Genomic DNA, 288,358 nt, shown 5'->3' with positions numbered 1-288,358 from the left:
AGTAAAAGATGATATTTTGATGGTAATGGATAGGAACCCCACCTTCCTGCTCATGCTACTCAACATTTCTGTAGCTTCCAAGCACAGACAACCATAATTTGTCACTGACTTGCATACGCGACATTGGCTGAATAGGTAGTCTGAGCTACAACTGTGTCAATCAATTTTTCAGGCAAAACTCTCATGGCATAGAATCATAGAATTATAGAATCCTTTAGGTTGGAAAAGACCTTTAAGATCCTCAAGTCCAACCGTTAACCTAGTACTGCCAAGTCCACCACTAAACCATGTCCCTAAGCACCACCAATAGACAGCTATTCCCTTTTCCTTCTCTGTACCTCTTGCACTCATTCCTCTTCACCATCTACCTGGAGACCTCTAGAGAAGTTGCAGGACATGCCAACTTCATTGCTGAAGCTGTTCTGCTGGTATCGACCTGCATAATCTCCTCGCACAGCTGCAGCCAGAGATATCATTATATATATAGAATGAAGAGCCAATTCGGTCTCGGTACATCCTGCGGGGAAATGTTTCCCAGGACTGAGTTGGCCAGTATCTGTCTGGCTATCTTCTCCTTTTCTGCCTAACCTTTCCTTTAGTGTTGCACACATCCTAAAGGACAATTTCAACATTTAGTGCAGGTGAAGAAATAGCATTATTTTAGGTGAAAATAGATTATTTGGCCATTGTTAGAAGTCCACCATAGGAGGGGGTGACCTCAGCAGTGATCTCTGTAATCACCACCTTGAAACCCTACTGCACCTGCAATCTGGAAGAAACAGCAAGTTCTAGTTTGTGCCAAAATCTAGCGATTATCACAAACATTTCTGTCCCTGCTGCAGTTTTAAGATGGTGATTAAAGTCTTGAAAGTCATTCAATCCCATCTACATCAAACACTGAATAAAGTTGTCTTTTTCTCAGTCTAAACCAGTCTAGAATAAGAATGTCAGAGGCAGAAACAAGCTTTACTTAGAATATCTCAGGCAAAATCAAATGATTTCATATTCTCGTGTTCCAAGTTGTTTTTCTTTCTTGTCTTAACTGGATTGATGAGAAAATGGTGGGACAAAAAGTGTGTCCACCTGGGTTGTTCTAAGAAAGGCTCAGCAGCAAACATTATGAAGTCTGCCATGAAATATTCCTCAGCCTAATTTGCATTGCAATGTGGTGGTTCTCTGGATGAAATCTTGAAATCAATGCAAAATTTTTTTTATTTAAAGATTATCGAAATCACTGTACTCAACTGATAAGAAGATATGTCCTGTAGACTTCAATGAACTACATGAACACAATACAAAGCTAAGAGGATTTTAAGGAATTTGTTCTAACATTCTCTGCATTTTAAGTAAGTGTTTATGCCTGTTCTGAGTCCTATAACTTTTTGTAATTTGTTTGGCAAAAGCATGTCTTCTAGAAAGGTATCTAGGAAATGTGGAGGTCACTAGTGTACTCAGTAGACTTTTGTAGTAGGTAATCACCTTCTCCGTTAGAAATATGTACCTCAGAAGTACTTCTATTCTAGGTATTTTCTCCTTGTAAAGCCCTTTGTACACCATAGTCGAGTTAACTCTCAATATCCTTTTTGACCGCAAACCAGCTTGAATCACATATTTTTAAGACCTGTTTCCTTAGCGAGTTCAAATAATTTCTGCAGCTATTTTCTACGCTCTCTTATTTGCCCATGTCCTATTTAGAATATGGATACCAGAACTAATACAATATTCCAGTGCTGCTCTTGGCAGTATCAGATAAAATGGTAAAATCTGTGTTTATACATACCTATAATGCATTATATAACTACACAGGTAATTGATTAAAAAAATCCTTCATTGTGTTCAATTATTAGTTTTGTGATCAATTAATCAGAATTATGATTATTTTATTGCTATTGTTTTCAGTTATTGTAGACTTCTAGATGGTAAACATTGAGGAATAGTGCTACCGCTAATTATTTAAAAAACTTTAAATAAAAATTAAAATATCACAGGAAAAATATCACCTTCAAAACCCTATTTTAAAAATAACACTGCAATGTATGACTTTTTTTTTTTAAAGTAAATTATAAATTTGCTGGTTTTCATTGCAGGTTTTTTTTTTCCCCATATCTTGTACTTACAATGCAAACAATTTGGAAGCCAGGTGTTAGCTATTTAGCAGTCCAAGAGGTCATTACAGAAATATGTGCAAAACCACGTGCGAGCAGCGTACTTGGAGATTTCCTCTTAACTTTCCTCAAGAAGCACTCAAAAACAAAGAGCCCAGCTTCAATATTTAAGTCAAGAAAATGAAACATTCATGGGCTGTAGCCAGATATCGCTGCTGTAGCCAAACAACCCACACCTGCCTGCCTAAGGTTGGGGATGCACAACTGAATTTATATTCTGGCTGTAAAAACCTGCATTTAGGGACACAAATTCTAACCAATCAGACTAAATAAATCAGCAGGCCCAGGTTTTATCATCACAGATAACCCTCATTAATCCAGCAAGCTTTTCCTGAAGACAAAGGACAAAATGAATTGCTTCATTGGCGTTGCCTGAGCGGCATGCTAATGCGGGGAGGTGGAAGGCATGAATTATTCATGCCCTTGCAGCCTGAGCAGGCAGATCCTGGCTTTTCCTGTTACCATTGCAACAAGTGGCGGCTGGCCCGGCCGCGCTCGGGCCGTCGCGCGTCTCCGGAGAGCACCGACATGCCTTCTGGAGAGGGAAAAGCTCCGCGCCTCCGCTGCGCCCGACACAGTCGGGTGGATTTTCAGGTTAAGCCTTATGCAAAATGGACCCGGGAAACGCAGTCTTTTGTAACTCAAATGTACTTGACCATAAACTGCTCTTCTTGGAAGAAAACAGGGTGCTTCGGTAAGTTTGTGCAACTTTTGACGTTTTCTGAATCTGCTGTAAGCTCTGCTCAGTTTACGGTAACTGTAACATGCAGTGTTTTACCAGTCTTTCTAAAAACAGTGTGCGTTCTTTTTGCTTTTCAAATGACTTAAAGAAGCCTAAAAAGGCATGCAATATCTTTATCTTTAACTCTAGAAAATATGTATCTACAGAACTGACGCTAAAGTTACAAGCGAGCCTTCTTAAATTAACTTGTATTATTTAAATTTTCATATCCCTGTAGCACCCTACTAAACCAAAATATATTTATGAATATATTTATGGTCTGATTTCTTGCAACCAAAACTGAGACGAATGTAATTCAGTGTTAAACTGGAGAATCTGAAGGAATGTGTGTTACTTTTCGTAAGAAATGTTGGTTCCCTGTTGTAAGTGTAACTTGTGTTGTTGCTCTTTATTCAGCTAAATACATTTCTGATTGGGTTGGGAACAGGAACCGAGACCTGCATAACGTTCTTACCATACATTAACTACTCTGTTGTATCATAAAATAGTTGAAAAGCATTTGTAACTTACACAATTTTTCTAAGGATAGGAAGGAGATCTATTTTCTAAGTAGAGCATATGGCAGTGATGAACTAAGGCTAGTCTTACCACTTCTTTAAGGTGATGCTTTAAGGTGAAAAGCATCAAAATTTTTTCTTTATTATTCATTATCAGTACACCTACCTATAACATTTGGTTCAATTGTTTGTCTGATTTTTGTTATTTTCCAGTAGTAATACTATCGGCATTGCCTGAGAACTCTCAGGTAGCTCACTACTTGGCACAGTTGAAAAATAGATATAAATAGTCAGCTCCCAAGAGCAGAGGCCATGGATAGGAGCATGAATATGAAAGGAATCATGAGTAAGTTTTGATTGTGGATAACAAGCTCTCCCTCTTTTTATTTGTTTGTTTTTAATTACATAGTCCAGATTCTGCTGCTTCTGCTTTGTTTTCTTTGTTTTGATCATAAAAGCATTTTATTTGACATCCAAAAGACAGCCAAATTTTGAAGGGATGAAAGCAAAGCATAACGATATCTAGTGCTAACAGTAATTAAATGCCCTGTGTTTTAAGAAAAAAACAAGAAGTGAAAATAGGGATATGTAAATAACAGGAGATATGCAAACAATGGATGTAACCCTGCACTGCTTAATCACGGGAGTAATCCTTATTCTTGTAAGAAAGTAATCCTGTTGGTTTCAACAGACTCACATCAGTAGGTGCTATAGCATAAGGCCCATATTTTTCAAGGAGATAACAGTGTCTGTTTTACCTGTTTTTTCTGCAATGTAATTTTAGCAACACAGTTTTTAGTGATGTGTTTGAATGCATTAGTGATAATATTAAATTAGAATTTACCAAATGTCTGTTTTTCTACTAAAAGTATAAAAGAGAAAAATGGAAAAATGTATTAGATGTGTCAGTAAGAAGGTACAAACCCCACATGTTTTATTAGAGATGTGCTTGCAGTGGAATAGCACTACCCACCCTGTTGACTGTGTTTGTAGATTACTTTTTGGTACATGAGGTGTATAAACTTTGCTTCTTTTAGGACAGGATGCAACTTTAGCAAAAAATCACTGTGAGACCTGATGTCTCATAAAGTACATTTGGGTCTCCATGAAAGTGATGTTGATAAATATTGTTCATCTTTCTGATTGAAATACATGGGGTTTGTGCTAACGTCCTTTGAATATTTTTATTGCTGTTGTGGTCTCTGATCTTGCCAAAATAACACCTGCAGTTCTGACTTGGGAATAATGCATTTGTATAAATGTTGTGGTTGTGTTGCCCTCCTCATCAGCCCAGCTTGGCACTTCTGAGCTTTCCACTCCAAGACCATACGCTGCTGCCCTGTAATCCAGGATGGGTCTTGGGAGCACCTGTGTGCCCTTCCCCAGGCAGTGCATCTGTTAATGAGGGAAAACTAATTACTTAAAAGCTTTTGCTACAATGGGGTTGAGAAGTATAAATAGTCATGAACTGTTCCTGGTGCTCTGCAAGCCATTAACCTGTGCTCGTGCTGGATGCCAGCAGTGGTAGTGTGGATGTGAACGTCACCCTATAACCATTGCAGACATTGCTGTGTCAAGGTGCTTCTTCTGTGGAAATATTCGCTTGCGTGCACCCTGAAGGAGCCAAAATAGAAATGAAGTGAAAATGCAGTGGATGACGGTTCCAGATGGTACACAAAACTTACAGTTAAGTGAGGTTGGTATTAAGTACCTGTTGGCTTTTTGTTGGTTGCATTGAGATATCAAGAATGAACTGATTATTCTTTACTCAGCTTCAATACATGGCAAAGATTTTGGTGTTTTGTATTTGCAAATGAGGTCTGCTATATTGTTAGTATCTATTTGCACAGAGATATTATATGAAACAGTTTAAAGCTGAGGCTACATGGCTGTTCTGGGCAAATTTATTGAAAAGTCTTTAAAATTTTGCCAGAAAAAGTGCCTTAGAATGGTTCGGCTCATTTTGTGTCAAAAATTACGTGTGTGGCCATTTGGAACAGCCTGGGTTTTTTTCTTTGTGCATACAAACTATGTACAGTGAGAGGTGTTTTCTGTAATCACTGACGTGTCATTCTCGTGTCTCTCTTCATTAGAGGATGCCCCTGTCCCGTTCCTTCCCACCCAAGTCAGAGGGCAGGGGGATGCATAGTCTCCACTATTTGCCCAGGTTAGAAGCTCTGTGAGAGCAAAGCGATGGGTGTGCATGCTGCCAGCCATGGGAAGAGCAGGTTCTTCGTGGTTTGGCAGCATTCCCTCCTTTGTGTGAGATGTATTTTGCTGCTTTTTGGGGTCAGTGACACAAAGGCAGCGCACTGTGGCCTTTGCATTGTGGCATTGCTAGGGTTAATGGACTTTGCTGTATCAACGTGGAAGCGTGCTGAAGTTTCCTACTTGGGGCTTCCATTGCAAAGCTTGTATAAATGGTAGTTAAGTTGGAATAAGATATTTGAAACAATACCGACCTCCAGTTCTAAGCCCAAGTAGTACACAAAATAAAAGGCAAGTTTTAAAGTACGGGTAGAGGAAATTTTCTAGCTGTTGTTTTGCAGCTCTTTGGGAGCCTGTGTCAGACAAAGCAGAAAGACTGGAAAAGCCAGCTTGCAGCCCGCACAGCGTGCAGGTTGAGCAAGGTCTGGGAGCGTGGCCCTGGGAAAGCCGAGCGCTGGCTGAACGTCAGCCACTTACTTTATTGGTCCTCCAGGTCAGAGCCACGTAGGAAACCTCAGCTAACATAGCACGATGTGGTCACTGGCTACGGAGCAAAGCCTGGAGCAGGAGATGTGTCCTGTGGTTCAGCATGTCCTCGTGGTGGGATTTGCCACGTTTGTTGTGTGTAGGGCCTTGGGGACAGCAGTGCCACATGTGTGACCGGGAACCAGTCCCCAGCGGAAGGGAACCACAAGACATTGTGAATGACTCACTTTGGTCTTTAGCCTTAACAAAAGACTAAACCAACACAGCTACCTCAATTACATGCTTTTATTACTAGCTGCCTAGTGGCTTCTAAGTGGAAAAGCTGAGCTGGTATGACTACACATGTTAAATAGGGCAACAGCATAGGTAAAACTGCAATGCATATGAACTTCTTATAACAAAGGTTTTCACTTCTTCTCCATCTGTTCCTTTGCTGCAAATCCCGTTCTGTGTCTGAGAGCAGCCAGGCCCGGAGCAGCAGCAGTCCTTACCCTCTTTGCAGTCCAGCCCAACCCCAAGCTGGTATCTCCCCAGGGCATGTTTCAAGACTGTTTCTTCTTTCATACAACATTGCTCTTGTTTCATGTGACATTTCTGTCTCTGTGTCTCTCCAGAGAGGGAGAGGTGAGCAGAGGACAGTCACGCTCAAACCTATGTGTGTGGTCCCAGGCCCAAACCTGTCTCAGATGACAATCAGTGATGTGCAGCATGCATTAATCACGGTTGTGTGATGGTGTAACACGTCAGTCACACTTCCCATGGCGTGTAAAATTCATGCACGAAAGATTCATCCTCAAGTTTTGAATTGCGTAGTTCTTTGGGAAAGTGCATTTCTTCCTCCTGGTGGGATAATCAGCTCAGGAATTAGCCGAGCTCCTGAGCAGTTTTTGTTTTGTCTGCACCCAGTAGTGACACCTAGTGATGTCCAAGGAAGATTTGATTTCTTGAGCAGAAGAGCGGGTAGGGGGCAAGAGGAGAGAACCCCAGACTCTCTTACGGTTGAACTGCAGATGGTGAAATCATTCAGAGCTACAGAAAGGGACGTTCTGAACCTGAATGTCAGCCTTAATATATTTAAATGACAACTACTGAACTGTCACCTAGTGGTTGACAGTAATTACTAACAGGTAGAAAGCAACTGTTTTTATAACCCACATTTGAAGAAATCTAAGCTGTAAAGTATATTGAGGGTCCATGCCACAGCCTTGTCATGTAGCCATGGCTGACAAACGAAGCATCTCCTCCAGATCTGAATTAGCTATAGGAGATGAGTAAAAAACACTGAAAACTTTTTATTTCACAGCCTTCAGGAACTGACTTGTCTCTAGTACGCGTTGCTGTATTGTGCTGTGAGTGCAATTAGCTCGAAGAGTGTGTTCATTTTCATTCGTTAGTTGGCAGTGGTGTCTTTCAAAATGATCTCTAGCATTATGAGCAGTGAATGATGGTATGCTTTCAAAGGTTAAACCGTTTGATTTTTTTAGTATAATTTGCTTATGTTCAGAGAAGCTACATTAGGAATATTATTAGACACTGGAGTCTCCCTCTAACTGTTAGGGTAATGAACAACTGTTGGAAACTCTTTGATATTTACATGGTTTGAGGCATCAGTGGCCCTAGAGAGAAACGTTATCTTTCAACCAAGTCTTTAATTGTTTCCTGAGTTGATAAAAGAGTTAATCTATTACTGGTAAGATATTAACTTCAGTTGTGGGTGAATCTTACAAAACCTTTTCAGTTGCTGTCAAAATCAAGTGATCTGCATGAATTACTCTGAATAATACTGCGATGTTTTTCTTAGCAACCACTTTGTCATTTTTGTTGTTTTCACATTTCTTGGCTACGCATTTCCGAGAGCTTTGTTCTCGCCATGGAATTACCGTTGCGACCCCCTCCGGTGGCACTGTCTGACACCTGACAGTCCACCAGGAGCAACTGGGAAAATCCAGCGTAAACTACTGTCGGGCACACGGCGATGACCACTATCTATTTTGAACATGCATGATCTTTCCTCCACTCCCTGCAAAGTATACACAGCCTCTTGCTAAGTGTTGTATGCTGACTTGTTGACAGTGTGTTACCATTAATAATTAGGGTCCTGCCTAGGGATGTATCACAAACAACTAAAAATACGTCTTCGCTTCCTTTATATAAACCTTTCCTGATGATTAAAGATCATCAACGCAGGCTTTGTAAGGAACAGAGGACGTAATGGTGCAGAACAAACATACAATAAACGGTGACAAAATTACCTATTGCCAGTTATTGGAAGATGAAGAATTGAGTCAAGAGAATATAGATACAATTTCCCTTGTATTTGTAGTATAGCCCAGGATAAACATATGGGAAAAAAAAGAAGTGTTTTTGACATCAGAAGACTGAGCAGCAGGTAACGCTAGCCGCAGCCCTCCTGGGTGGTGTGGAGCACCTCTGGGATTGTGTTTCAAATCTATCTATCTGTTGGAATTTCATTGATTGCGTTTATTTTTATACTTCTATTGATCGAGACCTCTAGTGTCTCTTAGTGCTGCTTTCATGTAAAATAAAGTTGGGAGGTCGAGTACACAACAACAGGGCAGGTTGGGGAGATATCTTGCATGGCTTGGCTCGGAAGTCCCCGTGGGGAAGCGAGGGCAGGGCAGAGCCCATGGCCGCACGTGGACAGCTACTCTCTGCAACTCTTCTGCCTACTGTCCCTTCTGAAACCGCCAGCTGCTGCTTCTCGGATGCTGAGAAGGAGCCCGCTCTGCCCCCCGTGTCACCAGCAGTGCTGGTACAGCTCTCCTCACATCCAGCATTTCAGCCACGTAGATGAAACAAATACATTCACAGCTGTCAGAGGATTGCATATGTGTAAATCAATCCTACCCATAGCTCTTGTGCGTAGAGAGGGCTATTTTGGAAATGCATTTAAAATGAATTTTTAAAATTTTTTTTTTCAATATTATCAGGTTTTAACAGGTAAAGTTCCCCTGCAAAGTCTCACAGAAGGAGGGTACTCTTTTCCTGTGCAGTCAGCTTTTGTTAACAGATCGCTTTTAGGCTAAATTATACTGAAAACAAGGTTTAATCAACAGCTACGTGGCTGGCTCTCACTTTGCTAAAATTTCGTTCAACCACCTTTTTGCTCATGTGACTGAGTGAATGAAAATGAGACACCCATTAAATTGAAGGCGGGTGCTCACCTTCGGTAATAATATTGTGCACTATTGCAAAACCAGAAAAGCAGTCTGCAGTGAGGTTCCGCGCTAACCTGCAGATAACAGCACAAAATTTCTCAGCACAATTTTAAAAAAGGAACTGAAGCAATGTGATTTCATTCTCACTTTCTACCTCTAGAATTGGATGTGGATAATACAATGTGCATTGTCAAACTGAGTATGATATACCATAGAGTGCATTGTGGATATATCTCTCATACAATCCTTTCCATATAGAATAAAATAGTTGGATGGAGATACAGAACTTAACGGGAGAAAAGAAAAAGCTGCGTACCAGAATGGACACAGCAAATTGTTAACTGCTGCTCCAGTAGATTTAGGAGGGTTGCTATGGCTTCTTTTATAAAAATCTTCCAGGCACAGAAATGACTCTTGCAAACAATGCTGGATGTAGGTGTAAAGAAACGTATCACGCACGCAGCACCCGCCCATGTGTACAGGGCCAAGCACACGGCGTGTGAGCGTTCAGCGCTTGGCGGGTGCTGAGCATCGCCAGTTCAGCCGTGCCCTGTCCTCTCCTTGAAATTAAATTGTCATAATGCAAACGGAGAACTGCCTAGGGGTTACAGCCGTTGCTTGGTGAAAAGGTGAGTGCGTAGCATGGCGTTGCTAAAACACCCCAACTCCTATTTTCCTGTTGTATCCTCCTCTTTTTGTTATATTTCTGAATTTCTCAATGCTGAAAGTTTTAGGGCAAATGCAGCTTGCTTCGGGGTTTTTTTTGTTCTTTCTTTGCTTGCATAGTGTCTTGAACAACAGCTCATGACCTAGTTCTGTCTTTTAATTGCTATTGCAATATGAATTTTAATTCCAACTAGAGTCCAGATGTATTGAGGGTATGCAGCACATGTCAGGGCCAGTGCCATTTATCTTACAGGCCAGTGTTTCCCAGCCCTTTGAATTCAGGGAGCCCTTAAACATTTTGGAAAAAATCTTAAACCATCATCATGTATTTCACTGTTGTCTGGTGGTGGGAAATGGAAATAATAACTGTTAATCTAAATGCTAATATGTATTTTCTCTTACAGCTTAGTTTGTTTTACTGTTCTTTAAGCTTCAGCTAAAAACATTAATGGAGCCTTGTGCTTGCATCCTCCAGTGCCCGAGGGAACCTGGCCGTGGGTATTGACAATTTCTAGGAGCTCATCTCCTAGAAAAGATGCTTACAGATACTTAATTTTTTGCTTCTTTTCATGACCATTTTTGGTGACTTACAGACATTGGTGGTAGAAGATGAGTGGGTCATCATGAACTGTAGGTATTCTGCATCTAGTGGAGATCATAACTTGATGAACAAGGTATTAGATTTAGCATGCTCCAAGAGAGTACGCTTTTTGGAACAACGTAAGCTTTGTTCACAAAAAATATCTTTATTTACTTCTCTGCACTTTAGAAGAAACACTGGCTACATTTCCTGCATTTTGAGCATCCCACAGACTTCCTCTATTGGTTGACATTTAGCTGTTTTGCTTAGCTAAGATTTTGCTCTTTTGCTCCACTGAAATGAGTAGTGAAGGCAAGTTATCAATATGCCTTCTACTGACTGCTCCAGAAAGGGCTTAATTTTAATCATTCTGTGATTAAAACTTGTGAAAGACACTGGAATCCTTTGGGAGGGGAAAAAAAAAAGGCATATATAAAAACATAAACTGTTTTAGGTTAGTTTAGATCTTGAAATGCTGGGATACACTAGTATTCAATCAGCATAGAAGTTTAATTGTTCATATTAAGGAAACTGCAAAATGGAGAAAAAATAGCAGTTTCTGATGTACACATAAGCATGCCTTACTCAAAACATACCCATACAAGGCATGTGTGAGCAGAGGAATTTTTCTTTGTATTATACCAGTTGATGTAGAACGCAGAAGAGGAGAATCAGCGATACTCTGGAGAGCCAGAGGAGGAGCAGAAAGCTGAGGACACAGCCTGGCCCAAGCACTGGAAGTGTGGCTGGGAGGAGAAACCCAGGGAAGGACCGCACATGGGCGCGTTTGGGTTGAGTGCTGGTAAAAAGGCTGGTAAAAGCTGGACCTAGGAGCAGAGCAGCTGCCTAGGCTGTGGTCTACGGGCTCCTCCATAGGCAGTCAAGGCTTTGCATCATCTTTGGGAAGGTGCATGGAGGAGGATCCTTGTCTTCATCGTTACAGTATCCTCTTTCCCAAAAACTACTTGCCAGACCCTGGTGCTTGCTAGCCACTCTGCCAAGCAAAGATTTAAAAGCACAGCTGCTTTGAATTGTTATCACAGTGATGCATTACAGATACGATGTATAATGCAACTTGTTCTGACAGTAGACATAACATTGCTGCCTTATATTATTACTGATATTTGATGTACAATACAACTATATTTAATTAGCTAACTAAAATGCATTCCTTGCCAAGGATATGGTGAGCAGGAGGGAAAATCACCTTCTTGGAGAAATGCCTCATAGCAGGATGACTAAAAAAAGCAGATAATACAGTCTGAGAAACAGAAATTTAGTACATTAGTCCCCAAGACCCCCCAAAAGCTGTGGAGCCTTGTAGCTGAGATTTCAGAATACAAACCAGCAATTTAGCTGTAAAATAAAGCTCTTTAAAAGGAAACTGTCATGATATCACCTACAAACATTTCAGAACAGCAAATTAATCTAAAGGTTACGAGAAAGATAGCAGAAAGAAGCTTCTGTGCTCAAAGGATAAGTACTTTTATGTTTGGGAAAAAGACCTTCTGTTCCTCACCCAAAGGGCTGAAGCCCTGCCTTAAGTGCAAAATTCAGCCGTGGCCCAGGGAGTCACCCCTAATACAACCATGGTTGTATCATCTCCTTGATACCCGCATTCACAGTGGCAACATGAGATCATTAAATAAGGTTTGATCTTCTTTTTGCATCCTCCGTGGAGGCAGGAGACCAAGTTTGTTGGCCAGCAATCTCCGTTGGTCTCTCGACTCATCTTTCCGTGGTTGATGGCAATTTCTACGCTGCCATGCTGCCCAAAGCCAAAACCTCCCTCGGCAGCGCACAGAGCCTTCCACCGGCAGCTGAGCTGTTAGCAATCGCTTTCATGTGCTTCTCTCCTGTGGGAAATGTGGGCTGGCTTGGTTATTGTACGTGGGAGGAGGATGTGAGAGTGTGAGCCAAACACCACTGCAGGTCCCTTTTCTCTTGCAGGTGGAAAGATAAAAGGGCTTGTCAATGGGTCTCTGAGCCCTCTTCCATAAAACCAGGGGGTCTCTTCTTGCTCGGGGCTCATCGGGGGGCTGTGAGAAGGGCTCCCTCTTGCATAGCCTCTGCTGCTTTCACCCCGCGAAGCTGGCAAAGGGTGCAAGGGCTGCAACGGGGCAGGAGCCCAGCTCGGGGCAAGTCTGTGACTCCAAAATTGTGTCGTTACCTGCAAACCTCTCCCTGAACAAATGGGACCGCCCAGGGAATGCTTGCGGGAAGCGTCCAAGGAAAGAGGGCTGAATGTGGGGTTGATAGGCTTGTGCAGAGGTAAAGAGCTGTTTTGGTGGCTCCTTCCAGGAGCTCGTCCAGCGCAGGGAGCAAAAAGCTCAGAAAGAGCCAGGGGGAAGAAACCTGAGGAATAGCTCAGCGAGCTGGAAGGAAACTGGTGCTACTGTCTGCGTTTTACAGGCTGGGAAATGAAGTCCTGTTCCGGGCTGTGAGGAAGAGGAAAAGAGCGAGTAAGGGGCGTTTTCTCATGTGCTGGGACTGCCTTTCCAACCCTTCCAGCCGATAGATGATCACGGCAGGTTACCGTGTAATGACTTAGTCTTAATCATCTATGTTCATTTACTGTCTGGATCTTCAGTGAGCTGCTCTGCCTCTTACTCACATCTGAATTCCCCTTTATTACTTTTAATGTTGTTTCTCTTCTCCTTTGTGCTCCTCAGGTAGCAAACTGCATTTAACTTGTTTTCAGAAACCAGCAATAATATTTCCTGAGATGATTCATTTCTTTAATTTGTTGTTGTTCTGGTGTCTGACACTTCCCGCTCGTGCAGAGTTCTCCCTGGACTCGAGAGTCTCTCTGCAGTACATGTACCTTGAACACAGTTTATTTAATCAGAATCCCAGAATTTGGTAATACTTCAGGCCAATTTCTACAGTAAATCTGAACGCGTTCAGCAAAAACATGTGCAGCCAGTGATCAGGCATAATTGCCAATAATTTCACACCCAGAGAATCCTTGCTTGACTCTAAGATTCCTGGAACCCCATCTTTCCCATCACTGTTTCAAGCAGGAATCTCGCAGTTGCTAGGGGATGGAATATTTTACGCACTTATCTATGAAATATTTTTAGCATGAAGTGGAGAATTACCCATACAGTTTCCTGGTTAACATTTGCTGTATTAAAATGGAAGGACCAAAATGCAGTGAGAAGCAAATCTTTAGAGGTCCGGAGGCCAGGTTTGATACAGGTACTACCCAGGCATTCAAAATATTACTTGAACCTTACTTGAATACCGTGTCTGCTGAATTTCACTGGAGCTCTGACAGTTACAGGCTGTCATAGGAGACTTCCACTTCTACTCCTGACTCAATTACCAAGTCTCATGCTTCTCATAATATTACCATTGCTGTAAATAAAGTCAAATTCATTCTCCTTTTTCTTTACTATTCTAAGGAAAAAGGAAATGGCTGACTTCTACCACCTAGCATCAAATTGAGCCCAAGCCTCAGAGGAACTCTTGGTTGAATTTGAACTTGAACTTCTTCAGCAAAGGTCGTCTTCTTCTTGAACTTCTTCAGCAAAGTTATTGATGCACTGAAGTTTAAAAAACAAAGCCTCCCATATTTATTACCCATTCCCAAATTCTCGCTATAAGAGCACCTAGTACATAAAGGCTAAAAATAACAGATATACCTAAACAACTTAGGTCCCCTTAAAATTTTACAGACGAGAATCAATAGTAGACACAGTACTTTAGCATACCACTAGATTATGTTTAGTGCTACTATATTCTCCATAATGCATTCTGTTCCTTATGCAGCCTAGTACTTGTTTTCCTTTTTGCCTATTCTTGCATGCTGAAAAGATGTTTACATTAAGCTGTTCGTGAGTCTTGGTCTTTTTCCTAAGTGATTCATTGATTGCTGCTCAATAATGCTGCTCAAATTATTTCTTGCACTTCATGTTTGTAGCGATCTGAGTCTGTCTATATACAACTTCTGAATGGTGTCCAATTCTGGGACTCGTTAAATGTGCATGTGTCAGGCAGGCTCCACTTCCAGTATAAGGGCTTTCCTTCTCTTGCTTCTCTCCTTTTCCAACTGGGGTTGCACAGGCTGATTGCAAGAAAGGGTATCAGCAGAGGCTCGTCCCAGGAAGTGCTCTCCTGTTGAAATGAAATTCCTCTAAACTTGGGATTCCCAAACAGTGAAGTGCACACCATAGTGCTACTAGAATATTGGATGGGTTGCTTCCAAATGCCTTTATAGAAGTCCTTAACCTAGCTGCGTGAGATAAATGCCTCCATACAGGCAGTACCTCAAAAAAAACCCCATATCTTGTAGAGGTCCTTGCCATACCCCTATGACTCTACCCCTCTTCCAGGTCAGGTGGGCTCCCCCTCTGAGACACTTACCCCAATCAGCTGCAAGGCAGTCGGGCTGATGTGTGAAGAGGTGGGATCAGGTTTGACTTCTGGATGTCAAGGGTGGTATCAAGGTTTGAGGTACGTGAGAAATGGTAGGAAAGTTGGGAGATGGGAAATATTTTGGGGTCCTAGGTAGGCGTGCGAGGATTTGATATGGTTTGACAGAGGAAGAAGCGATTGATGCGTGTCTTGCACTTGCGCACACATGCCTCTCCGGTACAGAACATATATCTTTAACCAGTTTAACCAAGGGTGATAACACAATGTTAAGAAACAGATGGTAGTAGGATGGAAACCCCATGGAAGAAGTGTGGTTTAGCAAACAAGGGTATATTCTATGTTACAGAGCTTAGTGCCACCTAGGTTGGTTTTACAGCAGCAGAAAGGCATGTCTAGGCTGCAGTCCTTGATTCTTATTTTTTAATGTATTTTATTAAAGTACTTTTTGTAGTGCGAAATGCATGAGCGCTCCCTGGAGCAAAGATTTCCTTTTAGCAGTCAATTGCCTCCCCTATTCCTTTATGTGCTTTATTTTACCCCGTGAACCCTCTATTGTTTTACCTGGCCCACCCTCCAGCCTGGCTATGGGTTTGTTCTGGGAACTGGGAAAATACACTTCAGAATCTCAGGTCTAGAGTCCATCTCCTGTTTCTGTAGGCCCTTTAATGAGCCATTTACTTATAACTAGAGAAACTAGCTGAGACACCTGACATGAAGGAGTGGGTTTGGGCTGCGGATCCCAGCATCTGGGAAGAAGGTGGGAGCTGGGATATGCTCTCCCCATTAGCCTATCAGCTGGTTTGAGCACTGTCCCCTCCGCCTCCTCTCTTTGAATCCTCAAACCTCTTGATTTTCTTGTCTCTAAAGTGTGAGACTTCTTCCATGGGGAAAAAGGGGGCCAGGACACCTCAGAGGAGGTGCTGAAGCTGGAAAGTGGCTTCTATCATAGTCCCTCTCCTCAGCCATGCACAAGGCACAGGCTCAGATCAGCCTGAGCAGCCCTACCCAGTAAGTAGGGCTGCAAATTGGGAGAAAGTCTTCAGCACAACGCCGTGGGTGCAAAACTGAGGCATGGTGGTAAGAGGGGACTGGACGTGCAAGAGGACAACTGCTACATGAAAATGAAGCTTCTCCAAAAACCTTACCTCCGCATAGACATCCAACCTCTGTCATGCCCCACCACGGACTGCACATCCATGTGCCAAAATACACCAAGATCCACAAAACGTCAACAGAAAGAAAATGCCGTATTTGTGTAGAGATTCCACCCAGATTCTGCCGCTTCCTGGTAGGTGCTGCTGGGGAGAGGTGAAGTCCCTGTCTTTGGGCAAATAGTGCCATCACCGATGCTTTGTGTTAAGAGGGCTCATTAACTCCACAGTGCTGTTTCTGAAGATGAAAAGTCTGTCTTTTCACAGTGCAGGAGTTTTAACTGTGCCCTGGCTAAAGATTACCTCAACCTGCTATAAATTGAGATGTTTCACTAATTGGTTTCTTGGTTCATTAGCCAAATTGTGTGTATGAGGGAAATGGAAAAAGCTCAGAACGAATTTCTCTTGCAATCCTTAATTTAAATGGCGAATAATAATTTTTCGTTGAACAAAACATGTTATGTAACTTGCAGTCATGGAGTTAATTTTTTACTTTGGGATCATTTGCCACCCTTAAAGCTGTGTGGGAAAATGATCCTCAGTTGTGCCTCATTCTGGCATGGTGTGACCTCAGGTAGGAAAGTATAATAATTATAGTATAATGTAATAATCTCAAATTTTATACAGAAACACTTTGTCATGGGCAGTTCCTCCTCATAACTTTAAGTAGTAAGATAACAGAGATAAAGAGCAAAAATCTTTAAAAGTCAGCTTTACTGCAATGGATGCTGTGGATCTATGTCCATTACAGCCATATAAGTAACAAAAGTACGGTGTCCCTAGTTTACTCTTTCCAATGCAGTGCACTCAGCTAAAAATCAAAGATCAACTCTGAGCAGCTAAAGGGAACAAATTCTACTAATTCATCAAAGTGAACGCTGTAGAATTTAATCTCTTTTATGAATTTTCTACCATTGATTGTTATGGCATGATTGGGGCACGGGAGGTCATTTGTGAGCACTGAATTGCTAGTTGTGTGACAGTAAAAAAAGAAGGCTAAAAGAAAGGTTAAATTAAAGAAGCTGCTAGAAGCTATTTTTGTAAGATGAATGTATATTATCTAAATTAATGACAGTAAACCTCCAATTAGCTGAATGTTGATGCAGAATTACAGCTTTATAAGGTAAATACATGTTTTCTCAAGCTAAAGGGTTGGGTAAGGAGCTGTTTAACCTGCAACTGTAATAGGGTTACAGGTAGACAAACATTTTCTGTGTATTGGGGCACGGTGACCTTACTGCTATTGCTAACAAATCTTTACAATAAATCTGTCATTGCTTCCTAACAGCAATACAGACTATGAAACTTATGCCCTTGTTCTCTAGGGTATCCTCCCATAATACCGGATGGGCAAAAGCCTTGAATGTGCTGCTTGGTTTTTCAATAAAGAGCTTAGCTTTTATTTTAGAAGAGAGATTTCTTCTTCAGCCCAGTGTATGTTGCTTTGGCACAAATAAGTTTGAAGTGGAACTTCTAACCTTGTTTCTGTTTTGTTAATTTATTGAATTCCTCTGTAAATATACATCAAAGAGAACAGCAGTTATGAACTGCTTTTGTTGTGGTTTTTGCGATTTATACATACTAAAATAATTGAATAACAGAGTTATTTGAATAATTTACTCCTTGGAAAAGGTAGAATTTTCTTGCAGACTGTCTTTATGTGAAAGGTGGGTTAATCTCCTAGATGTGTCATCTCGCAGTAAAACACTGCAGTTGCTCATATTCATGAATACTTGCAGTATACCATTTGGCTGTGTATAGGAGTTCACTGTTATTATAGTTTTGAATATCACCAAAAAAATCTGGTCTGTAAAAAAAAAAAAAAAAAAAAAAAAAAAAAAAAAAAACCAAAAAAACAAAAAAAAAACCCCAAAAACCCCCCCAAAAAAACCAAAACCAAAACCAAAACCAAAACAACCAAAAAACCACAACATTTACCCAGTAGTTTCATTTACCCAGTAGTTTCATGTCTCCCCATACCTCTTCCAGTGCCTCTTTGGAAAAGCTGTTTGTGATTTTTGTAGCTCTCTACCATGTTGCTTCTTTTTTGGCTTTTGCTGCAAGTCCCTACTTATTTAGTGTCAGTATTTTGCAGTAATGGTCCCCTTTCTGGACCATTCTGGGAAAATATTGGTTCTTAGTATACTTCTGCTGTTTTAGGATGGAAATTGAGTTTAAGGAGATTTTGAGGAACTGCTGTGTGTATTTTGTTTATTTACCTAGTTTACTGTATATTTTCCTTGGTTCTTGGCTCTGCTCCTTTGTCCGCCTGGTCTTCTGTCATTTCCATATAATTTATACTGTTGGGTTTTTTTCGTAGTGTCCACTGCTTTATCTTAACACCATCATATTTCTGAGATGCCCGTGACATCAATATTCCCTTTTTAAAAATAAGCAGGCATTCTGGATTCCTCAGCGCTTCTGCACTACGTATTCTTATTCGAACTCACATAGTTAGTATTGCTTCGGTTGCTATTTTTATGCTCCATGTATAAATGCAGTCTTCCTTCTCTTGGCTGTTCTTTGCAATTTTTTTTTGTTTAACCTGAGACTCTCCCTTTCCACTGGGTCTACAGATACAGAGGCTTTTATAACCAACTTTTCTTCAGCTTTTAGTTGGGGGGGAAAAAAAAAAAGGAAAAGAAAAACAACCAAGAAAACTCTCTCAGCTTTAAAAGCATTAACTGTGCTGTTCTATTCCGGTGTAGATGGAGCCACGCTTTCTTTGCAGGCCTCCTCCTTAGTCCCCAGGGTTTTCTCAGTAAAGCTCTCCTCTTTCCTTCTCTCCATTGCATTTTCCTGCACAGGAACCGCTCTGTTGGGGTGGGACTATTTTTTTCTGTGAGGGTTTTACTTTTTTTTTTCCTGTCCATTTCCATCTTTCCCAGTTTGTCTAACCGATTATCTGAGGAGAGATCTCTCTCCTTCTCAAAGCTGAGTGGTATTTCCAACACACGTAATCAAAGACAAATAGTTATATATGTTGCTTGACCCAGATCGCTGGCTGGACACCAGCCCACCTTTTCCTTAATTCATTTTTTCCTAGCTTTCATCCCCACTGCTGTTTATTTTACATTTCTAGCAATCTCTAAGAGACATTTAGCGAAGGCTTTGGATATAAGATGAATTCCAAAATCCATAGCTTTTCCTCATATTGTGTTTTCGAACTGAAATCCTCCTGAAAGGTCACTTGGAGGCTTGAAATACTTGAGCATTTAGCTTGTTGTTCATTTTTCTCATGGTGATTGACTAGCCATCAAGCTCATCATGCTCCTCTACTAAAAACAGAATAAGTGGTTACGTTTTCTTTTCTTGCAAAGAAAGAGCCCACTGAACGTCTTCAAAATAGCTGCTGGTGGAACTGCATTGTGCACAGATGGATATCCACAGAAACGACACGTGGATCGGACCAAATAGTGTAGACCCTACTGCGCAGAGGGGAAACCATTTCATATATGTGCGCTGTAGTTAAAGGGAAACACTAATCCATTTCAAAATGTTTATAATGGCTGGTTTATTTTCACAGATCAGCATGGCAGCATTTGAGTTACAATAGTTCTATACATCCCCAGTGAGATGCCACGGTGACTTCTTTATTGTCAGTAGCTGGTTTGTACAGGGCTCTTTTTGTTAAGTGAATGGTCTTGGTCATCATGCTAATAGTATGTTTTTAGTTGTTATACAGTCGACTGTGGATGTGTTGTATGGGATAATGTATTTATAGCTGGAGGCTTGGTTTGATATCGTTTCACCAAGTCTGGCTGAAATAAGGATTATTGAGTTCACAGTTCTACAGGCAATCCCAAACAGTGCATAATTTCACAGACATTTTATGGTAGATTAAAACACAGAATTGACAAGTCCTATGAGGAGCGGCTGAGGGAACTGGGGGTGTTTAGCCTGGAGAAGAGGAGGCTGAGGGGAGACCTTATTGCTCTCTACAACTACCTGGAAGGAGGTTGTAGTGAGGTGGGGGTCGGTCTGTTCTCCCAAGTAATAAGCAATAGGACGAGATGAAACGGCCAGGGGAGGTTTAGATTGGATATTAGGAAAAATTTCTTCACTGAAAGGGTTATCAAGCTTTGGAACAGGCTGCTCGGGGAAGTGGTGGAGTCACCATCCCTGGAGGTATTTAAAAGGTGTGGAGATGTGGCGCTTAGGGACATGGTTTAGTGGTGGACTTGGCAGTGTTAGATTTACAGTGGGACTTGATGATCTTAAATGTCTTTTCCAACCTAAATGATTCTGTGATTCTATGACTCAGAAATGGCTGAAGATGGTTCTTTTATAAGATAAATAAATTAAAAATATAGCCCCACCGCCATCATATGTGCAAGGATCAAATTGCTTCTAAGCCTTTTTTACAAATGTAGGAAAAAAAATACTGAAGTTTTTGGCTAGGTGGTAACTTCTTTCAGCATTGGCCTGCCTACATATGAATTTGATGCCATTTTAGTTAGTCTTTCTTAGAGGCATGATGAAGCATGTAAACTTACATGTGTCATCTCGGTTCTGTTTTCTCTTTGAGATCAGTATATCTCTGTTGCTCCACTCCTAGTTCATGGCCTTAAAATACTTTTCCATTTAGCTTCCAGGCTTTAATGATCCAGCATTGACAAAATGCAGAGTATTGAGTTATGGTAGAAAAATGTTAATATCATACAGTGGTGGTTTTTTTTTTTTTTTCCTTGGGAGAAGATAGATCATGTAAATGAGGCAATCGCTGCTGAGAAGCTAACTTAAAATTTTTCATTTCTCCAGTACAAAGTGCCAACCCTTTTTAAGCAAATGGAAGATGGTAAGTGCTTTATGGAACTCAGTAGCAAAAATATAGCTTTGTGTATCCCTCTTTGAAATGCTGCAAGTCTGGTTTTTTGTAATGAGGGAAAGAGTAAATTGTATATTATTTCTACAAGAGAATTAGCTTTTATTTATTTAAGGCAATCAGTGTTTATTATAACTTATGCATTTGGAGAATCAGATTTTAAAAAAAACATACTCTCTTGGATTTACGATGGGGGTTGTGTGTTTGTTTTTCACCACAATTAAATAAAACCTTATCCTTAAAAAAACCCTATTAAATATTCTTCAATTCTTATTAAATGTTCTTCAATTCTGTATAATCCTGTATCATCTTCTATTTGGCAGCCGCACAGCAGCTGTTTGCTCACTGTCTTTTGACTAATTCTCTTGCTGTTCCAGAGTGTAATATACCTAGTTTGTTTAGAGAAAGGGAATGTGTTTCATATTTAAAAAACCCTTTTACTGCAGTTACTGCATCTTTGCAGATTTAATTAGGTCTCAGTCCCTTCCAAATCATGTAAGTCAAAGGTCCCGTCTTACTTGTCCCTGAGGCATCATTACAAAAAGTCCCCAGATGGAGTCTAGTTTCTAACTGATGACTTTACCGTATAGGGGCTAATTACTTCTAATCTTACACATTGATGAGACTGTATTTTATGTCTCTGAGCCACTGAAACTGTAACTGCCAAATTATCCTCGACTGTAATATGTGGGTTATTTCTCCATTAAATGGACTGGCTTCACAAATGACAATCCCTTCCTGCTAGGCTCTTGCATTTTAAATTATAATTATTTCTGGCACACGGCTCCATCCGATGAGCCCTTGTTAATCCACGTTATGATCTCGGATAAGCTGCTAGTGCCTGGCTGATTTAAGCCAGGAAAGGGTGAGCAGAGCAAAGCAGGGGAGCGGGGAGCCCGAGTCCCGGGGAGGCTCGGGCGCTGCTCTCGGGGCTGCAGCTTGCTGGCTGTGTTTCGCTTAGCCCTGCCTTGAACCGCCGGGTTTTTCTTTTTATGAGCAATAGCCTCCATCAGATCTTTCAAAGAAATGACTCAACACTTTCACCTTCTGAGAGGGAAAAATTGTATTTGGAGGTCTATAATGCATGAAGGTGTTGGAAGCGTAATCTAGTATAAGCTGCCTTCAGTCAGCCCTCTTAAGCACCGGGGAAGAGAAATGAATATCTAAAAAGCAGCAAATGACTACAATTGCACTCTGATTTCATGGCTATATGTGCTAGAGGTCAGTAACATAAAGCTGTTTATTGCTTCATACAAAGCAGCGGCTGTTATCATAACTTGCTGTAGGCAAAGGTATTGGAAGCTCCTCATTCAAGGAAATATTGTATTTTATTACAGCATTACTTCATACCGTATAGGCTTTCTTCCCTGCTTCTTTCTCTATTAGTTTTGACTCGGCCCAATGGAGCTAACCTTGGGGTTGGCTCCCCAAAGGAGGAGTTTATTCCAGGAATCTGAGCGTGAAGTTATAATAATTTGCGTTTAGTATAGTCCAGATCTTAATCCAGCTCTGCCAATAAATAACCGCTAACTGGAAGTTTTGGTAGAAAAGCAGGGGGTTTGGAAGAATAAATTTTGGAGATGGTGGAACTTTCCCTTGGCTAGTTTCAGGAAAGTCAATAGCACCTTATTGATTCAGCTATTACTTTTTAAAAGCAACAGGGAACTAAGTTGGCAGTGCTGTCTGGAGGAAAAAAAAAACACCAAAAAACAAAACAACAACAAAAAAACCAAACCCCCAACCTTGAAAATCCTGGGGAAATCCTAGTGTTATCACTACGGCTACCACAGCCAGAAACACTAACTTATACCCAAGGTACAGAAATATTTGTGTTCAGTTTCAGTACTTTATTTAAATTTTTTTAAAAAAAGGCAACAACCCACCACCTAATTGTGGATTAATAAACTTTCCTTAAATGTTGAATGAAGTATATAAATCTGCATTTATATACCTATCAGCGTTAACATTCTGGCCAAGGTGTTAGTCCCATTACTCTAATGCAGTAATACATTTAGAGTAATAAGATGGTCCTACATCAATATGACATAGACTAAACTGAAAAATTATTCCAAAATAATGCTTTCAGTCTAGGGTATGAGAAGCATTTTATTTAGAATAACATGAATGACTTGCTGAAATTTTTGTTTCTTTTTTTTACATCATAGATGACTTCTATCCCACTAAGCATCCAAACAGTATACTTATTTATGAGTGTATTTTAATTTTTTCTTTTTAAAAAGGCAATATCCTGAAAGCCTGTTTTTTGATCTGTTTAAGGAGGCCAAAGCCTTTAACCCAAATGAGCATAAGATTAAGCCTGCTGTTGTGCCTGCCATTGTCTGTGCCTGCCACTGCCCTCCCTGTGTGTAACATCAGGATGTGCTATAGGTTTGTGATTATCAGAATATATTAAGCCATGTACAAAAGAGTAGCCCGGTATTTACTTTTTCTTTCTTACCGTTATTTGATCTTAGTCTTTTGAGTGATTAAAGCAGCACATGAATCTTGTGCTAATCCTCTAAAGTTGGCTTCAGCTGGTAGGATTTTAATTTACTGTAAATACTTCTGTTGTAAAAATTGGCCTTTTAGTCACAACTCTCTTGAATAATGCAGTACTCTCTAGGATCAATACCGGTGTATACACATCTGTTTATCATTCTCCCTAACCAAATTGCATGTATGTATCATGGGACACAAAACAGAGGATCTCTAAGCTCCAACAGGAGAATAGATGTCCGCGGTTTAAAATAAAGCATTACTGCCCCGTGGTGGGGCAGCTGCCGGAGTGCTCTCAGCACGCGTTTGTACGTGCCCCAGCAAAGACCAAGCTCTGCTCCATTTTGCCTTTGGACATAAAAGTCACCAAGGTACCTTTTTTGAGTGGATGTAAAAAATGTCCGTTACAAACCAAAAAAGCAAAGAGCAGAATAGCTGAAACCCCATCCCATCCTAAAAAACTTTGGAAGTTACCAAAGTAACGTCAAGTAATCCAATAAAGACATCTACCTGAGCCTATCGGCCCAAGAAAATTAGGATGAAAAGAAGATATAGTTGTGCTGTGAGAAAGGGGGAGGGAGAGTACAAGCTACTCGGAGGAGAAGTGAAATTATTATTCCTGGAAGGAAGGACAGCATAGTTGGTGGAAACAAATTACTTCACCAGCCTCTCACAGCCACCTGCAGTGGTTTTGTGGCTGGGAATTTAGCCAGGACACCATCCTAAACCAGGGAAGGGTGGGCCCAGCAGCAGCGACAGACAGGAGTGTACCCACAGTAACGCCTTAGTTACCTGAGGCTACCCCAGCAGCACGGCGTGGGGGAAGAAGGGTGGGAGCTCTATTTTCCCGAGGATTCAGAAACCAGGTAGAACTAGATGTTGCGTTTTGCGGATACACAGACTAACCAAGTCAGTTAATGCGGCTGGCAGCGAGTAATCCACTGGCACAGCGTATGTGCAAGTCCATTGTGAGGAGGTCGGGTTAATAATTGCAGCCTATTCCGTAAGATGCCGACTGTTTCCAAGGAATTTTTCTTTGGCGCTTTTGCTTGGGTTAGAAAGGGTGAGGGGGGAGAGTCGTGTTGTGTCATGAGAGAGTTCAGCTGGGAGCTAGCCCAAAATGGAGGGTGGAAGAGTTTGCACGAGGACCATAGCAATGTAGATAGGCTGTAGAGTTTTATGTCTAAACTAAATTTCCAGCTGAAACTTTCCTAAAAGAAAATTCCACCCAAACTTGTCCTTTACCAAAGCATCCAGGCTCGCCCTGGCTCTCTGCACAAGGACGAATCTCCCCCACTCCCAATGCAAAGTTCATTGCTCATGGCTGGTCACGTCCCACCTGAGCATCGGTGTCGCCAGTATGGGGTTGTGAGCTCTTAGCATCCTCCTTGTTAAGCTTGAAAATGCTCAGTAGTGTCCTATAGGTCATTCTGCAGCTTCTAGCTGGAGGATTTAATGGTAGTTAATGTTAGAGAGAATACAGATAATGACCGAAGAGGTTTTTGAAAGCACATTCAGTGAAGTCTGTCTGCTGTAGCTGGTGGACCTGAAGAGACCTTTGGGATCAATTCTCGTCCCGGAGCACACAGTGGAAAGACTGAAATTGAGAGGGGCCAGAATTTGGCTTTAGGAAGAGTGCAGCTAAATTATTTAATGGCTTATGTGTTGGCTCTGGATCAGAGATTGTCGCTGAACAGAACAACTGTAGGACAAACAAAGTGGTGGTGGTAATCGTCCATAACAACTTAATTTTGCCTTTGATAGGTAGTTACTTTAGCATTTCCTTATACCAACCTAAGCTGTTCAGTTATTACTTCACACGGCATTATTCCAGGTATTCTCTGTAGTAAAATTTAGGTATCCAATGCTGTGTCTATCAGAGTAGGCAAATTTAGGAAGGTGACTACTCTGGTAATGATTTGCTATGCGACTTCAAACAGGACAGACGTTGTACATGATTATGTCTAAGGTACAGCGATACTGAGGTCAAGCAGTTACAGCATCATTAGATTGGCCTCCAGCACTTAACTTTTCTTTAAGCCTCTCACTTTCCATAATCTTAGCATGAGGTTTCCATATTTTCTTAGAGAATGAAAACAAAAAGATGAAATTGAAAATACAGGCTAACAAGAAAGAGATCGTTTCATGAGCAGCGGAGCTGATGAAACCTATGTGTTGGTACCCTGTCCTGGTTTCGGCTGGGATAGGGTTAAATTTCTTCCTAGTGCTGTGTTTTGGATTTAGTATGGGGAGAATGTTGATACCACACTGATGTTTTCAGTTGTTGCTAAGTGCCCTCCTAGTCCAAGGACAGTTCCCGTGCCTACTGACTGAGCTAGGTGCACAAGATGGGAGGGAACATAATCAGGACAGCCAGCCCAGCTGGCCAATGGGGTATTCCATACCATGTGACGTCATGCTCAGTATATGAACGGTAGGCGTGATCCAGGAAGTACCGATCGCTACTTGGTTATCGGTCAGCGCGGGTGGTGAGCAATTGCATTGTGCATCACTCATTTTGTATATTTTATCGTTATCATTATTATTTTCCCTTTTCTGTTCTATTAAACTGTCTTTATCTCAACCCACGAGTTTTTCTCACTCTTACCCTTTTGATTCTCTCCCCATCCCAATGCGGGGTGGGGGGAGTGAGCGAGCAGCTACGTGGTATTTGGCTGCCTGCCAGGTTAAACCACGACATACCCCGAGACCCAAGTCTCACCCTGGTGCTGCTCCCTCCTCCCCGCATCTCCTCACCCACCCGCTCTTCCATCTGCCTCCCGTGCCTCCTCGCTGCTCCCAGGACAAGGAGCAGCACCCACCACGAGCGATGTGGCACTGTGGACGTCCTGCCCGGCTCGTAAGCGTGTCCACGGATCAAACAGGGGGGACCCAGTGAATTTCTCTCTGTGGCAGCCTCTCATTTCTACAAAGCCAGTGATTTTTTTGCAGTAAGCTTGTCGGAGATCAGCTATCGACCCTTCTGTCATGTTGGTTGAAACAACCCACAAGCTCAAAAGCCGCAGGTTGGACAGACAGAAGGATAGGGCATAAATCAAATTCCGTCTGGAAATCAGGCTAAAAATTTGATCCAAGTAGAAAGCACAGTGCAAAAGGGTTGTGGGGTTTTTTGTTGTTTTTTCTTTAATTGTTTCACTTGCAGTAAATAATAATTAGGAAAAAAACAGGACTTCTAAAACACGGGGACAACTTTCCTGCAAGTTGTGTCATGCTATCCAGCATATTTATGCCTGAAAGAACGTGACCCTTTGTGTTTAGCCCTAAATCAGTCTTAGGGACCTCATCATTAAAATGTACAGATATGTGAATTACTTTATTCATAGAAGTAGCTCCTAGGGGACAACTATTGTGAAAATAGCTATTCACATTTTGAAATATTTCCCAGATTGGTCTTGCATCAAAATGTGTTGGAGGGCACGTTACGAATGCAACGCTGAAGAGCAAGGAAGTCTTGCAGCACGTAAAGGAAAATGCGTTTTCTTATCCATCTGTTGCAGCTCTGATGTTGCTGAATGCAATAATTTGGGATCTGAGCTTTTAGTTTTGCACAAGAAATGGAATATACAAACAATCATGAGTTTTGAGTTGTTGCTAGGCAGCAGGTTATTGCTTCTTGGAAAAGCGGCCACGGCTGCCTGGTCCAGCCGGGCTGCTCGGCCGGTGGGGCCGGGTGGGTGCTGACAGCCCCCAGCCCTGCTCCTTCTCATTCAGGTGACACCTGCAGCCAAAAGAGAGTTCAAGAACTCTAAATTTCATTCCTTGCCAACTAGTATTTAAAAGATGCCAAAAATTAAGGTTCTGAGGGCTTTAACATTTAATCATCAATTCCAAGCTTTTCCGCACCCTCCATTTCTGAATTGAAAGCCTGAGTGATTAAAAAAACCAAAAAGGCAATTACCAATTATCTTTTGTTGAACCTGGTGATAAAAACAAAATCCGCCATGCCCTGTTTTATGTTCCTATTACTACATTTTTGTTTTAATCTCTAGCACGATCTGTGTTTCTAAACCTGTTGCAATAGAATTCAAAAGGGCTAATTCCAAGATCAAACAAATCACGGCCGCATGGTAAAAGCACGCTATGAATAGAGATTTGTTTTTCACTTTCCCTTCAAAAGGCAAATGTAGGTATTATTTCACCAACCGAAAAATTTTACATGGTAGAATAATTACTATGTTCAGCTGCATGAAGAGTCGTTAGATTTAGAGTCGAGGCAAGTCAATGGCAACTGAAACTAGTGGGAGCTGTGTAGTATTCTTAAATTATGCAAAATAGAACTATTTACTTCATGATCAAACTAGTGACTTAGAAACTTAACTTTTTAGGCTTCATATTTATTTAAATCTTAGCTGTTGTGTTTTTATCCTGTGAATTGATTTTTTTCCTCTTGGTTCTAGCCTACTACATCCCCTTTTATCAAGCAGTTTCTGATGTCTGTAATCACAGCAGTTAATGTGAAAGACTTTCCAGAAACAAATAATATCCCAAGTATTACACAAAAATGAATGCTTCTATTATACAAAAGTAACATGAAAAGTCTATATTAAATCTGGCATGACTGGTGCTCCACTGAGTTTAGTTCCATTGTACAAATCGTTCAGTGTCAAATTTGGCTCATGTGAACATCCTGTTTCTTTGTTTTGGAAACAAAATTGGTCTAATATAGATATGTGTTGGAAAGCTGCTTTGATGTCTTGACAAAAGCATCTGTACCCACAGCACACATCATTTTCTGGAGCCACCACTGTATTAAGAGTATTACAAGGGAAAAAAAAAAATCAATAAAGCAAATACTATTGTTAAGCAAAAGCATGGTGAAAAATCCCTGCAGCAGGATATATATTGAGTCATAAAATGCATGCATAACAGACAGTGCACAGGTTTTCTCTTGTCCTCGCTACAGTTTCTTGTCTTAAAGTTGTGCTCTTACAAAAGCAGATAAATGTAAGAAATACTGAATTGCTGAGGCCAAACAATTACCTCTAGCTCCTATTATGCATAAGCAGTTCTAGGCAAATGTGCCTGTGTTGTAATTGTTACCAGTTCTGAGTAAGACTGGTGGAATTTTTATTTACAATACCCATTTGTACCATCAAATTCTGTGCATGTTATGACCTTTACATGAATACATGTAATAGCACTAAAATAACTCTTCATAAATATACTTTTTGGCTGCAGAACTGCTTTTCCTTTGTTTGCTTCTGCATAGTATTTGTCATATTTACAGTCACTTAATTTTCTGGCTATCTCAAACATTCTTGTACTTTCAGAAACGGACGTGGTCACTAAAATGTGGATGTCTTAATAACATGCTGTGAAGGGGACTCTGAGAGCGGTAGAGGATCCCTTCCAATAGCTCTTTCTGTATGAAATGTTTCTGTTAGTTACATCTTTATTTTGAGAGTAGGTTAGGTGCTCAGTGGTCAATAAGCCAAATAATTTTACAATAGGCACTAATGAATCTTAGTGCAAGGATCTGAACCAGGAATAGTATTCAGAATGCCTTTAAAATTAGAGATAAGTGGAACCTGAAAAATTTAAATGTTGATGGTGCTTGGATTCACCTCCTTTCTTTGTCTCTATCTCCTGCCTACCTTCTTTTCTGTACAAACTTCTGGCACATCTAGTGTTCATATTTAAATGTTTTATTCATTTGTCTAACCCAGAAGTCAGTGTTATGTATTTCTTACATGAAACAGTAGGCCTCCAGTGATCACCTTGCTCTTGGTTTTTCTCCTCTCCTGTGCCATGCCGGTGACAGACTTCCAGAGCCTGTCAGCCCTTCATCTCCATTTGGTTGCCATCAATCTGCCTTTTCCCACGTGGTCCCAAACATCACCTCCAGGACAAAACCCCTCCAGGTGATTCCTCTGCAGATGCTGCTTCCAGAGCTGCTGAGGCCCCACAGCAGGACTTGTTTAAAAAATCCCCAATAACATTTTAGTGTCAGCAGCTTTCCAAAAAAATAAGATGGCCACCAACCCGGAACTTTGATGAGAAACCAAAGGTGTCATCTCCCTTGTGCTGCCCCTTACCTTGGCGTGAGGATAGAGCACCTCATACAGGAATCAGAATTTGCCAGGATTACTTACAGGGGAGTCCTCTTCTCCAAGGAGACTTTGGGTTTTTTGCTGCTCATGCACAATCCCTCACTGCTTTGCAAAATCCTCAAAGGAAAATGTGTCCAAATTATACAAAAGTATCTACCTCCCAGAATCATGGTGAAATATCTGGACAATATTGCATTGCTTTTAGCAGTGCAAAGAGATGGGTGGAAGCCAGTCCCACTGAAGTGGGAGGAACCATGGAGCTTCAAGACCTTCGTTGCTTGGCTCATCAGCGTTGGGGAGCTTGATGGCTTGCTGCTTGTCTCCAGTTCTTCCTCTTGCTGCCACCGGAATAGGAACCTGTGACATTTATGGCATCTCTTCCATTTCTACAATGAAACTACTGAAGGAAAATTATGAAAGAGAATAATTTGGCTATTAAACACTATTATCCCTCGTGATCCACCCCAATTCTCCGTGCCTTATGGATATCCTCCCTCTAATACCCTGGTTTTGAGCTCCCCATTCCCCTCCTACTACATTTTATAAAGATCTCAGAAGAGCTCCAGCCGGGAGCTCCAGTGACAGACCATGTTATTTAGACTGAAGAAATCAAACCTATGTCAGTTAAATCTTCCTGTGTACTCCCATTTGAGTCCTTGTTCTGAGTTATGTCCACAGAGCTGGGCTTCGGCAGGTTTGGTGGGTTAGTCACTGCTTCTAGGGACTGAGATTTGTTAGTGTAAGCTTATGCTGCCTAGAGAAACCTAGGAATCTGTTCCTCCCCACACCACTGAAAATTTAAAAAATAAAGGAAAAAAAAATAAATAAAACTTGGAGGAGGAGGAGACAGGGAAAAAGGAGAAAGTGAAGAATCTACTTAGTTTTGTTTCTGTGTGTGTGATGGATGTGCTGGGGGTCATTCCCCGCTTTATTTTATTAAGTGAAGATAAAGAATAATAGCAATGCATAATGAAAACACAATATTTTTTCTCTTATGCATGGGTTTCAAGATACAATTCCTGTGCTCTTTCTAGCCCCCTGATGAGCACCTTGCTTCTAATGGCACGGATAATGAGAGATTTACGACTTCTGGCTTTTTGATAGCAGACCAGAACTCATTTGTCCATTTCGTGGCAGATCCTGTAATCATCTCTGCAGGCAGCCAGCTACAGCTTCAAGGTGTGCAAGCAGGGAAAGATAATTCAGTTAACAAATCTCATGATGCTTCTTGTAATAGAAGAAAATCCATCCTGACATCTTAAAAAAATATTTTTCTATTTTGTTTACATAATGAATCCTGTTCAGACTGAAATGATTTCAGGCTGTTTTGCTTACTCTGGTTTGAAAATCTTCCCAACGAAGCTGCCTTAAAATACTGTTATCTTTGTGCAACTCTGTTCAAGTACTTTCTTTTGTGGCAAGGCACTTGTTTGTATTGGTTTGGCTTTTTTCACGGCAAGAAAGATTTCAAGAAAAGAGTTGGCAGCTGCTTTCTCCCCCTTTAAATCTGTATCGCTGTTTGACCCCCGTTGTAAGTAGGTGCGTGCTGCTTCTTGTAAGAGGTTCAGCAAAGATGCTGCAACAGGGCTGACGTACTCTCCTTCTGTCAGCCTCTCTTGATAGGCAAGTACAGTGTGGTTTCTAGCTGTGTTCGAGCTATCACGATGACATCGTGTGCTCCTTAAAGATCTTGGTGAAAACTGCTGTCTCTTCTTACCTGGAGGTAGCTGAATGTCAAATCCTGCAGAGATGAAAATCAGGTGTATTTTTATGAGAATGTAAGAGCGTAAAATGCACATGTGGCTATGGGGTTGCCTTCCTGCCCTGCCTGTGCCCCGTCTTCACTGGGATGCTGCCTTTGGACCATCGTCAACACAACACCTCACCTCTTCCTTGAACTTAACATCACTTCTGAAGGCTCAGAATAACGTCCTTGAAGGATGGCAAGACTGTGCCTGTGCCAAGGCTTTCTGGAGATGCATCACTCTCTCCACTAACAAGTAAACATGATGTTCGCCAGTAGATTCCCTATAAATCAATTTAATATCAGTAGGGACTTCGGTATAAGGTGGGATTTTCAGCATTCATCTGTCTCTCCGTTTAGTACCGGGCATGTGAACTTCAGTTTCATTTTTCAGTTTTATTTTAGATGACAATACTCTCTGCAATTTTATGATATTCTTTCTTTATGACACATGAAGAAGACCAGAAGATGTGGATTTGGTTCTGGTGTTCATTCTGAGTTGGCTTTCATCTTAGATGTATCTGTAATGGCCGGATGGTTTTTCTGGATGACTCACTTCAGATCTGAAGAAGTGAATTATGATCTCTCCCAGCCCTTACTGAGAGGGAGAGTGGTGAATCTTTAATGATGACACTCTTTTCCTCAAGGCTTCCTCAAGGTATTTGAATTAAATAAGTCACAAGAAAATTTAAACAAATCTAATTTTTTAAACAGAATAAAGTATAAATTAATTCCTCCAAGTTGATTTTAATGGTACGGTTTATCTGCTGATAACTTACAGTAGGAATAATGCATAGAAGGAGAAAAAGGCTTAAAAAAAAAGTTTTACGTGATACCAAAGACGTTGTGTTAGCTGAGTGATTGCTCTGGTGCCTGACCCTGCAGCCAAGCCATCCGTGTCCTTTAGCTCCCAGGTCCCAGATGGGGAGTTTGAGATTTTTGGGTAATCAATAGTGCTGACCTGAGGGCTGTGGGGACCCTGGCTGCCATGGACCTGGGAGGGAGCCCGACTCCCCTCAGAGGTCTCTTAGATGGTGGGCTAAGGATCAACAAAAGAGATAATTTTTTGGTGGAGTGGAGAAGTTTTCCCCTTTTCATATGGTGTATGTGTTCTGCGATGCTGTTTTATTGTGTTTTGAGGGAAGTGCTGGAGGTTCCTGGAGCCTCCAGAGGACTTCATTTTTGAGGTGATGCTGGTGGCTCAGAGAGGGTGGCAGACCTGGTCAGCAGGGCTTGGAGCAGAGCAGAGGAGATCAGAAGTGCTGACACGCATTTGACATTTGTCAGCATATGAATAGTAAATGAACGAAATAGGCAACTTTCATGACAAAAACTGGAGATGAGGCCAGGGCCAGTGGTCTAAAGTCATTCCAGCTCTGCCCTGTGTCACTCTGGGTGTCATCAAACAACCCCCCCCCCCCCCAGCATGGCAGCCTGTATGTGTCTAGCAAAGACCTGAAACACTGGCAAAATAGCATTATCCATGGACTGTTTTCATGTGTGTCTCAAGTTTTGTACAAAACCTCAGCTGGCCACAAACTGGGCTGTCCTGTGGATGCCAAATACTTGCAGTACACTATTTTTCACCAGCACCCTCACCTTTGCAATCTATCTGTGTTTTAGCAAGTTGATTTACAAGTACATCTTTTCTGAATCATTATCTGAGCCGTCTGCCAGTTGGCCCGAGGCAGACATCCAGGCACTCGAGACTGGGAGAATCGGTTCCAGCTGCACTCCATAATTAGGAAAACCCTGGTCTGTAGCCGGATGTCCAGATGCCTTGCCAAGGAGCATATCATTTGGTTCAACAAACAGTATTTGTGGGGGAAAAAAATAGAAAGAGTGAAGATGTAATAGGACAAAGTTCATATGCCAGCAACTGCTCCTCTATTCCTCATCGCATCTCCTGTTTGTAAGCTGGAGAGGTGGGTCACGGAGGGAAGGGAAAGTCTGGGGAGGTTAAACAAATCCTCAGGATTTCAACTCAGAAATAAGTTTCTCATACTCCCCACAGAGATGGAAAGCACTTGAAATGCCATTTCTTTCATGCTTTCGCACCAGGGGAAAACTGAACTTTGCATGTTGTTGTTTAACAAAAGTTACAGTGCAATGTGTTTTGTCAGCAATGAGAATTTGTATGAAAACTCTGTATGTGACACATCTCAGCTAAACCCTTGTGCTCCCTGAAGCGTCTTCATTTCAAACACAGATTCGAGCTCTTTTTAAAGGTTTGGGGTTTTTTTTGCTTGTTCTGTTGTCATGAATTAACAAATGTGAAGCTTCCAAGAATAGATTTAATAATATCATGAAAAATACCACAGCTTTTGCCACCAATGCCATTTAATCTATCTCAGCAACTAGTTTAAATGACTTGCCAAAAGTTTGAGTGTTTTCCAAAAATAGGGCTCCCATAGTAAAATGAGAATGTCATTGCACAGGATATGGTACAAAATGCAACGCAAAACTCCACTCTGGATGATGTAGCAAAGAAAATAAAAATTTCCTCCTCTTCTTCTTCCCACCTCACTTCTTCCTCTCTCTCCTGCTCCAGAAAGACCTACTTTTTGAACAAGCAAGAATTAACTTATCTATTCCAAGGGGTCTACGTGGAATTGGAAGGTCCTACCTACAGGTTATTGCTAATTACAGGAGGTTACTTTGATAAGAATAACTTACATATTATATGTACTCTACTGCGTGGACTTTGACAACTTGTTCTTGTTTGACCCTGTAGTACTCAGTCTTTCTCTTGTGCTGAAAATGCATTTGAATGAAATTCATGAACGGCCATCTGGCAAAACATGCCTGTCTGGGTCTGATTTATCTCCAGCCAGCCTTCTGGATTTCCTTGTGCACTGGTTGACATTCAAAAGTTGATGTTCTCCTGTTGTAGCTTTGCAGCTTGATCCGAGACAACTGTGGTTTTCTTACTGTAAAGTGTTTGAGGAAAACATTCGTAACTTAGGTGAAGCTGCTGCTTTAATTACACACGGTCTTTTTATCAAACTTTTGGATTTTTTGAGGTTTTGCCTTAATTCAATCCAACAATTTCTTCTTTATCCTAATCTGCAAGTTATTCCCTACTTAGTTGTTTTGAAAAGTAAATAAGACAGCATATGTAGCAGCTCTTCATCGTGAAGGTATTCACATGTAACTCACCAGAGTACTGATACACGGAAAATAACCTTTCCATAAGGCTCACCCAGCAGTTACCCCTATCCCACTGCTTGTGGGTGCAGGTGGATTTTGTCCTTCACTGGAAGTGCAGCACCTCCTTCTCACTGCGTACCACAGGAGGGTGAGGAGCAGGCTCCAAGGGCATCTCGCCCGTGTTTTCTGCTAGCAGTTACCGTGATCCAGTGCCAGATCAGGTTCATTGCATTTTCACTGATTGCAACTGTGCATTATTTCTTTGCCAAAAAATGTGCAGTGGGCCCTCTGCTCTGGCTATTTTCTGGATTCTCTTTTTTTCCCATACTGTGGCTAATGAGTCCAGCTGTTTTCTCTGTTGCTCAGGACCTTCTTTTGCTCAATGACAAAAGCAAACCTCTTTTTTTCATGCCAGCTATGAATATACACAGTGGCATTGGCATCTTGGAGCTGTGCAAGTAAAGTATTAAAGTATACCTTAGTATACTTTCTTAAAGCAGAAGGTTCATCAAACAACCTGTTAGTGTTTTGTGATTGCTGTTCCGTGGTGGGACTCAAGGAGGTCTCTCGATGGGGGATAGACCTGATACCTTCCCTCTTTTTCCTTTCTACTCCTTACCTGCACCCAAGGAGATGAAGCCATGAAGCCTGCTATGGTGGGTATGCTTTAATGAACACTTCTTAAAGTGGAGCTGATTTATATTCCTTTGTTAATATAATGTTACATGTAAACTGAAATTCTACTGCGTAAAAAATTATCAACTTCTGTGGCAAGCTGTCTGTGTGAAAGAAGGAAAAAAAAAAGTCTTAGCAGTGGTGTGACTTGTTGCTATAAAGCAACAGCCAGTAATGTCAAGAGATTTCAGTCCAAATAGAGAATTTTTGAAAATTAATTTTAGATGCTTATTACAAAATAGAAAGTAACGTAATTTCTGGCAAAACTGTTGACAGCAGACGTAATGCATCATTGCAATAGCCCAGGCTCCGTGTTATATGGCAATTAGCTCCGTGTAAAAAGCTGCAGACAGGCTAGTGCTCACAGAAAACAAGAGATGAGGAAATCAGAGACTGATGTACTGATGTAATAGTTATCACTGAACTAGCAAAGTTATGATGTAATATAATTTGTGAATATGATTTAAAATTACTGTTCTTTAAATGTGAAGGTGATTTAGTTCAAATGAAATCAAACTGATAGCATCCAGCCCATTAATGTGCTCATTTGTGCTCCCAGTTCTGCAGACTACACAAAAGTGACGTTTGTTGAAATCCGCATTTCCCATCTTCCCCGATTCCTCCGCACTCATGCCTGAAGCCCCGGAAATCAAAAGCAGAGATATTCAAGCTTTGGATCAGCCCTGAACACATTCTGAGACTGTCGACAAAGACATCTTTGCAACAGGATCCCAGGGGTGTTTCAAGTGCCTCTCCTGGGAAGCGGGAGAAATAGGATCCCTCGGATCACCAGATCCCAGGGCAATCAGATCATTTACAGTAGCTCTTTCTCTCCTGCTTGCACTCCATTTAAAACCACATTTTCTAACTCATCTCCTCCAGGACACTGAAAATAATGTTACTTTCTCTGTGTTTTTTCCCCAGGAGTGACACAAAAGCGATGGGGCACTGACGGCCGGAGAACATGCACAGGCCTTCAGCGGGAGAGTGCTGCGGAGGGAAAATCAAGCTCTACCAAGGTAAAATAAATAAATTATGTTTAGATAGCAGTCAGCAGAATGCATTCAGGTTTAAAAAACAATTGCTGATTGCTGAGCTGTGTATTTGGACTTGGTTTTCTTTAGCTAGGCTTAGCTTAGGCAGCAGAAAAGCCAAACAAAATGACGGCTAAATGTTGTGATTCAATGTGCTCTTGGTGAGGAGGAAAAAAATTGCATGTTTTGTGGGGGGAAAAAGGTTGTTAAAAACACCTCAGGAGACTAAATCAAGTGGTATCCCAAATACCATTACACTCTGTCTCAGACGTTCTCAAGATAAAGCCTGAAGTTTTCAGTTCACCACAATTACTTTGCGTAAGTGCGTATTTTTTTTTCCACAAGATGCAGTGAAGCTTGAAAGCTGCCAACGAGCATAGGATCAGCTGGTCAGACCTTAAAGATCTATTTCTTTGCCAAAGGTTGGGAGGAGGGAATAATACATATACTCAAGCAGAAAAAGGAAAAGCAAATTATTTAAAATATTACTGCATGAGTTTGAAGGTAATCAGGAGCATTTTTGACATGCCTTTGGCCTCTTGCAGGATGTCTCCATCCGTGCAGCCCTTAAAAAAAGAAATAAACATTAAATTAACTACTGGAGCATGAGAAATGCATCCAAATAAAGTATTTCAAGCAACATTCTTCTTTGGTGCCCTGTAGAAATCTCAGGGAAGTCGAGAGTTTTGGAAGGCATGCAAAGGTCTTAAACCTGTAGGTAGAAGTAAATGCAGTGCAGAAAATATGAGGCAAATGTTGTTACAAACCATGAAAGAAACAAAGAAGGAAGAAAATGCTTTCCCTGGGGCTCTGAAATTATTGAATTGTCAAAACCACAGGCAGCTGGTTTAAAGAGTTGATAAAATTTACCTGGCATTTCACCTTGTTAATAAACTCTTGATCTAACTCTCCCTATTTGGGGTCCCAAATCAGCCTTCCCGAGAGTTACAAGCCCGTTTTCTGTGTTGTTTCCATGCATGGGGGACAGGAGCGCAGGAACGGTTTTCCCCAGGGGCTTCGGCGCAGGGTCCCGTCTCTGGCACCCAGAGAAGGATGACCGTGGCACCTGGGAGGTCACAACTCTGTCACTCACGCAGTCTTCCTTGAGGAAGAAGAATATTATGTCTTGTGAAATATTTGTCAAGTACTGGCATTGATTATCAGATGATAGGCGCCCAGGTACGACTGAGATGAATTCATAACAAGCAGGAGCAGTACAGCTAGCAAATGGCACCTAAACCCCAAATGAACTTGACTGAGCTTTCATTATGGAGCTTATCCTCAGAATTTGCATGCCAATTCAGTGGGGTTGTTTCTATTAGGATTGGGAGATCTAGGAACACAAGGCAGGAGCAATCTAATCAGCCAATTTACAGCAGCAATGAGATTAGGCCAGCTGCTTTATTGCATGTGACTTATGTGACCAGCCGTGTGGATAATAATAGCAGGAGATTTTAAACTCGGGGTTACTCTTTGTCGGATAGCTTTAATGTAAAAGCACCTCCTTTATCACATTGAGTGGAGTAATGTACGGTCTATCAAGATAGATGTTTACTGTCATGGCTGGGAAAATGAATCTGGGCCACTGTCAGTCAATCTTGGACATGTGTGGTTTTACATGATTGATAGGTGCCACCAAGTCATAATAAGCAAGAGGGAACTAATGAATTAAAATAGTACCTGGATCCCTTATAGGAAATTACATCCCTTTTGTGGGAAAGATCAGGGAGAAGTTTTTCCATACTTGTAACTGGTGAGGTTGTAGACCAGTCATGACCCTGATGCCCACATGTCCTCTGCAGCGTGTGTTGGCACACGTGGACCTTCAGGCTAATGATCCATAATATATTTAAATGCATTTTAAATTCCAGCAGACCATCATGAAAGAGCAGGTTAGAGTCTGAAACTGGCAATTGCCTTTGACATGTCAATTTTTAAAGAAACATAGCAGCCCCAAATCCCAACTGCGACAACGGACTAAATACTGAAAATAATAGTAGAGAATATACATTTTTAATTTTAATATTTTTTTGCACCAGAGTGATAAGGTTTTCATTGAGGTCTCCCTCAATTCAGAGCTGATTTCAAGAGCGTGTGTTTTTAAATGACAAAAAAGTTAGGATTAATAGAAAGTTAACAAGAAATCTAAAACAAAACTGTCTAGTGTGATAGGTGGTAGATGAGAAACAGTTACGTATATTATGATAGCATATGTTCATAATTTGAATCTTTTCATTTGCAGGAATCTCTATCATCACAAAATACAAAATTGATTTCACCGATAGTTATTTCGCAGATGATTGATGAGAATAAATCAAAAGAAAATTGGCCCGCTTTGATGCAGTCCATCATCCCCCAGCCCAACGTTTATCACATGAAGCAATCTTTGGCTAACCATGGTTCAGTCAACATTAAAAGAGCATTTACGGTACTTCCCAGCAGATTAGAAATTCAGGCATCTTTAGATGACACCACGTCTCTATCGGACTCTCCCATCACAGAGGGAAAACAGTGTCAAAACCAGCAGAAAGGGTTTGCCTCCATAACTATTACAGCCAGGCGTGTTGCTGCAGGTTCCAGCGACCCAGCACGTGGAGCTGGGGCTGTGCAAGAGCCCAACGCCATGTCCCCCACCTCGACCAAAGTCCCTGCAGCCCTCCGTCGCTGGCCTCTGCCGGGCCACGCAAACCAAAATGTCTCTCCATTAAAGATTTCTGAATCTTGCTCACAATTAAGTGAAGAGCCACGAAAGCGGATTTTTGACCCTGGAAACAAAGAGAACAGCGTGGGTCTTCAAAGCAGTGATGGGAGAGAGAGGGTACCACCTTCATTCATCTCATGTGTCCACCTTCAGGTTTCTCAGCAGTGTCCAAATACCATCTATTATTTAGACAAGTCGCTCAATGTGTGCATTGACCAACCTCGAATTAAATGCCAAAAAATTCATAGAGCAGCGTTGTCCTTCAATATAAATTGCAGTTCGTCTAGATTAACAGCAGATGGAGTAGATGGCATAGCTAATGGAGAGCCAATAGAGGAGATATTTAAGACAAAGCTCCTAGGAGAAAACAAGACTCCACTCAGATCAAACTGGAGTGCAGACTTAACAGAAAATAATGTAATTAATAGAGAGACAACAAATGAAGGCTATTTGGGTAGTAAATACCCTTTGCAAAGTGTCTTTGTCTCTGAACTTCCAGCATTTGTGGATATACCCAGAGGACCTAATAATGTAGTAACAACAAAGAAAGATGATGATAAGCAATCTGGCAGCTATCACACCACATTTTCTCTCCAGCTTCCTAATTCAAGTGATGAGGCAGGTAAGTTATTTCCATAAACCTCAGTCTGGTGGAGCAGAGGTTCAGGCTGGAACAGACCCACCACAGTGATTTTATGTGAGCAGATAATAGTAATCTTTGCTTCTGCAAAGGCACGGTGAGTCAGAGCACAACCCAGAGGTTTTCAGTTCCAGGACTATCATGAATATATTTGCCATGCTAGTAATGCATGCTGCTCATCAGGTGATAGAGAAATCTCTGCCTGTGTTTTCTGCATTAAACCTCTATTTTTAACCATTTATAACTGTCATTTTTTTTTTTTTTTCCCAGCAACATGCAAGCGCTTAGCCCCTGAAAATAATTAGGTCTTCCTTTGTATAAGGGCTGAATTTCAAGATGTGAGATTAAGAAGGAGACGGCTGCACTAAGCTTGGTTTTGTGCTCCTTGTGATTAAAAATGATCGTTTTCAGCTTTTATTTAGAAGGCTATAGTAATAAGCCCAGGCCTTTATAACTAATGGCTCCAGGTAAATGGTTTGCAAATCTTTAACACATTTGTTTCAAACATCTCCAAGCATCTTGCAAACATAAAATTTTCTTCGCAACATTGCTCTCGGGGAAGGGAAAGGTACCGAGGGGATTGCTTCCTGCCCAGAGTGGCATAGCCTCTGCTGCGCTGGGCTGCAGCAGCTATTTTACAGTGCGCTTGAATAACCACAGCTGAGTTTATTGACTCTCCAGGAAGGGAGTGTGGATGGGAAGAATGTCAATAAGTGAGTCTGGTTTTTACCAAAAACACTAGGGTTAAAACTTACCCCCCATGTATCCTGCGACCTTGGGCTACATTTAATTGCAATTACCTTGTTCTTATACAGCCTTTTTGATCTAAGGGTCAGTATATGAACATAAGCTACTTCCTAAGATTCATTTGGACCTTCATCTTTCCAGTGTGCAAATGGAAAAAAAGAGAAAGATGAGAAGTTGCGTCCATGGGCTGGGCAAGGTACAAAACCTGGGCTGCACCATCCCTTTGCACCGTGCTGTGACTGCTGCACCCACTCGAAATCAGTGGGACTGCTCTTGCAGTTATCAAGGTGCAAAGAGTGAGAAGGCACTGCTTTATTCAGAGGCCTCCTGCTTTAACCTTAAAGAAAATTATCAACAGAGCCAGGATTTTCCACAGAGAAGCCGGCAGTGTCAGTAATTCCAGAGTTGGTCCCTTAAATGAAAACTGCGTGGGTCTGCAGGGTGAAGCACCCCTCAGGCTGGCTGCTGAAGAAAGCCTGAGATAAAACATTTTCTTTACGTTTATAAGTGTAATCCAGGTTGACTGTTGTTGAAGGGGAGATGGCACCATGGGGAGCAGGAAAGGGAAGATGCCAACCAGTGCTAAAGCAAGGAAAAAATGTAAAGGGGCGAGCGTTGGTGAGGACCTTCCGCTGACCGACACCAGCAAATTAAGCGTTTCAGCTTTGGACTTCATTTCATGCCATCCTAATTTCAAATAACAATGTCCTCCTCAAGTTTCCATAGGAAGTACTATGCATTCAAGGCTTTGTTCAATGCCATTTAAGGTTTCTCTGTGATATACCACAGAAACAAGGATTAGAATAATATTGAGACTTCCTTGGGCTTGGTAATACAGTGGTGGTCATGAAAGAATCACTTTTACTAGAAGTAATTAGAAAGTGAAATAGGACACTGCTCATGGTTCCACAGGTTTACTAAAAAGAGGAAATAAGTGAGGTAGCCAGCTGAGAAATACTGGGTTTTGAAAAATTATTTCCACCATTTGTGTACACAAGAATACAGGTGTAAATAAACATGGGAAGTGTTACCATTTTAACTGCTTCCACCTTTTGTGTAAGCAATAATGTAGAATGTAAAGATATATATTTCTCTTGATCAGACCCTTTGTAATATATAAGAAGGTGTTTATCAGCTTACTACAACTTTCCTGTGTGAAATTTGTACAACCAGCCAGAACAATGCTTCAAAACAACAGCCTTTCCCACCAGGATCCCCAAAGTAATGAGCTCTTGCATAGCCGTCAGCCATTAAATGTGACAAATCATAAGAAACCTAGTTAAATGCATGAGACATACGCACTGCTCATTAAAATGAATGGCAATTGGTATGATTTTAACCTGGGAGAAAATGAAAAAGTGAGTTCCCTTTAGTTCTGAAAATGTTGAAGCGAGGGAGAGAAGTGATCTCTTAGGTCCAATACTCCGTTCTGGTGCAAATCTGGTACAGTCCTACAGCCTGTTATATGTTTTTTTCCCTGGACTAGTTTTAAATATCTAAAGAAAGCTATAATGGGACACGGTTGCCTTCCTGCTTTTTGCTGTGGCACTTCTGTGTGTACAGCTCAAGATTATAAGACCTGTATTGCAAGATGCTGCTGTACGAGCCCAGCAAAATAACTACCCCATCAGCAAAGTCCTTTATACCATTACAGATTCCCAGTTCTTTCAGATATTTTTTCCTCCAATGTTTACTAGCTCAAATCCATTCACGTTAAGCTTTGGTCTGCTATATGTTTATGCGATGAAAAGTTTGTGAAATGAAATGTTTAAAAAGAAGGAAGAACTCTCAAAAAATGGGCAGCGAACAATTTTTGACACTGTGTTAATACTTTAACATAGTTATCTTATGGATGAAGGAACTGTGGAGAGCACTTTGTCCGTCACATTTCTGGTGACCCAGAAAGTTCGAGTTTGTATTAGTTTGCAGCTGTAGGCAATACCTTCCTGCCAGCAGAAATACAAGTGGTAATAACATTGCCATGGCAAAAAAAAAAAAGAATTACTTTCAAGGCTAGACTTTTCTGTACGAAACCTGTAGTAAATGTACTTTCCAGGATGTATAGGCTGCCTTATTAGGATCTGAAGTGGAATGAGCACCCAAATACGTCTCTGCTTTACAGGTACTGGGGCCAGCTTTGCTGTTACCTATAGGGCCGGCTGAGTCATGGCCTCTTTGGAGTGTCTTTTTTCTAATTTTTCATGTGGCTTCACCAAAGTAACGATGACTCTGCTTATACTATTACTCATACTATTTCATGTTCAAATCCAAGTATTCAAGACTTGGCTTTACCTGGACCTGGATAACCTAATCTAAGGCCCTGCTTTCAGCAGGAGGTTGGTCCAGATAATCTCCAGAGGTATATATTTCACAAAGTGCCACATATGAAAGGGATATTTTAGGCATATTAATGAAATGTAAATCTTGGGTATGCTCATGGATGGTAATTATACTTAGAAATCCAAATCTCTCAGACTCAGTTAGCGTTCAAAGCCATATTTCACGCTATAGCATCCCACGGATGGAATATGATCTTGTGATTTCACCGCTATGGACTGTATCTTCTACTGACTCCATTGCTTTGAGTACTTTACTTCCATCATCTGGCAAGAAATTGGACTTGAGTGCTGGAAAATCCATGTTACACGTGAGGTCAGACTTGAACCGCGGGAGGACATAGAGTCGTAGGACATAATTGTGTTTATTTTTAATGAGTGGCCAGCATTTAAATCCCTTGGGCAGCTTAAGGAACGTGCACCCGATAACGTGAAACGGCCCACCGAGAGCCACAGGACCCACCTCAGAGATACGACCAAGGGCAAGCCCAGGCCAAGCTCCATGAGGTCCTTGTCACAGGTGATCGATGTGCATCACCCTGCCTTCGGTCATGGCTTTTAACAAGCTGTCAGAACTTGCTAACACTGCTTTTAAGTGAATGCTGCAATTTCCTTTACTGTCTGTAGCTGATGTCTCATAAATACAAGGTAAGTTAAAAACGAAAAGATTAGTCTTGTTTCTGCTGAAGACAGGAGCATTTTTAATCTTAATTTCTCACCTACCTTTCATGAAGAATATATTCCACATGAATATCTAGTTTTCCATCCATCTTTTACAATATATTACCTACTGGGATCTATGCTGAATTATTGAAAAGGGGCAGAGAGAAGAAAATGGGACAACTTTAAATTAATTTTGACCTCTCGATTAAACAGTATCATCACTTTACTATGAAAGATTATAAATGCCAACATTTAAATTTATGTTTAAGCTTAGATAATCGTAAATGTCTTGATGCCTGAGCACCTTCACAAATGTCAGCTACGTTATAAATTGAAATAATTTCTGCGAACACCTCAACTTTTATAACACCTACACTTTTGTTTTTCTTATGCTGTCATGCCCAAAACTGCTGTGCAGAGTTATTAAGGAAGAACAGGTGAGGTGGAGAGAAATGTAAGTCCAGTTTGGATGGTAGGTGCTGTGCTGGCTCCCACAGCCCTACGTTGAGATACGGAAGATGTGGAGGGTGCGCAAGGAGGGTGGGGGGAGACGACAAAAGGGCATCTCATGAATCGCACTCGTATGTAAACTATCCACAAGTAGGGAAATCGGGATTATGAGGTATGCGTGAGTCAGCAATGGAAGGTGAATGTGACGCGATGGTGATGGTTGTGCCTGTGGGCGTGAAGGCGGGCGGCAGTAGGTGCTGGCGCTGGGGGCCAGCCCGGGCACAGGGGGTGTCCGGGGGGGTGCGCTGCCAGCATCCCTTCTCCTGCAGAATTCAGGAATGAAGCACTCAAGAAGGGGAAGAACACATTTAAGTCAGTGAACAAGACAGATCAGAGAGCTGGTAGTGTAGTTGCTTATACTTTTTCCCAAAGAGAATGGCAGGTGACTTGAAAGCATAATTTACTTAATTAAAGCAACCCGAGACAGTGGATGAGGAAAACTGAGATGGGATCTGGGCTTTTGTGGTGTTGAATGGCCCCAGGTGATTGTAGGCTTCTGTTTCCTTCTTAAGCAAGAATTTTATTAACAAGTGCTGAAGCCAGCGGCATGTTTACTAAGGGGGAAATAACTAGACTTTAATTAGTTTCAAGAGCTATTTTAATTTTTTTGTGCATATATATATATGCGTGTGTATATATATATACACACCTTATATTGGAGTAAAATCAGAACAGCTGGTGCTGTGGGATTTCGATATGCTGCTACCTGCAAAGCAAAAGAATGTTTTCGTTTTAAATACACATTGAAAAGCCCCTGGTATCTGAGACATTTGTATATCAAGAAAATATTTGTAGGTCACCTTTAAACTAAGATATACTCATGGTAATCAGGATGGGCTAATGTAGGCAATCTTAAGACTGAAGACTATTAATAGTATTTACTTTCAATTACGAAACAGTATTACTAAATAGTATTTGAAATGTTGTGATGCATTAATGTGGCCTATCTGGTGTTCTCACCTCATCTTCTGTTTATGGGAAAGTCACCACACAACAACCCAGGGTACAAGATTAGTGTGTGTGGGGGGAAATATATATATATATTCAGGAAATATGTATATATATATATATACATGAACAAGATATAATTAGACGAAAGCTGTTCCTTACAATATGGAATTTATTGTATAGAAACTTGAGTAGCTACAGCTGATGCTAATTAACTCTCCAGCCTGAGAATGTGTACAGCAGTAGTGATGGTGAAGACAGGAGAAATGTGAAATATGGCAGAGAAGATTTTACTTTAGCTTGCACCTGCTAAGCATGAGGTGCCAAATCTTCAGCTGATGTCAACCAATAGAAATATCCACCTTCAGAGGAGCGACACTGATTTACATCAGCCGAGAATCTGGCCGGGGACGTTACTGACTTGGCATTATGGACATAGCAGCTGGTGCCGACTTGTTAAGAACAAAGAACCACATGCCAAAAAGCCCATTAAAAGGAGCTCCTTTGATGTTTCACTTCATCTGGTATAAATTTAAAATGGAGGAGGTTGTCAATTTTCCTTAGTCTAGACGTTTTGTGTCATTGGGTCTGTGTCACACTGCAATGTGATCTTCATGTAGTGTATGAGATGCTGAGAAATTGAAGACTCAGTCCTTACAGATGTTGAAAACTCGGTGAGGAACTGGCAGTCCTCAGTTACGAATGACTCTGGAAGATGCTGCCAGCCTTCAAGACAGACCCCAACCTGTGTGATGGGCAAGAGGAGTTGCCTCTCCTTATCTTGGAGCTTTTTTTAGAAGGAAGGGAACGCCTCCTCTTCTCTGAAGGGCCCTCTTACATTATGGAGTACCAAGTTCTTGAGCTTTGCTCCTTGTTTCAAATGCCACTTTCCCCATCATCTGGTGTGACAAAGGAAGGGGTGACGACGCTCATCGGGTGTAAGAGGAGAAGCAAGGGATCAGTGTGGAGGGGTATTCTTTCTTACTCCACTTATTTAGAAAAACTACAGGACTCAGAAGAGCAATGTGGTCGTCTGCCCTGTCGTATGGATGCATAGCTACTGTTGGAGGTCGCAGCCGGCAGATGTGAGCAAGAGGGAGAGATGATGCTCAAGGCTGTGTAAGCTAAAGCTGCCCGTAGGCTAGTTTTCAAGGTCGGCACTGCTGATTCGGTGGCACTGTGATGTCACAGTGACCCTGGCTGTGATTAAAGCACTCATTTTCCTATGGAGCTAACAGTTCTTTAACAATTTCTCTGCGGTTTTAGGCAACAAGTAGCCATGGATAATTGGGAGGATGGTTGGGTTTTTTTGGTTGTTTTGGGGTTTTTTTTGTAGAGGTTTTTGTTTGTTTGTTTGTTTTCACTTGTTTAAGGGCATGACCACAAAATAGTTTGACTGGAGTTGAAGGAGCTCCCCACCTTCAGGAAGCATACCTTTCACAGATTAAAGGCTCAGTTTTATACTATGGGGCATAGCAACGAACCTGTTGGACAGAAAGGCCGTTGTTTCCCTAGAATACAGTAGGATGTGTCCCTGTTAATGGTGTTATGGACAGCATTTCTGTGAGTGAAACTGATAAATTAGAATTATTTTCCCAAAGATGATCATACTGTCTGCTGAAGATCCAAATTAAAGTTTCGCTTTCCTTGTTTTGGCATGTGAGAGTTAAGGGTCTGATTTTTCCAGTGTTTTCCATCTTGTTCAGGGTGGACATTTCTATCTTGAGCTGTCAGAGTTGGTAAAAATGTGAGACAACTTCAGGTCAAAGACTCTGGAGGGGGCAAATTGCTCGTTAGCACTCAGGGCAAGAAATGGAGGATTGAATACTAGAATCGTTAAAATAATGATTAAGAGAAAGAGATGGGCTATGCGGATTCAGTGACTGCATTATGCCACTGGAGTAAAGGGCCTCATTTTCTCCTTATTCACACTTGGTTTAAACTGGGAGCAACTATTCCGCAGTCTGTGAAATGAGTACTTGGCTCAGCCTGGCTGCGGTAAATTATCAGAAAGAGCTGAACAACTAGGTGTCTTTGACATGATGAGAATACCAAGTGGTCGATACATTTCTTACCCTGCAAATCACCATTTAAATGTTCTGAATCATCCTGATTTTTTTTTTTAAAGTCACACTGCATCAGATTACACCTTGAGTCACTACAATAGTGCCTGATAGCTTCCAGCATGACATCCTTGAAATGCAAACATGGATGTCTAACTCTGAGGTTTTGTTACGTGGATGTTTCAGAGAATGTCTCAAAAGTAGAACAGCAAATTTCAAAGCATTTTCAATAACCATTTCCATGGTTCTTAGCAATACGAACAGAGATCCTTGCAGTCTAAGGACCAGTTGCCTGGGAGTGTTGGGTTTGTTAAAGACATGACTTTGGTATAGAATGGCCAAAAAGGCATGACGAGAAAAACAATGATGATTCGAGGCAGGAGTCTAAAATCTAAGACTGATTATCTTCAATGAGAAAATAATTACCAGGTGCTTGACCAACCTCCAAATTACGAAAGGCTTAATGAAAAGGGAATATTTTTCCTTTTATCCTGTCCCAGCATATAGGAAGCAAAGGGGAAAAATGTTAGCAAAATATACAAATGCTATTCTTGACCAGCTGGGTATTGGGAAGCAGTCGAATCAAATCATGTGGGTGGACTATTTCCTGACCACTAAAATATTCTGCAGCAATAATACACTCTCATGATTCAGAGTGTAAGATGATCTCCTGCAGGTGCCAGGCAGGAACGTTTCCTTTTTGCTGGTGCAGTCATTGCAAATTACACCCTTGTTCCACCAAGCCTCTCCGTGCAGTCGGAGTCGGTACGTCACATCCTGTCCTGAGCAGCACGTTGCTACCCATTAGCTCCCTGGAATAAGTGCCCTTCCCTTATTAACGCCAAGAGAGACGATTGATCAATTATTTGCAGTGTTTTGAGAAAATAAATTGGCAGTCACCACAGAGAGAGTTATTGTCAGGGGCCATTGATTAGCTGCATTATGGGATTGTTTGCTCTAAAGCCAAGTGTTGGACTACACTCTAATTTTGCCAAAAGCCTTCTGTAAACAAGCTGTTTCTTGACATCAAGAGGCTCTTCCTACTTTGAACTGATTATAGGTTTGAAGCCTAATAGCTCTTAGGTGGACTTGATAAGCTTTCTCTTTTAAATTATTACATCTTTCTACAGTCAAATATTAGCTTTTGCAAAAAAAAAGCATCTTCCTTCTGAGAAATGTATCCACAGCTGTCAATGTCATTTTAAAAAAACCCACAAAAGATCTAGCTAGGAAAAAAAAAAAAAAAATTTCTGTTAGAGATAATTTTTTAATCTAGACTTTTAGCTTGAGGTGTTATTGATATAGCTGAGATAATTAAGCCTTATCCTCACCAGGCAGGGCTGTTTGAAGAAGCATTAGTATAGACACAATTACATGTGCATCGGGAGTAACAGTCTGGCTGATTCTCTCGGTTCAAGCTTGCAAAGTTGCCTCAACTTGACAATTCTGGTCTTGACAATTCTGGGAATGGAGCTGAGGACATGGCCCAGCCCTTGTTCTTGGGATCCAGCCCCAGGTTTTTACAGAAAGGTAAATCCAAGACCTCGTTAAACATTACATTTTGATTAGGGAGCATAGGCAGAGCTACATTACTGTCAGGATTTTTTGCAATTTGGATCGTTTCCGTGGATGCTAATGCTGAACAGCATCTGACACCGCCTCTTGCAAATGAGTCATTTAACAAACATCAAAAGGCAGTTAGGGACATAGTATCACTGCTGGTCAGCAGACATTTTAGTAAAAACATCTGAATTTTGTAGCACTCCTTGCTGACTGCAGCTTGTTTAAAGTGATGTCTTTTCCTCGGCAGTGATCTGAACAATAAATTATCCATCCTATCTTCCATTCCTTGACAAACACTGAAATAACTAATAATATTGTCATTGCTCTCAATGTTTCCATTTTTCTGTGTTGCCAGGCTGTTGAGATGATGCGGTCTGTTTACTTATATCTAAAATCGTATGGCTTAGCAGGGGTAATATTCGATTCATGATAGGAATTGAGTCATCAGTCTTTGTCATCAGGAGGCTGGAGTCTTGGTTTGGAGTACGGATCACTGCTTGCCTGCTTGAGGCACGTGTGGGCTCTGTACAACCTACGCCTACGTATGTCTGGGTCTAAATCTTGAAGAAGGTAGGAGTTTCTTACATTTAAGGAATGTTAATTGCTGCTCCTCTCTGCTTGGGGTATTGGCAGCATCAGCTCCCATCACGGAGGTCTGGGAGAGCTCAGCATCCCAGGGCATGGGGCTTTTATTAAATGAAAAAAAAAAAAACCAACCAGCAGGTGGTCTGTAATGTAAAGCCTACCTACAGTGATGTCTGATCTCATTAATGACACACAGTGAATCAACGCTGTGTGTCTCCTTCCCTGGCCGCCTCTTGTCAGGCTTGCTTGGTGGTCGTGGAGGATTTGTAGCGCTGCGTCTGTTAAAATGAGCTTTGGCCAATTTCAAGGAAGCACTTTGTCAGGAATCGTCAAAAATCCACACTGAAACACTAGGAAGAGTGTTATACGAAAGTATGAAAAGCTGCATTATCCTGCTGTAAAATGAAAAGAAAAAAAAAAGTAGGAACAATGGAAAAGGGTATGTTTGCCTGAATTGTCCATGTTTCAAGGAAAGGCAAGTTTAACCTGCTGTAATGCAGGGTCACTTCCTGTTAGCAAAACCCCCTGAAGGGAGAGGGAGAAAAATGTAAAAAGATACTTTACAGTAAAACAATATGCTCATTTTACTCAGAGATCAAGGATTCTTTTAAAAAAAAGAGCTTTTGAAAACCTACCCTGGGTTTTACAGAATAGCTTTAACTCCTCCAATATCATATGGTTTTCACTAAGTCATTATTTAAAAATTGAACTGTTGTCTTTTTCTTTCTTGCATAGGGCAAAAATGACTTTTCTCCGAATGTAATTATGATTTTGTTCCTTTTTCTCCCATAAGCAGCTGAACTTTTACAACTAGGTTCTATATTTGCTGAATTTTATTAACGGTGTCTTTCTGCTTTCTGTTTCTTCGAGTTTTGTTCTCCTGTATCTCCCAAAGCATTACACTTGCATGTCTTTGCTCATTAGTTTTAAAGTCTTTCTTCAACTGGGATAATAGAAAAAACATATATTGCTAGTCATCCAGTTGCAATTCTAGCTATTCTCAGAGGGGCATATATATTTCAAGTTTGGTGCGTGGGGATTTAGATATACAATTCCAGATAGTCTTAATGAGAGTAACAGTCCTAATTCCCCACACAGTATATTAAAAATGGATCCAGAATGTACAGAGTGAAACTCTGTGATCTTACCTTTAAGTACCTTTGCCTTTTCCTTTTTTTCTTAATATCATTTGCATTCGTTACTGAAAGTAACTGACAGCTGCTTTGAGGATGAGGGAGTTGATCTTTGGAGACGATGTCTGTTTTGCTTTGCTGTGTTTTCCTGGGGATTGACTGCACCTGGGTGTACCTTTTGAATTGAAAGGTTAATTCAAGAGGGGTTAGAGGAAAGAATTTACCAGATTGGCTCTGTTATTATTCTGATTGCCTTCGATGTTAGACAAGAACAAGGCATGCCTTTTCTTTTTGCCTTAATTAACTACAAAAAAAAATCCCCACCATACTGTGAATCTAATAAGGATTAAGATTTAGTTATAATATTAGTATAAGATCTAAGGAAGACACTTTTCATGCAGAAGGATGCAGTGGTTTTATACCTGAATTTCCTAAGGAATCTTGCTTTTTAAAATTCTTTCTTAGACATCCTTTCGTTGTCATAAAATGCCAGCAAGCAGCCATCATCTTTTTTTTTAACTTCAGACCCCATTCCTAGTTTTGCTCATGCCTTTCTTTTCTTTCTCTCCAATCCACATCTTTGTGGGAATCCCCAGACCTTATGGGCAGAATGCCACTGGTGGCATTTCCTTTAGCAGGGAAGGGGTGCAGTGCAGAAGGGAAGGCTGGCTCCCTTTGCACTCTATGTAAGAAAATTCCTGGGGCGTAATTCTCAGTTTTGAAGGTTACTGTACTTAACTTGGAAGCCAATATCCACAAATAGCTAGTTTGGTAGTTAGGAGTAAATGGAGTGTGAATACTCCAGGCAACTCTTCTTTCTTTTGTTCAGATCCATATTCTAAGATGTTAGAGAGGAGAGATGTGACTTAGCTCTGGCCTCTGCTGTTTTATTTTGCTACCTCGCAGCCCGTTTTCACCACCCTGACGGTTCGTGCTGCAGTTTCAGATACCAATGCCCAGGCGTGGCAAATAGCCTCTCCTGGGGACACAACAGTGGTCTGAGCGGGCTGACAATCTCAGTGAAGAGCTGTTTGGCTTCACGACACACACATTTGTTGCACAGACCGTTTCTTGATATGAAGGCAAATTATCTCCTACTGGGATGCTGCCTTGGATGAGCAGAAACTCTTTTCTCCTTTCCACTTTCTCTTCTTCTCCTCTCTGCTTTCCACTGGCCAGTAAACTACTTTAATTTCAAAGATGATTTAAAGAGATAATCTGTTTTCCATTCAAGTTCTTTCTGTGGCTTAGCTGCCCTCCTTTTTTTTTCTTTTCCCCTCTATCCTAGTATTTTGGCTGCCTTTGTGAAAAGACTTCCTTCTCTGCCGCTCTGCAGCTACTTAACGCTACCTGCTGCTTTCTTCATCTTCTCCTACCGTGCTGCCTGTTTCTACCTCCTCCCACAAACACTCTTTGATGCCCATGACCCCATTAATCTGTCCCAATGTTTTTTCCCCTCTATATGTCATAAAACATTTGTAGAAACACATTGTGTAACTGCAGGTATGGGATGGGTCAGGGAATGGAGGAACAGATCACTGTATATGCATGAGCTCCGAGTGTGTGCACAGAATTGAGTCTACCCAGTTTGTTGAGAGTATTTGCATCAAAACTCTTTTCATCCGAGAAGAGAGCTAAGTTTTGACAAAAGGTAAGGCAAATATTTGCAATGTGTGAAAAGCAAGGAGGAAAATAACTTATACCAGAGAGAAGAGGGAGAGCTTGGATGCTAGCCTAAAATTTGGGAGTTCTGTGTGCACTTCCTTGCTTTGACCAGATTTTCTGTATGGCTGTGAAATTGCTTAGGACAGGGTTTATATCTCAATGAATTCAATTAGAAAAAAGTTAATTTTTCTATCTATGCTGATCTTCAGGGATCCCTCACTAGAGGATCCCCTGAGAAGTTGACTCCTTCTCCCTGTATGGGCAGTTGAGTTTACAGAAAGGAACGTGTTAAAAGCTTTCTGATCTGCATGGTGAGGGGGAAACACTAGATGCTATACCTTAATGTCTCTGATTTCCCCAGAAATACAGGTGACCAAAAAGAAACATGAGCCATTCAGATCACTAAAATGTGTAGGAGACCGTTATGTTGTGGCAAAGAATATTTCTCATCTATTGCGAGTGGATCAAGGATTGGGAAAGTGAATGGAAAACTTCCCGCAGCGCACTGCACATTAATTTTACTTAATGACTATGCGATAAGGAAGTATCTAACATGATGTGGCATTTCATCCTTCCTTGTGGATTGGATCAAAGAAGAAAAACATTTCTAATCTTCCCGCTGTCCTCAACCAAGATGTTGGAAAAAAGTGTTTGGAGAGGGGCAGCTGCTGAGAATGAGTCAGCAGAGAAAAGAATTATGTGTCTGCTTTTTAAAAAAGTGTTTGTCATGAAGCACCAGTAGTTTATTAAATGTGTTATGTCCACAACAGAGAACGAGACAGTCCCTGCCTGGTTTGTTTGGTTTTATGGTCAGGTCTGAAACCAGTTGGGTTTTTTTAACCTTGTATATCCCAAATCTCTCAGTTGCTTTCTTTCACCAATTTTTTAATAGCTATTGGTCATTTCCATCTACATAAATCTTTGGGTCTCAAGTCAGCCTGTGATAGGACTGCCAAGAGACAATTTATGCACATTATTGAAAAAGAAGGCAGAGTCATGCTGTGTGCGTGGCCGTGTGGGTGCCTGCCTACCAGCGACCATTACCGAGTGGTTTATAGGGACAGAAAATAGTTCCCATCCGCATCTTCTTTCTTCCCCCCTTGTTGATCCTGATGCCCTTTCCACGTTGTCCTTAATTCTTTGGATTTCATATCCTGATTTTTTTTTTCTATTTTATTTATTCTGTCTCCAAAACTCTGCCTAAAATGCACCTTGGAAAATGGACACTTGGAAAAGCAGACCGGCTTGTACCCCCACACTCTCAATTCTCTAGGGTTTTGCTGGCAGTAGTGGTGGTCAGCTTGAATCATCTTTCAAGGTTTGTCTAGCACGGAGCTTATCCAACTAGCTCTATTGCTTTTGACATAGCAGGGTCCTGCAGCTGTAGCTGCTGTGCCACAGCCTTATCATCAAAACTATTTCAGGGGAAAGCGTATCTTGTACAAATCAGACCTTTTGTTGCTGGTTCCTGCTGCAGCTTTGCACACAGGTAGAACAGGGCACTAAAAATGTTGGAGACGGGTGATGCTTCTGAGGCAGCCACTCCACTACAGAGAGGTTAAAACCCTGATCCCGAAACCACTTGGACCTCAGTTTTCATCACAGCCACCGTTGGATCCATAACTATAATTTTGATCAGGTTTAACCAATCATCTAAAATGTTCCTCTCAAGTGAATAAGAGACGAGAGAAAGACACATAGCATACCTTTTTGTCAGAGGTATCTTGACTCCTTCCACGCTGCCCATCAGAGTGTACCTATATTATTTAGAAAGGCAGTTTATTTTTATGAAGAGTGTCCTCTGTGATTATTTCTATCGGTAACATGTTGTTGCAGTACAGCTGCATGGCAGTCAAGATAAAATTTGTATCAGTTCCAACTTTTAAAATATACCACTGAAAGCAGTTTTGCAGGAAATAAAAATTATGAGGACTAGAGGGCTGAGAAGAAAAATGTTCCCATGTTACAGAATTTGGGGTTGTTTTTTCTGTTTTTCACAGGAACACAAATGCTGTCGGGAAGCAAGACAAAGGAATGCACCACGGGCAGGAGCAGCACAACGGCCTCTGGCTCTCTTCCAGACACAGCATCCAGAAAGGCAATCGCTGCTGCTACTGATGGCTCATCGAAAAAGAGAGATCCCTCCGAAGGCACCTCCAAATCCAAAGAGATCCAAGCACAAGGCATCCTGAAACCAAAAAAGTCTGTCTCAAACAGTATGTGCAATATAAAAGCTTCATCAAGAATCCTCTCAGAAGAAAATGTTCACAGGCAAAACCAGCTCCTAAAAAGTAAGGTACAAATCCTACTGTGGTTGTTAGGAATATGGTTTCAATAATAAGATGAGATCAGTCTCAAAGAAAAAAGTGAAATAATGGAAAGTCAGTCCATTTTTGTCCAGCTTTAAGTGCTGAGTATGAGTCATCTGGTGAGAGATCAATCAACTAATCTGACTGTATACATTGCTATGGTTAATAGAAAACAAGATTAAAATGAGAAAGATAGGCTTACTTTGTAAGTAGATTCAAGAAAATCTTGAAAAAACATTAAAATTGCAGAGTCAAGCAGTCCCAGTCCAACCAGGAAACACCAGAAGTGAGATTATTTTTACAACCTTGCTCTGATACCTTTCTTTCACTTCTGCAATCTTTTTTTTTTTTTTTTTTTGACACAACAGCCTGAACTATATGTGGTACACAGATATAGCATGAACTACTTCGTTTGGAGAGATCATCATGAAGAACAAAAAAGAAAAAAAGTTTTAACAATTGAATATCAACACGGTTTCAGCATGTAAAATATAATTTCTTCTAGTTCAGCACCTGTTTGGATGTCTTAATTCCAACACTTATTCAAATAGCTAAAATGGAGGTGACACAAGCAGCTGTATTCACACATAAGGTATTTTTGCAGAAGACAACTGAGATATACTATAGATTATTTGGCTTCAGTATCAGTAGGTTTGCGACAAATTTACTCCAAGAATACCTTAAAAATGCCATAATGGCCACAGAGGCTTTTTTCTTACAGCGTTTTTTCTTACAGATTTTTTGTAGGCAGGTAGGCAAAACTTTTTCATTACTGACTATAAAGCTACTGAATATAACACCCATTTATGATGCGAGATGAGAGAAGCCTATGTTCTGCTTTCAGTGACTGAAGTTAAATCATGCCATTTCACTAACTGGAAGTGACTTAGTTTTACAAAAGTGAAGCATCCACTGAGATCTATCAAAGATAAAGTTATTAGACACCGCTGTAAACCTGGCTTATCAAGGAGTTTAATTTCATGTTCACAGGTTTCAAGTTTTTTTCCAAAATGTTAACAAGAACAGCATTAGGGAGGAAATACAGCTCAGGCTTTTATAAGGCAAATGTACCCAACACAGATCATTTTAATATTTTTTTTAAGTACAATATAATATGTACAATATGTCATAAAGAGGAAAATATTTTAAGTTTATTGTAACCAAAAACTGAAGTAAAACAGTAATGGGCTTTATTCCCAGATATTTAGTTCTAGAAATCAAATTGTTTGGCAAGGAAGAAGTGCTCCAGTGTGACTTTTCAAAATAGTTCATATGGAGCTCTCCCGAAGTTCCTTTGTTATTTTGGATTAATTCTGTCCTCTAAATGAGAATCTTGTCAACTCTGATTTTTGAGCACATAGCCTCTTTTGGTCCTAATTTGTGCAGGGAGTATCAGTCATAGAGCTTTAAAGCATAATTATAAGTGTAGAAAATAATCTTTTTTTCTCCATGAAGGACCTTGTGAATTGACAGCTTTCATGATAACGTGCTATCACGCATATTAACCTTTTGTTTATTATTTTTTTCATGAAGTCTTTCCACTGGTTAATGAATATATAGAAAAGATGGAAAGCAAACACTACAGAAAGTAGTGTTTATGAAAGTCTCAGTATGGTCAAAGAGAAATGATATGTGATTAAGGTCCATAACAACATGTTCTTTCCTACAATACGGGCAATAAATTGAAATGAACTCAAACTGCAAGTCGCAGCGTGATATCCTTTGCTTTCCATAATGCAACTGCGTTACAGAAATGTCTTGCTTTTGGGAAGCGAATACCAGCAAACGGAGCTAAGCATCCGAGCGGTTTAATTATGCTTCGATGTGATGTGTGGCTTAATGTGAAAGATACTCTGGGTGTCACAGGGCAGTGAGTAGCACCTATGATTAGATTTGATCTAGTCTGCTTAATGAGGCCTATTAATAATACCTTGGCATTCTTATTTCAGAAATTGCCCTCTATGTCTAATGAGGTGGAGAACCCAATAAAAAATTAACCATGCACTCTTAATGAACTTTTAAATCTCTCGAAGGCGATTATGAATTCTGTGGTTCAAGTGACAAAATAAAGGAGCGCAAGGAGGAGGACGAGCAGGAGCGAGCCAGCAAGGTAACACTATCCGCAGCTCGCTCGCCAGATGTTACTCGTGAGAAAAACGAGGCGCTCGCCCAGCCAGAAACCGGCTCCCAGCCTGAGAAAACTCCACCAGCCCCACAGACGCTGCAGGTAAAATATCAATTTCTTGCTATTGTTGTTGTTGATACGGGGATTGATTTTTTTCATTCTTATTTTTTAATTTTTTCTTTTTTTTTTCTTTTTTTCTTTTTTCTTTTTTTTTTCTTTTTTTTTCCCTTTTTTTTCTTTTTTTTTTTCATGGATGGTGTTTGCTTCCTGGGAAGTGGCTGAGGGCAGAAGTTCACATTTCCTTGGTTTTTCTCCTTTCCAGTGAACTTTTGGTAGCTTGCATAAGCTGCCAAGACTTGCTTGGCTGTCTGGATGTAAAAGCTCCCTATTCTGAGCCCCACCTGCCATTCCTGTAGAGGAACACAGTAAAAGTTTGGGGATTTACAAATTTCCCAAAGGCACTTTTGAAATTGTACCTCGAAACTGCCGATTTCCCAAATGTGCACGACATCCAGTACCACGAGCGGCAGCCGTAGGTAGGGACGTGTCCGCAGGTTGATACCAAGCCCCAGCAGCAGACGTCCTTTCCTGCCTCCTCCTCCGGCGCGTGTTGCAGACCAGTCTCCGCTCCTGTCTTCTGTCCTAAGACATTCCTAAATGCTGAAGCAGCCTTTGACTGGAAAGTGTTTTCTTTCTGGATCATCCACGAATAGATCTGCATGACAATCTAAATAAACAGGAAAGTTTGTGAACTGTCAGTGACAAGCTGCTTCGGCGATGGGGTGAGATAAGGAAATCGGATAAACATCAAGAAGTTGAATTTGGATAACTTATAAAAATATGTAATTCAAAACCTTTTGGATATGTTTTCTGAAAGTTGGTTTTTTTCCAGAAATTTTCCTTTGTCTGATCTGGAAATTTCACACCAAGGCAGCTTTCTAACAGTAAAAGGAAGAAAAGACAGATAGGAAGGCAGTTTGCTAACTTTCGTACAGACAAGCAATCATTTTCATTGATAATCTCTTAGTGAACCCAATTAGATGCATATCGCCTTTTTTTCTTCCTTTTAATTCTTTTAAAACGAAGCGGTTTCTCTGTTTCGTTTAGGAAGCACTAGAAATCCATAAGCCTCGGTTCATCTCTCGTTCACAAGAAAGGCTGAAGAGACTTGAACACATGGTCCAGCAGAGGAAAGCCCAGCAGAGCGATGCTCCCGCGAGCAACCGAGGAGCCCTCGTTCGCAAGCTTTCCCCAACACCCACTTCAAGCAAAAAAAAGCAATACACCATTCCTCACCCGCTCAGTGGTAAGCTGAATTGTGACCAGCAACAGGTCTGTGGCTGTCTTTGAAATCTTGCCACGGGTATAGTATTTTGTATATTAACTTTGTGAAAAAACATGAGACCCGCTGCTCCTGTTTCACCCCACCAACGCTCCAGCATCTGTCCCTAATGCTCAAAGCAGAAGGTCTCTGAAGCACAGAGAGGGGTTAGCGGGGATGAGGTGTTTTCTGTGGTCTGTGGCAGCGGAAGGAGACTTCCTTGGGGACTTTTTGTCATTGTCACGTGCAGTCGTGTTCTTCAGCGCGATGCAAGTTGCTGCTAGTTGTAGAGGTGATAGCAATAAATGGCATTTCATACCTCTCTCAGCTCACAGAAAGACCAGTTTGGGGAGAGAATTAGGGGGACAGGTGGGGTTTGGGGCAGTCTTCTCAGCAGCTTCAGGTGTGGACTTGCCGCTTGACTCATGAAGCCCTCAGCAGTGAGCTAGCTGTGAAAGAGCGCTTGTCTGCCCAGCAGCTGTATGCAAGACTGCTAAATCAATGCATCTAAACTCTGCGATTTCCTAATTCAAGTTGATTAGGTTGTTTTATTACCCTAGTGGTAAACAGACTGAATATCCAGCGAGTAAAACGGTTCTCTCTGAGAAGCTCCATCACAGCTCCCTCCTAATAGCACCTCTGTAAACGTTATCTAGGCACAAGATGTTAAACAAATTACTTCTGTTTTTCTTTTCTTTTTTTTTTTTTAATTGCCATCTGGCTGTTACTTAATTCAGTTGACTAAAGAAAAAGATTTATTTGATTGATTGGCATTCCTCTTTACATTTTGGTTTTAAATCTGTGGCTTTTTGAAGCCACATTATTCTACCAAAAAGTAAATTAATTAAAAACATTAAACAACTAGATGGGTCACCTGGAGGAAGCAGGAAAGAAAATCTTTGATGTCCTCAACACATATTTAGTTTTTGCTGCCTGGGGAATGAGATCGGGTGCAGGAAAGCTGGGCACAGTCCCCGTCTCGGGGCTCTTGACATGCTTTGCATCGGAGAGTACCAACGTCCGTCGCTACATCTGTGCCGTTTGTGGTGGTATGACCGAGTCTACCTTATAGATACATAATGGGTTTTTATACAGTAAGAGCTAAATAAGCATAAGTAAACAAAGCACAAAACACGAATTATATTTTAAAGAGTCAATAAAATTCATTCACCACTTCAATTATCCAAGTTAATTTACTTGGGTTCAGATCTCTTAGGGCCACACTGCCCCGCAGTTTTGGATAGCACCAGTACCAGCAAGTCCTCCCAGCAGGCAGTGGCACAGGGCAGGGCTTTGTCATATATCTTGGAAGAAGTGGCAAATATCTCCCCCTTTGTTTGGTCATCTTCGAAAGTCCCCCAAACTACTCTGAAAATACTGTACGAAACAAAAAAAGGAAAGGTTAAACTTATTACTCCTTCAATTATAGCTAAAGATTAATTTTTATGCTTGTTTAGTGAGTAATAAAAGCATAATATTGAAATATATTCATTAATTATTCAAGTAAATTACTATTTCCCTCTTTTAGTGGCTGGTCAGTAAAGATAAATTAGCCTAAAGAGAATCTTTAGTTTCCTTCACTCATCTGCCTTCATGTAGCCACATGTAATTTTCTGTTTGTGAGGTCTTAATATTTTTATAATGACAGAAGTGTCACACGTCTGTTAGTTAAGCATAACAGTAATTAATACTGGAAATCCTAGATTCCCGATAAAGCAGTGTAGGCTGCAGGTCAGAGGGCTGTGCAGGGGGGTACTGAGTCCTGACAATCGGTATTTTAGGACTTCTCCTGGTGGATGCTACTGTGCAGAAGGGTTAGTATCATTAATGAGTCCCGGAGTGGGGAATCTTTGTTGCCTACAGATGCTCCCAAACTTTTCTTTTTCCCAAACCCCTCTTGCAGAAGCGACAAGGGCTTCCCCTCGTGCTCACCAAGGGCACTGGCTGCCTGCATCCTCCTGATGTCTCTGCTGATGACACCAGGGTCACAGCCTTCTCCTGCCCTTCTGCCTGCCCCCAAAGCTGGAAGGAAGAGAAGTTATCATTTGTTGTCATCATTATTCTGCATTCTCTGGAAAAGCCATTTTAGCATGTAAAATGTGCTTTTAAAGCAAGGAAGGACTTTGGGTCATGTTTTAGAAAACAAAAGTAAAATGAATAGAGTCGGTTGTGGTCCAGGAGCAGATGTGACACCAAATTCGGGGACAGGGGCTGGTGGCTGAGGCTCAGTGTTGTGTAATCACAACCGTTGCTTTCCAGGGTATGGTCCAGCTGCCCGGGGTGCACTGGGCAGCAGCAGAGGGCACAGACCTGCCCTATGTCCTCCCTATGGTGCCAGGCTGAGGGGAGACCTCATCACGCTCTACAACTACCTGAAAGGAGGTTGTAGCGAGGTGGGGGTCGGTCTCTTCTCCCAAGTAACAGCGATAGGACGAGAGGAAATGGCCTCAAGTTGCGCCGAGGGAGGTTTAGACTGGACATTAGGAGAAATTTCTTTACTGAAAGAGTGGTCAGGCCTTGGAACAGGCTGCCCAGGGAAGTGGTGGAGTCCCCATCCCTGGAAGTATTTAAAAGACGTGTAGATGTGGTGCTTAGGGACATGGTGTAGTGGGCATGGTGGTGTTGGGTTGACGGTTGGACTCGATGATCTTAGAGGTCTTTTCCAACCTTAATGATTCTATGATTCTAGGTACATTCCTGTAGACATCTGGAAGCCTACGTCTGTTGCAGTCACTTATAAAGGCCAAAACAGATGTTAGACCTCAGCCAGCATTAGAAGTCAGGGGAACTGGGCAGCAAACACTTCTGTACACGCAGGGCAGTTGCTTTGCCATGTCCCCATAGCCATTGGTTTTTTATTTGGTACTAGCACTACTGGTTCTCCTGTTCTCCCTGCTAGTCTTAAAAAATCTCTGCCAAATGCAGCCCGCCCGCAGGTTTCTTGCTCTCCGGAAGCAGGCTGCTCTTTCACAGCAACACACGTTGAAACAACATTTGAAATTAAGAACCCAGGAGGATAAAATGATGACCTGGAAACTTGCTTAAGTATACAGCATTGTATTGATGGCACATCTAGGCGTCAGGGTGTGATCTTGCAGTTGGTTTTTTTCAGTCTGATCGTTTCCTCCTTTCTTGTTTTTCGCCTTTCCTGATGTCTTTGGGATTTGTGGAGGTAGAGGTCTTTATGGCTCTGAGGTTCATAGGGCTCACTGCCAGCACACTCTCATACATTTTCCAACGGTCTTTTTTGTAAGAGCAGGTTTAATTTAATGAGTTTAATTTCCACCGACCCCGACACGGTGACCCCAAGGATGGATTATAAGCGTATTTGTGGCTGAGCAGGAGTCTCTGTGCAACCCCGAGGTGCTCGCAGAGCAGGTCGCTGCAGCATATTTGCCGCGCAAGCACTGGCAATAACATTAGTTATCCGATTAGTTTTCCCAACACCAGAGGACATTCCCAGTTCTCCACGTGCACATCCGTGCCCGCACGGGAAGGTGGCACAGGAGGGGGAGAAGTGGGACTGCCCCCTCTCGGGGGGGGCCAGCCTGCTCTTATGCAGGCGTAAATGGGGGTTAAACTGCAGCCCGAGATGTTTCCCTCTGCACTTGATAAGTTTGCTGCAACTATATCTCTCTGAAATAAGCTTGTTACGTGCGCTTCACTCTGGACTTGGAGCTTTCATTTCAGTAAAATAATTTTCACCCAGAAAATAGCAATGACCTTCAGAGATTTTTCTCTACCTGAGATTATTCTATCAGACTAAAGTGTCTTTATTGATAATATAAAATTATTAGCTAGCACGGTTTTCCAATGTTTTGACAGTGTTGTTACAACTTTAGTTTCTTGTAGGAGAAAGAAATAATTGGCATTCAACATCATTTCCATATAAATACCAACATCTGTGCAGTTTCCGTTTACCTTCTCATCCTCAAAAAACCCAAGTTGTTTACCATTTTTAATTGTAACTCATGAGCAGGATTTTATGAAATGCTGAAAGTAATCTTAGAAAAATAAAAATGTTTATCCTGCAGAAGATTTTATCGTCACAAGAGCACTTTGAAGGCAGAGAACCTGCAACTCTCACGCTAGCCTTTGTGCTGCGTAATGTGCACTGCTAAATTTCGAGAGTGCTAATTAGTCCAAGATAGACTACTCTGCTGTTGACTATGTCGAACAAATTAGAGATCCCACTGTGACGAACTGAATAGAAACAATGTTCAAATAACTGGATTTAAATCTCGAAAACTGTAATGTAATTACTTCAGTGACAGGACTACCAGCTGTTTATAGGCCTTTAAATCTGCATAATGAACAGCCTTGTGATCTTAGTGTACACAAGCACTTTTCGAGGTTTAAAAAAATTTCTCAGGCACATATGTTTTTTTCCTTACCTTCCATTTTCCTCTCCTTTGAGAGGGCAGTGGTTCATTGGAAATGGCAATATAAGTTGAACGTTACCATTCAACCCCTACCGCGGTGCCTGCTGTGTTTCTCTGGATTTGTATCCAAATCCTGTATCTTTAGTAATATTTTGGAAACAACTCTATACCTCCTCAGTCGTGCCTCTAAACCTTTCCAAAAAGCTTTATTGTAACTGCAAAAGCCTGGAGGGCAAGGATTGCTGTTTGTTTGTTTGTGTTGGTTTCTTGAGAAGCTCTGCGTCAGGGAGGTTTTTATTTGGACTGTAGAGAGAGGAGAAGACAGAAATCAGAGAATTTGCAGTAAGTGTGCAGCCAGCAAATCCTGCCGCCACTAACGTGCATCCTCGTGGTCTTCAGATGTCATTGGCGGCTGATGAGATGTTTGCAGCCACCAGCCCGTTTCTGCTTGCGTGTGACTTCAGTTGTGCCCTTTCGCGGGTTCCATTTCCCCATCGAAATTCATAGCTAGCAGTAGGGCCACTGATCCTGCCGGCACCTGGCCACTTGGTTAAGGCTGACAGTTCTATAGAAAGACTAAGCTGTAGCCCAGTAATTGAATTAGGAAGAGGAATGACCTATTTTTATGAGATTATTATTCATCACGTTGATTAGAGCAGTGCCTATGAGTCAGCTACACACGGCAGCGCATTGCAGGTCACTGGCGGTGGGTGACGTGGTCCCTTGGGAGCCCCATGCTTGGACTCGCTGTGACGACAGGGGAGGAGGTGATGGCGTGAATGGCGTGACCAGCACGTCCCCTCCATGCCCTCATCCTTGCGAAGCGGGGAGATAGCCAGCCTCTGTGCAAGGAAGGTGGCAATAAATTGGAAAATCTTCAAATATGAAGAGTTTTCTGTATGAATGACGACAGTGTTGAAACAATGTGCCTTATAATGGGTGAGTCACAAAGTTCAGTCAATTTGCTGGGGGATAATTTCATTGGAGTCTTGAAGTAGCCAAATAGAAAACTGAATTTTTGATGATGGACTTTTTAATCCAGGAGTAAAAGTTCTGATTTCACCATGATTAGAAATTGAAACTAAAGAAGTCAGGATTAAGAAGCTGGTGCAAATTTTACCAAAGATTAAATTAATCTTTTGATGAATTTACCAAGATCTGTCATACCTTCTTGATTAACTACTATTTTTTAAAAGAAATTTTATGCTTTTCAAGACTACAAGCTCTAATCAAACAAGAATGATTCAGGGAGGCCAGGTGAGATGCTAATAAAATTTTTTTCTGGATGAAATCCATGACTGTTCAAGTATCATTTGGACAGAGGGGACTGAAATCTCCTGCATCAAGCCCAAAATTTAGTATGAGAATATTTTCATAAACCTGAAAACTTTACAGCTTTTTTAGAGATACTAGTGATGTTTTCCATTGTTAAGACTGAAACATTAAGGAGGATCAGAAGTCTCAAAACCACAGCGTTGGACAGACCTGAACAGCTGGAAAGCCCATGAACCACCTTCCTGTGGGTCCTCTTGGGTGAAGGACCGCTTCTGAGCTTCAGCATTTCTCTGAGATGAGCGAAAAGTCCAGGCAGTCTTACCATCAAACCTTTAACTAATGGGTTATTGCATTTTTGTAAATAATACCAAAACCTCATCTGTTGAATGAAGCTGAAGTAATTCATTGCATGAAGTCGCTGACATACAATGTGCAAAAGTTTGGGCAGCACTCCTGGGTGTAGGCACTAGTTTATATTCTCTGGATGAATTCCCACTCAAGCACTATGGGCATGCTAAGCTGAATGCCACCTTGACATTTATCTTAGATTCAAGGCTAATTTATTTTTTGATATAAAAAAGCAGTGTTTAAAAAAAACCTTTTATATCTTAGGACTTCTCTGGGTGAATGGGCTTTTGGTGAATTATTTTTTCAGTTCAGTAAAAACCCAGTTTAGTTAAAGAACCACCACTATCAGTGCTTTGCTTTTCAGGGACTGGCAACACATCCTTGAAGGCACACTTTAGCTCCTAACAAACTTTGAGAATTTGCATTCATGTTAGGAGAAAATGTATGCATATTCTGACAGGCAGAGTTTAGCCTTTGATAAATTTTGCCACTCTTTTTCTTTTTTAAGTGTTTCAGTGATTTAGTGGTAAATAGGAAGTCAGGGGACGGTTCCAACACAACCATTTTATCTGTTCTCTGTCTAAACATTTACTAACTTCTCGAGCAGGAATGTTACTTATTCTGTCTGAGGTGCAGTTCAGCATTAATTAAAATATATTACAGTGATGATCCATTTACCTTCAATTACGACTTGCTGAAGTGGCTTCTTTCTCCCACTATGGAGATGTCGGACGACTGTTGCACGCAGTGTTGGTGTAAATACCAGAAGCTCAGTAGTTTCACAAGGTTTGAATAAAACAGTAATGAAGTGTTTCATGCCTATCTGTCTATACTTTTTTTACCTGCGGTACATCACTGGAAATGCTGAATGTCTGCTTTGAAATCCCTTCTTTTCTATCCTTCAGAATAGTTTTCTCCAAAAGTAATACAGGGCTATGAAATTTGATAAGGAACTTTGATAAAATGCAATTTAGAAGACTATCAACCTGGGGAATTGTCCACCTTATGCCCCACTTTGATCTTTGCTTGGTAGGAAAGAATGTTAATTCAGGTCTTCATGATGTGTTTGGCAGGTTATTACAGCTCTGAATGTGTGCTGCTCTTCCACTTTGAATTACGCTTTCTTCTCGGTATTGAATATTAACAAATATTTAAATGCACGTATGATTTTTATTTTCTCATTTATACCAATTTTTATTTATTTTTCAGTTAATTTTTTAATTCTAATCCTAAAATCTGTCAAGGATTAGCCTTATTTCTGCTTGATGCTTGCATGTGATCTTTTTTCTTATACATAGTGACCTGAGAGTGAGCCGAGAGATACTACATGAATGTTTACCCCTAAGCATTAATCTTTTGACTCCAAGCTGCTTCACAAAGGGTATTTTTATAACCAAGGTAGATTTCTTTTTTTCTTGGAGGATTTTCCCCAGAGTCTCTTTTTAACCCTTCCCTTCAAAGCCACGGGCACAGCCACATACATCGTTCCAGGCAAAATTGCAGGCAGCGATGGGTCTGATGCCCTTCAAGACCGTTTCTGTGCCATCAGGAGAGGATTATCCTGGAAGAACAGCCGTACGCTCCAGCACCCGCACAGCTCTCGGCCTCTGCGGTGCTTCCCAACGACTTGAACACAGAGGCCAGCCTGTCTTAGCATCTCATAGAAAAAATACAGATTAGCTTGTCACGCTGTTTACAAGATAGGTCGCAGGCCTGCAGATCCCCGGCTGGGTTCTTCATCCTTTCACGTTCTGGTGGTTAGGCACAGAGGTCTGGAAATGTTAATGTGTCATTAACAGCTTTTATTTAGGAAAAAAGGGGGGGATCCCTAAAACAATTAGTTTTGTTCCAGAAATCCTACATCTGAGAATTCCTGGAATAAATGTTCATAAATTTGGGCGGATGTCACTCACAGTGCACAGGGAATCATATAAAACTCGGGCTCAGTGCTTGCCAATCACGCTGTCTGATCGCATCGCATCTTGCGGGGAGTCCTGGACTTACTGCGTGAGGGCTTGATGCGGGTTGTGCGGGTTTCTGCTGGGCTGTTATTTCCAGTGCCCTCAGATGCTCTGCTGTGCCCAAGGACAGGGGAACACGCAAGGAACTGGTTGTGACATCAGGGATCTCGGACTGAAGACCATGCTACCACACAGACAAAAAAACCCAAAGCCTGAATTTGCTGTGCCTCCCATTTCTGTTTTAGCGCTGCAGAGAACCCATAGTGATGGCTTTATACGATTTCAGACTGATCCTGTGCCATCCCCCGGGCTCGAGGACATGCCTTGCGGGAAGGGCTGCGTCCTGCAGTCCTGAGCCGTCAGAATGAGGTGTGCAACCTCGAGCAGCAAGGGACCATGCTGAGGCTGCTCTGAAGTGTGCTGGGATCCACGCTGGTCCCAGAAGATCAATGACCCTGGACCCTAATCCTTTGCCAGGACCATCTGGGTCACAGGCAATTTTCTCCCTTAAGTTTCAGGGTTATTTGGACAGCGATAGCATCCAAGTGTTTATTCCTTTTAAGCTAATGAACGTAAAAACACTAATAAAAGGCAAATCATATTTTCCTGGCAAATTGAGCATGTTGCTGGCGTGTACTGAAGATATAATAAGCATGATTAAGCGTAGACAACTGCTGAATGGAGAAAAGTTAGTCCTCAGGCAGAGGAGGCTTCATAGCCTCCCCTCCTTTCTCAATTTGTGTTTTGAAAACTGTACCAGTTCAGAATAGGAACTGCTGCAAACCTCCCTTTTATTTTTACATCGAGATACAGCAGTGATCTTAAAGGACACATAGGGTTTTCCTGAGAAACGGTAATCTGAGTATGACTTTACCTCTAGGTGCAGCCCCGTAAGCTGCTTGGGGCTGTTTGGTTGCTGCGACATCTCCCATAAATGTCCCTGAAACTTTTGGTGTCTTAAACAGCGGGGAAGCAAACCTGGTGGGGAAGGGGACTTTTTTTGGGCAGCAGTCGCTGGGTCTGCTCAAGGCCAGCACTGCACTGGGCAGTTCTGGAACAAATTATTCTCTGTATTTACTGCTCTGCCTTGATTATTGTATTTTGTCTCTTCAGTGAGATGGCAGAAAGAGGCCAATGTGGTGCCTGCTGTGATTTATATTATGTCTTCTAAACTTCCTTGGAAAATGGAAGGGCTAAAAAGTTTTATTTATACACACGTTCTGCAAAGATACTGGCAAATACCTCTGATGTTCAGATTACTGTGACCACACAGGGCATCACACCCCTGTCCTCAGTGCCCCAGGGAAACCGCCCGGGTGTGGGCAAGGCTCTGGTCTTCCTTGTGTTTGGAGACCAGAAGGGAAAACCATTTCCTTCATACACCTGAACTGAGAAGCTCAAGCTACAACTTTCCACGTCGCCTGTGTGCATCAGGACGGCAGCTCGTGCACCGCAGGAATGTTCCTTCCCCAAATCTGGAGGTGTCCTGCCGTACGGAGGGGGGACCCTGCCCCTTCTCCCCACTTTTTCTTTCGTCATCTTGGTGTAAATCTAAATAACATAGCTGTGCAGGCAGCAGTCCTCTCCTTCCTCCTCTAACGTGGTTTGACACAGTCTATCTCATCAAGGATCGGTTCTGATGATGTATTTACTGGCTTCCCACGCCTACGAACACCATCTCTTCCCATTCAGAAACCATTGTTGCAAGGAAGATGTTAAAATCACTTATTCCTGAGACTCACTGACTGCTAAGATCGGTAATTATTTTCCTGTGCCCAGGGAAATGCTGATTGGAATTATCACAGGCATCTTTATATTTGATCAGGAAAGAGTAATATCATTTTCCTCCTCCTAATGCTTGACATAATTATTCACAGCTCTGCAAAACAGGTGTAAATTGAATCAGAAATGATCGTACCAGGCCAGGTTCCCAACACACATCAGCTGAGGATGCGGCCAGTATGCGCGGGTGCAGTTGCCTGCACGAACACGTGGGCAAAATAGATCACTTGATGTAGCAGAAATCATCGCTGCTTCTTGATCTGAATAAAGCGCATACACAGCTCGTGTGACAATGACAAAAGTCATATGCATTTAAAATAAATGAACTCTGCAATGAAGGTGGTTGCTATGGGACTTACCCATCCTTCCCTTTCTGTAGGGCAGCTTCAGGAACAAATTCAGCTCCAGATGAAGGTTGCATTGACCTGTGGAGATTTGGATCTGGCCTTAAGCCGTGAAAAATTTGATGAGAAATATCATATCATGACTACGTGGAACGTGACATTTAAAATTTCAGTAAACGCAGATTCCTCCAATATTAACTTTATTTTCTCTCTGCTAGATAACCTCTTCAAGCCAAAGGAAAGATTCATTCCAGAGAAGGAGATGCACATGAGATCTAAAAGGTACAAATCGCTTCGGTTTAGAGTTCACTGCAAATCACTGCCATCTCAGGCCTAAGGCAGCGTATTTCCACGTCATCTTCATACGCTGGAGGGTTGTTCTGTCACGCTGCTTGCCATGCTGTTGTGCAATGCTCGTGTTTTCCTTCCAGTATATCAGTTTGATACATTTGGGTCAGCCCTGCCCTTTCAGCATCCTTTTTCTAGCAGTTTCAGATGGCATGGGCTACCCTGGTGTGAAAACCAAGTCCCTGAGAGGTACCTCATGCAGGACCTTCAAAAATGTAAGCAGTACAGTCACTTTGGGGTTTTTTTCATCCTGATTATGGCATGTAGTGTGAGAATTAGAGCACATTTAGAAATGTGGTGTCTGACCTTTAACTGCATTGCACTTCACGCCATCGTTTACGGCAAGGAAAGCTGCAAATGGCTACCATGCAGAATTCACCCTGTTTCCGAGCGCTCAAGATGTGTCCCATTTCTCTTCTCCAAAATACAATCTCCTGGCTGAGTGCAGGCCCAAACAGGCTGCTTCAAGAGCTCGGTGTTGCAAAATAGTAGGAGGAAAAAACAGAACTAACGGGCATTGTATGCACGCAAAGAACAGGACTGCTGCGAAGGAAGGTCCGATTTTCTTTTCAAACCCCCGGGAATTTTATCATTGATTTCAATGGAAAAAGATCAGACCAGAAGTCACCTTTTTGAGGGCAACTCCCATTATTTTTAAAATGGACAGATTATGTTCTCCTTGGTAAAAAGAGTTCCTAATGACACTGAAAAAATGTTTAACAGTCTACAGTCTTATAATGATGGTTTTCTTATATTTTAGAAAAATACTTGAAAATAATTGCTTGGTATTAATTTTGTGACATAAATAAAAAAAAGCGTGCAGGCCAGTTTCTGGTTTGAATTACGTTGCTATAAATTGAAACCAACTCCACTGAGCTCATTAGAAGCTACTCCGGAATTATGCTGCTGCATCGAGATAACCTGATCCCGTCTCTTTCTTTACTTTTTAGTCCCAAATTAGAAGTGTTTTTCAACAAGTCAGATTTTATATAAAAACATTATTGTTAATAATTTATAATTCCTATGCCATAAATCTAATTCAAGTACTTAGAGATGCCCATTAATGACAAGTATTGCATTGAAGGCAAACATTTCCTATAGGCAAAACAAATTATGTGCGAGTCCCGGGGATGACGTGTGAAGTTAACTTTCTAAACTCATTCCAGGATTTATGACAATTTACCTGAAGTAAAAAAGAAACAAGAAGAAAAACAGAAACGCATCATCATCCAGAGTAACAGACTGCGTGTTGAGATCTTTAAAAAGGTAAGGATTTACTGTCAATGCCAAGTATAATTTGGTATCCCTTCTTTACCAGTGAAAGGCGTCCGTAGAGGCAGCACCTGCCTGGAGAGTCTGCACTAACCATGTGCAAACCCTGAGAGCAAAGGATGTTTTTTAAATCTTGTCCTTGGGGTTAGGCACTTCTTTAAACTTGAATTAACAACTGAACCTTGTGTTGGAATAAGCACCTAAGACTTTTTTTTAAAGAAGGAGTAATTACTTAGTTGCCGTAGAAAGCTGCATTAGCGCAGTTAATCCAGGCGCAGATCTGAGGCATTCCCAGGTAATCCTGCTCCGCGCTGCACACACGTACCAGTTTTTCCTTGTTTAAGTAAGTGCGCTGTTCCTCCATGTAATTACACCCTTTCTGTCCAAGACGGAAAAGCTTTCAGTGCTTTTTTTTTCTTTTGAGCAAGGTAGCCAGTAGATTTGAGGTCTGAGAATGCCGATACCATCTCACCTACAGTATCACTGGAGATTTCTACAGTTATAGCCACCTCATGTATTTTAACAGTATCTTAAGGCTGTTTTGCGTTTTTTTTTCCCTAGCAATTGCTGGACCAGCTCCTTCAAAGAAACACAGAGTGACAAAGGATTCTCTTGCCCATCATCCTAACTGGATCTTGAATGCCTTTGACTGCTAGATAAGCCATAAAATTTACTGTTATCTCAATTACTTGGAGGTATTTTTCTTATCTTTGGCTCTTTCTATAAAGAATATAAAGAAAGGTCATTTATATTTCAATTGAAATTTTAAGGCAACTTACAAGTAATCAAAAACAGTCTAAAAGGGAACACAGCTATTTCAGAGCATCACCTTTTGGTCAGTTTACCCAGAGGAAATAATTTTAAGAATTTTAAATGCAAATACTGAATTACAGTGGTATTTATTTATCTTAATCTTTTAAAAAGTATACGTCTCTGTAGCAATCGAACTAGGTTTATAAGACCTGGAAAACTTATTTCTCTGAAGTATTCTATTAATTGATTTCCTGTGAGTTAAATCCTTGAAGTAAAGAAAAATGAATATCATTATTTGTTATGTTTAGAAACTAGCTGAAATAGCATTACCACATAATCATAGCAGCAGCAGTTTCACATTAATACTTAACATACCAAAAGGGACCAATATTTTAGCTCTCTGAAGAACTCTATTCCTGTTTATATAGTGAATCTACACAGCAAGCTTACCTGTTAAAGAGCAATATTTAAAAATTTGATTATAACACTGTTTTTCGTGTTTTTCACTGTAATATATATTTTACTCCACTTCTGTGACCATTAAGTATTTATAGAAATGGTATATTGAGAAGTGGTGCCAAGAAGTATGTTTGCATCAAAACTGCAGAACTAAAACCATCTGTAATGTTTCCTCCAAAAATATTTAAATCTTTATTTGTACATTTTGGAAGTAAAAACAACCAGCTTACAAACCAATGGAGTTTATTTATGGAATAAAATATGAATATAATATTGATCCAACTGCTATGTTTTTATTTGGTACTGTTAAATATAACACAATTATTGAAACTGCTTGAGAAGTCATGCCTTTGTATGCCACAAATCCTATGGTAAAAAATATTGCCCATAAAAATCACTGCAAGTGTTAACCTCTGTTGCACAAACACTCAGTTGAGTGTGTTTGAATGAGGCTGGAATTTGGCCTTTGGTATCTATGCTTTGTTTTTCTAATCTAGCCTGGATGTAAGGTCAGGTTTTTTGGAAGAGGGATGTTTGTGAGCTGGGCTTTGGCCACTGAGATAGCCTCCAGCTGTGTGACCTGTGCTGGACATGAGGAACCGAGTTATATTTTGTGCTCTGACTGTCTCTGTTAGACTACTTTGCCTCTTTCTGTTTCAGCTTTCCAGTTTGTAAAGTAGGATTAATGATGTTAATTTTTGCTCGCAGGGAAGATAGAGATTTATTGAACAAATATATTGCATTCCAGATAGGTGTTTCTAAAAACTCTTCAATTAGTTCAATACATTTCGAGAGGGCATGTAAGGTAAGGTAATGCTGGCTGTGAGGAAGAAACTGCCAGGGTTCTTCGCCCAAAAAAGTCGTCTTAACCAAGCAAGTACTGCTGTACTGGGAACTGAAGTCAGGGCTGGACCACACGTAGCTCCAAGCAGAACTTGTAAAAGGGACTGCAAGGAGCATCCTCCAAGCTTTGCAGCTCAGCTGTGTGGTAGATCTGCTCTCCTGTGGATTCATTGATCCCTCTTGCTGCTCTCCAGAAAAAACATGTGGCCTGCCTCAAACAGGAGGGCCTTTCTCTCTCTGGTGGACTTCTGGGTCTCCACCACAGAGTGATAAATTATAGCTGTAAACACACCCACACACACCGTCTCCTAGACTGAATCTGAAGGATTATCTTTCGAGCTTTCTTCCAGTTGCTCAGTACAACTACAGATATTCCTATAGAAGTCAGTGCCAAAATCCCCTTTGATTTCAGTAGGAACCTAGCATTTTCCCCCCTTGGTTCCTTAGTCTCTAGTTTCTTGACTTCAGAGAAATGCAGCTTTGGTTCATCAAGTTCGTACCCTTCAGGAGAATTATTTCCTGCACACATCCATAGAGAAATACTATATACATTTAAGCCTGCTTTACTGTATACATTTAAGCCTGCTTGTAGTCTTACCCTAGAGCCACAGCAAGACATTTTGGTATGGAGACAAAGCATTTGGTATTTGATGTCCATGGGGATCTGGATGGATTGCAGAGAAGCACACAGCGAGATACTCACAGCCTGGGCCAGGGATGTCCCCTGCTATAGGACTGACACCTAGTGCCACCAGAAGAGCCCCAAAACTTTTCCCACTACTTCTCTGGCAGAGCAGAAGAGCCAGAGCCTTCCTTGTTGGGAGAGAAAGATTATTTTACATTGAAATCAGACATTTGTCCCCTAGGATGCCCAGGAGCTAAAGGGAGATGGCTTAATCTAACTGCCACAATATATCCCTCCTCCATGCCCATACAATTTTATATGCGTATGTAAATGCATGTAAATATACATGCATATTTGACATGCTTCTCACTGCCTGGCTGGGAATATCAAACAGAAGAGCTGATCCTCCTTGGAAATCACAGCACCCACCCAGGTCCTCGTGAGGAAACGAACCACGTCAGCAACCGGGATGAATGGCACAGGGTTGGTGTGTCATGGCTCAGCCTGGTTCCTGCCCCTCGGCACCCCCATCGGCATGCTGACCGGGGCAGGACACTTCTCAGCTGACCTGGTTCCCTCTCGTTTCTGCTGACCATCCTTGGAGACAGGGTCCCGCACCGGCCTGCTGCAGCCTCACCTCCCCTGGCTCAGGAGTAACTGCACCTTCTCTCAGACTTGAAGCCAGTGCACTATTCACAAAATCTTTTGGCTTTGTAGAAGGGTTATTTCCAAATGTTTTTATTTTCCCTAAATGTAGTTTTCAAAATCTGCAGGACAAATATGTGGCAATTTGAGGTGGAAATTCTCTTGTATAAATAAGCTTGGGAGTATACATAGTGAGCAAAATGCGTAATGCAAATCACTGTCTGGGAATGTTTTATACGATATGAAATTTTGCTTCAGAAAACCAAAAATGATCTCTTTTGCAAACCTAATTTCTCTTTCTGGGCCTCAGAAAAGAAGGTATCTGGTAATGTATCCAGCAAACAATTCTGACATTCATTTCAGCTCTACAATCCAGTCATTGTACTAGAAAATAGACTGTACAGGAAAATGTTACTTCAGAAAAACATGAGCCTCACAGGCTTAGCCCTATACAAGCAGGCATCAACTTAATGAAGTTTAGGAAAAAAATTGGCGTAATTTCACTTTGGACTTGCTGGCGTTTCAAAGTAAAGAGTACATTTGCCATCGGATAGTACTCGACACAGAAAACTCCCCAGCCTAAATTGGAGATCACCCACACTTGTCAAATACTGGAATTTTCCTTCTTGTTGGATGCTGTTTGAGTTCGGCTTCTCCGGCTGTTGGCCCATGCCCTCTGTCTTCAGGAGGAACACATTTTTCCTGCTGGTAAAACTACACAAGGATTAACATCTCTGGTAATAGGCATTGCCATTTGTTCCCCATCTCCCCCATCGAGTCATCTCTTTTCACACTGCCGATTTGTCCGTGCCCGCAGAACAGTATTTAATAATGAATGGTGGTTGGGATGAGATGTTGAGATGGTTTTGGAGCGTTAAGGCACAGAGCCCACGTAGGCTTGCCAACACATTGACTTGGTCTTCTCCTTCCGATCAGAAAGCCTCTTGGTAGGGTTGAGGTTTTGCATTATTCAAAATGGAGCCCACACAGGGAACACAGAGTGTTTTAGGTGTGCAAGACGTGGTGTTTGTTTGCTTGCTGGCATCATTAATTTCATCTGACAGAAATACCTGATTAAGGGTTGAACGTCATTGCAACGTAAAGCACTGAGGGTTACAGTATTCTGGGGATTTGTTTTAGACCCAAATATTCTGCTGTGTATGTGTATGCAAGTCATTAGTTACTTCTCCAAGTTTACTCAGCTGGTTAGATAGATGAGGAGACTGTCTGGGTAAGAGTTTTTAGGAGTTTTGTTGTTGAGTGTTTGGGATTGGTCACGTTAGTGTAATGTTTTCTGTGAGAGAGCTGATTTACAAGGAAAACACCACAGAAAAGCAGAGATAAAGTTTCTGGCAGCTCTCTCCAGAGGAAACCATTCCCCGATACACCCACCGCAGTAACAGCTCCATGGCTAAAAATACCCCAGCTTGCCTCATCCGTAGAAATGTTTGCCCCTTTGACTTCAGGGCAAAAATGCCTGCGTGCTTTGATGGGTGGGTAATTATCTTTCCAGGAGCATTGACTGGCCACTTGTTCACTGACGGAGTAGATCAGTACACAGGGTTGTCCCACAGGGTCGTATTTCATCAAGCACCATGACTTAAGCCTGTGTAGTTTATTACTCGGTATGCTTCTTGCCGAGCCGGGTTACGGCCGGCTGGATGCCTGTGAGATGCTCTCACTGTGCTCCCCGGCTGTCGTGGCCACAGGTCAGCATCAGGCAATGGGGGGTTGAGAAGTCGCACCCCCAGCTGAGACCATTCCCAATCTGCAGTCTTCTGAATAAAAGGTGATTAGAAAGCAGTGGCACAAACTAAAATGCAAGGACACCTGAGCATAAAAACGGATTAGAATAAAAGAGGATACTGAAAATCTTTCAAATATACTGTAGGCAGAGAAGCTCACTGTATGTATGAAAATATTTATTAAGTTTTGATTTAAATATGCATCTATTGATATCACAAAAATCCTTGCCCAAAATCCTTATTCAGAGAGAGGAGCCTGTGTTGCTCGTTGAGCGGTGCTGGTCTGCCTATTGATCATGGTGTTCCAGTGTGCTGGGCTCTGGAAGTGAAACTTGTTTTCCAGCTGAACTACCTGGAGGCGTTTTGGGAGGTTATGATTTTCTCTCTTGCAATGTCTGTTTAGCTATGACAAAACTGTTGAAAGAAGCATGCCATATGAAAACACATTTCTATGTTGAAAGTAAAAAGCATCCTCTTCTTTAAGTCAAGCATCTCACTTTTCTTAGTTCTCCTTGGCTCCATACCAAAGCTGTAGCAGGCAGAATTACTTAATACCCATTTTAGATGACCCACAGAATAAGATAATGAGGTGTATCATCTCCCTACCAGCTGCAGAGTGATTAAAAACAAAAAGAAAAAAAAAAGAAACTGCACAAATGTGCTCATGGTACACACAATTGCATAAAATTAGTAAATAGGGAAAGTGCAATGAACTGCTTGAGGTTTGTGTTGCATAGACAGGATTATGAAAAAGAGCCCCTAATTGCAGAGATTTCTTTTTTTTTTAGAAACTGGTCACAGTGATGTATTTTTAGACTTCATGTTTTAAATGCTTTTATCTTCTATAGTATTTTACAATGTCTAGACTTTAGTTAATATACAATTATTGGAAGATCCTTATGCAAACACGTATTACATGTAGGCAGCTCCATGGTTCTAGAGTTACTGCAGGTCTGCAATTGGCTTGAGAAATTGCCAGTAGAAAATGGCAACGACCCTTTTGAAACCATTTGAGCTTCATCTTCTCGCTTGGGCCATCTGTTAGTACACCATGTAACATGCTCTTGCAGCTCTTGAAGTTGTGCTTGAAGAATGGGGAGGCTTCCATTTTTATTTCACGTTTCTGTGCTTTTTTAGAACATTTTGTTCCCTAAAGTAAGTGAGCACTTTGTATTCTTTTCTGGGGTGATGTGGGGAAAGTTAATAAAGATCGTGACCAAAGGGTGGTCATGGGAACGGTGTCCAGTCTGAACTTGGACTGATCAGATTACCTGATAATGGTGTCTGAAAGAAAGGTCCCTCAGCAATCATTTTAATGAATTGTAATATATAACTGTGGCCAGGGAGTTAAAAAAACCAACAACACATTCAGGACAGAAGTCTGTTTCTGTAATTGGGTTGTCCTCTGAAATTGTGTCGCTGCAGGGAGAAAGGCTAGAGACGGACACGTGCCATGATTTGGGGGAGAAATGATGAGGAAAGGACAATGCTCTTCTCTACAGATAAATAACGGGCTGGATGCACGGCGCAGCCGCCTGAGGACTGCCCCGCCGGGGCGGCTGGACGCGTTGCCCTCAATGACGATAACGTAGTGTATTTTGAATATCCCCCCAACGACAGCGGTGTGGTCTTCAACAGCATTGCAGTGATGTCAGGGAAAGGGAATTACCACTGTATTCTACACTGACGATTTATAGAGAACTAAACCAGTGCTCAAATATTATATCCACATTAGTTCTTCGTGACTAACGTTGTTACAATGAATACCAGAGGAATTAGTAATGAATACCCACTTACTGTAAAGTGTCGCCAAATATATACTTAACTTGTAATGCTACTGGGAGCACATATATAATTTTTGTGTTTATTATTATGTAAAAATATAACTTTGAGGGCTCATTGGTCTAAATTTAATTATGTAATGGCATAAGTTAAACTGCATGAAAGATATATAATTATGGCCTGACTGTTCTATCTAATACTATTAGCTGATGTTACAAACCCAACATTTTACTTCTATTTGTTTTAGTTTTGAGAGGTTTCACTTGCTGTGTTTGTGACCCAAAGCAAATGAAAGTTTTGCAACAGAATCTAACAATCAGAAAATGCTTATAATAAAAGAAGCTCTGTTCCACTCTTCCTTTTCATAAATAATATGAGATTAAGACCTAATTGATTTCATTCTCCCGTGATGTATACCAGAGCACGGTTTAATGATTTCTCTCAAATTTGGCATTAGGAGTATTTATTTTTCTTTAAAACACCCAAAAATATGCTGTCCTCCTAATTTACTGTCCCAGAGTTTATGATGATGGATGTTGCATTGTTTTGTGGTTTGCAGAGGGCTAGACAGGAATGTTAAAAATATATAACTTCATAATTTTTAGTCTGAGTTGAACACTGTCCTCTTGTGAGACATGTAAAAATTTGTGGGTTTTTTCTTTCTTTTGTTTTCAGGGAGACAGTGAAATCTGTAGCAACAGATCAAAGTGCTTATTCTCAATGTCTGAGAAGTAAAAAAAAAACCACCATATTTAAGAGGTTATTTGTTGTATTTAAAGGGATTTTAGCACAAGAAACCTTCCTGCCATGCTCTCAGAAATGTCCTGTCTGATATAAGGATCCTGCTGGAGAATCATCATTTCTCAGAATGAGTACTGAAATTAGTAGGAAAGCTTAAAATGGTGTTTCTTCCACCATGGAAAAATAAGGATCTGTTCAGGTGGTCTGAAAAATAAGGAGCTATTCCGGTCCTCGGGGAGAGGATAGAGGATGTCCAGAACATAGGCCCAAATTACTCTGGTTTGGATGTTTTCAGGACTTTTCTGTGGCAGACTGTTGGGCAGAAAAACCTTGGTACTTCTTCCTACATGGCAGAATTTCCTTCTCACTACGGTAAAGAGGCATTGATCAACAGCAGAGCACCAAATGGGAAGAGAGCGCGACCTTTTTTTTATTTATTTTGCAGAATATTACCTCCTGTCCGGTAGCATTACCCAAGCTGGGCGCCACGGGTCCTCGCTGTGCACCGCGAGGGCGAGCGGGGCTCATCAGTTACTGCAATGGGTTGGAGTAAGAAAATGGCAGCATCTGAACGAAAAGTGGAGTTTTAGGGCTGTTTATTTATTTATTTGTTATTTATGAAGATAAGCATTTGGTCATGTGTTACTAAAACAGAAGAAAGTTTAGCTAGAGTGGTTTTTTTCCTCTTCCTGGAGAAAGGCTGGAAGAGGAAAATGTCAATGGCGAATTCGGCGTGGGGTGAATCCTGGAGCTGGGCCCTACATCCCCCGGGATGCTGAGGCCATCGGGTCAGGGTGCTGGGGGCCGTGGGGGGTGCCCACGGACAGGGAGGGTGCCCCAAGGTGGGCAGGGTGCCCCAAGGGAAGTTGAGCTGCGGGGTGGGGGCACGGGAGGCTCAGCTGCCGGTGGTGGCTGCGCTCGTGGAAAGCCCTGTGTTTGCCTGACCGAGGGTTTATGCTACAGGAAAAGAATGCAGCTAGGGACTGTGTGAGGTTTGGGTTTTTGTGTTTTAACTGCTGAAGAATTTAGGGGGTTGCTGTTGTTGTTGTTAAGGTCCTGTATCCTTGGAGCGGTGGGTTTCTTTGTTTGCTCTTGCTTGAGCTCCTCTTGGCTTTTTCACCCTTGGCCCTGTTACAGCAGCCTGCAACAGTCTCTGTGTAGTTTCCCTATAAAGTAGTATATAGAGCTTAATCAGCATTAAAGCACAGCTTACTCCCCTGCTTTGTGAGAGGAAAGGAGCTGTTTTCCAAAATGATGTTGCAGTGGAGGGCTAGGACGAACCGGGCAGAGCAGGCAGGGGAGAGGAATGTGATGAGCATGTACCACTCGCCACCAGCCCTGCTAGCCTGCTCCCAGGTAGAAATGAAGCTCGCAGGCAGTGTTCTCCAAACACGGCTTAATGGAAGGGGTTTGCTCCCTCAGATTACATTTTATCCCTGAGACAGACTAAAAATACTCCATCTCATTAATTAAATGTATAAATAACTTCAGGATGGCTGTGTCAATTTTACTTCTATTTGAATATAATGTTATAACGCTCTATCATTCAAACAAGGTAGGGGTTGGTTTAGTTTCTTCTCTATCAAAAAAAAAAGGTATCTAGAAGCATTTCAGTTTTGGGTGCTGCGATCCATGATAAAATTAATTCAGTATTATATCCTGTCAATTGGCTGTAGCGGTTCAAGGTTCTCTACAAGCGCAAAGGACCGCGTTACTTCAAATAGCTCACAGATGGGTCTCAGAAAGAAACAGTCTCCACTCGGCAAAACCCCAACTTTATAAGCGTGTCCTTTGCATGTGTGCAACAAAGGAGAAACTGAGTAAATCCTTGGTTCGCAAAGTCAGGAGAAGTCTACCCTGTAATTAAACTGAGCTCTGTTGAAACTCAGGGGGCACCAGCTGAATTTGACGTTATGGTACCTTTAGGACAGGAGGAGAAAAAGGTCATAACCAAAGTAGGGAGCTGCAAGGGGAGTGGAGGGGGAGGTAGGAATATATTTATTGATAACAGAAAGGTAAGATTACTGACCTTGCATTGCATTTCATGGGCTTAATGACTTGGTTCAGACTCACAGTGCTGCTCCACTAAAGATACGGAGAGTGGAAACTTGCCCTCGTAGACTAGGAAATCTATAGAATGCAACTTCTCTCAAGTATGTGCAGTAAACAGTATTTACAGCCAGTATTTTATTTCAGTGCGCAGAGCTGATGGATGCTATTCTTGGGAGCATGCTATTTTATGTCTGAATGTTGTGACAGAGGTCTGTGGCTAAAGGTTTATGCTATATCTATGCCTGTTAATTATAGAGGACTGTAATCTGCCACTGCAGTCACAATTCAGCAGGATCTTGATTTTGCAGAGAGTTAATGAAGTGAGGGAGGACTGGAGACACAAAGTCTCAGCAGCTGGCTAGGGGACACACAGATTTCAAAGGGAAAAGCTTTTTTGTTTTGTTTTGTTTACTCTAAGAAGCAAAAACTTCAGCCTGGAGGCCCCAAAACTGTAGATCCCTGTAGCTAAGCCTAGACACGTCTTCATGCATTTTGGCACATATGGGAATAAAAGGACTTGGATTTCTGGATAATACTCGATGCTGTGATTACAGTGAGGTTTCCTGGATGTCCAAAAGGAGATCACAGCTGACCTGGGAAGATGTGAAAGCAGTGTTACAGAGGTGCTTTCTTCCCACCAGAACCTCTTTTCTTGAAATTCTTCACCTACCTGAGGGGGTTTATCCTCAGTTTAACTCAGGCTGTAATGCGGGGATGCAATTCCTGCTCTAGCAGAGGAGGGTAGCAGACATAGCTTTGCTTCTCCTTCTCCTTCTCCTTCTCCTTCTCCTTCTCCTTCTCCTTCTCCTTCTCCTTCTCCTTCTCCTTCTCCTTCTCCTTCTCCTTCTTCTCCCTCTCCTTCTCCTTCTCCTTCTCCTTCTCCTTTTCCTTTTCCTTTTCATTTTTTTCCTTTTGCTTTTCCTTTTCTTTCCTTTTCCTTTTCCTTTTTTCCTTTTCCTTTTCCTTTTCTTGTACTCCATCTCCTACAGCATATCATAATCCACCTCCCAAGTGCCATGTAGTTTGTTACAGTGCCTTCCATCTAATGTCTGGAGGTTTAAAATTCAATATATGTTCTGTCTGCTCCTTTTTTTTTTTCATGTTGTCTCCATTAGTCACTAATTCCATCTTAAAACTCCTCTTCTTTAACCAAGGGGAAACTAATGGAAGTTGATATTTCCCTCAGTGCATCCTCCTTCTTTCTGGTGTCCGTACTAACCCATATGTTATGCTTGTTTCCCGGTAAGTTATTCCACACTAGTCTCTTCCATATTGCTCTCTTCTGAATTGACCTTTTCAGTGCCATGTGAGCTAAAGCTCCTGCATGAATTAGTAATTTGATAACCAGAGTCCAAGCCAACTGCCTGCGTACAGTCAAATATTAACTGTTAAAAATCACGAGTGCTCTTTACATCAAATGGCTTTCATATGTAAATGCAAGCCGAAAGTTAAGCTACTTCAACTTGACCTATTAAAGTGACACAGGTCAGAGGCAGGTATGAGAGCTGGAGAGAAAAGGATGCGTAGCTGTAGCCCTGCTTCCTGAATGACAAGAGGTAATGATTAATGCAGGGGACATTCCTGAGCACCCTGTAAGCATTACCAATCCTCACAGTGTCCTGCTGAAAGAGGCGTGTTAAAAGTTTCCGAACCACTTCGAGGGGAAGTGGGGCGATGCAGTTGAAAGGCATGAAAGGGGTCCTGATAGCATCTGAGAGGTCCTTGTCACTTCATTCCTTGGTCTTTCCTCTAGCCACAGGTGACCCACAGCCGCAGGGTGAGATATTTCACCCACACATCTCAACGTACAGAGAGGCTACAGCAGAGGGATCTGTGCTCTTCGGTTTGTAGCGAGTGGCTGGCTTGCTTTTCCTGCACAGCAAGAGGCTGAGGCTTAAAGCTGAGTGCAAACAAAGCTACCAGCATATGCCACCCTCTGTCTATAGTAATAGAAAAGAAATAGCAATGTGTTAGGTTTTACTCTCCCAAGGAGATAAAAATAAAGAGCAAAAAGACTATTCAGCTGTTCATATGCTGTCGCTATTGCAGGGTAGCCTTAAACTAGCATAGAGTGGAGTGCATGCTTTGGAAAGAAAAGCTACTCGTGGTTGAAGTGAAGAAAAACTAAATACATAGAGTAACGAAGGTAAGGAGGACAAAAATGAGCGAGGGGGAAAAAAGCATAAAGAAGCAGTAGTAAAAGATACAAAGGTAAAGAAAGCAGTGAGACACCTCCACACAACACACTCCCCCCATTCCTCTTCCCCTGACAGTGCTAAAGAACAAAGCTGGGAAGGATGGATGGAGAGGCATCGCCCCCGGGAATAACCTGGATAATCGGGATTGTGGCCCCCTTTGAAGCAGCCACACAACCTGGATGCAATTTTCATTTCCTGCAGGGAAACTCAGCCTTGTTCTTCTGAAGTGGATAAACCAAGCCTTGTAAAACTAATTGTGGGAGGTGGTTTGACACGAGAAATTAAAAGTCAAGGTCTGGCCTCTCTTATGCACATAGTAGGGAAGCAGGGGCACTTCAGATTAACTTCCCTTTTCCTTGAGGTTTTTTTTTCCCAAAAGAGTTTTGAAACTGCTGTGAAATTGTACAGTTGTTCTCCAGAGCCAGAGGTAACTGTAATTCAGTAGCATTCCTACATGGATGTCGTTAATAAAATATTTGGGGCTCTTTTGTGACAAACCATCAACTTACCAACTTCAAGCCCATAAAATTAGTGTGGTAAAATGCTAGTATTCCTTCTGGTTAAGTTCTGGGGAGGAGGAGGAACTCTGGTAATATCTAGTTCATTCAAGCTAGTGAATGACCAAGATAAAATTGGCTCCACATTCTCCGTTAGCGAATATAGTTACTCAAAATAAAAATACTACCATTTAAGTGAAAAGCCACGTGGGATTACCAAAACACTATCTAGAAGTCCTTAGTTCCCTTGACTGATTTTTTAATGGCAAAAATACCTTCAAAGAATAAAAATGTCTACATGGCTTTTATGATGGCCTTCCACAAATAAATCGTGTTTTAATTTTAACATTTTTAACCAATGTGCTGTGTGGAACACATATGTCCTTAATGAGATAGTTGATAGAGTTCATTAGTTTATATTTTAAACCATGAAATGTTGCTGACTATAGCGGTTAAAATGTAATTGATAATGGGTGAGTAGTGAAAACTTAGCATTTGGATATTTAAAGCTACGTATAGGATGATCGCTGACTGCTCGCAAGGATAGGGGTTTCCTGGGAAGGGGCATGATGAAGAAAATGTGTGCTGCTGAGGTGAGACTTGAGGGGTAAATGTAGAGAGAGTTCAAAATTCAGAGCAACTGGAGGTGAGTCCATGGGTCTAGTTTTGAGTGGAGAGGTAAGGGGAGAAAATGTACTTTTTAACTATGAAGAAAAGCAGCTGATAAGAGGCCTTTCTGCATATGCTTCATGATCCCAGCTCTTTTCCAGGTTTATTTGCACTGAGATGACCTGACATTACCACTGTTTTCCTGGGGATGTGACTGTCCTCGGGGCAGTTCAGAGATGCTCTCAACCGCACGAAGCGGGCATGGTGCAGGGCTCCAGCTTGGGAACCGCAGCATTTTGCACCCACTGAGTTTCTGCTGGCTCATTTATCCTCTGAGCTGGGGAAAGGCATAGTCCGGATCACTGTGAATAGCCATCAGCCTCTGCTCCAGAACAAACCCAAATCCGTGATTCCAAAATCAATTTTTTAAGTGGGACTGCATGGCTGTTGTGCCTTCTGATGTACAGACGCACACGAGGCCAGTTTTGCCAACTGTTTCAGGCACAAGGAACATGGGGCCAATCTGCAGAATTAAGTGTCAACATCCAAACAGTGAGATTTGGGAAGAATCTTAATAAATTAAAAATAAAACTGCACAATAAAATTCTGTGAGGATTTACAGGATTAGGATCTTTCTTTCTACTGCTCTACAGCATTCTGCGCAACATGTGGGCATTACATGTATTTTGGTGGTACGTTAAGGAATAGATAATCTGTATTTGGTTATTCTCCCAGACAGTCAGTAATAATAATTTGAATGAGGAAGATTTTAAAAAATGCATCTGGCAGCTCTGTGGGTGTGTTGGTTTTTTTTTTCTTTTAAAAAAAAACCAATATAAAATAAGTCAGAGGCACCAGAAACAACTCCGAAAGAATTATGAAACCAATAAATAATCCCTGAGCTTTAACGTATGCAGATGACTTTCCAGAGGAAGCAGCCAGGGCTGCGTGTGCAGCAGAAATGGGGAAACCTTGGCAGCGGGGGGGAGCGAGCCGCTGCGGGCGCCGGGGGGACCCCAGAGCCCCCCGGATCCGCGCGGTGCTCGGCGCTGCCTGCGCGGCGGCGGGCGGTAGGACCCCGCGGAGGGGCGGCCGCGGAGCTCATTTGTTCCATGGGAAGGAGCGCGGTGAGCGCAAGCCAGCACGGACAGGCTGCTCATTTATTGCAACGGTCAACAGAATTTTCCTTGCCAAAGAAAAAAAAAAAAAAAAAACAACAAACACCAAACCCAAACCAGCCCCAAACCTCTTTAAAAAGAAAAAAAAAAAAAAAACAACCCAAAACAACTCTTCTTTTTTTTTTTTTTCCCCCTAAGAAAGCAGAGCCCAACTCATCAGCAGCTCATGCAGGAGCAGGAGGGGTTTTGGAGTTAACTGCATGCAGGAAATCTCTCACATCCTGAGTCCCAGCTCGCTCCTCTCTGTAACTGTATATTATGGTGCTGCTCTCCAGCCCCAGCTGATGAAAGTTTGTCTCCCTCAGTCTGGGCTAAGATGTCAAAGCGTCTCCATGCAGAGCAGCAGCGCTTCCCTCCTCCGCACCCCCCAGCCCAGATTTCCATGCTGCTGCTGAGCCTCAGCTGGCTCTTTTTAGCATCACCCAGAGCTCAAGGTAAGTTTAACGATATAGAGCTATATATTTTTTCTGAAATACTTCCTCACCCTACGCTCCATTTTAAGGGCACAAGCAAGGGAGAAATGACTTTAACAAAGTAAGCGCACCCAGCAGCGCTCGGCTGCGCGGGGGTCGCTTCCCCCGGCCGCTCCCGGCGCTGACTTTACGCCCCCCACCGCGTTTCTTCCCCACCACCCCCCCCCGCGCTGCCTGCCGCCCTCCACCGCTCCGCCACGCTCCGCTCCGCGCTGCGGGGGGGGGGGGGGGGGGGGGTCGTCCCGGCCGGAGACACGCGGAGCCGCGTAACTCCCGCCCCGCTGCGCGGCGTGAGGATTTCCAAACCCTTCCCGGAAAAACTCCGCTTGGCAGCCCCCGACACCCCCCAACCCCGCCGGCGTTCCTGTCCCTGGAGGGGGGGGGGGCTGGACCGGGGACCCCCGGGGAGGGGGGTGCCCTGCGGGGTCCCCGCTGCGGCAGGCGCAGTTATCCCCGAAGGGTCCCCTGCAAACAGCCACCCGCGGGCTGGGGCTGAATTCGGGGTTTAAGAGTATTGTCAGAGTTCGGACTCTGTTTCCAGCCGGGAAGAATTGCCTGAAAAAGCCAAATACTGATGGTAAAAGTGTCTTTGCTGGGTAAAAGTTTACTCGTCATTATCTTCATTCAAAGTGAGCACAAGTCAGGGATCGGTGGCTTCAGTTTTAAAGATGTTTTGCAGTACTGGCTCTGTGCTATCTGCGTTACAGATGGAGGAACAGCCTAGAAAAAGTGACTTGTCTCTTTGTACGGCAAGTCTGGGGCTTATTCAGGAATCACTGGAGGGCCCAGGCCCTGTCCTCTTCATTAAGCAGCAGCTGACAATGCATATTTTATGTGAGAGGGGAAGGGAGATTCTCTTGTATAAATATATGTAACAGCCCTGAAGAGTGCGTGTGTCCCTATGTGCTACTACAAACTCTTGTCTTGGGTCTTTTTTTCATTGTAACTTTAAACTTTGTAAATGTTTGCTTGTCTCCAAATTTATGCACAGCAACTTTCACTGGGACTTTGGCTCTGGACTCGCTAAGAGAAAGATAGAGATATACTTTATCGTGTTAGCCAGCACATTGAAACCCTAGGGTAGACAGAGCAAGTTGTTGTGTTTAACTGAGCACCTAGGATTTATGTTAATGAATTAACTGGAGTTGAAGCTTTGCTTTGCCTTTCTGAGGGGTCTTAATTTCTCTGCGTCAACTTTTTTATTTACACCAAATCAACATATTGGGGATAAAGGCTGCAGAAATTCTCAGGTGGATGAGGACAAACAGGTCCCCAGTTCCCCTGTGGCTGTTCCCTTTGATGGGTCGAGGGTGGGTTCGTTTGGGTCGAGGCAGCACGTACCCCTTCTCTGATGTGGGAGCCGTTGTGGCTGGCCAGGCCCCTCCATGTTTTGGAGATGCGCTGGAACTGGGGCTAAACTTGACTACGCAGCAGAAAAGTTTGAGGTAAGATGCTTCAAGCATTCACGTATGACAGAAATGAAGAAATGAACATACCTCAAAGTAGTTGTCCCTACAACAAAATGAGAGGGCAAACTGTAGGTGACTTAGATCTAGCATACAGATGAGAGAGTGGAATGGTAAGTGGGGGTGGGAATCCTGTTACCTGTGTTTTGGGATTCCCTAAGAGCCAAGCTGAAGCTCTAAGGTTATGTTTGCACTGATGAATTAAGCTCTCTGTAAAGGTTGTGTCAGCTGCTCGTCTTTATGGTGCCCATCTTTCGGTGTCTAAGCTTGAGCAACAGCGGTGCCTGCTGACCCTTGCAGCTCAGCTGGATTTTGAGTTTGCCTTGCTACATCTTTCCTGCTCCTCTTCTTTCCGTAACATGTCTGTAACTTGCTCTTTTGCATCTGCAGCCAGTGTGCTCAGCGAGCATCCTCTCCTTTAATTCCTTTTTTTTCCTGTGGAAGTAGAGAACAGCTTTAGCTTTGCCAGAGCATGTGCTGCTTTCTTGGTCGCAGAGGTGCTGAAAGTTACAGCCGCACGCTCCTAGACCCAGCGAAGCTGCCCGGTGACGAAAAGTCCTCTTAGCTGTGCTGGCATGCATCTCGACCGGGCGTTTTGAAGCTTTGCAACTTCTACCTCAGCTGGCTTTACTGCTGCGACTGCTCTGGGCCCGGTGTTAGTGATTTGGGGTGCTGCCAGGACATCCTAATTTTTACATAAACACATGCCTAGTGATTAAGACAGAAGTTTAAGTTACGATATGCCTTGAAGACCGGTTTTGAAATGTGGCAAGAGACATGCATAATGTGGGACTGCCCTAGTAACAACTCTAATATTAAACAGAAATTATCAGGTTATGAGCTAGACAACTTAAAAGTAGCCTTGCCGCTCACTTTTTAGTTTCCTTTCCAATTTTTATGGTTTTACAATTGCCTTTTCTGGTTTTCAGTATTGCTAGCTCTTGGTTGCTGGCTAAAGGACCTCATGGACAAAAAGGAAAACTAAATGAAGTACCAGCCTCAACAAAGCAAAATTAGCTTTGCTATCCTGGTGGAGGATAATACCTAGTAGGATAAGATCTAATCTTATAGATTTAGTCAAATGCCTTAAAATCTACATCTGTATAAGCTTTTCGCAGAGTCAAGGCCTTCCTGTATCTCCAGGGCGGACAATGAAAGTGATGGTGTATAAAGGTAAACTCCAAATTTGTGTGTGTGGAAAACTCTTAAATCTCTTTTGGATATTAGGTGTTGGCTGGAAGAACAGCGGAAAAATGAAAATCCTAAAATTGCAGTCAAAAATTCTTTGCCTTCAATTAAAATAACTTTCTGTCAGATTTTATTTTTGTTACTGATTGCAACTGCATTGGCTGTAATGGAAATAAATTACAGAAGAAGAAATCTTTCCCCATCTCTCGCTTTAAAACTGATCTCTCCAACACACTCTGTGTTTTAGAGCTCACTTTCAAATACTGTCTTCTTTCAAACTGTTCCAGCCTTTGTGGCAGATATTTATGGTCTGTGCATAATCACCTTCTTGTCTGACGATTATCCCTATCGGGTCCCCTGCAGATAGCCTGGCGTGAGCTGTCACTGTCCATGGGGCTCCATAGATCCATGCCAAAATACACCAGCTGAGGATATTATGCCCACTCTTCAAATCATGTTCCTATCGTTAACTCTCCTGCTCGCCTCGGGGGCTGCCGGGTTGTCCGCTGGTGTTTTGCCAAGCTTCTCATCTCTTGCTTTCCTTGAGAGTTTTGGAAAGGTCTCCGTTCAGCCCCAAAGAGCATCCTTGAATTACTGATCGACGGGCTAGGTTTTGGGCTGCTTTTCATCCTGCTCGCAGGGCAGAGCCGGCCCCGGTGGCACCTTTCTAACGACACATGAGTGACTGCAGCGGATCAGGGCTGTGTTTATCTGTTACTTCCACTCGGGCTGTCGGCTGCCGCCAATGCTATTGATCATGAAATTGTTTTAAAAAGGCTGAATTCATGTAAAGGCTTATTTGGTCCTCCACCAGCCTTGTTCAGACCTCGCATATCCTAATCCTGACGGATTTATCACTAGCGGTCCCTATGTTTCCAACATATCTCACGTTGCCAGTGCAAATTGTCCAAGGAGTCCAGCTGGGCTTCATTTTATTAGTATTCATGTGCATCCTTCTGGGCAGTACCGTTTGCGCCCCAGGGCTGCGGTGTTGCATGCGAATGGCGAGCAGCAAGCCGCGTTTGCCAAGCGGGCAGCAGGACACGGCCAGCGCGGGGTGGCCGAGCAGCCCGCACGTGCGTGTCCAGGGTGTTTTAACAGCCCAGCTTCTGCTGGGGCTGCTGCCAAGCCTCCTGTCCGACGCTCTTGACTTTTGGAGGCTGCGTCTTTGAGGGCTGATGGGGTGGGGTTTGTCTTGACTTTTGCTGTGAGAGTTGCTGTAAAGCAAGAAGTGACGTTTCTATGTCTGCAGTTAGGTCTGAAATATTGTTACGTTTACACGGCCAGGCTCTGCTACACCAGCGGGCTCCCCCCAGCTCTGCATCGCACACAGCATCCAGCCCTGCTTAGGATGCCAGGCCCTTCGTGCTATTCATGTTGGAGGGATTTTTTATTTAATCCCTTTTTCTGATGGCTTTTTTTCCTCTACGAGGTCTTGTGTTTTACTCTACATCATCTCAGATTTTGCTCTTCGTGTTGCATGCACATAGTACTTGCATTTCAAGTAGCTTTTCAGATTACTCCTAGGACAAAAGCACATCATCTCCAAAATTTTGTAGTGCTAAAGGCCTAAATCACACCTGCAGAGGCTTCTCTTAGGCCCTGCTGAGTCTCCAGGGCAAATCTATGACAAACTAAATTAAAAATCCATGGTTTGAGTAGGTCTGTTAGAGGGCTGCAGTTGATTCTTGATAGGACAGTACAGTCCAAAAGGACAATCCCTTTTGTTTCTGGCTAACACAGAGCAAAGTGCTTCAATTGCATTAAATTTTTATCTTTTTGAGAAAAGGATCACACTAACTGAGAAAAGGTATTGATTCTTAGGAGACCCCTGCTCCAGGATGTTGACCCTTCTCTTTTTAGCATCAGGTAAGAGTTTGAGACTACATTGATATCTAGCGTAATGTTGGCATCGGTGTTTCAGCAAGTGACTTGATCAACTGCATGATCTAATCAGAAATGCTGACTCCTCTGTTAAATCACTTCATGTTGTATCATTCATTTTTTACACCCCATATAAATGAGTTTGCTGCTTTCCATGACTTGGAGCTAGGATGAGAAATATTTGGTAGATTGGGGGTGGGGGGTTGTCCATTCACAAGGTCAACATGACAAAACCGTTGATTAGATGAACACGTTCTTTCTTGTCCAAAATATATGATCTAATAAGGCAAGAAGTTAAATGTTTCATGGCCTGTTAACCACGCTGGATAATACAGAGCAAGGCATAAAAAGCTGGATGCAGAATTTGGCACAAAAGAATTTTTAACTAGTTGTCATGGTTTAACCCCAGCCAGCAACTCAGCCCCACACAGTCACTGGCTTGGTCCCCCCCGGTGGGATGGGGGAGAGAATTGGAGAGAATTGAGAAAGCTCGTGGGTTGAGATAAAGACAGTTTAATAGGGAAAGCAAAAGCCGCGCACAGGCAAAGCAAAACAAGGAATTCATTCACCACTTCCCATTGGCAGGCCGGTGTTCAGCCATCCCCAGGAAAGCAGGGCTCCATCACGGTGACTTGGGAAGACAAACGCCGTCACTCGAACGTCCCCCCCTTCCTTCTTCTTCCCCCAGCTTTATATACTGAGCATGATGCCATATGGCATGGAATATCCCTTTGGTCAGTTGGGGTCAGCTGTCCCAGCCGTGTCCCCTCCCAACTCCTTGTGGTGGGGTGGGGTGAGGAGCAGAAAAGGCCTTGACTGTGTGTAAGCCCTGCTCAGCAGGAACGAAAACAGCCCTGCGTTATCAATACTGTTTCCAGCACAAATCCAAAACACAGCCCCATACTAGCTACTAGGAAGAAAATTAACTCTATCCCAGCCAAAACCAGCACAGTAGTTTGTTCTGAGATATTTGTTAAGAGGAACATAAGGTCCCTGGAAATAGAGTCTAATAATATATGTCATATGCATTAAGTGAAAAACCTTCTTCTGACCATGGTGAAAGTTCGCTGTTTTCTTGCTTCTATTTAATGTTTTCTAATTCTGAAAACAGCTGATGAAGCAAGAGAAATAAAACTCATGTGCAACCGCTTACCTTTGAAAGATATATTAAAATATAAACTTCACTGAATCCAAGTGTTTATGGGATTTTGTTTTGATATAGTCATGTAAAAAAAAAAAAATTAAAAAAATAAAAAATCTGGACTTTGTCGTAATGCTACATTTAATAAGGTGAGCATATGGGCCTGACCACGCGTGGAGCTGAGCTTCGCCAGTATCTTTATTCAGCAGCGCTGTCTGTATGCCCCGATGGTAGTGTGCTGGAGGTCCTCTGTTACCTCAACGGTTAGAGACATGAGGAGGAGAACTATTCAGTCCAGAGGAGTTAAGTCCATATTGCATTCCTTTTCTGCCATTGAGAGCACCGCGGTGACGGAGCTACAGCTGAGAATAAAATGTGGCCTCTGCGGCTTATAGGGAAGGATACAGCATCTCACTTCCGATCCACCTTTTGAATGGGAGGTCATAAAACTGTATCCAGGTTAAAAACCACTCCTGCATTTTGACACAGATTCTAAAGCCTGAGGTAAGCATTCCAAGTGAAATAGTATTTATTTCTTCATCTATTGCTTCTTAAGTGAGGAAAATGCACCCCACTGAAGAGACACTTTGGGTAAACACTTGTGGTCGAGGGGAGAGTGCAAGGTCATTGCAGAAGAAATCTTCACACTTCAGAAAGAAGGAGCTTGTCTATTTATGTTGTGTTGTGTATGTTCCTTGTTGGTGGGTCTGATCCTCAGTTGGGATAAAATTGTCTCACCTCCATGGATCTGGCTCCTTTGTACAACCTGGTGCTGTCGTTTTGTGCTGTTCATTTAAAATCTGCTTGGCAGGATCGGAGGATGTGTAGGTTAGATGAACAAAGCTGTGTCAGTGACCTGAGGAGATATCCTGGGTGTTCTCCCTGCTAAGGAAACAATAAAAATAAATGTTCATTACTCCTGTAGCTCATCTCCTGAAGAAGTCTGTGGAAGTCAGGAGTTCTGGACTGATCCAGTGCTTATGGTGACGTTTGGTGTAGGTCGCACACAAAAACCTGTTCAAGAACATTAAGTAACTCTAAGATTTCTGTTCGTTCATGTTTCAAAAAAATAGGAAGACAGACTTCAGTGACAGCTTATGTTAGTACAGGTGCAGTTAATTTTTCTTTTTCTGCTGTTGTGTAACGTGAGTAGCAGGTATTCCCCACACAAACAAAAACGCACGATGGATATGAACTCCCCAGCCCAGTAGCTCATTTGCTAGGCTTGGGAAAGAACTACAAATGGTTTCCCATGCACGTTTACCTAAATTAATACTGAAATTTGCTTCAGCTGGGTTTGCTGTGTTTTCAGTGTGATCTTCCAGAGAACATCGGAATGAAGGATTTCTGTGCATGTGACGAGCACAACTCAAACTCCCACTCGAGTTTTTTTCACTGGTGATTGTATGCGGGAAGGAACATCCTCAATACAGCTATGCTAAGGATTCCTTGTATTCAGTGAGGGAGGCTAGTAAATCATTGGAGAAAAGGATTGTACTGTACCTTTTAAAAGACCGAGAGGAAACTGTGTTTTGGGGAGTAACTTTGAACTTCGTTCAGTGGAAAGTAGCCTTTCTTGAGGGTTTGGAGGGGAGGAGCTGGAGAGGAACGCTGGATCTGGATTTTTGTGTAATTCTGTGGACTCATTGCTGAAAAGTGAACATATTCAGTACTTTTTTCTTTGACGTTGGGGCCCTATGGATTAGTTGTGCCTGTGCTTGTAAAGCGCAGGTTATTATTACTCTACTCGAATAAGTGGGGTTTTTTAGGTGCTGCCTCGCTGATGCTGAAGGGTGCGAGGCTGAGTTTATAATCAAACTGAGAATCTCTGGGATTGGGATCCTTTGGGGAAGGAGCAGCAGCTTAGGAAGAAGCAGATGTGCCCCAGTAGTGCCTATGCTGGGGTGATGCTGAGTTAAGTTGGGATATCCTTCACTATGGCATCCTGGAAATACCTGCGGGAAAGGCATTGTGCGACCCTCGATTTTTTTTCAGCTGCTATTAGTCCTGGCCTGCTTGTTTTCACAAGAAAGAATGACTGGGCCAATTTATATGGTGTGCATCAGGACTTGGAAAAGAAGCAAGCTTAAAACAGGATTTGCACCAAGAGGATAGAAATTCTCCTAAGCCGTTATGTCACTTACTTTTCAAAGCTCCTTTGGGTTTGAATCTTGCATTTACGACTTACCCTCTTGTGTGAACTCCAAGCGCTGAGCTCTTCCATGGGGGGAACCTCTCGATACGTACCCATCACCCGTTGTGCCAAAATGCCCTCCGGTTCAACGCTTCGCTGCTTTATTTCTCTCATATTTTGAAATGTGCTCTTCTAGGAAAAAAAGACAAGTCTGTCTTTGGACTGGTCCCGAATAGTAATTCTTCAGTCAAACATAACGACATCACAAATGAGGCTGGACAGCTGTTTCCCAAATATAATATATGTATATATTCTATCCACGTAATAAAGCTTGGTTTTCACTATTTGAAACGTTCTGCAGTCTCCCTGCCCCCTCCTGCAGTCAATGGCAAATGTTGTTCTCAAAACTCCACTTGTCACATTTTGTTCTCGAGAACAGGGAGGATATTAAGATATACTGGCTTCTTTCCTTGAGTGCATTTCAATATGTATTTTGTATAATGAGAGCCCAAATCCTTCTCGCATTACTTATGCTTTAATCACACTGTGCTCTCCCAAGATTGCTTTAATCGCATTTGCATCAGCAGGAGTAACCCTGTATGATGAGCAATATTTCATCTGCAGAGGGGACCGATCTCGGGCGCATGATGAGGAAGGAACTGGCTGTCCTGGATTTGTTACAGCGCAGCTCTCTAGCAAAGAATGGTGTAGCATCCCGATTTGAGAAATAGATATTCAAGAATTGGAATGAACAAAAGCTATTTTTACAGTTTTCTTGAGGACCTGTCAAGTGTGATAGTTCCCTTTTAATTTTCTAGTAAATGGCTTTTTGGCATGTGTTAACTCCCAAGAAGCGCGATGCTGCCTAGTGCAGCAGACATCATTTTGTACTTTAGCCATGACATTACCGTATATGAGAACTGAAAAGTTATATAGATATTACACCAATATATAAACCATGTGTGTTAGAAAGACAAGTTCAGTTTTGAAATATTTGACTTAGCTATGCTTTTCACTTTCAATCTGTGCCAAACATGTGCTTGAATGACTGATGGAGTCATATGGTTCCCTGAATAAAGCACTTTATTGTGCGCAAACTTAGAGCCTTCCAACAGTTGTATTACAGAAGCTTGAAGATTAAGATGATCCAACTGCTTAGGGGGTATGTTCCACAATGAACATTTTATTTTCCTTTTTTTCCCCTCTGTCTCTATTTTTCGCCCTAAAATGTGTCATTAGTTTGTTCAGCTGGTTGGGCAGTGACACTGACCGCAGAGCCTTTGGTGGAGAAGAACAGCGAGTTACCTTCAAATTTAAGCTTTCACTCCCATGTCCATATTAAAATGTTGAACACATGACTTTTTCCATGGAGTTTATGGGATTTTGTGGGGGGAGGGGTGGGAGGGCTGTTTCCTGTCGCAGATTATTTCATCAGCAGAATTAGATTTAGGAAGGGAATAACTCATGCAAGAACAAGTGATGACAGGAGATAGTTCTTAGAATTATAAAACTGAAATATTAAAAAGCATGGTTTTTAATGCTGTTTAGTTAAAGGGGATCAGTGCGTCTCAAACTCCTATTTCTCATCCGAGCAGCCAGTGCCGTGAAGCTGCTTAGTGTGAAAGATCAAGTGGACGTGCTGCAAAGTCATACACGGATCGGTTCAAAGTTGACAGCCCTGTCAAGCTGGAGAGAGGATCTTTTTTCATTAGAAGCAGAAAGAACAGAAAATTAAATTCAGAAATGCGTGGAGTCGTCTTGCTGTTGCCTGTCCTCAGGCTTATCAAAGACCTTCGCTGACTTCTGATGGTTTAAAAATTTTGTACGAGTCGTAATTTTGTAATGTGAAGGAAAAGACAAGATTCAAGCCCAAGAAGATCCATGGAATTAGTAGTTTTTCAAAAGCTTCTTGTGCTTAAATGCCTGAGGGCTTGGGCTTGGGAATGGGGGGAGGAGTGAGAAAACAAGTAAAACGTTGTGTATAGTTAGGTGGCTTGCTTTTTTTTTTTTTTAAATAATTATTTTCCAGGCAGGCCATGAAAGGACTAATTTTATTAGATTTTGTAGAGGGAATCAGAGTATTGCTTAGATATGCAAAGGTTAGTTGGAAAAATAATTTATGATTTTGAACTAATAAAAACTTTACTGCAAGAGATAAGATTTTTATTTTATGCACAGTCAAATCTTGCCCAGACTTTTGTGCTTACATATAGATGAGGACAGAGTCTGGCGTGTTATGGGCTGTCTTTTTTAAAGCTGTGTAAGTGCTGTTAGTGGGATAATGGGAAGTACCTTATCAGTGTGGTGGAGTTTCTGATTTTTGTCCTTTCTTTTGAGAGGGTGTCTGTGTTTTCAGCTGGTGGTTAGTGTAAAATTTAAGACGGATGGACTTCGAGGCAAGCTATTGCTTATTTGACCCTATGCAAGTTACCAGGCTTTCTTTCTTTAACCATTATGCACTGGAAATCTTGTACTGGTTTATTTTGCAGCATTTTCATATTTATAATCAGATATTATTATAATTTGTTAATTTGTTATATTAATAAGTGACAAGTTATTATTTTTCCTGTCTGAAACAGAATGGGTACCATTCTAGAAGGTGGTTTCAGCAAGATCTGGATAATATTTAGCTTGGGTAATGTTTTGGCTTTTGCTGGAAGATGGAGTGGAATAGAGGACTGGAAGCACACATCCCCGCTCCTTGGCCAGATAGTTGGATAGTTGACACTTTTTTTTTTTCTGGCATGATACCATCTGAGTCCTAATGTCAACAATTTCCATTTAAAGCAAGTTGATTTTTAATTTTTTTTTTCCTTGATGCACAAGAGCTGGATGTGATCCTTTTTGCTGAGTTCTATATTGCAATCCTATCTAACTTTATGTATAGCCACTTTATACTCTTGCCATCTATAAATATATCAGCACTGGCAAGATAAATACCAAGAGGTATATAAAGCTAAAGGACAATCACGGGTCCTGTCATCTTTGGTTTTCTAGATTATGCAAAATAATTCTTTTAGTTCCCTTCTTGTAATTCAGTCTTTCCACTTCCCTGATCACCCTGACAGCCTTTCCAATCCACCAGCTCCAGGCTGAAAATTAATCTTTTGTGAATGCAGGTGAGGAGAAATGCCCACTGTGTTCCAGGCGTTCTTGCGTCGGTAACTCTCAGGAGTAACTTCAATATCTGATATTCACTGGAAACACCCCTTTCGATGCCTCGTTCCAGGACTGTCTTTGCTTCATGTGACATCAATGTTATACTGAATAGCATGAGCGGGTCTTTCTTGTGTCATTTGCCTTTGAAGATTACCGCTTAGAGCAGAAAACTTACTAGTCCCTAAGAGTGCGACCCTCTATTCTGTACTGCTTCGTTTCAACCCTTCGCTCCAGCCTGCAAGTTTTTGGATTCTTTTGTAATAGTCCTGTCCTTCACCATGCAGATGTCGTCTCCTAACTTGGAGCATTGGATTTCAGGAGGACACTTGTGCACGTTGAGTAAAGGTTGCTGATAGAAATACTAAGACTGATCCTAATACATTTTCTTACTGAACCTTGGTAGAAACCTTCCTTTACCTAGTTGGCTGGCAGTGTGCGTGGTGGGTAGTCTCTGCTCCTTGCCCAGTTTCACCCCCTTCTTAAATTTCCTAAGTTCACTCCCATCGTGAAGGGCAAATACTTGGTCCTCCTCTCTCAGTGTATGAGCTTGGTAATTTTGGATAAAAAAGTTCTGTTTTGAGTCTGGAGGTGATAAAAGAACCGTTCCAAGTAAGACATGAGAGAGAAGCAACCGATGGGGGGGATAAAGCTCTTTCTCATCTGATGGGCACCCCTCCCGGCAGTGGGTGGCTCTGTTGGGGTTCCTGCCCAGCTCGCTGGGGCTGGTGGCACAGAGCAGTCCCTGGGCTATAGGGGAAGACGGCTGGCAGCAGAGCCTCTGGGGTTCCTCAGTACCCTGACTGCCACAAAACTGATTGCCAACGGTGTGGTGAGTGCTGGCGGCAGCCACGTATATACAGCCCTTCCTCCATAGCCAGAAATGACCCATCCAAACCATGGATCGCACTGACTGTGAACTAAGCTGAGGGAAACGAGGGAAATGGATGAAGTATGCCCTTTCTGTCTTCCACAGCATTGCCAAAGCCCTGCGATACAGAACCAGCTGGTAGCTGGTTTCAGTTTGCGGAAAGATTACTCTGTTCTATTAATCTTTTCTATCCTAAGATGATTCCAGTGCATTGGTGTTTTGTTGCAGAGGAAGAAGCAGATAGGCTGCGACTTACTTCCAATTCTGAACCCATTTGTAATATGAAAGGTAACACAAGGATAATATAATTTAATTTAATTTAGCCTTTTTTTATTCCCCCACTTCTGTTATTTTCATAACTCAGCAGTAACTGCAGTGGGTGACATGAAGGGTGCCTGGGTGCCGTGCGCCGGGGAGAGGGTTGCGGTCTGGGCTGGAGGATGGGCTGGAGATGGGCATCCAGGGGCATCGCTGGGGCTGGGGCTGGGCTGCAGTGGGTGCTGGGGCTGTAAGGGCACCCAAGGGCCCTGACAGGACCACATTAACGTGTGTGGAACAAGAATTGCAGAGGCACATCCACACATCGGTGCACATCCACAATGGGAAGGAAGCACAGCATCATACCTTGGCTTTATTGTAAATCTGTATGTAATAGATGGATGGTTCCTATAAAGCACCCCAGGTCTGACTCCCCTCTCCCGTGCCGTGCCAGGGGAGCAGGGAGCAAAACCAGCACTAGCAGGGTGGCGGGGGTGTGCAGTTGGGGGGATTTTATTTTTTCCCTTCCACTTCAGCCCATTTTATCCAGGCTCGCTCAGTATTGAGAGCGTTCACCTTTTTGTTTATCATAAGGACAAATAAATTGCACTGCCTGACTAAAAGCTTATTAATTTTAAGTAAATGCAAATCTGAAGTGTGTCTGGGCTTCTTCAGGAGGCAGCGGCCATTAAACAAAGATGTCACATCGCATGCTTGGAATTTATTTTGCACAGAGCTCAGAGGAACTGAAATACAAAGCAAAAAGATGAAAACTATTCTTAACTTCTTTGCCAACAAGTCCTTGTATGATACTGTGCAAAGAAGAAAAGTTGTAGAAGTACATGACAGATGAAAAATATTTAAGCCGCACAAAAGTCACTGACAGATAACATCTACTCATCTCACTATTTGTACCAAGTATCTTCTATATTACTGAAAAAAAAAAAATAAAGGACGCTACATCAGCTTGTGGGCTGCTTGTGGATCAAAAGCATTACCTTCAGTGCAGGCTGAAAATAGAAAACAGATAGACACGACTGTGAAGTTTTTCATGTGAAAAAGTGGGAGACGAGCTTGCGTCAGGAAGAACTGGACAGAATTTCACTGAAATGGAAAATAAGTAGGTGAGTAAGTAGGTGCATGTGACACAAAAGATAGGAAACCTGGGTCTAATAAAAGTTTCTGGTAATACAGATGGCCTGATTTTCCTCCTCTCTCATGACACGTTACTGAAATTTAAATTCTCTGATTTCAATTATTACACTATTTATATTGCTGTAATACCAAGAGTCCCCGTAGAGAAGAGGCCTCATTATTAATGTAATGCAAACAACCCTAATGGTTCCAGCTTCAAAGAAATCCTAATGAAAATGGGTAAAGGAGATGAAGAGTGGCAGAGAGGAAATACCAGCACGTCTGCGCGCATGAAGAACTGCAGCACTGGGAGCTCACGGGATGTGATCGAGGTGATGGAAGCCCTTCGTTAGCACAGATCTCGGTCCTGTCCCATCGCGCTCCTCTCTTGACGCTCTCTGGGAGGGCTGTGCTCATGCTTGGAGATGGGTGACCTGAAACCAACAGAAGAAAACTGGGACTGTGTTTTGTTCAGCCATTGTGCAAGAGACTGGGTGAAGTATCCCTCACTGGGATACATTCCTTGGTGTTTCCAACCTTGAGGCAAGGGCCGTGCGTGCCGAAGGCTCTCCGAGGTTGCCAGCAGCCATCCCACCTGCGTAGCTACTCAGAAGCCCACACCACTACTCCGACTCAGGGCTGCTCTGGGGCTGCACATCTGTTTGTCCCATTTTTTCAAAGTTTCCTGCACTTCAATTTCTAGGCCTACTTTTTTTGACCTTGCTCTCTTCTTATGTTTTTTGTGTTTTTTTTTTTCTCCTGACTTCGAGTCTTCCTCTACCCCTATCTCTTCTGTCTGCATCCCGTTGTTCGGTCTAAAGGGCTCAGTAGCCCTTTAGATGCTGTCATCTTTCCCATCTCAGGCGGATACCTGTGGGTCGTTCTTCGTTGGCTGTGATCCCTTGTTTTCTGCAACATGTTCTTTGAAGCTTTGCAATCAGGCTGCAGAATCCTATTTAAAGGATCTACCTTTTTATCTTCCCCCTACTTTTATATTTAAAGACTGATCTAGAGTTTACATATCAGTTATACAGGTTTCTTTATTTTGTAGTCGTTCAGAAATATACATAGTATGTAAATATAATGACCTTAAATCAGAAAAACGTTGTTATGTGATTTACAAAAGAAACTGCAACGTGCACATATCACACGGGTGGGAGTTAAGCAAGTGCATACCATTAAGCGTGTGCCCAAGTGCTCCTCAGAATGAGGCCCCGGGACTGGGCTGCAGTGCTTTCTCCGCCTTCTGCAGGAAGCTGTGATTTTTATCACACCCAATAATTTAAATAAAAACATTCAGATAAGCAGCAAAATATTTGGCAGAAGGAAAGCAACTAGACAGAAATTGATCTTGTGTTTTATAAATGCTGTGGCTTCAGAAGAGTTTGCAAACCCTAAAGCTTGTCTGGTTTGTTTCTCCCAAATAAATTATCTTTTCCAATAAAGATATAACTGCTGCCTATAAACCTGTCTTGATGTCTGTCTCCAGACTATCAACGCTTCTGCACACTATGCATTTTCAATGTGCAGATAAATAAGCATGTGTCTAAGATTAAATTTGCTCATTGTAACCTTACTTTGTTATGCACCACAAGCATCACTTTGTCATGATAGAATAGGAGTGGCAAAATTGAACGACACTTTCTGTAGATATTGTTCCCTTTTCCCGTGATATTTTTATAGCGGTTGCACTTTCTGCACCACGTCATGTAATGAGGGAATAATACATCTGTGCCCAAATGCTGATCCCTCCTGCTCTCCTTTTTCTTCTGTTTCGGGTAATGTTGTGATGTTAATGCTTTGCAGAATTAATAAGAAATAACTTGCACATGTAGGAGTACCAGAAAGATTTTGATGCTTCCTGATAATCTAGCTGCAGCTCCATGGTATAAGCAATGTAGACGATGCGTCCGTAGGAGGAAAAGTACGCTCACAGGGTTTCTTAAAATTTAGATTTCATGAAACTTTCAGAGTGCTAATCCTACAAAATAATAGAAGGGCCTGAGTCATTTAATTCATATAGTTGAGACTGCTCTAGTGAGCCAAGAAAAAAAAAAAATCAGGGCTAGAGCCAAACTTTTCTCATTTCTCTGAGATATGCTTCATAAATTTCTGTTCTGTGCAGGGAGCTTCATGCCTGATAATCAGAATAAAGAGCTGTGAGGTTCTGTCTAGACCCTCCTAGGCAGATGAGATGGTATCTCATATGCCTCCGCAGGGTGAACCCAATCGTGCGCAGGGTTTGGAGCATCCCTTCCAAGGGCTGGCGCTCCCAGAGCCCTGTCACGTGGGCTTGGGCTGCGCTGAGGGTGGGGTGAGAACCCTTTCCCTACAGGAACACCTGTGTAAAAAGCAACTTTCCTCTCCCCAATATACTTTATCTTTTTATCTTAGTCCTTTTTTGGGTGTTTTAGGGAAAGTGTCATATTTTTAAAAGCATGCTGGAAAATACTGGACTTGCCTTCCTCTCACTTCAGCTTAATACTAGTGACTGAATAGATGTTTTTAAGCTAATTCTAACACTGCCTAAATTGGGCTCATTCTGCCCAAAACATAGCTCTCGATCCTCAGAGAGTGTTAGGTGACCAGAGAGGGCAGGTCAGGTTGCTGGGATGGCAGTACCGAGCACTGGGCTGTGGGGGCAGGTCTGACCCTACAGCTCTCCTCTCACTCCCATAAAACGGCTCAGCCCTGAGCCGTGGTTGAGCTGCTAAAACACGGCCCCATCACCTTCCCTCTGACCTCCTAGCTCAAAGGCGATGGGGGGAAGGAGGAAGACCGGTAACGCTGGCCTTTCTCCGTCTCGATGGAGGATGGACACATTTCTAGAGCACCTGTGAAGACTCAGGTCTCATCCTCGGGGGTCCAAGTGCACGAGAGGTAGGTCAAGAGCGTGCCAAACCCCACCAGCGTTTTCACCGTCCCACGGCACCTGGAAGCCATCCCTATCTTCTCTTTAAGGTTTATTCTCAATACCATTTCCAGCTCTTGTACTATGGAACTGTTTTTTAGGACTCTGCTTTGACAGGCACAATACCATTAGTATGTTTAGTGAGAGGAAAAACACTTGATAAACGTTGCATGCAAATAGCTTTTTGACATTGTAGTATGAATTGAAGACATCTGACTGTGTAGGAGTAGAGCTTTATTTCATTTTTCTCTTCCAGACTTCTTTTTTTCCCACTAATGAGAATGTGCATCCTTGATGTTACGGGGTTCTCAGTACTTCATGACCTCCCTGTTCATATAGAAATGCTGAGGCTGCTAAGTAAATATTCAGTCTTTTGTTGTACACGGTTCAGACTTGCTGAAGTGGAGTACAACTGTACATTGCCATGTTTAGCGGAGCAAGATGGTGCATTAAGAAGCGTTTGGGGGATAATAAAATACTGAGGATTAAACCTGGTAAATCTGCTGTGTACAAAAACCTGGAGCTTTCAGGAACCCCAAACCAGGTTGTTACACCTATGCTGTGACCCCAACCTGCAAAGCGTGAGGACTAGCTGATCCCACTGCAGAAATGGGAAGGACATAAGGGAAAATCTGGGATGACTGGCTGCCTTTAGGGAGCCTGTGTCATGCAACCGCAGGGTTTGTTCACCCCGGAGAGTAGGGCTGCAGTTACATGCCCAGGGGCGCCGTTCCTCCTCCTGCCGCCACTGATTTGAATCTGATCCAGTGCGACTGTATCTGGGAAGAGGGATGGGGAGAAGAGGCATCGAGGAGTGGAATGATCAAGGCTAATTTCTTACCTTAATTACGGAAAAATAGTCCTGATAAAATCTTATCTCTTCTAAATCCCTGCAGCTTGCTTACCCTCTTAATGATGACACTGAGAAGACAGCCACCTACTGCATCCCCCCTGCTATCATCTTCAATGGAAAAAAAATCTAGTGTGATTATTAATGTAACACTCTAAATAGTGGTGCCAATACCTCTACAATTTTTTTTATTTAAAAGTCTTGCATCCCAACTCCTTATCTTTGCATCCCTGTATCTCTACTCCTCATACGCAGTCTTTGCCTTCTGCTGCTAAATGCACCATCTAATCAGCACTGGAAATCACCTCCACGCTTCCCTCCCAGAACCCCAGCTCGCTCAGAAATTTGTGCAGGTTTCAACACTGACAGTATGACCCCACGATGTTTTAATGTTTAATTCTTTTCCTGAATTATTTCCTTTTGAAATATGCTGCCAGGTCCCTTAAATAACAAGGTTCATGTTGTCAGATGCTGTTCCCGACTAACATGAAGCGCTTCTCCCTGTCCCTAGGCGAGAATGTGGACAGCAAATTGGAGTCCTCAAGACAGCAGATGCCAAAGGACCAGTCAAAAGATTATGAGATAACAGTTCCCTTCCTTTTGAATGGAGAACAGTGGAGACCAGTAAATGGCATTTATTCAAAGGTTAGTCTTCATTTTGCCTATTATTTTATTGTAAGATGTATAACAATTGGAAGGCTGTAGGGGAAAGTAAATGCACTTTTTTCATCATATCTGTTATAAGCAGTTTTTTTATATTTTTGTAGAGAGTCTGCTGTCTAAAACTGTTACTTACCTAATGTACGAAAATGGGTAAGGTCTTCGGTTGAAATTAATACTTTTTTATTTTAAAGTGTCATTCTTATTTCTGATGGCAGAAATGGAAGCTTAAGGTGAAATAGTTCTTTTTAAAGAGGTTAACATACATTGCTTGAGATTATATCGTACAACAGCAAAACAGCCCCAAAAACTGAGGGAGGGGCAAATACAACAAAGACCTCCGTTTGATTAAATACAGTCTGACAGCAAGAACTTTAAGGAAAGGTGTAAATAATGTGACTTCGCTGACTGCAGCCTGAGGCATTACCTGGAGCCCGACATGGGAGATGGCCCCCAGTGCCGTCCCATGGACTGCGGAGGGCGTGGGGGGCGAGCCTCCCTTCGCACTCCGCTTCCCCTGCGCCTAACAAGGGGATAATCTCTCTCTGGCTCTGACTAAGCAGGGACTGTTTCCCCCCCTTGACAGGCCCTGATAAGCTTTCCTCCTTTTTTTCCCCTTGGACATTAGCTGATAATATGGGTAGCTGTTTTTCAGAGAAAAGGGCTGTTTTCTGTCTCCTTGGTCTCCTGCTTGAAGTATGAAGACAGGTTGTTGTTGTTTATTATCACCAAAGATGTCATGGGAATCTCTTACCCAACCTTTTTAACTCAGGTCCAGTTTTGTTCCAGCTTACTTTTTATATTGTTCTTTTAATTGTCAGAATGCGGAGAAAAATGTTAAATTTTTAAATAGTTGAGGGAAAAAAAAAAAACAAAACACAAAAAAAAAAAGGAAGAAAAAACTCAAGCAAAAAACATCACACCCAAGCAATGCGAACAGCCCAGGCAGCCCATTACAAACAGCTTGCTTTACTGCATTGGGAAAGTGTTTCATGGAGAAATCCTACTTGACGACTGCCACCGTTTGCGGGACACGGTTTTGAATCATGCTGCTGATTGACAGAAGTAGGTGCGAAAAGAGATTTCAAAACAAGGATCTGACTTTCAAAAAATCTTGTCTGGTTTAAAATTTTGCTTCCTTCTTCTTTTTCCCTTGCTAAATGGGAAAGAAAGGCCAGTCCTAGTTTTGAGTATCTGCAGTGATGAAAGGGATATCATTGTGGGTGTATAATAGCTTATCTGAGAGAGATAACACAGATGGCTTGGTCCTAGATGTATGTGCAACTCTATTTTTAGATCATTTAATTAGAAACAGGCGTTCTCCATATAGAGTCCTTCTAGCTACTCACTGCAACTTTCTGAAAGACTTACAAGAGAGTATCTTTATGTGAGTAATGATAATGTGATTTATATCATTAATTTGTTTCCCAGAATTGCTTTCAGTTTAAGATGAACGTTAGAAAAGATTTGTGGTTTGGTAGAAAGATCCACGTGCTGTATCAGCACTTTTTTTCTTTCAATACTTCTTTTCCATGGAAACTGTTATAACACAAAAGTGCAGATCAGGCTGTGGGAAGAACAGCAGCATTAAATTGGTAGAGGAGAAGAGTAATGAATAGCTTGTCACATAAATATTGATCAAAAGCACAAAAGTTAAATACTGTTGTATGTGATGGTTAAATAGGACCTATTGCTCTTCAACTCACTTCAAAGTGTTCCTCCGTTTTATTTTAATTTTATACAAAGTAAAAAATATGAAGTACTGTGTACTTGTAACCAGGGGAATGGTATTGCAATAGAATATATAGTGAAATAAATAAGGTAGTGGTTATAAAAATGCCAAAGTATTAAAGTTATTTGTGTATAGATAATTGCCTCGCAATGATAGCCCCATTCTCTAATCCTCTGATCGTAAATACTCCTGCTTAACAATTAGTCCCCGAGAAACCACACTAGTCATTTAGTGCAGCGTACTCTGTCTTTCCCATCTTGAAGATAAACCTGTCCTTTTATTTACCCCAGGAGTCAGTGCAATATCTGTTGGAATATCTCATTCAGAATCTGTCAGGAATTATTATTAAGCTAATGACTTTCTCATTGAGGGCCATCTATGCAGTACACTGTGCAGAGCAGAAGCAAAAAAGCTGAAACTAGTCACACTGTCTAATCGCACAAACACACAGACCTGTTCACCAGCAGCAATAAAATTACATTTACTGAGAAGAAAAAAATAAAAAAGTTACTTAGCTATAACCTGGTTTTACTTTAATACAGTTAGGGTGTACTTTTTCAAGGACATCTAATGATTTAGGTACTTCCTAAGAATGACAGTTCAAATTAATGGTAGGAAAAATCCAATTTTAAAATCAGACACGTAATCAAATTATATTTAAAGAATTTGGCTTTCCCTAAGTATAAATGTAGTGTTTTGTTTCTGGAGAGAACCTATCATTTACTGGGCAGATCGATTTTCTCCCTGCCCTCCCCACCCCAAGTTGAAGTTATGAGACCAAGACCAGGATCTCACTGCGGTAGTACTATTTCAGAAATGGCACTGCTTCTTTCTTGCTTAAAAAGATGCGTATGCTCATGCAAACACATTATATAGTGAAGCACATTTAAAAAATAAAATATGTGTACTTAAGAGAAGTTACTATGGAAATGCATGTATGTTTTTGCAACTGTACGATGCTGTTCGTCTAGTTAGTGGTTATTAACATTTCTCCTGGCATCTTTTGTTGAATTCAGAGAATTTAGATCACTTTCAGTTGGAATATTTTAATGGTGCCCAGTTAAATTCTTTTATTAACTGGATATAATATCCCGTTGCTAATCCTGAACACGCTGCTAAAATTAGTGGCTACTATTTTGAGTATCCAGTTGTTGCTAGTCAGGACTACTGATGAGTAACTGTATTGTAGGCGTGTGGCAGCGAAATCAGGACCCTGAAGCGTTGTGCAACGTTGCTCTGTGCTTTCAAACAATAGCTGCCCATATTCCGTGCAGATGTGATTTCCGTCTTCGCTGAAATTTTGTGTGCATTATAGAATGTGTTGATAGGTCATTATACATTATAGCTCCAGTTCTCTTTCCACTTCTCTCGTTCATTTGTTCATCACTTTGCATTCTGTGTTGATTTTTTTTTCCCAGTGTTTGGTTTAAACCCGAGAGGGTTGGGTTCTATTTTTCTTAAATTTTTCAAAGGTTTGAACAAAATTGTTTCATTTTTATATTATTCGAGTGCAGGAAAAAGACTCCTTTCCCCACATGTTTCCAGCTGAATATTTTTCTTCAAACTTGGCTTGAGACTTGCAAATCAAGCCAAGTTTGATGAAAGTTGGGTAAGTGATGTTTTAGCACACAGAACACTTTAGGGAAGATTTTTAGAGGACCATCTGTTTGGCTTCAGCTTTTATCCTCACACCCTGTTAGGGACACACGCTGGTTAATGTGTGCCAGATCCCTGCATCACAGGAGCTGAAGGTCAGGTAACATTGGTTGCGTTAGACCGGAGCCTGAAGCATGTGCCTTCTCTTGGAGAGACAAGCGCTAGGCAGGAAGCATCTCACGTGGGCACTAAGGGTTTCTTGGCTCCATTTCTATGCTTAAAAGGTCGTAAACGTGGGAAAACACTGCCTGCCAGAGACCATCCAGGGCAGACATGAAATAGCTGTAATGCTGGGGGGGATCCCAGTGTGGCATTGCGCTGAGCTGACATTCCTTCTCCCAGAGTGACAGTCATTAATGAAGTTGGCTTTGTATCCAGGGTTTAGTCCAGATCTTAAAATGCATTAAGTTTCTGGGAAATTGAAAGCGTTTTGTGCATATGTGATATGATCAATTATGCCAGTAAACATAGAGTCCTCGGGTTGTGGCTGAGGTGTGGGGTTTTTCTCCCGTCTTGGCTGTGCAGGATCTATTAATGCCATTGCTGGCACCTGCAAGGACTCAAATATAATCCTGAGGCTGATCAAGTGCTTTGAAAGATTTAATCCTCTGAGGTTTCTAAAAGCACACGAGCAAGTTAGGTGCAACTCTCCTTACTGGGTGATGCTTTGCATCTTTTGATGCTTATGCACATACTTTTGTAATTCTGATCTCTGTATCCATCTGAGGGCAATATTAAACTGCTCCATACGTAGGTGTACGCTCCAGTCAGGCTACGATTGCCATTTGTAAAGACAAATTTGAATGTAGCTGAACTGGGCAGGTATTGAAGGACCTGTAGCCAGGCAGCATGGAGCTGAGCATGGTTTCTGAAGAGCCACGTGAGAAGCTGGAAAGCCCTGAAATGCTTTAGGTTGCTTTGAGTTTGCAAGTTGCCAGTCCAGGTCGCTTTCAAATGATGCGGAGAATTTGGTTTTTAACATTAAATTTGGGTGATGAATAGAGGACAACTTTGCTGTGTAACTTCTTAAAAATAATTAATGATAAGAAAGTAGATGAACGCAATATACCTGTCATAGGATTAGACCCTTAATCCACTTGAATCACAGTGACTCTCACCTGACTGGTTTAAAATACTGCCACCGAGCTCAATATATATTGGACAAGCAACATCTCCCCCACCTTGCAGAGAGTTAGACCTCTCGTTCGGTGGTGGATGCTGGATGGCTTCCACACTCCAGGAGATTCGGATCTGTTGCTGTTGGGGTTAGAGACAAGCAAAGGAAAAGAAAGATGGCCACGGTGGGCAGAAAGTGAAGACCTGCAGAGGGTTCCCTGATGAAGAACAGCTATGACTCCAACACCGATGATTTTTAAATCCAAATAAATCAGAAGTTCGTTTCCCTTTGGGAGCGGGGACGAATGGATTCAGAGAACATTAAAACTGCTTCACCAGGTTTAAGCTTTCAAGGCCACATTCTGAGCTAGTGTGAATCAGTCTCCTTCTTTTGGCTGGGCTGTTATAAATCAGGTTTGCAAATTGAAATCTTAAAGAAGTGTTTTCAAAAAAGGAGAAAAGAAAGATGAGAAGACAGAGTTCCTTTTCCTGTAGCAACACTCTTTTTTTTTTTCTTGGTGTTATGTTATACTTTGAATATGAACTCTAGCAATGAAATGCAAAGATAAAGATGAAGACCCGCTATAAATATATACTTAGACCATATTTCTTCTGTTTTTTAACTGTATGGTTGTCACAGCTCAAAAGATTCCGCATGTAAAGTGGCAGAAGATTACCATTTTTCCCTGCTTAGCATGCATTGCATCTCATTGAGCTTGCAAAGAAGTAGCTTTTGCATTTCTGCCTGCCTCATTCAGGAGGTATTGTGTTATGGATTGTGTTCATAAACAAACATCAGAATCTTGATTATCTGTATGTCATTTTGGACACTGATTACTTCAATCTCAATGTGAAATTCTCCACTATCTGTAAAAGCATCATGTGCTCTGGCAGTTGTTAGGTATCTTTATGATTCTCCAGATCTATCAAATATATCGGATGTTACACTGATTCTTTTCCCCTTTTGCATTTTTTTCATGCCTTCACTGTAAGGGCCTAACTCAACACCTACTGAAATAGGGATTTTTGCCATTGAAACAAAAAAAATCATTGGAAAGAACAAGAAATAACTTTAAATTTGTTAAAAAGTCACAGGAATGATGCTGGAGATTCAAGAACATATTCGAAGCTGCCAAGCAGGGAGAACCTTACTCATTTGATTCCATCTTTATGCTCTTGCATTACTGCATTTCTCTTGTAAACTGGCAGAACAGGCACAGTCTATCACAGTCCAGTCTATCATCCTGAGCTATCGTGTGCACAACAGCTTCAATATTATTATGAAGTTACCGGTGCACCCATTAGAAAGACCCCAATTTAACAAGATCTCTGTGCCGGTTCACGTTTCCCCTCTTTGCTGCACTTCTTGGTGTTCTCGCGTGACTCTGCGATAGGGTTTGATGGATGGAGTACAACTGAGAGTCCTGATATGTCAGATAATTAATTTAGTGCTCACTGTTTTCAAGAGAAAATCCATTCAAGTTTATTTCATAACTGGCATAGCCTTCGTGCAAGTGATAATTGTTTATATTCCCTTCAACAGAGCCTCCTGCTGTTCCTTTTCGTTTGAAATAATTACCAAAGTTTAGATTTCCAGACAATTGTATTAAGAGGAATCATACAGTGCTGCTTAAACAAGTCTTTGAAGACCGAGAGGACAGCTTTCATAGCTCTTTTACATAGTTGCTTTACATATCTTAAGAGAGAGAGGCATAAACAGAATTTATAGTCCTCTCCATATTTTTATGACTCATGAGTATCGAATATAAGAGGCAGAGCTGTGCGTGCTGCTAAGGCTGTGTCATCAGCTGGGAATGTAGCTTGGCACCGCCAGCCTCAGCGGTGTGAGAAACTGCACTAATCCTCGATAAAATTCTCTGGGAGATCTGCTCCTTGAGCCTTTAATTAGTAACCTGGTAGTCATTACTTTAATAGCCTAGTAAACAATCTGTTATTTCTTTTTGCTTTTTATTACACCTATACCCCTGCCTGGTAGGGCCACTGTGAGGACTAATTAGTTCAAATATGCTTTACTATTTAATAACTCTTCTGCATTTGTTTAATTCAGAAATGGTATAATTTTTGCATGGAAGCTAATAGGAAAGAGAGTGCGTCCTCTCCTCTGGTTCTCGGCTGAATGTCTGTGACCATGCTAGTAGGGCTGGATTGCATCACTGGGTGAGCAAAATCAGCTTAAAGCCATCCCTCTCACCTTGTCTTGTGCAAGGTCCTCATGGAGGAGACAGGTTTGCTGCTTCTCAGCCAGCCCCGAACACGTGTTTAACCAATCGATCGATCTGATCATTTCATTTATGGAATTTTTTAGAAACGTCAGTAGGTGTATCCTGGTTCTAGGGGCTTGCTGGATCTTAAATAGCAGCTACAGGCTTGAGAAATTCCTGGAGTTGGGACCACCAATAAAATCTTTGTGTTGGTGATTGAGTAGGGGAAATTCTTTTCCCTGTCTGCACTGAATCAGTGCCCTAGTTTCAACGAGATATACTAGTATTCATTTCCTGCCTGAAACGCTTGGGCATACTGGGAAGTGTTAAGCAATTGGGATTCATCCCAGAAAACGGTCCATTTCATTTTTAGCTTAAGTGATACAGTGTGTTAAGTTTGTAAAGTTTTGTGCAATAGTTTATGCACAATATAAATAGCAGATATTACTGAGAGAGATTGCTGCTTCAATAAACAGAAAATGTAGAGTTTTATATTAACCATCCACCAGACGCCCCCCCCCGCCCTTCGCATCTTGGAGCCCTCAATGGGGTGAAAGTCCCTTTCATGAGCTTGTGTCATGCTGAGCTGTTGGGAGGAATTTTGTCATACTTGGCCAGTAAAGATCGCCAGTGATATAATAGTCTTGGGCGAGCTCAGCCTCCCCGTACCACCCGGCCTCCCTCTGCCAGCAATTGTACGCGGTGGGACTCTGCAGAAGGGCTTTGCTGCGTTTGCTGCCTGGGACCCACCAGCTATGAGGTAGTGTCTCAGATCTGAGCTTGAGGAATCCATTCGTATGGTCCTCTGTAAGGTGACGGGGCTGAAGCCATGTTCTTTAACATGAGTTTTCAGGCTGGTATTTAAAAAAAAACCCAAACAAACAGATCATACTTTCCATAATAAAATGGAAAAAATATTTTGGTCTTAATGATGCAGTTGATGCTAACAGCCCTTCAATGTGGTCTTAAAATCTAAAACTAAGTTCTTGCAATTATGCGGCATTATGCTGGGTTTGTAAAGTGCTTGTACTGAGGCATTTTCATATTGAATTAATTTAGCTTATACTTGGCTATTTCATGTCTCTTGCAACAGATCTTGCGAGCGTAAGGTATGAATTTCAGTGTTGGATTAAAATAATACTTTGCTTTCCAGCTATGAACATGTGATCCTTTTTTTTACAGGCAAAAGGAGAATCTCCCTTGTTCTTAATTCTTATTGTGCTTGCCTTGAGTCAAACCGAACACAACGCAATTCCTAGAGCAGGCCCTCTCCCACCGTGTGCGCTTGGTATATGGAGCGTTCAGCTCCTGCAAGGAGTTGTTCGAGGGCTTGCAGGTAACAGCAGCAGAACTTGGGGCCTTTCCAAGGACTGAAGTCCTCTGAGCAGGGGAAGACCATGGAAACTGAGAGCTGCTGACCTATGCCGTGATGAAGACCCTTCTCTCAGGAAGCCATAGTAAATTGAATTGTATTCAGTGTATGTTTTAGGGATGAAGAGTAAATTTAGCTGGTTGATCCACTGAGTCTTATTGTTAACAAGCCTGATGCGTTTGTTGTTGAATTACAATTCTATTTCAGCATGATTTACTCAAACCCCAGTTGATTCGCCTCTTCTATAGGAATATTTCTCATTTCTCAGAATTGTAATGAGAAATCATAGAGGTTATGTGCAGTTTAAAGCTGGATAAGAAAAAAATAATTAGGATTGATAATAAGCCTTTTTTAAATGCAGTAGTAATATCTTGACAATAAAAGGATTTCAGTGTTGCTATTTTTCTAGAAATAAAATGACTGCCAAAAAATCTGACAATGGTTTTTGAAAAGCTTGTGTAGATGAGATAAAAATGATCTGTATCATTTTGATATCGTAGCAGAAAGTTTGTGTTCAATTTCTATCTGGAGGAAATTGTGTGTCCCTTTTGTGCGCTGTCTTTCCTCAAGGACACAGTTTTAAAGTATAATTGAGCTTTCAAAGCTTAATTTAACAAAACGATTGCAATTTACGGCATTGTAGACGCGGTGGAGTGATGAAGCTTAGTGACTGGCGACGAAAGGCATTTGGTGATAATTTGTGCGATGCATTTCCATTTGTGTGATGCGTGTGTGTGGTGGGGGTGCTGCCGGAGTCTGCAGGCATTTTACTGGACTTGATCTCATCCCTGTCCTGCAAGGACGTGCTTGTGATATTTCTGGTCAGCGTAACGATGAATCTGCTAGTGATACTGGTTGCACTGAAGTATGTGTTTGCTCACCCTGACACAGCAGTTAGACACACACGGTCGCTTTGATGGGGCCACTGAACCCACGGAGGGGTCTTGTGGACTCTCGTTGCTCCTCAGCAAACCAGAATGCGTTGAGCTCCATCTAGATCTCCAGCTCTGACTTTGTCATTGCCTTTTCATCCTCTGCCCCGAGTCCCAGGACACTAATATGTTGTTTCCTCCGAAGTTTGAATCACTCTCAGGAAATGAAGTGCTCTTAGGTCCTGCCCTCATTCCTTTGCCCTTACTGTGTCTCCTGCCTTAGGATCAACTTTATTTTGCTTCTGCTGAATGAACTTGTTCCCCCTTCCTCTTCTGGCCATCTCCCTCCACCAGCAGCTACTGGGCGGTTTCTTGGCTGAGTTCATCTCCTTGCTTGCTCCTTCTCTCTCCACTGTCTGCATCCTTTGAGGAGCGTCTCAGCAGTCCTGCACAAAAATGGTCTTTTGGGGGTGAACCTGCCAAACCCTTCCCAGCCAGTCATCACTGTCTGGAGCGATTTTGTCCTTCTGAGGTGGCAGCATTTTACATTGTGTGTTTAAAGCGAAGCCTATAGATAATTTTAATATTCAGGAGAACTGTATTTGTTAAACGGGCACAGGAGCAAACGTTTTTTAGTCAAAGCTGCTGCCTAGCTAGGGGAGGGTCACATCTTCATTGAGATGACTAATTTTTGCATGCTGGTGGATGCCTATTTTCTGGCACACTTCATTTGTGTGAGTGTTGGAGATGGCAGGCTCCTTCGGGCAGCAATCTTGGATGAAATCCTACACTGGTGTCTCTGGGATGACATTATTTACTTTAGTTTCACCCATTCCATCATCTTTCCCTAGATGTTTTCACATTAGGTACATCTTGTACTGAAAAAGGAACGCTGCTGAAGGAGGTCTGCTTCAACTCCTGGCAAGTGGCGATGAGACAAACGCTCTTAGATGTGTTAATCTAGACAGCCATAGTATCCCTGCCCCAAAAAGGCCCGTTTCCTTGGCAGATACTGAATCTGCCTTTTTCAAAGAAGAGGGGAGTTTCTGGAAATGAATCTGTTGCGGGAAAAGCCAGTGAGAGGAACTGTGTAATTTTGTCCTGAAAGCAGCTCCTAGCATAGTACTGTTGTAACACTGCACACTCCCTTCTGCCCACGCTGACACGGCCAGGGTGCGTTTTCAGCAGCAGAAGAAAAAGGGGGATCCCTAAATCGAGTATCTCCAACAGAAACTGCCTTTCTCTTGGTTTCAACAGACAGAAACATTGTTTAAACCAGACTTTTTTTGGCATTTACTGGCATTACTAAGAAAGAGTTGGCAAGGAAAGCTGGCAGAAGGAGATGAGTTGGATAAGCTTTAAAGATTTTTTTTTTTCCCTATAAAATGAATATCCAGAAGCTGTGTAAATGTATTTTTTCAGTTTAAAAAGTGTATAGAAAGACAACATATACACATTTTTGACTGAAATAGCATCTAAGCTGGCTGTGCCCTCCAAATTCTTTTCCCTCAATTAAAAAGATGGGGAAAAAAAAAAGAAAAGACAAAACAAAACAACACCTCAGGAAATCCCTAGAATGTTTATTCGGGAACAGACCAGCCTGTTACAGTCATTAGCTTGCAAAGGTATTTCTGTTATAGTCAGAGGGCAAAGTGAATTTTAACCTTTTATTGCAAAGAGATGTCATGTTTGTTAGTGAAGTAGCTATTGAGATACATTGAGGCATGTAAATTACTGTGAATAAGTGGCATATGTAAAAAACAAAACCAAACCCCAAAAGTACACCCTGCAGAGAGAAATTAAAATCAGTTTAAATGCCCATAATTAAACATAAAGTACTATATTTCATAGTTTACTGAGTTTCTATTTATTACTTTAGCATTTCTGGTTGTAAAAAGCTTCAATTGCAACAAAAAGATATTTCAAAACATGGACCTCCTTTTTTTCATTGCAAGTTTAGTGCAGAATTGCTTACTGCCACGGTATGTTGATTATAAAGGAAAAAAGGGAATAGGGCTGGACTGGTTTAAACTGTGATCTGTGGGAGCCCTCCAGACCAAAGTGGTTCTTTCCCAGGATCCCCATAGGAGGGAGAGAGGAAAGGAAACCGCTACTCTTCGGAGACCGAGCATCGAGAGCCTGGGAACACTGCAAGTCGCAGAGGGCAAATTTAAGATATGGATAGCAACAATTGGGGGTTTTTTTTAAGACGGAAACCTAACTCGTTTGCTTTGTACAGTCAAACATCTCCCCTTTTAGTATCTTGCCCTTTTCCATCTATAAAATGGGAATAAAGTTTAATCCAAGCCAGGGGACATCAATTTGATTTTGGTCATGGCCTTTTCAGATTAGAAGTGTTATTTGTATTCGTACTCTTGCTGTACAACTTTTAGGGAGCAAGGATCTGCTGTTCTGGGGGAAAGAGGGATGTCTTGCATGTGTGGATAAATCACGCATGTGTTGTCAGAACAAGGGAACAAATATTTTCAAGATTTTAGTTCTCAAAGAATTAAAGGGGAGGAGTGTTTGCAATGCTGCGTACAAGGATTTTCACTGTTACAATCTTGGAGGCAATTTAAGAGCAGCTTGTAAGTACTATGAAGAACATTAATTGAGATTTTTATAGTGTATGATGAGCCATATAAATCAGTCCAAGTTCAACACGATCACTTTCTTTGAGGGAGATTAACATTGACGTGAAAACACTTTATTTTAAGGAACATTTTGAGAAATAATATTTTAGTGTATTATGTATTTTTCTTTCATGTGTACATTTTTACTGCTTTCAAACATGCAATTTAATCATCAAGCATCAATTTATTTTAAAAATTTAATTTATTAGTTTTAACACGCTTCCATACATCTTTTATTAACATATGCAAAAAGAAATCTCTATGTGTAGAATTGAAATCAAGTCTAATTTCAGCCTTCACAGAATTAGTATTTAGCAGTTTCTCCAAATCTGTGTGTTTGAGATGGAGAGAATGACAGCTGGATTTGAGCCATTTCTTTAAAAGAGATTCCTGAGGCCTCCCCACCGCATTGCTGAGTTTCCCCGTAGGTATATCTGTATCTACATTGATATAGTAGGTATATCGATATCTATATTGCTGTCTATATCTGTATCATCTATATCTATACATACATACAGATACTCTGTTTCCAAACGTGTCTCAGGATTCAGCTCTTAAATCATGGGTTGACAATTTTTTGCAACAATAAGTGAGGGGAAAACGGCTGAATAAGATTACAGCAAGATTGTGTGTTGAAATCAAATCATAAAATCAAGTAGTTGAGAGGGAAGATACATACCATTGAGTGAAATTCCTATCAATGTCTCTGCTTTGCTAGGACATGTTATTAGGAAGGAATTAGATTTAGAAGCAGGGAGCTTATCAGTGTGTCCTTGTAACATACTTGCCAATGTCATGAGCTTCATATATGTAGATAAGGGTTGTTCTAATATTAGGACTAGGCAGTGGGGGAAAAAAAAGCATATTGTAAAAGAAATAAAAAGAGTATTCAGTCATTGGACATGTGGATATTATCTGTGTCATCATTACAGAGCTTAAAAATTGCAACAGGACCAGCTACTACAGACATTTTGGCTGATGTATATGAAATAAGTGTCTTGTCTCCCCATTATTGTGTGTTAGAGCTGACCAATATTTCCTAGAATTCTATTAATTTTGGGCAGGTAACAAAGGGAGATTGAATAATTTTTTTTGCACAGAAATATAAAAAAATTCTTCACAGTCTTCATTACTAAACAAGTTAGACGAAGAGTCCAGTCTCTGCCTGAAGTGTTCAAAGGCAGTGTTGCTTTGTTTCTCCAGCAAAATCTTTATCTTTCTCAGTGAAAGGCGAATCAATATATCACTGGTAAAACACAAAGCTGTGTCTCACCAAGGTGTATTACTTAAGCTGAACGTGAATTCTTACATTAGCCATCACAATCAAGCCAAATGATTTGTAAATACCACGGTATGCTTTGTTGTTTCAGCAGCCACCATGCCATTTTACATTTTTACATTCTATATTTTTATATTATATGTGTATTTTTTCTTGCTATAGCAGTGAGAACTTTTCAGAAGTTCCTCAAGAGCAATAGTGAAATTACTTTCATGATCTGTTCTTTTGGTGTGCTGTCTGGCACCTGACAGTCTACCGTGAGCTAGTGAGAAATTTATTCAGCATAAAATAAAGTCATATGTCAATTTATTGCTGTCTTTGCCTATCCCACAAAATCATTCTTCTGCATCTCTCGGAATGTGCAAATTTGCTTCTTCAATTTTAGGGAGCTGTATCTTGTCTGTTGATGCAATGTCACCATCAGAGACTTGATATACGGAAAGGAAATAACTTGTCCCATGTATTTAGCCTAAGGTAAAGTTTGTATGTGCATGGTATTCTTATCTGTGAATTTTGATTTGCAAACTAAAATTCGATTGAGTTGTTTTGGGGGGGCAGTTGATATACCTTCTTTGTCAAATGTATCATGAAGTTTAGGTTTCTTTAAAAACAGAGTCTCTATGTAAAAGTAAATAACTGTTGTCTGAGGGAATAATGCAGCTGAGGGAATAATCCCTCAGCTAAGGCAGTTCAGAGCCAGTTGCTCAGGAGTCCCTCAGGGAATGAGTACACATGTGGAATCTTTGTTCTTAATTCTTTGTCTAAGTGTAACCAATTTATTCAGTCCTGAAATGTTATTTTCTTGTGCACCTCAATGAGTTGTCCATCTGAGTTCCTCTCCAAAACTCTTCAGTCTCCTGGTGAGCAAGACTTCTCATTCAAGTTTTGTGATACAGCTCTAAAATGCTCCTTCCCTCATCATCTCGGGAGATCAGCACAGTAGGAGGAACCCCTGCGGAGCCCTTCTCTATTTGTATGTTGATGAGCCTGGATGAAGATTTCTGAAAAGACTATATATACTTTTAAATCTGCCAGAAGACTCTGGCTTGCTCCTGTGCTTCAAAGTCCTGCTCGAAACATACTGTGTTCGCTGACACTTTGCGATCCGACATAGCGGTACCCATATCTGGCAAACACTTGCTATTTATAGAGACACTAATGAACCTTTCCAGAAGCCTTCCTCTTTGCATTCTGCTAACTTATATGACTCAGGAGTACAAAAACCAGAAGTCTGGTGCAATATGTCATGTTTTAACAGGCAAAGTTTCGTACACTCATGTTGTTGAATTTCATTTAAATATGCAACATGGTGCAGCATTAAGGCTTTTTTTTTTTTTTTAAGGCCTGTAAAGGCATGGTAATTCAGTAGTTTAGGTGCATACCTCAATGAAAGGTTGGACTTCTTGCTTTCTGAAAGAAAAAAGGAGTGTTGAATGGCTCAAGAGCAACAGTGGGGTGCAAACCTGTTCATTAATAACCTGGTGGTTGGAGTACTCACGAGTGGCGGTGGATCAGGCCACTGAGGCATTGGATCTCACAGGAGACTGCAGCCCTGGAGACTGTACCTGTTTCATCCTAGATCCTCATTGAATAATTACCGGGAAGGAGAACAGCCATTAAAATAAATGAGAGAGATCGGTCACCTGGGGAGAACACAAGGAGTGCAGGGAATGGTTGGAGGTCTGAAACCATGGCCCACGGTGAGGACCAGAGAGCTGGGACTGTCAGTCTAGAGAAGAAGAGGCTGGGTGGAGACATAATAAATCTTCCAGTAAGTAAATGGCTGCAGGAAAGTAAGAGGGAGTAATTAGTTTCTGTGTCACTGTTAGATATGCTCCCTGTCTAGCAGGGCCAAGAAGAATGGCCTTACAAGGCAGCAAGTAAGAGCTCAGTAATGAAGATAATGAGAAAAGGATGTATTTACATGCATATAGTGAGGAAGGGAAGCTTTGAAGTCTCTCAGAGTGCACTTGATTTTCAGAAAAGCCAGAGAAACAGCTGCTAATGAGAGAGGTATAGTTGATCCTGACATGGGGCAGGAACCTCTGAGGTCCCATATATATTTTCTCTGATTTGATGTAAAGTGGAGACCATTCTTTCTCCTTTATAAAAACCTGCTTTGCAAACTTTTGCCACCTCTACATTTTGAAGAGTAAAATTTGGATTTTTTTGAGTTTTTAAATACCCAAAACTTCATAGGGAGCACTTCCGTTTCTTGCCTAGGATGAAGACTTTGTTGCCCCATAGCTTTTCTTTCTCTTCTAATTACTAGTTTTGCACAACTTAGAACCAGACTCTGAATAATACCTAGATAACTAAAAAATTAACTATAATCCTGTCTCAACTGGGCAAAGAGAAAATGCCCTAGGAGAAGTTGGGCTTTTTGTTTGTTCTTTTAAATTTTATTATTAATTCACGGACGGACACTGAAATCACAGAGGCGGATCAGGATGCCATGGAGGTTGGGATATTTATAACCTGAAGAGGTTTGGTTTAGGGAGGAAGTAGTTACAGCTCTGGAAGGACTTGTTAAATTTTGTGTTGTGCTGCAGAGTTCCCATGTAATCATGGACAAATCAATTAGCCTCTCCGTGCTGTAGTTGCTCATCTGTAAAGGGAGATAGTGGCACATCTCTGCCTCATAGGTGCTGGGTTGCAGCAGTGGTAGAGGCTCTTACGAACAGGCAAGATAGTTTTAGAAAACAGTAATAGACAGCCTGAGGAAATCCTTTCTTTGAGGAATTTTGGAGGTTCAAGAAAGAGAGGTATAAGCCATGCTATTGAGACAGGTTATGAAAAAATACAGCGTCCATGTGAACTGTTGACTGTGCCCTGCAGTAGCACTTTTCCTTATTGCCTCTTTCCAAATTATATGCTATAAAATATTGTAAACAAAACGTGCATGGGGAGATTAATCTTTTGAAAGCTGGGTGAAGTCTCTCTTGTATATCTTTCTGGATTTTGTGGAAAACTTGTTACACAGAAATAATCAGGCTTCACCAGAGGCTTTCTGGGAGTATAATCAAGCTTCGATGGCTTTCTGGGAGTATAATGCCATAAACAATGTTGGGTGGCAGCAGCAGACTCGTATCTGTGTCATCTGTTACTCTGAGAAGCATCAAAGCTTCAAAAGATTTTCAGGAAGGGGGATGGGAGGAGAGGATTTAACTGCAGTGCATCATAAATAGACCAAATCCTGAGATGACAATTTCAACTGTTTACAATAAGCACGACGTAATTCAAAACACATTCTGGGACATTCGGGCTGTAAAGTCCTGGCAGATCACATGGGCTGTGTTGCAGAGCTGTCTTATTTTTCATTAGCAGTGAACAGAGACATGGTGATGGCTTTGGGGATGGTTTTTGTGAAGGATCATCTGAATGAAAACATGTTCAGTCCAGAGCTGGTTCTGAGTCTTTTTTTTTCCTTTCAGTATCTTCTTCTGCAGTTCTGTGTCAGTAGCTGTGAAGGAAGTAGATGGGATGCAGAGTGGTTGGGGCAGATAATGCTGTGGTTGGCCTATTGTTAGAAATCTTCAGGTGTTCAGCAGATTTTTTCACTCAGTGCTCCTCAGTAATATATCTCTCTTGTGGTTACCAACTCTTCCCAATGCTAAGCTGGAAAATACGATTTTTCTGTTTTCATTTTATCTTTCCTTTTTTTTTTTGTTGCTACAAAGGATAGTTGGTTTGTAGTTCTAGGTCTAAAAGGAAGGCTCCTCTGTGTCTAAAAGTGAGAATTTTCCCTCAGAAGACAATAAATCTCCAAAGCTGATGGAAATTCAACAGCATGTGGCACACAACTCATCTAGAGCAATACCTAAATACTCCGTGTATCATAGCCCATCCCTGGGGAAACTGTTGTATTTAAATTTCCATTGGGGTTTAATCCTGGGGGGGGGGGGGGGAATATCTAAAACTGAAAAAAGAAACAGAGAATTTGAGACTATCACCAACATTTAAATCAGTGTGTTGTCAGAGCTTTACTGCATTTCCTCAGGCAAAACCGCAAAAAATAGACTTGTCTCAGACAATCTTTATTCTCTCTTACCTGTGCTAATTCACTGGCTTCTGGTATCGGGGAAGGCAGACAAAATAGAGCAGGACTCATACAAATAATGGAGTGACAAGAAGAGGGGGAAACATTGTAAATACGTGCTTGAATGGTACGTTAACATAAAGGTAACTGAAAGCTGTCCAGAAAGGCAGTCAGTCAGTCTTCTCCCATGATGGGATGCTCTGGTAGCCTGGGTTTTGCACAGGCAGATCTTGGAAAGAGGTCTGATTACATAAAGAACAAATTAAAATAGAGTTTGCAGCATATAACTCCACTTGTGCCGCATCTTTTAGCTGCACGAACAAGTGCCGTTTTCTTTCATAATTTCAAAGCTACTGTCAGGTCTATTTTCCCACAGTCCCTATGGGTATTTGACTCCAGCATCCACTGGCTGAACTGAAAAATATTCTTGCTCCTTCTGTTTTGTTGCATTGGTCCATGAGACTGAGGTTGGGTAATTGAAACGTTTTACGAGCCTTCTGCAGAATTTTCATTTTTCTGTTTTCTAACCTTGTGCAGTCAGTTCAGCAAAGAAACAGGAATATTTTTGTTCATTTACACTGTGTGGTAGAGCAGCTGAAGGTGACAGCGGACTTTTCTTTATACTTTTATCACATGTTGCAAATACCTTTGAGATGTTTCTTTCTTTGTTATCTCAAAATACTGTGCTATATTGATTTTTGCTTTTTCTCTAAGGGGCTGAAAATTTCAGCACTAACCCTGAAGCCAACTGAAGTAATTGATTATCTGTTTTTACCTCCTCTTCAGTTATTTACCTCATGCCCTTCAATGGAGAAAGGGTGTGCTATTTCTAGATGATTTAGTGTAAAGCAGATCTTTGCTGAGCTTTAATATCAATTTATATAACCGCGATACAGGGGTTATTTTTTAGACCCAGAAGTTTATGTAATATGTCATGAGAGAGCTTGTTCTAGAAATATCATTTTATAGCTTATTCTTATTGAACCTATGAGTAATAAGAAATGAAACAGATTTTCGATAAGCTCAGTTAGCAATTGAAAATACTTAAGCAAATTATCTACAGGAGGAATTAGATGCATATTGGCCTTCTATAATCTAGTTAGATATCTTTTAAATGTATTTTATAATTAATAGATACATTTTGTTTACAGTTTTTTGTGTATATATCACTGGTAATGGCATTTTCATCTGTGTTTTGTCTTTGCCTTTGTGGCAAGAAATATGCTGGTCATTAATACTTTAAATCTCTGGGTATCATTCAGAATAAAACATATGTTTTTGTTCTAGGGAGTACTTTCTTAGATTAGTTTTCTGAGCTTTCCACACTACTTTGTGTCATGTATTTTCTATGAGAATGTAGATGTATAGATGGGGTATCTCTAAGTAAAGCCTCTTTCTAATTAAGTAGAAAAATGTGAGATGCTGCCCACAGGTTTGCAGTATCATTTGCTTTACTAGGAAATCTTCAGATCCTTCTTTCTCTTAAGGCACATTCCAGGATATAAAAATGATTCATGTGTCTTGGAAGTGCAGCTTTGGAAAGTTTGTCAAGTTATCTTGAGTAGCCCAAGACTGGGGTGAAATCTCCCCTTCCATTAGTTTAAAAAAAATTAATATTTTATCTCTCTTTGTATAACTCATTCGTCATCTTCAAAAGATCATCAGAGACAAATTACAGTTTGAAAGAGTGGAAATTAGATACCGACTCCTCACTTCTGGTTTGCATTCCGGTGTTTGTGATGCAAAAGGGAACTTGAATCCAGAAGCACATCTGTGATTGCAATAACAAATTAGCGAAGAAGATTTAATCTGAGCCACATAATATGAAAAGATGTTTAGAGAGAACGAAGTCTGAGCTCAGAGATCTTGGCACAGACCTGGTGCAGTGGAGCAGTGTGATTGGAGGGGAGCGGGAGGGATCTGAAAGTGAAGAACAGCATGTGAATTAAGCCAAATAATTAAGTGATTTAAGCATTAATCTAGCCAACCCTCCAAGTTCATTCAGAGAAGCAAAACATATATCATTGCTTCTCTGGAGATTGTTGCATTGTCAAGGATTCAGTTTAGCCAGGACATTTAGACCTACCCTTTACTTGCATTAAAAAAATTCTTAAATTTCTCATTGTCTGAAACTGATTGTATCTTTTTGCCTTTCAATAAGTTTCATTTAGTTGCAATTACTCTGGCTTCAAAATCTTGAAATCAAATGAATTAATGAAAATGGAAAATCAGAACTCTTTCCTAATTAAGAACTGAGCTTTTCAAGGAATATGAAAGGATCTAATTTAGAGAAAGATGTTTGGAGAGCATGAAATGTGGCTTGAAGGAGATACATGTGCATTTAATATAACTTACTGAGCCCAGCCAGATTTGTATTGACGGGAGACAAAAAGCATCTGAAATCCTCTTTCAGTGATAGAATAATTTATGGGCTTTCTTGAAGCATTCTGAGTTGACTTTCAGTTCAGTGAAATGGGTGGCCATCTCGGTGGACACAATTACTACTGTATTTTTCATTATTTCTTTCCATGTTAGTTAGCTGAACCATGGAAATATTGGGAGGGGGCTGACTGTGGTTTTCATTTTTGCTCTTCAACGGCTTTGTAACCCTTCTGTATGGATGTGAAGAAACCTCCATCCTGGGCCTGTCACAGTTGCAGGAGGCTCTGAGGATGCAGGTGACACTGAAGGGACGTAAGTGTGGGCAGGTGGCTCAGATAATGTCTATAATGGGCACAGTTCAGAATGAACTTAATTTGCTATTGGCCCTGAAACACAGTTCTCTTGATCTGCTGCTTCCCCAGCATACACAAATGCATTGCGCATACAATCGCCATGCGTAATTCACGGAGCTCATCTGCTTGTGCCCTCCTCATCACGCCAGACAACTCCCGCTGTGGAGAACATTTTCAGATATAATCTGGAGGATGTGTCATTTCATATCATTGGGAACTTAGAAGTAGTCGTCATCATAATTCTTATCCCCCACAGTGCGCACAGCACACTGTGGGTTCCCCACGAACGTATGCTGCAATAATCACGTGCATAGAAGGAGAGAAGAGACTTTTCTGAAGAGGGCCAGGTTTGCTGTTCAGCTCCAGCTCTGTTAAAACACCGTGGATGTGTGGGTGGTAAAATGTAGAGCTGTTAGATGGGAATACTCACAGAAAGTATGGCAGGACAGAGGGAGTAAGGTGCATAAAATATACTGACAGCGGGTAGCTAGTCAGTCTTTGACACAGTCCATGCTTGACCTTGATTTTTTGAGTACATCGGAAGAATACGATGTTGTAATCGACCTTCCAGTAGAAGGAGGTCACAGTCCCCAGTGTCCTTACAAAGAGGAGGAATTTTACTTTTAAAGCTATGCGTAGTTTTAAACTCAAATGGGATCTACTAAATCTACATGGCACAGTCCTCAAAGAAGTTCACGTACGTTTTAAATTGGCAAATATCAACAGCTGTTCATTCACATTATAATTACCCAAATTGCAAAGGACAGTCTACAACGAGTTCTGTTCAATAACTAAGACTACCCAGACCCATTGCAATTGCTTCCTAGCTGCCAGCTCTATTAAGTTTTGTTTTGTAACACTTTACTACAGAACAGACATGTTTGTTTTCTTTGCACAGCCTTCCACAAAGCATTGTTTAAGCAGCACATAATGTGTTCCAACAATGAGGTACTTTTTGCTCCCATCTGTTTGATAGCAAAATGAACAGTTGTGATTCGTACGTACAGTGTAAATACTGTATAATGACTATGGGTTTACTTTGAGCAAATTCCAGGTTATTTCATTCCTGTGCCAGGTTTTAGTTTGTTTTTGAGTCAGGGAAAGATTGCTGATGTTGGGCCTGAACTTTTCAGGTGTTAAACATCCCTCTAACGGAGTGACCCATCATCGCCCACAGGTGATGGCAAAAGGCTGCCAGGAGCAGACCTGGCGGTGCAGCAGGCACTGGGAGGATGAGCTGCCACGTGCTTCTCGGCCCTCCAAGGCTGCGTGGTATCTAGTTGCCTTTTCTGGATCTAAGGCAATGCAGACACTCCCCCAGAGACTTAGGGGGCTGTGGGCATTTCTATTTTAACCTTTTGGGGCAGCACAGTAAGGAAAAACAATATAGGGGAGGATTTATTTTTGTAACCAGTCTTTTAACCAGACTCTTCAAGTCAACAAGTCTTTTTTTACTATTGAAAAGACCTTTCTACTTGCAGGTCTTTCAAAAAGCTAAAATCTGCATAGATGAAATCAACCTCCTGCCCGACCTCTTCGGCGAGGTCGCAGTGTGTCAGAGGACAGGCAGGGCACGGTCTTGCTGGCCGGTTTAGGGAATGGGTTGTGATAGCAAACACACCCCTCCATCAGACTCGGATTAAAAAGCACTTCTGCTCTTGACCTGCTTCCAAGCCGAAGACCTGCCAATTCTACTGATGGTCTGGGTAGAAGGTCCTGTGCTCCATGAACTCAGGTCAGTATCTGAATGACAAAATTTGGTGGCCTTAGATAGCTTTGTGGAGATAATCCTTCAAAGGGATGGGAGGCAGCACCTTAGGCGGGGGTCTGTTTGGGATACATTGCCATAAATGAGAGCTGGCTAAAAGCATATGTATTTTTTTATTATCTTTATTAGTCGTTCTTAATACAAAATTGAGTTCACAGTTTGGTGCAGTCATTTCCATTCAGTCAAAACCATATGTTGTTGCATTTTCCTTCCTTTGTGATTCGTGAATCTAACGAATCACCCGCTCCCAGATGCGGAGCAGACTCCTTGCAGGTCATCAGGCACGCAGAGAAGTGTAATAAATACACACCGAATGTTGGTTTATGTTGGTTTGCATCCATCCTGCTGCAAAGATACAGGAAGGGCTTCAATACCTCGCATTGGCTGGTTTGTGTTAGAGCACGCATCCTTCTCCCAAACCACATCCTGAAACAGAGGATAGCGGAGCTCGCTCTCCATCGGCTTTTTCAAAGTGTTGGCAACACCAGTCCCCCTTTTTCATAATTCACTAATGTTTGTTCTCTGAACTTGTCTTTAAGAATCTTTGAAAGACTTCTGTTTCAAAGCTTGTCCTGAAAAGGGAGTATTGATTTTGACCTATTTTTAACCAATATAGTTCAGCTGATAATTGCATAGCTGTTTTAAAAACCAAGGCTGCCCTATTTGCTCTGCTTAGGTTTAATTAAAAAGAAAGAAAGAACACATTTTACTTTTCTTTTTTTAATGTATAAAGTTGCGAATTTTCTGTTAATCCCTGTTTAGCTGGCCAAGTGCACATAAATATGTTTTCATTCAGTGCCCGATAATGAAAATGCGGCATAGGTGTTGAATTCAGCTTTCACGCCTGGCTTTTTACTGACACCAAATAAGTTCATAGCATAACAACTCGGCCTCAGAAGACGCATATTTCTTTAAAACATCAAACTGATTATTTTGGATTTGCTCCTGAAATATTTGATCCATAATGTTATGACATTTTGAACATGTTTTAGCTAGGTTATTCTTTAATTTTACAAAAATGTAAATCAGGAATACCACACAAAAAGGATGTAGCTAGAATGTAAGCATGCTTTCCCTTTCCCAGAGTAGTCATTAGCTTTGTATTTCTGCATGGAAACCAGGAAACTGTGTGCTAGAGCTGTGTAGTTTTATTGATTTTGGTCTGGCACAATTAGCTTCCCAGTTTCCTCTTTCTTGAGCGTTATTTGCTTGAATTTTTAACTCTGGATAGGGATCTCGGGACACCAACAGTGAGCAAGGAACTGTTAATTTAAAAAGCCCTTCACAGGGATTCATAGGAGCTTCAGCAGATGTTGCCAAATAACCTGATGGCCAGAGGCTGGGGCTGCCCGTGGTAGAGAGAATTTAAAAACTTTTTTTTTTTTTAAATTTTAATTGAAAATCTTTTTAGCTTAGGAAGAGAAGCCTGCTGAATTTGGGTCATTCCCAAGGTTGTCCTGTTGCTCCTGTTTCATGCATGTCACATGAGCTCCATGGTGGAGTTTTCTATTCCTATGAGGAAGCCAGGAAAGGGGCAAAAGAGCTGCTGCCTTTGCCCTGTCCCTGCTTTAGGCCCTCCTGTGCGATGGTTTCTGCTGTGTCTTGTGGTGGGCAGCAGTGTAGGAAGCAGGAAAAGAAGAGGGTGAAAAAGCCTGACTGCCTCCAAGCAGCAGGTTGATTTGCTATACAAGGAGGTAAGAAAAAGGGGGAATAAAAGAAAAGAAAAAAAAAAATAGATTAGAAATTATGCCTTCCAGATAGAAGAATCTTGCATCTATTTGTACAGTCAGCAAGAAAGAGAAGAGTATGATCATTCTGTTTTCAAAGAATCACTTTATTTTAAAGTTGGGAGCAAACTTGGAAGATCTTTGGTTTCTTACATTATTGGAGTGGCTCAGCCAATTTGTTAAGGGGCTGTGATTCTTTGCTACGCCATTGAAAAAAAAACCAACTGCAAAACACTCTGTTCTCTTTGTTGCTACTCATTATATACAGCCACAGGGATACATGCTTGTCATTTGACAGTAAGGAAAGCACAGCTGAATTCACTGCCCTCAGGAACTTGCAAAACAATATGAATTAAATGTTTATACTTTTCGTGTCCGCGTGAAATATCACTTAGTTTTGGAGGTGTTTGCAAGAAATATAGCTTCTTGTGTTCGCTTCTCAACTAAAGCCAAAAGAAAAGGAAGAATACTTATTGATTTAAAAGCAATGCATGCAATTTATAGTATTCATTGCCAATGGTAATTATCTTAAATGTATATACTCTGTAGGCAGCTTGCATTTGTTGGATTGAATTCCAATTATCATGGTAAGATTCCTTAGATGGCTTTATTTCTTATAGATTTCCCAGCTTTTCCCTCTTTGTGTATTACAGATAGTAGAGGAGTAATATCAGCCCAAAGATCTGATACCTGTAAACATAGCTTTTAGCTTGTGAAGGCACCAACATAGAACATTAGTGTGTGATAAATAAGGGGATAAAAAGGTATTTTCATATAGATAGCAGAAAATGGCATAGAATTTATCCCTACTGGAAATAATGTACTCTTTCCTCAGTTATGTGATTTCTAATTCCTAATGTTAGCTCTTCAGATATAAGAAAAAGCATCTAGATCTGTGGGGAATGTAACTATCTGACATATCGCAAAAGTCCTTCATTTCCAGAGCTATGCTTAAGAGATAACATAAACTCATGACCCTCACTTTTTTGTGTTGGAATTTCTGTTTTCAGGAGCATAGAGGAGAAAGTAAACAGGGTCTTATCCTTAGAGTAAATGTTGATGCTTTTTGCATAGTTTAAGACTCTGGACTAAAAAAATACTCCCAAATTATCCCCTGGTAGAGTACTTTGACTATCACATCATCGAGTCTGGTTTGACGTGTGTTAATGCTGGGGGAAACCAGGTAACCAAAAGGCAGCAGTCCTCGTCGGCTGTCTTTGGCCAGTTGTCAGTAGGTAATTTCTGCAGGAATGAGCTATGTATTTAGTTTCCTTCTAAATACACGCTGAAGTTTCAGAAGCATATTCTGGTTTCTCCACATTATGGAGATGTCTCTTCACTATTCCTCTCACTGTTTTCATAAACAAACACTGATTTACTTCTGCATCCAACTGCCTTGTATATCACTGTGTTAAGCTACCATCCACGACCACGTACATACCAGAGCCAGGCTGGCTTTGCGGTAGCTGGTCAAAATAAATGAGCCTGGCTGGCTTTGCGGTAGCTGGTCAAAATAAATGACACTCGTCTCTTGCATCTCTATGTTCTTTATGCATCCTATGGGAAAATTGTACTTTGTTGCTATGGTCTGGTACACCAATGACAAGCTTCGTGCAAGGGTGGAGCGGCTTCCAGAATCTCTTCTCCTGTGGTTGTCACTGATGATGTGTTTTCTCTTACTTCAAACTAAAGGCCAGACAACTAATTATTAAATGTGACAGTCTACGAGTTTTTGCTGCGTTTTTATTTTTGGTCCATGTTGAACGTCAGGAGCCTTGCTGCATACAACTAATTGCAATCCATAGTTCTCCTTGTAATTATTTTTTTCCTTACCACCTTGCCATTTCAGACTAGGAGTGTCCCACCAGTGACCTGTCAGGACAGTTCATGCTGTGGCCTGGCATGTGACAGGCACTTCGTGGGTGTAGGTCAACTTGACCACACATGCAAAGCTGACCCTGTTGCAAGGTTGGCTTTAGCGAAGTTAATAGCAGCTCTGGCGGGACTGGAAACCACTTTGTTGGATTAAACAAACCTGCCTATTTCAGTCTACTATGTTAGGATATAATTTAAAACTTTGAAACCAGAGAAGCAAAATCATCCCTTTTGGTTCTATTTCTTGTGCTGATCTCTGTTCTCAAATACTGGATTTGGACATCTCATACAGCTGAAAATGCATTCTCTTTCCAAATGAATTAATGCTTTTTTGAGTTTATTTACACTCTCTCCCTTGTCTATAGATATTTCCTTTTATTTCTATTATGTAATTGCTAGAATAATTTTTTATTTAAAGTTGCACATGCTGGTCTAACTCACGTATCTTAATCCAATAAAATCCTTTATCTTTTGTAGAGAGGAAATGGCAAAGATATATGCACTAGGACTGTGCACTTCATCCGTTTTCTGTCTCTTCAAATGTAATACAAAATGACTTGAAGTATTCTGTCCCAATCTCAACAGTCAGTATAAGGGAAAAGCTCACAGCACCGCAGTGTGATCACAGTGTGTGCCAACTCCACAGCCCAAAGGAAGAGATGATCCAGCAATGATTAAGACTTTTTCCTAGATTACTGTGCAGAAAAATATGCTCAGTGACAACTACTTTGTATTCGAATTCCAGAATGGGCATCTCACCAAGGTGAACAAATCTACTCCAAATGGACAGCTACTAGTATTTCAGGCATAAAAACTGATTTTTTTTTTTCTTTTTTTTTGAGGCTGTCATATCATTATTATTAGAAAGTAGTCCCTGAAAGTATGAGGAGTTCAAAATCTGCTACTGAAACTCTGTCTTGGTATTCATGGTGATGCGATAAAATATGAGCAACTAAAGGAAAAAAAGTGTTATTGCTGTTTTTGAGCCACTGTTCTTGTAATGCCTTGATGCCTTCACGAGAAGGAAGGTGCCCATTTGCTCACCTCTGTGTTTAGGAAGCATGCCTTTAAAACAGTTTACGTGCTAAGTAGACAAAGGCAGGAGGATGAAAACTATTGCCATGTCCGTTTTGCAGAGGCAAGTTGGTAGAGGTAGCGAGGGTAAGTGAAGCACAAAGAGTTGAGGTGTAACAGGTTGGCTGAGCTGGAGGGTTTTGCTGTTTCCCACGATGAAACGCAGTTGTCCCAGCCAAGACACAAGTCCGTGGTAGAGCTGGGCTCCCAACACCATCTCCAGGTTGACAGGGGAAGCCCTTAATCCCCAAACCACCCTTTCTTTTCGCTTTCTATATGAAAATCTGGAGATCAATGTGATTTAAAAGGGGAAAAAATTAATAGTATTTAAAAAGCATGTACTAGTTAAACTAGTTTTAGTAGTGCATAGTGATTTTAATTCCATTGTAAGAAAACAAGGGAACTTCTCTGACTCAGAAACAGGCTACTGTCTCACCAACTTCCAGTTGTTCAAGTAGTGCTTTATTCAGCTTTTTATCTGCTTTATCAGAGAGAATTCTTGCTTGGCCTTAACTTATTGTTTCACTAATTTCCTTCAGAATATTAAGTTTCACTAATGCCAGTTCAAACCACCATCTCTTAGCAAGCAAACAAGCAAGGAGCTAATTAATGGGGGAAATACTTTTTCTTTTCTGCTGATACAATTTGATGTAGATTTTGAAAGTAAATCCTGTAAATAAGAGGAGAAAGTTACAGAGAGTACTACTTCAATCACCCTGAAGTCAGTTCTGCCTCTTAGGATATCATGGAACAGTTTGTGTGCACTGATGAAATCTTCTCTTATGTCACAAAAACTATTGCCAAAAAAGAAAGCAGCAAATCGTAGTTTAAGAGTAGAAAGAACGAGAAAACATAAGTCTGTAGAGAAAAGAAGGTAGAACCATGCAAAATTATTTATTATGGTTTAAATAATGCTACTCTCCTAAGGTTTGCTTTACTTTCATATTTGATAATTTTAAAGGGATCAGTGTGGGTATCAGCATGGAAATTATTTTTTGTGGTACTTAAGAAAGACTTACAATAAGTGGTTCTTTCTGAAATGTTCTGAGCAGAAGAGTGTGTGCCCTCACAACGTGCTTTTTCGATTATTCTAAACAGAAAATATAAAACAGCGATCCAATACCTGTACTTATAGTAATTCCCATTTCATCTTGCAACTCAGGTTTGAAAATATTGATTGTAAGGGGAGAGTATTACGGTGCTTCATGAGATTCAAAATGAGCTTTTCAGGTCTTGCAGCAGAACCGTGCAAATACTTTAGGGGAGACTCCACGACCGCTGCAAAAAAAGTAAAGTAAAAGATGTGAGTTTGTTTCACAAGTGTATACATTAAAAAAAGGGGGGGAAAAAAACACCCACAAACCTAATACGCCCTTTCTGAATGATATTTCTTTTTCTTTCACATTAGAAATGTTTTAAGTGCTTATGTGTTTCCAATCACCATACCACCTCAGCAGTGTGTAATTTTTACTGTGTTTACACTTATGACTGCCATTCAGAATAAGCAAAAGTATAGTTTCATCTCTTCCCAGATGGCAAACAAGGAAATGAGCCATTTGTTTGAAGGAAAAATCTATGGTAAAGCAAGAATCTGAACCTGGGTGTCATGCAAAGCAGTCCAGCATCCTAACTGGGGACATCATTGTGCTGTGCTCGATAATGAGAAGTTTCAGCTTTAAGAATTCTCTGAGAGACGTTTTTGTCTTGTAACAGTCTGTTTTATTCTGCAGCTGCTTTTTAAACTTTACAACTTATTAACATCAATTGACTGTCAAATAAGTACCACTGTGGACTCATGAATAAACATAATTATCATTTACATATTAACAGAGGGCCTTTAGCTGAAAAGAATCCATTGGTGCTACCGCAATATCTTAATTATTTACTGTGTTATACTGTAATTGTATTTTACTCTCTCAAAACTCTATAGTATGTATATCTTACGGGGTTTGATATTAACTGATATTAAAGTGGTAATCAACACTGCTTCTAAATATTCATGCCAATAAATGACTCCCATGTGTTTGCTGAATGCCATGGATAGTCTGAAGCATTTATTTAGCATTCTAGTGGGATCCAGTTTCTGCAAAGTTCACATAGATGCAGAATTTCAATATTGTTGCCGTTTTGCATGGGGAGAGGGAAAACGTGTTTGAATTCGCACGAGCAGTGGGGCAGGACACTTAGAAGAAAGCAGTGGTATCTGAGTCACAATCTGTGTTTAATAATGTCTGAGAGCACTGGGGAGTTGTCAGCTATTTTTTATTATAACAAAATTACAGTTTTGTTTAGTCTATGACAGCCTCCTCATAATTTCACTTTTTAATAAACATCTCCAATTTTCCAAATCATTTAAAAATCATTGCAATTCATGGGTGGGGTGCTCTGACTGCCACGCAGCCGGGGCTCCATCAAGGCACCGCTGTGGCAATCACAAATTCAGACACATTTCTCAATAAATCAATTAAATACTATAACCCTAAAATTACCCCGCTTCAGTACTGCAATTGGCTGACAGAAATCTTCAGAAAAGCATATTGAGTGTACAGAGGAAGAACTGATTTATTGCGCTACTGTCGGAATTTCAAAACAAGGAAATACTGTCTCGCAATCCAGTAAGTTTGTTTAATGAAATGTAAGTTAAGTGTAAACAGTCTTAAAATATATGTGAGTTCAGGCTTTTGGATTAAGAGTAACTCGCATATCGTAAACTGTGCTTTCTCGTTTGAAGTACGGTTTCAAGAGCCCGTAGAGGTGCCCCTTCCTGCAAACAAGTGTTTGAGCCTCCACTCCCTCCTGCCTCCGAGGGCAAACGGATCCCCAGACCTTTCTGATGCTCTTTCACAGCTTCCAAAAAAATAGTGGATTTACCTTCGGATGCTTGAGATGAAAAAGAACTTGTTTTATAATCAGGGGAACGGCAATACGAAGATTGCATGCAGTCATGATGGTGCTGAAAATGCAATCCAGATGTCCGATCCCTGCTCCATGCTGGAGTGCAACTGGGATTTCTGTGTGCTCTGCCATTGATGTCTTGTTTAGAAAATTCTCTTAAATACTTGTATACGTACAAATACTTTGTCTATTGTTCTCACAGCGATACTTGATGATACTGTTTGACCATATTTCTAATTGCTCCAAGGCCAATTCTTTTTTTTTAAGCTAAAACTTAATTATTCCTTATGAAAAGTTTAAAATACATATTCAAATATTTAGCTGTTTATAGGGAAAAAAATAGTTCAGCATGACTGTACTTTATGTTTAGTTTCCATGATGGTCCTAGGTCACACGTGCGGTTCTACATGCGAGTATTTGGCATACTCGGCCTTAAGGGAAAAAGCGTTTCTGTTAGAGCCACCCTGCTGAGTGTGATCCCTGCTCTGCAGGTCTGCTCTTCGTGCAGGAGGTAGTGGCTTTGAACATGGATATCTTAAACTGAAAATGGCCATGCAAAGCCCAAACCTGATTACCTGTACCTCATTTTAAAAAACAGTACAGCAGGACTGAGCATTAATAAGAGCTTATATTAGTGTTTAATGTAGTTATGCTACTATATTGGAGAGGAAAAAGAGAAAATTCAAAACTGTATCAGATGTCTCCTGGAACTGATGTGTACTGCATCACTATGCTTATCTTCCCGGGCAAGATGGTCTCTGATGTGCAAAGTTGGAAGTGATGCAATTGCTTAAGGGCACGCCATGGTGTCTTGAAGACCTGGGTGTGAAATCCTACAGCGCCGTGCTGCCTCTCGACGTTTGTTCATGCTGAGCTGCGGCTAAAGAGCTGCTACACCACAAATGCTTCTCTTTGTAGCTGCTTGCTCCTTCCAAGCAGGGCCCAGATGGGTTTGGACTCAGCCAACTCTGTTTTCCTTTTTCAGGATCACCCAGCACTGCTGCAGTTTGTCATACAAGCTGAAAGTAAACATCTAGTCATCAATCTGGAGAGGAACGAGTAAGTACCCTTGTTGCACGTTCACTTTGTAATGGAGGTTCTCAGAGAAGGGTTATAATTTTAAAATTGATGGTTTAAAAGTAATCTGGGGCCAAGTTTGCTACTGGTCCGTTACGGAACAGGCCCCTAACAAGAGAGGTTTGTTCCAGTTTGGATTGTGTGTATTTGCACACTGCTTATAGAGCAAGAATCTCTATGGTCGTCTGCATTTATGTGGGACTGAAAATGGATGTGTTGCCTCTCAGTGTTTTCCTGTTGATGATTGCTTTTATTTGATTTGGGTTTGTCCTCCTTTCCTCTGGTAAGCCCTTTCATTTACAGTAATGTGGAAAATCTTACAGTCTTGAACATCTTTTGGAGGACTCATCCCTCCTGACGCTGCCTGCGACCATGGTTGCCTCTATGCAGTGGCCGTCGGCATCTGCTCAGGGAAGATGAGTCAAGCATTTGGGCTTAACCCCTACTGGACTTTTAAACGGGAGCTCCCTGGGTTTGATGGCAAGGGGCTGATGATGGGATGCTTGTACTGTTCACGAGGCCCGTGACCAAAGCTGAGCTTGAGACCTTATTTGTGGGCTGTAAACACTGCACCTTCTTTCATGTGCTCTTGACAACTCCCGCTCATGTCCGTAAGTTTTCAGAGAGGGATACCAGGGGCTGCTGTAGAGATGGTCCCATGGGCAGAAACACAGCAGAGTTTTTCACAAAGGGGTACAGAACCACACAGAAATAAAGTCACTTCTCTGGAAGTCCATGACAAACGGAACCAAAGTCATCAAAGTCTTAGTCTACCTTTTCAACTGTTCAACCGCTTTTCCTCTAAGAGCGTCTCAAGAATTTGTTGTGAGAATCCAGATCAGGACAGCTACATCAAGCTGTTTGTCAAAGGAAAGCCAAAGATCACTCTCAGCCTAGGGATAAATGTTAGCAAGGATCTACGTGTTCTGTAGGTTTCCCTGCTGTGAAATAAAAGCAGCAGAGATATTTTTTTTACTGTAATAGAGAAACCATAGATGTAAGCGGTGCAGCTGAAGGAATGTGCGTGTGAAAGCAGATGTCCAAGGGAGGCCGGGTACATGCTGCCTCGGGCTGGTGATGGACAACTTCAATGGAAAACGACGGGGCACCCCTTTAGTCCTCTGTAGTAAAACAACGCAAAACGCTTTTTATTTCCAGTCATTTGGATGAACCCTAACACTACCCAGCTGTGATAAAATCCAGTTCACTTTATTATTCAACATCAGGCCCAAATCTTGAGCATTCTTTACACTATTTTTAATGCTCCTTAGTTGTTCATTTCCTATCCTTGAAGGATATGTAGATCCCCCATGCATAGGTTGCTCTGTGTCAGTAACTAGAGGAGGATTTAATTCCTTTAGTAAACAAGGATTTAACTTTATATTCTCTTAATCTTTGTCAAAGGGTGTGCCTTCGTTCAGGAATGGGAAGTATGCAGCAATTGAGGAAACTATTTACATTCCATGTCAGCGATTAAAAGAACATAAAACTGCTAATACAGGCCTTGCTGAACATACCAAACTCTCCTGTACCTGTAATAAAGTCAGATTTAGAAAATTGTAAGATGCAATCTCCACCTCTTTTACAAGTAGGGCATGAAAGTACAGTAAATTAACTCTATGAGCATCTGCCTGACTAACCACATTTGGAGATGTTGAGATCTGCTCCTTAAGAAATACAGTGTTTCTCAATTATTATTTTCTAGTTACCTATCTCTATGGTGGAGTGTCCACCAGGAGATTTGCATTCTAGAAGAGTTGTGTATGGTGTTAACAACATGAGGTTCCTCATCTTAGCAGGAGCTTCTAGGTAGTATTGTAAAACGCTACAATTAGCCTCGCCTGTGTTTGGGATTTGTAACATACGAGGCAGTTCGTAGATCCCAAACCACAGAAAAAGTTGGTCATGGTTTTGCAAAATCATTTCTCCCTTTTCTCCCGTATTACTGACTTTGATTTTCAGAAGAAATAGTGGTCTGGGTCTTGCAGGTCCGTGCAGAAGCTGCTTTGGTGGGGGTGTGTGTAGGTCTGTTTGTTACTTGTTTCTGTAAATAACACGGTGCATCAGTCTGTGCGACTCGTCTGTGCTCCCCAGGGCAAACAATCTCCAGGCCTCTGTGCTTTTCTGTGGAATTTGGTGGTTGCATTTCTTCTGCCTGTAATGACGGCGTTAGGCATGTTGTCACCGGCACGGAGAGGCGAGTGGCAGCAGAGGTGAGGTGGTTGGGGACGCGCTGCTCCTTCCAGGGGGTCCTGCAGGTTCATGGAGTGAAAAATAATGCCCTGGAGAGAAATGAGAGAATGCATTTCTGCAGAGCAGAGGATGGGGAATAAGGGCTGGTGGCAGCGGGCCAGATTGCACCTAAGGTAGATTATGGATTCCAGAGGTTTGAGAAGGTCATGGCATATCTGGAGAAGGGAGCAGTGTTTTCACGCTGCGGCTCCTGCCCGTGAGTCTCCAAGGTTGCAGAGAGGATCAGCAGATGTGCATACAGACCCTGTCTCCTCAGCCTGCTCCATCTTCCTGATGTTGGCATGAAATATGCAGCTCTTGAAAGCACTGATGCTGAGCATTGGAGTAGCCATTAAATCCGCATGCTTTAGGTAGAAGTAGAGCGCTAAACACAAACATCTTTTCTTGAGTAATAAGTGACAACACATATGAAGCTCTGATATGTGTGCTGTTATTTTAGTGTAGTTTCATGTAAAGCATGTTAGTCCTTGGAGAATGGTGGGGGTGGAGGTGGATGGGACCCCTAAATTACATAATTTCTGCATTGGGTCATGCAAAAAAAAACTGGATGTGATTTTCCATGGTTAGTAGAAACAGCTGCTTTGAGTAGTCTTGACATTAAACTCCATTTATTGAAAACCTTAGAGATTTTCCAAACCTTGAGTTATATTTCAAAACATGATTCAGCTGCATTAGGCAGCCCCAAGTGGGGACTGATGTGTTAAACCATCTGTTATCTATGGAAATATTTAATGTCAGTTTGGTGTTTTCTGATATTTAGACTCAGCAAGATGTGTTCATATGTATTGGGCAAGATGTTATAAGTTAGTTCTGGAAGAGTTACTGGTACCTAACTTCACAGTGTAGGTTTTAAAGTCTTCCCTATGGTTTCCAGCTGTTAAGTTGACTTTTGTACATATTCATTAAATACTTAAGTGATCAATTTTCAGCCATTGCACATTTGTAATTGCAGAAACAAAATTATTTGCCGTGAATTCAATTTGTCAATCGTAGAAAACCTGCTAGCGAGCTTATGTTGCAAGTACATTTCTTCCTATGATTTAGCTGCAAAATATGATTGCACTCTTGAGAACTTTAAGCTCTGTAGTACCTTAACTGTTTTAGAAACACTTGTCATATGGAGAGATTTCCAGAATCAGCAAATCATCGATCAGCTGCAAAATAAACCACCCTTCAGAGCAGCTGACTGTACTGGTGTGCATTACATCAATAATACTGATGCACTTCTCTTGTGCGAGGGACAGTAATGTATGCACATATAAATTCCTTTAAAGTTGATTGCAGCATGTGGGTCTTAAAGGAAAGTAGGCTTACTATTGTGTAAATGAAACAAAACCCCTCTAAGATTAAATCTGAGTTGGAGAGCGGAACGGTATGTGACTACTGGCTGTTTTTCTGCAACTGGAAACATTTTACACTGTCAGAAATAGGTCTGTATACAGCAAAGTACTTAAGTGTTCTTTTAACTTTAAACATATGAGTAATCCAGGTAAAGTCAGTGGAATTACTTATTTTCAAAATTAATTTCATGCTTAAATGATTTGCTGACAAAGGTCATAATTATGATGTCAAAGAAATGTAACTTTGAACAGATGTTAGCGAGCTTTTTCAACGGTGATTCCTGTATGTACCTGAGTCTATGGCAGATAAAGATAAAAAGCTGAGATAAGTCGAGAGCATGGGCGGGCAAGTATGGAGGTAGGATGGCTTTGCCGTAAGGACATCAGCATCGGCAGGATCTCAGGTGTGTCCTGGACAGTTTGCTTCTGGTGGGAATTCGTTGACCACCTTTGCGGAGGGAGCAGTGAGGGGGGATCGGTGCGGTTGTGGCTGACGGGCCGTTGGCAGTGTCCAGGGGAACATGGAAATGGAAAGAAAAAGCTCGAGTAGTTTAGAGAAGCGGAGTTCACTATTCATTTCCCCATAACTTTATGATCTTTTTCATCAGGTTTATAACACAGCCTTTAACAAAGCAATATAAAAAAGGGAATATATGAGGTTAGATTGCTGCCTTTTATTCCCTCAGTAAAAATTCTTCTATTTTATCAGGAGGCAAAACCCACCCCAGGCCATGGTATAAGTCTCCACCTTATCCTTTAAATCCCCTCGGATCCCAGAGATCTCCAGAAGTTTAGAGCATCTCTGACTGTCCCCCTTGCACGTTTACCACTTCTACATGGAGACACCCTACCAGGGATGTATTGGGACGTCATGGTCCTGTATTGGAGGCCACTCTGAAAGCTTAGCTCCAGGACAGAGGAGGTTCCAACAATATTCCCTCCGTCTGAAAAGTAGGCAATAGGCACCTTCATGCATAGTACTAATGTGACCTGTTCCAATGAGGCCTTAGTGTTCAGAAATCTTTTGTATTCTTTTTTGTTAGAAGAAAAGAAGTAGTTCTCTCTTCTTTTCTGCCTGACCTTTCTGAATAGGAGCGCTGATTGGTGTGCAAATGACATTCTAGCTGGATTAATTTAACAGGGAAACAACCCATTTCTAGGGCCAGAGAAAATAGCTGACAAAATCTGTTAATGAATTGACATGCTTATATACAATCAATGGCTTGAAATATAGATAGAGGAAACAAATCTAAACAAATACCAAATAGAGAAATGGGACCTCTCAGAATATACTTACTATAATTCTGTGCTGTAACTTAGCCAAAAAACTGTGACCCCTGCCTGTTTTATCTGCAAATGCTGGAGCTGGCAGCCGTACCGCAGTGTTTCAGTGTGAGCTGACAGTTGGGGTTACACTTTAATTGAAGTAAAAGTTTCACTTTAATGGAAGTAACAATTTTTCCCGTCTGTAATGGCGACAATCAAATGGTCTACGCCCCACTACAATGTGAAGACTCAGCTACCACAGCCACAGTAATGATGGTGTCAATCCGTGGCTCTAAGGGTGCAGGTATTTGCTGTAGCTTTGTGGTATAAGGTTGGCATATTTAGTGTGGGCGTTGAGATACCAAGATTTGTTCTTTAATCGAGTGAGTATTAGTATAGGTTGGTATTAGCAGTGGTAGTCAAGGTTGCGTGCTTGGAGCTACCTTTGGCTGTGTTGTTTTGGAGCTGTGTGTTGGAGTGAAAGGGTTCGGCTCCATCAGAGAAACTGCTGCTTTCTTGGTCTGTTTTTCCCCTCCTTACATAAATACACCAAAAGAAAGGAACAATGAGAGAAGATATTTATACGCTGATATAATATGCTGGAAGTGGAGAGGATAAAACGACTGGAACTTGTATTCTGGAGACCTTCTTGTGGCCGAATGTCATAATCTCTAACACGGTCAAGCTTCTTGTCTTCCCAGGCCCCATAAAACAGCGGGGCAATGGGGCTGTGCCAAGTCCCCTGGAGAGAAGAGAGATCTGTGTCCGATTCACAGCCCAAACCCTGGATCCGGGGCGGTACGTGGGGTCAGGAGAGCCAGTCCTGCTCCGTCCTTGCCCTGCAGCCCTGGCGCGCGTGAAGGACTGGGGGAATGATCCCATTTCTCAGATGGGAAAAGTGGGATATGGGGAAGTTTAACATTTCTGTATGTACCGCAGAACTACAGATCTTGTTGACATAGCATGCAAAAAAATTAGAGTCTGATGGGTAGGGCAGGTACTGTTTTCTCTGAGGACGGTCGTTTCCAGAGCTGCGTTAGTTGACAGTTTCGAACCAAGTTAACACAAGGTTTTTCTTGCTCAGTGTCTGTCAGTCAGAGCAACCCTAGAGCTGTACCTTTCAATTAAATATATTACAATAATGCGGAGGGAAATATACTTGCTGGTGCAATAAATTTAATAAAGAAGTGCCTGCTTTAGATTTCGCTCTCTACATATATTGCAGCAGTAGAATATTATCTTTTCAGAACTGTGTTTTAATCTCCCTTTGTGCTGCAGAATGTGAGGTTTTCAGCATTTCATTTTAGCATTGCTCAGCAGAGAGGTCGGGGAGGAGAGCTGGCTATCAGAAGACAATAGGAATGTGCGCTCCCTCCCTCCTGCGGGCAGGCTGGAGTCAGCTCGATCGCGATGATAACGAACACACAGGCAGAATGTAATCCTCTGGGACTGTAAAATAAATAATTAGGGGAGAGACAAGAGATAAAAACAATTTTCTGGAAACCTTGTAATCTCCCACTGATAGTCATATGCCAGCCCACGTGGCGCAGAAGCGTTATGCGCCCGAGGAGCGATGGCCTTGCAGCCAGAGTTTTGCAGGTTGGCAGGCGAAGTACGGGTGCATCCAGCTGGACCCAGGCTTTGCTCGCAAAGCTTCTGGGTGTTCCTCACGTGTTTCTGCTATCTGCTGCTTGGGCAGGTTTCAGATTGCTTTTGTTTGTTGGGTTTTTTTAATGCTAACACGAGTGAGCAGTGTTTCAATAGCAGCGAAGGGGAAGCGCTGAATTCTGCTTTGCGTCGTCACCTGGCCCGTCATTACCTGGGATGTTTGGTCTCCTTTTCACGATACATGTAAAGATACCAGGCCAAAACCAAGAGGATTCTCCTGCTTTTCAGAAACATTTGTGGATATTGCTTTCTGGCTTCAGAAACACAGGGAGGACTGCAAATGAGTTTTCAAGTCAAAATTGAGGCTGAACCTGCTTTTAAAGAATTTTCTATTAGATATTTTCACTTTGGTGCTCAGTCCCAGAGGTCCAGTGTCTTTGAATAAGAGCAGATATGTGACACTACGTCCAGCGTCTTTAGAATTTGCCTTTTTGCATCTAGTGGCATTTTGCTGGCACATGCTCGGTTCCTCGGATCTCAACTTCTTCTGAAGGCTTTGTAGAGAGAAGAACAATGTTGCCTTCATAAAATTCTATAGGGAAAGATGCCAGCTATTTAATTTGCTTATAGTGTTCACTGTTTCATGTATTTATTTTTAGAGGGTTAGTAAATACAGAGTACACTGAAGTACAGGTCCTCAGATGAATTCTCCATTATTTTATGTTGCATGTGGAAATGAAGTATTCAAAAGGAACAATTCAGTTCTGCTCATAATCCCTGTCCGGGAGCCTGATCCGCATCCCCGCCAGGCACGGGGCACAGCACATGCTTCCCAAAGTGGGACCTGGCTTCCCAGCGTTGGACTGATCTCCAGCGAAAGTGGCCATGTACGTGCTGCAGACCTTTCCAGTAATGTGCAGGGGATCATTCTTAGAAGCATTAACAGTGATCTCCTTGTCCGTGGGTGTGTGGTTGCAGGGGTCCCTGCAGTTGTCCTCCCAAATCACACTCTGCACAACTGTCACTGATTCCTCATCATGAATATTGAGCAATGGGGTCAAGTTCTGCAATGCAGATTCATGTCTATAGATGTCCAAAACGATGTAAAACATAAATTAATCTTCAGCATCTGAGTGAACATCCACTCAACCCTTCCCCTCTGACCCACCAAAGCGCAAACTGCACATCTGCGAGGAAGAGGTACACCTTATTGTTTCCCTAAAACACATATATTTTAATATGATAGACTATCTATACGTCAGATTGCTGCTGCTATCGGCACCTGTTGGTACCGTGGTCCATTCAGGTAATCGTCCCTTCCCCGAGTTTGCCCTCTTAGGATTCTAGCTGGTGGGTGGATGTATCAGAAACAAGATAACAGCAGGAGGAGGATGTCCCATGACCTGGCAATACAAGTCCATGTCAGTACAAACTGGAAAGAAATCACAACAGTTGAAGAAATGCAACTATTTGAGGTTCTTTTTAACCTTCTCTTGTGTTGTGATATTTAAGATTCATATCCTCAAGCTTTTCTGCTCTGTCCTAAGTTTAAAAAAAAAGAAAATCAAACCAAACAAAACCTAAAACAAACCCCTGATAATATTGTCACAGTCACGGTAAAATCCTACGGTTCGGCAGCTCTGCCATGCTGTGGTCATGGAGTTTAGGTGCATGAAGGTCCAAGAAGACGGTTTTTTTCCCCCCACACTCTGCCCCAAGTGATTTGTGTTTTGTGGTCCTGGGACATGGTTTTACATCCCTGTAGCCTTAAAGGAATAAACGTTTCTGAAGAACTGAATGTAGGAATGTTTTTAAGGGTCTAAAGAGAAATTAGTCATTCTGTTCTCGTGAAGAGTTCATACCTTAGTTTCCGTTAAAAATCTCAGTCAGGAATTGAGTGCAGGAACTTCCACATAGAGTTTGATCTAATCTGGCTCTCTTTTTTCCAGTTTTCTTTCTTCCTTCTTTCTTTTTTCTTCTTTTTTTTCTCTTTTCCTTTTTTGCTCTTTTTTGCCCTTTTTCAAAACCCCTTTGAGACAGATTTCTGGCTGTATATGAATTTCCATAGACTAAGTAGGGCAGCCTTCAGCTTTTCAAGCTTTTCTGTTCTGCCAGGGGTGCAGGTAAGGGGGCACTCTGCACAGACATCCCCTCCCCCCCAAATATTTGAGTCCTCCTGTCTCCTAATACGGGGAAAGAGGAGGGCCAGTGGGAGGAAGAAATTAATGCCCCACGTCGACAGGAGAAGAGTATGATCCCTGGATGTTTCTTTGGGCACGATCTGATTCAACATCACTGATGTAACGGTTTCTTTTACATTTTTTGAGAGAGGCGTATGTGAGTCAGGCAGCAGGCATGTCTGCAGAGCTGCTTGCTGCAACAGCTGTTTCTCTGCATCTACTATGGCAGGTTTTCCTCTTTTTTTTAAAAAAAAAAAAAGGAAAAGGAAAGAAAAAGAGAGAAAAAGAAGAAGGAAAAAAAAAAAGAAATGAAGAAAGAAAGAGAGAAAAAGCCAGACGCAAGGTACTTAAGGACAAGAATCTTCTGCATAGGGCTGGATTCAAAGGAGAAGCAGATACTTTCCTGGACGTTAAATTTGAGACTCTTTCCAGAAAATGTCAGTTCCTGTCCAAGTGACAGAGCAGTTTCTCAGGGCTGCCGAGGATGGCAGAAAGCACTGCCGAAGAAATAAATACCCGCTTGCAAAGCGCGGTGGGGTGGGAGCGCGCGGCCGGGAGGTGCTGGCGCCGCGTCCAGCTCTGCTAGCCCCGGGCCAAGGCAGCTCACCTCCCACCGCCGGTGCCCAGCTGGGAAATGGGGCTCTCGGTATTTATTTATTTCATTTCCTTCGAGCGGGGCCTTGAGGATTAATTTGTTCACATTTTGAAGATGAAAAGCAGCATATGAGCCCTAAGTATTGCAATATCGGCCAAGAGGGATGATTCAAAAAGCAGAGTCTATATGAAGAGTCTGAGTGTGGAGGAAATACATATATGGAAACATAAGCTTGGCAATAGGGCACTTTTTTTTTTCCCCTCTTTGATGTCTGGCCTCGGTAATCCAGACAGATTCCTTCAAGAAATTGGTCCAATTTATTTCTGTGCTTTTATCTTACTACCTGCTACTTGTTCATTTGAAGTAGCTATGAAGAAAATCAAGTACCTGGCTCTGTGTAGAAGTATGCTTTTTGTATGAGTCAGGTAATTTGAGTACGCTGTAATGCTCCCCCTAAATGGGTCTGTTCTTGGCAATTTATGCTTCCCGAGTCCTCTTGGAATGAGAGCAGAGCTTGCCTGTTCCTTCATCTGACCCACATATTTGCACTTTCTCAGTGATGTTTAGTCCAGTAAAAGCACACTGTCCTCTTCCTATCTGATGCTCCTTTTTCCCCTAAGGAAAAAAAGAGTTATGTTCAGTTACAGCTCTAGTTCTGGTTCAATTTCAATTCAGTCTCTATCATGTTACATATTTTATCTGACTAGCATTCTGGTATCTGTGTTTTGCTAGTGCTTATGTATAAAATATTCATATCTTATTAGAGTTCTTCTGTAAAAAGAAAAAATAAGAATGTGCCTCCTGCTCTCTGATCAAAATAAGTAAACTTTTGGCTTCAGAAAAGTTGCATATGACATTTAGAAATAAGTTAAAGCAAGCTTCCTAGTCAAACTTAATCAGAAATACATATATGCAGCCCACTCTGACTTCAGGGGAATGGTTGCCTATTTACATGAGAAAAGAATTTGATAGATATGAATGTTATTTTTATTCTGGATATTAGAAAAAGGGGGAAAAAAACCTGAATGGGAATTAGGAGATGGAAGTAGAGATATTTTTACAGCTTAGCCTTTACTACATCTCTGAAAACCATGGAAATTATAGTTTTCTTTACTTTACATACAGTCCCTCAACTGTAGCCTAGAATTTTTGTCTGTTTCCCTCTGTCACTTGTATTGATGTGGTTTACAGACAGGTTCTGCATTTTCTCCTCGACACAGGTCCTTGCTTGCACTTTGTGCTTTCCATCTCTTCCCCTTCCAAGTGATAGGTAAAGCAAACTCCACATTCTCCGCGCCACCCCCCAAAATCATTTATTCTTGTTATAATTTAATACTAAGGCAGTAAATGCCTTATCAGTTTTGAAACAGCGGTCTGGATAATTCCAAGCAGATGTCTCTCTTCCTTTAATCACAACATCAGTTATTTCTTGGTCAGTCTTGATTAGCTGATTCTTACATAATGAGAAAGTATAGTTAATGGCCACTTATATATGGGTTGAACATGCTGAAAAGAACAGCTTAGCCCCTTGAGAACAAGAGGCTGATGAGCCAGTAAAATCAAGCTAAATGGAATGAGTCTTCATTATGAGTCATTAGAAAAGATGACGCTTTGGCTAACGGATGAAATACCTTTGATGAAGACCAGTTGTAAAAGCACAACTTAATGCTTAATAAATGTATTGGGGTGACTCATAAATTCAACATACACATTTGTTTCTTTGCAGTACGTGTCAAGTCCGGTGCAACACCATTTCCTGTATTAGATGTGTCCCCTGGCTGGATATGGGCTTTAAAAAAGACACTCTTACAATCACTGGATGAAAGATGACTGTACGATAACTTGGCGGAGGATTCAAAATGAAAATAAGAGTGTTCAGACCCACTGCATTTGGCTGGAAAATGGGCAAATCTCCCATTAGGACTGGCTAGTGGCTGTTAGGTGTATCATAATTTGATTGGATTTGAAATGAATCTAGTTGGAGATTGGATTGGATTGGTGGAAGCTACAATAGTTTAACTTCTTCCACAGACCCACTGGATAGCTTACGCAGTTTTAGTTGGACAAATAAAAATCTAATTTATGAAACAGCAGAGATTTTGAATGCTATACAAGAAATGAAAAATAGAATATATCTCTTATCCCTACATAAACAGCACAAAACCCCCTTAAATATAAAGTGGATCATGTCACGTTATTAGCTGGGCAATAGTGTTGAGGTAGCATAAAAACCAGCAACGATTGTAACATAAATGCTTCTGAAACAAAAATATTTGGGGAAGAGAGGAGGGAATGTGATAGGAAGATTTTTTTGGTTTTGTTGAAGTAGTGGGTAGCTATTAGTGTCTTCTGAAGATAAAGCAATCAAAAGCAAGTAGCTACTGTTTTCACTTTTACTTGCATTTGGGTTGAAGAGTAGTACAATCTTTGTTCATAAAGGAGTTGCATCATCTTGAAAAATCTTCATCACTTTATTTTGTGGCATATGTTGTGGCAAATTAACGCATTTCCAAACTATTGTAGGGATAATGTTCAAGTAGGACATGCACTTGACTTTCTTCAAACTCAGAGGTATAGTGATTTGGTATAAAGATTTTTTTTTTTTTTAAAAAAACAGTTTTTCTTAAGATATTTTTATGTAGTAGCACCTGTTTGATCTTTTTAAATAGTAAGTGCTGTTATTTTCAGAAAAAAATATGGAGTTTTATACGAATTTAGAGGAGTATCCATCAAAATTGCAAGCGACAGTTCCTTGAGAGGAGTCACAGATGCCTGAATGTAAAGATGGGTTTATCTTGACAAAGTTTGCCCAAGCTGTTCTGCAAGAAACGAGCATTTTCCCTTAGCTTAGCAATTCCTGGAAGAAAAATACTCACCATTGTCTAGGCAGCACCAGAGGAACTGCTTTACTTTTTGTTTTCCAGGGGGTGAATTCATTTGTTTCATTTCCACATCTCATAATAATTTAATTCAGATGAATGGTGCGGTCCCAAAGACTTTCTGTCCTTCTTGCTACAGCAAGACTGGCAAAGTTATGGATCCAAATCCTTGTGATAATAGGAAGAGATACCCTTGCATCTTCAATTCTCTGCCAGCGCAGTGCCTTCTCCTCCCCCCCCCCAGCTGACGTGCCCCAGGAGCAGCATCGCTGCCCCCACCCGTGAGCCCCAAGGTGTTGGGGTCCAGCAGTGAGTCACTGGGAGCAAAAGAGCCAGCAGCAAACGTATATTTTTAATAAGTAATGAATTCACTTAGTAGGAAAGGGCAGGGTAGAGAATGAATTGTTTAACAGATTAATGTGAATGTCTTATATTTTATAAACCTCTTAAGTCCCTGGTGTGCTGAGCCAGGTTTTGTTTATGTACATGGAAACATGAAATCTTTTCCAGTCCCTGTGCAAATAACACAGAATTGGACTTCATTACACTGGCTAATTTAACAAGTCCTAGGAGGCTTTTTGTTACTCGGTAATAGAGGAGGAGCCACAAACCCCAGAACTGCTGCACCAGCACAATCTCTTTGAATGAAATAATCTTCCTTGCTTTCTAAGCTCTCCATGAAGGGTTCGAGGCCTGAGTTCACAATGATCAAAGATTTGGGGCGAGACCCAAGTTTCCTCTGGGGCTACCTGAACTGCGGAGCGGCAGGCGAGAGCCCTGGTGGCGAGCTCCAGCCCAGGTTCCTGCTGCAGCGTACCTCTAATATTAGTTTCTCAACAAATGGTTGGAAGCATCCAATTTTGGTGAAGCTCTGAGCTTTAATGAAGGATTTGAAGATCTTTTCTTTATAATGAAAAGCATTAAAATTCTAAAACGGGGAATTTATTTCTCTCTCATAACTGGTGGATAATCATGTGGTGCTGAGAAACAAGGCATTTTAAAGGGCTGATATTATTGCTGCTATCCCCGTTAAATAGAACTAATGCAAGCATTGCATAAATATTTTAATAGCTTTTTACAGTATTTCTTTAGAAAATGTTTAAAGAGCCACCTAATGTCAGACAGAGATACTTCCTGTGTAAACCCTTGTTAATTCTGTTTTAATGCTTTATTAACATTGTTTAATTGAATATTGATACATTTAGCAGCCCTTTAAGCATCCTATTTTATTGAAGTTTTACACTCGCATATTGATAAGTAGCACAATGTAAGAGCACTGATTAATTGCATCTTTGCCTAATTCTATTTGAACTAGTTCAACATCAAGGATGAAATGTGGCTACAGGAGAGCTCTCTTTTTTATCAACTTTATGCATTTTAGATGCATAGTTTGTACCGCTTAATTGAGGTGCATTTTGATTCCCAGTATGCCCAGTTAGTATGAGTATGATTACACTCTCAGAGCTAGGGGGGTCTAAATATTTTACTCGGTGAAATGTTCTGTCTTTTTTCTCTTCTGTTATGAATAATTTACTTGTTGGTACAGCTTCAGAAGTGAATCCTGTTCTGCAAAGGCATATATATTTTACTGGGAAAAGTAAGTATTACAGTGATACTAGCTTTCTTCTTGGAAATTGTCCTTAGAACATTAGAAGTCTGCAGAGAGGTGGATGCCTTGTCCTGTGTTACTTGGCTTAATAGCCAAGCTGCTTTTCTTGTATACTTCCACAAGAAGCACTGGCATTACCATACATATTTAATCAGAACATGGTTGCTTTTCTCATCTCAAATGTTCTTCTTTGCTTCTTTATACACATTTTTCACAAAGGTCAAGCAGGGTGAAAATCACTTCCAGAGCAGCGGGACTGTGGAAGATCATGTAGTGCACCGAAACCACATCTCTAGGGCTTTTGCCGTTGCTGGATTTTTGCATTGGCTTTCTGCACTGGGGTGAATTTTGTAGATTTGCCTAACATTTACTTACCTATTGTTAAGACAATTAGAGGTGTAGCAGTTTTATTAAGTTCGTTTTTCATGCTTATTTTTGTTCAGACAGTCAGCTGAAACCATAATGCCCCTTGCGTTTCAGTAGTCTTACCAGGTAGGTTTTGAATGGTCTGTCAACCTCTGAGAGTTAAAACAGAGCAGGATGTGACCTTACCTGTTTTCAGTTCAGCGGGAAAACATTCTTATTTTTGGCAGTAGAACTGAAAGGAGAAAATCTCTCTTTTGCTGGCTTTCCTATAGTCCTCTTATTAAAGGAAAGGTATGGATTTTCCACACAGGTAGACTGTGGGGAGAGTATTCCACCTGCAGCACGAATGTTTTGCAAGAGACTCAGATCCTCAGGTCTGATCTCAGCTCTGTGGGTTTTGCCGTGTTTCCTGAAGACCAGGCAAGGGCCAGTATGTCTGTGAAAATTCAGCGGGTGATAACTGAAATCTCCAAGAACTGCAGATCCCACAAGATTCCAAAATTTTGTATTACTGTATATTTTTTTGAGAAATCAGTGTGTTTTGGTGATTGCAGTCTACAACCTGAGCTCTTCCCTTAAAAATGGAATTAATCTTAAACGTCAGCCAGCTGCAATTTGCCCCTCCTTACTTCATCTAAAGGGGTCACCTAAACGACTGCTACTGCCTGTGGCAGTTGCCTTGAGCGGTACCTGACACTGCCGGGGGGCTGTAAAACACTTGTAGCGCTTGCGCATCATTCGAAGCGTTGGAGGAGGAATGCGAGAAAGGCCTTGTGCGTAGGTTACACACGAGTCCGAGTACCGATTTTTAAGCAAGTGTGTAAGATGGGAATGTGGGTATAGGCAGTCTTTTTAGCTGTGGTTATAATTTCATATCAAGACCAAAATGGAACCACTGCCACCGGGGCTGAGGCTCTTGGCTGATAGTCACTTCTTAGGAATGCCATCCTTGGCTCACGTGTGAAATGTTGGATTCACGCTGTGGTGGCACAGGGGAAAATTGTCCTGATGGTGAAAGAAGCAATCTGAAATTTAGCTTTTGAGTACTAAAGTGTTGGGGTATTTTCGCTTTTGGGAGTGTAAAGCACCTAGGGAGTATTTGAACAGAAATGCGTCTCCATTTGGATATAAATCAATAATTCACTTTAGACATGGGCTGGATCAGAATCCAGTTACTCTTCTCGAGCTCTGCATTGTTAGCAGAAATATATTTGATATAAGTTAAATAATGGGAATATCAGACACAGAGCAGAAACTCATTAAATGAGACTGTCATGTTCTTTGTTTAACAGTTCAGTGAGCAAAGGTAGAGAAATAATGTGGTGGAGTAGTGACAAAAGAGTCTGAGGGATGAACTGGAGACTCTTGGGAGAACAAAATTGGTATGGGCAAGTCTTTTGGGGAAGAAGGAGTAGGGCTTTTACCATCATTGATGATTTAGGGGAAAAGGGGAGAAATGCAGACCCCTTTGGTAAAGGTTTACCACTGAAATGTAAAGAGGTCAGTAGGAAAAAAAAACCCTTGACACTATTGACATGATAAAAGGGAAAAAAAAAGATTATATGAAAGAGAGCAGAGGGTAATAGAGAAGTTATGATTAATAGTCTGGAAGAACTGAGAGGCGGTGCTGATACTATGAGGGTAAGGAGTTTGGGGGGATTCAGTCACTCTGAATGCAGATGAGTTTGCTGATGTCACGAGATCACAGAATTAACTGACCTAGCTTTCACACAGGCATGGAATCATGCAGTGAGGTGGTTCCCAAGAAGGCACGAGAGGAGGCTGTGATTGCAACCTGGTTTACATACCACAGCATATATGCCATATAGTACTCCATCCTGGATGCCACTTCTAGCTGTTCACAGCAGGCTAAGGAGCGCTAGAGAGGCAGATGTATGTTTTGTGTAGGTGATGGCAGAGAAAAGAGGCTCAGGTAAGCTATATGCATAGGAATCTCCTATGGAAAACCTTTCTTGCGCAGCAGGGTTGCAGAGGAACTGCCATTAATGAAAACGTTGCTGCAGTGAGCCCTAGAAGTCAGATCATGTATTCACCCAGCTGGGCTGCTGAAACTTGTTTTGGGTTTCACTCCTGGAGGGATTCTGAGGACAGAATTTATTAGGAAGGGATTACTGCAATCCAGATATAAGGAAAAATTAAGGTAATACCTCAATCCAAGCAAAGGAAGAATGTCAAGTATGTGATTGACAGTGCAACTACTGATAGGACTAACATATACAAATTACTTTAACCCTGGAAGTTGCACAGCAGGTACAAGGTAGAGTGCCCAGCTGGTATTGGAAGAGGATGTTGGGAAACTGTCTTTCCCCTTAGGAAATTACGTCAGGAATGAAGTATATGGAAACCAACACGACATGATGATTCCTGACTAAAAATTGTACAGGAAGATTAGGTTAGGTCAAGGGGACACATTACTCATTTAAGGTCATCTTAATTTGTAAAGCTGTAACAGTGTCAACCATGAGCAATTCCTGTGTGTTCTCCGTATTATTATTTTCAGTTCCCTAAATAAAAAGATGTTTTCAAAGAAGAGAAGAGGTAGAGAGGAAGACAACAGGTAGCAATGGGAGGGAGCAAACTGGTCGCAGGATAGATTCTTTGCTTTACAAAATTTACATTAAAGAGAAGATTACTGGAAAATATGCCATAGCAGAGAAGTAAAATGAAACCTAATAACTTAAGAGACTTGAAAATATACTGATTCTATAGTAATGTGTAATTTTTAATTTTCTCTGGGATCTTGAAGAAACAATTTTAATGATACCAGAATTGGTTGACTGATTTTGATTGTTGAAGCTTATATAGAAGAGGAAGCAACTCTGTTTTCTATAGGAAAATAGAAAACCTTATATTTAGGAGGGATGGAAACATAGGATTCAGAAGCACAGGATTTTCTCAAATGGAGCACAGACAGAAGTCTTTGCATCCACTAGCAAATGAACAGAGACTTGGCAATGGTGTTGAGTTGAGGTCCAGTCAAGGAAAAATTAGGAGCCTTCAGACTTAGAAAGAGATTTAGGATGTGACTTAAGTTTAAATACTAAAATAGCCCAATTTGTAGCTTGGGTACAGTCGTGCTTTGTATCAGCTGCGTGCGTTTGGTTCAGAGGAGAATGGGAACTCCACTCAGACACACTTAGAGAAGAGCTAATGTACTATTCAGATATTTTAGCAAAAGTCAATTCTAATTTATTTCTGTGTATTACTAATGTCATTGCATGAATCATGCAAAAGATATGGAGATGAGAATAAAAAAAAGTTAAATTGGAAAGGCCTAGTATTTTTCATACCTTGTCAGTTATGACATTTAATCTTAATTGTGTCTGAATTTGACTGATTTTCCAATTGCCTGAGTTTAGCAAGAGTTATGTTGTTGCTAGGACACAGCTACTTCATGTGATACATCTATCATCAACGTAAAAGAGAGATTTTAAAGACTGATTCTTATATTCAGGCTCAAAAGTATATTTTGAGCAGCAGTGTCCTAAATGCAGAAGGACCATAACACCCTTATTCTGAAATAAAGGCATCAAGTGGTGGTTAAGAAATGTTTCATTTTTTAATCTCTCTACAGATGAATAGGAAAGAGGAGCATGCTCTACCCTTGTTCTTGTTTCCTGTGATTCCTTAGTCATGGTTTGTTTATCATTTTCAGGTTCTCAATGGTGAATTTGATTTGTTCTGTTTCTGTTCTGTTGCATGTGAAAGGTATTGTGAATGTGAATCATTATTTTTTAAGAACAGTCGCAGACACTCTGCTGGTTCCGCATTCCCTCGCAGGGTATCTCTGAAATTCTGTTTTTATTATTGTCGTGACATAGGGGAATTCACTGCATGTGTTCGTATGGACCCATACGTGTAGTAATTTTATTCTATATTACAGGTACTAATTATATAGTGGTGACTTCCAAGGCCAACTTTTGTAACGTTTTTAGAGGAAGATTTGAGAGACTGATTTTTCAGTGGCCCTGAATGAACTGAATGCCTGTATCAGCAACAGCGTGTTCCTTTCTGACTCTCTTACCCCTGAATGGCCACAGTAAAATTTCTGTAACGATGTAGAATAAGACCTGTGAGGTCCTTGTCATGGTTGATTCATGTCCCTAAAGCCCACAGAAGCTCTGCAGGCAGCTTGGTTGTAGAATTGCTCCCTATAACTGTCGTAAATAAACCTCTATACTTTTAATTGGTTTGAACTATTTATATCTGTGACCCAACTGTTACAGCGTGTCACAGCTCTGGATGCATTTCAAGAACTGATACCTTGCCCTTGGTGATCTGACAGGGTTTTTTTTAATCCTGAGAGACAAGTAGCATGTAAATAGACTCATTAAGACTCATCTACTAGTTAGGGGTCTTCCAGATTATGGCCACGTTTGGGTCCCAGTAAGTTCACACCACAGCCTGGCCACATGATGAACTAGCTCAGTCACATTTATCATCACTACGCGGTTAGTAAATATGTAGGATGGCAGCATGGTTACAGGAGCAGAGCTGGGAAATCCTTTGCCTTCCTATTTTTCTGTTCTGAAGACAGGCGTTTCTGGGAAAAGGCTCTAGAACCTATTTTTTCTCCTGAGAAAAGACTGAAGGAAAACATTTAGCCATTCAATCAGGAAGAAGTAGATAGTGTCATTAGTATAACAAAAATGGGATAGCTGGACAAAACCCTCAAGTTAACAAATTAATCAAAGTACAGTGTATGGGCCTCCAAAATAATCATGAATTTGAACTGAATATGGCACAGATTTTTACCTAGAAAATAAGAGGGCCATTTAGAGCATGTTAAAACATTTAATTTCCTGACTTTAAAGAGAATTTTATTTCAGAACTGCTAAAACTTTTGCTTGATATCAGCTTTTTTGTTGGAACTTAATGTTTCAGCATAGCAACACAGTGCAAGGCCAAGGCCATAGTAATGTGTGATGAGAGCAGTTAGAATGTTTCCTCTTCAGAGTTCATGGAAACCTGAAGGAAGTTTTAAATTTATGATAGTAGAAGACAATGACTATTTTACTAGGGCCATTTAGGACTGTCATTTGCATGAAATTAAAGATGGTCTCTTATAAATTTATGTATGAAGTTCTGACAAGCCACATCATTTCGAGACAAAGATTTAGAATGTGATACTGGAATAACATTTGGTAGATATATTGCTAGATCAAAGTCTGTTGATATTAATATGAAATCTCAGTTTTCTTTATCTTTTACAAGGAACTTTCCCCCCCCCCCCCCCGGAGCAGTCTCCAGTAATCAATGGTTCAGCAGGATTTTAGCATGCCCTATGCAGGGAAGGATAGAACTCTCTTTTAGCACTCTGCTGCTTGATTTGTTTAAAAGGTTTCTCCAAATGGGCACTTTTGAGGTGAGAATTCAGTGCAGGGAAAAAAGCTCCTTTATCCAATATGAAAGCTCGGTGTGCCAAAAGAACAGATAGACATTCAGTGATGTACAGAGAAGCTCTTGTGCTTTGAGGGTGGAGTAGCATGTAGGACCATAATACAAATTCAGATGCCATGAAAGAATGTAAGCAGTAATGTTGTATGCCAGAAAAAAATAAATGGATGATGTTCTACTAATTAAATATGCTCATGTTATCACCCTTGGCTAGCATTACTGACTTAGCTTGGGTTTTGTATTAATTATTGAAAATTGTGTTTTTTGAGCTCCCCAGAAGAGTGCTTTATTATTACAAATACAGCTGACATCTTGCAGCTGCCAGCACCTTTTTAAAACATATTCCATCTTCTTACTTCTTCTGTGTTTTAATGTATGCATCAGCTTGCCAGAATGACACTGTATTAGAGTATTAGACAGCATGGCAGGGGCAGGAAAAGTAAGTAGCATAAGTTAGGCAGAGCTGAAAAATAAGAGCAAAGAAACCGGTAGAGTAGATCTGTCATGGACATAAAATCAATGGCCCTACACCAATTTATCTGAACTATGTTGATTTACAGTAGCTGGTGATCTCGTACAACAGGTAGTAGAAAAAGCGTATTAGAGTAGATGTAATGACCTAGCATTCATCGTTAAGTTAATGATTAATTGACCTAATGCTCATCTTTGGTTAATAAATTCATAATCATGATTTCCAAAGATGTCCGTAATATCATTCATGGTCTGCAGCCATGATAGACATGTCCTCCGGGCTGAGACCTCACAGTACGATTGCTTTCTTCAGGTGTCTATGGCTACTAACCTGGTCACATTTGAAGACCTTTGCATCATGACGTGGTCAGTAAAATGTGGTCTAGACATCTAGGTTTACTCCTATAGCAATTAAAAACACAATAAATCATAGGATGTTTACACAATGTAACTATCGCTATAGTTACAGAATGTAACTACAATGGATGATTTCCAGAACATCTGGATGGACATGGATAACACTATGCAACTGTAATGTATCTGGATGGAACTGTAACTTATCTGGATGCAACTGTGCTTAATTTATGATTAATATTATATCTAGATGGTCATCTGTAGAAATATTGTTTGAATAAGATACTTTTTATTTTAAGAATGTCTCTTTATTTTGACAGTCAGTAACAGAGGATGTCCTCTATAGTATGGAGGTAGATGAGCACGTACAAATGTCTCCAGATAATTTAGCTGTCCGGGTGTTTTCAGCCAGCAGATCTGTTGCTGATCCAAGACAGTGGCAATACCTTTGATCTCTCCTGTGGCACAGCAGAGTTTTATGGGTTCTGGGCTTCTTTTCTGAAAGCTTTTGTTTTATTATGAGGTTCTGGGAATTTCTCAACCTGAGATGAATGGAGGTGATGTTAATACACCCTTCCAAAGTGAACATTTATTACCAGGTGATTCCTCCTAGTCCTGCATTCCTGTGATTCTTTCGCAAACTATTATGTCATGTGATTTTATCAAGCAACAACATAATTTAGTCTTTTGGGGGTGGAACTGTAAAGATCAGGGACCTAGGATATTGGGTGAACCTTTGTGGCCTGTTGAATTTGAATGATATCTAAGCATATAAATGTTAGGCTCCCTGAAAGCAAAGCTACAATCCATTTTCAATATGTAACGAGGAGGTCTTATCCGCTGAATAGAAAATATTACTTTATTAGGTACAAATTATATATAGATGGTGCTTTAAAAATACTGTCAATATTAACATTTTGTGTTTTCAACTTGTCTTGAACTTAACTGTTCAGAATATCAACCTGATAAGACCTCAAGTTGTATTCCAAGAAAACATGTATGCAAGATTTGATTGATATTCCAGTATGGATCAGTGCTAATGATGTAAACACAGGAAGATAAGTCAGGATAAACATTAAATTATTTTTGTGTTTGTGCTTGTGTCCGTGCAAGCCTTGTGTAGAGCAGTGACTGATTTCTTCAGGGGAAAAATATCTTTGAACATAGTATTGGATCAGTTCCCTGCAATCTGTCTAAGTCAAGCTTTCAATATAATTTTCAAGCACGTTTCTTTGAAGAAAATATTTGACCTAGTAGATCATCATATTTCACTGTCACAATTATCATTCCCTTGATAATTAGCCATTTATCTAATTGGTTTATCCAATCTCAGGTGTTCTGTTGTGCTGTTCCCCACTGGTGGGAAGCTGATGCTTTGGAAATGCAGTTCTGGCAGGGGATTAAATGACCTCGAAGGACAGACCTGCAGTTCATGTCTACTTGCTCTTTCTCCAGAGGCTTCTTCTGGGCTTGACCAAGTGGACTGATGAATTGTCCTTAGTGCAGGACCACGTGGGGACAGAGTGGGGAATACAACCTAGGCACATACAGTGCGCAGTAAATCAGAGCCTTGCAAAGAGCGCTGGTCCTCCTCTATGCCGATGAAGTCTGTGATTAGAGCGGGGACTGCGGCGTACGGCATTACCGAAAGGACGTGGGGATCAGCGTGTCACTGCATATCAGTGATGTGACGAGCCAGGCCAGAATGGAAAACTTCCATGAAGGCTTTGGAACCAGGGGTCTGATCTCCATGACAGTTTTGTTATGGCTTAGGGAGGTTCAGCAATTATATGTGGTTGCCAATCTAGAGTGGTTTGGATTCCAGTGTTTTAATTTGTTCCTTCAGCTGAAAAGTTTGTATAACGTAGCTGTAGCCGAACTCTCAAGCATGCGAAAAGGCATAGCATGAAAAAGGCTTGGAAGAAGACCCAGCTGTTTAGCAACAGTCCGAAGCATCAGCTGTGAATCCTTTCGTTTGCCTACAGAGGAAATAATATCAGATTAATAAATGAAGCATTAAGGGTCTGGGCCGGGAGGTGTGCAGGATCGAATAACACACATTCTAGGCAAAGACAAACTCAGGCTGTAAATGGAGCTAAGAAACCCTCCGAGTCAACAGTACAGGCTGTGTTATAACCTGATTTGGTCAGGGAATTAAGAATTGATCCTTCTAGGGACTGACACTGAATTATTGACACTCGTCTGTGTCCTCCAGCAGCTTTTACATCTACGTGAGACTTGTTACACTGCACTCTAAAATACCTTAAACTCTATTAATGTTGGACTCTTTTTTTTTTTTTTTTTTAGAGGAAACTTGTTACAGTGAGATGGTCTAAAAGACCAGCAAAGATGCATTTGCCATTTATTTGCAAGCGTCACAGTTAAACTTTTATGCTGTAAAGGACTTTTCTACAGATCGTACAAAACCCCAGCTAGGGCAGTAAAACTGACTTCCCTGTTTTGCTCGTGGAGGTTCAGAATTATTCCTCTTTCTCTGGGGATCACAAGGAATCAGTGACAGAATACAAAGGCTGTGCATGAGATTTTCCAGTACTGACCTACTTCTTCTCTCATTAAAATCACTTTGAGTTTTAGCATTGACTTTTCAGGCAGAGTCAGGCCAATATTGTGTGCTAATGAAATTGCTTTCCAAAAAGCTTCTCCAGTAGTTGTGTCCAACCGTTCCAAGCCATGGGTCACAATATGATTTCAAAAGTACTGAGGAGCCCATCAGCATTGTGAAACATATTTCCTGGCCCTGGGTGGCTCAAATTTGCATCTCGTAGGCTGTGGCAGGAAGGAAAAACCACACAGAAGGCCGACTTCAGAAGAATCTGCTTGTGCATTTGCCTCTGTGGTCTCCCTTTTCAGGTCTGGTGGAGCAGAAGCATCATGTGGAGGAACCTGGCAGGAATACGGGGGCCAATTACCCCTACGGTAATACGGTGCTGCAGTTACCCCTACACGCTACGTAGGGGTTGCGTAAGACAGGTAGTCTCAGAGAATTCATTGCTTTACGATTTCTCTCATGTGAGCTTTAAACATTTAGGAAGACTTTTTTTTTTTTTTTTTTCTATTAATCCTTTGTAATTTGCGCCACAACTCAGTGTTTCACACTATCCGGACACTCGACAGCCGAGAGAGCTCTGCCAGAGGAGCACAGGCATAATGAAAAGGATTTTCTTTGGGGTTCAGTGCATAGCCTTAAGAAGGAGTTTTACCTGGGTCAGGTTTTTCCTCAAGTATCTAGAGGAAATGCTGAATAAGCATAACAGCCTAAATGGATGGAAGCCCAATTTTCCTAATATTAAGGGTAGAATCAGAGCCAGGGATTTGGTTTTGGTCTAAATGAACTCCAGGATATAAAGCCGAGACCAAAAGAAAAACAGAATTTTAAACTGTATGCTTTAAAGTTAATGAATAGTTACACTGTCTGGAAGGCTACACAGGAAATAAAAACTCTGGGGGTTTTTTTGGCCTTTTATTTTTTGGGGTTTTGTTTTTTTCTTGCACAATTTGGTAGCCAGACATCTATAAAAGGAAGAATTGTGCATTAAGATAATTTAGGGAGATAATTTTTTTTTTCAAAGGAAAAAAAGATTATCTGTCCAAAAATTGTTGTGATGAGCCCGTGAAAGCCTGCGAAAGCAGCAGCAGTGTGCCCTCCAGTGACAGGAGCTGCTACAGCAGCAAAAATGACAGCCTCTTGCGAGCTCTCTGGGGACTTCCCTACACAGGGAAGCTCGGAAAGTTAAGATGAATTAATCAAAAATACGAAGTTAATACAGGCTAAGTGAAAATACCTACATTCCACTCTCACCACCCTCCCTTCAGCAGATGCTTTCATTCAGATGTGAAGTGCCCTTAATTTGCTGTAATCTTCATACCCTTGGACATTCATAGAATTGTTTTTGGCTTGTAGACTAAAATATACCAGAAAAAGAATGCAGTTTCCACAGACATAAGTAGCTGTCAGTTGTAATAATTTTATATACTTTGACGGATAGCCTTGCAGGAACAAGGAGCTTTGTGCTATGTGATATACTAGACCTTGATTTTGCAACTGGATGCCAGAGGGAAACCCACGGGTTTGGGGCAGGGATCTGTGACTGAGGGTGTTCGGCATACTGCCCTTCGTCGCACTGGAATTACTCCAAGGATGGAGCCCTGAAAGAAAATAGGCTGGGTTGCAAGAGAGGAGAGAGAACCTGGCATTTCCACTGTCCTCTGCGCAAAACACTTGTGCTGGGGGAAACCATTGCAAATGCCGGGTTTCGTGCTAAGACGTGCAGCGTTTGGTGGTTGCTCTAGCACTTCCAACCTGCCGTTTGTTGGTGGGGCATGAGCGTTTCTTGCGTGGCATACTGCTGGTTTGGTTCTTTTCTGCATGGAGGCAGTGTGGTCAACCTGACTGATTTTACGGCGAGTGTCATTATAATTGTGTCTTCATTTAGGTTTTCAGCACTTGTGTGCCCTAAGGGCATCCCCAAAAGATGGGCAGTCAAGAGATAAATAGAGGTGTATTTGTGTAGAAATGTAATGACTTCAAAACTGAATCTTGTTCTTCTGCGTGGAGGGGATATAACCGCTGAGATGACAGGACAGCCCTTTGCAGTAATTGCGTTCTTCTCCAGTATTCCTCCGACTGTTGTTGCTCTGCAGGAATGGCAGGTCAGGGCTGGCAATTTTTTCTGAACCCTCTTTTACTGTTTGAAGTCTGAGTATCGATGCAAGACTCCCTCGCCCTCCCTTTCTCTTTTTCTTATGCACATATAACTGTATGCAGAGAGAGAGAGAGAGAAATCTCAGAACAAACGGGAAACCAAGAAAGGAGAATGAAATCAAGAAAGCATAACAGAAGGCGGTGTTTTTTAAGAGTCGTGTTTTGGTCTGGGTGCTGTGAGCAGAGGTTTATGGGTTGCTTGAGCAAAAGTTGAATTGTCTGTCATCTCGCACTGCTGAATAATCGTATTGCACACCAGGTCTGCCTTAAACATATGAAAAGGGAAATCCTTTCTCTCCAGTGAAGTGAACTGGTCGTACGGAGAACAGCTGTAATTGAACTCGATATTACTAGCAGTGACGCTCCCTTACACTGCCATGGCAGTCCTTTGGAGTGGCACCCAAAGTAGTTGCCAGGTGGGAATCATCAGCTTTTTACCTATCATTTCCTGGCTTTTTTCTGTGCTACTTTTTCAGAAGGGGAAAAGTACAAGGAGACCTCAGCTTACATAGATGCAAGCTGTTACTTTTGCACAAAAAGAGGTATTTTGATACAAAAGATATTTTGATCAGATCACTGTAATACATCAACTTCTTAACTAATATTTTTAGAGCTTTAGAGTGCAGTTGTTTGCACATTGTTTCCATACCTTCATGTAATTTTAAAGGGAAATAGTTGGTTTACAGAGTAGAAGAAATGGTTTGCAATAACTATGTCGCTGAAGAGAAGAAAAAACCACCTTGGGTTCCCAGATGGTGGGAATAATAGGGTTCCCTTCACTTAAACATTTCTTAAAGAATTAATAATTTGATTTTTAAAGTATGTCATACGGTGTGCAAGTTCTCTTTGGTGTCTACTTGGTCTACTTTTTAATGGGAGTCTTCTATGATAAAGAAATAAAGCCCAGAGATATTGACTGAAAGTTCTTTAGGACTCTCTTTTAGTTTGTTTAGCATCAAGGAGAAGATTATTTCACATGTAGCCCAGGCTCCTTGACTTTATTTTCAAAGTAATAATTAGTAATACTAGACTAACATAAGCAACTTTTTGTAGAGCAGAAAAAAAGTCAGTATGTTGCTTTCTTCCAGTCCACAGTACCATATCCTGGTCCAAATCTGCAGCTTGTGCAAACCCTGAATACGTGAATAATGTTGATCTCAGTGGTACTCTTCACCCACTCATAGTTATGCATACAAGTATCTAGCTGGGAAAAGCAGGCCTAATATAAAAAAAAATTATGTGCACTTTTCCACAACCAAACTGGTTGATGACATCAGCAGGTATGACCTGCAAAACTCAGAGAAGTTTAGCTTGCGCATATCTGTATGCTTAATACACCTTATATTATTTAATTCCTAATCTGATTTCCTAATTTCTACAGTCTGAATCACACAGGCAGATCTTTATTCTTTGTAATCTCACCGCGTTGATCAAATTTTGGATTGCTCTCAAGGTGTGTGGGTGAGGGCCCTGGAAGTGGAGGCATTTGCATGCACCTATAATAGAAATGGATCTAAAATCTTAAAACTTTCTTGGCCCTGGTGAACACATTTTTTTAAGGAAAAGGGATTCTATTGCAGTGGCATTCAAAAGCAAAAATATTAATTTCTATATTTGCTTTAAATTGATTGAGCCACAGTACATTTTTGTCATTTTATTTCAAAAAATATGCAATTCTCTTCAAATGGATGCTAAAAGAAAATCATAAAACTATGAATAAAAAATGTACCAGACATGATAGGGCTAGTAATTCCTGATTAGAAATCACTGCTGCAGTTGTTACTGTTGTAGATCAAATTTACAGCTGTCTGAAGGTGTTACATTTAGATTAGTCTCATTTGGAAATCATTATCAAACTTTGAATACACTTTAGGGGTTTTTCTTTTTTTTCTTTTTTTTTTTTTACCTTACTTACAATCAGCATGTTGAAACAGTTCCTATTTCAGTTTTTCTTGTTTACTTCCTATTTATGTTATTAGGGCTGCAGACTTTTAAAAGCAAATTTATTCATTACAGGGGAGGACCATGCATAATACAGAATTCATGCTATTTATCAAAGCCTGAAAAATAATTATGGAATTTGTGCATGAAGGAATAAAATTTACACATGTTAGTAGGGTGATATTGTTCTTTATCCACCAGAAAAAATTTGTCTCCCTGAGGCCAAAGTAGTGTAGTATTTTGCAAGACTCGCTTATCAGAAGCCTCCTAACTTTGTATGAATTCTTATGTGGATTTAACTGCCAGCCATGCTCTTCTCTGAAAGAAAACAAAATAAAAATAAAATAAGAGCCTTCGGTAAACCATGTATTCTTTTCAGTGGTTTTGAGGTATTCAGTCTCATTCTGACCTTTCAAATAATTAAAGATCTTTTCGAAGTAGCTTGCCCTAGTGAAGGTGCAGCTCAGCCAGTCCGGGACTGTGCTGAGCATCTATTTTGGGTACGATGGCTATCTTGAAGAGAAATTACTCTGTCTTTGGGTACGTGAAAAATTTAAATACACGTTAGGCTTCACTTAGTTTTCAGTGGAGGTTTTTGTTATGAAGGTTTAACTACAGCTTTAAGTTTATTGTCTCCATGAATCTGCCTACTGAAAGTTGTCGCCAAGTCATTTTTACTCAGTTGCAATTCTGCCCTGTTTTATTTATATTTGTAAATATTTCAGAAACCTAGGTCATTTCTAATCACTTAATTCACAAATTAAACAGCAGAAAGCTTTAAACCGAATCCTCCTCTCCCCAAAAAAACCCAAGCATTCCTGAACAGTAAAGACAACAGCACAACCACAACCCATGGTTAGCCTTAAATGGGTGGTGTAGACATTGTTTTTCCTTTGTAAATCAGCAGAATTTCAGTAGCGTTCATTCAGTAGGAAAAAGTAGAAAGAGAGAAGAGAGTCGTGTATCTGAACGAAGCCCCTTCCCCTGCAAAACCCCACCTGAATAATTTCCATCTGAATTAAATCTCTGTAGGTTTGGTCATGATAGACATCATCCCAAGTATATCCCTAAAGGCATGAAAATAAAACAGCAAAACCTCTCCCTTCAGATATTGTCACCAGCAAGGGACCTTAAAACTTCAATCCAAATGTTTGCATTTCTTTGAGACAAAATATACATACACAATCTTCTAGTTGCACAACAACTAAACTAAAATGATTGCAAAATAGTATTTTATGACTTAGGTAACCTCCGACTGTTTAACTGAAAAATATATGCTATTTTATGCAATAGCAATTTGGAATGCTATAAAAATAATTACTTTTAAAATCTATACTGCACATATGCAGATGGTTAACAAACTCTGGCTCACTCACCAGATGAAAATGATATTGGGAAAATCCATGCTCTAGAGATAGTGCCATTCCATTATAAATGTGCAAAGTATGCAAAAACATTGCATCTATATTGTTTTCCAGAACAGACTGTATCTTAATGCCAGATGTTTTATACTTTGCATGTCTTGTTATAACTTAACAATTACTGTTCTTTGAGTTTGTCCAGACTAGGAAAGGAAATGTGCATTTTAGATGCGCTAGCTAAATGCTTGTCTGGTACATACAGAAGATGTTCTAGCTAGTTAATCTATCTACCAGCTCTCTCCTGGTTTTTCCTATTGCCTAAACAACACGTTTTGGTTTGTCCGTGCTTGGTTTGAAGCATGGTAGTAGTAACACTGCAAAAACAGCTCTCGCGCCAGTCAGGACAACCAAGTCCGCTGGAATAGATGGGAGTTCCTGTCGCCTGGAAAGAGAATGGCTTAGGCACTCATTAGCTACGTGAGCCACTTCTGCTGGTCTCACTAGTCTCATTGATTTGTCTTGTAGCCTTTGCCTGACTGAAAGTTCATCAGTGATAGGAAAGACCACTTGAAAATTTCCATTATTTTATGGGTCCAAACTTAGATTTTACTGAACTGAAATTTGTAACATTTTAATTTAAACATTTAGCTGCACTTTTAGAGAAGATTAGTATCTATGTATTCCACAAAACTGCCCTTTATACACGTCCACAAAACCTTCCCTTTATATAGGATCAGTGCCGAGGGGAGCAATACTGTTTCACTCTGCCTCTGAGTAGCATCACATGCATCAGACATTTACAGCTATCCCAACAGTCACATCTGTCAGTGAAATCAAGATTTAAAAAGTCATTTGTTCAGTTAAGACTGAGTGATAAACAGTAAATTTCCCAGTTTTCTTTTCGGAAGGCGGCTTTTCCCAAAATTTATAAAGCACAAGTATAATCTGTAGTGTACAGAGGGATTTTTATCGTGAATTAAATCTATTTCAGTTGTCATCCTTTATCCTGATTACTGAGTTACTTATTAGTAATTTCTGAGAGCAGCCATAATAACTGTCACAGATATTATAGGAGAGTCGTCAACACTCTGCATGTTAATAAAATTTTGGAGTTTTGTTCGTTTTCCAAGCGTTCCTGTTAAGCACCAAATGCTATTGCCAGTGTTTTGCCCACAGTATTTCATAATTGAAGGAACTCTTTCTTTAAATAAGTATGGACTGCAATTGTAGGAGTCCTCTAAACTGCAATACATATTCTGCGTAAGTATGCATTAGGAAAAGAATCTAAAATATGGTTTAACAAGCATGTGACAATAAATTAAGGACATACATTTTGATATGTGAGGAAAAATTGGTTTCCACAAAAATACTCATCTCCTCCTAGTCACAGCTGTGACTTTTGAATATGTATTAAGCTCTGCAAGGATAGCTAAGCTAGGAATTTGGCAGTAGTAGTATATTCATAAATATACATGAAATGTGAAAAAATAGTTTACAGAATTGAAAGTGAACATTGGAAAGGGTAAGCATACATACCTTGAGATAAAAATTGCAATTCATTGTCAGCATATGAAGACTTTGATTTTAACTTATAAATGTTATAGTGTCATTAGATTTTCACATATATGCTGCATTACTTATAATTGAATAGCGTATTAACAACTGAATGGTTGTTTAAAGGAAGAGAAAGAACCCACTACCCAGGCAGTTCAAGTTTTAATATCTACTCTCCAGCAGAAACAACTCATTTAACATTCAAAGAGAGATCTTGGCTTTTTCTCTCAACTCACTTTACCTCAACAAAGCAGATGGCAAATGTCTCACTGAAAGAGCCAGTGAAAACAGTGTCTGCATCTGCCCACCCTCATGTTTTTCTTGCCCGTAAAGGGGAAATGATGTTACATTTAGGGTCTTCTATTAAACACGTGCAGCTACATTTCTAGTTTTTCCCATTTTGCATTCTGACACTTCATTGGGCCAACCTACAGACAGATTTTACTCTGATGTATAGCAGGGAATGAAATGGATTTATTGACATCATATTTCATGTGACATCTTCCAACGATGAGCAAATGTGCCTTTGACTGGTGTTTGATATTTTCCTGTAAATTTTTCACTTACATATGTAGAGATCTGTTCATTTCCAAGATGATCATCTGTGATTGAAGGCAGAGTTATCTTGTAAATAGATGGTTAATATATATACCTCCAGAAGCCTTGCATAGCACAGATACTAGCTTGATTTACCGATTTTACAACATTTAAGCTTTCATATTTAGGGTAGCCAGAAAACAACTGAGATTATTTCTTAGTTTTTTTGTTGCTTACATCACCACTGAGAACTTTTGAAATGAGCGTTGCACATTGCCTTCAGATTTCTGGATTTTTTTCTGCACCCTGTCAGCTAGTAAGAGTCAAGAACCAGGAATAATGGAGCATATGGAAATTGTTTTCGTATTTCTTCCTGTGAAATCTATTTGGCGTTAATATTATCACATTAAGAATTTTATTACTGGCTGATGAAATGAAAAGTGAGGTAATAAATCATGTTTTCAATGAGTTCATGTAGGAAGAGTAGGTGTGTTTTAAAGGACACGTTAAATTGTGACAAAACTTACAATGGTACAAGAGTTTCTGGTCCACATCGGTGGTAAAGGGGAGATCTTTAGAAAGGAAGGATATTGGAAGAGCGAGGGTAACATACCAAGAAAGTGAATTAAACCATTGAGTCGGATTGTGTTTAGTAAGAGCCAGTGGTTGCATCTTATTTATTTTGTATCACACGTATATATATATTTTCTTTAACTCTTTTTTATTTAACTTGCTCCTTGGTGAATTTTGCAGTGGAGAGGTATATACTGCAACATGGCTCAGTGGTTTTAAAATATTCCAAAAAACAGATAAGAAATACGTTGTCAAAATAAGCACACTTGAAAATCACAAGCAAACTCAGAGCAACAGTAGTGCTTTCATGGACCTTTTCCTGAAAGCACCACCACTATTTTCAGTAAAGGGATGGGGAGAGAGAGAAGAGGCAAATCAGATGTTTTTAGATAACACTTGAGATAGAAAATAGATGTGATCCGCTCAGAGGATGAGGGTAGGTTTTGTTCACGTGAATGGTCGCTGCTCTACATTCTTAACCTTGAAAGACTTTGTCGGAGGAGTGCCATTTTGTTAAAGAAGTGTCAAGTCTCGTGCTCTGCAGTATCTCCTTGTACTGGAGTACCTTGCATTCCCAGGCAGGCAGCAGGCGCTCTGAACACTATTATCTGCTACTTGTCAATTCGAAAAGCAATGTCCAATTTGTTTATCCAAACAAAAAAGGGTGTTTGTGGTGAATTCATACTAATTCTGAGCAAAAGTCCTTATTGGAAATTAATACATGGACTAACTGACTAATTTTGTTTTCAGACCACAGTATAATTTAAAGAAATATATATGTATTTTAAAAAATCAGCTGTTCCTGCTGTATATTTTAACTTGCATCCCAATAACCTAATGGATGTGTAGTAATTACAGGCAGCACGTACAATAGTGGTTGAGAAGGATTCCATGAAATTCAAAGAGGAAGGATGCCTCTGAGTAGGAGCAGTCACCAAATTTATTGCCTGCAATGCTCCTCGTCTTTGTGTTCTCTGCATAAGAAATCTGTAGCTTTCAGAAAGTCAGGTATGACACAGAAGTTGAGATCTCACTATTACGAGCTTTATTTTACAATATTGGTGCTTAATAGCATCATAAGCACCTTGGTGTTCTCCAAGCCACTTAATATGCGGCTGTCTGTCCCCTCCATGGTACATTAAAAAGGGCCAGAGCATCCTACAGCCACGATTCCTAATTCATGCTGTGTTGCCCTGGGAGATGTATTCCCAGCAGCCTTTTTCCCCTTGAAATATTTCTGCATCTAATCTCTTTGTTCTCGGTTGCAAGACTTACACTAATAACATTTCCTTCTGCCTCCATGGTGGATATTTACACACAGATGCGTACAGAACATGAAGTCCAACTGTTATTTTCTCTAGTCTGACCTTTTATTTATTCCAGACCAGTGGATGCTGTTCGGTTATGCCTGTGCTGGCGTGGTTGGCAGAGTTAGCTAGCTGGGCTATGCTTTTTGTTTGGCAGCGCAGTGCAGACCTCCCTCGGCTGCCGCAGAGCTCCCTGACATGCCTGGTGAGCTAACTCAGACCGTCCAGAGAGGTCCAGTCTAGATCAGAAGAATTTTCCTTCAATATTTTTCTCTATTTTTTTTTCCTTTATGAAGCCCTCAGAGCTGTTAAGCTGTCTCTCTCTCTCTCTCTTCTTTGCTGTATTCTTAAAGGTCCTGTAAATATCCTTTGAACCACTCACCGAATTGCCTCAAATTTCTGCTACTTGGGGGCACTTTTCCCCATTCTCTCAATTTTGGGTCATTCTTTTACTTGGTCACTTTTTCTCATGTCCAGAGACTTGGATGGCTGACGCTGTTACGTACGACCCTGCATTCTTCTACAGTCACTGCTTTCCAAGCAGAAGCTCCCCTCTTCTTTCTCACTACTCTGTGGGTATATGCTGCATTCATACTTGTTTAAGAAAATCAAAACCACCACTGATGTTTCTAATGGATCAATGTCTTTGCATTTTGCTGCCCTAATAGACATCTTCCTTGAAGTGGCCCAATTAACAGCATAGTCCTTTCTTTCTCATCATATGAATTTGCTTCCAACTTTGAGTAAGCTGCATATTTTATGTTTACTTCAAAGTTGTTGATTGCAGTGCAGAGTAACACAGTGCCTGCGACAAAAGCCTGTGGAATCCCACCAGGAACTGAATAAAAGCATTCTTTGCTGACACTCATTTTTTGAATTTTCCTGCTTCACTAATCCCTGGTTCATTTAGCATGTCTTCTACGTGGGTCTTTAGTCAGTACACTGTATAATGCTAGATCAAATGCTTTACAACGGTTTAAACCATGCAATCATCTTTATAAAAACAAACATGTAATCATATCGGTGAATGAAATCAGGTTTGCTTGACGTGACCTATTTTCTTCCAACAATGCTGACAAAGATTCAGCTACAAAACTTCCTTTTGCTTATAATTGTTTTATAGGTCTCAGCCTTTTTTAAATGCTGAATCCAGGTTAAGCTCTTAACATTCTTGATAGGGAGAGCAGCTCATAGGGAAAACCCCGCAGGCATAATGTTATAATATTGCTCCATAAAGAAAGGTGGGCGAGCTGGAGTCACTCTTGGTTCGGTGTCTTCTGCAGCCATCTGATAATGGGGGAAAGAAAGGAAGGGCAATTAGAGGTATGAAATATGCCCTGATACAAAAATAAAGCGCATGGAAGCCTCTGAGATGCTGCTTTAAGAAATGTTCTTAATGTAGGCTGGGATATTAAACATGCCAGGTTTAATATAGCCCCATCTAAATTTCTCTTGCTTGTTGGATTAGACTCATTACCTTTTTTTGTGTTTTGATTTGAAATACAATTGTATTATTATCATTATTATTTACCTGTAACTCTTAGCTTTTAGCTGAACAATGCCTCACTGGCTCAGTTTAGGATTATAAATTGTACTCAGCAGTTGGTCAAACTCTGAGCCTTTTGGTCTCGGTGGCAGAACTTCCATCATATATTCCCTTTTAAAATCTCAGTTTCCTAATACGTGAAGCAAATGGGTACCATTCAGGTAGGCACAATAGTGAATATGTGAGTGGAAGAAAGGCTGGAATACAGCTGAGGGGAGTAAAATGCTGAAGTTATGAAACAGAGAGCACAATGGGAAGCTGAAGAGGTCTCTTCAGTAAGGTGCAGCCAAGACGATAAGATCACCGAGTCTGTAAGTGCAAGAACAGGCAAAGTCACTCTCTATAGAATCATTGCAAAATTTAGAGCTGGAGAAATAGCCATTATAAGATGTGAGAATCCAGGTCTGGCTGCTTTGTATTGCCTTTGTATTGCACCTTACAAAGCACTCGAAAGCCGTGTCCTCCTGAAGAGCAGAGTATGATTTTACACGTGTATTAAAAATGTGCATTGAAATGTTAAGATAGGAAAGATGAGTTCTAATTTTAATGTATTTTAGTTGGTAATGCTGAGTTCCTCTCTAGGTTCTCCTTCAACTAACTAATGTTAAAACTAACAGTTTGGGGATCATGTCGTCGAAAAATAAATGACTTTGCAAGATCTCCTTTTTTTGAATGCTTTATGTAAGAGTACTTTTTACACTTGAAAGAAGCGGTAATTATTATTTACCTGTAACTCATCATGTGAATCTGAGCTTTGCCTTTTGATGAAATGGGGCAAGGGTGATGGATAAGAGTGTGAATGTAATAATAATAACCTCTTTAGGTAAGTACTTGGAAACTTACTGTGCCTGAGAAGAAAATAGAGGGCATTTGCTGCCAGCTCTTCATCTGTGCTCACACTGTTCCTCATTGTTTCTTACTGGCTAAAGAACTTTTTTAAAAGGTAATGAATACTAAGTATTTTAATAGAGTATCATAGCTGTCGGCGGTAGTCTAAAACTGCTACAACAGGAACACCTGACAGCAGAACGCTACAACATACGTTGTTTGAAGACACGTGTCTAACAAGGTTAGAGTAGAGTTTTATTGGAAAGGTAAAGATAGTGGTATTGATGCAATTCGAAAATGAATTAACAGTAGAAAGAGATGCATTTTTATACAGACAGAAGTAAATGTATTTTTAGTTCATTACTTAAATAATTTGTAATTAAGGTGGATTATTATTTAGGAGTAGTTTTTGCTTTCCAATTTCCTGTCTTCTGGATCTTCTCTCTTACCTAATACAATTCTGTTCTCTCCCTGAATTCTTAGGAGCTGAATATGTAATAGTCATAAAGTCCTTCTCTAGTGATGATGTGATAATGTGTTTTGTGTTGATAATTAATAGTAATCAGGCTAACCACTTGGCTAGAATTTTCCATTATCAGAATAGTATGTGATGTTGTGTAGCCAGTTCTACTTTGCCTGTGACTGTAGCCAAAATACATATGTAAATACCGGTGTCCCTTCCCTCCTCTGGCTGGAGCACTCCATCATCATACCCATGATGCTACTGTCTGCACCAACCCATTGCTCCTCTTTGACCATCTTTGTGCTGGGCAGATTTCCTCATCTGAGCATGGAAGTCCCTCGCTTCCATGTTTGTCCCCTAACACTGCCACATTTTCAGTATTATTTTCATTATTCAATTTCAATATTCCATTATTGAAGTGATGTGTCTATATAATGCTTAGATTTTAATTATGAATTTTATTTCTCTTTAAGGTCTTGCATTAGAAGTCTGATATAGCTAGATATGAAATTCTTCACGTTGTGTAACCCCAGAACTACATTTGTTTTCTAGCACCAGACTCCACAGGGCTATGTGATATAAATGGTGAAGATCTCCAGGTACCACTGTCTAGTCTGCAGTTCGGGGGCATGAGAGCATAACTGCATTTCACAGATGAGGAAACTAAGGAATCGGACAAATGAAGAGAGTTCCTGAAGGTGCTTCAGTAGAGGAATTAGGAGTAGACCCAAGGGGTTCTTGCTGCTCATTTTTTTTCTTTTGTCTCCCTCATTACTGACTACTCTCAAGTATTATTTCAGATGTTTCTCTTTTAGTCGACCTTTAAGTATCAGATGTTCTTTTTTTTCCCTTCTTCATCATATTAAGGAAGCTTCAGTGTGTGTTTTAGGGATGGTGGATAGTTATTCTTGTAAGGGATAGAAGGGTTAAGTCTATCCTAGCGCTCCCCGGTATAACCAAACCTCAGCAGGGACTGATAGTTATGCCAAAAGACATACTCTTCAATTTCCTTAGTAGTCTTCCCATAAAACAGCAAAACTCACTCGCCTTCACACTGTGAGATACAATCATAGTGCAATTCCATAAATGAAAGTCTGCCAGTACCTCTTTATACTTTAACCCTTTGGCTTACTTCATTTTATAATGATGGATCGATACCTTTACAAAAGCCTTTACCTAGCATGAACGCCCTCCCCATTCTATAGCAGTCGAACTAATGGCCTTTCTTGCCGCTTTCATTCTTTTTCTTTCTTTTCTCATGCTTACATTGAAAATGCTGTTCTGTTATCAGCTGGTGTTTTAAATCCATTTATACTGACTCAGCATTTTACAAACCCACACAGAAGTCTAACGCTGTGTCACAGTATTATTGAAGCCTGAGTTATTAACGTTAGAGTGCAAAGTGGTAAGAAACAGTGAACTAGCTGCAGTCGCGTGTTTAATAAGTCATAGTGGTAGGTTATGAACATTTAGGAGGCCCCATGGAAAAGATACTTGTATTCTGGAAATTGTGTAACCACTGACACCTCAGAGAACCACTTGGACCACTCGTATAGGGTAATGACCCTCCCTTGTGCTGTCCCACAGTATTGGTATTCTGCTGTTCTGCACTGCTTGGCTTAAGATGCTGGTGAGCCTGAATGCTGTGGAGATGACTGCTCCTGCAGACCACTGGTTAGGTAGCACCTGGTGTTGACAGACAGGTGAGGAGCTGTAGGAGCAACCCACCAGTTTCCTGGTGCAATCTCCAGATACTTTTAAATTGCTGTAAGTAACTTGAGAAGATTGTAAATTGTGCTCTATCTCTAAGGCTTCTGTGGTCTTCTGCTTTTTCAGAGCCATATTCCTTGTCTTTTCCATTTTCTCTACATATATTGAAATTTTTCCGGTGAATTTTATTGGATTTCATTCTGCTTGGAGTGCAGAAATTGCTGATATTGGAACTGTAAATACCATGATGGATTCAAAGGCACTCTTTTCTATAGCTATCCCTTTTATTTTAATGAAGATTTTTGTAGTGTTTTCCAAACTTGTATGGGAGTTAATCAAATGAGAAGCAGAAATCTTTTGCTACTTATGATTGACCATGAATAACTGGGGGAAGCAGAAGCTGGCGTCGCCTCCTGTGCTGCAGAGATCCTGCAGCAGCATAAAGACCATTGAAACCAAACTGGGCTGGTGACCCATCAGCCTGGCACCCAGCAGCTGGGGGCCCACCTGGTTTTTGGGCAGTGGGAGCCAAGCGGTCAGAGGACCCTGATTTCTTAGCCACTTAGGCCAGATGCCTAAGGATAGTTGGAGAGAGAGAGAACGAGCAAAGTAGAAAGAATAGAGAAGCCAGATTATTATTTTCTTTTACACTTTTTTTTAATGAAAACACTTTTTCCTTGCCTGTTCCTGCCAAATGACTTTGCTACCTCATCCGTGTTTCCTTCATGAAAGGATAGGGTGGCACTTGCCACACTCTCTTCTCTTGATGTTTGATTTGCTTTCGTGCTCAGAGGAGCCAGCATTTTCCTGTCTGTTCCTGGATGTAAGAGCCGCTGCGGTCCAAATCGTTCTCTCTCATTTCACAGGTAGCCTGAGCGCTAGTACTCTGGTTTTGCTCTTTGTGTCTCATGGATGATTTCTTTCTTTGTTAAATGAGCCACAGTTAAGAGTCATACTTCTGTCTGGATGTTTTCAGCTGTTACTGTGCACAAAGGAGATGAAGTACCGTTCATTTTTTCCCTTCCTGTTTGCTGCATGTCGGCTTTCTAGATATAGAAACATCTTGGCAGAAAGTGCCCTGGGCAAACCTAGGCTTGTATGCTGTACCGCTCCCAGTTAAGACCTGCACACTTGGGTGCTGCTTCTCTTCTGAAGGGCTTGGTTACTTAACATTTACTTTTATCAAACAGTTTAAAAAAAAAAACGCTTAAAAAGCTTCAGCCGTGTGCTTAAAGACTTCTCTGAAGAGAGCTGGAAATAAGCATGTGTTTTTACTTAAATGGGTGCTGAAATCTCGGCTGGATCCTAGCCATAATTCTGCAGTTTCCTATTTAGTTTTGGTAGGCTTTACCCATTGGGAAGAGGAGGAGATGTTTTTCAAAACAGGAAAATGAAATTGTACCCCCCCACACACAATTGGCAGGCGAATAAAGGGAAAAGAGAAAACTTGAAAATACTCTTCACTGTAATTTAAATTGACTAGACTTCATTTTCTTGGCTGCGGTTCGCTGTTGGGATACTTGATGCATGTCTACCTCTGTACAGACACAATTTAGCACTCCTATATATTATCTGATATGTTTCTGGATGTCTGTCTTAGATTGAATGCTGTCCGCTGGCTTACTCCTTTCTTCTTCTACCTACAGATAAACTGTATTTGCTGTAATGATTTGAGTGAAATACTGACACTGGTGACTCCAGCCAACAGGTTTTTATCTTGTGTGTCAGAAAGCGACTGTAGGACCTGTAGCATCATCTACACCAAGCAAGTGTGAAATCAGCTGTGCCGAGCAGCTAGTACGTTATGACGAGGAAATAATTTCTCTGTGGAAATAAAATATTCATGCTATGGCACACCTGCTTTTTTAACATGGAGACATAGAGCGAGAAAGAGGATTTGTCAGCCTTTCTTCTTCACTGCTACCCACAGCTGACACCTTATAATAAATACACGGCAGGTTCAAGGCTCTGCTACAGGAAGAGCTGTGTCTTCATGAAGGAACAGGATTCCTAAACACTGATGTTTGCATAGGGAAAAAAAGGTCTGAACAGTCCACCGAGAGCTGCATCAACGAATGCAGGCTGACCTGTAATGTGTTTGTTGCAGGTGGCAGCTTTTTCTGAATTTGCAGCCCTTAGAATGACAGTTTCCCTTCCTCCCCCATCTTGGATGGGTTTTTTGTAGACATTTTTAAATCTGTACTACTGGAGAGAGAGTGTTTTCTTGAGGATTCTTCACATCTGTGATTCCAGGAGGAGATAATTATTAGGAAGTAGCAAAGCTTAAAAAGAGCATTACCCATCCTAATTTTGCTGGTGGGCAAAAGCCTGCGGGCAGTCAGTCTGGGCTGCAGAACGCGTCTTTCTGTTACCTTGGCATTGATGCCGTAAGCAAAAGGTTTTCTTCCTTTAGCTGGGAAGTTTTCCATAGCAACTCAGCACGTGAGTGCTATGATTTAGCAATTTTACATGAATTTGCCTTTTGGATTAATCTTTTTGACATCTTGAATTTGGTATTTTATGCAAGAGATACCCTGATAGACAGTGAATTATTTCTATTATTGCACTGACTGCAGTTGAGAAAATAGACTCATGCCTTTGAGAGGCAGAAGAGGAATATTCTGGGAAGTAATTTGAACTGATATTGTTGGGAGGGTAATATTGCTTGACATATCTGTTATGACAGCTGAAGATATGCTGAAGCACGAAATAGAAAAGGAAAAGACAGTTGTTAGGCCAACGACAAGATGAAACCATACTACTTATGACAGCTGTTGGCAGCATGATATCACTGTCCTCAAGCTTTCTACTGATCTGGAGCATTAGAAACTTCAAGATCGTGTTCGTTGTGTGTTTCTAGACATCTTGTTAGGGGTAATGCAGCCCCTGACAGCAGCCAACTGTAATTGGCAATGGGGATTCTTCAAATACAAACAAACATACAAAACGTCAACGTTTTCTTGCTGAGCCTTTCATAGGGTGCTTGGTCATTGCTTTCCTACTGGAGCCATTTGCATCTCAAGTTGTAAGACTTTCTTGCTTCTAGACCATCAAAGCAAAAAAATATATGAAGACACATAAACAAAAATAAGCTCAGTGAGATGCGGAGGGGCATTTTGGGAAGCGGAGGAAGCTTTGCCTTCTGTTTGTTGAGGTGTAGAGTCACAAGCCAAGCTGATGTGTTGTGTTATCAAGCCAGCTTTAGAAAAGCTTTCAAGTAAACAATATCTTTAAAAGTCTGTAAACAGCAGCAAACTGTCCAGCGGTGAAACCTCACTGAAAACTGGTATTCCTGTGTCCTCCCCCTTCCAGACACACTCCTGGCTATTTTTTTGCCACCTAGGCTTTCCAGGTATTTTTGCTGAGGTTCTGCTACCTTCCCAGCTTTTAACCATCAGGAAGCTGAGACAAGCCAAATAGTCTCTGGTCAGGTCTTGTTAAAGTTTAAAATGCCTTCTTGGCAGCACTCTCTGTATCTTGGCAGATTTGGGTCTCTGTAGCTGCAGTTACTTTCCTGTTTCAGTGACACTGTACTTTGAGCCTCTCATCCATCAGTAAGGATAAGAAAAATTTCCTCTTAGGAGAGCAGATTTCTGGAATTCCAGTGCTGCGATGGTTTTTTTCTTCTTTCATCAGCTGCAATTACTGTCTTGCATTGAGTTCAAAACTCAGCTTCATTTGTTTGCTGCCTGATTTTAATTGAAGGACCCAATCTCTTTTGAATTCTGTTTTTTGTGGTCATCTCTCTTTCAGCTGATATGGATCACCATAGCTCAGTAGGAGATAAGAAGGTTCTGCTGATTTGCACTAATATTTATGAAATATTGTTTCCTGTGCACTTTCTAGGTATGTCCAAAATGTGCTTATGAAACCAAGTGGGTACATTCATCAGTTGATTAAGAGTAAATATTTCTATCAGATCAAGGTAAAGAAATTAACTGCTGCACTGAGGACCATCTTCCAAGGAAAACTTCCTCATAGCTCTCAATGCTGAAAAAACCCAGTATCTTGGGCTGCAGACCAAAGCTCATCTCTCTTGGAGTGTTACGATGGAGCGTATCTCAGAAGGTCATGCGAATTGCAAGCCATTGCACTTTCCGAAGTACAGCTGGGATATTTGTCCTCTCTGGAGCATGACAAATTGGAGCAGACCCAGGGGAAATCCAGGAGCATGCAGATTGGCCTTAAAGGGCAGAATCACGTAGAGGTATTTCATTAATGGCATCTAAAAATGTTAGGGCTATGATAACAGTGGTTATCATAAACACTTCTACCCTACCTAAAAGCCGTGGCAGGGTACATGTGGTTTATTACTGAAATGAAGGGCCTGATTCCTATGTGGAAAATTAGGCAAAAATGTGAATGCGATGAAGGTACAGTGAAAATTAAATTAAAAAAACCAACCACCTCCCATAAAAAATAGTCAGGAGGTGGGGAAGAAAAGCATTCAAAGCAGTAGAAAGATGTCCCAAAGTGTTACTGACACCTGGAAAATCCCTACAAATATTAAGGAAAAATTCTGCGTACTTCTTTGATGGTTGTTGCTTTCGTCTTCCTAGGTGTTTATCTTTATTTCTGTTTTTCTTTTGTTCCTTCTATTGCATTAGTTAGCTGTCTGAGATGCTGGACTAACATCCCTGGGATTGATGAGCTTTGCATGCAGAACGTGTAAGCCAGTTTTACTGCACCCTTCCATACCCTGCCCATTTCGTCTACCTCAGTCGTGCTCTGCCTCCTGTCTCCCAAGAGTGAGACAATAGTTGGGAATTTATACGATATCCCCTCCTGCTCAAACTGATAACAAAACAGGCAGATGGCAGACTCGAGGGGGGAAAGGGGACTGTGGCTAGATTGAGTGTATTGTGCTATGATATCACTGTCTAATCTCAGCCCAGCTCATTTTTTGCAATCTACACATCAGCCATCAGTTGTGAAAAACCTTTCCATTATTTTGGACAAGGATCTAATTAAAACCAGAAGTCTGGAGGGGAAAGGCTCAGTATCCCATTACACATTTCCCAAACTTTTGAATTCCCTGCTATTTTGTTAGCAGCTCTGATTGTGTCTTCTATTCCCTCACCTAACGGAGCTGGGTTAGAGCTTTTTTTGTTTGGTATTATCTAGATCTCCCTGACAACCTGGCATCTCTTCTGTAACGTGTGCTTTCTCTTTAACCTTTGTCGACAACGCTGTTGTAGGCTTGTCCAGCTTTGGGTAGCAGACAGACACAGGAGTGCTAGAAAGTCTCCTGCACACCTTCAGTGTCTTCTGCGTTGTTTGGGCAGCTGGCACGGTACTGATAAGATTTTATCTCCTGCTTTTTGCTGTGGAAGCATTGCAGCACAGTGTAACATCTCTCATCAAATAAAACCACCTCATGATTTCCCTGTCATATTGACCTAATGGCACTGTCCAGCTTAAATGAAAAAAACACCCTTTATTTTAGGTAGGAGAATCAACAGTAAAATATCGTATGTATTTTTTTGGACATAAATAAATTTAAAGAGTAAAAATTCAGCGATATGCATGAAAGCAAACAGAAATTTTTTTGTGTTTACAATGCAGTGGACAATTATACATTGGTCACCTCGAGCCTCTTGTAGTGACTCAACAGTTCTCCTTTGGAGAACTCTTTTGGAGGGGCTTCCTCGAGGGGTTTTGTCGTTTTAGCTCTCTATTGTTAAAAGCAATCTCTTGCCTTATCCAATACTATCCAACACTGAAACATGGAGGAATATGTCCTGGCTTGAGTGTAACTCAAATGAAGATAATGCTGAGGGGTTTGGAAATAAGCAGGAGATAAAGCAAAAAAGTCTTATCCTTTCATGTAGTGAATTAACCTTTCTTTTGATATTCCAGATGTGAAGGTTGCAAAATTTGCCTTTTGGATCGTCACTGGCATTAACGTATGTCTCCACATTCTCTGGGTTTAGGTTTCTCCCGTTTGCAATGTGCTGTTCTGGGCAGAGGTTTCTGTACTGGTAGCACAGTCCAATGCGCTGCCCTCTCCTCCTGCTGTCAGGAGGAGGCAAACCGAAGGGATAGGATAATACAGTCTCATCTTTTCCCTGTCACAGTCTAGTCTTAAGCCTGTTGGCAAAACTTTTACCCTTATGAATTCCTTGGTGATGAGTGCTGTTTCTTTGACTGATATACATAGGCAGGGGAACATTTCTACATCACTGCCCAAACTTTCTAAAACATACTTAAATAATTTACATAAAATCCAAATCTGCATGTGAAATATTCTCATGAGTCAAGGGTTTATTCACTGTGAATTCCTTCTGTGAGTGGGAGGAAACCTAAACTGTCTTGGATAAAATGGCCTTTATAAAATATAGATCTATTTCCTAATATTTATGTCAGATTCTACTCATTATATTTTTTTTTTCTTTCTTACCTCAGTCTGAAACTACCTCACGAATCCCTTGCTAGCGCTCCTTCACATGGATGTTAATACTAAATCATTAGATTTTTTTTCTGTGCCTGTGTCATTAAATAGTCTCTCTTTGATTTACCAGAATGTGGATTATAATAGAGGCATTAAAAAGGCATGTATCTGTAATTGCTTTTTAATGCCACTGCTATTTATGGGTAATTTTAGTTTCAAAGTAACCTGGAAAGTCATGTAAAAACATGAAGCATTTGATGATAAAGGTGTGCCAAGGAAAATTCATCATACATGATGTTATTTAATTGAAGTGCTGTTAAGGATCCTAGAATCAAGCAGGTTTCTAGGTGCAATGTATTATACTTACACAAGTCAAACTCAGTGTTGTAGTAATTATTGCAAACTCATAGTCAAAAAAATTTCACATGTGTGTTTTATATGGACATTATTAACAACTATCATAGCAGTTCCAAGTAGGACAGACATAGCCTGATCCATGAATAGCAGAAAAAATATTTAAACTGGTATTACTTCAGTGCTGTGTGGAAATGCATGCCTTACATTTATACAGCAATGCAGCTTTTTATCTGTGAATGACGTAGTTCCCAATGCAGAGGAAGCTGAGTTAGTTCAGAAGTTTCCTAATGGGTTTTACGTCACTAAACAACTTTCAAGATATCACTTAAATCTTAGCTGAGGAAGGATGACTCTCCAGAATCCTGTTGAACAGTTTCTCAAAAGATTTGTTTCTTCACTCTGGGCATCTTCTAAGTTAGTAACACCTACACAAAATAAAGCAATATGCTGCCGAGATTTCTCCACTGATGTCCACAGTAGTAGCTTACATATGCTTTATTTAAGTGTGAATAATTCTGTGTGGTGTAAGATTATGGGGCATCAGGTCCATATATGTCATATAGGTATGTCCTGGTTCCGGCTGGGACAGGGTTAACTTTCTTCCCAGTAGCTTGGGGGGGTGTGCTGTGTTTTGGGTTCGGTGTGAAAGGAGCGTTGATGGCCCATTGATGCTTTGGCGGTTGCTGGGTGATGCTTGCACCGGGAGGGGGGAGCACAGCCGGGGTGGTGGACCCAGCTGGCCAATGGGGTATTCTATACCATGGGACATCATGCTCAGTATAAAAACCAGGTGTGTGGGGGGGCTCGCCCCCGTTCGTGACACACGGTCTGTGGTTGGTGAGCAGTTGCATTGCGCATCGTCTGCTTTGTATGTTCTGTTATTGTTGTTCTCATTGTTATTATTACTGTTCTACTTAGTTTTATTTCAATTATTAAACTGTTTTTATCTCAACCCGGGAGCTTTCCTACTCGTGCCCTCCTGATTCTCTCCCCCATCCCACCGGAGGCGGGGGGTGAGCGAGCGGCTGCGTGGGGTTTATTTACTTGGCTGGGGTTAAACCACGACAAGGTAACAGATAAAAATATACGTATGACAAACATTTTCTGAAGGGATTTTGTGTTTCCAACTTGACCAAGTGCCTTAGAAAAGACTAATTTTCAGAGGATGGTTACCCAAGTGTCTGAAGCTCTGTATCTGAAGTAACCATTCACTGTTAAGACTATTTTATGTACGTGCAAATGCATATAGTGCTCCAAAGTATATGTGTGTGTGTATGCACACATAATTTCTGCATGTTTGACTCTTGTCTGTATGCATTAATAGTTTGTATATAACCCTGTGGAACTTTATTTTCTGGCAGATGAGTCTCCATTAATTCCTAAAACCCTGAGCAACAACAGAATTACTTTGCAGTGTTAGAGGGGAAAACATTACAATAAAAATGAAGCATACTTTTAATTATCTGTAGTCATTTGGATGAAATCTATAATGAGCTTGATAAATGCTGATGCTCTAGGCATCAATTTTTCAAATGACAGAAGCAGCAAAAATATCTGGAAAGGCATTGTTAGCTTAGACTACACAATATTTTTGAGGTCTTGGTTAGTACGAATAATTAAAATGACTTATGTAAGATAAGTGTCATATCTCTGTCAGCAACTAAATGTTAAATGTTATTATAAACTAATTACTTCCTTGAATTGAAAAGAAAATTACAATTTTGTGTCTTAACTGCTAAAAGACAGTGTCTGATCCTTCTCTCACCCAAGCTCTCTACCAGCGTATCTTCAGTGACTTCAGTGCAATGAGATGCCCTCGAAGTGGTTGAGAAGCAAGTTTGGACCCCTGGGCCAGCAAAACACCTTACTGGAGCAAGAAGTCAGAATCTGTTTCTTGACATTAATCAATTCCTAAATAAGTAAGAGCAGAAGCAGCTGATGCTGTGGGGTTTTTCTTTGTGATTCTGACCGCAGGCTTGCGGCTGGAGTGGGGCAGAGGGACCCTCGTGCCCCAGCCCCGCTGCCTGCCCATCCTTCCCACCTCCATCTGCTGCAGCTCTGCCATGCTCATAGTCTGCAGGGAGCCAGCTCACCGAGCTAAAGCCGCAGGCGTTGATCTGATGTTTTCCTGCAGTCATTTGCTGTTGAATGAATGTGTTTAATTGGTTCATAACAGGTTCTGACACATGGCAGAGTCAAGGAGTTAGATACAGTGGAAGCGTGCAGCAGAGAGAGAGAGGTGAAAAAACAAAGAAAAAACCTAAAAAGCTAGCTTACCGTTACCCCAGAGTCCTGATTTCACTGCCTGTTCTTCTTTTCCTCCCTAAAAAACATGAACATGGAGCCTGACCTGAGAAACAGGTGTGATGATCTGCGTTAATTAGAGGTCCTGCTGAAGTCATGTCTTGTGGAGTTGGTCGCTTGGTGCCCTGGCAACTGCCAGCCTCATATACTGTGTTGTGGTACCCCCTGATTTGAGGTTTGTTTCAAAAAAGCACCAATGTGGTTGTGTTGCTTACTAAGAAAAATGTATCTCCTGTTTAACAGTGTAATAATAAACATAGGCATGTAAGAGGTGATGAAAGGAGGCCTATGGAGGAATAATGTGGGGAAGAGGAGAGGGAATGGAAAGATGATGAAGAATGGCTAAGGTAAAATGCAGGGAATGTGGGAAAGTAATTAATGAGTAAGAAAGAGGAAAGGAAGGAGGAATATTTCAACCCCATCCTTTCTCTCAGATGCCTCCACCCTGTAAAATTGCTCGTTGCTTGGTACCTCAGGCCCATGCTTTTGTTCTGCAAACACCTGAATCACCTCATCCCAATTTCAAGTCATATGTTGAAGCAGAATTGGTTGCAAATGAGCCATCATCCTCTGAGAGTATAGCTTAATGTTACTTGAAAAATCACTCCAGGCTTTCCCAAGTCACCTGAAGTGCCATATGCCAAGAGCTGATGGCAGTGTTTGGGATGCGCTCCCCTGGTGCAGGGGCTGAGGCAGTCGGCACAGGGCAGGAGCAGCCCACCGTCTTCGAGCCTGGACGGTGGAGGGTGCGCTCGGTTCAGAAGTGGTTTCGAAAACATGCAGTTACACCTTCGTGCAAGAAATGATGCTGCTAGCAAAGCCAGAGAGCGGTTGTATTTTTATTGGAATAGCGTTACCAGGAGTCCGTGATCTCATGCAGCTTTACTTGCTCCAGTAAGAATAACCCTTACATACTTGAAAACCACATGAGCATTCATAGTCAGCCTCCAAACCAAAGCGTACAGGTTACTGAGAGAGTGGGTATTTTACTGGCTGTTTTTCTGTCCCAGTAAAATTGTGCTAGGCACCGAAATCAAAGCTTTATCCATCAACGTCCACGGGAACAGACTTCAGAGCACACCACGCTGTAATTGCTGCCATTAGCCTTAACACGTTGCCCGAAATCTGCAGCCGCAGTCTTGTTGTGTTACCAAATTAATTGATGTCCATGGAAGTCACTGCTTTAGTTGGAAAGGAAGAGTGTCAGGGGAGAGTGAGAACACCCTTGTCAGCTCTTTTTAATCTCAGTGTCTCCACTCCACATTTGCCCCTGGCTCATAAAGGATTTGGAGGCAGAGCGGCAGCAGTATTTTGGAGAAATGTAGCATGCTTGTCCTCTTCACGAGTTATTTCCCTAGCATTGGCCACTGTTGGAGATAGAATATAGGACTAGGTGGACCTTTGGTCCGACACTCTGCAGCCAGTCTTATGGCTTTTGCACCTACTTAGTTTTAAATGAGCATGCGTACCAGATTTGTAAGCTTGAGACTTAAACACAGATTTTGCACAAAAATGTCCTTACACATCTCTGCCCTCTTCATCCAGAATTATAAAAGGTCAGCGAGAGAGACAGTGAGGCGCAGGGCAAAATGAAGGCGTATCTGTAAAAGTCGATGGTGTTCTGCAAGTGAAATGTGAGTACAGCCTACTTAGAGCAAATGGCTCATTCTTGTGGCAAGGAAAAATTTGTGGGTTTGGTAAAACAAAAATACTATTTTATGTTTCAACAAACTGGCAGAAATGGCAAGACGACTTCATTTAAATTAAAAATGCAAATGCAAACCTACAAGCACACACTCAAAAGCAAGAATAAGGTACAGAGAGGATGTGATTATTGTTTAGAGTCTAAGAATAAACCTAGGCTCAGTGACTTTTCATTAATGAAAGAGCCTGGTTTTCTAAAAGTATTGCAGATGCTTGCATATAAACTTTTGTAATCCCACAGCACTATTTACATTTTGTTAGTTATATTTTAATAAGTTCTGATTTTTCATTGCAATTGCTTAAATTTCTATGTTTATAAATTTTCCATGTTAGGACTAGTTTTCTTGGATGTTTTAAATAGAATTCTGTACTAGTCTGGAAACGTTCAGATGAACGTACAGTTAGACAATTTGCCCAATGACATCTGTTCAGCAGTATAATTTTACTCAGCTACAAATGACATATTTAATTGAATGAAACATTTCAAATAGACTTTGACAGCTTTCCAGCCCAGTATCTCCAAACTTACTATTTAATGAAAATATGCCATCCTAGAAGTGTAACAGGGACTATAAAGACTTTGTTTTATGAAAGGCAGTACTGTGATGTTAGAAAAGAATACGTTAAAATATTATGTCTGCCACTTGTGATATATGTACTTCTTAGCATCTGAAACATCTCAATGTTTTCTAGTGAATCCTTTGAGCCACAATTTTACGGTACTGTCTGTGTTGCCTACATCTGTAACTCTAATGCTGTGTTCTGCATGCAAGATCAGAATGTTAAAAAAAAAAGCCCCAAGATTATCTTGTACGAGTTTTAGTGGAAGCATAATAATAGGAAGTATGCATTTCATAAGAAACCACAGTATTGTCAGCTGAGGAACAGATCCATGGAAGGGGAGCCAGAAGTTTCAGGGCCGTGTTAGTCTTTAGTCTAGCCAAAGCCAATTCCGAATACTGAGTTGCGTAAATTTGTCCGGGTTCAGCCTGCAGCGTAGCAGTGCACACTACTTTTGATCTTTGCCATAGATACTTCAGAGGTGTGGTGGTTCAGAGGTTATTTATTTCCAGCATAATGCTTTACTTCTGGCACGTTGCTTCAGGGTTTCACAGCCACTTCCATTATTCTAAGTTAAAACTACTTAATATAGCCCACACAGTAAAGTACCTCTAAAGCAGACAGCCTACATAGTTTGCCTAAATCTACAGAATTGTATTTTTCCATCAAAACTCAGTTAGCCAATAAGCGCTGTCATCTCTCCGTAGCTGACAACAATTTGTGGCCAGTGTTATTCTGGAGCCTTTACTGAAGGTGTTTGCTTTTCATGGCATGCTGCCCAGCCGAACCGATAACATGATTTCTATTATTCCGCTACACAGGGAAGTTCAAGGAGGTAATATAAAATATTCCTCACAAGGAGCTCTCCTAGGACAATTCTGTGAGAGAGATGCTCAAAACTGTCAAATGCTGCTCTGGTATATTGGAGTTGGCCGGTGAAAAACAAAGTCAGAACATCTTTGAGGTTAACATGGGCGGGATGCTGGGAAACCAGTTCTAACTTTGGCATGTCGGTGAGATGAGCAGCTTTAGTCAAAGCTCACAGAAGGAAACGATGCCATTCCCTCTTCTGCCGGAGAAGTTTTGCTATGTCTCCAAGCTCCCTTGCAAGACGGAGCGAATCTTGCTGGTATTCCTCTCATTCCCCCACCCATGCCGTGTGGGTTGCTTCTTCCCTTAATGACCATCTGAGGTGCAGGGTACCTAATGCTGTCCCGTTACGACTACACTGAGGGTTTTGGCCAAGGTTAAGCCATTTTAGGGAGAGAACTTGTTTTTACCCATCTGCTTTGTTGGAAAACATGTTGTTTGTCTTCTTCCAAGGGAGAACATGCTTTCACCACAACACTCTTAGTAGTAGTCTCTTCATTAACGTTTTGGAATTAGAATGGTAAAATAAATGCTACAGTTTTGGCAAGTAAATGTTTGCTGTAAACATTACAATGAGTGATGGAAGCAGGGTGTGCAGCCGAGAGCCTGGAACAGCACGGGAGGCCGCTGACGTGCTTAATTTCATTTCAATCATTTTCTATTGAAGTTTGGGGAGGTTTATGGTTTATTTTCCAAGTAGTCAGGAAACAAGAAAGCTCTCAATCACTCAGTGATTGCCAGCTAGGGAGGTGATTTTCTCCCTTAGTTGTTCAGATTTCTTTGCTTAGACTGTTCTTTGGTTTTCTATACGCTGCAACCTCATGTAGAGACTAGTTCTGAAGACAGGATGCTTGTAGGCTTTAAATGCTGTGCTTGTCCTTGTGTCTCCCTGTCCCCAGCACACCAGAGAGCAGCTATCGATGGCAGTACCTGTGTTTCAACACAGTGTCTAGGGACAACTCAGAGCGTGCCTCTTGCTTTTGACATTGTAGCATGTGTTTATGGAAATTTGCTCCCTTTGTGCCAGATGCTGCTCCACTCATGCAAGGGGATGGGAGTGGGATTTTAACACGGACTCCAGCAGACAGAGGATTATATGTATTTCTGCATCAAAAGAACTGGGTAGAAGTACAGAGACCTATTTTTCAGATGTAGCATATGATCAACTCAAATTGTCTATCTACAGACCATGTGAAATAGGCCAGAGGCTACTACCATAAAGTTAATATTGAAACTTTGGATGCTTGGTTGATTCTGGCTATTATAGTTTTATTTTGCTCCCCTCTTTTCCTCAGAACTGTTGCGCTAATTACGCTCTGCGAATTTCAATCTCTCAGGTTCTTCAATTATGACATTGCAGTCCCTCTATGGCAGCACACTGGAGTGTAGCAGATAGGATATTATGAAGTGGAGACATTCAATGGGAAAATGTCCAAAAGCATTTCAAATCACTTAAGATAATTAAACAAGGGGAAAGAATGCGGCGTGTTTAAAGAATATGTGGTGGTTTTGCGAATAGGATGATGATAGGTGCCTGTGCATGGGAAACTCATTACCCATGCTTCACTCATTCGTTATATTGTAATGAGAAGGAATTGAAAAACGCCTCTGTGAATATCTGCACTGAGACCACCACTGCAGAAGCAGCAGGCTTAACAGACTTGTTTATTCCTCTGGATACACCTGCGAAGAAATACAACAATTGAAGAAATAACAACTAATTCCAGGATAAAGGTCAAAATGACCAGAATTGAGGTGCTTAAGAATTAACGGCGTACGCTGGTGTCAGCAGGCAGAGGTTTAGATGACATTTTTTATAACTGCCTATATGCCATCCTGTTTCACTCTCCTCACCTCCCCCATTTGTAGGCAAGGTTTAAAATGCATAGCCGGAGGGCTTTTAATAAGAATTTGTATAACAGAGCGAGGTCGTACTCGGATGGGGGAGAAAACAGGCACTTTATCAGTCGGAAGGAGGAGAAAGAGTAACAAGTGTAAGTAAAGGTCAGATGTCTGTCTGAGCTGCAGGCAGCATATCTGAGGAGAAGGGAAGCACCACAGTCAGGTCTGAGTGCCGGTGGCTTGTTATGATCAATGCTCCCACAGAGTAGGTAGAGCATCATTTAAGAAGTCGTAGGAATATTTAATGTTCTTCCTAAAACACCAGTTCTTAAAGTAGTGTAACCATACTGAAATGTTAATCAAAACCAAAGCTAAGCAGACAAGCAGACTTAAGAGCATGAAAATTGTATGCTCCTCTCCAAAGCTCAGCAGGTTCACGGCACCTTCTCTATATCATTAAAAGCAACCCTGTGAAACCTCCTAACCAAAGAGTGCCTTGCTGCGATGTTGGACCCCAGAACAGAGATGTCCATGTGTGACCATATTTGAAACAAGATTTAAGCTGAAGATTAGAGGCTGCACTTCCAAACCTTTCCACAGGATAAGGAGTTGCAGAAACAAAAATCGGATCCTACATCTCAGTGCTGTGGGTCTTGCAGTGTATATGCCGAGTACCCAAGATCCGTTCCTAGACATGTCAGACTTCAGAATCAAATAGTTGACATAGCTCTAGCTCAGATTTGAGGCTGCTTTACACCTCCATGAGATTCAAAAGAAAACACAGTGCTGCTTTTAGAAATTCCTTGTGGTGTTTCTATTTCAGGCAGGGGACTTTAGCTAAGTGTCCAGTTCCTGCTTCGCTTTACCCCATCTCAAAGTCGTAGTTGATGGTTGATGGCGGTAGGCAGATCACGCCACATCCCCGGGCCTGCTGGCTGGGTTTGGGCTGTATGGCACAAGGTGCCTGCCCAAGAGAAGAAACCCTGGTCCCTGCTTGCTCGCTAGCACTAACAATCAGACACTGCTCACAGAAGCAGGGATTTATTATTGTAAAAACTTGGGTCTCTTCTGCCAGCCCTGATTCCCTGCTGAAGCAAAGGTCAAGTTTTATGCTCCATGTCATGCCAGAGCAAGGCATAGTCCTTCTGAGATGTGGAACAGTGAGCCACACACAGCCCAGGATGTTGAAGAAACGTGTACCAGACCATCCAGACATCATATTGTTTGGCTTTAAAGCAGTGCTGTTTCATCTTGGTTGCTGGGTTGATGAGACTTCAGTCTCGTAGAGCAGCTTTGAGAGACTTGTAGATCCGTTTTGGTGGATAACAATGTTGGTGTCTTCTCTCTTGTATCTGTATTGCAGGGGGATGACCTGGAACAGGGAGGGCAACCAAAGAAGTTTCATCCTAAAAGACAGAGATCGAAAAGCAAGCCTGTGTGCTGGTAGAAAGAGGTTTGCTCCTTAGGCTTTTGTCTACTGGTTTCTCTTGTATCACCAAGGGAAACCCTGGTGTCTGCTCCTACTGTGATGATGTTTAGATTTTTCCTGAGTAGCACTAACATGAAAAGTACACAATTCTTGTCATTTTTTATAGCCTGGTATTCTATACTTGGCACGTGGATGGTTAAGGGAGAATTTGATAATAATCTGCACTTATCTGAATGATATATGTACCAAGAAGGAAAAGCAATTGTTTCAGCTAGTGAAAGAAGTGTAACTAGGAAAAACTAGAAAAGGCTGAATATCAGGAAATGCATCATGACAGTAACATCTGTTGGAATGCAAAGTAATGTTCCTTTGAAAGTGGTGGGATCAGCATTGCTTCTGACATTTGAAGCTCGATGAGACAGAACCTAATTTGATCTACAGCATGTTTGGCTTCCAGGGAGGCCGTCTCTATTATCCACTAGATTTTTTCCATCTCTAACTTCTGCAACTCTGTCTTTCTGACTCTCCCTGGGTGATGAAATATCATTATAACCTTTTGAAATAATATATTGGTGCCTGGAGAGCAGAGCGTGATTTTTCTCATTTGCAAGTGAGAGGCAGTGTGTTAAATTACCATTCCTGTCATTAAATGGATTGAGTAAAAAATTTGATGTGTTTAAACCAGGACATTTTCCCCCTCCCCAAACAAACCGCCTAAGACTTCATGTTGCGGGGGGCCGGGAAGGTGAGGGTTAGAAGTTTAAATAACGTTCATCATATTCCCTGAGGCTTAGGTTAGCGGAAGCTGCTTGACACCTGAAAATGTTTCAGCAAATGTGACAGGTAAGCTTCCGCTGATTTACAGAGGATGAGGGAGCCTGCACTGTGTCTGTCGTAGATCAGGAGGGATAAAACTTGTCCTTCTGGACCATCGAAGCTTCTACTTGTTAATTTGGCTCTGGGAAATGGGAAAAAATCCACAGTGCTGACAAACACAGTGACTAAGTAGGTAAGTAATTTAACTCAAGAATTGCACTTTTGCATCTTCGGAGAATAAATGAGAAAGTTCTGGTGTTGCTTCAACTGATTTTTCTTTAACCGTATCCAGCAGTTGATGCAGTTCGCGACAGCATTTGTTTCTGCCTCTTCATGCAGTGCAAAAAATTGATAATCATCTGGTACTGCTGAGCACTGTAGCTGACAACATTTGAAACTCCAGACATGGTGATGAATTGCACTATGATATATTAATGTTATTTTGATCCCTGCTCTTTCGGAATTACATTGATCCAATTAGGTTAAGTAGCTTGCCATCTAAATTAATTTACTTTCCTCTATTAATCTCCTTTACTGTGGGTCAAAACCAGAAATGTAAATCAATCTATTACCTTGCATATCTTTTGGAGGGAGGTAATTAAATTACCTAATAGATACATATGTTGAATTTATTGTTTAGTATGTTAAACAGTATTGCCATAATGGGAAAGTGAAGCGGTGCACACTCAGTTGTGGAATTTGAGTGCTTGTTACGCTTAGTTTTCATAACCTTTCAAGAAATGCCTTTACATGACTTGCTGTCCCTGGATACTAATGCTGCCTGCTTATTCGGCTATGCAGCTTTTAAGGTATTAGACATTTTGAAAGTGGGGATAACAGCTTCTTTCTCTGCCAGAAATTGTTGGACTCCCTGGTGACATGTCTTGTAGAGGTCCCCAGCCTCTACAGCGTGGAGGAAACCTTTCCTCTGGCCTGCTCTCAAACTAGCGCTCGCGCCGAACGTGGCAGGAGGACAGATGTCTCAGCACTGATGTCTTCGTTACTGAACTGAAGGAGTGTTAATGCAAGCTCCTGAAAAACTTCCTCATTTTCTTAAAAAGGTCCTTCAGCCGTATACGAAATTTCTATGATTTGAAATCCTACTTTGGCTTCTACATTGGGGCATACTTTTTATTTTATTAAGTTAGTCCAATAGTGGGACTCCATCATCTCAGTGCTCTTGCCAGTCTTTTACTACTCACACTGGGAATTCTTATTTTCAGCTGGTATTTTCATCAGCGTAGATAGATAGCAAACTTACACCCTGATGAAACATGCCTGACAGGGAGATTGATGGCAGCTGCACCAGGAATTTGTTTACCTGCGATATTTCCTCACTTTAGTAAGTAGAACTGTCCATGAAAGGCTCAAATGAAAATGAAGCATTGATGTAGGGGAATGAGATCCAGTGGCTGGAAACTGAACGTTGACACAGTCAAGTTAGATACAAAGTGCAGTGTTTTTACGTTGAGTTTGATTAACTGTTAAAAACTTACCAGGCTTGTGATAGCTTCTTCATCATGAGAGATCTAGACAAGGGCTCTATACAATACGAAAATGGATCTGGTTCCATTACAGTCAGAGTACTAAAGTTTAATTCAAGTCAAATGACCTGTGTAATGCGGCAGGTCAGGTTGCTGATCACAGCGCTCCCTTCTGGTATAAAAATCTGTGAATCTATGAAATATTTTCTAAATCTGTGCCTGAGGGTAGAATGAACAGAAGCAGAAAGGTCACCTTTATCATCACTGCTGTCAAACACTTTGGAAATAGCAGAGCACAAAGCGAGTATATTGCTCAATCACTTTGCCCTTATGCTACATCTGTTACCCTATCCCTTGCCTGTATTTTGTCCCATTAAATAAAAATTGCTCCGGTATCCTATATGAAATCCCATTTCCAAAAAGTACACAGCAGATCTCTGTTGGCTTCAACAGCAATGGGATCTTACCTTTTGCCTTTACAAAGGTAATGAATGCCTGCTAAGTGCAGAACTTAGTAGCGTGGTTATATAAATAATAATGATAATTAAGAAAGCAGCTGCTCTTTGTGATAATGACTGTTGGAAACACGGTACAGCACACTTTGTTTCAGGCAGGCCTTCCAGAGGCTGCAGGCACAGGAGGTGAGATAAACGTAGGTGTCAAGTGCCATCTGAGACAGCACGGGGTGTTTGAGGTGTCCCTACGGAGCTGGTTGGTGAAATATATAGAGTAACTAAATCAACACTAGGTGCTTGGTTGGGCAACCGAATCCTGCTCTGGGTGTGGCGGTTGGCTGAGATCCAGAGCAGTTCCTGTACAACCCACCAAACGCTGCGGTGTTTCAACATTCGGTATCTATTAATATGCTAATATTCCCCACAAGCTGAAAAATGTAAAGTGAGAATCTGTGCTTGAATACTCATTGTATTGGGGCTTTGCTATCTTCATCTTTTTACATTGCAATTTCCTCCTTTTTCCTTTTTTTTTTCTTTTTTTTTTTCTTGTTTCATTCAGCACTTTTTTTTCTTCTCCCTTAAGATAGAGGCTTTTAAATATGAGTTTTCTCTCTAATAAGTGTTTGTACAGTTCCTAGCACAACTAGGTCCTGATCGTGACTGAGCCGTTGGATATTAATGTGATGCAAATATGAAAAACGAATTAATGAAAATTAATGAAAATTAAATGTTTGTTCATTTTTTAGTTTTAATGTTTATACAAAGGGCAAGAAATGTGTACCAAGACTGTGTACCAGTTCACACCAGTATATATGCAAGAGTCCAACATTAATCAGCTTTAAGGAAACGAAAGGGACTGGTTTGTTCAAATGAACAACCCAAGGGAGAAAGGCTTCATTGTGAAACCCTGTGCCAAAGATTTTCAATAGTCCAAACTCTCCAGTTTTCTGAAGGTGATGGTGGCATTTATCTTTGGTTTCTTCTATATGGTGCTTTTCACTTCACTAGAGTGTTTGTCAAAACTCAGGCACGTTTGTGTTGAGGAACATAGCTTCACACCTGTGTGAGGAGTAAATGTGAATATGTATTCCTCCTTCCAGCCTTGTTAGAAATGCTTTTTAGATAAGAAGTTGAAAAACAGATCAATAGCAAGACTTTTTTTTTTTTTTTTAAAAAGGCATATGCTGCTTTCCCTAGTCCATGAGTTTATTACAAAAAGAACAGTTTTCGTAGGTGTCATGCACATGCCCATCTCTGGAGATTTCCAGAAAATGGTAATTGCAAGTCAAAATTTTTTATATCATTGCCAAAGGCAGGAGGGGAAGTGTGGAGAGAATGAGAACAAAATGTCTCTTCACAGTCGTGGTCTTTCACTGGATACATCATTTCAAGTCGTTAGATCTCCATTCGTGAATATCCTTTTCAGATGATCAGAATAAATCCAGTACTCTAACTTCTGTAATGTTCCTGTAGTGTTTTTCCTTGAGTGTCAATGGAAGAAGTTTGTTTCATTTACCGAGAGCTAAACTAGTCTTTGGTGGTCACTTGCTGATGAATACAACACATCATATAGTAAAATAAGTAACAAGGGGAAATCATTTTCCTTTTCCACAAACCACCATTACTTAACAATACTCCAAATGTCTAGATTTCAGATTTAATGTAAAACGTGTTGAAAATTACATGGAAGATTCAATACTGAGATGCACTGGCACGCAGTCCTCATTTGGAAGAGAAAGCAGTCTGGAAATTTGTTGTCGTTTCACCATTAATGAAGGAAGTGTTCATGTTCTGCAGCTTCAGTACTTGGAGTTATATTTTTCCTTATTTCGCACACAGTCCCAGTAGTCATTGTATCATTAATGCTTGGCTTTGATCACTATCTCAAACGGAACCACTAAAGGACAAAGTCAAGGTGACGTGGCCTTAATATTACGTCTGCTCTATTTTTTTCAGGGGCCTGTTAGCCAGCAGCTTCACAGAAACACATTATTTGAAAGACGGCACTGATGTGGTTCTCGCACGCAATTACACGGTAAGGTTGGTGTTTCGTGGGTAGATGATGCTTCATCGTTAAAACCCAAAGTGCTCTCTGCCGGGATCTGAGCCATGGGATGAAACAGTTCGATGTGTGATCTTTTTTTATTGTTGCCTTCGGTACCTTTTTGACTGCTGTGATCCTACACATGAATTTTTAGAGAGAGAGTTTAAAAGCAAGCTGTGGGATTTTAACCAGGTGACTTTTAAATCTGTAAGATTTATTGAGCTTCTTGGAAATATACCCGTTAAAATATTATAATAAATGCAGCCATTGTTGATCACTTATGGAGGAAAGTCCTGGTTCGGTTAGGAAGAAAGCCCTAAACATCTGATTTCCATAGTGCAGAAGCTCTCATCGGAGGTTTTGAAGGCTTGGGTGTCTTTCCTCATTGGGGAAGCCATGGCTGGGGTTTAGGAGAGGGGGTTGGTTGTTTGGGTTTATTTTTTAAACCAGACCATAAGACTGTTGTGGATATACTTTATACACATATATGCATGTATGTATGTGTATATTTATGTGTATGTGTATATATATAAAAATAAGGCTAATATGATCCTTGTTAAAATCAGTAGTTAAAATCTGCTTTTTATAAATAAAAAACACTTTAAGGCAGTAATGTTTTTGTCCTCTGACAGTATGAGTGCCTTAATTAGAAACAATGCAGCAAGCAATTTTAATTACAAGGTTTATCTTTTATCTGCCTAAGTCCTATAAAATATTTGTTATGTTGCGTTACTTATTTATTGATGCTGTCAGAAGAGGCATCATGCTTTGTGTTCCCATCCATAATGGACTTTGCCGGTATCAGTGAAAGCATTATTTCTATGCATAACATCTTACTTCTGAAAAAGCATCTGCGTTATAGCCCCAGACCTCCCAAGTAAAGCAATCATTTTGAAAGCTTCCAGAGTTTTCTTTTTTGCTGGATGCTCATATCTTTTTCAAAATCAGCTTGGTAGAAAATAGTCATTTGTTTTAGAAACAGGAAGGCTGTATAGACTCCTCGAGGAAATAAAAAGAAAGAAATGAAGCACACAACTCTTTGACAGATTAACCTACGTTAACATGAACATGTGTACAGCTAATGATAGCTAGGCTTTCCCTCACTAACAAATCTGTTTTCATAACGGCGGTAAGTCATGGTGAATACTGACAGTGCATTTTGCTGCCTAAAATATTTTTTTTGAGAGATCAGTGAATTCATTTTTCATTAAATGCTGCAATGTGGTTTAAAAAAGATAAGTCTCTGTGATTTTATTTTTATATCTCGTCTTCACTGAGGGCATCAATATAGTCTGTAGTTGAAACCAAATCCAGTTTCCCATTGAAAAGTTGCTTAGTCAAATTCTGCTTGGAGGTCAGACCAAGTCAGGTTTGTGGAGCTGCCGTGTGGGGAGTTTCTCCCGCACACGAGTCAGTGGCCAGGTTGTTCTTCTGGTTTGTAGCATTCGAAAAATTTGTAGTTGTCAAAAGCTGGTATGTATTAAATGATCTCAAGTGAGGGTAGAGTACTGTTTTAAGTATGACAAATCAGCCATGGTAATTATTTGTTTTTAGGGGGTCATCCATTTTATATACTAGTTTACAGGAGTAAAAAGATTTGATAAGAGTAAAAAAAAAAATCCTGCAGTTCAGTGGAGTTACTGAGCTAGAAATCAATTTTCTACCAGTCCAATTGCAGGCCATGGTCTGATAAGTTTACATTTTCAGTATTGAACTTTGGCATCATGTAGCATGTGGAGCTCAGAGAAGTTGTGAAATGGGCCACAACAAGGAGCTCAAAGTTAATAAAATGACAAGTTGTGTGTAGAGAGGGAAAGAAATCAGGACCTTTGCCATAATTCACTCTTTGATAAAGACAGCTAGACTGCAGCGGCAGCCTGTGTGGGACGAGATACCAGCTTGCCCTGCCCTTTTCACTGAGGATTGTGCTTAACACTGGTGATGCTAAACCCCAAAGACTGGCTTCTTAAGAGCTCTGAACTGCACCTCCGCCTTATACTTAACTTTAAGTGACAAGAGTAAAACTACTTTATTTTTGGTTTTAGACTGTTTCAGGGTCACTGTGTGAGAGTCAGTGCTGAGGCGGGGGGTGGTGTTTTTTCTTCTGTCTTATCAACTGGGAGCACATAACTGGTAATATTAAAATAAAGTGAAATAGTACACTCATGCTGAAAACTTTGACGTCCATAGCAATGGTGACTGAAGCAATCATCCCCCAAAAATTCAGTCTATGACTTCTTCCCATTTATTGTGGCTTTATCCTTGCTAATGCGTTACTGACTCTTTATGAGTACTGATGATAAAAATACCCAAGAGTAAAACATTATTACTCTGTTTCTGTCGTTTCTTACACTGAGAAAAGCTACTGAGATTTGTATTTTAAAAGTCAGATGTTGCTGTCCTGTGTTCAGTTGCTCATGCTGGAAATACAAATGCCTGAAACAAATATTTTCCATGGTATAACCTTATTTGCAGAAAATTCATATCTGAATTATTCCATCTTACCCAGCATTTTCATGGCTATTGCTTTCTTTAACAAAATCAAGGTGGTCTTTAGAAGTCTGCTATGTGAGGCTTTGTAAGTGAAAGCCATGCCCCAAAACTGAAAAGGTTAATTAATGCAGTTAGATGGATGTGAATGAACCAAGTAATAAAAAGGCACAGTGAGATGACAGGTTGAAGCATGAGTGATAACTTTCCTTTGCATTAATAAGATAGGAACCTTTTACAGCAGTGTTTTCAGTTTCCAGGTGGCATTCAAAGGAGCCATGAGAAAAGAAATGCTGGACATGACACAATCATTGCTTTCAAGCCAGTCACATAATTGGGAATGTAATATAACCTTTAGTCAACAATAAAATTAACCTTGATTCCAGACAGATATGTGTATGTGCTGAGAAAGTATCTCTGTTGTGGGTGCCTTTTGCAAGCAGTGAATTATTAAGGAAATACAATAACCTAGCTGCAAAATGAAATTGGATTGTGGCCTCTCAAAATAGAAGACCCTCTTAGTCTTGGTTGTTCTTAATAACATGCAGCCACTCAGCTGGGTAATTCAATAAAAAGTTTCCTTTCCAACCTGTTTCCCCTCCCCTTCGTTTGCTCCGTGATTTTTTTCAAGCTATGGGGTTGGGATTGGCTTTTTTTATATTCCCTTTGTACATAGCTACCTCCTATAGACATACATAGATGTAAATTACCTTAAATAAAAATATGTGTGTCTATAGAAAGTAGTAAAACGTGTCAGCTGATTTGTTCATCTGATTAATTATAAAATATTCCATATTGTAGCTTTGTCGCGAATGAGCGGTTTAGAAACCGCTTAAAGAATCACTGTCAAAGGTATTAGTGGAAAGTGATTTTAATAGAGACCTATAAAAGTGCGATTTAATAGAGTTCGATGGCAAGGTCCACTCTATTACTTACTACAGGGATGAAACATATAAAGAAAAATCATGTTATGTCTAAGGGTTTATATCTTAGGGATTATATGTGTTTAGCAGCAGTCTAGGGTTCATTCACAGTTTTAGCAGCACTTAATCATTAACTAATGTAATATTTACAAAATAAGTGTTAGTGGAGTCTACTACAATCACGACTTAATTACAGATTTTACTTACCATTAGTTCACACACACAGAAAAAATATATATATAAATGTACAAAAGGTACCTGTTAAAAATTCCCCTCGAGTTCAGGGAAGAAATATTCACGTAAAATGTCTCGGCATTTCTCAATGGGCAAGGGTTGAGCCTCGAGAAGTGAAGAGTTTCAGCCCAGGTCCCATCGGATGACGGTCCTCCGAATACCGCAGACCCGAGAGGTCGCGAGCTCCCAGAGGCTCCCACTCCGAGGGAGATGCTGGGCGCAGCCGCTGCGGTCCAGGAGAGCGCAAAGGGCCTCACTTAGAACCGCTGTTTGTAGGTTCGCAAGATGGTTGACTTTAGCCTTCCATAAATTTCCATCCTGGCCACAGTCCCAGGTGTAATTACTAAAAATTCTCAAGGTTTCAGTGTCGTTCTACTGGACACCTGGGCCAGGCGGTGGGGGTACGTTCCCAGCCTCAGCCATGCAGAGTTTCTGATACGGTTGAGGAGCGCTCAACCGCCGGACTCAGTACACCAAGGCCGAGGTCTCATGGAAATTTCTGAGATCAACAAGCGGCCTGGGAGGGGGGGTGGGAAATGCACCACCACAAGCTTTCAATAAAATAACACAGGAAAAGGTTGTCAGTCATGCAATTTAAATACCGTTGACCCTCTTTAAAAAAAAAAAACAGGCCACAAAACAACAACAACAACAAAAACCCCACCACCCCAACCTCTGGGGTTTAAAAAGACCCAAGGTTTCCATTTAGGAACCCTTTGGACTGTTAAGTACAGTGAATATTTAGTGGGGTAGGAAAGGTGCTGTCAAATGCGCTTCTGAAAGAAATTGAAAACAGCTTTGAAAACCATAAGAAAACAAGAGAGCAAAGAGCTTTTATGATTACTGAAATGTTTTCTCTTTTCTGCAATCAGGGTCACTGCTATTACCACGGCAATGTACGAGGGTACCCCGACTCCTCAGTCAGTCTCAGTACCTGCTCTGGACTCAGGTGAGCCAATATTTCAGTAATACTTGAGCTCCTTAAGAAACCATCCTAGTACTCGTTGAGTTTTTGGGTTGCCTTTTAATGAATGTATCAATATCCGTTTTTCAAATGTTGGTACAATCTCTGTAAAAACGTTTTCCCTCTAGTTGCTCTGAAGAGAAAAAAAGAACGAGACAATGCAGTTTGGGGGTTTTCCATGAGGTCCCTTCTCTCTTGCTGCCCATCCTTCTCTATTCCCCCTTGCAGCAGTGCGGTGCTTGGCACATTTTTGGGCTGGCGGTGCCCAGTGGCCCTCCAGTCCTCCTTCTCCTCAAAGCTGTTTCACCAGTGATGGCAGGACTGCTTTGCAGCTGCGAACTCATGCATCGTCCAGCAACCTTATCATTAGGAGAGATCGCTTTATAAATACGGCTGTGGAACCCAATAAATTGCGTTCATGGCAGGTATGATGCTCAGCATTAGGATTTTAGCTACTTGTTAACAGAAGAGGAGCAGATTCACATTGCTGAAAACCAAACCTCTTCAGAGTTTGAGGAAGGAACAGCCTGACAACATTTTAAATACACAATGGACGCGGTTCAGGAAACAATTATCTTCCTTACTTGGACAATCAGAGACTGGTATTTACTCACAGAGCTGTTCCAAATCACAGTAATTAACTGTAAATTGGCTTTAGTGTTCTCCCTGGAAAACCCAGTTTTCCTGTCAGATTTCCAGCTGTCTCAACCTTTTCTGGGTTTGTTTAATTTATCTACAAACAGCATGAGTAGCTGGAGTCTTTTTCCCTTGATTTTGCATTTTGTGCAATAGTGGTATTATCAAGGCTTTTATGACGGAGCTCTGGGACAGACAGCAGCAGAGAGAGCAAACAGTTTGTTACCAGGACCCCTCTCCCTGTCGGAGGGTCCCGTTTGCTGTAGTGGATGGGATTCCTGTGGCTCATTCCCACATGGAGAGGGGTTTGATCTTAGAGGTCTTTTCCAACCTGAATGATTCTATGATTCTATGAACAGGCTGCCCGGGGAAGTGGTTGAGTCACCATCCCTGGAGGTATTTAAAAGACGTGTAGATGAGGCGCTTAGGGACATGGTGTAGTGGGCATGGTGTGTTGGGTTGACGGTTGGACTCGATGATCTTAGAGGTCTTTTCCAACCTTAAGGATTCTATGATTCATGGGTGCTTCGATATGTATCTGGCATCTTCCACAAGTTTACTCTAATTAACCCCTTGCATGGACCATGGCAGACTGTATTCACCAGGCATCCTCACAGTCTGTAAAAATATCATGCAGTGCCCTCGGTATTTTAGTTAAAGGGATTGCATTGCTGCAGGGTCCACAGGGAGAATTTGCACCATGTGGGACAGGCTCTGTGCCGATGTCTTGTTCCAGAGCTACCTAAGAAATGAAGAACTCTCACGAGAAATTACTCTTCTCCACATTAAAAGCATTTTCTTTCTCCTCTAATGTGCTCTTTTTACAATTGTTGAGCTCACAGAGTCGTTTCCCAGTTTTAGGTAGTCAGGTATGGCAAGGCAACATATGCTAGCAGTGGCATTTTTCTCTCATCTGGCACTATCACAGATAAATCCCCAGAGTGTGAGCTGACAGCGTTAGGCTCCTTCCCCATAGGAAAATTGTAGCAGCATCTTTTTCATTACAAGTTTTCATAAGTTTTGCTGCCAACGCATGTTTTGCTCTAGCAGGAGAACAACTGAGGATGTATCTCAGTATCCGTGCCCATTTAACTGCTGCATTCACTGCTGAGGTTGGCTAAGAGAATGTCCATGAATGATAACAGTTTGTGATAAGGGTGCTTGTTGACTTACTCCACAAAACTCATTTCACAGCCTGATAGCCAATAGTAATAACTTCCAGTCATTACCTGTGCTTGATCTGAGCCAGCGATGTCTGTTTGAAAGGTTTCATAATGCACTGTCAGCTCCTTGAACCATCCAGGCCCTCTCATTAAAACTGGTTAGGTGGTGTGAAATCCCAAGTAGCTGCACTGAGGTCCTGAGAGCACTAAGCATCTTCCAGAATCAAGCCCACAGGTCACCTCTACCACCAAAACGTTATTGTGGCAGTGCGGTCCTAGAGAGTTTGGGTGAAAAGATCTAGCTGAAGATGTCCCTGCTCATTGCAGGGGCGTTGGACTAGATGACCTTCAAAGGTCCCTTGCAATCCAAACCATTCTGTGATTCTATGATTTAGATCACTGCACGTGATCCAGTCTGAAATAATATGAGGAGAGATAGGACAGTTCAAAACTACTTCCTGGCTTACTTTGCTGGCAACTTTAGTGGTATTACAGCTTGAGAGAATAGTTATGGGTAGGGTAGAGTAGGGTAGGGTAGGATGCTGTATTTGTCCACCAACTTGCTGGAGTAGGGATTCTTGTTTTTCCATGGCATGATAAAGACTGCAAGCTGCAGGGGTAAAGACATAAGACATCATGTGGCCATGGAGTCCCAGGTGAGGACAGTCCCTGGGGCAGCCGTTTCACTTGCAGCCACCAGTGGAAGGAAAGACTGGTCTCGTTCTCAGTCTGTTCCTGGTTTTGCGACAGTTTCTAAGTGAATTGGACAAATCTCTCTGTCTCAGTTTCTCCATCTGTGAAATTCATTTAATGATTCTTACCTACCCCACACAGCTATTGCATGGGGCTAAAGTTTAAGTGCCTGAAAAACATCTAATGAAAGGAAGTGCAAGCTGTTAGCTCACTGAAATCTCAGAGCACGAATATCCTCCCACTCCTACTAGGCAGGCACCTTGGGCATTGTTCCAGGTGTGGATGGGTACGGACTGTGTCTTTTCCTCCAGATTAGGAGAGTTCATTAAAAGACATGAAACTAGTTATAAAGAATAAGTTCCACATTTTAGCATGCTCTGAAGCCTGAGTGCTCAGCGGTAGTCAAAGAAGCAAAAAGGATCATAGGAATTACTGAGACAGAAATAGAGGATAAAACAAACCCCCTCATTACCACTTTATAAATCCATAGTGCACTCACATCTTGAATTCTGCATGCAGTTCTTGTTTTCCCCTCCCCATCTCAGAAGAGGAAGCATTATATCCAGAAAAGGTGCAGAGAAGGGCAAAAATTATGATCAAAGGTATGGAACAGCTTTTATCCGAGGACAGAAAATAGACTAGGATTTGTCACTTTTGAAAGGAGATGACGGAGAAAAGGGGTATGATGAAACGAGATTGAATGTCATGCTGAAGAGGGGACAATTGCTGAATACTTTTCATAACCCCAAAATTTGGAGAGATCAAATGAAACTTTAGAGCAGGGGAAAGTACTTTTTTGTTCACCATATAATGAAGCTGTGGAGCTCACTGTCACAGGTGGTGTCAATGTAAAAAACATCAGTAGATTCAAAAAAGATGAGACAATTTGGGGAGGGGAGCTGGGGGAGCCTCTCCGGGGCTGTCAAACCCAAAGATGTCCCTGACAGTCATGTTGTCAGAGCTGGGGGTACCAACTGGAGGGTATTTGTTATGTTCTTATGTCTTACCCCTAAGTATCTGCTGTTGGCTAGGGCCAGAGATGAGGTGCTGGGCTGCAGCAACCTTGCTCGGACTGAACACAACCATCAAGTTCTTACTTTGAGTGCAGCCACATGGTTGAGCATTTGAGACGTGTTATTAGCTTGTAAATATGACATGATTAGTCTATGATGAGCTAGAGGAAGAATAAAGTATGAAATCTGCCAACTAAGACAGGTTTGACTAGTTTACGTTTTTCAGGCAGATAGAGGGGGTGAGATATAAAGATAAGTGAGAAGTAGACTGGGCTCTCTTATACGCAGACACTCACGTATTCCAGCTATGTTACATCCTCTCAGATATAACATTCAAGTGCCTCACTTCACATAGGATTACAATGGCATAAATAGTTGGATTGACACTGATAGCTGCCTAAAATGCAGGTTAGAGGAGAATATAATCATGCCATAATCTGTATCCTGCTGGCTCCTCCGGAGGAGGAAGAGCTGAATGGCAGAGAGGAGACGGTAAATGCTGAATGCACGAAATGGGAACAATGGATAATCAGGATTTCCGGCGCTTCCGTCTGGATAAGAAAGCCAATTAGATCGTCAAAGCTTGTGGGAAGGTGAAGGTACGACAAAGTCAAGTCGCTTCCTTCCTGTCCTCAGGAAATACCCTTCTGTTTATCTAGCTCGGAGGCTCTTCAAGTTTTTAGCAAATAATTTTGGCCTGTAGCCACCACACACATCTTCTGTGATGAATTTGTATAGACTCGAATGATTTTTCCCCTATTACTTTCTCTGCAAGTGCAGAACCTAGAAAATACACACAAAAATGCATCCTGAAGAAGGGCCCAATCTCCATGGTCCTGGCAGAGGATGCTGGCACGGGGATGTGCAGCTACAAAGGCATCCGCAGTGATGTCTCTGGTGGGGGGAGCTTGAGAGTTCCTCTCAGAAATGCCTCAGTAGTTTGGGGATACAAATCTCACAGGAAGCCTTTTCTTTCTGAAATACCAAAATGCTCTTGAAAATCCTAAGAATTCCTGAGAGTTCCCCAATTGCTAGGTAATAAGCCTTTTCACACGTACAAAAAGGATTCAGTCATTGTCCAACCTCATCAGCAACTGAAAGATGCCGTGTCCACAGTGACACTGATGGGGATAAGGCCCCAGAACTGAACAGATAGTCATTTTTAATGGGATTACATAGTTATTCTACACGAGGCCGCCAATACTAGAGCCATCCATTTTTCAAATGGTCTGGCTGAACTCACTGCATCCCAGACACAGTCAGCTGAAGAAAGGATTTAAATATGACACTCCAGACATCAACTATTTAAAAAAGGAATGGAAGTAGGTAACCAGTGAGAAAAAAAATTAAATTCCTCACGACTCCTCAAGCATGATTTCCCCACAGAAGGGGAGATTTCATCCAAAAAAGAAGTTAGGAGAAAATCCCAGTTGAGAAAAGCACCAGTTTGGATGTGTGCTTTTACTCCATACTTTCTGAAGAGCTTTTAGTTCATGTAAACATCTCGTGTGGTTTGTAAGTTATCTGACCATGAAACTACTGGAGGTTTTTGAGCTTAACGTTAGAAAGCATTCAGCTTCTGGGGTTTCATAGCTTCTATATTCTGGCTCTTCAAGTGGTAAACAGTTCCTGGATCACGATCACCTCTGTGATCCGAGATGAACATTATGTCCATTCGTGGACAATTGTGTGCACGCTGTCCCCAGGTGCACAGTAATCCCCCAAGCATCACTGCTACTGCTGGGACAAGCATGGAGATGGTCTGTAGCCGGCTGTCTGAGCCTGCCCCTTCTCCATCAAGTCTGTGTCTGACAGCACTTAATTAAAAAAAAAGAAAAAAAAAACCTAAAAATATTTTTATACATTTTGTGACTTGAAAAAGCATCCTATGAGCCTTAATGTGATGTTCAAGTTTGAATCAAGCCTTCTTTTATTGCTACACTGTTTGCTGCACAGTGCTATAAAATGTGCTCACTAAATTGGCACTGATGCCAACATCTCTTTCCGTCTTCATTTTTCTCTGCTTTCCTTGGTCTGTCCTGTCACCCTCCCAGTTAAGCTCACATGTGACACTTTCTCTGATAACACAATTACTGTTTTTTTGCAACCCAAATGCTGGACATGAAATTGCATTATCGCTTTCAATTCAAGTAACTCCCTGCTTAAATTCCAGGCATCAAAGTTGCAGACCAATATGCATTCACTCTGGACAAATCTGTCTTGCACTGAGAAAGGATTAAGTGCGTGCTACAGCAGTCTCTGGGTATGACTACATTTTAGACACTGTGCTATAGAATATATTTTCAGGTTAATGAAAGGCATTGGCTGGAATAAAACGTATTTGACTAATGATGTGTCTGCGTGAGAACACCTCTACCACTACTGCAATATGTAAAACCGATAATGCTACTGCTTTAACCTCCCTTTGAGATGTTGCCCTTTGTTGAGTTGGGTCGGACTTGTTATTTTAATGGAATCCTGATGGGCAGTAGGGTAACGGTGTTACTTGGGTCTTGTGTGATGCTCTTCATCAACAGATAATTATTGTGTGTGGTTACTGAAATTTACCCCATTTTAAAGGTGGGGAACTGATGCAGAAAGAGGCGAGTTGCCTGTCCAAGGCTGCCCAGGGGCAGTGGTGGAGACAGGAGTACTTCTAATTCTGGAGTCCAGCTCCCGTTCTCTGTATTTCCCGGTCCTTTAAAGTTAAAGAATGACCAAAACATTTGGAAAATATCTAAAGATAGCCCATTAGAAAAACAGTCCACAGATCATCTTGTTAATTTATCCCAATATTATTAATCTGCAACTAATTAAAACAGACTAAAAGTGAAGTTTTCGTTTATTACTTCATTTTTCTTCCTCTTTTGTTTGTTTGCCTGCTTACTTGCCTGGGAATTTGTCATACAAAGTAGAATTGATAAGAAAAAGAAATAAAAATGTCCTATCACTTTACGGATCACCTTCTGATATCATGCATGTCAAAAAACACTGCAGTGAGTAACCATCCATCACCAGCATCATGAGAACAACACTCCAGGGCCACAAGGTTCTAATTCTGTAGTCTATTCACCTGAAAAACGGTGGTACAGCTGTGGGACTGGTCCCTTTACTTTTGAAGCTGTAGCATTAATTACGAAACGAAGGTCCTGTAGGTTTTCAGGTGGCACATGAGTACTGCACAGTCTTTCTGTGTCTGTGGGCAGAGACAGACTTAATGGGAATATGTGGTGTGTAAGCATGACAGCCCTCTATAGGCTAATTAATTTCTTACAAACTGAAAACATCTACATTCCTCTTCCAGTGGTAATAGAGCTTTTTATTATTATTGTTTAGAAATGAGTATAACTTTGAGCTTCATTAAAACCAAATGTTTAATTGCATTCATGGATATCAGATTTATTGATTTACTTAACTTTCCCTGTATAGTACAGCAGAATAATATATAACAGTTTCATATAATGCTGTCCTAGCCAAGTTTTACTTCAGCATCACAATTTCTCAGACAAGTATGTGTTGATGGTTTATGTTGGCAGGGCTTTTGCTTCTGCTGACAAGTTGGAAAAGAAAAATCCCATTTATATTTTGAGATTTCCTAAAGCCTGTTGATTTATGAAATACAACTGGCCTTGCATTAGGTTTTGTTTTGGTTTTCCTTTTTAAGAGAAAAAAGTATCACATTTGACTTTATCAACAATTTAAATAGTGGAATTATTCCATCAAATTGCATTTCCCTGATTGAGAGATTTCTGGCAAGTTAAACAGCAATTAATAACAAATTAATTATTTAAATTATGTTTTAATTTCTTTTTCTTTGAGATGGAGAGAGTTCTCCTATCATAGGCCATCTCACATACACATTCCCCATGTGTCCATATGGCATATAATGGTGCACAGTAGGCAAATACCAATGAATCGTTCATGTTTAGAGCTGATTAGCAGCAACGTGGATGTGGTTTAATTGGTGCTGACCACCAGACATGAGCAGGATTCAAACCCTGTTGAAAGGTAGAGTAAAATATTAGCTCAGGCTCAAGACCACACTGAAGCTGTTTCCAGTTGGCTTGGAGCCTGTGAACTGATGTCTGGACGTGCTGTATGGTATAGATTTTTTTTTTCCTCCCTCTCTACTACCAGTGATGAAAAGGACAGCCCGATAGTTTTAGACGGGTTGAATTGTCTCTTGTCTTTCCTGCCCGGCTCATTTGCAAGATATTTCTGACTTCCCAGCATCAATATGGTTCTGGATGGGGGAAAACACAGATGCCGTGAATTAGATACCTGGAGACCAAAAAATGTATACTTTATATTGCCTTTTTCCCAAATATTTATAAGCTTGGAATTCTGGTAGTCTTTTGCCTGGTGGAGGTAATGGTATAAATCCCACAGATTTCAGTAGAAGTTGGTCTTAAAGAATAGCCACTTCTCGAGTACTCGCAGAGTTGTTGAAATCCCTTTGAGGTTCCTTGTATAATTTTTGGTTGGGGACTTGTAGTTTAATATACTGTCTATTTGCCACGTTGGAAAACATTATATTATTTAACATTAATGTCTCCTGAAAAATGGAAAATTTGCACTGTCTTGGTCTTTGGAGAACGTAGGCTGACTCAGGAGTGTGGGAGAACCACGTTCAAGAGGAAGACACAGAAATGGTGTAGGAGGAACAGAGGCTTTTTTGAAACACCTGACAGAAGTGAAAGGAAAAAAAGTAATTTTGGATTTATTTTATTTCAAATTTTTAGTACTGAATGACTGGTAGGTATTGTACATCTAATCCTGCCACACCAAAAAAGAAAGAAACCATAGCTTTTGACTAGTTACATTTTTAAGGTGCTGTGCTTGGCACTGGTCAATGGGGGAAAAATGCAATTGTAGAAAAAGAAAATTAGTCAAAAACAGAGAGCTGGCCAAGATAATTCATATTTGATATTCATTATCTTATTACAGATGGTCACAAGCCAGGTGCTGATATCCTGTGGGCAGCACTCAAAGGAGAAGTGTGCATTAAATGAAAAGTATATTTTCATTTATGCTGAATCTGCAGATCTTTTTTACCATTGCTTCATATGCAAAGGTGGAACTGTTCTTAAAGGCTCATTCTGTCACTTGGGATGGGAGTCTCAGTGGCAAGTTGAATAGGCTGCCCTGGCTCTGGTGTGCTCAGTAGAAAACAAAATTAATCACTCTTGTATCTGCTCATTTGTCCATATCCTCTGCAGCTAAAGAAAATGAGAAATGGTTATCTAGTTATTTTAGACAGTAGCTGGGTTTACAAGGGGTGCGTTGGAAACCTGGCATTGATGTGGCATGTTTTGGCTATGAACTCTTGACACTGAGATGCTGGCTTTAAAAAAAAAAAACAAAAACAAAAACAAAAAAAAAAACACACAAAAAAGAGAGCTTTACCCAGTAAAAGGATACTACTGAGTCTCTCCCCTTCTAGTGTAAATAATTAAAGAAAATTATTTAAGTCTATATTTTTTAAGTTAATGTTCTAAACAGGATAAAATTTAACATTAAAAATAAAATCCTTCAGGATTTTATGTTGGTTTTGAGTTGTCAGTAAAGGGAGATGGTCAGGCTGGCCCATTTCAAACAGTGACGAATGGATTCTGCCTCCATTGCTGGTTCCAGCTGCCTCCAAAATTCAATTATTACTTGCACAAGGGAAAGACAACAATCCTTATTTGATTGTGCTGATTACAGAGTTGCTGATTATTGGAGTAAAGGGAATATGTTGTCCTAGTTTCCTTAATTCTTCAAGGAATAAAGCAGATCTGAAAATAATTTAGAACTGTAGGGTGTAAGGTTACTCAAATCATGGGGTGACCTGCTCGGAGGTCTCTCATATGTCTTGCACGCTGTAGTGTGTCCTGGCTGTAGCTACAAGGGTTGCTGTGATAAATCAGTCCTGCTTTTCCAACTGTGATCCATCATACACAGCATGCCTGGGCGATGGGTAAATAATATATCTTACCTGATTTGCCAAGGGTACTAAGGAAGCTACAAATGAATTATCAGACCCTGATTCTTGGTTCAGATCAGTAAAGCAGGCTCCTGCAAATGCCGTTGCACAGCCTTTAGTATCCTGGGTTTCCAGGCTTTTTCTTTTTCTCTTGGACTTCTAGCTGTTCTAGTTAACAGTAAAATGGTCATTTGTTGGCTCGACTGAACTGAGGCTAATGATGTTTTGTAGCAAAACTGTGCAGTCAACTTGGAATAAAAATTTCAGTTAACTGGTTAGGAGGCCAAAGACTGAGTTTCTTCATCATATCTTGCTAAGAATAGAATAGCTAGGGCAGCTTTTCCGTGATAATTTTACTTTTTATTTTTAAATCACTCATTAACCTGCTTCTGGGTCCTTCCTCTTTTTCCTTTTTTTCTTTTTTTCTTTTTTTAGCTTTCTGCAGAAGAATTGTATAGGGATACGTATTGGTCTCACAATGGTTGTAGTATCTTACCTTTGTTGCAGTACAGACAGAAATAAAAAGAGCAGACACTTTCTATACACCAAAAAGACACACTAATAAAATACAGCCAGCTTTGGGCTGAAAATGATTGCTGTTTAATTGCATATATAGACAGTATAGAGCAGTTTAGAGGAGGAATTGAATTGGCCAATTAAAAGCTTCATGGAATTCCAGGTAGGTAGATTGTAATTATTGCTGCTGAACTTTGCCAGTGCTTAGGGATTAACGCCTTCATAATTTAAAGACAGGGAGGAAATTAGTAATGCAGTGCACTATTCAGTGTAGTGTCTAACTGATGAATGCTTACAACAGCCCGTAAGCAAATGCTTATCCCTAGTTTAGGAAAGAGAAATGGGTTTTAAAGGGTGCCTTTCTCTGGTCACTCAGTTACCCAACAAAACCTGATGTCCAGCTCGATGTAGGAATTATCTAGGACCCTCCTGTGTGGTTGGCAGTGTGTGCTCAGGATGCAAGTTAGACACTTGCAAGTTAGGCACAGAATATTAAATTCCTTTCTCTTACGGTATTTTCTACCTGAGCCCTGTCTGTAAACCTACTTCACGCCTTCTTATGCTGTGCCAGTCCTGATGTACAACGGAGCAGTCTCCTTACTCTGTGGTCCTACAGTTGCAGTTATAATTACTAATTCCAACCGTATTGTTGGAGATTGTCCTACTTTATGCCATTTAGTACCAGAAATCCTATTCATGCGCAGACCATGGACACCCATACCACATTGCCTATATTTCCTGTGCTGAGCTGAAAGAGCAGCCTTACGCCAGCAACTTCCTCAGCAGGAGGAATTGGAGAGATATTCAACCTTTTGTCAACTTTGTTTGATGTAGCAGCTGGGAATAATTGGGCAGGACCCAGCACAAGAACCCAGGCATGGCTTTTATTTGGTGAGTTGTCTGGAGTATACAGGGAGAGCGGGCTTTGGTTAGGAGGCAGCACATGAAGCCCAGAATTGGCTACGTTTCCTAGGTTCTTCAACATGTTTCTTGGAGCAAGGTGTTGTATCTCTTCCTAAACCCTTCTTTCCTCTTTGCGTACTGTAGCTTAAAGTAGTGCAACAAGAGTGCTTTCATTGACGGAAAATCTTTGAGATCCTCAGAGAGCAGGTGGTATGGCTGTAAAAATAATTATTTTGGGTAGTAAAATGAGTTAAACAGGAATCCACTGGTTACTATATCTGAGCTTCATTCTGCTGCCCCGCTGTGCAATATTTAATAATCCATTTTGATACTGCAATGCCTCTTTCATCTGGCAGAATTGATGCTTGCGTCAGCATTTGGTTTAAAAGGTATAATGCACACTGCAGATCATAATAAATTCTTTCACTCTGCACCTTTTCTTACAAAAGCATTTCACCACACTTTTGTTCATTACTGTTTGCCATGGGTCCTCAAAAGCACTCACATCGTGACTCCACTCCGCAAAGGCAATGCATCACTGGGAGAATGGAAAACACATAAAACACAAATATAATTTTGCTGTACGGTACAGCACTTCAGAAGAGGAAAATTTTCTTTGAGCCATTGCTTCTTTTAAAATATAGTGTGCTGCAATGACAAATATACAGCTTTGACGTTTCCTGCTCCACTCGACCATGACACTGTAAATCAGTGTTTTGCTTTTTCATACTCCGTCATTATTAAAATCTGTTGTAACTTTGTTGTAGACAAATGTACGTTAGCTCTTCAAAAACATGCATCTTACTCTGTTCTCTTCTGTAACAGGGGAATTATTGTATTTGAAAACACAAGCTATATTCTGGAGCCATTAGAAGGTGCTACAAGTGAACACAAGATCTACCGAGCGGAGAATTTGAAAATAGCCCCAGGATCTTGTGGCCACCAGCTGGACATCTCTGCCATGAGAGCTGATGACCATGACACATCACACCATTCTCAAGCTGGCAGGGTAGGTGGATGAAGCACTTTTATGTTTCTGGTTTGCTGAGTACATCTCAGTACATCTCTGGTAGCATTTCCATATTACTGCCTGCCGTAACTCTTTGTTACAGAGTCCCTACTGAGCAAAACATTAAACAACATAGCCTCTGTTGACGTCATGTGCTTAAGTGCATGCTTAAAATTAAGCATATACTTACATGATTTGCTAAAGCTTTATTACTTTTTCTTGATCCTGCATGCATAACTTGCTTTTGACTTTCTTTTTCGTAATGGGATGGCACAGGAAAGTTTATGGTTTCATACTATCATAATATATTTTGGTTCATGTATCATTATAGCCAGAATTTAAGGCCCCATAAGAATACTGAGCAATGTCTGCAAAAGTTCTTGCCCACCCAAGATGGAAGAGAACATGATAGCTGTGATGCTTTGCTAATAGTAGGTTTTGAACCTTTACCTTCTAGTAGGAAAGTATCTTATGCAGACAAAACAAATTCTCACCATATTATTTTACAGACGTATTATTGTAGTTGCTTTTATGTAGGAAGAAATGCACTTAATGTGAAATGCATCTAGCTAATGGAAACTGTAGAAAATTAAATGAGCTAAAAATCAGGAAAAGGGAATACTGTAATAAGTTCCTCTGCATATTGGATGAGGATTGTAGAAAAGACTGGTTTAGGTGTTCAGAAATTATACAATGATACAAACCTGCCCTCAGCATTTATTAAATGTCACATATTGGGATTTATACTTGCATGTACTACTAAGCCTTTGTGTCAGGTTAATTGTTAAGGAAAGCAACCTAAATGGCATCCCTAGATATTATTTATGTAGTGGAATTAAGTTATTTTACATTTTAGGAATATTAAATATTATGTCTAATGCATTAGCATTTGCATATGCCATTTTATGGGCTAAGCGTATTTCTAAAAATGTGTGTAGGTTGAAAGCATTGGAAAAGTACTTTTCACAACTTTATTAAGGTTTCCCTAAAATCTTTGTGACTTTTGACTGAATTTCACTGAAGTAATCAATGTAACACTAGGAAACTGAAATAAAATACGTGCATACAACTAGCTGATACAATAAAAGCAATTTTACTATTACCCTCACATTTTGTGGATGGCTTCATCTACATGCCAGAATTCTCCTTAAATATCTGAAAAATATTTTTGCTGTGGTTCAGTGGACATAATTGTAAAACCTGTCAACAGTCCCATCATATGGATAGGTACAATATATATAATGAGTATGTTGGATACACTTCTAATGTATGAATTTTGAAAGTTGTCAGATGTAATGTGTGGAGCGAGTTTTCACATTTCAATGTTGTCATCAGCTAAGTAGGCTGTCAGGACATACTGAATAAAGATGGCCTGCAAAGTATGGAGACATGAGGCTGCTCCAAATTACAGTGGGTGACAGAAGTAAGCAGAAATCTAGTCTCAGGGCATAATGAACATTTTTGGTTTCTTGACAGGTTTTGGGGGATGCTTTTTGTTTGTTTTTTTTTCCCCTGATCCTTCACTCAAGTACCTACACTCAATTCTTACTGAGCAGAGCTGAAAAGTGAAATCAATATATCACAAAGTTAGACTAGCCTTTGGGTTAGATTTAAGTACAGATAAGTGATGGGACAAACAGTAGACTCAGCTTCCCAGATCCAAACGTGAGATTTAATAGAGCAAGTCAGGTAATGTAGCAGATGTGTGCAGACACGTTTTGCCCCATTGGAGCTGGGTCTCTATAAATACTGGGTCATTTCATAACTCAGTAGACCCTTAAATTGCAGCAGGGAGTGTGTTTTCCAGTTGAGCTCCATTGAGATAGGATCCTACAGAAAGCAAGCCTGATGTGTAAGACAGCCCTTACAGTATGGCTTTTTCTCTGTAGCCACACAAAAAAGCCATTTTGGTGGTGCTGGTGGACCACAGATCAGGGGCAAGTGGGTCACGGAGAAAGAGAGAGGCTGCAACATCGCAATGTGAATCCAAGCCATGCCAATTCCCAGGCAGGGGAGCATGAGGAAGGGCTATAGCAGTTTTTCGATAGGATCAGGTGTGGTAGAGACAGAGGAGAAAGATAACGGTCAGTGGAACAAAGCATAGTGTCTCCCATCGTGTATATCTATCATGACTGTATTATTGACTCTTCATTTTAATTCTGAAGGATTAACTCAGGCAATGGAGTGTGCATTGATGCAGTTGGCTGCAGAACGCAAGCAGAAAGAAGTCATAATTAGGTGTATTTTATAAATAAATATTGTATCCAAGGAATGCATATAGCCTTTGGGCAAATCACAGGAATGGATTCGGTATGCAAGTCAGTCACCGGAGGCTTACATGATTATACCCTGCTAGCCAATTTCTCTCAGGCTAACTCTCTCCAGTCCAAACAGGTTTACTCTTGGTAAAAAGTAAATGGTTTAAACTCACCAATATAACAGAGCTCTTCTTATATCTTTGTACCTGGATTTTCATGTCTCATCTTTTACTCTTCATTTGGAAGAAGACTAGAGGCACCTTGGGGGTACATCTCTGATCAGGACCGCATAATAAATTTCAGGTTTATGTTAGACTTTTAGTGTCTGAGAGATCAATTCCATCACAAACAACACCCCCATGGTCATTTGCCTTATGCGGCATCTCAGTCATGTCTGATACATTTTGCAGGGAGGTAAATCGAGCTCTGCCTACAGAGCACTGTAGGTTCCGCTGAAATCTACTGAGACATGGCAGGCTCTTTGTATTGCATCTGCTGCTGTTCCAGGAGCGGCAGGAGGGGACATGCTGATTCCTTGGTGTCCTGGTTCCTAGCTGGCATATCACCAGGCACTGCTGATGACCTGTGTAGCAGACGAGGCTTGGGCATGTGCACCAAGTCTGTGCACACACCATGACCCCGTGGTGGTGACAGTTGCCTCCAGTAGAGCACAAGAAGTTGACAGAGAACCCCAATACCAGGAGAAGTTGTAAGAATATCTACCTGAGCTCATTTGCCAGACCTCCTAATAAGTGTAATCTTGTGAAATGTTTGTATCATTGATGTTTAGTTCATTAACGATAGCTTTTACTGCTTTCTCAGTTCATAAATACTGTCCAAATGGAACTTAACGATTTTCCAGTTACTGTAGTTTGAAGGCAGTGTAACACTATTAAATATGAGTTTGAAAGTCAGTTACTAAAGATTGCATCTGTCACTTTCCTCTAAATGCAATGCTTCTTGCAAAACATTCAAAATCATTAATCTGCAGATAACAAAGAGGAACACTTTGGTAATGTGAAGAAAACTTTGTGAAATTTGGCTGGAAGGTGATGTCCAGCACTGACTTAGCTTAGGGGATCACACAGTTTGCCTTGGAACAGTTTGCTTTGGAAAGCTTTAGTCGTGTTTTATGTAATAGAGCATTAGTTCAAGACATCATGGTCATTAGTAGGTCACACATCTGCTTAAGCTCCTTAAGTTCTGGCACGAAGATCAGATATACTGCTGAGACCTCTTTTCCCTAACTGTCTTATTCCAGAAAGAAGGGAGGAATGATAGAATAGATGCTTAGCTGCTGTAAATCACAGAACTTTCACAGGCATTAATAGGTCACTGAAATTTAGGGTAGCAGAGGAACTGTGCTATGATTAGTACTATTACAAAATCATTTCATTTTCTCCAGTGATCTTTTTGCAGCTAAGCATTATGATTCTTTTAGACCTGCATTTAGAACTGCAAGTAACGTGACCAGCTGTTTTATATGAATATACAGATACAAAATTAAATGTATGCCTTCCGTTTTTAGAGTATTGTTTTGCTTCCCCAGACACTGACAGTTCATTCCATTTTTGTTCTTGTGTTTTTCTTCCTACATAATTTATCAGTTGACCATTTGATCTCTTCTCTGCTTCACTCAATATCCCCTTATCTCTCATTTTTCTTAGTAGCCAGTTTGTCTATTGTGTGAAATGTTTGCTAGAAGTCATCTCATCATTTCTTTAAATGTGCCTTGGAAATAGCAAAGGTCTTTCTGCTAGAGATGATATTCTCCTGCGAGGAAAGATAACTCAAACATTTCAACTGCAGAAAGCTGAAAGGTTGAGAGAGACTTTGCACCACTTTCCTGCTTGCTGTGATCAAATCCTGGGGTTTTTTTGTGACTACTGTGTAGACTATTTCTGTTGTAGTAGATAAAAGGAAAACTTCCATGAGGAGAAGGAATACAATAAAAATTTGTGTGTAGTGAAATCTCTGGAAGTCTGAGATGTTGTGTATCTAGCAAGCACTTTGTTGGACTGAGGCAGAGCTAATTCCAAGGATCGCTTATTACAAAAACAAAATACTATTTTCACCTTTTTTGGCAGTACAAGAGGGAGACTCTGAAGACAACGAAGTATGTGGAGCTTGTTATTGTGGCAGATAATCGTGAGGTAAGAAACTTAAAACTAAAAAGTTATGGGAAGCATGGGTAGGAAAAAAGTAGCTCAGTTCAGCTACCATGTAATGTGCATCAGACAGTAATATGATGGTTTTCAAAAGTAAAGCTTCTTCCCTAATTAGGGCTAAGCAATGGAAGGCACTGTTAAGATAGGACAACACTGCTAGTCTACTGTAAAATTTCTTGCAATAAGGAATTTGACTCTCGACTAACTGGGATATCTGGCGGTAATTGAAGAAGAGGCAAATACAAATTCACTGCCCAGGATCTCCTTGAGCTAGTTAAGTGTTCAAGCCATTGACTCCGCCCTCGGCGGGACCGACACTGTTTGGAAGACACGGTAGGATCCTGCGCTTGCTTTTGAAGCAGTACTTTACCATCACATTGGATGAAGAACGACTGCCTTCCTGATGGTTTGCGAAGAGAGCTTCAAAGCGAGTAACCAGGACTGGCTGTAGAAACGTTCCAGTGAGTTGAATGGCAGCCAAAGATCTAAATCTTGGGGTTTGTCTCCTTGAACACTGCTAGTTAGGGAATTACAATCACTCTGCTGCAAGAGCCGAAACTACTAAGAGAAGAGCCTTTTCTTTTTCACAAAACATCAGTCCCTGAAGGATCCCTGTGTAAGACTTAGGGATTTTAAAATCTTTTCATGAGAACCAAAATCCTATCCCCTAGCCTGTCCTTATTCTGAGGCAGACCGTGGTCCCATGAAGCCAACAAGCGCCTGCCGATGGCCTTTGGTTGCACTCTATAATTCCCAAACATCACCAACAATGCTGGCAGAGTAAGGTGTCTGTTGGGGGAAAACGATGATATTTGTGCTGCTGGTACATTGATCCTTTACATTCCAAGTTTCAGAGACAAGGCAAGGATGTGGAAAAAATTAAGCAGAGGCTGATAGAAATTGCAAACTATGTTGATAAGGTAAGAACATGAGCATTATTTCACCTTTTCCAAACTTACTATGCTTTCTGAAGGATGTTGCTGTGAAATCTATGTTTCTTGTACTAGTAAATTAAGAAAGCCACCACGCTCAGATCAGCACCTTTCTCAACCTTTGCCCCATCTCCTTATCCACCCACCTTTTCAAGGAACTAACCCTGCTGCTTTCCTAATACCCCAGTATTTCAGAGCAATGCTTCTCTCCAACCAGTAAAACCAAAAAAGTAAACGTAAACCTTTCGTATGCTCTTCAACATATTAAGCTGTGAGCTCTGCTCTGCTATATATGGGATGCATATATCTGTGGAAGGACTATTCCTAAGGAAATGTATAATTTAGCCCTAGGATTTTATTAACCTGGGAAAAGGGTGGGGATAATCACATATGGAACAGCCCATAGAAAAAGATTATTTTGAGGAGGAATTTGGAGAACAAAGGCTTTTGCAGCAGCAAGGGATGGTCCAATTGTAAGGCCATCAAAGGGCCTGTGAAGACACAGTCAATAAGACATATAGCCCAAGGAAGATGCCAGAATTAGAAATATGCAGTGCTTAAGGAAGCAGAAGTTGATGGCTGAGTGAGAGCAATAAGAAAGAGACATACACTGGATTTTTTTCTATTTGAAGTAATTTCTTGACAATAAACACTAACCACTAAGAGTCATCTACAGTGTTTTTTGAACAAATTATTTTTTGTTGTGCTGTATGGCCAGAAAAAATTAGGAGTCCAGTAGTGAAATTATAACTAAGGGAATCTTAATTTAGCTGAGAACTTATCAAGTGATACTTCAAGGGCAATAACTCAAAGAGAAGCATTCTTGATTAAGAACAAGCTGCTGGAGACACCTCCACCTCTTCCATAATTGTCTTGCTGACTTATTACTGGAGGACAGGTGTTTATATGTTACCTGCTCAATATTAATTTTGCATGTTATAATGTATTTATGTTTCATGCTTAATTTATGCTTAGCAAATGCCAATGTTGTCCAAATGACTGTAATGCATATAAACAAGACAAAGATCTAGGATATGCTTTTCTGAGACTGTCAGCCAAATCTGGACTTGATCGATTCTTGAATCCTTCTCCACATTAGTCTCACATCAGAATTGTTCTCTCTGCCTTATTGCTAATGCTGCTCCGGCTCCCCTCTTGTAGCATCTGTGGCATTTACCAGTGGGATAATAGCGTTTGTAGCCCACAGTGCTAAAAATCACTTGTTTTTATCTGCTGCGAGCAAGATTTGATGACTCTGGCTAAATTTTCAGCTACTCTTTTGAACCAGACCGTAGTACAGCACAGCTGCCTCTACCTCTTGAATTGCATTGGTGCTAGTGACGGAGGGCAGCCATGGAGAGAGTCATCTGCCATGGCAACACGTTTGTTCAGAAGTGAAGGACATGTGAAGGTAGTTGCAGCATTTCATCTTGAAGGAAGATACCAAACTTGGGTGGGACATAGAGAAGTAGCATATCTCTGCACGTCTTTGAATGTCTTATGGGTATTTAGTCAGGTCAGAACTGTTTTCTGTAAGTCATGGAAATACTTTGTCTGAGTCAGTCCTGTCGGGTGTTCACTTCTGCCCTGGAGAAGAGACCATTTAAGCCTCTGCAAGAAAAGTTCATATGCGCATTTTACTTCTGTTGAAATATTCTAATCCAATGTGGTCTAAAATGGGTTTGAGAGACATGTTTCTATTTTTCTTTTCTCATCAGTTCTATAGGCCACTAAATATTCGAGTAGCCCTGGTCGGAGTGGAAGTATGGAATGACATGGATAAGTGCTCTATTTCTCAAGACCCTTTCACCAGCCTCCATGAGTTTCTGGACTGGAGAAAGCTGAAACTACTACCTCGTAAACCCCATGACAATGCACAGCTGATAAGGTAGACTTGACACTGTATTTAATATCAGCCGGGACTTCAGTGATTTGAGAATAGCTGTACGGAATTCTTCCCCAGTTGCTAAGCGGTTGGGAGGAACATCTGCGCTCCTGAGGGTTTGTCTTTCCCCTCTGCAAACATCAAATGTGTTTTGCAGAGCCCTTCAGCAGATGCTTCAGATTAATTTCCTTCCACAGCTCTGCAATCCCTCTGTTCCTTGTAGACCTTTCCTGAATACAACTCATGTAGAAGTCTAGGTGTGTAATAAGCTGGTAAATACTTAGGTTATGAATTTACAAGTGGTTTAAGCTGGTCTCAGTCTAGATTGTTACTGAAAAAGGCAGTCCTGCCCTCACCCCAAAGGTAGAGCTAAGGGGGCACTGTGTGAAGCCTGTTGTCAGTAGAAAGACCTCAGTAAACTTTAAAATGCAGTCTAAATTGGACAATCCGTTTGCATTTGTGACTTAAAAATTAAATCATACACATCTTTTACCCTGCTGCTGTTTCCTGGATTAAAGTAGTTAAGCAAACATGCTCAAAGTAAAAGCACTCTTAAAAAAAACCCATGAGTAAGAGAAACGCCTCTTTCTTGAACCGGGTGTCATTTTGATCAACGAACCGTTCTTTATACTGTACAGATAAACACACCTGACGTCTTAGTAATTAAAAGGAGTTCTTTATTGGTTACATAGATATTCTTACAGTATCTGTGTAAGAATAGAGTGAGCCCTTCCAAACTGTCCCTCATGAGATATTTGATTACTCTCTATGTATAATAATACTTTGCTTGGAATGATTACATTCTAGGCTGTGTATTGTAACAAGTAACATATAAGCTTCCCCCTGCGTTAAAATAACCCTTCTTTGAGCTAGAGACATTATTTTTATGTTTGTATTTCTATTCCCAACTTCAGTCAGGGAAAAAAGAAAGGAAAGAAGGGTCCTGTTACAGCAGTAAACCCAAAGGAGAGTGGTCAAATGGATCTTTCTCGTAGCAGGGATGCTGTCATTGTCAGTTCGGCAAGTCGACATGACTAATCTGTGCTTTTCATTGTTTTAAACCTGCAAATGTCTGGAGCTGACACATTTGAAATGGGATCTTTGTTGGAGGTTGGCAGAAATACAAGATTGAAAATAATAGGGTGGTATCTTGGCACTGAATGGTGATTCTGTGATTCTTCTTCTCCTCTCCCGCCCTCCTGCAGCGGGGTGTACTTCCAAGGGACTACCATTGGCATGGCGCCCATAATGAGCATGTGCACTGCAGAGCAGTCTGGAGGGGTCGTCATGGTAAGTGGTAAAAGCACGGGACTTGAAACTGGCCCAACTGGTGCGACACAGTCTCAGGTATTGCAGTACTGTATTCTGTACCAGAACATCAGCCCCATTTGTCCCATTTTCAGTCTCAATATTATCTATATCTACGTGCACATTGCTTGTAAATGATAGTTTCCACAGTGGCAAAAATTAAAATATTGCATTAAAATATAGCATGACCTCTTTGCAAGAATCCTCTACTCCTAATTATCAGGTGCTGAGGTGCTGTGAAGGATGAGAACCAGAAGATGTATTTGTTATGCACTTGGGTATACTAGTGTTACAGGCAACAACAGTTTATCCTGAATCGTTTATTATATCGATTTTATTCTGTATTTACAGAGTTCCCTGTGTAAGGCCTTATATTCCATCTCTGCAGCACAGTGGTTTTATTACATTGCCAGACAACGAGAACAAACAATGGCAGCATTTATTCTACCTGAGCCTCTCTCAGAGATATATTACTGGTAACGCTGTTGTTAGATGCTAGACATGAATGAACATACAAGTAAACATCTTAGCCAATTTCTGGAAATAGTTCTGGAATATTTTCTTTCAGAACTTTTTTTTTTTTTTTAATTTTTAACTGTTTTGTGCAAAAGGCTGGGGGGGGAGAAGAATTTTTGCATTAACTAAGCTTTGCAGTAGAAGTACTTTAAATAAAATTAGACGTGGACTCCCAGAGCTTGCAGGCCACTAGCAGGCTCAGCTGGTGACCTCAGAGCTCAACTCCAGAGCAGAAAGCCAGGGAGCCCTAAAAACCTCTTAGATATTCTCTGAGTTCAGCCTGCATGTGCTGAAGACCTTTGTGTTTCCTACAGCTTTGTCTAGACTTCCAGCACCTTAGGTGATTGTGGTGGTTCTCTCCAGCTGTGCTGGACACTTCAGCTGCAGATCCCTACACAAATGAGGTGGGAGCTCAGGAATGCACAATGTTCAGAGTTTATATGGTCTCAAAGCTCCCGGTTCTTCAAAGCTTCATGGGGCTAACCGGGAGCCTGGGACACTGTTTGCTTCAAGACAATCCATGTTAGGGGGGTAATCCCAGAGATACAGCCCCTTGAAGCCCCTGCATCTCCTTCCTTCTTAACTAGCGTGCAAGCTGAGGTTGTTCCACAATGCAGGGCTCCTTTGTGATCTCTTGGACAAGTGGGCAAGAAGCCAAGCTGGGGTGATGCGTGCATTCGTGGAAGATGATGTATAGATGGTTCAGACTGGGAGGATTTACGAGGTGAGCGGAGGAGCTGAGGTATAGGAAAGAGTGGGAAAGAACAATCAAATCACATAGTTTGGAGAAAGTCATGTCAAAATTGTAGAAAAGACAAAGGCTTCAGTCTCTTGGTAGCTTTAGAAGCTGAGTCTCTAATTGGAGTTTGTTACAGCTTTTCACTGGGTGCCTGGGGGATAGGTACAAAAGGAAAAGGAGGAAAAGAGGAAGAAAAAGCTGTAGGAGTCTCCCAGTGCACTTCCAGATCTTGGCAAAAGCATATATGAGGCAGACAGCCCCATTGTATCCATTTCACCCTCAGGCCAGCAGTCACTGCTGGCTTTATCTGCAGTCAGAGATGCCCTTAATGATGACTTTTTTGTCCTTTCAATTTTTAGCATAAGCTTTAAAGTATGCTACAGTGTGTTTTACTGCAAAGTCAGTCCTCTTCGCTCTTTAAGCTGTCATTTTAAACAGAAACAACAAAAAATATGGCGTTGCAGTAATAAGAAAACAAGAATCAGCATTTCTTTAAAGTGCTCTCAGGGCTCTGACAGAGGAGAGACTGATTTTTATGTCCAGGAGAAACCCAGTGTCTGTCTATGAATCGTGGGCCAGGCTGCAGCTCAGTTGTGCAGGGAAGTGTGATGTTTCCCACAGACTCCCACCTCAGCGAATTGAAACTTTTGAGGTGCAAATTAACTCGAGGCTTGCACAGCATAACTAGAAATGTTTTCCAGTCCTTTAAGCAAATCCGCAAAAAGGAGCCAAATCCAAAACAAGCAAACACTTGCCCTCAAAAGCCAAATGGGCAGCTGTCCAACCTTCCCCCCCACTTAACAAAGGCTAATTCAGGTGTATACAAAAAAAGTTTTTATATGTACCAGTACCTACAGAAGAAAGCTCTAAATTTGGAAGATATGCAAATGAAAGAATGAATAACTGGTAACGTGGGAGGCTATAGTGCTCAAATGTCTCAACACTGGGCAGCATTTGGCCATCCTTATAATTCAGCCAAACTCTTGCCCATCCCACCTTGAACACTCAATACCAAAAAGCTCCCACACTCTCAAAACTGATCTGAAAGAAGAGACAATGGAGAGATTGCATGAGAAATAACATTTGAATACAAAAAACTGGAGTCATCCTTGTATGATCTGATTTTCCTGGCGGTTTTTGCAGTTACTCAGCTCTACTATATGACCTGAATTCCTCTGCCATGCCTCCCTGAGAGCTTGCCCCTCTCTACTTTTATGTAGGGCTGAATTCTCTCAGTGGTAGGTGACACCCTGTCTCCCACTAATTTTAAGAGACGCTCAAAGTGGGGAGAGCAGGCATCTGAGTATGAGAAGCTTTTGGTGTATCAAGAGAATTATAATTTTATTTTACTGTGATGTTTCTGTTGTGTTGTAGAAAGACCAAAACAATGTTGACATTAAATCAAGTCTTTGACACATGATTCGGTCTTCATTCTGTTTCAAAAGATTGACCGCTAAATTCATGGATTTAAAAGTAAAATATTGCTGCGTTGCTGTAATGTAATGTAGTATTTTCACTCATGTCAAATTTCTATTGATTTTAGTGGGGAGTTAAGCGAAATGACGAGTGTGGAACTGAGGCACTTACATTTCAGTGAATTGCTTAAATGAAATAAAAGTGCGTTTTAGGAAACTTATTCCCTACAACTGAGTGAAACTGCATGGACAGTACCGGGATGGGGGCATTTGCCTGTTCTAGTTGTAGGGGACAGTATTTTATTATTGTGATTTGATCTGAATCTCAGTGGAATGAAGCAGAGTTCAGCTGAAAGCAGCTGCGTGTTTTGTGTAACAGCTTATAATATCTTAACAGTAGATGGTTGCTTATTAAAGTGGTTGTGAAACTGTTTGGTAATGACTTTTACTGCTCAAGTTAACTTTAAAAGACCCTGATGGAATACATCAATGTCACATTGCTATTCATTTCTTTAGTCCTTAACATACTTAAATGGTCTCAGTATCAAATGGGACATGTCACTGTTTGCTTTGATAATCTTCATTTATGCTGTCTTCAAATAACCTCTTTAGCTGAGACATCACATTCCTTGTTTTAAAAACCCTCTCTAGAAACTGATAAAATTGCATTCCAAGTGGATCTGAGCAAGTAATGAGAACCGCATGGGCTGTAATAATTGTTTGCCTATTCAAGACCCAAATTACATTTCAGATCATTTATTGCTCTAGTTTTGGAGTGGACTGTGTGAATCCTTGTTTTTATTTTTAATTGCCAGCTTTAAAGGTGTTCAAATAAATATAATCTCTGTTCAGTAAGAGAGACTGGCAAAATGAAGAAAAACTGAGCTCAGTTTGTTGTCTGTCTAGGTAGCTCAAAGATTAGAGAAGTTTCCGTCTTGACCACGTAGCCCTAATTTCAAGGCATCTGTGCTGCTGGTAAATTGTATGGAATTATTTCATTGTTTTCTTAATCTTCGGTCCTGGATTGTTTTCCAGTTGAGTGAGAGGTTGCACTCTTTTTATGAAATCAGGTTCAACTACATTGAATCCTCTAAGTATTTCATAAATTACTATAAGTACAAAGATAAATCAAGCTGTATGTGACTAGTATCTAGATAAGACATCTCCATATGTAGGCATTGTGCACGAGTATATATTTTCTTCATTATTACAGATTATTTTGCTGTTGTTTCTTTTACTAGGACAGGTTGTACAGCTTCTTTCAGCAAACAGGCATCTTAGAATATAACTGGCTGTTATGTTAGTCACAAGATTTTTATACTAAAATTTTAAAATTCAGGAAAAACTAAAAGGACATCCTTTGTTAAAAGATAAAATTCTTCTGTGTTTATTCCAACTACAGGAGTAGTTTCTTGTTTTCAGAATGACTGTATTCTCTTTTTTATTTTGTTTTCTGTTTGAGAAATGATTTACTAAAAATATTAGCAGAGGCAGATGAAAGAAGAAACTCTTAAATCTACCCCAATCATGTATTAAGGGATTCATTAATACATAGCTAATGTTTTAGACAGTTTTACCTTTCACTTCTTTTTAGTCTGAAGGTTGGCTTAGATGATACTAAAAGAGTTATTTAAACTGAATATATTCATATGTGCTTTTAGAGCAGGCAGCTGTACATCGTAATTCCATTTACTGACTGATAAATAGTGGATCATGCATTTATATTACATGTTTATGCCTTTAGGGAAAGCTTTCATATAAGTACAGCAGGATTTTTTTCCCTCAAGGAAAATGATCGATGTGGAAAGGTCAAAACAAAACATCAGTCTGATCAGACCATGCAGTGAATTTCTCAGAAATAATTGTCCCAAAAATCAGCATTTCAACAATGATTAGTGTTAATATTTCAATTTTGACACTTGCAACATTTAGGATATTCATAGGTGTTAACAAGAGGCCATCGAAGATTTCGACTTGCGTTGTCCTTTCATTTTAAAAAGGAGGTTTTCAAAGGTACTTGGCTTTTCTTACAAGGCTTGTGAAATCTTGTACTTTCTGATATTAAAGAAACAGTCTGAAGAATATTAAGTAGACTGAGTGAAATCTCTTGCTGCATTTGTAATTTACCTCCTGACATGAAGGATCTTCTGACTTTTCCCTCATCACACTCATCCTCGCCCATAAGTGATTACCCTTTCCAACACTCCTCATCTGGGTGACTGTTTTCTGCCTCTGCCATGTCTTGGGAGTTTGGGGGATTTATTGAGCAGGGGAATTTTAAGTCCTAAATAAAGAGATGGCCCAGGTGTTCAAAGGCGCGCAATGGTCTCAAATGTCTCATGTGCTGGGGAAACTGGGTGGCCAGGACAGATAGCCTGTCCTGAAATTCCACGTCTGCACTTGGTATATGTGGATGAATTTAAAATTGTGTCCATTTAACAACAGTGTAACTGCAGCTGGGAAGTTTATAAAACATTTCAAAGGACAGGCAATAGGACCTTAGAGAGGGGGAGTGTGTATTTTGAGTTGGTTTTATATGTTGACTTCACTAGTTCTTTTGGTTTTTTTTAAGGATCACTCGGAAAACCCTCTAGGTGCAGCAGTCACCCTAGCTCATGAACTGGGCCACAATTTTGGAATGAATCACGATACATTGGAGAGGGGCTGTAACTGCAAAGCGTCTACCGATAGAGGGGGTTGCATCATGAACCCCTCTACTGGGTAAGTGCGAGGGTAAGCACTGGCAAGTTACAGTTGTAGTGGACAATTTTTAGTTTTGTTTTGTGTCTCAGGAACATTTATGGGGAAAAAAGAAAATCTTTTCAACACCTGTCAAATCTTCTCACAGTTATCCCCCTCAAGCTGAAACAATTGAACTTGTTATCAGAGCATGACATGTACCATTGTACCTTTCTATTTCCCTGTTACCAGTGTGAGAGACAAAAATGCCATAAGCAACTGGTTAATTTTAAAAAAAAAACAAACAAACAAAAAACAACTGCATTGCAAATGTTGAAGCAGAATTTCACCTTCTCTCATCTTGCCAACCGAGTATCATAGCTGCAATAGGAAATGAGCAGCGTCCCAAGGCCAAGACTAAGATGAACATGTAGGAAATAAAGTAATGCAGGAAATATATTATTAGACTCTCTTTAAAGCCTTTGTCTTGTGCAGAGAAGGTTTTTAGTTTTGCACAAACTTGTGCATTTCACCCCTTGTTATAAGTGTGTAGCAGTATTAGCAAGTGAGGAAATTAAGTCTGTATGTAAAGTCAGTGGGGTTAGGGCTGTTCAGTGGCCGGAGGGAGATCTTCCAAGAAAAGATATAAGACCCTGTGGGAAATAAAGCCAGTGAACCCGTGGTCATCCCTCTGAGTCAGTGCTGAACGGTCACTCTGCTGATGATAAATGCACTATGTCAACGGAGGAGCGTGGTGGTTCTGTAGACAGAAGAAGTACAGGCACCATGACCAGGGTAATTAGTTACAGCTTGCTTCTCTGTATTTTGAAGTACTGTTAGAAACTGAACGCTATAATGAATGAGTTCTCCATGTCCATATTCAGACCAGAAGTGATAGCATTAAATTTAAGTAAGAGAGAGTAGATCTAGCGAAGCTTTCTGATGGTAAGTGACGTGCTGGACTGGATTGCCAGCAGAAATGTTGCTGCCTGTGACTGGAAGCTGGTAAGAACCAGTGAGACAAATATCTGTCAGCAGTGTCTTGTAGGTACAGCTGGATTTGTCTTGGGGCAAGAGGATGGTCTAGCTGATCTTCTGATGTCTCTTCCAGCTCCAGCATTCTCTGTGTGTGCTTAAACTTCATCTCTTGCTTAAAAATCTCTTCTGGGAATTGTGATCAGCTCAGCCTCTGCCTTCTCTGAGACTGCATGTTTCTGGGAAAGGAGGAGAGCAATCTGGGAGAGGCCAGGGAGTGTTGGGCAGGATTGCTCCCTGCTGGTCAGCCTAACAGCAGCCTTGGCGTTCCTTCAAAGGCATGCTGTCACCCTCCTTCAAGGCAGAAAAGGGGATTCTGGCCAGAGGCCAAGCACAGCAAGTTGAGAGACAAACAAAAGAGAGTTGTGTGTGTGGAGGAGCATGAGAGCGATTTCTACAGTTTGGAAAAGAAAAATAACTTGGCTCTTCGAAAACAATAGGTAGTAAATATCCGCACGGAACTGCATTCTGCAGCACGTCAGGGCTCGTATGCAAACTGTGAAAACAAACTGGAACTGGAAACAGGGCTCAGAGGTGAGGTGATGCGATAGCTGGTAAGCACTGGGCAAAGAGGCCGGAGCTCTGGGCTCTCAGCTCCTGAAAGGTGCGTGCAAGCTTTAGTCATCTCAGCTGAACTACTGGTTGGGCATCCAGTTGTTCCATTTTTGGAGATAAATGCAGGAGATGCTCTCAGGAGGGAAATTTCTAGACGCTTTTTGAACTCATCAGGTATCTCCAACGTGAGATTAGATAGCTCTTCCCCAGTTCTGCCTTCTGCAACCAGAGTCCTTTGGGTGTACCTGAAGCTGTCCTCTGTGCTGGATGTGCCAGTCCAGACACTTGGCTCTGGGTTGGCTCAGGGCATGGGCAGACCAAGGTTGTACCTGCTCAGTGTCTTCCTCAGACAGGAGTCCAAGCAGCTCAGCTCACTTCATGTTGGGGTTTCTGTAGCACCTTACAGCTTGAAGGCCGTGCTTCCTTCAGCAACGCCGTGCCCAACTCTAGCACCCTACAGTTTGGGGAGGGGGCCATCAGGTACACTTGGGCTTTGTAACACACTCTTCGGGTTTTTACCAAACTTTATATGCAACTTGTGCCTGAGGAAGAGTTGTGGCCTTCACAGAACTGAGCAGGCTGTTTTGTTTGCAGTGATTATTGATTTATAAATGGAAATTTTAACATCAGCTTTATAGCCTTAGGCTTTACCTTCATACTGTGCTGTCGATCTGGGAGTATTCTGGGAGAATACTTTACACCTTAAGCCAAACTGCATTTTACCAATTTAAAATTAACACTTTGAATGTTTCCCCAACATCTGACCAATGGCAGTACTCCTCTGAGCACCATTATTCAAGGAACACTGAAGAGTTTTTGGCTCTGGAAGTATGTGTCTGTTAAGGGGAGGCCAAATTAATATTCCTTACCTGAAAAACATTCTTAGAATAGGAAAAACATCAAAACAAAGAGCATCCCAGGGAAGCCAAATACATTTAGAGAGGCAGCCTGCTCTCTCACTATACTCATTGACACTCACTCTGTGCTCTTCTAATTTCTGTTGGTTTAAGGTAGATTTAACAAGTACAAGAAAAAAAATCTTTGGGCTGAAGCTAGTTGAAAAAGTACAAGCCCCTGAGAAGTCCTTATCTGATATCTAAAAAGAATAGGAAATATCTGGCTTATAACAGAAAAGCCTCTGTAAACTTAACTTTGGAGTCATTTGTGTGGTTGTGCAGCAAAAGGGAATGTTTGAAGGTTTTTTACTGAAAAGTGATTTCATTAATTATTGCCATCTTCTTTCAGTTCTTATGTTTCAGTCTTTGAAGAGGTCTTGGAAATTACTTCTTGGTGGAAAAAATCTCCAGGGATCAGTATGGAATTTAAACTCTGTTGGATCTACCCTTTAATGAGCTTCCTATAGCTTTTATTCTTAAAAGATACCAGCAAGATGTGTACCACTTGTGTGTGAGCTAGAAATGCCTTAAAGACCCTCTACTTTAGCAAAATATATTTTGTATAACATGGAATTAAGCATATAAAACCCAAAATTTGTGTCACTCCAGGCCTTTTAGAGATTCAAATATCTGCTATGGAAATGACATAAATCCCACTGTAGAAAGGGGGTTTTTTGCTATAAAAATCGTATCAACAGGAAATATTTAATACTAACACATTGTTCCCTTTTTTATGCATATATTTTAACGATATTCCTTCGGTTCCTTTAGTTGTTTTGACCGTAGACTGTTCCAAGTAAAAAAGAAAGATATAAGGAGTCTTAAAGAGATTTGCAAATCTTTTTACTGAGATCGCAGTATCTGAAAACTAAGGCACTAGGCTGACTCAGCGAGGCCATTTCAGTATTCCACTTGTTTTCCCAGTCCACTCTTAGGAGTGAAAATATTCTTCCTGACAGCTAGATAAATACAGAAGAGTTCTGGTGAAACCCAAGGCATTAGTCTAGATTTATACCACTGCAACTAAAAGCAGAATTTAGCACAAACTGTGGAGCAAAATTATGCCAATTAGCAGTGCTTGTTTATTTAATAATTTTGGAAATGCACTTTTATGTGCTCCTTCATCAAAATTGAGCACAGGTATCTCCATGGGGGTTGAAACAGGGTAAGTTCCCCCAAAGTAGTTGAAAGCTTAAGAGTTAATATATGCTTGAAATTTCTTGCCAGCCTGAAACATTTTCAGTTAGTCTTCTTCCCTCCTATAAACCCAAGGGTTTGTACTTCCCCTCACCCACGTCTGTGTCCCTGCCAATAGCATGCTCTTCTAGTTTATATATAGGTGACTCACAACTAACTTGTCATCAGGGAAGCTGAGCATGCTGTAAACATCTTCTTCCTTCCCTCTAACAGAAGCTAATCCTTGATGCCTTTCCATTCCCCCCCCCCGCGCCCCAGTTTAGGTGTTAATGAGAGACCAGGAATCCATTAAGGACAACTAGTTTTACCAAGCTCATTCAGATGCTGATCCTACTGTAGTCTCCATCCCTTTGCGGAGTTCCATGACTTGCTATAATGAAAACTTCTTTCCTTGTCGTCTCGCAGAAGTGTGTTGCTCTTACCAGGATCAGTTCTTGGTGCTGAATCATCCCAGCCACGGGCTAATTTAAATGCCAGGCAAGTTCCTAGAATAGAGCCGTTTGTTTCATCTCTCTTTGCACTTCTGTAGGCAGAAGCAGGTTTTCACCATGCTGATAGAAAAGAGGATGGGAAAAGGCCTGCTTTGTAGTCTCTCCTCCAGTCCCATTTGCACCTGGCTATGGGAACGACAGAGATTTTCTCCAGCTCTGCCCTACTGCCCAAACCCCGTTTCTTTTGCTATCCATGTATTGTGAGATGAAATACCTCATACTGACCTGGAAGGGTGCATGCTTTAACCATAGGCTGAAAGCTGTCTTCACAGCTATAAATCAGGGGGGGCTTTTACACACCCATTCAGCAGACCCCTCTTAACCCATTGCACTGAAACTACAAATGGAAAATGCAAACCAGCTTGGAGTTTGTCCCTGCAAACAAGTACAATAGTAGGAAGACAGGATGGGTTTGTGCTGAAGAACCATGCCTTCAAATGCCCTCGAACTCTAGCATCAAGCACCATCACTTTGTGTCCAGTCCTCCAAATCCTGCTGCACACCAAGCACAGCCTGGCATCAGGTCATTAAGTCTGCTTCGACTCTTATTTCGACTTTGGTTGTAAATTGCTTATTTTCAAAGACCATGATGATGAAGAAAAGATGAAATAAATGCAAAATAATCGAAAATAACAAATCCTTAGGAAAAGAAAAATATCGTATGGGCTATTGTTTGAAGACATGAAACAACTGGTACTTATTTAGAAAGTGCAAAACCTGATGTGTGAGAGAGGTCTTGGCCATTGCTATTTGCTCAACAGACTTCTGAATGAAAGAATATCCCTTCAAAAACTTTCATTTTAACCTAGGTCCCTAGTAGACTTGTTTTTCCAAGAGTTGCCTTGTTCCAGAGCGTATGCTGGTTTGCATCCCAGTGATGGCACGAAGCATTAGGGACAGAAAGCCATTTGGTGCCCTGCGGGAAGGTCTGGGCCAGTAACGTAAACAAGGAAGCAGCTTCTCTATGATAATTTCTCCGCACAACAACTCCTCTTTGTTGTGTTCCTTTTAGAGTGACGTTCCTTTGGAAAAGTCAAGGAATGAATTGAATCCCTCTATGCCTGCCTTTTTTTTTGCTGTTCTTATCTTGGATCTTGTGTGACCATTTCCATTTTCACAGCTAGAATTTAAAGTCAGTGTATCTTTGTGATTTGGTCAGGTTTTAAATTCAATTTACCTAGATAAATATGACTGCTTATGTCACAGGGAAGTGGAGCTCGGACTGTGACACTGTGCCTCCGTGCTGGTGGAGTTTTGCCTGTGCTGCAGGATAGCTTGGGGCTGTGCTCCAGCCAGGGGACCGGGTTTTGTGTAGTGATCATAAGTGAAGAAAAAGGAGAAATGGAGTTGAGATCAATTCTTTAACCTCAGCTATTGATCATCATTTTAGAGGATTTTTATGGAACTGTGCCTCTCAGTAGAAAATAACAGCTAATTTTGAGTAATTGCCTTTCAGTACACAATTTCACTTTAATTATTGAGTTTTTGGAGGCAGGATTTGGGGGAGGAGAACAATTAGGAACACAGAAAGAGCACATAGTAGAAATCGTACAAAGTATGTAGAAAGTGGTTCATTTACTGCTGAAATTTGGAGAAGACTTTTTTTTTAACCAATCCAAAAACCACCCACAGATTAAATATGGTTTTAAGTAAAATTGAAACCTTTATGTTAGAATTAAAACAGATAGCCAATGGGAAGCTGCATATTTGTGAATGAGAGTGAGAGCAAAATACGATTTGTTAAGAATCAGCTGAGTGGCAGTCCCAAATTAAACTAATTGACTCAATCTATGTACTATTGAGAAGAAATGGGGAAAAAATTAAAGACGGGAAGGACCATCAAGGTCAGCTTGTTCTCTCTATTAAAGTAAAATTAATTGGTAGGTCATGGACACATGAATTATAGAATCTGTGTGTAGGGTCTCTGTCCAAAAGCCACCCAATATTTCTGATTATAGCATTACACCCACACCATGAAATACAGGTTTGGGCAGAGAAATTGGCCTGTGCATCTAAACTCCAACCTGGTTTGCTCCTGTGCTGCAGTTTACTTCCACCTCTGGTGAACTGGAATAGCATTTTGTGGGGCTACGTGATAATCTGGATGATGGAAATCATCCAAGTTAAAAACAAGGCTTGTGGGGGCAGAAGAATGTATACTAATGAGGATTATTTAGTGATCTGTCTGGCAGTTCAGGCGCACAGTTGTCCTGGTGCAACTGGGGTGACTGTGAACAGCAGGATTGGGTCAGGGTGAGGAGATGCTCAGCAGCTTCTTCATCTGCCTTCACCACCAAGGGCAGCGTCTGGGGGAAGAGCACCCTATCATTAGTGTGTGTTACACCACTGATGTCCTTTGGTGGTGCTGGAGGTCTGTTCTTCCCTCGCGTATCACCCATTACCATTAACGAGATTTAGGACTGCACATGAAAAGAAGGCTAGTAACAGAAATGCTGATTTTATAATGCAGAAGTATATATTTGCTTGAGACGGGTGGCTGATGTCTCCTGGAGAACCGTTTTGCTCAGTAGGGTTGGCTCTCAAAGGCTTTTGTGGGGAGTCTTGTTATTTTGTGATCTGCTTTGTGTGATTTTTATTTTTAAACTGCCAAAATACAGTTATACCTGCAGCTGCATTGTAAATTAAATACATTATAAACATGTAGTTAAATAAATAAAACATAATTAAAATCTATTAAGGACAAGTTAGGAAAGTACTAATCATATGTGTCACTTATTGTATTAAGTATTAGTTTCAATCACATTTCTTCTCTTTGAAAAATGATCTCAAGGAAGCAGGATATAAGGTCACCTTGATTTTGGTTATTCAAACTCTGAACTGGAGTCTACAGAACCGGGCTATGAAAACATACACCCTCCAGAGATTTCCAGCATGCTAGCTTCAGGAGACAGTCAGGTATGCCATGAAAACAGCATTTTGGCTTTGGTACCGAATCAGCTTGAAGTGAAAACCACTTAATCCAACACTTCACAAGGTAAAAAAAAAAAAAAAAAAAAAAAGAAATTACAAAAAGGCTAAAAAAAAGGCGAAAGGTCATGTTAGAAATGGGACAGAAATCAGAAATGCAGTGTAGGAAAGGAACTTTAATTTACTGTTAACTTTAATTAACTTTAATTTAATTCTCTTTTCTTCTTTCTAGACATCTCGCAGCATCTTGTAGCTGCGGAGCTGTTAAACGTTAGATAATCAAACCATTATTAGTTAGCACAGTATTTCCTGACCCCTCTCAGTTTGTTTTCAGCTGTGCAGACCTCATTTTGCATTTTTCAGTCTGGCAGCTTACAGACATTAAACTGTGGAGTCAGCAGAACTATCTGGAATTACCTCTGGTACAATTTGAAGAAAATGAAATTATCTTTAAGATGTAAACAGTTTCTAATTAAACTCTGAAGCTGTTTATGTTTCCAAACCAGTCTGAGCTGAGCTCTGCACAAAGGCAGACTTCTTTGTTGTCTTTTTCTTTTTTTAATAAAGTTGATATACTGATGTAATAAATTGCTTGTGACAGAGCTAGGTCTGTTGTGCCAGCAGTGCAACTGCTTTTTTAAAAAAACTTAAGCAACATATCCCTATGCCCTAGTAATTTAGCACATTGCATTCTGGTCCTTCCTTTAGTAGGAAACAGCCACGAGATTACCGAATAGATTTATGTCAGTCTTTCACTTACCTCCAAGTTGCCCCGTGTCTGCAGTGCATTTGGCATTCCTTTTTGTTAATAATTTCCATACATTACAGACATATTTAATTGTTGAAGTAAATAAGGTCTGCGTTGAAGAATTAGTAGTGCTGGTTGAAATACATTGCACATTTCCCAGTCCTTTACAGAAGTGGGTCGCTGTTAGCAATTAGCACACAGAGCTACAGGGCAGGTCTTCAAGAAAAAGATTTTGCTTTTTGTTTTAGTTTACTCTTTCACGTTTCAGTAGATGTGCTGTTAGAAGTGAAAATATTTGGCTTTTTTGGTGTATTGTAGAGGAGAACTCGTACAGATTTACAGCATGCATTTTCTGTAAGTGAAGCTGACAAGGAGAGAGGTTACTTCTCAAATGAAAACACATTTTACTTCTGGTCTGATTATTTATAGCAGATACTTAAAGACAAGTCGTGTTTTCTACTATGTGATGTATCCAGAACGGGTACAGTTTTACTGGCTTGGATGCTGGCATGTGAGAGCTCAACTGCATTTTGTCTTGTCAGTGCAATATCCGTAGAAAATATAGCTCTGTAAGGGACATTTTTCTCCTGCAGTACTGCTATTGCCATGACCCATGAGAACAAATCATATAAGGACATGTCCCTTTACCTTAGCTTTCTGTTTCATCAAAAAAACTTTTCAACCTGCAGGGATAAACCTGTAGTGCAGTGCATGGAGAATTAAGCACACAATGTCCAGTTTTAATTGGTGTTAATGAATTCCAAATTCCCAGAGCATAAATGGAAACATACCTTAAAGGGCATATTCTTAAGGTCACGCGAATGCTCCTCTTTGAACATGTGTTGTATGCCCTGAAGCACTTTAAGGAATTGATGTTGACTTGGAAGGCTGAATCGCTGTAATTAAATGATGCCTACAGCTGCATTTGCCACAGTTGTCATGGGGATCACAGAGTCTTTTGTGCCTGGGACAGACGTGCAAAATGTTTAAAATTCAGAGGGGGGAAGATGTTCTTTTTACCCCAACAATTGCTTCCTGCAAAGTCATTCTTTTTCTTTTCTAACGTCAAAGCCTATTACAAAGTGCCGGACGCATTTACTGTAGGATTCTTGCGGCAGAAATGCAGGCAGGCTCCTTTTCAGCTTTTTCAAACTGAATGGCACAGCCCCAGTGGTGAGATGAAGATAAGCAACCACCTATTTTAGGGTAAAGTCACTGAAAATACAGAGGTGAAATAACTTTGGTGTCCTAGGGAGCCTTTCTGGCTTCTTCCAACGTAGCATGGAAATTGCATTCATCTTTGTCATTGGTGTTCTCCTGGCAGCCAACCAGCATTAGATGTGAAATCCAGGCTCCCTTGAAGTTGGTACAAAAGCTCCTGTGGACTTCAGTAAGGCCAGGATTTCATCAAGATACCTATGGATTCTTTTAGATTTCTCAGGAGCCTTTCATTCCTGTGAGTGAAAGCTTTAATTTGCTCGTTTAAGGATCCCTAAGTCTCAAATTGTGACTGGATCCATTCTGTTATCACAGCTTGAAAAAATGGTTGTATACAATTTTGATACTAATTAGTTTATTTTTTTTGTCCAACCACTGTGAACAAGAAAAGGGAAGCTAGAAGAATGATTCATTGTTATTTTGTATTTAGGATTTTTTTTTTTTAAAGAATTCCACTTCCATTTATCTGAGGTGATTTACGTGATATGGAAAAGCTGTTTTTTCCTCAGCACTTATGTTGTAGTACGCACACTGGGAAGGTGGAAATGCTGGGGGAATGCAGTCTGATTTCTGGCACTGTTATGTCTCACTTATCTTTCCGCTGGATATTCTAAAAGAAAAAAAAAAGAGCCATGCTGCTTGCAAGTCAGATACTTCTGTCTTGGAATCCTGATTTATTAAGAGACTAGGTAGGACAAATTAAGTGAAATCAATATGAGCCTGTCCCCCAGGTATATGTTCTTTCCAGCGTTATGCAGGGTTCAGCCATTTTTCTCTAGCACCCACTTCTCGCCGACTGGCATCTCCATAAACTTCATTCTCTTAATGCTTCTGCTGCTGCTCTTCCAGTGGGCAGCTTCTTCAGTGCTTTGTCCAGAGGGCTGCTTCCCAAATCTCATCTCCCTGGTCAGGGTTCCTCCTCGTGGGGTTTAGCCGTTCTCGGAGTCTTCTTCCCTTAACTTGCTGTCATTTGGTCGGCTCACCTGACGTACAGGCTCATCCTCGCCCAAATCCATCTGCTGAGGCCAAGTCCCCACAGTATGGCAGGTCTTTAAGTCAAGCTGGTCACACTGGTTACATCAGCTGGGAGGACAACCGTGTATGCTTCTCTCATTCTTTAGGGTGCAGTGTATCACGAGCTGTGTTGAGGATACACGCAGGCAGGACAGGAGCTTGTACTGGTGAAAGAGGGAAATGTCCATCAATAAATAGCACGGGTTGATTTTTCTGTATTACAGATATTCCCTTTTGTTTGTTCTGCTTTGGTTTTTAAAAAATGATTTGGTTGTTCTCCCTCAGTCAAACATGCTCTCTATAAAGTGCTCCTCTCAAAACCGAGTTCCCGAAGTCAGATTATTTTTTTTTCTCCCAATCTATTTAAAAAACAATTCCAAGGTTTTTCAAGGGAGAAAATCAGAATGTAACTAACCGCCTAAAACAAAAGCTGATTGTAAAATCATGTTGGGAACCAAATGAAGTGTCATCACGATGTAGCGCTGCCTGAGAATTTCAAGCCAGGTCAAACAGTGCCTTTTGTCTAACCAGAAATGAGTAGGAAGCTGATCTTCAGCAAGGTATTTTGAGCAAGGAGATGGACCGTTTGTCTTTATTTGCTCGTCACGTGCTGAGGCGGCTGTGTTTTGTGTGACAAATTTAAACACAGGGCATGCTGGTTGTGCTTCTGATCTACAGTTTCCTTCATTGCCGGCAACTGCTGGCAGGCATGGTTCGCCTGCCGCCCTGCTTTTCCTTAGCCCGGGACCAGACCTGACCTGGCCTTTTCATCCCTCCCTCTGCTATTTGTTGCTTTTTTACTTTTCCTGTAGTCAGCATTGGATTAACCTCAAATTCTAAGTAGCAGATTGTGAAACCTGAACTCTCGGCAATCCAGCAAATTTTTATTAATGAGGTAGTGGTCTAAAAGGAAACAGAGCAAAAGATGAGCCAGAGGCAAATTCAAACTGATTATAGCTACTTTCCTTGGCTGTCTGGTTTCCAACAGGAAGAACAGTTGTCTGAGTTCAATTCCCGTAGAGCTTTTGCAATGCAGATAACTCCAGCATATAGTCAGAATCCTGTCAGGATTGATAAATTGGTTTAGTATTGCTTCACCCCCAGAACACAGAAATGAAAGTCGCAATAGGCCTCTCAACAAGAAAAAACTTCTCGACCGTACATTTGTCAAAGTAAAAGTAACTGCTAATAATGTTTTATTTGGCAGTTTTGTGACTGCAGAAATATCAAGCCATGACAGTGTATACTGTATAAAGCCATTAAGTTTTGTTCCTTTGCAGAAAGTACTTTTCTGAACCATCCAGCCGTTTGTTTCATCGCTGCTTCCTGCCCTGAAGTCCCACAGTCAGTGTTATAAATCTGCCTTTTTGAATATTTCAGGTAGTTAAATCTTCACCTTCAGTTTAATGGGAGAGGTCAAGTCTCAGCTGGGGCTATGACAATCCAATCTAGGCACCTGAAGTGAGATTACTCGAATGCATTCTGGGAATCTGCACTCTCCCCAGCGCCAAATTAAAATGAACCTGAAGCATTTGTGTGTGAAGTTTAAACATTTACTTGGAAAGACTCTCTTTTCAATAACCCTGGAAATTTCATTGTAGCACAACAAGCCATTGCCACTACACATCAATTAAATTAACCACTAGTGTGACATATTCACAGTTATTTATTGGAAAAAACTACCATGTAGTGAACATGACAAAAGCTGTAGGAGAAATCTAGGCTTGTTTTTAAACCCCTGACCATGGATTCAGACAGCAAGAGCTTTGATATCATGTATAACTACGTGGCCCAATTCCATGCTCTACTTTATTGATGCTCTAGGGATTGAAACTATAAAAGAGGAGCAAGAGAGTGAAAAATAAGCTAGAAAAATAAGTATGAGTTGTCAGACATCTAGTGCCTTTTGAAGCAAACATCCTGTTTCAATACTTTTTATATATATATATATATATATATATAAAAAACCACTCTACATTTTTAGCTAAATCCTTCCAACGCTGCTGAAAAAGGTGTGCCCCATCAGCTCTGGGACTGGTGTCTTGTACAAAGCTCTATCATGTGCTGCTTGCAAGGGCCTGCACATCTTCCAGGAGCCCAAAGATTCCTCCAGTTTACCCCCTCCTCCCAGTTGTCCTGGGTGTTTGCAAACGTTTTGGTGGGAGAGAATCTGCAGATACCTTTGGGGTCTCCCTTTACTTTATTGTGCTTGTGGGATCTACTTTAAAACTGCATTTGTGTCTTTCTATCTCAAAAGTACTTAAAAATAAGTACTTACAAATACTTACAAATTAAGACATTGTTTAAATGATAGATTAAAAAGCCCTTCCATATTATGGCACTTGTCTAATTTTAAACAATTGCTATTAAAACATGAAGTGCATGAAATAACGTGTAATGACAGAACTTTAAACGTGAAGGGATCTGTAGTATTTGAACACCTCTTTCAATATCAAAGAAAACTGGATTTTATCTCCTGCTTAATACCTAATTCTGTGAGGTTCTTTATGCTTGCTAATTCATTAACATACGTACTGTACAGAATAGCTGACGTGTCAAAAACTGTCATCTAATAGCAAATTCAGTTTTATTCTACTAGGCTCATATCTCTTAGGAGAATCATAAAAAGTTGTTTTCAAGAGGTGGAGAGCGGTAATAATGTCTAGAAGGTTAAAACCAAGGGGGATGCTTTTTAATGGGAAAGAATTATGTCAATTAGATCAGGAGTTAGAGGAGGCTGGAAAATTGTCATAGTTCCTTGAAATCAACACCTCACTGGGTCTAGAAACATTCATGTCGCTTGAGCGTCCACCTTCTAGAGATTTATTCTTGTGTTACGCTCTCTACTGCTGACATTTTTTCCATGGAAAAATCACTTATACCTGAATTAACAAAAGCAACCCTATCTCTATTTTTAAAGTTAAAAAAAACCCTATTTTTAGGTTGCTATGTAAGTCTGGGATATGCAACAGAAAACCTCCACCTGCATAAGTCATTCTTGTAGAGTCAGAACAAGAGGGAGCTCAAACTCAGATCTTCTGCTTCCAATGAAAGGATCTGAGTTGCTCTCCTCCTCTCCAGTTGTAAGTGAGCCACTGTGCAGCCAAAAATCAAGAATTTTGGAGACTGAGAGTAAGTATTCATATTTGTGAATCTCAAGGGGTCCTAGGGTCGAGACAGACACAAAGAGACACTGTGATGTTCAGTTCAGACAAGGTGTTGTCATGGAAAGTGTCGGAAATTCAGGTGCTTGATTAGTGAAATTTCTGACTCAGAGGGCTGGGACCCTCTTGTCTTTGAGCACCTTCATGCTCCTAAAAAGCACGGCTGATGCCTTAGTTATTTCCAGATATGGCCTCTCAGGCTTGATTTTTCAAGCATTCTGGACAAAGCCCAGTCCCAGTTTTCTGCACCTTTGGAAATCAGCTAGTCAACTGTTGTTTGAATAAGTATGCTCCGGAAAATCAAAATGCCCTTTTAAAATTAATATAATCTCTAATTATCATATTACCTCAGGGAGGAAGGCCTGGTGGTGCTTAATAGAGCTCTTTGGGGCTGTTGTGCATTTTAATTGAGTGAATAATTGTAAAACACTTCAGGGCCTTTTGGTAAAAGACTCTGTATAAACATTGCAATAATGCTGAATAATCAGGTTGCGATATGAACTGAAATAAATGAACCCTATAAATAGACATGTAATTTATATATACATATAATGTATGTGTGTATATATACCAACATTTTGGAGAGAACAAGGCAGTTACTTTATAAAAGTCCTACGGTTCTTGAATAAGAAAAAAAACTGAGATTGCATGGCAATAATCATAATAATCAAAATGTTAGTTTTCAAGATACTGTGAACCTGCAGTTTATCCTCCTGTGCAATGCATAGAGAATTGCCAGAAGCGTTGATGCGCTTCAGTGATGCTTCTTGAGAAACTGCAAAATATGTTGTGTATGTGGAGGAACACGGAGGAGGTCGATCCAAGGTACTAAATGTTTAGACACCTAAAGATGTCGATAGACATGGTTTGGAGGAACCAAGGGAGTTTCACTTCAGATGCCTTTCCCAAGGTACCGCTGCAATGCAGTGGTAGGGTTTGGAATGGAGCAAAGACCTCCTGCAGCCCAAGGCAGTGCCCCTCCAGGTGTTTTCCAGGTGGAGCAATGGGAAAGGCAGCAATGGCGAACACGGGACACCAGCCTCAGTGGTGGTATCGGTGCTAGGTCTGTAGCTGATCTGCTGTGTTACCCTGCATGAATCAGTAGCCACTCCGTCTCTCCTGAACGCTTTGGCTGTCTCATCTCTTAAGACTGTAATTTTCTGGGGCAGGGACTCTGTTTCTGTGCTTGTACTCTCTTGTTATTCAGCCCGTTAGGAGGGGGAATGCCTCTGAAATGGAGATGATGGAGATGAACTTTTATAGTTCAAGCAAAAAAAGCCGATGCTGGGCAACGCGGTGCTAGTACAAAGAACTCTATTCTTAAAAGGGACTTGACACAGTGATGATGCCACTTCACTTCGTTAATGAAAGGAGCCATCTAATACAGGCTAAATGCAAAACTACATAAAGGAAACTGGCATTTGAATGGCTTGAGTGCTTGAAATATAAATGAATGGGACAAGACCAGACTCTGTTTCTAAAGGAATCAATTACCAGGCATCCTCTTACTACTCTGAAGCTCTCATTTGCAGGAGCAGTCAAAGCTATTTTTGCTGGGAACTAGGATATTCGTTGCTTGAGATTAAGCGCATCTTTTAAGCACCAAGGAGACACTGAGGAATGCTGTGGATTCAAGAGGGGTAGAAAGACTCTGAAATTATTTTCCTTGCTGTAAACCCACTGAAGAGACTGATGTAGTGCTGGGCACGATTTGAGTTCTGTAGAGTTGTACCCACAGCCGGAATGGTTTGACAAAATGATCCATTGTGTATTAAATCTACAGATTCAAACCGTGTAGAAAATGTGTGGGCTATTCAGCATCTTAGAATAGGAATTAGGTTGGACTAAAGTTTCCTTTCTCTTCCCAACTGCAGAAAAATAAGGATCTGTAAAAGAAAATGTCTTGCATGAAGGATAATGGAATATACTGATTGCTAATTAAATTTTTACTTCTGGAAGGTTCTCCAATGGCCTATAGGAGCTGGTAGCTGAGGGTTTTTCCAATAGGACCAGTGTCTGAGCTACCACAGAAAGCACAAATATCCCTGTTTAGCATGTTACTGGAATCTTGGAGACAGGTCAAGGACTGACTTTACTGTGGAGACCCCATTACCTTTTCCCACCCAAAGGTAGTCCTTCCAAGTGAGGTCTGAAGCTTCTTAACGGGGTAGTGCGAGGAAGCTTGCTGCGTTTGTTCAGAGGACGATTTTCTTTCACATGACCATTACTTCATCATTTTTCGCAAGCTCCAGATTCACTTAAACATCGTGCCTAATGCTACTGACATTGGATATCTATAGCTCCCTTCCCATCTGCCAGGGATTTCATGCTTCTGATGAAACAGCTTTAAAATTGCAAAGACAGCCAAAATGTAGCCTAAAATCACAATGATCAAATGCAGTGGCTGTTACATGTGATTTTTTTTTGTCAAAAAAATGAAGAATGGTTGTGTGTCAGAATATCATGGTATTAAAAGTCAATTATGTTTCCAATGAAATACCAACTGGCATCAATTGATGTGGGAACTTCTCTTGCATGGCGTGGTTCCCTTTCAGTTGCTCTCTGTTTCCATTTGTTGGGTTCATCTCTGGTTTTGAATTGCTTTATTTTGGGCTTACTCGGTAAAGAAAAAGTATTTTCAGAAAATTTCATCAAATAACATGTGCTGCACTGATGTCAGCTGAGGAAATCAGCGTCAAGAGCAGGAAAAGCCAGAAGATGAATGGATCTTTTAGTTCAAAATAGGAAACAGCTTGAAGTTCCTTTTGGGGGAAACAGAAACCTCATTCATTAACAATGACATTATTTCACCTCTGGTACAGAGTAAGGATTCTGTTCTCCCGGTGATGGACAGACACATCTCACATTCACGCAAATGACCCTGAGCATTCATGGATACAAAGGAACAGCCCTAAAATATTGACAGTTTTGACTGGTGAGCTATTCTCATGATCCGTGTGCGGCTGAGACATATGGCACAGGGAAAAATGCATTATTTGTGTTCCTGAATTGATTTCAGTCTGTGTAAGGTATGTATGTCGCCCTGTCTCATCTCAGTGGATATCAAAGTAAATCTGTATCACTGAAGTGAAGGATCTTGCCTGGATGATGCGGTATTCATTTATTCATACTTTGATACGGGGATCATGTCTGATCAAGCACTCATATATTTTGTGCAGGATTTATCAGTCAGATGTATCTGGGTTTCTTGAGTATTTTCTGGTGTTTGGTAGTAGTGTACATCCATCTACTTGTTCATAGTCACATATACAAAATTTTGTGGGGTTTTTTTCCCAATCAAACTAAGAGTAGGACAGGAGTTTGTGGTGTCCTGTTAAGAACATTTCCAACTGCTCAATATCAAATGGTCAGTAGAAGGTTTCCCAAGTGCCTTTATTTTCTGTTCCATTACTCCGAGTACCTTCCCTGTTTTCCCTCGGGGCCCAGAGCTGTAGCTAACAGCCTGACTCCTACCTCATGCTATTCCAAAATTTCTTCATTTATCTTAGACTCCGTCATTTTGCCTAAACATTGGTATTTTCCAGAAATCAGCTTTTAAAGTGGAGATGCCTATTAACTTTCTGAAGTCATGTGTCAGTGAATCACAGAACTGTTTAGTTTAACTAGACAAGCCCTATAGGGATACATGAAAATTATTTTCTTCTTCAGAGTCATGTTTATGTTCTTCTCCAATGAGCTGGCTGTTTTATTGCAAAAGAATCTGTAAAAGAGGTAATTTTAAATAGGCATAAAATAAATTCTGTTCTGTAAGGTACCCATAACCTTTGTAGAAGATCCTAATTAACCTCCTTATTTCAGCAGAGGAAGCTCTATTGCATTTGGAATTGTCAAACATTGCTTTTTTTTTAATAGCAATGATCCCTTTCTGATACCTATAGGCATCATCATTCCCAAAGCAAGCTTTTCATTTCAGGATATTAGAAACAACAGTAGATTAATCGAAGTCTGAAGTTCAGCAGTGCAGAACTTCCATCTATTATCTTGCTTGTCTGCAAGGATTATGCCCTAATAACATGTGAGTGATACAAAGCATTTAGTGAATAAAGTCCAGTCATCATCAGGTTGGCTCCCTGTGCTGCCGTAATGCTGAATTACTGGACCATGGAGCAGCAGTGACGAAGGTACCAAGCCTTAGGGGAGATGCTGTTTCACGACTTGGTTGTGATCCAGATTCAACGTAACCATGTGCACATCTCAATGCGGAGAGGGCACAGCAGACTTTCGGAAGTGGCTCTGATGGCCGGATCCAGGTGCCACTTTGTCTCATATCTGTGAATCAAACTGCGAACGTTCATTAGTGAAAATGGAATTAAGTCCTCCAACAGAAAAACACAAATTATCTGGTGATATTTGTACCAAGCTGGATCATTTTGATAACATTGTCCATGTGTTTTCCAAAAGAAATCAAAGCCGCTATGTGCCTGCACAGCAGGGCCAAGTCCTGCTCTCAGCAGTGTGAGTTCAAAATATGAGTATTTTCAGTAGTGTCTTTATAGTCATCCTGATCTAAAATAAGAACTGTATTTGCTTTAATCATGCAGTTCCCAAGCTCGACTTTGATGAATTGCAGAAGCAGGCTCTTATCAAGTAACTGGGTGTTCTTCTCGTTATTTTTTTTTTTTCCTGAAAGGAGTAGGAAGTTTGCCATACTGCAGAGCAAGATGAATGAATTTGCCATTTGAGGCTGAATTTTCCAAGAAGGATTAGGATGTTTTGCAGTCCTGTAAATGCGGGAATCCTCCTTGCAAGCCCAGTATTTCTTTAGGCTCATGATCAAATTTTGCTCTATAACTACATATGCAAAAGAGGGAGAAGGAATTCCAAATGTGAACACTTCCAACCCTTAACAGCAGCTACAAATTTAAATGGATGGAAATTCCCTTACTCATAGTCAGAAATTATTAAATGTTTTTGGCACAATTTCACAGCAAATTGCTATTTCTCAATCCTATGTTAAAGAGTTAAAAAAAATGAACACAATCTTCTCGTTAGTGCATAGATGTGCTAAAAGGTCACCAGCATGACAGGAGAGAGGTGTTTGCATCTGATAATACTACCTCTTTTTTTGTGTGTCCCTGTCTTTTTCTTCTAGCTATCCATTTCCCATGGTATTCAGTAGCTGCAGTAGAAAGGACCTGGAAAACAGCCTGGAGAAAGGAGTGGGAATGTGTCTGTTTAACCTGCCTGAAGTCAAAGAGTCCTTTGGTGGACAGAAGTGTGGGAATGGCTATGTGGAAGATGGAGAGGAGTGCGACTGCGGGGAGCCTGATGTAAGACACCACCTGAGAATTACTGCTCACCTCCTGTCTGCAGGTTTTTAACAGTAAAGACGAATCAGAATTGGTTTGGCATGTTTAATGCTTCTTGGTGTAAAACAAAACTCTCCCTTCACTGCTTCTATCTTATCAGCTTAAACCTCAGAGTCCTCAGAAATGCGGGAAGTTTCTGCTTGACTTGCATTTGACTTGCTAAAGTTCAGGCAGGGCTTTAGTTAAGAATGTGCTTGATTCGCCGTTAGAGAACAAACTCTCTCATGGCTTGTCCAACAGACTAACCATGACTAACCGTCGTGTTCTGAACAATAGAAATTCCTTTAAATACTAGCTAATGGGCTAAACTCAAAATAAATTTGTTACCATTGCTCAAATTTCTCAAGATACCATGCGTTAATTGAAGGTTTGTTTCCATATTTGAGAAGCCACTTAAATATTTATATTAATATAAATATAAATAGTTATATAAACATTAACATTGCCGAAGGTTTTTTCATTGCAGCCAGCTTCAGCTTTTAGGTACAATACCTTTCCCTCCTTCACTATGAGATTTTTCTTTGCCGCTAGCCAATTACCTTACTAACAGAAACAGCCTTTACTGCCTCCCCAAAAGATTGCTACTACTTCAAAGATCATTCCATTTGGTTTAGTGAATGTGTCAGAGGACTGCTCAGATCAGGAGGAGATAGGCAAAACCTGGGGGTCAAATAAGATCAGAGCCAACATCCTTATCCCTTTGGCTTCCCATGCTCATTGGCTGGGAAGCCAATTGAATTTCTCTCAGATTATCTCAATTAAATACATCATCAGATGAGGGATTTGTTTCCTGTGATAAATATGGTTCTGCAGACAAAATAGATTGGGGCAGTTAAAACAGCAAGATATTGCTGTATCCTGTCTATACAGTGTATTGGATTTACACAAGCCATAAGGATTTCCTGACAGTTCACTCGTTCTTCAGGGTAACAAGGCTGGAGGAAGCAGGCTTATCTTCTTGTTTAAAGTCAATAGAGTGCAAGCAGCTTGCAAATGTCTTTCTAACCCAGTTATCTTTCTCATTTTCACTTTTGAATGTTAGTGATACCTTTTCAAGTCAAAGCCACTTAACGTCAGCAAGCACTGACTTGATTTGCCTCTTCTTTCTATGTTTTTCCTTTTTAATTATATTGGAAAACTGCAGCTTGGGCCCAATTAAATTAATTTGGAATTTACTGTTATAATCTGAGTGGTACCAGAAAACCCGTTAGATTAGTTAATAATTCACTGCCCAGTCATTTATACCAGCTGAGTTTTGTCAATAGTGTTGCAATATTTTATGGCATGGAAAGCTGTACGATAATATATGCTAGTTGTATTTTATCAGTGATCAGCATTAATTATCAGTCTGAATATGTAGATGTAGGTGGTTGGTAGGGATATTTCTCCTTTAAGCAAAATATTGGCCCCGTGTTGAGGTCTGTGCTCACTGACATTCCTTACCAGTAGGACAGCAATGGATTCATAAGGATGGAGAGTCGTGACTGTAGGACACCTCCCACCCTTCAGACAACTCTGGAAACACTAATGCAGTAGGGACTGTTTGACCACCTCCATCCACACTTGTGTGGCCTCGTGTGCATCAGGTGCTGGTCATCTTCTTGAGAGTAATGGGTGCTGGCATGCCCACCACCAGGCCAAGAGTGTAAGACCTGACCAAGGATGATATTACCAATTAAGCTCCAACTTCATTTTGGATTATATTACCAAAAATGACTGACATGCTACAGTGTCTCTGGAAGGAGGGTTAACGTAGATTACACATGGAAAGATAGAGGAAGGGGAAAAAAAAAAAAAGAAAAAAAAAATCCTTGGTTCCCGAGAATTGAAAGGTGACAAATGTGGCTAGTTGTATAACGGGCTGCAAGGGGGTTCAGAAAACTACAAATTGGTAAATCAGAAGTCAGACAAATTACTTCCAAATGTAATTAAGAGCTAGTGCCTGAACAGCTGTGACATGCCAGGGACGAGTCAACACAGTTTTTGTGCCAGGAAATCTTGTCTGACAAACCTATCCCAGTGCTCCGAAGGACTTAACAAGTCGATGCTGTTATTGCAGCCTGTTAGGAGTTCAGAGAGGCTTTAGACCAAAGCCTTTCACTAAAGCCTCTTTAGGAGACTAAGCAGCTGTAGGGTGAGAGAACATTGCATGGACAAAAAATTGGGTTAAAAGATAGGAAATACAGCCAGGTATAAATCATCTACTTTATGCAGTGGAAGGAGATCTGCTGTGATGTATCCATGAGATGTGTCCTGGGGACTACACAATTCAGCATATGCATAAACAGCCTGGGAAGAGGAATAGTCTTGAATTTGCTGATGATATTAGTTAGGATGGTAGAGATGAAAGCTGGCTGTGAAGAACTGCAGAGGAACCTTCTGAGACAGCTGGACTGGGCATTAAGATGACAAATGGGATTCAGTCTGGAGTGATGCACATTCCAAACATCACATAGAAGATGATGGACTCCGAGCTGACTCTGACCATAGAGGAACAAGACTTCATATTGCAATAAATAGTCTCATGAAAACGTCAGCTCAGTGCTCGAGAGTGGTCTAAAAGGTAAATAGGCTGTTAGAAATTACTAGGGAAGAAATAGGAAAACAAAACAAAGCACCGATCGGCCTCTCTAAATCTGCAGCGTGCTGCGTCTGAAACTGCGTGTGCAGTTTTTTCCTACCCCTCCCTGATCTCAGCAAGGATAAAGCAGAATGAAAAAGGTTGAAAGAAAAGCAATAAGGTGGTTCAAAGTTTTGAAGGGGCTGTGGCTGGAAAAGAAGAAAACGCGGCAGAAGCTGATAAAATCGTGAGTGAAATGGAAAGAGTGAGTAGGGAGCAATTGCCCCCCAAAAAGACGTTATACAACGTTAGAAAGTGGCAGTTTCAAACAAGCAGAAGGAGCTGCTCCCCAGGCTGTGTCGATTACTTGCAAGTTCCTTGCCACTGAATGCTAGAGGTGCTAAAAATGTCCGTGGAGCCGAGGGAGAGCCAGGAGACTAGGAAGGTATCATGTATGTGTGTTCACATTCTTGTCCTTAAGCATTTTCTGCTGGCTGCTGTCAGGGGGACACAAGGCTAGAAGGGTGATAGGCTGACCCAGTGTGGTCTATCTTGTGTTCTTAGAAAGGTGGGGTTGAAAACAAGATGTTCTGTCTACGGTATCCGACATCATGTAGGCGATGCTAGAATTGCTGATGTGTTAGTCCGTCTGAGATGCTCTGATGAGCCCAGGAGACCTACACCAAGAAACCCAACTCCCATCATTGCTGTTGTTGCTAATAATAACTAATAATAATGAACTACAACACAGCAGTAATTTCGGGTGGCAGCCTCCGAAAGCCTTGTGAGCCTTTTCTGTTTGCTTGCCTGTTTATGTTAAAACCATTCCTGACAATTTAATAGCCCAGGCACAAAAACTATTTACCAAGCTCATTCACTGCAATGAGTAATAAGTGAGTGAGCAATTGGCGATTTCAAAGGCTGCAGTAACATCACTCAAAGAGCTGTGTCTTTATCCCAAGCTGTCTGCGGAATGCCGATTGCTTTCCATGGCTGGCTGGTGTAGGGCCAGATGATGGGGTATAGGAGCTAACTGTTTCAGAAGTACCTTAATTGGCCTGACATTGCTTTCCTCCACTCTGCCTTTTCTCAGATTGCTATTGAGATGAATTTATAAAATGTGTTTCTGTGCAGAGGAACGTTACTGCTTAAATACAGCAGCTGCACAGAAATATTTGCGTAGCCTGCTGCCTTCCGGCATGATCAAAAATAGGTGCAGGAAGTTGTTCCACTGCTTCAGAGCAGCACAGTTAGCTTTGTACATTCAGGCAGATACTATCTAAGAAAACAGGGAAATGTTGAGAATCGTTTTGCTCTTTATTTGCGAGTGCAGTGGTAGCCCTATCTTCCAGTTGGAAAGCTTTACAAAAGCCAATAAAGTAACAAAAGGCTGTGAACATCATTCTAACCCACTTATTTTTCCTGTGTTCCCTATATTGTTAGTGATCCCTTGTTAAGTCAAACTGACTTAACACAGCTGAAGAGCAATTTTATCTGCTGCTATTTTTGTTGGAGAGCTGAGATTCCAGCGCAGCTGATGTAACTTGCAGCTTGTGAGCATAATCTTGGAAAAACGAATCAATTCTTTTCTGAAACTTCTTACCTAGTTCATTCTATGGAGAATAAAGTTTGCAAAAACCCACACATGACACCACCTAATCCGTAAGTGTGAAATTGGGATGTATCAGTTAGTGGTAATTCATACTTTTCTCAAAGCTCTCCTACTGGCATACCCTGATAAGAGATTACATGGAAGAGTGTCATCGTCTGTCTTTGTGGCAGCCACCAGTCTCCATGCAATCCAGAAGTCTGGTGAGCAACTCTCACAAAATAGAGAGCTGCAGTGGTGATGCTCCGTAACTGTAACACAGATCCTGGATCCTCGCAGGAGGCAATGGAATCATTCCACTGATTTTTGTGGAAATAAAACACCGTACTACTGTATCAGGATCGGTATCAGCATACTTGAGTTGTTTGTGATATTTGGGATTGGATCCATAGCTAGAATAAACCAGCCTTCCTCAATGGCTTCTCTGGTTTTACTGCAACTATTGAGCTTGTTGAATCTAAGGGCAGACAAGACTATTTGGATCAAGTAGTAGAATTTCATGCATAATTCATTATTTCGTGCATAGCTTTTCTTGGCAGAGCTATAGGCAGCCTCTTGATTTACAGCTCATTATGACTGAAAGTTGTCTGCTCTAAATTTATCCTCCATCTAGGAATGTACAAACCGGTGCTGTAACGCAACTACCTGTACTTTGAAACTGGGAGCAGTGTGTGCACATGGACTTTGCTGCGAAGACTGCCAGGTGAACCAACGGCAACATTTCTTCTCTGTGTGGGGTGGGAAGAATTCCATAATCTTCTCAACTGCAGAGCAGTAAGCAAGGATGCAGAACAAGCAAATTGGTATCATTAAGCATTAAGACACTGGCATTTCATGTAAGCAATTCAAAAAATTCTCAAACTGTAACAGTTATTGAAGGAGCAGATCAACAGACGTTTTTAATGGTGTCTGTGGTATTTGTAGCCACTTGCTCGTGCAAAACCTCTTCTTTTTTCATGAACTTTTATATGCTTTGATTTCTTCCATGCTTATATGGATGTTGTGCTCTGGCAAGAGTCATTAAATGGTGGACCGTCTTTTTATGGGAAGACTCTTAAAATATTAATTCTGTCAACAGCATATATATTTTTAATGGCAGATCATCAGCTCTTGTGGACTCCTAACGTACTTACCTCAGGCATTTACCTTCCTGAATTCTCAGACCATCTCTTGCATATGGGCTAATAAAGCATTCAGCAAGTTTCCATTGTGTCTGTGGCAACCATCTGCCTAAAAGCTCAGTAGCAGCAAGCTATCAAAACAGCTAGCAAATGCTTTTTAGCAAAATCAATCTTCGTGTCTTTTTGCTTTTTACCAAAGGCACTGTAGTGATGCAATTAAAATTCAGTGCTGCTCCCAGAGCACACCCATCTTTTGTGGTTGTTGTTGATAAGTGAATGTTCAGACTGGCACGTTCCACCGTTGCCTACTAGTTGCCCTCAGCTAGTTATCCAGGGAAACCAGGACAGGACAGGAACAGTTACATGGGCTAGTTGTATAATTAAGTTGAAGGAGATCTTGATGCCCATGACAGAGCAACATTTCCATGAGGAAACGCACCTCCATCCCAGGGAGCTGTCAGGCAGCTGAATCCAGACTCAGGTGGGCTGGTGGCTTCGTGAGCCATAACATAACACATAACGTAATGGTACGTGATCAGCTGGCTGCCCTGCTCACTGCTGTGGTGGTGTAGCCATATGGATGAAAAGGTTTCTGGTCTGACTTGGTCGGTGCTACAGAGCATCCTTTCCAGTACAGCCCAAACTGTTTCTGTGCCATGTTTAGGCACGATTGCAGGAGCCACACTGAAAAATTTGGTTCTAAAAAATTTGAAGACTAACAAAAGGCTGGATTTACCTTCCGACCTGAGCCACGTGAGTCATGTTTGCAGCTGCAACTTCAGTTTGGCCCACCTTCCTGCCAAACCCTTCGCAACCTGTGTCAAATAAATATACTTAAAGAGCTGTGTAATCCTTATACTCTCCTTTACAGTCAGTTGGTGTAGAGCCAGTGGAAAAAGCTGTTCGTGTGCTGCATGGGTTATACCGCTGCATAACTCTTATTGATTGGAATTACAGCAGTTAAGGGGTTTTGTTTGTTTTGCAGTTAAAACCAGCGGGGATTTCTTGCAGAGAGTCAAGTAATTCCTGTGATCTGCCGGAGTTCTGCACAGGAGCCAGCCCTCACTGCCCAGCTAACGTGTACCTGCACGACGGGCACGCGTGCCACAGGGTGGACGGCTATTGCTACAACGGCATATGCCAGACCCACGAGCAGCAGTGTATCACCCTCTGGGGCCAAGGTGAGCTTGAGAACCAGGAGGTCTGTTTATGAGATAGACTTGGAAAAAAAATAAGCGTGTGATTATAGATGGATTTGGAGGAATTTTGTACAGTACCAATCTGTATCTATTCTTTTCTGAAATGGAGGACTGAATAATGAGGGAATCATTTTGTGATTCATTTTATCCTTGATTTGCAGTTGTGTTCATTTCTTGCAGCAGGAGGTAGAGAGCAACAGTAACTGGGTTCGTTCTGCAACACTGCTGCAAATGGCTATGTGAACTTAGACAAATCATTTAATACTGACTTTGACATGGCCTTATGTCATCCTACAAAGTGCTGAATGCTCTTGACAGGTTGAAATCACATCCCTTTTCAGACTGGTATGTAAGCTTCCTTCCGTGCTCTAAATTGCTCATCTGCAAAACATATACATTTGTCTACATCCCAAAACAGAGTTCAATATTTGACATAAACATAAGATTCTTGTATCATTGTGTGTATTTTATTAATTGGTGTTACCCTGTAAATCTGCCTCCTGACAGTACTCTTAGCAGAGTATGAACTAAAGCAGCAGGAGATTTTATTCTCCCATGGGAATTTACTTACTTTTTGCAAAAAAATCTAATAGCATGAGTTCTTGGGTTATCCTAACCAGATGATATCCCAGGAAAGCTGTTCAGCTTTCTGTTACGTCCTGTGGCCCTTCCATTGAAACACGAGCATTAACTCAGCATTTTGCTGTTGCCTCCAGCATCGCTGGGGACAAGTCATGTCTCCTTCAGCATCTCACTTGCCCCCTTGCTCACATGGGAAAAACACTTTGAACTCTCCTGAAGAGAAGCATTATTTAGAGCTAGATTTAACTGTTTCTTTTAAACTAACATTTTCCACTCCCTTAGCCTCTTTCAATTCAGTATCTCTCTGCTTTTAACTCTGTTTCAAAACTTACGTATCAATGTAATGACACACAGATGTTTCCCTTGGTCAAAACCCTCATCAGAAGTCTATTGAAGAATTTATCTGTTATCTTCACAGGGACTTGGACTATTCAAAACTTTTGTTTTAAAGAGATCTGAAGAAATAACGCCACTGATGCAGATAGGTTAGCTTGGTCATGTGGGTATAAGAACATGTTAGAGGAGTTCCAGTTCAAAATTAAACTCCCCACATGGAACAAACCATGCATCTGATATACTCCTCCGAATCCCAGTCGCATCGTAGAGTTAATATGAGCTCATATAGGCATGTACAATTATAGCCTCCAGTCTTAGTCATACTGGGATTTTTAATCCCCTGGATACAGAGACATTTTCTCTTGTATAAAGCAAAATCTCCTTATGAACCAGTTTCTCATGCCGTGGAAAGTTACTCGGTAGGACTGTTAATAATTTCAGTCACTGAGAAAAATTCAGCTAAAGGTCAGGGAGCTGAATTGCTGCAGCTCCCTTGCCAGGTCTGTTTCCTAATGTAGCACGTCCTCCAAACCCTCCGGGCTCCCCTAATTCTGTCTTGTTTTTCTTCTTGGAGCAATATTCAATATGGGCACTGCTGTGCATGGAGTCTCCAGTGGTCAAGGCTATGGGGGTCTGCTTACGAGAAAGATGACTTTGTTAAGAACAAAGCTCAAACAGACTTTAACTGGAATATCCTTATTTGTCTTGGGAATACCCAAGGATCAAGATTTTGAAAGGGAGGATGGGACATTACCAAACCTGAACTGAAAGGCTTGATTCTGATCACATTGTTGGAAATATAAATTAGAAATAATGCCAGTAAAGTAAGCCCTCAAGTAGTTTAGGGTTCAAGCAAAAACCAAGGCCTATATTCTGGATTTAAAGACCAGGGATGTGAATGTCCACTTGATCACATCTGGTTGGAGTATGAGCTGGCAGATGCAGGGTGGAATGGGAAGAGGGCTAGGTGGGCCACGTAGTTGGAAAAATATCATGGGACAGATAAAAAAACTTTCCTTCCAGCCTTGCTTGCAGCAGAAAGAGAAACTTGGCATTCTAAAATGTTGTCTCTGGGCATCGTATCAAAAAGATGCATTTGAACCTTTTACCAGACTGTTGCAATTGATTAAAATTGTTTTTAACAACTGTGTGTGTTGGAGTGGAGTGAAGGAGTAGTTGTGTGGGTTTTTGTAAAAAATTCTATACCGTAAAGAGAAAACAGATCATCGTTCATTGACATTAATTCCTTTTTTCTTCTTCCCAGTAGGAGAAAGCCATGCAGAACAAAATACAATAACTTTTCTTAAAATAATATTGAATTCCTTCTCAATGTCTTCTTTTGCATATCTTTCTTTATTCATCAGATTACAGATGTCCAGTAGCCCAATGATAAATATCAATCTTGAGATTTTTAGATCTAGCTAAAGAAAAATGATGAGCACTGTCAGAGCTTGTTACGTTAGGCTGAGCAATAGCTTTGCCTAATTAGCAAATAGTCTTTTCTGTTTCCAGAAAGAAGTATTGCATTTCCTTGGGGTTTTTTGTTACTTTCAACAGATAAATTCAAATCAAATAGAGGAATATTTTTTGCTATTCGCTATCTGCAATAGCATGGAAAGCTTGGTGTGAAAGAGGGGAGGAGCCCCTGGGGACAGTCTTGGAAACTAGCCATAAATTCCTCTTAAAGACCAAGTTCATTCCCGGAACACACAAATTTCTCTACTTTCTCTCTCACCTTAATTCATGTCATTTTTCTCTTTAAGAAGCAACATGCATTAATTGCTTGTGACCTCTTTTGTTTCATATTCAAAAATAGCAAATTGCACTGATCTGGCCTGCCGATAGTGTGGCTGAAAGGTACATCGATAGTAATGCGTCTGTGTAATGTCTGGTCTCCACTGGCATTTTCTGGGAGCAACTAGATGCACAGGTAAAGCTACTTAAGAGAGAGAAATTATTGATTACCAAGAAATAGATGATTCTCAGCTCTAGACTCATGACTTTTTCTACGTTGACAAGAAAATTATTCTTTAGGAAAGGAAAGGAAATGTTTGTCAGTGTGTTTTCCTACTTTTCCCCCAGAGGGAAAAAAGCAATGATTTGGGGGAGTCAATTGCAGGCATTGACTTAATAATTAGAACATACTTAAATTTGTTGCATAGACATGGCCATTTGTTTAGGCAGGAACAATCTTAATTTTAATGTCAATATTTGTTACAAAGGCCTGTCACTGGTGTAAGAGCTTTGCAGTTCTTTCCAGGTACAACCCTATAGGCAAAATAGATGGACTTCCCATCTAAGAGCTGACCAAACCATTGCTAACTGTTTTTTGCAAAAATACTAAATTATCCAAGCACTGTAAAGATTTGAATTCAGTAAAATCAAACTATTTTGATCATCACAGATTTATGGCCAGGCCTTTTCTTTTGGAGATGTGAAAGGCATTAAGCCCTATTCTCAGAGGTAGTGAGAGCTAGCATACTCCTCCAATGCAAAAAATAACAGCTCAGCCCCGTCTCTGCACAGACTTAACAACAGGGATCACTGAGATGAAGAGAGAGGCCAAGGGGAGCTTGTGGAAAGTTTGCTTTGCATCATCAGTGCCGTAAAACAGACTTAAGGAGATATAAAATCCAGGTGCAAATCACATGACAGAGAACTGTATTTTTATGCTCATATTTATTTATACAGTTGTTCATGGTGCTAGTTGGCATAGCCTGAGCAACAGAACTCCAGTCTGTTACTCAGAGGTTGGGTTTTTTTTTCCCCCTCCACACCCATAAACACTGTATAATGTTTTTTTAAATAAGTCTTGAGACAATGTTGGGAACTGAATTGAAATTTTCCACTGTCAGCCTGATAACGGGTGTTTCTCTGTTCTTGGAATCAGCACCATGGTCAGAAATTTCTCTCTTCTCTTTCGGGAGACCATGACGGTATTTTCTCATTGCAGCAGGTCTTGCACTGATCTGAAATGATACAGCATTTCTGTATTGCTTCCAAAAGCGTAGAACATCTCTTTTTTTGCAACCGAATAGGGAAGAAGCGGGCTCATCAAGATACACATTTGGAGGAAAAAAAATGTCTCCAGGCTGATAACTGCAGTGATGAGCTTTGACCTTCTGCAGTTTCAAACGGCTGATTTAATCCCTTGAATAAGGCTTGGCGTGGAAAGGCTGGCAGGACCTTAATTACAGGGTCATGATACTATAATTATCAATAGCAAAGTGAAATAAACTCTGCTCATCCAGCTTAAAGCACTTAATAACCACTGGAAATCTTTCACGAATCATTTTGCCTTTGCCTGTAGAGGTAGCAAAATAGAGAAAGACAGGACTTTCTGCTTCAGTTTATATGGTACAATCATGATAAATGGGTTTCCTCCAGAAACACAACATTACAATTCTCTTCCTTAAGCATCCTCTGAAAACCTCCTTTTAACTTGGTAGCTCCATCTGTTCAGCTTCTTACACTCTGATATGTTTTCATCTATAAAAAGTCCAAATATTGTGAGAAACCAGTCAGGAGAGGGAACAGCCATCTGAATCCCAAGCAGCAACGTGTTTTGGTTTGATACCAAAGACAGAAATTGAAGCTAGATTTTGGTTTCCAAGCCGCAGATGATCATTGGGTACCAGGTGTTTTCATACACAGACTACTCCGAGCCTGGCAGGGGAGCATTTTTTTGTACTCCATGAGATCTGTTTTCTTGTCAAGTATTATTGGTTGGCGTTAAAGCTCTCTGCAAGCCCTGCAAGGATGCTGCAGATGTGTTCTTCTTCCTGCAGGCTGCTTTCCATCATGTGTAGCACAATTGACTTCTGCATTCAGAAAAACCAACCAAACAAAAAAACTTTCACCAGGTGAAAGAGGAAGATAAATACCTTAAACTCTCTTAGTGTTTCAGTGAGCCCTTTCCCCCTTTAACACCATGGTTTTTTAATAAGTCTTTGTTAGGTCACTTACACTCAAAGCACGGGACATGAGCATTCATTTGGCTTTTGGCAGCTTTCGGAGCCACACATTACTCTGGGGGAAGTGTGTCTGTGCTCTGGGCTGCTGCTGCCACATCTCCAAGGAAGCCTCCAGCCATTGCAATGACACGCCGTGGCTGAACCAGTCGGGGCACAGGGCTCCCGGCCAAGAAAAAACCAAGACCCATAGCAATTGCATATGATCATGGTAGGTGGGGGGGGGCTTATTCCTTTGGCGAGGTGGGTCTGAGCAAGTCGGTCTTTGCAGATGTGGGAGAAAAAGCAGTTTTACTTGGCCTCTTGCTTCCAGCATGGTTTTTTTCATTCCCTTCCTTTCCAAAGCTGGCATCGTATATGCACATGTTAATGTTTGTATCAAGCTGAATAGTTAATGTGCCTGCCCTGGAAAGACGAGGAGGAATCTACATGCTGAAAATGGAAATTTTACTTTTGCTTTTTGCACAGTCTGGATGCTTTTGTTGATTTTTTGATTATTGCTTGTGGTTTAATGAAAAGAAGTGAAAGAATCCTGTGTGAGTCCCTTTTAATAGTTCCAGATTTGAGAAATATTCTGAACTCAGCAAGCTTGATCGTAATCTTCCAAAGAATTTCAAGCTCTTGTCCTGCTCTCCAGGGAACCAGCAGCTCATATTCTGTTCCTTCTGTGCCTTTCTTTCTGAGTTTTCCAGTTTCAGTATATAAAAATGTTAGAAGGAAAAGAGGGTGCCATCTTAAGCCTCTCCAAGTTTTAATACTTTGTCCTTAATAGCGTTAGATTGCTGTTCAGCAGTATATAGTATTAGTCAAGCTTCTGACTGTGAAATGCAGATAATTAATTGAGGCTTTAATCTTTGAGTTATTAGTGAAAAGATCCACACTAACTGGAAGTTTTACAATCATACTTGCATTTTCCTCTCCAGGAATTTGACCCCCTTTTTTTTTAAAACCTTCTTCCTCTTTGAAGGCTTTCAAATGAAATCTTCAGGATGGTTTAAATAAATGATATGTTTTACCCACAGTTAGAGGCATACACACTTGGAAGTGGCTCAAAACATTTGAAAAAAATGTAACATTAACTCAGATATTCTGTCTTTGCTAAAGATCAGGGAACACTGCAGAAATGGTATATTCTCAGCCTTTAGGCTATCGCATCATTTGTTGCCAGTTCTTTTTGTTTTAGTTTGGCTGATCTATCAAAAGTACAAAAATATATCTAGCAGATAGCTGTTAAGAGTTTTAGCCAGTGTATCTCCTTACGACCTCGTCTCCTCAAAGCAAGGCTGTCCATTGGAGTAGTTGAAATGTGGGCAATGGCTTGATTGTGCTATTAATTATCTTCACGGAAAGAAAATATGGGGTAGTAAAGGGCCCTAGCAAAGGGCCTCTTAATCTTACAAAGAGCAGCAATTATTGGCTGGAAATAAAAGCCACACTTCACATTAGAAGAAAGGAATTAAATTCTAATATATGGACTAATTAATCATTGCAACCGTCAAACCGGGGAAGTAGATCCTCCACCTCTTAGACATTTCAGATGAACGCATGTATCTTCCCCTAGAAGATACACAATACTTGGTCATAATCTGGGAAAAAATGGACAGGAGATTGTCTGTATAAGACATTAGAATAGATGTTCTAATAGTACCTTTTAACTTCTAAAATGTAGGGATGAGTAATCTGTCTGCACTAACGTTTCCAGTACTACTCCCATCAGGGAAGTTCCTTTGCTGTTAGGACATGTCTCCATCATAAAAGGCTATGGTAGATAAGAACCAGATGCTGCCTTGTCTTCCCAGATTCCTCTTCTACCACCATGGTAGAAAAGACCCTTCTTTCAAGTCAGTCTTTCCTCGCAGGAATGAATTTACTGAGGATTAAGGTGGGGATGGGTTCTCTTCTTCTCCCCAGTACATTAACTTGAGCTAACAGCAGCATATTCTCTTTGCCATGTCATGTGTTCGTGTTTTTAGTCACATAGCACTCTAGTTTGCAACTGGATTTTTTCTGGTTTCTTGTTGTTCTGAATTGCACTTAAAAAGGCCTTTCTTGAAAAGTATTTTCTTTGGCTTCAGCTCTTGGGCTCTCGCTAGAATCATGTGGACTCCTGTAAAAAGAAGGGAGTTAACTTACCAGCTGGCCTTTGTCTTTCTTCACCAAACTAGATTTGGCATTTGCTAAAAGTTTTTGTGTCCTTGGAGGATTCAGAGGGATATCATCTAGAGAAATTCTGAAAGAGAATGAGTTCTGCATTGTCTATTGCTCAGCATTGCCAAGAGAGACAAATAACAGTGGAAAACCCGCACATTCAGGCTCTTCAATTAGCATGCTGATCCAGCACAACTCGTTTGTTGTGCTTCATCAATATGCAGATCACATCTTACCTTCCCCTAAAGCATCAGTGGAACGCAAAGAAAATTATTAAAAACACCTTGTATGAGATGAAAGTTCTGATTAGGTTTTGTTTCAGGTGCGAAACCTGCTCCTGGGATCTGCTTTGAAAGAGTCAATTCTGCAGGTGATCCGTACGGCAACTGCGGCAAAGACTCCAAGAGCTCCTTTGCTAAATGTGAACCCAGGTAGGGTCTCTCCCTACGAACACGGGAACAGATGCAAGGGGTGGTGGAAGAGGGCTTATAACATTTAAAATTATTTAACTTATTTTTGGTTTTGTTTACTTCCTTCAGAGATGCTAAATGTGGAAAAATTCAGTGTCAAGGGGGAGCAAATCGACCTGTAATTGGTACCAACGCTGTTTCCATAGAAACTAATATCCCGCTTCAGGAAGGTGGCAAGATTCTGTGTCGTGGTACCCACGTGTATTTGGGTGATGATATGCCCGATCCTGGTCTTGTGCTGTCAGGAACCAAGTGTGAAGATGGAAAAGTAAGGTTCTGAAATACTCCCAAACAAGGAGAACATCACTACCCTCATGCTGCAAAGTATTTTGGACTAAACTGAGTGGGTTTTGCTTTGGGATTTTTTTTTTCCACAAAAGAATTGTTTCTCATGCTCACACTGAGTCAGATTTTTACTCCCTTCTTCTTTTGGCCACTGTTCTGGATTACAGATTTGCAGATGCAATGCAAGTTGCTTAAGTTTATAACTGATTTTTTGAGGACAGTCCCAAGTATCTGTCCATGTAGGCTAAAGGTTTTCTGCAAAATAAGTACAGCAAAATACATTACAGGATCGTTAATGAATTTCTGAGGAGTTCAATGTATTCACTTTCCCGGTGTCTAATGGCATTGCAAAACTGTCATTAACTTCACTTTAGGTTTCAAAATGTATTATATCAACTGATTACGGTTCCCCCCCCTTTTTTTTTTCTTGCAGGAAAATCTATTTCTCCATGCACTAATAGAAAAATAAAAATATAAACCCATTGATGTTCAGCCACCAAAACCGATTTTTGCAATCGTATTTTGCAAACTTTGTGAATTATCCAATGTGAATGTAGTCCAAATTTCATATGGCTGTCTCATTCTTAGTTTTTCTTTTGTGAGAAAAGGAACAGAAAAAGATGGGAGACAGCCATGAGTTTACAGGGGGGAGGAATGGAAAGGAGTCCAGGAACTATTGAAATGAAGAAAGTTTCCATACCCTCAGTGGATTACTTGCAAAAAGAAAAAAAAAAGTGCTTTGATAATTTGTGGTAAATTCAAGTAAGCCTCTGGATTTCTGAATGCTTTTGATTTATGTTGGATTACCACACTGCATTGGGAACAGGTTTAAAATACGTCCCTAGTGAAACTAGTTCTGTTACAGGAAAACAACCCTTACAACATTTCTAAGTCAATCTGTTATAAAATATCTTTTCAAAGAAAATTCAACGCTGGAAAAGCACCCCATTATGTTTTACTAATGAGTATTTAATCTTTCTAATCTATCTAATCATACACATACATACTATAGAATACACAGGCTAATACTTATGAAATTGTATGTTTTACTTTGAGGACATTAGTGCGTTTGTATTATGGATTAAGAATATGAATTTAAATATTCTTGAGTTTTCTAAGCTGAAGATACACAATTTGAAATGCAGCCATTTTAATGTGATCAAAATTCTGTGTGCTACTGCACTATGAATATTTGAATTGTGAATACTGCTGTAATCAGACCATATTCTCTACATGCGTGCATGTTGATGCCAATTCACTCTAATTTCCTTTCCATTTTTCCTTCTCCCCAGGGGATAAGTGCCCTGATTAAGCATCCCTGTCGTCTCCTTCAACATTATTCCCTGCTTAATGCTAATTATTGTGACTGACTTTTAGTACTACTGAACTGAACTGCAGTTAAACATGACCAAAATTGTGCAGTGTTTTTTTTTTTCTTTTTTTTTTTTGTCAACATGGCATAGTAACAGTTATTCCAGTCCTAATTTCTTCTTTTTTCAGTTTTGAGTAAGATAACTTCTCATTACTAACATCTTCATCAGTCATTTGATTGTTTGATGGTATTGTTAGATAGTACTAATCTTGCTTTTACCTCAATTTTCAGCTATATTGGCAAAGTTTATCCTTAATGACTGGAAAACAAAAAAAATTGAATTTTATTACTTTGCATAGGCTATTTGTTTACTTCCATTTCCTGTAAGATTATTATTACACTTTAAATATGGTTGGTTTATATTTGACACCAAAAAAAATTGTTTAGCTTGGGAAAACTCTTAGAAAGGTCTCAGTTTTGCTGAAGAACAATGATGAGCCCATATATATCAAAGACCTCAGTTAAATATTCAGGCTGTCCCGGGTCCAAGTTCTGTACTAGCACGAAAAAGTATTGCACTACTGATAAAAACAGAACTATGCTAATTTACACCACGAGGGGACCTGAACCTTTCCTTGAGGAATCATCTGCTGCTGTGAAGACATGAATGCAGCCAGATCGGGAAGAATCCTGCTCAGTGCATTCCTAGTCCTGAAAAAATGCAAATTACTGGTTTTTAAATTGGCTTAAAAAAAACCCCAAACCCCAGCGGCTCACCAGGAGTTCCACTTCAGTGAAACTGTGAGTGTTTGTTTACACAAGCTCAGCATATCAACCAAATAGGAACTATGTCTGAAATTCACTGTGGGCCAGGATGCCGATCGAGAGCAGAATTCAACCTCCACAGATTTGGACCTAAAAGACTTAGAAAGGCATAAGAAGACGACGACACCTAATTCTGGAGTCCTTATCTTTTTGTCAATGTAACGTTGTCAGTGCAGCATGTGTATTGGGAAATCTTTAACTGCTACAAGACGCGTTGATGGATGAGCAGAATAAGAGAGGGGCGTGATGCCTTGTGAGCACCAGCAGTTCTGTCCCTATTAAAACTCCTTTTCTCTTATTTTGCAGATTTGCCTTAATCGCCAGTGCCAGAATACAAGTGTTTTTGGTGTACACAAATGTGCAACAAAGTGCCATGGACGTGGAGTAAGCATTATAGGAACACTTTTTTTACAATCAGTCAATAAACAATGGGCAAGAAATCATTTTATGTAATAGCTTTGGGATCTATGATTGTTTGTAATATATCAGTCAAAGTCACTGCAATACTTTTTTATTATGTATTTCCATTTTCAATGTCCCTTATATGAACTGCAAGAAATGAAATCATTTTTATTTAATGAAGAAATATTTATCAAGCAGTAATTATCTTGTTCTTAATTAGCAGTCTGTGATAAAAAGGGATTTTGTCATCTTCAAAGGATTTTAAGTCTAACCTTCCTTCATGAAGAAGTCCCATTAACATTTCAAAAAATACAGTTTCTATGTGGATACAGAGAAGTTAAAATATGTATTTGAATTAAGAGTCAAATAGAAAAGCATTTCCAAAAGTATTAAAATAAAGTAAAACCATATTGATGAGTTTCATGGTATGAAAGTGGTGCAGGATGAAAAATTTAATGATATCAGTTAATAATATCAAAGTGTTTTGAAACCTAATTTATATTATGAAAATGTTAATTATGTCAAGCTATGCCTAATTAACCTTGATTTGCTGACGATCTGTTTGTTTCTGTGAAAAGCTGTGGCAACCACATTGGAAGAGCCGTAGGAAATTCTCTGTCCTTTCCTGAGAAGGGATTTTAATTTGCTTTAACTCATTTTATCACCCGGCATTTGAAAAACTGTGCAGTGTTGGTGGTGCTGCAAGTTATCCTTGTGCTGGAATGAGCATCAGCTTAGACTGGCATCTTTATGTCTGTACAATGGAGAACCTCTGGTGACTCCTGAGTAGCAAAAAATGACCTCGTGGAATTGTAGATGGAAACTCTTGTAGTGCTTTAATTTAAAAAATAATGCTTAACGAATTATATTTTTAATTATCTTGCTGTATTTGAAAAGTAAATCTTTTTTTTTTTTTTTTTTTGCATTTTACATGACCATAGCCGGAGCTATGTGAATGATATTTTAATACTCTGCAGACACAGCCAGTATAGTCTTTCTGAAAGCCTGCCAGCTGACCTTGCCAGAAAAATGCGTATTTGCAAACTCCTGTGAACTAACAAGTGTCTTACTGAGAAAGCCATTTATTAATCTATTGTGGGGTTTCCCCATGGTGGTGATAGATCAGTGATGATCGGTGTTAGCACAGAATTTAGGACCATACTGACAACTAGCCCTAAGCCCAAAAAAAAAGTCAATTTGAGCATCTACACGACTGTGCCATAAAGGAGATAAAAAAGCAGCCTTTCTTTTGATGGGTGTTCGGGACTGTGGGACCTCCTGAGGAAAAAGCCATGAGTCTACCGGCTCCTTCTGCTCCGTGCAGCGGGAACAGACTGATGTTAATGATGGACTCCAGTCTTTTGGAGCTCCCTTATTCTACAGGGAGCATTTGGTAAATCAGGTCTCGCTAGTTGGTCCTTAACTCCCATTAAAACCACCAGAACACTGAGGACCGTATCTTTATAGACAGCGCAGGTGTGGTATCAAAGGGAGGGTTTCCTCAGCCCTGATTCCAGTTTCACATGTTCTTCATCTTAGAGCTGGGGGATCTGAGCAGTGGGAAAATGCGCATGCAGGCTAGTGCAAGCCCTTGATGGACAGGAGTGTTCAAGTGGGCTGACAAAGCTTTACAGCATTAACAGCGTAGAGAGACCCTTGTTCTATGAAGGCAGAAGGAACAGAAGTTAGAAAGCAGATGATGTTGCTGCTGGAGGCAAAGAGAGAATAAGACTTAAGAGTTGTGTGATTATCCTTATATTATTGAAGTTGTCAGCTGGTGCAACTCAAACGATTACCTGCCAAATAAATAATGCTTTTTTAGGATCCCCGTTGCTCCATGGTGTCTCGCTCTCAGAGTTGCTCTATGCCATCTCAGTTGTGCCAATAGGCAGACACCAGCACATCTCTTTTCTTCTGTAAGTTTTATTTCTTTCAGATGTGTCACTATCTGATTAGGAGGCCTTATCAGCTACTGCTGTTCTCAGACGTATAGGGTAATCCTTTTCACGTTAGGTCTTTTGTCTTCTTTCGCAGGTCTGCAACAATAAAAAGAACTGTCACTGCGAGGCTGACTGGGCCCCCCCGTACTGTGACAAGCCAGGGTTTGGTGGCAGCGTGGACAGCGGACCAATTAGGCAAGCAGGTTGGTAGTGATTCATGCCTTGCTTGTTGTTTCCATGATAAAGAGTGGAAATACAAAGTGTCCTCTTGTAAGCAATGAACTTACAAGATTGGGAAATAAGTCAGTAAATCAAATAATAGCTTAATCCAAACGCATTGACCAACGTGAAAATTTTGTGAAACAAAACGAAGGCTAGCTGAGTGCATCAATTTTCTGGCATAACTGAAGGCACAGTGGTCCTGGTGGGTTCTTTTCTTTGCCTTGCTTTACCTTTCCTTTTTTTTCAAGATACATGGTCAAGTTTAGTAGCTCACTGCAATAAGTGAGAAATGGTATTGATTTAAGCCGAGGATGAGGAGCTAAGTCCCACACTTGAGCTAATCCTGTTGCCATGGTAGATGAATGTTGCAGGACTCTTGGATTCACCTTGAGATATGCCAAGCTCCAGTGTCCTCCACTGAGTGCATCGGGGTAGAACTACCTTGTTGTACCCATAACCTGCTTCTGTAGTTGTTTGCCTAATGAAGAGCGGATATTGCAATGATTATAAATGCAAAATTACTGCATAATCAAAAATCAAAAATGTATTTGATATTGTGCTTCTAAGGAGGATCTTTTGTATTGTGGAAAAGAGCAGATTTCTGACCGTATCAGATTAAAACTACTTTTTTATAGATAGCTTCCACACATTTACCAGAAGTTGCCCTCACATATGATAGTAGCAGGAGACGTGCATTTTCTGTAATTTCCCCTTGGTCAGTCTGCAGAACATTGGCTATAGTATCTTACTTCACCTTTGGCCAACCTCAGAAAGAATTATTTCTACACATTGTGAACTTTATAGGATTTGATAATCATCACGTGCCAATTTTTCTCCAGAGCACTGTAATTTTAGTGACTTCCATAGAGATGTTCCTGATTTATGTCTGAGGAAGGGACAAGACAAGCAGTATACTCACATATGCATATATAAATTAAAACTTACTGGAAAATTATCTGCGTGTTTTCATATGAATAATGCTATTCAAAACCAAAATGGATTGTATTCTCTACGTGCCAGATCCTGCAGTGAATTGTAATCCTGGATTTATGACACCATGGTCGTTTCCACGACAAAGCTTCACATTATGATTTCACTGTTGAAAGATCTTTTTATTTTAAGTACCTACAAGTCGGTAAGATAGCAAAGAAACCGTGCTCAGGCCATGAACAAGTGTGATTACTTGTGTGTGAAATGTTTTCTTTTAAGATTTGCTCTAAAGCGGTATAGTCCTTTTTCAGCTTACCTGAAAGCTAAGTATCCAGGGAGCTACAAAATATATTATAATAATGTGCTGCATAGACAACACTAACTGGAGAAGACAAATATAGGACATCTTTGCTAATTCTTGCGTTTTGTGTTTTGGAAGCCAACTTTTCAATTTAAAGAAAATTGTTTTAACAATAGTTTAATGTAGTGTGGTAGTTTCACCATTTTTCTCTAAAGACAGTGCTACATTCGGTAATACTGGGAATAAACAAATATGGAAATTGCTAGAGGACCTAATTTTCTATCGCTGACACTTGGATTTAAATATGAACACGTGATGGGGTGGTTTGGATTATGATCCAGAAAGTTTGCACATCTCTAAATCAAATTACAGAAGGATTAGCTCAATAAAATAGTTTCATCTTAGTCAAACAAGGCACATGGTCTCATCAGTATTTAGTAACTGATTTTACCCACCTGACTTAGAATAAACGTGTGTGTGTCACACGCTGTCTTTTTCTTACAAAGAAGCCTTAAATATTTGTTAGGTAGAGAAGTTAATTAATTTAAATTGCATAATCTTAGCTTATTAATTTCATGACTCTTTTAGAGATGGTGAGGGATTTATTATTCTGCAGTGCTATAAGGTAAAAAGCACAGCCCTTCGTGCCCCGTCAAGCCCCACGTGTAGTTTGTTCAGTCGGTGTTGCTGACTCTGTTCACCAGCATCCGAGTGAGCCTAGGCCAGTAGACGAGAGCCAGCTGGCTGAAAATCAATCAGGATGAGACTGGGACAGTGATGATGGGTTACCAGAGCAAAGATTAAAGATGCTTCTCCTGCTGTGGGAGTACGCGTTTTTTAGGTCAGCAGTCCTGAAGAATCACAACATCCTCTCCTCCGGGCAATGATCATATCATATATCCATAACCATCAGAGCTGCTGCTTACCTCTTCCTAAAAATAAGGCTTGCTTTCAGCTGCAAGTCCTCTACTCGGGGTTCCTCTCACTATTGTGCCTCACTTAGGTCCCAGCAAGGGACTTAAGGCAGCTTAAAGCCCTCTGAAAACTGGAACAGGTAGAGAAGGCTGCAGCCCCTCGCTGAGCAGAGCATCCCTCCGAGAGCACACACCACCGATGCTGAAGGCTTTCCTTCGGCTCCTCGCCTGCCTCCAGTGCGACTTGACAGCCGTCTGGGCTGGACCACAGTACTCCAGGTTTCAGACTGTTTGCCCAGCGTTAAAGCACAATGAAACCCTTAAAGTTATGGGTTATAAGGGAGCTAAGGTTACCGCTTATGTTTGAGAGACAGAATATTTAAAAGTTTGCACTTTACCAAACCATGATCTAGGCATTTCTTCCCTTTTCTCGCCCTCAGGCTCTGTCTCCCTCCCACCCTGGCAGCCCCTGAAGAAGGTGCCGGTCGGCATTGCTACAGCCATCACCCTCTGGGTGTCTGGATGAGGCCGACAGCCCATCCGCCTTATGGCCCCATTTGCAGGTGACAACCTAAGCAGGACCTGGACATAGGTGCAGAGAGAGGACATGGAGATGTTCATGTTTGGAGACAGATATCTGGCTAGAATAGAATAGTTCAGTTGGAAGGGTCCTGCAATGTTATATTTTAACCAATTTTTCCCCAGTGTTAAATAACTTTAAACCAGACCAAAACTCAAGCATCAGTCTGGAAGAAATAAGAGTTTATTAGTCTTTAATTCATAGTTTATTCACTTCACCTGCATTGCAGTTAGAAACCCGGGCCAGGCAGCAATGTCCCGCTCCACCCACATAACACATTTCAGTGAAGATGGCTCTTGCTAGAAGTTAACTCAATGTGTTTTGTTGCAGATAATAAGAGTTTAACCATAGGAGTGTTGATAACCGTTCTGTGCCTTATCTTTGCTGGATCAATCATGTATCTGAAAAGGAAGACTTTCATGAGATGGTTGTTTACAAGTAAAAAGACAACAATAGAGAAACTAAGGTATGATCATTTTCACTAATTATACTCTAATAGATATTAGTAGAAAGTAGCTGTAAACATGGCAGCTCTCATCTTGACATTCATCACAGAACGGTGTGAGTATGTTAGAAAGAGCCAACCTTAACGAAAATATTCACCGGGTATTAACCGCGGTGTTTTTCCTGGTTTAGTTTAACTTTATCGATTGTCAGTAAATAATGTAGGTTTTTGGTTTAACTATATACCTCTTTTCTTCCTGGTAAAAAATTAAGAAGTGAAGGAAGTATTACCTTTATTTTCATTTGCTTGAAATAGTTTCATTACATTGCATGGCTTTTTATCTAAACTCAGTCGAGGGAGCTGCAACTTTCATATTTGAGGTCATTACTGTTTAAATGCTAGATTCATTAGAATAGTCTCTTGGGTGTTACAAAGCTGCATTTCCACAGATTGCAGAAGCTAATTTAACAGACTATTGGTTTCCAAAAAATCAATATTTTTATTCTTGCAGGAACACTAGACAATTTTTACTTTCCTTGTTTACTATAAAAAGTCAGAAAGTCCTTGCAAAATCTCATTCTGAAAAGAGGCTACTGTTTAAAAAAAATGTTATAAAATAGAATGTTGTGTTCAATAAATATATGTTTGTATTGCAGGTCTGTGACTCCAGCAAGACCTTCAAGTTCATCTGAGCCTAATCATGTTCATACCACATCTCTCAGTAAAAATCTCATCACGAAGCCACAAAATACAAACATACAAAAAGTGAGTCCCTAAATAGTTAAAAAAAAAAAAGGAAGAAAAAAGCATAGTATATATTTTGGATCTCATTTAAGTAATTTATTATAACGCAATTATTACATGATCTTAATATCATGTCGAACTAACAATATGTAAAATGGGAGAAGATGTAGGCTTCAAAATACGTTTATGGCTTCCAAGTTTTAGACAGGTGGAGCTGTCAAGTGCAGAAAAGAAAGAGTTTCGTCTCCAGGATAGAGCCAGCCAGCCTACACCAGAACACTGCAGCTAAACGGTGAAGGATTAGCACTTGAGAAGGACTCTGGAAGCTGTTAGTTGCTTCTCTGGTTGCAGAGGTGTTGAAGGTCAATGAAAGCTGAGTAGAAGAGAAAAGCAAGCGAAAAACATAGATTTTAAAGTAGTAATGCTTATGTCAACTCTGGATGTTTATAACTTTTTTGTTGGGGTTGTTTTTATAGAGAGATGGTCCAAGACGACCGCTGCCGTATCAGATCATTGACATTAGTAACCCCGTGAAGACACACGATTTGCCACAATTAAAAACACCGCAGCGGGTCCTTCCGCCCCTTCCCCAGCTGCCATGTCATCACGCTGTGCCTGAACGACCCTTGCCAGCCAACCCTTCGCTGAGGTTCGCCCAGGTAACCGCTGGTTTTCTTTTAGCTTCGGTTTAATATTTAGTGTGTGAGTATCTGCGTGTGGTGAATAGGAATGAAGTGTTTTCTCATCTTTCGTACCGGCCTTTTTCCACAGTATTTCCTTTATACTTTGTACAAGTTTAGAAATGTGTGTAGATAATTTCACAAAGATATCTTCAGTTCCCATTTTGCTCATGGAGGTTATATTGTTTTATGCCAACTCAGGCTGTGATCCTAAAATTTAGGATCCTGAACTCTCTGTTCACCGCTCAAAAGACACAACAGAATAAACAAGCTCCATATTACAGGCAAACACAGGCTCATCTTGCCAGCGGCCCAACCAGAGGGGAAACTGTACCGTTTGTTAGCAACTGCCAAACACAGTGATACAGTTTAGGCAGTCAGGCCGCAGATGTCTTGAGCAAGAGCAAAAGGTATATCAGCTTGATGTGCTTCTGTTCTGCCGAGGGGTGTATGAATTGCTTTTTTTTTTCTGAAAAGCAGACTTGTAATTACCCACACTATTTCATGTAGACGTGCCTCTCATTGCAATGTTTGAATTTTTTTTTTTGTAATAAGATGCATCCCAAGGCGATGTTCAGGGTGGATGAAGTTGTCTGTGCAGTTGTCTGTATTAAATTGACCCTTTTCTTGTCACTGGCCTCTCTCTTTTGGTTGCATTTGTAGCGTGACTGTGTCTAAGCAAAGGAATCGGGCGCCCAGCTATTTCTGTTTTGTAGACCTGGTGCTATTCTGGATACAGTACCAGATTAAAATGAAGCGAATGTTATCACCAAGCTATCATCTTAAATGAGTATCCCACCGATTTGCACATACTGCAAATCCGTACTCAGATAGCTGTGTCTTGAGTGACTGTCCCTATCCGTAACCTCGCTAGGATGTCCGAGGACAGAGCGCCTTCTTCATGCAGCAACCTTGTGAGCTGCAGTGAGACGCTTTCCCGATGATTTAGGGGAGGATATGGCTGTGAGGAACAGTTGCTGCAGTGCAGTGCTTTGAAAAGTGGTTGTAAAGCGAACACAGGAACCAAAAGGGATGAGACAGTGCTGAGCTGCCGTGGCGGCGTGCTTACGTATTGTGGCAGCAGAAAAACTGTATCTAGTTTTAATTTTGTCTAAGTCTGAACATCGAATCACTCAGGTTAGACCAACTTTTATAAGTTTATTAATTGCTTTCAAAGTATTTAAGCTTTTCTTTTCTTCCATTTTCCATCTTGCTAGCCATTTATTTTCCATCTCAGGGGGATGGGAAATACCGATTATTTCTAAAATCAATTTTATAGGAAATCTGAAGTATTATTTGTTTGTGTTTCTTTTGTCTTTAGCTCCAAGGTTTTGTTGTTTATTTTCTTGTATTCCTTAAAAAGTTCTGCATATTTCACAGTGGTCAAAGTTAAGATTTTAAGTACAAGTGCTCTTCTGTTTCAATCAAATAGTTCCTTTAAAAAAAAAAAAAAAAAAAGAAGAAATTTCTTCTTTTTCTTCTTATATCTAGCAACTTACAAGCTTACACTGTCTCCCGCTAGCAGAAGACAGATGGAGAAAAGGCTTTCCAAGAAAAAGCAGTCATTTCTCATTCTGATGGTGCATCTGTATTGCCCCAGCCTGTCATCGCACATCAAAGCCGCCCAATGCACCACTACAATTCATGTTCCTAAGTGCCCTCCCCTTCAAATCCCACATAAAGTGCAAGGTAGAATACCAGATCTCTAATACTATCATTACCAAAGATGACAGATCTGAAACTGCCAAAAAGCTTTTCAGTTTGGCAGCTCAAATTAATTGTGACGGTTACTCCATCAAGCAAAACATCGCTGTTTTCAATTTTCAGTTGCTGCATGAAACAGAAGTAGGACAAACAGGGGATCAACTCAAGGCAACCTAGTGAATAAGCAAGAGTGGCTTCTTTCAAAATTATGTCCATAACCTCAATTCAAGGTTGTCAGAAATAACCACTTTTTATATCCTAGGGACACAGAAAACACTGTATGGGAAGAAAACCTTTTCTTCTGAAGTTAACAATTTTACTCCCTCAACGCTTGGAAGAAGTAAATTAACTTGAGAATAGTTTTGGTCTAGTTTATATAGATACTACTTAATGTATTGCTTCAGCACTCTCTTGGAACTGCATCCATCAGGTCATCAAGAGGAAGCATTTTAAAAATCCTTGCTACATTCATAATCTCATCCAGATGCGCCGTACTGCAGTATAGTGCTGAAGAAGAGTATCTGACACATTCACTGTTTCTATGGCTTCGCAGCTGCCTCCTTCTGCTTCTCCCTTCTGAGAGGTATATGTAAGCACGAGCTACTTTCCTGCTGCTCTGGGCTTACAGCAGCCGATAGCTAAGGCACAACATACTAAGTAGACTCTAAGACAACTCTTTTCCCCTCTAGTGGCTGTTGAGACAGCCACTAGATTATTATTTTGCTATAAAATTTCCTTTCAGATGCAAGCAAAATGGTAAAAAAACCCACAACAACAAAACCCAAACAAAAAAAAACACCTTAGCAAATGAACTGCTGCCAAGTTTAATATTTAACAGTCTTTTAACTGATAAACAGCTTTTTCTTCTTTCAGATGCTTTTGCAAGGCAAACATACTTTATTTATGGGCCAGATTCACAGTCAATATAAATCAGCACAGCACCATCGAAATCACGGGAATGGTGCAGGTTTATACTAACCCTGGCTTCAGTCCGTGCATTCCGATTTGAGCTCTTCCACTTGGTCTTGTTACTGTTAGCATTCATTTGCTGCCTCAGATACTCATCATCTTATTACCAAAATATATCTCATATTTTACAGGTCATCCTTACTACAGGAAATATAGCTTTGTGTTTTTGCTTTTCCCCTAGTAAAATTGAGCTGGGCTCACCTTCTGCTCGTTCTGCCACAGTTATTCCTGTGGATACCTCTCCTATGACACCTTAGACTGGCTTTAGACACAGAGGGCTAACACAAATTAAGTTCCCATCTAAATAGATTGAGGAAGACACCCCTTCTCACCCAGTGCATTTCAGGCAAGAACCTTCTTCCAGTTGCTTATTTAAAAATCAGTGAAAAAAATTAAAGCTTCATGCACCTGATGTCTTTGTAGCTGCTCAATATGAGAATTATGTTTTTCTTCCTAGCAGAGCTGTAAAAAGAGATCATCACAATATTTAAAACAATACTTCCCCAAATATAGAGACAGTATGCATTAAGTTGTTGATATAAAACTGGACAAATACATGCATCCATAAACTCTTTGTATTGAAGAGCTGAAGCTCTGTAGGGGAAAAAAATAGGCTGGGAGAAAGGAGAGAGAGATGAAGCAGGGAAGCACAGCCATGGTGGTACTGTGAGCTGCGCTACGGACTTGCCAGGACATCAAAGGCTACAGCGAGTTTCCACACATCTTAACATACAAAGCTGTATCAATTTGGATTCTCCTGTGGCACACAAAGAATATAGAAGACCATCCTATAATCAGTTTGGGGCAGGGGATTTATTGCTTAAAATATTTTTTCCTCTGCTCCTAAGGATGTATGTTTTCCTGGTGGCATTTTCTGGTGCTGGCATCTCCTGTCTATGAAGTGCTCCTCCATTTTGCTTCATCTCAGCCATTACACATTCCCCATCTCCATTTTTATCTGAATTCCCTCCCCTTTTTTTTTTCTTTTCTTTCTTTTACCCCTTCTTACTAGCTTGCCACATTAGACTTTCTGTCAAGCCACTTTGCTGCTTCCTCCTTAAGGATATTAACTCAAGGATGACATTTTTACAAGCTCGGGGAAAAGAAAAAAAGAAGTGAGGTGTTGGGCTTGTGTACGCATCAGAGATATTTATAGTATGATTGCTGTTTTGACATACTTCATCACGTGGATGTTTCTTCTGGAATAAGGGGGCCTAAAGAATTAGTTTAGCTTAGGCATCAAAGATTATCTTAACGCTTAGCTGTGAGAAGATGCTCACTCCAGAGCTGAAGAACTGTTCTAGACCAGCACATATGGATTAGCCATTTCAGCCAGCTTCCCCGGCAAAAAGAGTGGGAAAAAAGGCAACCGGTAGGGTCCCATTAGTACCTAGCGGCTCCGAGCTTCTCAGAAAGTCAATCTTTCCCTACTGTCGGGTGTTGCAGGTGGTGATTAGACATAGGACATAGCTAATGAACACAACCAAATAAACAAGGGCAGTTCTCTCTTTTTGTTCATTCATCCTTACCAGATCTTAAGCTCTTCAGACCTTTGTTTCTCTAGACTGTTGAACCTGGATTGGTTCCTCTTCCCAACTGGTACCTAACCATTCTGCCAATTGAAGATTAAATACAAATCATGCAATAACAATTGGGGACTGATCAAGCAACAGCTGAATACTCATGTGATCAGACTTACTTATTCATGTGATTAATCATTTAAAAGTACTTGTGGGAAAAGGCCACTTCTATGAAGGCAGTCAAGGGAATAAAGGCTTTCTGGTGTTCGAAGACGCATTTCTCGTTTGCTGTCTTTATAATGCTGTTGTTTGTGCGTTGGTTACAACTCTTTTTTTTAAATGCTGTCACAGTCGAGGTGATGATGCATATACTCTCCCATGTAATATATATGATGACTTTTAACAAAATTATTACAGAAGCAACTTAAATTTATATTTTACTGTAGCAATAATTCAGTTATTTAAAAAGTATCAGTTTCTGCTGTGATCTAACTTGTTCCCAACTGGTATATTTAACTTCAAAACACACACATTGAGATTTCATTGTGTAAGAAATGTAGTGCACAAAGTAAACTTCAGCTAAGAAATTCTGACGGTAAGATTTCTTCTCTTAATAGTTTTAAGGTTCTAGTTCTGTATCATGGGAAATGATCATGTTTTGAAGAACTTCCTTTGCTAGTGTTTAATTAAACGCTGTGACTTTCAACAGGATAGCCCTATGAGGTAAAGCTACATCAAGTATTTACAAGCATGCTGTTTATTTCATCATTTTCCAGGCCTGATTATTTCAAGAATATTTGCAATTATTTTTACCCCCAAAGACAGAGCTCACAGACAAACTTCTTACAGCAAGATATGTTTATCTTGGTTGAGTGGAAGTTCTTGTGGAAGACAGTCAAGACTAATTTTTATACTGAATATGAGATTTGGCTATAACAATAAGTTAAAATAAGAAATTTTTTCATGTTGCTATTTCTGATTCACTCAAGAACTAGTACGTGTTATACCAAGAGTGAAAAAGAAGAGGGACATTATGAAGTCCCTCTTTTTAATAAGACATTATTAAAGAGAAGAGAGACAGCTTTAAAATGTAGTTTGTGGTAAATTTGAAATGACTATATATGAGGTTTACTTAAGCTCCCATATTTTCTTCCTTATCAAAATGCCTACTGACAGAAAACCTGCATTTTCTTCTTGAAAGAGCAAACGTTCGCCATGAAAAGTAAGAAAACAAAGGGATGCTCAAAACGAATAATGAAAAGTTGTACTTTATTCATGAGCAATTCATGCCTCTGATTGCTTGTTTTGATTACATCTTTCAGGGGATCTTTAACCAGATTACACTTGTAAGCTCTTCTTGTTTCTTTTTGGTCAACTTTACTAATGATAGTTATGGCAAACTAATAATAAAGAATAAAATTAGTTAGAAAAAGCATGACTATGCCATTCAAATAGTAGAAGGATCTGAAGAGAGGTTTTGGATATATTGGAGAGTTTTTGTGCGCCCTGAGCAAGTCACTTAATCCATCCCAGTTCTTCATAATGAAGACCACAAATAGACACATTACCATGTTTGCAGTGTTTCAAGGACCACACAGAAGAGACATTAGCTCATGCCTGACAGCAGATGACTTCTGTTCTTTATTAATGAATCATTTAATTCCACAGAATGAAAGCACAGCAGCATCTCTAAAAAAAATTCCACAGATGCTACCAATTCAAACTGGACTTGAGCAGTTTGTTTTTGTGGTCATCTGAATTTGCATTTTAAAGTCATTTCTAGTATTTCCATCTTTCTGTATAATTACTTTTAAAATGTTATGTATTCAATCTATGTTGTTTTCGTTTTCCACCAATTAATCATTAACTCCAGTATAGATGCACTCAGTATTTCTAGAGTAAAGAATCAGAAGAAACCAAATCATTAAAATATAGTATTAAACCTTTGTTTTAAAACATAAGTGCCTGTTTATTAATAAGTTATGGCTTACTCATTTAAATATATGGGGTCACAACTACTCCAAACTTATCTTCAATTTATCTCAGTTGTTCCTATATTAAGTAAGTTATGTCAATTCCAAAGACTAATATGACCTTATGTTTTACAATAGGAAAACCCCAAACCCAACCCTCCTCGCAAGCCTCTACCAGCAGACCCTCTGAACAAAGCGCGCTGTAACAGTGCATGCACAGCAGTGCCTGGACACGCAAAAGCTCTGCCTCACGTTACTCCCGTAAGGTTGGTTCTCCTAATCAAAATGGTTTGATTTATAGCACTTCGTTCAATGACAGGTCTAAAATGTCTTGAGTAACTGTGCTCTGCTGTAACTATCGCTGGCAGCTACGCAACAACCATTTTCTATTTGCTTATATAAAAGCACGCAGCATCAGACTGATTCTCACTGGGAGTACATCAGCACAATTGCACTGACTTCCACAGAAGTATGAGAATTTATACTACATATGAAGGTTTGACTGTAAGCATCTGACCGTATATTTACAAAAACTGCCCAATAAATACAGTTCCTTGCAAACGAAAGGAGTTAATAAGCACCAATTTCAAGAGAAACAAAGCTCTTGCAGAAAAAAATTTCCTACTCAGACCACCTACAGAATTAGGCTGAGAACTGAATGCTGTTAAGATCAACCACCAATAAAAGCAATTTTCCATTCACACATTTCACAATGGAACATCAATTTATATCATCTGAAAATAATACCCAAAACATTCAGAAAGCATACAAATTGTACAAAAAAAAGGATGTTGAAAAAACATAATTTGGAAGTGAAATAACTATGCCCAATGGTAATGGGCGTAGTCAATGATATTTTCTTACCCAATATTCTTGAGTTTCCTACGAATAAAAAGTGAGCTCCAAGGAAGATAAAAGTAGTCTTTTCAGCTACAAGAATTCCACTAGTGAGGCACTTAACATTGCTCAGAAAAATTAAAAATAGAATCAAGTTAGTTTCCTAATATTTCTAGCAAAAAGACTGCAAGAGTGAACTTTGGTGAAGCTCCTGGCTGTCCATTCTAGTAAGATATTCTGAAAGTAATAATATTTCAAGCTGACTGCTACAACTTTTTGAAACCAGCTGCTACTCTACGGCATTAAGTAGCATTTTTGAACAGATGCAAAATTGGTGAGCACCCAAAGAAATAAAGAGTTTAAAGAACAACAATTGAGCTAGCAGCAATTAACACCTGAACCAAAAAAAAGGAGTCTGTTGGTACCACTTGCGCTTCTTGACGGGACTTGTGTGTATAGTAACGTCTGATCTCCTCCCAGTACGGGAGTCCTATGCTACGTGTCTGACGTTAGCTTCGATAACTCTCTCTAAGAGGTTTAACCATCCATCTTCATGCCACAAGCATGATGCTGGCAGTGAGAACTAACAAAAGTTTAAATAACAATTTGCTATTCTCTTTCTTTCCGACAGACCTGCTCCTAAGCATCCACCACAGGTATCCAGGTCCAGCAACACTGCTGATGTGAAATGACTAGAAAATCTGACACCTTTATTTTAAAAAGTGAAGACAGAAGTTTGCACTATCTTTAAACTCCAGCTGGAGTTCATTTTTATGACAATACTTAGAATTTTTAATGTTTAAAACAGCATTATTTTTAAGAATTCTGAGCTACTGCCTTTGGTGCTGTGCTGTGCTATGGTGCTCTGTATACTTGCTCAGGTACTTGTAAATTATTAATTTATGTTGAATATTTATTACAGTGCAGTGCACTGTAGTAGATATTTTTACCATAGCTGAGTTTTCCTAAAAAGGAAGCCTTTTTTGTAATATTTCATTGAACTTGAATAATTCTGCTCTATTGGTCCTATGTAGAGTGTTTAGTTTTGATCTATTCTTTAAGGAGTGCTGATACTCATGGATAAATCAAATGTATAAACAACTCAATCTCAATGGTTCATAAGAAACTTTTGAATAATATGTCAGGGTAAAAAAAATCTCTTCTGGAACATGGTGAAATGCCCGATATCTGCACATAGATGTGTAACACATGTATTTAACCAAAGTATCACTCAGTGTTAGCAGTTGTACTGTAAGTTCAGTTTTCATATTACTGTTTGAAATCGTCGAGAAATCTGTGCTGAAAGAGGATGTATTCACTCTGGACAAGTTCTCTTACTGAAGAAGTACTGTATATCATAAAACTGTATTTTTTTTAACCTCATTTTCCTCAGACACAATATGGTTAGTACATATTAATGCAGATATCAGGCCTTCCAGTGTCATTACCTTTTTGATGCTTTGGTAGTTAAATTCAACTATACTGTGTAAGGTAGTACCATCTCACTATGTTGCATAGCCGTCCTGGTTAGACTGACAACACATTACACGCAGGGGGTGGGGGGAAGCCCAGCATTACAAAGAATTACATTTTAAGAATCAAGTATTATACTTATTTCTTTTGCCTCATCGCTCTGCTTATCAACTGTATTTTGCATATTTACTACTGTTTTGTATTTAACGTCTAGAATATTGTTCTGGGTTTCTTAATTTTCAAATCAAAATGCATATTTTAATACATAGACTTTGGTTATACTAAGACATGGAAAAAAAATTTAATGTCTTTGCTATGTGGTAGCATTACATCTCATCTCTTCTGTACCTTCTCAGTAGCACTGTTGAATACAGTTGTTTCACCTATGCTGTAATAAAACCAATTTTCAAATATCAGTTGAAATAGAGGGAGAAGGAACTATTACCTTATATAGGTTAGTTTCTTCATTGCTTGTAGTTTTTGTTTCTTTAAGCAAAAATAAAAGCATTGATAGAAACTTGGATCTCAATTCAGTAACTGTAATTGTATTTAATTTTCCCAGTTATTCCTCATTGTAGCAATATAGCACTCATGTTTATGGATAAACTAAATAAACCATAGTTTAGTTTGTTGCTGAATAGCAAAATAAAACACAAGTAAATGCTTCACAAAAGCATTTCAATTCCTAAAGCAACCCTGATAGCAACAACAGTGCCTTATGAATGGAGAATCACTACAAGAGTATCCTAGGCTTGGCAATGCAGTCGAAACCAAAATAATGCTTTTTACGTAATTAGATATTTTGTGTTTAAAACACTAACTTCTTCCTCTCAACAGTAGCTTTATCTCTAAAATGGGGGGGTGAAGGGGGCATCTCAATTTGAAGTAGAGACATGATCTCAGTTTGCTTGTTTGAATACTTGTCATTTTTAGAATGACAAGTCATCATGCTGTATCAAAATGTTTCTGATAACCACTGAAAATCATAAGATGAAACTTAGTAGTGAAAGAAGAAGGTGAAATTAAATGGCTAAAAAGTTTGTAATACCTCTTTGCATCAGCAGTTCTAACATCTGAATTTAATGGCACCAGCTCAGGTAAGACTTAGCACGTGTACAAACTTAAAGCTTTAAATTAAACTTCAGGTTTAAAATAAACGTGACCCAGCTATGCAGTCTTACAAGTATAGAAACAGAAATATCCATACAGGGCACCCAATCCTATCCCTGTGATTGCAAGCAGCCATCTCACCGACACTGAGTCCAGAACAGTCCGCAGACCTGTGGACCCGAGCACAGCAAAGCTAAAACGCTTCTCGGGTGATGCTGAGAACCTGTTGGACATACAGGTGAGTGCCTCTTCCCTTCTTCCCCACCACACACACGCTTTTTCATGTATGGAGGAAGACAGCAGAAGAATGATGATAAGGACACTGGGTAGGTGTCCCCAGTCCCAGCACAGTAGAGGTTTTAGATTAAAATACCTGGATGGTCTTGCCCACTGGCTTGTACCCCTCAGAGAGCCCCATACCTGTCAGTGTATTCCTGAGCTGAAGAACAGCACAAGCATCAACATATGCTGCCTGGTATCACATATGCTGTTGCTAGAGGAAGAAAGTCCAGCCATCCATCGTGGATGAGGTGTGAGAGGACATCCCTGGCTTCTGCAGCTGAGCAGCAGGAGCCCAGCGGCAATAGGGCATCGTTAATGTAATACCTTTTACTGGCTTTAACAATTCAACAAGAGAGACAGAGCGCCCGCACAATCTGGGAAAAAATATATTTGTGTACAAGCTGTGAACTAACTACTAAAAACTGATCACTAAGCAGAAAAATTTATTAACACATTTCTAAAACAAGCAGCTGAAGCATGTGTGTCCAGTGACAAGGAACATAGTTTCACACTTGAGTGCATGATTATATGTACATACTATCTAATGAAGTTACTATCTTGTGTTAGACACAGCTAAAGGTAGAGGTTTCTAGCCTTTTGGAAAAAAATCATAATTCCCTGTCTGAAACAAGGGCAAACAAACCCGAACATCCTGTAAAAATGACTACCATTACTTGAAACCAACACAAGGTATTTACTAGCATACTACAAGCTGATTTTTTTTCATAGCAAAACCCATGAGTAGGTGCAATGTATACAACAGTCATATAATCTGGAATCTTTCCAATTAGCAGATATGCAAATAGATTTAACATATTGAGATGCAAAATACTACAGGCAGAAAAGGATCTGTAGCTTTTAGAGGGGGAAGAAAGCCAAACCCAAGCTTTCAAATACTTCTTTTGTTCTGGTGCAATTTTTTTCCCCAGGATGTGAGTAGTAGCTGGCTGTGTGATGTTTTCATACCAAATTAGTGTCTTTATGATTAGACATGCAGATGTCATGTAAAAATTCCATTGTGAAAACCAGCTGAATGGTTTCACATTCTTAAGGACGGTGTAAGCAAACAAATTACCATGGGATACACCAGGGTGTGAAATTCAACATTTGCTACTCTGTGGTAGCTGCTCAGTGTACGGACCTCTAGTACCTGGTTGTAAAGAAGCGCTGTCAGCACAGGCTTTAAGTCATGTCACAATATATTCATCTATCTTTATGCTCAGCAAACTAACTTTTAAATCACCTTTAAGAATTAAGAAACATCATCCTTTAAATCTTCAGGTTTTTATAGTGTTCAATTTATCTTTGTGGGAGAGATCTGAACAGACCATGCTGATACCTACTTTTCCATTCTGTCGTCTTCTTCCACACACATATTTCAGCCTCCTGCCCACCCAACACGAGACACTGATCGAGGCAAGTCCCCTTTCCAGAGGCAAGGCAAGAACACAGTGTGCTCTCCCTAAAGCACTGCATGACAATGCTGCTATTATGCTAATCGATAGAACAGTAAGTACAAAACACCATCAAAGAAAATGAATAAATATGCAGTAAACAAAAAGAAAATTGCATATTTACCCTCTTTCTCCCCATCAAATCTCTCAGCTTCAGTATTCCTAGATTTTTTTAAGAGCTATCAATTATCAGAGTAGCAAAATTTTTTTTAATTTCATGGAGTATTTTTAGAGCCTTTTCAAAAGCTCAGAAAAGAAACAGATACATAGCTTTTTTCTTAGTTTCAATTCTTTTTTTTTTTGATCATTTGAGTATACAATACTAATTCTTCCAATCAAATAACAGTATTTTTTAATTTAACTATAAATTACCATGTAGGAGTAAAGAAATTCATTCTTTATCTTACAAGCATTCTCCAAAATACAATTTTCTAAACTCAGTAATGCTAAAACTTATCCTGCACACAGACCATCTTTCCAGATAACTATACCACACGTTACCAAAAATTAAAAATGCCCCATACATTACAGGCAGCTGCCCTTTTCATATAATACTTTTAAGAGAGATGCATTAGAAATCTAGAGCGTACTGAGATAAAGTTTTGAACTCTTGGAATTCAGTTAACGCAGACGTTGAATACCCAACATCACCATCATGACAAAGATTTGTTTCTTTTCCATTACCCTCTTTTTTTTTTTTTTTTTTTCTTTTTTTTGAAGCAATATGCAGGTATTGTGTGTATGTACAAACGAACAATAAATTTTTAACACTTTACTACATGTCTAATCTTTACATATCTAAATTTATATCCTTTAATGTACTTATGAATACAAAACTTCCTGGTGCATAGCATGAGCACAAGAATAATTTTACATATTTTTAAATATAACATTACAAAGTGTTTCCTGTGATTGTAAATAATCAAACTAAGAGAAGGAACAGAAACATTTTAAAAGCACTTTAAGACAGGCTATCTAAAAATACAAAGCATATTTTTCATTTGAAAAGGTCCTATTGTTAAAAAAAAGATTTAGGAGTGGTGCGTAATTAACGGTTTAATAGGTCACTACAGACTGTGGTATGAATGCAGATAAACCAGCATACCATTTTTATGAACCATTCATTTACAATCCTTCAGTTAAACTTCAGTTTGCTAAACTTTTCGCAATCTATGCTATACAGCGTTTTTTTACCAATGCAGCAGGTTTTAGCTTACATGTGCATTTCTAGTAGAACCTTCCACTTGAAGGTGTTTCAAGCAAACACAAATGGTAACTCGACAGCTGAACTATCGGCTCTTTCTTAAGTACTATCTCTCAATAAATACATTCTTAATTATATTTGGTGTTTTGCCTATGTAATTACCCAAATGGTTAAGAAAATGCCCGAGTTTCCTCAACATAAAATAAAACGTGCTATGAGAAAAGGGCATCTTTCTGCATGTAAGTTCTCACTGCTTCAAGTATACATATCAAATTAAAAAAAAATACTATGCAATAGACTGCCGCCTTCTTGTACGTACCTTTCATTGGCATGTCACTAATGTTTATATGTGCAGATATTCCCAGGACTATTTTCCTTCTGTTAAACAGAATTGAAAAAGGAGGGGATTTGCTAAATAGAAGAACATCAGTTAAACCAAGAAAAGCATCCCATTGAGAAAAAAAGCCATTACCTGCATCGGCTATCCTGCAAACTGAAACCACAGAAAGAGCTGAGCCCAGAAAGAGCATGTACAGAGACACAGAACATGAAGTGTCTACCATTAAACAGAAAGTCTCACACAGCAGCTTTTGTTCAAGTGATTACAGAGCAGAAATTTAGTCTGCAGATGTAGCTTACCTGCTTCTCCACGAGCCAGAATCAGCTTTGGGCAAGTACGCTAGACAGGTCACTTTTCAAGATTTTAAGTATATGGCATTGAATGGCCTCGCATTAGCTGTGTTTCAGCTGTGTGTGAGCATGCCAGCAATTTTAAAAAGCTTCCAGCTCTGTGCCCTGTAGGTTTTGGCAAATTTGCAAGAGTAGGGGAATCATTATTCACAGACACTTTTCATTGTAGAAAATGTAAGCAATGTGTACATACTACTACTTTTATTTTACACTATTTCTGTATGAATGACCCTGTGGGGAAAAAATAAATACCTGATTATGCTATATATTAGATAAGGCTTTATTTGGAGGAAAGGACTGTATTTTTTTTAAAAAAAGCAACTTTAATGTTGCATTTTTCAACGCTTGACTTGGCAGTCTTGATGTTTTTTGGTAGAAAGACATCTAAGACTACTTTTTAAACCCTGAAAACACAGAAATCATACCTTGTGGCATGCCAGACTCTACCTGACCACCCTTGTTTGTAATAAGCAGCAGCAACAGATGGCCTTCCACAAGCAGCAGTGGGTAGAAGACAAAGCATGTATTTGATTATCAGTGTCACAAATGCTTGCCGCCAGCAAACAGACCACAGAAATCCTGCATCTTTGTTCATCACAGCCGGAATGACTTTCTGACTCCCTCCAGATCCCCGTGACACAGTCCAAGTCTCTTTGCCTGCCATTCCCAAATTTATCCCTGCTCTGGACAAATTGCACTCCTTTCTCCCTGTCCAGGTTTCTGTGAAAACTTCTTAACTACTATAGTTTGAAGTCTGCACCACATAAAGAAGAATTAACAGAAAACTAGGCGCCATGATTTGCTGTGGCTTCTTTGGAAGGTTTTGGTTGTTGTTTTTAAAATGCTGAGTTAACAGAGTTTTCCTTGCAGATACTATCCCGAAGCAGAAGGAATGCTAGAAATATTTTCTGATTTAAAAATGACCTAAAAAAAAGGAGTGGATGAAAGCATATCCTAGAAATATGGTCCCTTTTCCTTTTTCTAAAGCCATCTATACTTAAGAAGCAGATGGTAAAGTACTATCACAGGAAGATACTAGTATATTCTCCAGTAAAGTAAAATGTTTCCGCAAGAATTTTAGAAGCTTTCTTTTTGTAAAGTGTTCAAGTAACTTATGGAATTTTTGTAATTGTATTTAAATTTCCACTTTCAATTTTCAATAGTCTTTTTCTTTGAATGTATTTGTTGTTCTGGCAACATATCCACATCATGGCTTAAAACAATGATGTCTTGAGGACTGGTAGGATAAGCACCTTTGAGAAAAACATAACAAATAAGAAGTAAAGAGAAAGCCACATGGCATTTTTCATTATCATGAAAAATAACAAATATTGACTAGACTTTATAAAAAAAATGAAAGTTACTTCTTCTTGGAGCAAACTTTGTATTTTGACATACAGCTACCCTAAACAAAGTAAGTTTGTACAAGTTATTCCTTGGGTGCCGGGTAGCATGGCCATTTCAAAACAAAGCAAGTACCTGAGGGCACTACAACATTTCATTTTATAAACTGGAAAGAATTACAATGTATTAAAAAAACGTTTTAAATGCTATTCTATGCATATTTCATGCTACAATGCGCAGACAGCCATCAAATACTAGCTGTGGTTAAGGTGAGTTAACTTACATAATTTCTGTGCCCTGTTCTCAAAGTTTACAGTGTCCCATTACCTTCTACGTGGTCCTCCCACTTTGAAAATTTAATGCTATTTGTATTAAAACACAAATATTCCTCACTAGTCTACAGGAATTAACCACCATTTCTCTTTTTCTGTGGAATCGACATGGCCTCCTACTAAAAATGTGTTGATATAAAAATACCTTCTCCTCTAAAGTTTTGTTCAACGACTCTTTCAGGGTAGGCTACATATAATAATACCCTACATACAATAACGCAACGATTTAAAGTAAATTAAGGCATTATTTAATACCAGGCTAAGTCAAATGCAAAACTAAAGGTTTTACATCTTTAAAGGGAAAAATATCTTTTTCTGAGAAGAACTGAACAGTGGTAATTCATTTTTACCTTCCCATCAGTGTCACTGTCACACACGTCCAAAAAGACCTCAGGTCATTTATATCAGATTATTTTACTATTAAAGTTATAAATTACTTTTTAATTCGGAAAACCAAAAGCTAAAGTATATTTTTTTACAAAATCAGGTTAGTTGTAGCCTAATACACTTTCTGAAAGAATATTAGATGCCCTAACACCTTGAACATATTCTTCACTTTTAAAGCCAAAGCTAGATTCGCTGCACAAGCATTGTGCTCATGATTTGAAGTAAAGAAGCATCTCCTTGGAAAACTTAAAGGTGAGTATTAACAAGGTTGGGTAAGAAATGCTAATTTTTTGTTTATTAAAGGGACAGTCAAGAAAGTAAAAAAGATCTTGAAGAAGAGAGGGAAGCAGTAGAGAAGAAAAAAAAAAATTCGGCATTTAATTTCCAGCAGCTTAAAGACAGTTTGCAGTATCCTCAGGGGAATGCCAAAAACCATGTTTGTTTATTTGAATTTCTTGCTTTACATCTAACTCTGCATGCAAGAGGTTGTTGGTTTTGTTATAAGAAAATAGTGACTGTAAATCCCATAGATATACTTAAATACCGGAGAACATGCTGAAGAGGAGGCTGAGCTCCACAATTTAATGAGTGCTAAGGACCAGAAATACTAGAGGTGAAACAGGCAAGTTATAGCACTTAACTGAGGTCCAGTACTCGTATTTTCTCTTTCTTGGTGGAAAAACCCCACCCGCTTTCAGTTATCTGAGTCACCCATCTCTGAGCTAGAAGATAGAGAAATAGAAGTTTTTCTCTTAGTTTTTTCTTCTTGTCTTCTAACAAATTGACCAAGCTCTAAACAAACAAAAATCATAAAAAATGGAGAAGGAAATACATTTAAAAAAATAAACCCAGAGCCAGAAAATCAATATTTAGAAATTGTTCCTATCTGCCTTTGAAAACTTCCAGTCTTTCAGGAGTCCTTTACAATACTGAAAGACAAAAACAATAGCATATTCCTTTTAAAAATAAAAAAGAGAGAAAGCTATGTTTACTTTAGCTATCTCATTTTTAACAGCAGTTTCTCCTCCACTTTCCAGCAGCATCAGAACAAGTTTTCCTTGATTATTTAATACTGATACCTGTAAGTTTTAAGAGAGCATTTCAGAGGAGTTGCATTATGTTACCTGTCACGTGCCAACATGCATTCATACTGTGCATCCCAATCGTGACTACAGACTTGAAGGAGAACCATAATAATCAATACTTTGCAGAATCATCAACATTAGAAATAAGATCCTAAAAAATACCTGAGAAAACAATCTCAACAGCTAGCTGTTGCAGCTGCACTCCTGGGAAATTTCTCCTGGAGCCCAAGGAACACATACTGAAACAATAACCCTAAGTCCTGTTTGAAAGGCATAATCTACATCCTCTACCAATCTAATCCGGGGTGCTGGTGACTGGCATTAAAGTATGGACTGAGGTTTTAACAAAGCATAAAGTACCAAAGCACTTTAATACCCCTGTTGCTACTTACAGCCCACACAAGGATGCAATGCAGAGTCATTAGATTGGTACAGAAACCATTAATTTGATGTTGGCAGTAAGTAAAGCCTAGTAACTTGGAAACTGCATCAAACAGATGGTCTGAAAGAATTTTTAGGCAATGCGCAAGTAGTCTGCATGAGACTTACATATTTATATAAAAACATAGGTCAGGAACAGCTGCAAAAATTAATCAAACTCCTCCTTGTTTATCACTAGCATAATTTTGAAGTGCTTTAGGAATGTACGAAAAATCTATTCATTCAATGAATGCATTCAGTGCTTACAATTCTTTTCCCTAAAAATGTATTTTGGAAAAATTTTGGACTATTCCTTCCTTTCCAATTATTTTCAACCTACTACCTTAAATTACTAACCTAAATTAAAGGAAAATACAGCTCCAAAGACGGAAAATCCTCTGTATTTACTAGAGCAGAGAGATTACATAAAATTCCACTATTCTCAAGCGTTCAATAAGACATAACAAACTACAGGACAAAAGCTTTAGTGATTTGTATGTTTTTAACCTTCGGAAGATTGCATTTCCACAAGCGCAGGTATCCCTACCCATCGCCTGAGGGAGCGCACATACTGCAAGCCGCAGGTGAGCCCAGGGATCCCTCTGTAGCCCATGTAGCCCATATGCGCACCTTAGCAGCCCGGCGATAAGCACATTCACTGAATTTTGCTATTCGGTTCTCTTCAAGGTAGTCTGTACGATCTTGGCCCTTCCACATCCAGCATACCCTTTCTTCACATATTCCCTCTCTATCATTTTTGGGTCTTTTTCTGTCATTCATGCCTTCTTTTTGTTGTATCCTCTTTGTGCTCTGTTGTCTTTTTGACAGACTTACACCTCCCCTAGCCAATTTTATCTAGATCCGCTAGATGAATGAGCTTCTTTTTCCCATCTTATTTCAGCCAGGCCTGTCTTTTGAGCACTATCTTTGTTTTTCCAAGGCATGCGGATTCGAGTCATTCCCACGGCAGCACTGTGCCTGGCTCAGATGGGCACACTTGGTATTTCTGTAAGTGAGGAGGGCCCCAGGTTCCTGGAAGCACGCTGTGGGTACAGCTCACTTGCTATGCCAGGGCAGAGTATAAAGCCAAACTCCAGATCTACTCCTTGAGTAATTCCCAGTGTCAGCTTTCAACTCCAGAGTACAGCAGCACAAATTTTGCTGGGGCACAATTCTCTTGCCAGACCATTTTTTTTCAGCCATTCAAGCTGATCCCAAACCTAAAGGTGATTACAAAGGAAGATCTTATACAAGCCTCTCTAAGGAATCTCTTCTTTTTTTTTGTTCCCCTCCCACCCCCCCGCCTTTGTCTCTAGTTTCTGCCATGAAGCTTTGCAACCTCATATGTACACTAACAATCTCCAGAAGCGCTATCATAAATAACAGGAAAGATAGTTAAATGGATTGATTGGAATAGATGAATTACACTTTCAATATGCTCACATTTCAGATATCTCTTCTCCTACAGCTTTGACTTTTCTAGACTATCGAAATGCCCTGAGACCTTGTTTCTTCATTCTGTGGAGCTGCACCTGAACACCGTCTCAGCACTGACTGTTTACATTCCTCCCATCTGGGATGTACTGAAGTTTCTGAAGGCTGTAATCAGAACATTTTTTCCAACAAGAGGTGTGGTTGCTGCTGGAACTTTAATTTAACCTTATTCACTTCTTATTTCACCACTTCACCCAATGATGACTATTGATAATTCCATCTGTCCAAAAAACTTCACTATTGCAAAGCCAGTACTTTGCCCAGCACCAAATTCTAATCACAGATCCTTTAAATTGTTTTTAGTGTGGATAAGGTCTCCTTGAGGGCTCAATTAGTGCTATCAGAGACTCATCCAAGTAAACATGTTCACCATCTGACTCCTTTAGCATGGGTACAGCTACAAGCCCTCCACACCAAAAAATAAGGACCAACTTTTCTATAGAAGTCTATGAAGTGGCCAGAGTGGAAATCAAAAGCCATAACGATCTCTATTCTGAGTGACAGTATAGTCACTGAAGTCTTGGAATGCTTTAAATACGGATACAAAATTGGTTCAGCAATCTTATTAATGGTGAACAGAGCTCATCTCATCAGGTACCAAGCAACTTCAATGCCTTTCTTACAGAATGTGCTTATTCAAGTACTGAGGATGCAGAAATGCAACAATAAAAACATTATGGCTGCAAGGAAGTTCCAGAGAATGTGTGAATTTGGTACTTTTCCAATTGATATTCATCTCCAATAGCAGCCCCAAATCAACCACAATAAACAAGAAAATAGGCAAAAGCTTAAAGAAGAAAAGTTATTTCCCAGTGCAATACAGTTCTTTGAGAGGTGCTATCATGCATCTTGCTCCTCCTCTTCAAAGTCTCTTGTCTTTTGAGGAACAAAAAACATTACTGCCTTCTATACTCCGGAAACAGCATGAAAAAAGTAAAGACAAATGCCTCTCAGCAGCTACCTTTAAACAGAAAGTTTTCCAAACTTCACCTCTCACATGTTCACCCACAGCAGAACATGTCCGGGGGCAATGCCTCCCAGAAAACGGCAGTTCCCAGTAAATAACTTTTTTTTCCTTCTCATCTAAAAGCATCAAACCATAAGCATGAATAGCATGTTGTACTGTACAGCATTACAAATACATTAAATAATAAAAATTACATCATTATAAGCACCTTAGCCATAAAATTACTTGTATAACAAATATCCAGCTGCCTTAAAGCTATTAAGACAGAAATTCTGGTAACCTACTGATGGCTGAGACAGTAATACCCGGTAAATAATGAGGGTGCTCTGCTCCATCCTGCTCTCCAGAGCTGGGACATCGCTACATACACCAAATCTCCATTTCGTAGTTTATATCCTCCTACCCTCTTCCAAAGACAGTCAAGCAGCATTTCTCCCTCACCCCAGAGAACTGCCAGAACTGAGTAACCATATGCTTAGGTTAATGCTGGGAACAGAGTGCTACGAGCTGAGGGACAGAGAATCTCAGCACAACTCTCAGCTCCCAAATAAGACAGTTCTGGAAAGAAAGGGGATTTGTAAGGGGAGAGGAAAACCCAGCCTCACCTTCACGTCTATAAAAGAAATACAAGATTAAATTCTATCCCAGAGTATACAAGTTTTGAGTGACACCTATACTATTATAACACATATTAACCTGATTATCTTTAAGAAAACCGTTAAGCAAAACTTAAGCTTATCCAACACATACCCCGTCTTCTCTTGCCCCTTGCTCTGTCTGCACTCCTGCAGGAGCCTCTATCAATCTGGTTTTTTTCTTAATCTAAGCTTGTTTTACAGGTCATCAGTTTAATTTCTCAGTGCTTTAGGTTCTCCACTATTCTCAATTAGAATGACATTATATCCATCAATCCCTATCTCTGAATCTTCAGCTTTTCATTTAGCCTCCCAGCAGTCTTGAGCAGAGCTTTTCAACACCTTATCAACTGCAACCATGTTGATTAAATTATACCATCCATTTGCTAATATTTACTGAGCCATTACTAAATATGTCCAATTTTGTTTGCTAATGCACGTTTCTCTATGATGTGAAACCAAAAACAGGCAATCCTGCCTATCTCCTGTTTCATGGAAGCCTGCAAATAAAACAAAATACCGTACTTTTATTAAAACTAAAAATGTACAATTATAGGCAAGGAAGGTTCCCTATTATATCCTGTATCAACTACTAATGAGAAAATTTCCCTTACTGCCTGTGCCCTATTAAGGAACTGTTAGTTTCCCATTAATTAAATATAGCTAAAGAGGAGAGTTCTAATTACAAAATCGCTATAATGGAAGCATCACCGTCCTAAAGTCTTAGAGGTTATTCTATTTATTGCTATCATATTAGCAGGGTTTTATCTACTCCTCCATTTTTCAGTCATTTTCACAGTTCTTCACTCTTCTGAACCCATGCCATTGTCATCATCCTTTCAGGCAAATAAGTTTCCATTAGGCAGCAACACTGCTTTGCCCAAAGGATTCAGAAACGTATCAGTGCGGGACTAACATGGGTATAAAAGATTAACCTCTTCACATTTGGGACAATGCTGTCTTTTCTGCAAAATGTATAGATAAAATGCCTACATTACAGCCATCATCAGTCACCCATTCAATAACATGACAATGTCCTCCGCCTGCAGCCCAGTGCAAATCTGTACCGCCTCCCAGATCTCTGGTTTCCCAAGAAGCGCCTTGTAATCGCAGGTACTTAACCATATCCAGGTGACCAGAAAAAGTAGCTAACATCAGGCTATAATATTTTTAATAGAAGAAAAAGGAATTAACCTGCTGCAAAACCAGGACATCATTACCACTGTTCAAAAAAATTTAAGTGTGTTCACTACCTCGTAAATTTCTGATAAATAAAAGTAAAAATGTAGCCAATGGTAGCTTAACTCTAACATATGAGAGAACTGAAAATACTTGACCTTGTGAAGACAAGGAATAACACCATAAATATATTTTTAAAGCTTTCTGAGAGAGCTTTCTGAAACCTCTTGAAGGGTCGCCTCACTTCAGAGGAGGGTAAGAGGACAGGCAAGAGCACAGAAACAAGCGCTGAGAAATCCACATTCGAATCTCAACTCTCCTACTCCCTTAACTATCCATTAGTCCAGAAAGGGGATGTCATTACAACATCTACATTTTACACCAAATGTCATTCTTCTTCCTCCTGAATTCCCAATTCCCATGCTGGTGCAAGGGCGTGACCTTTGTATTTCCAGATATCTGCTGGAAACTATTAAAACCTAAAGGACCTGGACTTATGCCTCTATTCCAAAAGAGACAAAGTGTGGCTCTGAAAATACATTTCTTTCTCCTTGGGTAAATTCTTAAAACACCCTTTTCATACTTAAAAGGCAAAGGTATTTAAGATGGTTTTATTCTCCAGAATAAATGGCATTTCTGTGCTACCTATTGCTGGAGGTCAGTGGTACTAACTATTAAAATAAACCCAGCAGATAGGTCTCTCTGATAGTTCTTCGCATACTTCGATACAGTCAAGTGTGTGTGCCTGAAACAGCTTTCCCAGCTGTTTAATGTCTCCATCGTCTCTCTAGTTAAGCATTATCTCCAGCACAAATGGTAAGATCTTAAGCTCTGCACCTTTTCTTCAGTGAGTGTCTGGAACTGCCTTAATCATAGGATCATAAAAACTGTAGGGACCTCAGGAGGTCTCTAGTCCGACTCCTGCTCAAAGCAGGGTCAGCTCTGAAGTCAGACCAGGTTGCTCAGGGATTTATCTAGTTCGGTCTTGAAAACTTCTAGGGATGAAGACGGGGCACAACCTCCCTGTGCTACCTGTTCCACTGCTTGGCAGTCCTCACGGTGAAGAGCTTTTTCTCATATCCAGCCAGAAACCTCTCTTGCTTGAGTTCATGTCTGTTGTCAGGTCATCAGTGGACTTTAAGCATCTATAGGATTAGACTGACAGAAGGTGTCAATGAAGTTTAAAACGTTAGATTAACAACTGTTTGTCTTGCATTTTCACCCTCATCTTTTCTCTCTTTTTATTGAATAGTGTGCTTCAGATGCTCCCAACAACATCATTAACTCTACTAGCCACACCACTGCTTCTTGGATGATCCAAATTTAGTTTAAAATCATTCTGGTTCTCAAAACCTTAACCATAATAGGAAATGAAAAGAGATACAATAATTTTTGATCAGAGTAATATAAATAAAAATACTGTGAAAGAACCGTATAATATTGTAGCACTCCAGCTAAAGAAATATCTCATCAAAGATTATTCTTTCACTTATTTTCCTAAATGATGAAAATATCAGATGATTGTGTTGATTTTCAGCTGACATCCTCTGCTACTATGACTCTTCTCCTGTCCCTCACTCAGCGTGGTTCCACAGCACCTCTCATGTGATACTATATGTTTATATATACAGTAGATATATATACATGTATCTTAAAATTTAAGAATGCAGGACTTAAAGAGATCTTCCAGGTCATTAAGTCCAGCCTCCTGCTATTACAAGCAACCATATTATTTTATGCCTTTCAAAAATTTAGCACATACAGTCCTCAGTGTAATGAGAATTTTTCCCCTGCTAGCTGGATAGCTACTCCAAAAATCTCGCTGTACTGATGTAGAAAATCTTCTTTTTTTCCTGAGACACATATCTTTTTTCGGTTCTATGTATTACAGTCAGACCCAAATCTGATTGGTGTTTAATTATCTGCATTTCTCTCTCAGAGGTTACAGTTAACAAAACTGTAGGACTCTCTCAACTAATGAGTCTTCAATGCAGTGCTTGGCCAAATAACGTTTCTGTGTCAATCATGTCAAAACCAAGCTCCAGTTACCAATAGTTGAAGTTTTCTGGTTTGTTTTTTTTTTTTCATTTCTAAGTGAGAAATCATTTATATTTATCACAGTGCTTTTCCAAATCCTAGGATGTATTTATCCCACTAGTAAGCAGACCAACTGCCATGGAAATGAATATGCAAAGTGTCAGCTATGTTATGGTTAAATTCACATTAAAAAGCTTGTTGTTTTGGATATAGCAATGTATAATGTGATTCAAAATACAATATTATACTGGCTTACCCTGTCACTGATATAATAATTCTACACCATATCAATACATTTACTAAATATGTAGTAAAACCATAAATAAAGCAAATTAAGCTCAAAGCAGAATGCAAGTGTGATCACTGTCCATCATCCTCAAACAGTGAGCCGTAGAGTCACAGTCCAGCTGACACTGCAGAAAATGGATTTTTAGAAAGAATTGCACGTGAGGCCCATGGGACAGTGTTGAAAGCATGTCACGTACCCTGCTTAAACAAGCTGGCTGAGTGAGTAAATGCAATCCACAGTTCAGATATTTAGTCTAAAAACATTATCTCAGCAAGCAAAAGTAACTCTCCTGTTTTACAATACACTGTATCCATTCAATATAGAATTGCACAGTGATTTTAGCTAGAAAACCTTAAATACTTCATAAGCGCAGAAAGTTTTCAAACCCTGGCTCCTTGGTTGCAAATACGTACTTTCACAGAGATGAAAACATGACACAACGCATTTTTTTTCAAGCAAAGACAGTAAATCATAACATCCATTTCTTCAATGAATGCAGAAGAAAGCTTAAAAACTTTGGGACAATATGTGTAAGAAAATATATATGAAAGAGTGAGCCCACCAGTTCTTGAAACATTTTAAGTAGTCCAAGAATGATGGGCAGATGATGAAAGAAACCAAGCAACACTATTCCCTCCTGCACAACTTATGAAATTTCCATGCAGGACAGCAGAGCCACATGTGGAGCATAAAGCGGCACAGTAAAACCATCACTGTTTACCAAAATAATGGGAAAATCAGCAGAAGGTAGTTGACAAGGGAGTGCGCCAAGGGAGGTTTAGATTGGACATTAGGAGAAATTTCTTTACTGAAAGAGTGGTCAGGCCTTGGAACAGGCTGCCCAGGGAAGTGGTGGAGTCACCATCCCTGGAAGTATTTAAAAGACGTGTAGATGAGGCCCTTAGGGACATGGTTTAGGGGACATGGTGGGGTTGGGTTGACGGTTGGACACAATGATCTTAGAGGTCTTTTCCAACCTGTATGATTCTATGATTCTATGACAGACACATGGACGCTCCAAGAGAAAGACCTACAGAAGTTGGGTGGCTGTCCCACCAGATAACTAAATATAACAACACTGCAAGAACATGCACACAAGTTATTTACTAAAGGGTATCAAGCTACAGTTAGGAGAAATAACTTCTGTGGATGACCAGAGCCCAGGGAAGAAAAAGCCAAGACAGTTAGCAAAAATCATCACAAGGAATACAGGTTTTAAGCACAGGATTTCTGGAGGCTAACAACAATTTTATCAGCCTCCCCATGATCATCAGTTCTGTGATTGCCAACCATCAGGGTTGAATAGGTGTCAAACAATGTCAAGCAATCAGCACACAAGGAATTTTATGGATTTACAGCTTAACTAAGAAACATCTGCCGAATCCCAAAAGAAGTCTTTATGCTAACATTCTGTAATTTAAGCCATTGGACTACCTAGCTGATGCCCTTTAACACACAGGATGGAGGTGGCGTTTAGTAACAGCCTAGAAATTAAAGACATAATTACCCACCTACAGAACCCTAGACCTAAAATTACTTTATTTGGATGGTACCATCTAGTCTGCAGAAAATTCCTTAAATTCTGTAAATGAAGAGAAATGCCTAATGCAGCTTAATTTAATTCAGAGCCACCTCCCTCTTTCTTCGGCATATGCTTTTAAACAGTGCTTCTGCACATCAGCACACTGAACTCACCTACCTGAGCTACTTAACTGCAGCTTTTTAATCCTTCAGTAAAAGGGACTTAAAAACTGACCTACAACAAACAGAAACTGGCATTTGACTACATATCGGATTTTCAGTGAAAATAGCATAATACTACTTTCAGGATACAAGGGAAGATATCAGTAGGACACACAGCACAGTGTACAGCGATGTACAGTGATTCTTTGCTTTTGAATATGGAGAAATAGGTTTTCTTCAAGCAAATCCCTCACAAAACGTACATGAAGTGGAAAGGTCAGACAGAGAAAAGGATGCTTGCTGATTATCTGGCAGTGCTCCCGTGTTACCTGGAAGTCTGCTAGAGTTTAGCTTGGGACAGACATTTTTCAGTAAAGATATTAATTTTGTTTGATTTCTTTCTTTGCAAATCTAAGAATACATACATGGATTAGGGAAGGAAAAAAAAAATCACTATTGGTTAGAGCCAAGTACATGCAAACCTTCAACAATATATAAAGAATACATACAGCAAAAGTTTCCTCTCTTTAGATCGCATCTCAAAGGCATCACTTCTGACCTACAGCATTCAGCGCTCAGAACTGAGGCAAAAGCGGACTATCGAACCCCCCCGTTTCCCAAACAACACGGACATGAAGGCACAGATGCATAATTGTGCTAGACACAGCTACAGGGCTGTGGGCTATCGTCCCTCAGCTGCTTGATACCAATTCTCTGCCTGGAAATCACCATCCCCTCCAGAGAGTCTGCAAGCAAACTCCAATCTACTTCAGTGCAAGTTCAACCAGCTCCAACCATATTCACTGGATATTAAACTAAGTGGCTTAAACCAAGGAGATGAGAACCTGCACAATGCCATGCATGGGCTAAGGGAATGGTAACTCCAGCCAGGGGTTTGAATGAGCATTTAATTATTTTCACCTTCAACACCTATAGCAAAATCTGGAAAATATCAGACAACCCGAGACAAAAATTAACAAGGTATTTTTTAACTGTGATCTAAACTAGATTATAAATCACAATCTCCATGAATTGGAGATTCATGCTTATGAAAAAGCAATGACATAAAAATACATCATATATTTTAATACAGATATTGATATCATTCTAGAAATATACAGCAATGTTTATATGTCATATAGTTTCTATGTATCATATAGGAAATATATTCACACTATACCTGTCTTTTCCACTTCCCTTCTTCTGTTGCTTTTTGCTTCAATATGAATGCTTGCAGAGTAAGTTTTAGCTAAAATTTGCAGATGTAACAGCTAAGCCTTTTGTAAAAGAAGATACACTGATAATTGAATTTTGCAAGTACAATAGCATGTCATTTATGGTATTATAACATTATAATGGCAATTATAATGTAAATAACATTTACAGAACATTGTATAACATCATTATTAAAACATTTCAATAACAAAATAATGCTATTTAACACTTTTAAATCTGTTCTTTTAGATCAGAACATTTTCTTACCCTCCTTGAAAAATGTAAAAAACTGTCCTTTCATCGTTTACATTAACAGCCAATAGAATTGTTCTCCATTCATTGGTTCTCCTACAGAAAGTAAAGCACAAAGCATTTTTTCCAAAAAATAGTTCGACAAATTCATTTTAGTTGCATAGTATTAAGCTACTGCTGGTAGATGATTAATCTTCATGTTTCATAATACAATGTTCTGCTATCTTTTAGTTTCCAATTTACTTACTCAAACAACAGAACCCATATCAGAATTTTCAGTTAGCTATGTTTCATGTCATATATTATTCAAAGTTGTGATATGAACTGATATTAATATGACAAAATATTTCAGATATGGCCTTCTTTGGCCATTCTTTGAAATGGCTTCAGAGTCTGTCTTAAAAATACCTTCTAAAGGAAACAAAATAGGATCAAATCAAGAGTTTGTATCCTTTTGCTTGCCAATTAATTTTAACTTATTTTATTAAAACAAAAACAAAGCTTATGTTTGGATTTTGCATTTTTATAGTTCTTTGTGTTTATTAGCTAGGTGACACAAAGCAAATATTTTTCAGGTGAATACGTAACACTGGAACAGTCTCAGAATGAGGAGGAGAGGAGAGGCCCCTCACAGCGACTCCATGTGTGGAGAGGAAATAAGGACAATAAAGGCTCAAAGAAACAAGCTGCAAAACCAAAATATGGAGAACAAACCTAGAGGCCAGGGC

The 288,358-nt window shown here is 40.6% G+C and overlaps 2 protein-coding genes across 2 annotated transcripts; both read left to right on the top strand.

Annotated features, from left to right (window-relative positions):
* Positions 1–2,634: 2,634 nt before the first annotated feature.
* On the top strand, positions 2,635–70,615 carry C7H10orf90 (chromosome 7 C10orf90 homolog). Its single transcript, XM_075155489.1, has 9 exons — positions 2,635–2,859; positions 35,940–36,034; positions 38,292–39,372; positions 53,604–53,894; positions 55,946–56,139; positions 57,145–57,343; positions 67,669–67,732; positions 68,965–69,064; positions 69,632–70,615. Exons 1-9 carry the CDS (start codon positions 2,694–2,696, stop codon positions 69,668–69,670), a joined length of 2,229 nt encoding a protein of 742 aa, XP_075011590.1. The 5' UTR covers positions 2,635–2,693; the 3' UTR covers positions 69,671–70,615.
* An 11,894-nt stretch (positions 70,616–82,509) lies between these two features.
* ADAM12 (ADAM metallopeptidase domain 12) lies at positions 82,510–270,093 on the top strand. Its single transcript, XM_075155286.1, has 23 exons — positions 82,510–83,631; positions 101,175–101,308; positions 131,304–131,377; positions 188,447–188,525; positions 193,054–193,130; positions 204,860–205,043; positions 209,389–209,454; positions 210,318–210,389; positions 212,120–212,289; positions 213,492–213,576; positions 218,837–218,985; positions 237,303–237,480; positions 242,302–242,391; positions 243,795–243,990; positions 251,368–251,476; positions 251,585–251,783; positions 254,244–254,321; positions 256,374–256,482; positions 259,557–259,692; positions 260,328–260,436; positions 260,892–261,074; positions 267,400–267,527; positions 268,730–270,093. Exons 1-23 carry the CDS (start codon positions 83,514–83,516, stop codon positions 268,788–268,790), a joined length of 2,784 nt encoding a protein of 927 aa, XP_075011387.1. The 5' UTR covers positions 82,510–83,513; the 3' UTR covers positions 268,791–270,093.
* The last annotated feature ends 18,265 nt before the right edge of the window (positions 270,094–288,358 follow it).

Source organism: Calonectris borealis, chromosome 7, assembly GCF_964195595.1.
Source record: "Calonectris borealis chromosome 7, bCalBor7.hap1.2, whole genome shotgun sequence".
In the NCBI taxonomy this organism is placed as follows: Eukaryota; Metazoa; Chordata; class Aves; order Procellariiformes; family Procellariidae; genus Calonectris; species Calonectris borealis.
This window is presented reverse-complemented; position numbering and strand designations above follow the sequence as displayed.

What these genes read in the sequence shown, in the direction of transcription:
- C7H10orf90 (XM_075155489.1), top strand. Translation starts at nt 2,694, where the DNA reads ATGCCTTCTGGAGAGGGAAAAGCTCCGCGCCTCCGCTGCGCCCGACAC. An exon ending in GCAAAACCAGCTCCTAAAAA is followed by an intron (nt 53,895 to 55,945) that starts GTAAGGTACAAA and finishes AATCTCTCGAAG; the next exon opens with GCGATTATGAATTCTGTGGT. An exon ending in GTGTTGAGATCTTTAAAAAG is followed by an intron (nt 69,065 to 69,631) that starts GTAAGGATTTAC and finishes TTTTTTCCCTAG; the next exon opens with CAATTGCTGGACCAGCTCCT.
- ADAM12 (XM_075155286.1), top strand. Translation starts at nt 83,514, where the DNA reads ATGTCAAAGCGTCTCCATGCAGAGCAGCAGCGCTTCCCTCCTCCGCAC. An exon ending in AGTACCTGCTCTGGACTCAG is followed by an intron (nt 193,131 to 204,859) that starts GTGAGCCAATAT and finishes CTTCTGTAACAG; the next exon opens with GGGAATTATTGTATTTGAAA. An exon ending in GCGACTGCGGGGAGCCTGAT is followed by an intron (nt 237,481 to 242,301) that starts GTAAGACACCAC and finishes TCCTCCATCTAG; the next exon opens with GAATGTACAAACCGGTGCTG.